Here is a 288,358-nt window from a genome sequence, read left to right on the forward strand (position 1 = left end):
GATTACAAATTATTTTCACTCGTAGGAAGTGGGTAAAATCGATTGATCATTGCAAATCTTTAATTTCCAGAACCAAAGCTTCGAATCGTTGGCTTGGGGTACTTGTGCCTTTATTAAATGTTTATTCGTTTTTAAAATTACACTCGCAATTTATTTAACTCCCAATTTGGAAGCTGTCAATAGATACGCTTTAGAATGACATATCTATGAATGACATATTTATTGCATCTACTTTGTTTACATTTACTTGTTTTACTGATTACAGAATGTTTATGTCGTCCCACCAGCCGAAGAAGCTTTTTCAGTGTGGAAACTGCCATAAAGGAGAAAGCGAGACTTGAATGCGTGCTGGATGATGTTTTGTTTGAGTTTGTTGCAGTGGATGAATTTGTCTTATTGTATCAGCTAATACTATGTGAGTGGCCACGACTTGATGAATATTTTTAATAAAAGCTTTATGCCGAGATGAAAATATTTTTGCTTGTAAAAACTATATAATAAAATAATATTGTTGAAGATAATGCAAAACATGATTTGCAGAATATTGTAGTGAATCGGATATGGTATATGGGTGTCCGCAGAACTGGAGAATGTGAGTTCAAATCCAGTTTGCCGCAGACATCTCATCCTTAAAACTCTATCCCTGTCTATATTCTTTTCAAAGAGGTGGCTTGCTTATTGCAATTATTTAGTATTCGGTAAGAATACTAGTAAGAAACTAGTACGTAGGCAATAGGTAATAGGCGACATAATGTGGGCGGGGCTTATGGGAGGCTGTATATCGTTTATATGGGTAGCTGCAGAACTGTGCTGATACAAAGACCGCATTCTACATAAAGTGACTTGACAGAATTACCGTAGACCGGTAGAATTGGTAGTCGGTACCCAAATGTTTACACAACATTTGGAGAAAGTGAGTAGAACAAATTTTCAATTTTCGTTATTTGAGGCCTTTTAAACATTCATAATAATGCATCTGTAGCAGGATTTAAAATTTTATTCTAGCCAACATGAGCAAATACAAAATAAGATATATGCCAATAGAGCCTCGTAAGACTAGACTTTTATCGCAAATACCCGATGTGAATACGAGAGATAGAGACAGGTTGCCAAACGCGTGACATCATTTTGGGCAAGTCTGGGCACGTTTTGGTGGCCTGAGCGTTTTTACGGCGATCAGATTTTTTCGGTTTTAATCTTCAAATATCTTGGCAATGCGATCGCGTAACACATCAAACAACATATCAACTGATAGAGAAAAAAAATGCTTTCTTTTAAGATCAACTTAAATTTGACGCAACTACTTCTTTAAGTGGTGCCACTCAGCTGGGCTGAGGTAAGCACGAGCGAGCCATGAGTGAGCCCGGGAGCAGCCAAAAGGCTGAGCCATCTACCGAAGGCAGAGGTGGTCAGCCACCCGAGGGCGCCGCGAGCGCTGGAACAGTACCGTTGATTCTAGATGCCGCTTTTTTAACGAATCTGATGAACTAGCCACGAGGGCCTATTCTAAAAAGGCTGAGCCGGCAGATGCAGCCATTTGCCGGAGATGGTGCGGTTGAGGTAACCGCATGGCTCTCACGGTACGAGCGACTGTGTGAGTTGGAGCACATTGCTCCGTGCGTGCTGATTGCGTACATGCTCGATGGCACTGCTGCCAGAGTGCATGGACGCATGAGGGTGGGCGAGGCATCTCAGTGGAACGTCGTGGAGGCAGTGCTGACTGCTGATTACGCCATGCCTCAACAAGAGGCATGGCATTGCTTTGTCAGCTGTCGACTCGAACCCGGAGAGACAGTTTACGTGTACCTGGACCGCTTAGATCGGCTCGGTGGTAGACTGGGGGTGGCGCTGGAGGACATGGTGTTTAAGACCAAGTTCTATGAAGGGTTGCCCGAGTCAGTCTACGAGTGAGCAGTTACGCATGATCAGGCGTATACTGCTGATTTTGGCTCGTTGCTGAACCGAGTGAGGGGGAAGTTGGTTTCCCGGAGAGCGGTTGAGGGTCGCCCCTCAACAATTAGCTCAGCGGCCAGTTCTGGTAACCGGCCGGTGACTGCTTCTGGCAAGCAGTTGGGGGCTGCTTCTAGCTAGCAGCCGGAAAGCAAAGATAGTTGCTTTCGATGTGGGGGTCCACACAGGGTGAAGGACTGCCCACAGATTAAGCGGCCTTTGTCTGGTACGGGGCAAAAAAAACCTCTTCTGGCAAGAGGGTCGGGTGTTTCCGGTGCAGTAGCGCGGAGCACTTTGTATGGGACTGTCCTGTACGGCCACTGACTGGAGCGGCGGCATGGCTCACTGAGGATGAGCCGGGTTTTCATCAGGAGGATGCAACTCGGGGCGCCGCATCCTCTCATATGGACACCATGTAAGCCAGGCTTACGGGGCCTCCCATAACATCAGGGGGACCCGAGGTGGCGTTGGCGTGACAGAGGGAGGCTAGAGGTCACATGCAAGCAGTGAGAGTGTACTGCGGGACAGTCCTTGGCTATCCGGGGCAACTGGTGCGCTTACGACGAGCAGTCGTATGCCGGTCATTCGAGCAATGCTGAATGGTTGCGGTTTTCAGTGTCTGATTGACACTGGAAGCGAGCAGACTCAGGTAAGTCTGCAGGTGCTGACAGGCTCAACTCGACTTAGGCCGAGCCACTCGCTGTTGACAACGGATGGTGAGGCGTCTCATGTGAAGGGTCAGTGTCGGGTGGTCGTCGGTGTACAGGGACACTGTTTCGGCGTTACGGCACTTGTTATGGACAAGTTGTGCTATCTTGGGGTTGACTGCTTGCTGGGTGGTGCCGTCATTGACCACATGGGAGGCGTCACTGTCTGTAGAGGAAGTGAGGAAGTATTCGGTCAGGTGGGGGAAACCCTATCAGAATGGATGCTGTAAAGTACCTGCAGGGCAGGATACTGGGGCTGGCTGTACATGCGGGGCAGCGAGGGTTCTGCCGTTGTCGGGGTTGGGTAGTGATCTGGTGTCACTGCGAGTCGACGACCCTGATTTTCTTGCCACTTTTGCCAAAGGCCGGTGGACCGTTAGCTGGCGGTGGTCTGAGGAATCTCCAAAAGGATTGCAGACCCGGGTCGCGGAGTACAAGTGTACTCGGGCACCTAACTTGCATGAGCGGTACTGTGCTGAGATTGAGCGCTGGATCTCAAAAGGTTGGTTGAAAAGGTGGAGTCGGCCCGTTGAGGGTATTATTCTCCTTTTGGCGGTGTTTCAACCAACGAAAGACAAAGTGTGACCAGTCATGGACTACCATGAACTGAACGCGTTTGTCAAGAGTCACACGGGAGGTGACGCGGTCGCTGTGTGCAGCGAGAAAATCCGGAAGTGGAGACAGTTGCATGGCAAACTTGGGGTAGTCGACCTCAAGTTCGCATACCTACAGATCCATGTTTCGGAGGACCTGTGGAAATACCAGATCGTGAAGTATAAGGGGGTCCCTTAGTGCTGACACGTTTAGGCTTCGGGCTTTCGTGTGCGCCTAGGATCATGACCAAAATCCTAGGCAAGATTCTTTTGCTCGACGAGCGGGTCCAACGAGGGACTGACCACTATATCGACGATATAGTAGTGCAGGAGTCTGTGCTTGGCATGGAGGAGCTGAGGAAGCACCTTGTTAAGTATGGACTGGCGACGAAAGAGCCGGAGGGCCTTGATGGAGGTCGGTTGTTGGGCATTTCTCTGAAGGGAAATACTCGTGGACATTTGCAAATGTCGAGGGAAACTGCACCCTCCGATATGCATCTTGAGCCAGCTGGGCTGACTAAGAGAGAGCTTTTCTCGTTTTGTGGCTGACTTGTCGGTCATTACCAAGTGGCTGGTTGGTTGCGGCCCTATTGCAGCTTCTTGAAGCGGATGGGATGCAACGGAGCCTGGGATGCCCCTGTTGAAAAGGAGGTCAGCTTGCTGGCTAGTGAGCTTTTTATGAGGGTATGTCAGAAGGACCCTGTTAGGGGTCCGTGGCACGTGAGACCGAATGGTGCGGTCGTTGTGTGGACGGATGCCAGCTCTCTGGGCCTCGGTGTGGCAGTTGAGGTTGATGGCAGCGTTGTTGAGGATGCGTCGTGGCTGATGAAGGAGTCTGACCATTCACACATCAATGTTGCCGAGCTGGAAGCTGTGGGACAATGTGTTAACCTGGCTATTGCGTGGGGGTTCAAGACTTTCATCTTGGCGGTTGACTCTCTCACAGTTGTCAATTGGATGTCAAATACAATCGACGGGCGCCATCGTGTCCGCACGAATGGTGCTGCAGAGATGCTGGTGAAGCGTCGGCTAGGGGTGATCCGTGACACGATCACCGAGTACGGATTATCGGTCACTATGCGTCTTGTACCTACTGTGGAGAACAAGGCGGATAAAATGATGAGGGTGCCCAAGAAGTGGCTTGGGCATCGAGGGATGAGTAGAGGTGAGGCCGAGAGCTGCCATCTTTACCGGCGAGAGCCTCGGAGATGCTGTCAAAGATGCTACCAAATTTCGTGGTTACGTCATTGGAATAAAGAGATTCCAATCTACGGCGGCTTTTTGTTTTTGAGCTTTCAAGAGCTTGCAATCACATTGAAAGTGTAAACAGAAGCCATCTTGTACAACTACATCCCAATTGAGCCGTTTTGGAAAGAGATTCTAATCTACTGCGGTCTCGTGATGGCGGCGATTAACTGTTTATTCTGAACATTCAAGTGCTTGTAATCACATTTCCACATTTTTGGCACTTGCAACACAGCAGAGTAAAACATAGTGAATCTTTTGATGCCAAATAACTGTAATCTGAATTGTGTTCCAAGACAACTTTAAGGGTATTAGCTTTTATATGAATAAGACATTCATTTTGGTTGATTATATGTAAATGTTATAATTGATGCTTTTGTTTAGGTGGTTGGAATAATAATCCTAGTGTTACACAGTTTAAGGCTACCTGTCGCAAATTTATCAACAAATGTGGCGCCAAATCAGATGCATGTAAGTCAGGTAATGTTAGTGCTCGAGACGAGATTCTCATCATACAGGCTACTCCAGAAGTTAATTGGTTTTTGGAGCTCACAACGATTACAGATGTCAAATTTCTGTTATAGGTAACAGTACATTCAATATAGCTGGGTACACTGTGCGAATGCTAACTAGAGTGCTGTCATGTAACATTGGCCGTCAGTCCCTAGTTACGACTAAGTCAAGTATCCATTACCGACATCTCTATACTCTACTCGAGCTACAAAACAATGGAGGATTGGTGCGTCCATCAGACGGTGTCATCACGATCCTGCTAGTTACAGAGCGATACCTTCGAATTAATGCAAAGCCAGATCCACTCTATTGTGTGGTGTATGTTACCGGTAGTGTAAGATCTAGTGATGTGTTATGCCTTGGGAAACACCTTACGGACACAGCAGATGGCATATCCAACCACTGCTTCATTGATGAAAAACCTTATTCAGTCGTTCTATGATCTCAGACAGCATAACTATGCTAAAATCGTACATTCAAACTGCAAGGTGCATCTTTGCGGCATAAAATACTAAAGCAGTACTTTTTAAAGGGCAGTAATAATGTAATTACTATAATATTCATCTGTAGCTGTTTTTGTACTCCTATTTATAATCTGATTTAGTTGTAAGACACTCTGACACTGGCTCAATTTTCAGTAGTATACAAATCTCACCTCTCAATCTCATCTCTCAATTTACACAGTTTCTGTAAGGCTTACGTATAGGTTTAATCATATGATTACACTAATTCCTGCATATCCTTGTTTGCATTCTTTCGATTATCCTCTAGTACAACTGTTTTTAATTTTCGTGTAGTTGTTGCGGTAGTTTATTCCATTTTTACAGATTCTACATGTCATACATTCATGAGCTATTATCACTTACATCTTAAAAACCGTTTCTGTTTTTTCAGCATGTGTTGTTTTTATCAAGATACTTCATGTGCTAAGTTTCTCCATTATGGTTTATGCATATGTAATATAATTTCAAATATAATGGAACAGTGGTTATTTGTCTGAATATATCATTTGCTGGGTATATGCATCTGTAATACAACCGTTTGTATGAATAATGTGGTCTACGGAAATCTATTTCACTTCCAGTTTTCATTTATTATAATCTACTCCATTTGTTATCAATAGGAATTCTTCTTTCAGGCATTCTAAAAGCGGTGTAGGAGTAGTTTTCATTAACACCAGGTGGAAAATATATTTTCGACATGTACGTTTATATCATTTTTCACGGTTTGTTTACATACGAAACTAGAACACAATTAGCTCTCCAATATGGCGCTTACATTACGTTTCGCTATCAAAGTTAAAGTCACGTAATTACCATTCCAGGGGTTTGTGAAGTTCAAAGGTCATAAAATTACTCCCAATGGCATTCTATGTGCTTTTTAAATAATGTCTTAACAAACCGGGGAGTTTGTTTTTAAGGTAAAATTATTTGAAGGCTGATTTAGAAAGATTTGATGTCATTTTGAAGTATTTTAAATCATCACGCGTTTTACTAAAACGGCAACCCGTTTAGTAAAACGTGTGCGAAACGGTCGCCGTTTTACTATATCGGTAGCCGCATAGTATAACGCGTGACGATTTACAAGCTAATACAGGTCGAAATTTTTGTCAGGCATGCGTGAATATGACTCCTGACGATGTAGACTACATTTGTAAATATTTTAAAGTCGTTTTAAACCGACTTTGACCACGCGTTTTTCAAAGTTTGTCGAAATATTACGTAAAACGCGTCCAGTAAGCCATTAGGAGCGATTTCACGATGATTTGGCATGATTTTAGCCGTCACGCGTTGTCACGCAATTTTGGGTAAATTTTTTTGACCCAACCAAAAACCATCAAAATATCATCTAAGAGTGTTTTAGAAAGATTTGATGTCATTTTGAAGTATTTTAACTCATCACGCGTTTTACTAAAACGGCAACCCGTTTAGTAAAACGTGTGCGAAACGGTCGCCGTTTTACTATATCGGTAGCCGCATAGTATAACGCGTGACGATTTACAAGCTAATACAGGTCGAAATTTTTGTCAGGCATGCGTGAATATGACTCCTGACGATGTAGACTACATTTGTAAGTCTTTTAAAGTCGTTTTAAACCGACTTTGACCATCACGCGTTTTTCAAAGTTTGTCGAAATATTACGTAAAACGCATCCAGTAAGCCATTAGGAGCGATTTCACGACGATTTGGCATGATTTTAGCCGTCACGCGTTGTCACGCAATTTTTGGTCAAATTTTTGACCCAACCAAAAACCATCAAAATATCATCTAGGAGTGTTTTAGAAAGATTTGATGTCATTTTGAAGTGTTTTAAATCATCACGCGTTTTACTAAAACGGCAACCCGTTTAGTAAAACGTGTGCGAAACGGTTGCCGTTTTTACTATAACGTGGCCGTCATCGTACTAAACGGTCGCCGTTTTTTACTAAAACGGTAGTAAAACGCGTGACGGTTGAATATTTTCAGGCTAATACAGGTCGAATTTTTTTCTAAGCACGGTAAATATGTCTCCTGACTATGTAGAATCAATTTTTAAGTGTTTCTAAACAATTTTAATACATTTTGATCAAATTTTTTCTCAAAAAAATTTTTGGTCAGTCGAGATATTACGTAGAATGCATCCGGTTAGCCATTGGGAACGATTTTATGACGATTCTGGACGATTTTAGCCATCACGCGTTGTCACGAAAAATTTTTGACCCTACTGAAAACCATCAAAATATCATCTATGAGTGTTCTAGAATGCTTCTACGTTATTTATAAGTGTTTTTGACCATCACGCCTCGTCACGCGTCACGCGTTTTACTAAACCCGAGTTAGCTATTCCTACGAAACGGTAAATGGTGGCTAGATGTTTAATAATGTCACGCTTGACTAAACTGTTTCAATAACATAAAGACTGGGTTCTAGCACTTCAACAGGGAAGGGTGATTAACCCGTAGTGTGTTTGCAATTAATGTGCTCTCTTATAAACAACCTGATGTTGCGTTGTACAATGTATAGGAGTTCGAAATTTGTGTTAGACGAAGGTACATCTTTACATGAATTGTTAACAAAAGCAAACTGCTTATTATTACCATTGGAACTTATTAATAGCCATCCAAATTGTTACGGCTTTTACTTTTTTCAATTAGGTTATATAAGATATTCACTCAACTAAGATATGCTAAGATTTAGTTTTAGCAATGATATACAGCCCCCATGGGGGCTGTATATCATTGGTTTTAGTAGTATATCTGAATACTTTTAGGTCAATTAATGAATCCAACCCTTATCAAAAATGTATAGAACTAAACCAGAGTCAAAGAAATACAAGCGTCAGATCTTGTAAACAACATAATATAATTCATGTATTTATCATATAAAATATATATTACTGTAGTATAAAAAACTGTACACACCAGACTTGCATGCACTACATATCTGCTACCTATGTCACACCTGCTGCCCATGTCACACCAACTGATGTTTAATCAGTACCTGTATGAAAAAAAATTTAGCATAGTGTGACATGATTACAAACTTGGTGACAGCAGTTGCAAAAATAATATATATTATATTTAATTACAACATTCTATGTCACAACATTTCTGATGCAAAACGCAAACAATATAATATAAAATAAGAATTCCAAATGAGTTTACAGAGAAGCTGAGATAATGCAGACAGCTATGCCATCGCAGAAATAAAATATTATATTGATAATAAAATATTGCTAAAAAGGTTGATTATGAACCTTTAACAAGGTATAAGAAAAAATGTGTGCAATGAAAACTCAAAATTTCAAATTCAGTCTGCACTGCTCATAATAATTATGTAGCCTGTGGTCTAGGCTGTATCAAGTATAGCACTGCTGTGAGACTCTAAACTCTCAGTCTCATTGTATGTCGATGCTTCGCGTAACCTAATTATCATATTATATAGAGGATCACGGGTGCTAGCATCCACATCTCGACTTGTGTTAGAATCTTTGCTACATGAGCTAGAAGTTTGCTTGCTATTGCTGCCTGAGTTCACTGGAAGTTTGCTGTCGTACCCGACATCTTCAGCACGAAGATGAAGTAAATCAGCTGTGTCAAGGGACCAAGGGTATGTTTGAATCAGCCAATCAGCAGGATCCTCCCATGTTGATCGCTGTCCGTATGTCTACAACAGCAGTAGAAGAGCTTGGTTAAATGACTCTCGCCTGGTTATAGCCTTTCTATGATAGAAATGACTGGCCGATTCAAATTAAGGGATGACAGTTGGACCATATCTCATTTTTATTAGACGAGGAAAAGTATATCAAATGACGCTTTTTTATGAGATTTACTACTAGAAAGTTAATGAATGCACGGCATCTTTTTATTGTTAGGGCCTCCAGTTTAATCTTGAACTTGATGAAATAGAGAAAAAGAATTGCGAGCAGATTTGTAAAGAAATAAAGTAAAGCAATTAGTTCCTACTAAAATAAATAAAAACAAGAGATTAAAAGCTATACAGGAAGTCCTCGGGTTACAATCATTGACTTACAAAAATCTAAAAAACAAAATAATAAATGAAGAAATTGCAATACCATCCCATTTTTTCTCAAATGCCAATCTACACAATACACGCCACAAAAGCACTAAAGGTGCAATCAACGCCAATGTTAAAAAAACTCCTTTCTGGTGCGGACCCTTAACAGCTAATCATTTTTTGTTCACGCGCCCCCACCAAGAACTTTGAATATTTATAGCACATTCTTGCCCCCACCTAACTCCTACCCTCAACCCTAATAACAACATTGCCCCAACCAAATCTAAAAATCACAATAAATAAAAGGAAAAACCCAAACTAAGAGTAATCTACTCATGTTACTTAATAAAGATATCGCTTTAATGCCCCATTATGGGGCGAATGCGATTAATTGATTTGACTTGACTTACGGTATTTCGAGGTTACAAACGCCCCATGAAAATATCTACAATATTTAATGCGGCCCTACCTTAGCATAGCTTATGACATAAGCTATGCTAACAATTGCACCCTAGTATCCAGCGCTCAGGGGGTGAATATTCTTTGTTATGCTTGTGATGGAAGAAGACAGCGTCAGCGCATTACTCAATTTCAGTAATACCCCATTTTTGTTGAGCCTGCCGGTTCTCGCGCTGTCGTCTGTTTTTAATTAGTTGACCTTTAATATGACTCCAGAGCCCAAACTAGACCCTTTTAATGAATCAAAGGAAAAGAAAGATCTTGGAGGAGAATCTAGATATTGCTAAGAGTAGTGTAATTTGTTCAGGAAGTTCCAACTTACACTGAAACTCGAGTTACGCCGCCATGTCTTACGAATGGATCAATTAGTAAGTCAAGAATTTCCTGTATCTAGTTAAGGAATAATTTTTAAGCTTTATGGTGTAACCTAAAATGCATTTGTTTGTACGACAGCCTTTTGTAGTCACTAACTTGAAGACTGAAGTGGCATTAATACAATTTTCATCTACATGGCTTCAAATACTGTCTGAACATTAGCAAGCAACATTTGTTACCAATGCTGTTTTAGCAATAGCTCTTACCTGCAACCCTTCCTTAACGGCTTCCTTTAGATATGGCACGAGGGAATAATTCCACAACTGTGTAAACCAGCTCTGACTAGTGTTCACATCCATTGGACAATCTAAGAACTGACGCGGACCAATCGTTGCATCCGTACAGTTGTGTGTTTCGATAAACTTGTTTACATGCTGCCAGACCTTTGGTATCCACTGAATAATCTGTGAAGACATAACAATAGATGGTAGGTCAAACAACAAAAACAATGATAATTATTGATTCAGTTCATCTGAAAGCATAAGAACCCACAGACAAAGTAAAGACTTAATTTAAAATGCTTTAAGAATTTGGTTTCTCAGTTTGTGAGACATCCTGTGGACTTGCTGAAAATTTATCTATCATATTTATTTAAATTAATGTCAAATATTTGCTATAATAAGAGCAGTGTTTGTCCGTCTGCTCGAAGCAATCAGTTCAAGGTTGGGAAACTTATTGCATCGTACAAGATTTAAACACGCGACGTTCAACTTGGCAGCCTTTCACTCCTACAGCTGGACTAATTGTCTACCTTGCATCTTGACAGAATAGTTGTGCACACACTTATTCTCTGACTTTATTGGCACACTTGACGATCTCTCATGTCACTCAAAACTGCCATGGTACTAGTTGATGATAATTTGAGACACTAGCACACGTTGACACCCTTCATTACTAGCAGCATAATGAATTAGAACATAAGCATGAAGAACTGGGCACCTCTATGACTGGTATCAATAGAGTTAACCTACATACAAAGAAAAGTCAGCTACTAACCTGTACCAAGTCGTTATTTATTGTATTGTTGGAGACCTCCGTAGCTACCAGCTTCCTTCGCAAATAACGACCAAGGAAGCCCTTGACTGGCTCCATGTGGTTCGCACAGAGAACCCATCGGAAGTTGTGGTGTAGCTGTAGATTGGTTGTTGCGTTGCTCGTTTGATTCATCGTGCCGATTATATACGGGCTACAAGCAAACAGAGTTGTCTCACATGTCAATTAAATTGTAAGTTCGTATATCACAGAAACAAGCGGATAAAAAGTTTACAAAAATAACTTATATTACTAGGCAATTTATAAGAAAAAACTTTCGCAATGATTTAAATGCACTTTTAAATAGTAGCTGGGATTATTCGATGTGTTGTACACTACTCTGAATAAACAGCTTCAAATGGAAACATTAAAATGCCACACATCGACTATTCGAGACAGTGACACTCACCACTTGGCAGACTTATGACTGAGGAAGCCTGAAAACACGTCCCCTAAGCTAGACACATGATGCAAGTTGTCTAGGATGATGACAAGTGGTAGTGTCTCCACATCACAGTTTTCACACTGGTCTTGTATGGAGCAGAGATAGTCTCTCAGCTCCTTGCTGGATTTATGCTCTCCATCAAATATGGCCACGCTGTGGGACCTCTTAGGTTTTCCTGACCTGCAAAATAACTACTTGAAAATATACTCCTAGAAAAACTTTAACTCCTTTCCTACGGAAAACATTTATAACGTCTTGCTTTAGTATCGATACAACAAACATTGATCACGGATCAGGGAGTGAACAAATTCACCCAAAATTGTGCCACAATAAGTTTAGGCCATTAGGTTATCATTTTGCTAAAAAAAATAGTTTTTTGCTCAGACCTCACAGCACATCATTACATAGCTCAAATTTTTTATTTTCGGTTTAGGATGGATGAAAAAAATTGCACACAGCAACCTAAACGTATTTCTACTATTTATTACGTATTTCTTCAATATTGGGCCTATGATATACCGAATAACTACAGCTTTGTATTAGAGAATGGGGGTCCGTCTTTTGATCCAACTGTGCTAACGATAGCATTATTCTTTTGCAACCGGTTTTATTAAACCAGAAAACTATTAAACAATGCGTTTTGTTTGTCAAGTGCATTGATTGTTGTGTATAATTTTTTAGCTGTCTCAAAAAAAACCTTAGCTTAAACCTTTCGGACAAAAACTCTAGCTTTTAAAATAAAAATGCCTAATGTACATCAGCCAAAGTTTTTCAGCATGAATTAATTTGGTCAAACCGAGCAAAAAGTTCTATAGGAAAAGAATTGTTGGGCAGCTAAGGAGGATATGTTGGGTGATAGCCTGTGCTACAGGAAGTACATACCTTGCTAAGAGATAACCAGCGAGGTGCTGAGCGAGGTGGGATTTGCCTGTCCCTGTTGGACCAGAAAGTATGATGCGCTTGTGTTCTGAGAGAAGACTGGCGTACCGCTGAATTATAGACTTGGGGATTCCTGTCTCAAAGGCTAAACTGTCCACACTATTATGTTCCGCCCCTAAAAGAAAGCCAAAACATACAATTTCTAAACTATACAGAGTTCAATGAATCTTGAGGGTTTACTGCTTGCAGTGGTACCTATTCCGTGTATTTTTGTCTCACAAATTTAAACTAGAAAATGCTTTTGCATGCTGTGAGGATAAGATCTTTGAGCGAATTGCACTCTCAACTTACGCTTTGCCATGAAGCGTTTAGTTCTGCTGCAAATTAATAAAATTTCTTTGATTTGCAGATTTCTAAAGCTGTAGAGGTCTTACACCTCATTAAATGTAGCACCAGACATTTTACAAAATAACCAGTTTCTTACCTTTGAGTGTTATTTTTATGTTAGTTGTGTCTCCAACCAAGTAGCCATAAGGAAGGAGTTCCGGTACCTCTCCATCCTTAACACGGCAAACTTCCCCTACTATGAATGCGTAGATACTCTCAGACGTCAGACCAAGGTTGGTGCTCTGGTCGATTCGTGACAGATACTGCTTGAAAGTTCGCTTTACCAAGCTGTCAAGCACATCCCATTTGGTTTTCCCAGTCACCGAGACGCTGCCAATGAAGCAGCCTGTGCCCTGCCACAAAAATTCAATTTTTCCATTTTCCTCTAAGCATTTGCACTGAAAGGAAATAGCATTTCACCAGTCAATCAATGTTTGTAATAAGCAATTATCGGCTAGTTATGTAACAGCGTTTCAGCGAAGAATAGCATTGAAGAGAACTGGTAGGAGGTCATTGGCATTGAGGGAGAGTTTTCTCGTAATAATTGTCTAGCCAATCAACTCATTGCATGCAGAAGAGCTGATGAAAGCTGACTCCTTGGAGAGCGACTGGCTGAGATTAATTCCGTGGGTAATTAGCAGAGCTGGCAAGCATCATGTTCCGCGCCAAGGCAGCTCATTGCAGAAGCGGTATGCCTCATTCAGATTAATAATTCCATGAATTTGTTAAGAACATTATTTTGTTCCATAAATGTCAGAGCAACTGTCTATTTCAGTTATGTTTGTTAAAATGTCACTCGACATGTAAACTCATTAACTTTCCGCTTATTTTTTATATTATGAAAAAAGAAATACCAAGCCGTGAAATAAATGTTCACTTTTTCTGATACAATAGACGCCCCTGTAGCATGAACACCATTTTACTTTAACTTAGTTTTGGCACCATATTAAGTATGAAATTAAATATAATGTAAACTGCCCCATAGTTAGCCTTGAAAGTATTGTTTTTCCCTTGCCGTACGTGAGGGCAAAAACTAATATTTTATCCTAACATCTCATGGTGACTTCGGATGGACAGACAGACATGACTATTATTGTAATAAAGATATATTCTCTTTTACTTCATTTCAGATAAAAAATATTTTCTTTTTTTTGCAGCATACACCTAACTGAAGAAAAAAGTAAAATAATTGATTTCAAATTGACATTAAAGGTGAGAGCTCCCCTTAACTTAACGTAAAGTTATCGTAATCACAGATTTTAAACCAAGGTGATAAGATAAAAAAGAAAAAGTTGTCCATACAAACCAATAATACCAAAGTTACTGTAGAGTCATTAAATTAAGAAGTTAATTTTAGTTTTGGTTTATTTTGAAAGATCAAAGGGGTGAGTTTGGGAAGATCTTGAAATGGATTAGACAATTTATGTGTATTGTATGCCTACTTTAACATAAAATCCCTATAACTTAAATGTTCTCAGAACAAATTGTTTACATTGCAGGGGCATCTGTTGTATTTAGAACACTTTGAAGAGGAACTCTTTGAGGAACTCGATACTGACCTGTTTGTTATCTTCTGAGACGACACTCACTGTTACCCTCTTCCCTCCGTCACCCTCGGCAAGTCCACTTGAGGACAAGAAATCGAGACCGGTCTTTTCGCTGGACCCAAAGGAAGCTCTGTGTACCGGAGAGGTCAAAGATGCCGTTGGACTAGAGACTTGTGAGAAGGAGGTAGAAAGGAGACTCATACCGGAAGATATGGAAGGCCTAGTGCTAAGAGGAGAGCCAGGAGACAGCGGCGGAATGGCTGGCGCCGTGCCGTCCCCAACCATTCGGTGTAGCCTGTCATTGTCCGCTTTGAGATAATGCATTTCTTGCTGAAAGATAACCAAAATGAATGGCATCAGACAAGTATCACGGTGAATATCTGGTTACCGCTTATATGAGGAACTACATAACAAACGATTATAAAACAGAAGTTTAACATCTGAAAACAAAGTGAATTGTTGCATTTGATAATGAAAACGAACAAAAATTGGTCTACGTATTAAATGGCAAGCTTACCACCAAAATCCTTTACTAATTTTAATATGTTGCCTGAGAATTCTTTCCTTTTTAAACAGATAGCCTGCACTTGGCTGCTTGAGAGAATCGTGTCTCAGGAATCAAACAAAGGTTTACAACTAAAGATTTTTAGTGACTTGACTGAAGGCTCTGAGGCTATGCATTTGAAGTTTGGATTAAATCGGGCAAAACGCAATGTTTATGGGGACTAACAGACAGACACAATTTTATTTAATATTTATTAAAACAGATTATTTCCCTTTAAACAAAAATGTTTTCCAATCATGTCATACAAGAATCATAAAACAGGCAATGTTTAGCCATTCAAATGCAATATATGGTTTGACATATATAAAGCATTTAAAATGCTTTTCTCTGTGAAGAGAATAGATAAACACAACGCAAGGCTTTTGGTTCTGGCTGCGAATAGGGTTGAAATGAAATGCATCCTTGTGCAAGGTAATTCAATGGAGTTGTGTTTCCAACCAGTTTCTCAACAGCGGTTGAATATTTACAAAAAGGGAACTAACCAGGGAATAGAAGGAGCTAGAATGAGTCACAAAGCCAGCTGTCAGATCACCTCGAAATGAATAAAAACATGTCATACCTTCATTCTGCCCATCACATCTCTCAGCTGTTCTAATTGGTGGGCAGAGGTGAGAGCGTCCAATCGAATATCTGTTAGCTTCATTTCTTTCTCTCTCAACATCCTCTTCATCTCACTGATGGCCTCCGGAGACATCTCCTCAACGCTAACAATAGACAGAAATTACTTAAAAATCTTTTGCCTTCGTTGTTGTTTCTGAACATCTTGAAAATATATATTACTTTATTGGCAATAATTTTATTTCAAACAGAAATGTTTTCCAAATTATGCCATACAAGAATCATGAAACAAAAAAACAGGCAACAGCTCTCCAGTAACAAAAATTGAATCTAAGAAATTTGCCTCCTATCATATGCAAATATTCCATCTATTTCAGTTATCCAGCCGTCTTCAAACATGTGGCATGCATGAATTTATGACGTCTGCAGCAGATGCCTGCTATGCCCTGTCAGGAGGCAGCGAGTAAGGAAATGTATTCGTTAAGTATCAACATTTGAGATGTCAGATTGAGTACTAATGAATGTTGACAGTTGCTGTAGGATTGAGCAACATTATGGATCCGTATGAGCTGCTAGAGGAGATGGGCTTGTAGAGCAATCAATGCACTAAACATCAGCAGCGCAAACCATCAAATATAACTCTACATTGAACAGTGTCTAAATGAGTGGTTAGAATGTCTTTCCCTGACTTTATTGACTGACATATTCTCTGACTTCAACAACCAATTCTCTGACTTAGAAACGTTTTGGGTTAGCAACTGTGAAGTTTGCCACTTCAAGTAACCCTTAATTTCCGTAGTGTTTATTACTATGTACAGTTAATCCTTGACTTACCATCACCTTAACGTAAACTTCTTTTCGTACATACAATCCGGAACTCAAGCAAATATTCGCTTTCACATAGGAAGCAATTTCCGTTTTTTAACAAATAATGCTTAAACTCTTATTAAAGCAGTGTAAATGAAAATTGAAACACTGGTAGAAATAAAAAAAGGTAAAAATACATAAATAAAGATCATATGGTGTAAATTATGCCACATATTTCTACCACTCACTCTACTACCAAACCTACACGCTGCTGAGCCAGCACTTCTGTGCACGTGTCCCTGAGGTGATTGACACAAAAATATTTTTTTACTGATTTATATTTTGCTAAACGTGTAACTTTTTAGCCAGTTTTATAAAAATGTACTTGTTTATTGCTATATGAAAATATTATAAGTATTTATCATTGCAACCAATCAAACAAAATACAGTGTATTTTTATAATAATATATCTTGCAAGACGATGGTTTATTAAAATGAATTATCTTTACATGTTTAGTTTTGATAAAACTCATAAAACAACAAAATTTATCTTCATTATAAAACTGTTAAGCAGTTTTGAAGTTTACCGAAAGGCCTGGCTGGGACACACGGCTATGATGGGGTTATGAGTGATTGCCAAGACAACCAATCACATTCACAACTCTATGAAGGAAAAAGAGATGAGGGCAAACCCACGCTGAGATACAACTATGTCGAAACAACCGACCGTGATGTTTTTAATCAGTTATTTTATAACCACTTCGAACAAGCTTTTGATACACTTTTATGTGACATTATATCATGTCTTCTAAATCTAATAAACACTCTCATTAGCTGTGAAGATAAGGAACTGATTATCAATGATCAATAATTCATCAATAGCTCGTGATAAGCTGCTTATGGCACTCACTCGGCTGTGTAGAGAAAACTGGCCATGTTCGTAACATTTCTAGGAGCATGGAGAGGCGTGGTAGGGGCGCTAACACCCCCAACACTGGTATCTGAAAATTGGCTAATGTTATCTCCCTCTACATCTGACATGGAACCACCAGGCTTTTTCTTCCCGCCAAACGCTTTGGAGAAGCTGTTTCGTATCTACAACAAAAAGTCGAGTCGATAAAGTATGGCTGATGGTAAAAAGATGTAGTGATGTCATAAATCTGGAAACTGACAGACTTGAGTCATGTGATGTCATACATTTGTAAAGTGACAGATAAAGAAATACATGAGTCACGCAGTTTGGGAATACGACAGATGTGTAGGATTATTGGCCCAGCTGACGCGTGGTTAAAGAAATAATGATGAACATGGAGATGGTTGTGATGACAACATATGACCTCATTACACCGATTCCCTATTAAATTATTTGGACTCTTATTGGACATTTAAACGAAGAGCTCCCACCCAACACTGAAACTATTTTTAAATAAGGTATAAAATTTACCAGTTATTCACTTTATCAGCAAGCCACAATAATTACATTGGCTAAATATGGAAATACGCAATAGAAGATTTTATGAGCTATTAAAATCGTCTGCTACAAAAATCTCGCATGTGCCAGTAGATTGTATGCTGTGCATACTGATTGAGTTAATAACATTGTCAGAAATCCATCATTCAGCGGTTTCTTGCAATTAAGAAACCAATAACAGATCAGATGAATTTTTGAGCGATTACAGGTTTTTAAGGCTATAGCATAACAATTTTCCTCTCGAAATTTTCAGCTCGTCTCAACTAATTTTTACGGAAATATATACTTGATGTTAACTCTTTATTACCAGATACTAATTTGTCTTGAACTTGGCTGACCTATACAAAAAGTATGTAGAAATGACATTGAAATAACCAATATGTGAGGCGATTTTCTTAAATAGCGAATTGCTGCATTCAAACTCTCGTCGAAGACGAGAAAAATAAGCGATGACATGTATCACTCTTAAGGTTGGGACATTTTGTCAACCCTGCCTATGCAATTACATGTATACGAAATACAGCATAAATGGCCTGATTATTCTATTTACAGATATTTTGAGCGGCTGCGTAAATAGCAATGGCGTGCAGCAGGGGCTTATTAGCTTACACCATCCAATTACATTTCCTCAGCTGATCCGTATGGGAATGCAACCTACGCGATAGAGTTCGTTAGTAGATCAGATGAGATGATAGCTGACGTTGATATTTGGGTGCTTTTATAAGCCTTGACATATATTCAAGGACGTTTATACGAAACTTGTTCTTGTTGCAACTGTTTTTCTGGCTAAAATGTCGATCAAACTTTTAAAATACAGTCTACAAATAATCTCAAAGTACGCTAGAATGATTATCGATGCTAGTAGCCCGGTAGTTTTGAGTGCCGACTGAAGTTATCAGGTGTGTCAGTAAAGCACAGAGAATAAATATATGAACAATCAGCTTCAAATCCTAGAAGGTGAGTGATTGGTGCTGATTGTAGTGTGCCAGGCTATGATGCCAAAGTTGCGGGTTTGAAACCCATTTGATGCAATCCTTTTTCTAAACCTTCAGTTGTGCTTTTCGTTAGACGGACAGACACAGCACTTACTATAGCAAAAGTTGTAGCGGTAGATTTTTTAGCTACACAAACCATGTTAAATACAAACAGGGCGTAAACATAATTTTATTCAGCAAACAACATAATTTCTAACAATACAATATGAAACTGGCAGCACATGAAGCAATTTTAACATTTATAAAAGTCGTAACCTTGAACAAAAATTATAAATGTGGGCTTACCTTAGCTCTAGAATGAAAACTCATAGCAGCAGAGACAAAAAGCAAAGAGTTACTTATCTCAAGCTCGAGCCATCAAATAAGCGAGAGCTAATGAACTTTGCTCAGAAATGGCAGCAAAGCAACACTCTTATTGATTAATTTGATTGAAGAGTATCGGTACGGGCTGGTGCACACCACCCGCATTATGGTGAAAGCCACCCGCAATATGGTGAATGAGCAGAGCAATTAGCAGACAGACACCATTAGACTACCTTTTAATGTAAATATTCAGAGGAGAACAATGACCCACCCACAGTGAGATGTTAGACTGATGGGTCTAAGGCTAGAAAAATGTAGACAAACTATTGAATTATGCTACCAGTTTACATCAGAACTAAATGAAGGAAGTTCTGCTATAGGTCGGAGTAAGGGATGGAGATGAGACATTGCCTCTGTATGGTAATACACAACTAGGAACTTGGGCTATAGATCCTGCTGCCAGACCAGCTGTTGGCGAGGTCAGCAATATATGTGCTTGTTGAAGCATACACAAGTTATAAAAAGAAACATACATACATCGTACCATAACTTCCCATCTAAATAGTTTCAAGGTTTTTGCTATCATCTTTTCAATCAGCTCTATGTTGGAATTGTCTGCCCAGTAATATTGTTACTATTGTAACAGGAATTATCCTCTCTTTTATAAGCCAAAAATTGTGTATGACTTGTCTCTTCTCCCAAGTATGATATACAAAACTATTTTGTTTACATGGATAGCGTAATGATTGTAAATGTTAACCTAGCCTGGGGCCATGTGTACCTTGAACAGGTTTATCGACAGCCATCATTAGATATTTGAGAGCTCACTGGAAGGCATAATGCTTTCAATTGTGACAATGTTCCCAAGCTAACTATGAGTGTCAACAAGCACTGATACCCTCACTTCACGTTGTACATCTATGTCTTCTAAACCGAGCTTGAGATTTTGTTTTCGGATAGTGACCTCAGATGTTGACCTTGCTGAAACTGACCTTCCAAAATGATTTTGACACCTGTTTCTGTTTGCTCAAACTTGTCTTTCAGCCAGGACTCTTACTGCATATCAGCAATCTCTACATTCTCTATTCAATGTGATGGTTTTAGCTGTGGTTGTTTTTATGCTTAGTATTTCAATACCTTGCTTCATGTTTTTCCCCCATGTGATCCCCATCATTCTTCCTTGTGACATTTTCGTCAGTCACTCGTACGCCCTGTACTGATGTTTTCCCAGGTGTAGTTTGCAACAGCCCTTACCTGTTAGAGTTGCGAGATTAAATAAAAAATAATTTTCTAATTCATAAATATTCCTAAAAGTGAATTAATAAAACTAACCCAACTCTTCTTTACTTTCTTCTTGGCATCAGAACTCGCTCCGCTGCTGATGGAACTCATGCTATTTAAACTGCTGATGCTGTCAGCTGACATCTGGCGTTCAAGAGCTAAAATAGTTGCCATATCGGTAAGATCAACCTGCTATTTGGTGGCCATATTGGTAAGATCGACCAGCCATTTGGTGGCCATATTGGTAAGATCGACCAGCTATTTGGTGGCCATATTGGTAAGATCAACCTGCTATTTGGATCAGCAGTCTTACTAATAATTACACTATCAGTTTTAATCAATCCTTCAACAAGATTATTTCTCGATAGATAAATTGTTAAAACTCCAAACGTTGAGTGTATCAAAAAAGAAAGTCAATAATTTTAAACTGGCAATTCACATGGCAATACAATTTTATTTCTTTTTTGGTAGCACCAAATGTAAAACATTTTTTCTATAAATATGATTATCGACTGCTCAATAAATAATAGCATGCATATAGTAATATATATACCATTGTATATAATATATATACGACTATATATAAAATAAATATACTATTGCATATACTATTATATATAATAATACATATATTATATATAATAGATATACCTAAAATAATCTTACGAAAAAACATTTCCAGGCTACATATTCTTCTAAAAAACTTTAAAAACTCTAAGAACAATTTTCGAAATCTATTTAAGTGAATTGACTGCTGTGGACACGGCAGCGGCCTGAGAAAAAAGCAAGAGGCAGCAGTAATTAACTGTTTTCATAAGATCAACAGAATCATTAATTATCAGTTTTTGCGTAGTTTCAATATGAATCAAAGGCAGCTCAGCGATGAGCGGCTGCCATCACTGATGGCCATTAATTCCCATCGTTCAATCAAATCCGACCGCATCTGCCAATTAGTGATTAACTACTAAGGCCAACTTGTAGCCTCTGCTCCTAGCACAAAGTAAAATGGACCATTGTTCTGATTGTACTCACACAACCTTCAAAGATCACAAGCTAAAAAGTGGTAGTGGTTATTTGGATCAGAGTTTTATACCATTTTCTCAATGACTAATAAAACCTTCTTTTTCCTACTAGGTTATTATCAAATACCACAACAAGTGAAACATTGTTGCAAGTTTTTCATCTGTAGAAAGAAATTATCTCCCCCCCCACTGCAACATACACTGTCTAAAAATAAGCTATAACACGCCAAAATCAAGTTACATAAAATAAATGGTTGAATGATATAATCTAAAAAAAAGTACGCTATTATAGATTGGTACAAATTGCTGCCGCAGATCAATTAAAAAACCAATTAGGTTTTGTTTCGTATTTCGTAGCAACTACAGGAACAAAGGCTAGGCAAATGCCGCATTGCACTCAATATGCCCATTAACTGCATGCAAACAATACAATTTTTATAACAATATTTTTCTCAATTACAAATATCACATAAACAATGGTCATTGAGTATTCAAAGCAATTAGAAAATAAGTAACCACTCTAAAAACCAACCAAAGCCATACTAGCAATACGAAAATGCATAAAATAAAATTGAAGCTAAATTGCCATCCGTTAGCTTGTGACCACACCAGTTCTTTTCACTCACTGCTCAATTGGAAAAAATCAAACAGATCTGTAGAAGTTGTCTTACCCTGATTCTGGGCAGGAGATGTGTGCAGGTTAAGAGCTTGGTGTTGGGTTGTATGTAGGATGTCTGTGTGCGCGAGGCCAGTCATACGTCGGAGGTTGTCTATTGTCGACTTCATGTCACTCAGCTCGCTGTCCTTCTGCTCAGATTTCGACTGCAACTGTTGTAGCCTCAGAGTCATATTCCCAAGGCTCTGCTCGAAGGCCTGTACGACGTGTGCCTGTCATATAGAAACGGATAGATGTTGGAACTATTAGTGCAACAACATAACTACCATGCCAAAAACTTTCCCAGCAGAACAATAGTCTGAAATAACGATAATTTGTGGCTTTTAAAATATTTTACATTTTAATTGTGGGTTTGCATTTGGATAGCTTCCACTTAATCTGAGCATTTTAACTGCAATAAAGTTTTGGCGGTTTTAATTTTGAATTATCCTGGCAGTCAGATCACTTCAAACATCTAAAACAATTGCAAATGATAGAAAAATAGCAATACTTTCTGATAAAATTCACTACAATTTTGTACAAATTTATCTTCAAATAGCAGTAAACTTGGAGAAATATTGTTACCCGAGAGGTGTAACAATTGTGACTAGTGAATACAAGTATGCTCTAGTACTACATAATGACTAGTAAAAGAGATACATGATTACTCATGTATTTAGTTTAATTGCATTGCATAAGATACAGCTAGATAGATACATGTTACAATTAGCTTCATGAAGATATACCTAGCTAATTACTATGTGTATATAGCCCACCGAATTAGACATACAATTTACAGTACAGACCTCTAATCACGGGTACCTCAACTACAATCTATCTAATTAATCTCAGCACATGCTATGAGTCAGTAACCTGTCCATGTCCTTGTGAATTGGGTGTTACCATCGGTGAAGACATACAACTGGCGTGAAAGATGTCACTAAGTTTGGTAACGTGCCAGACTTGTAAGATGCCAGATTTGTAAGACCCACCCACAGAGTGACACTAACATAGTTGGACAATGGTAGTAGCAGCTCTAGCACGACGATATAAAGACATCTATCGACGATATAAAGACATCTATCGTGCCGTGTCAGAATTTGCTGCTATTTGGTCATTAAGTGCTCTAATATTTTCCACTCGAGTTATTGAGGCATGGTATTACAGCCGCTGAAGGAAGCGCTTAGCGACAAACCGTCTCTGTTATTCGAAACTGATGGGATGCAAACTTTGCTCAAAAATATCACATTAAGGTCTAACTTGATAGCTAATATGTGTTATTTCTAACAATCAATTTTAGTTAATAGATCTTTCGCTTAGTTCAAACCTAAAATATTTAAATATATCCATCGTACTTCCTTTATTAATATTTTATCTCTGCTCCCTGAATGTGCTGCCAGGCCAGCTTGTCCTAACCATAAGTTGATTAAACAAAATAGAAGATGGCTAGGAGACAGAACGCATTGGCCAACTTTTGTTTTTTGATATAAAATGTATTACTTACTCGTTTTACAAAAAATTATTATTCTTGTTTTTTTGTTCAAACGTGGTTAGCAAACAGCTTAGAAACCATTTACTATAGTAGGAGCGTGTCCATCTGTCCAAAACCAGTTGTAGATTTGGAAAAAGATTGCATCATACAGGGTTTGAACTCGCAACTTCTACCATGGTCTACTGACTGTAAGAACTGAGCCAATCAACCTGCACACCGTAAGCTTCAGAATAATTGTACACATAGTTATTACACCTGCCGATCTCTCACAACACACTAGACTGTCAGTTTACTAGTGTATATAAAAGTGCAAACAATTCATTTAAAAAAACTTTTAAAATTAAATCGTAACAACAGTCACTGGTCTGTGAAGGCTCGAATAAAGACACTTTTGTCTCCTGAAAATTGAATTAGAGGAGGTGAGATGAAGGTGAGATGAAGACAAAGGCTGCTGAAGAGGCAATTGTTAGCCAGCGAGATCTGCTGAGTGAATCAGTAGATTGTTAGCCAAGGGAGACCAACCGCAGAAGGCAGTTAAATGGCAACTACCAAACCATGAGTGGCCATTAAACAGTTGTCAGCATTCCACGGGGTCAGCAATTTAGCGACATTATGACTATACCTAATTACTTTCATAGTGGTCGACCTGATTTCCCTGAAATAGCTTCCTACATACGGATAAGATGGCAGCTACACTGTCTCACACTAATAGACATGAAGTGCTTCATCTTGAGAGGTAGGTGAGTCATACGAAGGTAAGAAAGAAAAGAGGCCCCTCAAGGGAGGAGGATTAAGAAAAGATGGCCTGTCCCGAGGGTGGTGAGATGAGTTATTAGCTTTGTGACAGCTTGACAGCGCTGCCAAGAATGTTGGTGCAACCTTCAACGATGTTATTGTTATCACGCTAGGCCCGATAGTATAAATAGCCGTAAATGATGATAAAATAATTTCCACAATTAGGGTAATAATGTTTAAACAATATGCGGTGTGTTTGTGTATATTTAGAAAGGAATGTCTGTGAATGGCTCATTATGGTTGTATATTATAGAGATAAAGAAAACAGCTAAAAAATACCAGTGAATGAACTTTCTTATTTAAACATTTTTGTATTTTAATAAAAAAAAATTATTTTTTCAAAGATGAGCTTGCACAAGATTTTAGTAGATTTTATCAAAAAGTATCAGTATTTTTTATCATTTGTGATTATTTTTGATGTTTGAGGTGATCTGACTGACAGGATGTTTCAAGATTAAAATTGACAAAACATGAAGGCAGTTGAAACGCTCAAATCAAGCCAAAGGGCAATTATGGCATCCATAGCTGCAAGGAGACCGACAGATTAGAAACGCTTAATGCTGCAACTTGAAAGTTATAGCTGATATGAACTATAGTAATGATAACAACTAGTGACGTCATTTCACATATATTTTTTTCTTAGCGTTTTAATCGTGATCAAGCTTTGTCGATTTTAATCTTGAAACATACTGTCAGTCAGATCACCACAAACATCAAAAACAATCGCAAATGGTAGAAAAATAAAAAATACTGATACTTTCTGATAAAATCTACTAAAATTTTGTGCAAGCTTATCTTTAAAAACGAATAAAAGGGAATATTAAAGCAAGCTTTGTAGACACTTTCATCGTTCCGACTCGAGGCAAACAACAGTTGAAATGAATCTCTAAAAAAGGTTAAATCTTGTACTCGTATAATAAGATAGGAGTTGAGCAGTTTTATTAGATTTGATAGAGTTGTCTTACATCGATTTGTCACCTGTTAGAACCTGTTTGAACACAGCTTCCGCTGAGTAAAATAATTACAAATTACGAGCCATAGGCTGACATTTTACAAGATCACTCGCTAGTCTCTTTGATGTCTCTCAGCCTATCTAGAAGTCAATTAACGGCGCTGAACAAACGCTAAAACAACTGCCCAAGTCTAGGCTCTTTACCTAGATCAATAAAAGCATATGCTAAATATTTTATTGGCCTTATTCCTATGCAAATTGTAACAAACTATCGGCTTGTTTATAAAAAGCTTAGCGGCGAGCTGGGGCCGTGTCTGAGTCATAACAAGCCAGAATTGGCACACCTTTATAACATACTATTTGTTATAAACAAAGAATTAAAATGTTTGTTCTGTTGAGATAGAATGAGATCGAGTTGAATCATAGCATAGGTTCACTTCATATCACAAGAATATAGATTTACGACGGCTAACTTAAGATGAAGGTGAATCAATTCAGGGAGGTGTAAACACAAATGCTAACAAGGTGGCTAGTGTTCCTGTAGCTTACATTTGATGTTTAGGTAAGCTAGCGATGGAAGTCAGCAAGAATATAATGGGTGTTAAACAAATATACAACTTCCCTATCTGCGACATAAATCAACCTGCGGAGTCTGTCAGCCACAGCAAAGCCATTTAGTGTCTACCTGTGGTTAATCACCTTTTGTTGCATGTCTTACTAGTGTCACTGGCGACGCGCATGGGCAGGTGTAACAGGTGGTTATTGTGTATTACTTGATTATGTTCAAAAACAAAGCTGATTTCTGTAAAGTGGTATTTGTCATTTGTTTGCAAAAATTGTTCAAACATTTACTAAATATTTTATTTACCAGAAATATGACAATGATCAACATAATTCAATCTATGTAGGAGCATGAGTTGATGAAATTGGGTGAAATTGGAAACCCTGGTTAGTTTTTGTGAATTTAATTAAAATTTAATAAATCTACACGACTATTTTAGCACTCATTGACGTATTCAAATAATGAATTATAAAATGATATATTAATATATTCATTGTTACCATATTTATCACACCGCTAATTTATATTGTATTTTTCTGACATCTGCTCAGCCCAACTCATCACGTAGGCCTCTAGCAGGTCCTCCCACCTCCTAGATATCTCACCATGCAAACTTACTCCTTCAATTTACCATGCAGGTTCACACTCACCATGTACGTCTCTGAAACGCTATCACAGAGTTTCTCATTTTCCGCATGCATTTGTAAGCGCTGCTGCTGTCGCTCGCGTTGAGACTTTGGTGACCTCGGTACCGTCGAGAACTCATCACCCTTCATGCTGTTTACTCTCCCGATATGAGGCGACTTCGGAATATTTCGTCGCTGCGAAGACGGAGTGGACAATCTGGTAGATTTATCTGGCCCATAGATATTGCTGTAGCTACGCTCCATGACTCCCACTAGCCCTCTCGTTCACTATTCCTTCATTCAACTGAACACGGGTGTGACTGCTTCAGCCTCTCTCCTCATTAGCCAATTAGATAGGGTGCTCATTAATGCAGCCAATCAATGGCTGCATAGCGTTACTTTGAGATTATGAACAGTTGCTTCACGCGGAGATGTGAGGTTTTGTGTGAGTGTGACAGACGAACTATCGGCTAGTAATTAATTTATCGAGCAGACTAGGGAACATTTGCTAATACGGAGGAGACCCATTGAGTTGGTGTCTGTTTGAATATACTTCTGCTAAACACTTGTATTACTGACTAACCCTGACATGACTAAATAACAAAAACAAATGTTGGTCCATGTGTTATAATATACAGACCTTTTACCTTCAGCAATAAAATCAAATTTTACCAAACAATTTTAGCCTTTGTAATATATAACTTCATTTCAATAATTATTCAAATGAACAATAGAAGCCACCTTTCACAGCCCACACATGTCTGGCAGCCCAACCAACATTGAATACAAGTACGAAGCCAGAAGGCAGGAGTTTGAGAGAGCTACAGTTAAATATAAGAAATATTGAATTATATTTAGGCCCGTGCTATTCTTGTATATAACAAACAAGGGGAACCATGGAAACTTGTTGAGTGTCGCGCGGAGTTCTTGTAACAGAAACAAACAGTTTTTGCAAGTTTCAAAATCTGGATATAAAAAACCAGGTAAAATATTAGAGGTAGCCGAAGTCAAACCTCCAAATAGCTCTTGTACGGAGGAAACACCAACTTGTATTGGCGAATATGACAGACTTCTGTTAAACTAAACATGGGAACATGGAAACCCGGCTTTCAATGATTTTGAATGGTGCAAGAACTTCAAGGAGAACACAAACTTTGTGACAGCATCAATTTTAATTTGCTATCTTTATAATCAGAAATTAAGGATTTTAAATGACTACTTTAGGTGGAAGCCGTTTTGCATAATTTTTTATATATAACTAGCGTTTAGCCTGGCGATGCCCAGGATTCCTTTCATTCTCAGTCTGCAGGTGGGTGTTTAAATGGCTGCTTCTCAGGAACCAGATTATCAGGAACTAGATGGAGTTTTGAAACCAAATATTTTGAATAACCTGGCAGACAGCACAGAGCATATATGTGTGAAGTTTATATGAAACCAGCCAAAACATGTGGAAACACAAACAAACACAATGACCAAGTGGGCTTTATTAAAATAGATTCATTTTCCAACTTTCTATTTCCAAAAAAGACAAAGAAATGTTTAGGTACAAATGACCACAGTCTACACGGCGTATCCAGTTTACTCTCTGAAGTAGGCAGAGCTCTATTTGGTTAGGCATACAATTCCCATGTGGCCAAATCTGAGTATAACAATGGACAGCAGGTATATCAGCGGGCAATCTGCCCGTGGCATTCTGATATATGTATCAAGCATTTAGTTGTGCATTAGAAGGAGATATTTGACAGATTTTATCTGCACTTCTTCTTAGATTTCATCATTCATACTAACTGTAAAGTCAAAGCGATTTCGTCTATGTAAACACTAGATGATCTCTATAGTGCCTCTATTCTATCTATCAATCATCGGTGTATCAGGGCTGGGGTTTATGTAAGTTTGATACAACTCTTACTATTTTCTTGGTTTATCTAAGGTTCTCAGGCTAAACTTATGAAAAGCTCAAATACCAAGAGAGACAAAGGAAATACAGGGAATCTTCGGAGTGCACGAGGATGAAAAAGCACGCGGAGTAAGAAGTCATTGGACTACAGCGAACCAGCCAGCTGTGATTAGGCTGAGAAAACCTCATTGGTTTAACCTTCAAATTTGACCATTTTTAATCTTGAATTTATCTTATATTCCAGCTGCGGTCATATAATGATGTCATATCCTGTTATGAATACAAGTTACTATTAAATGTGTGACATTCGACATTTTCTGCAGGATATTAAAAAGTCTCAGATAGATATTGCGCAGGGAAATGAAACTGAGAATTACGGAAATCAACTCGGCAAACCATATGATTAAAAACGTAGCTAGGCAGGTCAGTGTTTCAGAAGGCATTCGTTCATCAACAAACATTGTACATCCGCGTAATTACCCAGTTGGATTACACAGAATTGTCTTCTCTTTACCATGTTCTATACATTGGCTCATGAAGTTCTGCATTTCAACACACCATTTTTACCATGTTTAATCAGCTACACACAAACACCAATGCATTCATATATTATGAGACCAAAATTAGGTGTTTGTCTGTGCAGGTGGTTTGGACAACCCTCAAGGGTTGAGTATGTCAGCTTAACTTAGTGCTGAGCATGTCTCAGGTCAGGATTCCTGAGGAATTTCCGGCTGCAGGGAACAATTTAAGTTTTGATGCAAATTTTCTAGGAATTGAACCCTGACACTAATGTTCACAGAATACGCACTCTAGACGCTAACCCTGGTCCCTGGTGGCTCCCTGACATTTAGACTAATTACCAAGCAACTAAAATGAAGAGGAGACTTACATTAGTAGTGAGCTGGCTGGTGAGAGTGAAGACCTGGTCCTTGGCTAACTCTAATTCCTTTCTCAACTTCTGTGTCTGAAAATAAATTAAATTCAACACCTTACACCCTCAAATTGACTTACCAAAACATGATTATCGATCATAAAGTTTTCTTAGCATACAAATTACCTCCAAACATATCACTGAAATCCAAATCTTTTAGACCAGCAGCTGTTCAAGCAAGACCATAACTTACGCAACTTAGCGAGCGATACGCGTTCATAAAAACATGACGAGACGCGAGTAATATGACCTTACTCGACGAATAATAAGAGCTAGGGCTATTAGTCAGCCCATCTTACACAAATGACAAATATTTGCAAAGCTATTGTGTCGAATAGCGAGTGAGAGTCCGATACTGTATCCCACCTGCGGCTTTGTGACAATTTAACTGAGAATGAGCAAACTTGACACAGCTTTTTATGTGTCTAGGAAATGCTTACGAATGCCAATGTAATGTCGAACTTGTGCCAGCAATGTCCCAGTATTTATAAACAAAGATTGCTGCTGTCACCGTCATTCATTTAATTTGAATAATACGCTTTCGTTTGTAAAGAATATAATGTAAACAGGTAGCTGTCAACAGATGATGCCACGTTTGTTTGAAACAACACAAGTAACGATTGAGCTGTATTACATACCTCTACTGCTTGCCTTTCCTCTGCCTAAAAAGACAAAAAGACGTCATTAGCTGCGAATACGTGACAGTGAGGGGCATTGCAAACTGCGCTAATCGGGAGTTGTCATCTACACTAGACACACCCCTATATAATAAACCTATTACATATATTTTATTGAAAGTAAAGAATTTATGTAAAGGTTTGCTTTGTATTACGTAAGAAATTCAATATAATGTAAAACTTCATTAAAAATTAAAAAATTAAATTTTTAATTTAAATTAAAATTAAATTTTCAATTTAATACAAATTAAAAATGACGTAAAGTCGGTGCAAGTTCTCAAATTCGATTTGAGTAACAGGAGTTCCACAGTTAGTCTTAAAAACAATATTCTCTTTTGCCTCACATGGGAATATAATTGGGGTATCTATTTTTTCACCTTATTTTAGGCATAAACAATTTTTTTCCTATCGCAGCATAGAACTTGTTGTGACGGAAAAAAGTGAAAAAAAATTGATTTAGTTTGCCATCAAAGGTGTGCGTTTCCTTCAACTTAACGTAAAATTACGGTAATCATGAACACTAAACCAAGTGTGTAACTGACAAGAAAAAAAGAAAAAGTTGTCCATACAAACCAATAATACCGCATTTACTGTACAGTCATCACATTAAGAAATTATGTTTAGCTTTTCTTTATTTAGAAGGGGCAGAGAGATGAGTTTGGGAGGATCTTTTGTTTGGAAGTTAAGCTATTTACATGTATTTTACGCTTTGTATAACATAAAATCCCTACAGCGTAAACGTTCTAGGAACGGATTGTTTACGTTGTAGAGACGTCTACTGTACTCCTGTTTACAATTATGAGAGCAATTGTATAGCTTTGTTTAGTGTATATGGGCAGTTAAAGTTTAACCTTTCCAAAATAGCCAAAGTGCTTCAAAGTAAATGTAAAAATCTATAAAAACTTGCCACATCAAATGACAGAATAGTCATATAATCAGGCTAACGCGATTGCGCACCAAGACTAAAACAGCTGATCCAATTATGTCATATTTGTACTTGGTGAAATGTTCATGAACCGAGAGCTGAAATAACGTGCAGAGCGGATAGCAACAAGTAATCCAATATAATCGATAAAGTGTGAACCTTTCCGGAAGACGGTCTTCATGTTGGAGTATAAGGCTATATTTAGAATAAGAGAGTAAAGTTCAATTTTAATACACTCATTTTGTTAGACGAATAATATAGAATTTATCAATATTGTCCAATCAAGTTCTGGTAAAGCTAGCAAGTTTTTTAAGGCAAAAATAGATCATTTTTAGCAATATATATAGTATATATAAATATGTATAGTATATATATTTATATATACTATACATAGTATATATAAATATATGAATATAGTATATATAGTATCTAGTATATATACTTTAGTATATATATATAGTATAGTATATATAGTATATATATAAATATATATACTATGTATAGTATATATAAATATATAGTATATATATTTATATATATACTATACATAGTATATATAAATATATATAGTATATATATTTATATATATACTATACATAGTATATATAAATATTTATACTATATGCTGGTAATGATATATGATGGTAATCATACATTAGAAGGCATGTCCACAATGCCCACGAGTTATCTATGACCTCACAGTGTACTGGTGACACGCTGATCATGGAAACATTTCAGAATTAGTTCTGGTCATTGAAGTGACATGTAGCTTGCTAGGAAGTGTCACGTCAACATTTTGAGAGGTTCTTATTACCCTTAGATTGATGGTCTAAATTGTGCTTCCCTTGATATCATATTATATATAAACCCTATTCATATTTAAAACAGTTTTTGACAATAGCGTGGTATAGGATTTGACTGAAACTACATTTCTAAATTCCTAATGACTATAATTCATATAAACAAAAGATTTGGTAAGATTCCACAGTCCCAATATTTATACAGTCGAACAATGGTTTAGCGAGTATGACTCATTTTATCAGATGACAAGTGTCAATGAGTGGTACAAACAGGTGTACCATACGACGAGTCCTAAACTGATGGAGCATTCGCTGGCGACCTAAAAATATATTTTGTAATGCAACCTAACGTTGGGGTGTATATGGAGGAATTAAGACATACGTACCGTAGAATACATGCTGGAGGAGGTAGAGCTGAGGCTAAGCTGAGATCCTAGCACTACAAAAAGGCAGCTATTGTGAAGGAAGATATATAGAATAACTGTGAATTGTCTGAAGGTTAGCGCTGCCGATAATTGGGGTGGAGAGCAATTACCTTCGACTTATTGTGTAACATACCAGAAACAATAGCGTAATTCTGTGTGCCGGTGAGGTTCTAACACTGCGTAATGCGCATTGATAAAGATTAATGGTTATTTTAGCAACTATATATAACAATCTTACACACAGGAAGTGTACAACTACGTAAAGACTGATAAGAACTGCTGTGAAAGACCCAAAATATTATAGAAATAAAACGCCAAATGGGCCTCGATGTAATCTTTTTACATAGCAGTAGGATCATGCTAAGTGTTTCATTTACCAAATTTCCAAACAGCGTTAGTGTAGCGACCCAATTGGCGCGCCTGGGCCGAAGCGCTATGCTGGAACGACAAGCAGATCATGTTTCCATAGGGAGCCGTGGTGGAGCAATGGTTTTGTGACTCCTTATGTCAAGGTTGTATGTTTAAGGTAAGCAAATCCTATGCGCACAAATGTGACGCCATTGGTCACCAAGTTGGCTTCCATGACGAAAACATGGCGCATCACACGGGTGTTTCACTTTCAAACAGGGACACTGTATTAAGACAGAATGAGAGTAACACGGCTGTTTCCATAATGTCATTGCAGAGCCGTGTGGGAGGGTGTCACTACGCCATCACTCTATCGAAACTTAGTCATAGTTGAAGAGCATTATGCCAGAATGACAAAAGTTTTTGTGATAAAATTGTTTGTAAAAACTTAGCTTTTTCTAAAATATTTGAGTGAATGTTGGATAATCTAACTCCTATCATTGAAAATGTTAAAAATTCTTTTAAAATATCACGATGACCAAATATTTACATTGAAATTAACTTTATGGTAATAGCTCTAAGATTGACCCTGCGGGAAGAAATGCACTCCATGTCCAGCACATAACATTGGGCACAAATATTACAATTTAACTTATCAAGTGCCTTGCTAGCAGGTGATATAGCTATGCAGTAAGTCCAGTAACTAGACAGTGAATCACTCAGTAATTTAAAAAGTCAAACAGTCAAATTAACTCCAGTAGTTTGACCAGTTAAAACCAACAAAAAAAGATCTTCAAGACTATTAAGTAGCTATATTATATGTAAACATATCTACTAAAAACTGAAATGATTTTAATAAGTGAGAAGATAACTACAGTATAATATTGTGCCAAATAAACTGGACCCCTTTGTTGGAAAACTGAAATTCTCATTTACAACATTGTTACTTATTGTGAATTTAGTCGATAGTCATAAATTATATATTAGATTAATCCTTATTTTGTCATTATTTCAAATATGTAAACCATAAATAACTATTGATTGATTTAGTGTTTATTGATTTATTGACTTAACTATTTAGTAACTATTTAACTGATTTTAAATATGTAACTATTTTACAGCTTATTATGTAAGCTGTAAAATTATGTTTTTGACTGTTCATGTAGGCTAAATTCTGAACATTTCATTTTTAATGGTTTAAGATAAATCTGTACAGATCTTATCACACCACATACATCTTATTTGCTTATTTAAAGTCGTATACATGTACATGACATATATTTGGTACGTGTGAAGATAACTCTTATCCAAGAATTTCCTTTCACGAAAAGCTTAAAAATACCAACTTACTATCAGACTCTTTGTTAATCGGCTGGCAGCACTGGCTGCAGACGGATCTCCTCTCCATGACCCCGCTGTCGCTCTCATAACCTCCCTGGTGTATATGAGAGTAGAGACTGTTGGCTACCGAGTTGGCCATCATGTTGTGCTACAAGATGCCATGTCAAGATGTCATGTCAAGATGTCATGACTTACAGCAGTTCATATGGAATATTGATATAGCATAACTTAGATATGTAATGTATAGCTGTGGTGTACCATATGACACTACTATGGTACCACAATGTAAAACTTGTAAAGTGTGGCGATATAATATCAATATTATATCAATATCAGTATCAATCAATATTAATAATAAAAATTTTGTTTGTTTGTTTGCTTTGTTTCATCAATAATATATGAATATATACAAAAGAAAATGAAAACTAGACAACAAGCATCCAGAGAAGGTGATGATGAGGCTATGTGCGCGATAGCAAAAGCTAATATTTAGCGTTCCTATGAACTGAAGCTGGAGCATATCATTTAAAGAAATCCATGATTTTTCACGGTTAATCGGGATCAGCGCTCTCTGCGAAAATTGAAAATCTGCCAAGTAGAAACTAATGAACTCATATTTACTAAAGCCACTTTTTGATTAAATGTAAATATTTTCCCGGTTTTCATGGGTTCATTAGATAACTTTTAGGGTTGAAGATATTAAGAGGCATGAAGAGTGCTAAAAGCAATTTCCACTTTCACAAAACGTAACAAGAAAACAGCAAACCACGATGACAGCTATCACAATGATGCTTGCGCCGGGTCAGAGCAAAAAAAAGACATGTATTTTAGTTTCGTAATTTTTTTTAATGAATATTTTTACTGAAGACACGAAAGCTGAACCGGGAGGTGGCAATGGATGGCTGTATATGGTTTTTGACTGTTATATGCTGTGGGATTTTGCGGTATGTCCTTTATGTCGAGGTAAGTTAAATGCAGGTGGACAGATTCTGCTGCAAATGTCCCATAATAAATATAAAGCTGACTGCCTTATCATGTGAGATTGTCGTAGCAAACCTTATAGCTTCAGTACGAAAAAAGCCCAAATTTTTGTCCTGTGGAATAATGACATTCTTTTGACGATGCTGACAATGGAGAGTGATATACAGTCAAACATGGATAACTCGAACTTCACGGGACCGAGCAAAAGTGTTCGAATTATCAGAGCGTTCAAGTTATCAGAGCACTGTCACAAGTCCATGTATTTACTTATTTATTAGTAGATACATGTACATATGCAAACTATAATATAAATCAAAAGCACAAATGGCTTGTTTCAAATTAAATGCTTCTAATGTAAAGTTTAAAACGTTTTTATCAAAAAGTATAGAGATTTTTCTATCACTTGAGATTGGTTTGTTGTTTGAGGTGATGTTATTGCCAGGACGTTTTTTTAGATTGACATTGGCAAAACTTGATCGTTGTTGAAATGCTCAAAAGAAAAGACATCTTTTTCTTTTGAGTGTTTTACCCACGATCAATTTTGCCGATTTTTCTTGAAGTTTATGCAACTTCAAGAAAAAGTTACCAAAGAAAAATCCCTTACTTTACCTGGGATTCGTTAAGAGCAACACTCCGAGGCAGTTCAATTAAAAGTTTTACGAGGTTTAACGGTACATTGTATATCACTCACGCTTTTTGAATGGATACTTATTGAATGTACATACGTATTCTGTGTTTAGGTCAAACGATGAATAGTTTTTTTTAGCTGACAACGTATACGTTTAATAATAACAATTTTTAAGACGTTTTAAACATTCAACATTCCGACGTTGATTCAACACGGAATCAACGTCGGAAAACTATTCGTCACGGGCTAGCCGGGTCACGCACTCAAGGATTTTTGCCACGCACATACAAAACAACATGCTGTTTTTGTTTTGTATGTGCGTGGCGAAAATCCTTGCGCGCGTGACCCGGCAAGCCCGTGCTATTGATCGTATAGCAGTATAAATAAAATTTGACCAAACCTTTAGAAAAGTGATTGACATAATTGTTTTGCCGATGGTGGTAATAACAACGATTATGAATTACGAAAAGATGAGGTTTACCTCTATGGCTTTGAATAAAGTGATTTTCTAAAGCGATAACAACCGTTTCGGTAGCCGTTGGGCAAAAAAACAGTTCGAATTAACAGTGTTGAGTTCGAGTTATCTATAGCAATTTATCATTACGTGGAACGGACCAAAGAAACCATTCGAATTAACCATGTGTTCGAGCTATCCGTGGACGAGTTATCCATGTTTGACTGTATTTGTAAAACAAACAAAACCTGAATGTTTAACACCTTATAATGTAGGATCCTTGACAAAACTTGAAAATGGTTATTAAGTTCACATATCAAATTCGTGTTTTAAGCAGGTTCACAAAATATCGCTGTATGCCACCGTTAATCCCACCATACTCGGTAATCGTCTGTAATAATATTCATATTATCACAAACCCATCTGCATTTGCATCAGTGAATAGTCCCTGGTATAGCATTCTCATTATACAACGCGGTCGCAGAAACGAGGAAATACTAGTCTCACAGCAACTGTTGTAAAAGAAAATATAAATCAAGCGATCTGCGTCGACGAATCACCGTGGCTGGAGTGATACACATTGGACAGGTGTCGTGAATGCTCGGTGAACTTTCAGGAAAGTTGGACAGCTGCAACATTTTTCGATGTATCCACATTGTCTTGATAATGCCATCGGTCTACGGTGCATATAGTCAAGGAATAATCACTGAGAGGACAACCCTGACACACGACGGTATAATGTGAAGTAGCCTTTAGTTTCACACGACCAGCTGAATGCATTCACGTGTAGCCTCATATTTCCCTGATTGTTTCCGACAGACAGGATTACATCTGGAGTCTTCGACAATAAACCGTAAACAAAGAGCATTGTGTGGCCCGTAACCTCGTTATCTTTCTGTGTGTTTAAAAGGGAACGCTGATTATTTCACACAAATAAACTTTTCTTATTTTTGAATGAAGCTCTAATCGGCGGGAAAATAGAAATTATTTATCCATACTAGCGAACTAACGAAATTGCAACGCAAGTGAATAGAGAAATACCTGCATGGTTGAAGAACCGTGATGGTACATCTGTGGTTGGCCGTGTGTGTGTCTTCCTTGCCTAGCCTTAGAACTTGATGTGCTCATAGACCGACATCCACTCATCATAGGGGACATAGTCGACCTAGTCAACAATAAGTTAGACTTTTGAGATAAGATAACAATATTAGGTATTTATTGCAGTATTATGATCATACAACTGAGTGCCATTGTTCAGGTTCATTGGTTCAGGTTTGACTGTAATTTGTAAGTAGAGGTTTGACTGTATTTTGTAAGTAGAGGTTTGACTGTACTTGTAAGTAAAAGTTTGACTGTACTTGTAAGTTGAGGTTTGACTGTACTTGTAAGTAGAGGTTTGACTACTTGTAAGTAAAGGTTTGCCTGTACTTGTAAGTAGAGGTTTGACAGTACTTGTAAGTAGAGGTTTGACTGTACTTGTAAGTAGAGGTTTGCCCGTACTTGTAAGTAGAGGTTTGACTACTTGTAAGTAAAGGTTTGCCTGTACTTGTAAGTAGAGGTTTGACAGTACTTGTAAGTAGAGGTTTGACTGTACTTGTAAATAGAGGTTTGCCCGTACTCGTAAGTAAAGGTTTGACTGTACTTGTAAGTGAAGGTTTGACTGTACTTGTAAGTAAAGGTTTGACTGCACTTGTAAGTAAAGGTTTGACTGTACTTGTAAGTAGAGGTTTGCCCGTACTTGTAAGTACAGGTTTGACTGTACTTGTAAGTAAAGGTTTGACTGCACTTGTAAGTAAAGGTTTGACTGTACTTGTAAGTAAAGGTTTGACTGTACTTGAGCAAATGTAGATATAAGATGATTAATCAGAAGCTGTACACACCTCTCTGGACCTCCGTCACTCTCACTTCCCAACGACCTCCTATTGACCATGTTTTGCATTATCCATAATGGCTGTTGGGAACCAGCAGAAGTGTCTGCACACCCAGAAACTCTTGCATAGTTGTTAGGGGCTAAGTGACCTCCTCCAGTCATGTGACCAACTGGTCCACTCAACAGAGCATAACTCCTTGGATCTTGTGCTGACAAATTCTTGCTGCGGCCTGTTGAAAGATGGCAAAGCACCAGCATAAGCTACTCGAGATAAATGAAGGACTTATACTGTCTGATGAGGATGTAAAACGTATAAAGCCTCCAAAATATTATATTTATTAATGTTATATATATTGATGTTATATTTAGTTTTGTTTGTTCAACTTGTAAAGCTGTAACTTCTTTCACAAATACAAACTGCTTGATCAAAATTCTTTCAACCAAAAAATCTATCTTATAAAATTCCAAAAAAGCAGCAAGATACTTGTACGTATCTCTGCAATGCTCATAAACCAACACCATTACTTAGAAGTTGCCTGCCCAGTAATAAGAGGAAACAACTCTAAAATAGTTGATCCAAAGGTTCAAACCTAATGTGTGGCTTTTGTAGAGATCATCTTGTTTGTTGCCTGCTGCCAGACTCTGTTGCGTCTTAGATGAAATAAGACCCTTGGCCCTCTGCTGTTCAGCCATACACTTCTCTGTGATTGAGTAATTGCAGCCAGAGTCGCTTGTGTATCCATTGGCCATCGTGGATCGCGTCAGCCCAAAGCCAGCACGCGAGCCTACAACCGTATTTACAGTTCTTTTTTATATGAATCTTGTCAACAAGGATGTAGTTTGATGAAAAATGAATTAATATTCAATCACACAAGAAAACTAAAAGAGCATACTTATTTTCAAATAAAACAAATCAAACAGGAAGGTTATTAATAGCGTGCTATGTTGTTAGACCAGTGGTGCATTACTAGAATCGTGTTTAAACAGAGCCTGGCACGTGGGGTGCGGGGCGGAAGTAGATATCCTCAAGCGATATACACTAAGCATAGTCACTTAGAGCTGCAATGACAAGCTTGAATGACAACTGAAGTTTATTATTATTAATTATTATACAATATGTTTTTATTAAAGTGAGTCAAAGCTAAGCTCAATAAAAAACTAACGCACCTCTTTCTATATAGATAAAAAGGACTATTCAATAAAAAGCGCACACATATATTTAACAATTGACGAACAAATATATTTAACAATAGGTAAACACAGATATTTAACAATTGGCGTACAGAGATATTTAACAATTTGAGTTTACAAGTATTTAATAAATGGCACCCACAAACAGATATTTAACATGTGTCCAAGCTAACATACCATTTCTATCTCTCATGCTTTCAACAGGCATAGAATTTTGGGGCTGTCTGTAAGGAGTGCTGCTCGACCGGAAATCATCAAAGAATGAACCGGAACCTTGACTGGTTAGATCGTCGTTGCAGGCGTCTTGAGTGTCGACAAGGTCGAGAGTGTCACTGATGTCTCCTGAGCTCACTGAACTTGCATCATCTTCATCAAAGCTAAAAATAATAAAACAACATATTTGATTGGCTATGTGTTTAGAGATGAAATGAGAAATATCCGCCATTAAGCTTGCAGAAGAAAAATTCTTAATGCGGCTTAAATTTAAGCTGTGTAACTCTTTTTCCTGCCCACGCAATTTCAATAAGCAAACATGTGCTGATAATCATATACTACATATTAGGACAGTCTTCAAGAGATAAGCTTTCTGATACGCAACGATGTCATTGTTTTTTATCTGTTAGACTCTAACAGCTAGAAAGTAGAATCAAGGAAAAACTTTCACCTGAAGGAGCAGATATGTTACTGGTAGCAGATATATATGCGGCAAAAATGTTCAGAACATTGACATCTGACAAGAACAGACTACCACCTGATTGGCTAACTGAATGATGAAAATTGTGGCCTGTGTTATAAACAAGATGTTGTAGAAGAGGAACATGGACAAGAATGAACTGCCACTCAGTCTACTCTTCTATTGGCTGAGGCTACTTAGACAATCAAACTGACTCATTTTTAACTTTCGCTAATAAAAAGTGAGCTGGGGCCTGTTACCCTCCTCAATTTTATTACCAAATGGTAATAAAATTGAGGAGGGTAACAGGGTAACTGTTACCAATGTTGTTAACAGGTTGTTCTGAATGTCACACGTTTGTGTGTTTACACAAACGTAATGGTACTTGAACACTCTTCATCATGCATCTCGGAGGCTGACATCTGGAGTTCAGTGACATTATTTCACAGAATTCAATCCAAAAACTTCTAGTTAATTACCAACCCCTATCAAGCCACCAACCTGGTACGGTTCACTACAACTCCCGAGGTCAATGAAATATGACACTAAATCGCAAAGTGATGGCATGCCACTCTGGCTTATTCTAATGTAATGGAAGCAGAAGTGGCGTCAATTGCCTCCCATCAGATGGGATCATTAGACATCACACGTAAGAATCAAAGGCTATTTGTCAGAGTTCCTGAGATTTGTTGTCTCTATTGAACTTTTTAAAGAAGGATTTATCAGTATTCAATAGATTATCAGAGACTTTCCAGGATTATTGAAAGACCTTTTTATGCCATCATTTTAGCTGACACGTAAGCGGGTACCTCGCAACTAAATACCGCTGTCATTAACTGACATTTGAGAACCATCAAGGTATGTGGCTTCATACAAAAATGTTATCTCCGTCTAAGCATGTCATGTCATGGCATAATGTCTTTCCTTAACAATAACGTTTCACAAAGTTAAAACAAGCTATCATGTTCAGTTGTCATATAACTCTTCATACATGCATTAATCTTAGTTCTCGGTTGGTATATCGTTTGAAAGATGAGTTAAAGCTTGGTTGCAGTGAAATGTTTGTAACTAAGGCCAAGGACAAAGCTGTAGAAAACAGAGACCCAAATGATACAATAAGGAAGAAAATGAAATCTTCAACAAACCAGTTAGTTTTAATTCAGAATGCTTAGATCAAAATATAGAGTACAAATAGAATCATGTGATCAATCAGCAACTTTATAATATCAGGCATAGATTTAAAAGTAAAACAGTAAAAAAATGAAGTTCAGCTTGAATATTATAATCAACATATAAAAACACCCAATTTATGGAGTGAATCCTTTTTATTACTCAGTAAACCTTTTTGTGAATATCCGAGGAGTGACTGATTATAGCACAGCTTTCCTGTGATAAGACAGTAAGACAAACGTTGGCTTGTACGAAAAGGCAGGGCCCTGGGTAGCAGGACTCGCTATATAAACGACAGCAAATCAGTGTTTGGGGAGTAAACTGGTTACAGAGAGCAAAAAACATGTGAGTTGTCACGCCTTTCTCTTTGCTGACAAGAAACCTTCAGCATGTCATGATGAAGGCAGGCAGGGACCATAGTGTAGCAGTCGGAGGCTGCTGAGCAGTTATTGGTCCGCGCTCGAGTATTGCAAAGGGGAGGTTGGTATGCCATCATTGCAGCTTGACACTGCGTAACTACTTAGAAATAAAGGTTTTACACGATAAATTATACACTTTTATAAAATAAAAAAATCTTGAACACTGTATGGTTGAAGTTAGTTAAAATTTGGTTCAAGCATCCAACAATTTCTTGCAAACAACTGCAGCATAGAAGGAACTGCATGTCATATACAGCTGTCAACAATGACTTCTGTTTTTTAAAAAACGAGATAAGGATAGTCGCAGCGACACAAATTTGGAGCCGTTAAAGAACACTTCTTTCATTCCTTCGATGTTAAAGAAGCTGGTGACAGTCTGTCAGTTGAACATGTCTGTCAACTGAAGAGTATCATTCAATTATGTTGTATTAGAGATGACCAATCACATTCAACACGTGGATAAATTGCTCATCTTCAAGTCCTGTCTCAATAGTCAGAACCTTCAGTAATTAGATCAGACATACGCGTAATTTTATTCAATGCTACAGTGAATGGGGAAGACAAGTGCTCGCAGTTGCTTGCATCTATGCAAGGACAACATCTCTGTTGTTCCATAAGAGGCTTGTAACTTGAAAGCTTTTTGTTGACAGAAAAATGAGTAAGTTTTTAAATGGGTTTTGCAAATATAACTTTTTTGCAGGCCTAATTGTGTTGATGGTAAAAACTATAGTATTTGAGTCATTTGTGGGAACTCTTTTTAAGCTGTAGCCGTGTACAAACCATTTCTATTAGTAATGGTTATATGTCATCAACTAGAATAATAGCGTTAATCTTCATTGTGATAAGAGTCATGTATGTTTATCTGTCTGTCTGTCCAAAGCGGCACTTAGAGTTTAAGAAAAAAGATTGCTTTCAACAGGATTCAAACTCCCAACCTTCAGCTTGCTAGACCAACACACCACCTGTACTAATCAACGACTTCCATGCATGTGGAGACAACTACATAGGTACTTATTCTCTGTGCTTTATCAGCTGACGATTTCTCACAGTACACCAGGCTGCTAGGCCACTAGTCTTTACCCTATAATATGAGGCATGTCTGTCCCAGCAAGTCATATTTGAAGGTTGGAAAAAAGATTGCATTATTCAGGATTTGAACTTGAGACTTTCCACAGAGTAGACCAACGCTCTAACAGCTAGCCCAATGAGTCAACTTCCAGCATTAGGAATAATCTCTTAAGAATGACGATCTCTCACAACGCACGCATGGGACTACCAAGGTTCTAGCAATAATAATAACAATGGATGGTTTTATTAGCAGGTCGATTCTTTTTATAAAAGGTCATCCATCCATCTTCAGTCATACTCGTGTCATACCTGTGTTGGCCAATCATAATTCCTCTCGGAAACTTTTGATTGCCAAACAATGTCAAAACCCAACGAAAACATTGACCATTTCTGTTCACTGCCAACTTTAGGTGGCGATCATGCCATTCCGCAGACATGCAGCAGATATGTTTAGTAGAACCGTAAAATGTTGTGTATATCGCAATAGCCTAATTTATCAAATGGCATGACAGAGTAAATGAGTTAAGACTATTTATGAAAGATTTACACTCGTAAGATAGAGAAATAAGACTGCAGCATGTGTTTGCTAGTATTTGTAGTTGCTACCATCTAACAGTAGAAATGCGTATAATATCTAAATTAAGTGCAAAATGTTGACTCACTTTTTCGCAATGATAAGCCATTAGGTTCCCTGCATGTTCTGACCTTCGAATGGTTATACTGTTATGAGTTATGTAAAATAGAAGTTTCCATGTGGAGTAGGTATGTTAAAAGTTTTTTTAGGTATTAATTCCATGCTGCAGTTGGTTTTTTAAGAAAAGCACATTTTGGCCAAATTTATGTTTTTATTAATGCTAGCACCCTGACAGGCTAGTACACCATGAGGGATCATCAGGTGTAATAATTAATTGCGCAATTATTCCTAAACACAGCAAGGCGGGTGGCGGAGTGTAGGTCTACCATACTGAGACACGAGTTCAAATCCGGTACGACGGAATATTTTTCAACCTCCAAACGTGACTTCAGCTAGACAGACGCACAGACAGACATACACGGTTCGAACTACTGCATTGAACTTTTTAGACTACATTACAAAGAAAATAGGAATACATTCCCAAGAGATAAAATAGTAAATCACTTCATAGTATTATTGCTAGGTTGCCAAGTTCCCATTTCAATCATTTTAACAGCGAGCTACTGAAGCCATATAAAACCTTCTCATATGCTAACAGCAAGCCATACACTATAGTAATCAAGGGGAAGAAGCAAACAGAAGAACAACTCACCTGCTATTGTATGACCAGAAAGCTTAAGATCAGATGACACAATACTGAAAGGGATCTATGGTATCACTAGTAAAGCTGCAATATAGATGGCCGGCCAACCAAATTGCAGATTACTGACAAGCAGCCAATAGGATAAAGATAATCAGATTGTTGGCTGTGACAACAGTTTTGTCTCCCCAGACATGACATCTATGATGAATGTCTTAAATGCAAATATTATTTGTTTAGACGGCATCAAGGACTTGTGTTTACAAGAAAATCTCTCAAATGAATATCTCCTAGGCATTCGCCGATTGACGCGGGGAATACAATGGGCTTTAGCCCAACTCTTTGAAATGAAATGAATTCAATATAAACATCCAGCAACTATACATGCGACAGACTGTTTGTGTTTTAAATTGCTTGGGAAATGTTAGCTGTTCAATTATTTTATCAGCTTCCTAATTAATTCCTGCATGTCATAGATTATAATACCACATTGCATGGCCAAGTTATATTCTCACGGCTGTAAACTTTCAGAGTTGTCTGACCTTCATACCTAATTTGTTCTTTGGTAATATTAGGAAGTGTATATGACCAACACCGGTTTCATGCTGTATACATTCTAATGACAATCTAAGAATATTTAGTCACAAACTGTTGAGATATGTTAAAGAAAATTCAATTTTCAATAAAACTATCACATTTCTCCTGCATATTATCTATATAGACAAATCTCCAAGTTTATCATCATTCAATCTGTCCGGCTATAGCTATTGAAATCTAGGAATGAAATAACCGCCTCATGCTGGATTTGATCGCAGAACCTTCCGATCACCAAGCGATAACTTAACCAATTAAGCTATGCAAAATGCGATGGATTCATTAAACGATATGAGTCATTATCTCGGTTAAAATACGCATAGCATTCTGTGTTATGCAACGTCGCTAAAGCTTGCTCTCACGGCTGTTACTAGTAAGTTTAGCAATAAGGATACTAACTTACTATAATTAACTATTGGCAAGGTGCCAGGTTAATGGCAAGTGTCAGACAACTACATTACCTGCCACTGTTTATAAACAGTTTTTAATACCTGTGCAACACCGGCAATTTAGCTAGTTCTACTCTAAAGTCCAGAAGACAAGTTAATCAAACTAGGCGGTCGGCTTATGCACAATTAAACATATTTCTATAAAAACAGATTAAAATGAAGCATTTTTTCTGATCATAAAATATCGACGGCATAAAAATGTGACCGAACTAAATAAAGTAATTTATGATGAACTGAAATTTAATCTTTACTATAATAGGAGCCACGTCCATCTGTCCGAAGCCGGTTGATAGTTGGAAAAAGTATTGCATCGTACTGGATTCGAACTCAAACATTTACGTGGTAACTCCACAGACCGACATTCTAACACCTACACCACTTGACTGCCTTCTGGTGTACTAGAATAATTATACAGCTATTTATTCTGTGTTTATCAGCGCACATGATGATCTCTCACGCACACAGACGTGCGGGGTTACTAGTTTTGATAATAATTTCAACTCAATATAATCACATCTAATTAGGCCCAGCTTTCAGTCAAGGTATTGATATTTCTCTTTTCAATCATTTAATCATAGCATGAGTTGTTTTTTCCGGCAACTTGTTTGGGATGCCGATTTGACTAACATGCGAGTTTTTACAAAATGTCACATTTTGGAGCAGTTTTTCAAAATTTGGCTAATATGGGAGCATTTACAGTAATTGTGTTAAATGTGAATTTACACAAAGTATTTTTCTATCATTTGTGATTGTTTTAGATGTTTGAGATTATCCGACTGCCAGGATGTTTCAAGAATAAAATCGACAAAACTTGATCGCAGCTAAAACAGTCAGATACAATCGAAAGTGCGATTACGACGTCTATAGTTGCACTATGGCAACGAGATCAACAGAATAGAGTTGCGTAATGCTCCAAGTTGAACGCAATTGCCGATAGCAGTAACAAGAGAGACAGGCAGCTGCACCACTAGTAACATCATTTTGGCAGATATTTTTGTTCTGACGTTTTAATCGCGATCAAGTTTTGCCGATCTTGATTTTGAAACATCCTGACAATCAGATAACCTCAAATACCAAATAATCTATAAACATCCTGGCAGTTTGACCACCTCAAACATAAAAAACAATCGCAAATGATAGAAAAATACTGATACTTTTTGATGAAATCTAGTAAAATTTTGCATAAGTTCGATTTATACACTCGATAAACAAAATTGCTAACATTGTGAGTGTTACATGACTAGAACACTACTATTTATAAAAATCTACACCGCGATCACCAAGTAAGATTTAAAAATTTTTAGATTCCGGTTAGCAATATTTCTAAAAATTTAATAAAATTTTAAATTCTTCAATGTTCAACTATAAATTTTTTAGTCTATTTAAGTTACGTGCATAAATACTTTTTAGATAGAGACAAGAAACTCAGCTATTAGTCAGTTGGTTTGTACTACTCGGTAGCTGTACAGAGAAGATGTTCATGTTGACACATGAATAGATAAGAGGTCTGAATAGGCCATCTCTACTTATACCCTATCATTAGACACAGCAGGGAGCAGGTAGTTATAAACATAGAGCATAAGCTGGTTAGTAGCGTTACTAACTACATCTATAAACATTTTATATCTTATATCATTATGGAATATTTACCTACGTGAGTAAGATAAACAAAAAATACAATAAAAAAACTAGCAATGAATCAGACCATATTTGAGCAATTTTATTATAAATTTGATAAAAATATATCTAGTTGTAAACGAAGATATAATACAAAAACAACAATAATAATAAAGTTGTAAATGATTGGCATGGTTTATTATAAATGAATTTTTTTTAGAAAGCTTTTACACGCGCCGAAATCAACAAGTCGCTCACTACAGAGCCAGAGAAGTGAATCCACTAAGGATATACTTGAAATCCTTTTTATTATATATGTATTTGATATAATATATATATCATATCAAATATATATTATATATGAATATATGTATCATATTATTATAATTATATTAAATATATAATATTTATATTATAGTAAAAAATATAATAATATAAAGTAATAATATATATAAGAATATAACATAATATATATCATAATTAAATATATATTATATCTATTATATATAATATATATATACAACGTTCTACATAATATTATGCAAATGTTCTCCTTAGTAGATGTGAATGGGAAGAGCCCAGCACATGGTTCTTCATAGTTTTGTCAAATTGGACAATATTTTCTGAATGTAAATATGGCAAGAAGAATTGACTGCAAAACATAAGTGTTGTTTTATGAAAACTGTGGATACCATGTACTTGCATAACAAACCGCTAACATTTAAATATAGTATCAAGTGTGCATTATTGATAGTACATAGATCAGAAATAGCTTTTCCAATTCCAAAAGTAAATGGTACAATTTTTTGTGTACTAGTAATTAGTGGTTGAACAGAATTTGAGACGTGATCTTCTGTATTAGAACAGCAGTCCATTTAGGTTTAAGGATCTACCATACAATCAATTATCTGGATACAAGCACCGAATAAATAACTATGATATGAGTGAAGGCTACCTTGATGTTCATAGTGAGTTTCACTTCCTGTCACATTAAATATGCCTTAATTTAGATTATTTGATGAAAATAAATATTTGCATAATAAAAAAAACTAGAATACACAAAAAAATGATTTACCTTTTGCTATATCCATTACTCATAGCTTGCAGGTAACTGACAGCCTTTCTAAAATCGCTATCAAGACTATGCAAATCATTGCTCGATGAATCTGATGGGAATGACCTCAGCATATGCTCAGAATCTTCTGCCGATGAGCCACCTTCGACCCCAAAATTACCGTCTTTAAGATCTGGACAAACCCTACAGGCGTCCGCAGCGCTGCCACCAGCGCTATGTCTCCTAAACCTCGACAGTTCCCGATGTAAGCAACGCACCGTTTCTTTTTTCGCGGTTCGATTCCAAAAGTCATGAAATCTCAAAGATGATTCCGAGCAGTTCATGTCTGATCGTGAGTTAGTAAAAGTGTGTTTTCACTTCCAGTGACAGCAGCAGCTCAATCAATAAGTGCACGAGCAGAAGGTAATACAGAGTTAATCAGTTTAGACTAAAGTCATTATTTTCATAAGGTAGGGAGCCTTTAGCAACGCCCCGGGAGAAGAGAGAATGGACTCTAGTAGATAATAAGGCATTTATTTCAAGAGCCAAGACGTAGCTAATGGCAAGATAGAACAGTTGAGTTATTCATCAAGGCATCCAGACACTCCCACTGCCAATCACCTTGTACTCCATGAAATAATACAACATAACACGCTTGTGTAAAATGGTGACTGCCTCAAAGAACGTTAAGTCACACCCAGAGAACATTAAGTCACACCCAGAGAGCATTAAGTCATCATTAGAACATCAAAAGGCATTCATATACAATGTATATATATTTATAGCTTCAAAATTATTATCCAAATGCTTCGATACAATAGCTGTCCAAAATGGAAGTTTTGTTCGAGTTTGTTGGGCAGCATCTCTCGATTCATAATAGTCCATACTCTATTTCCCATAGGTAGGTCTGAAACCCCTCAGTAGATTGTGAGTCCAATTACTAACTGGAAGCTTTTTTATCGTTATCATTATTATTTGTTACCATAAAGTCATCTGCAGAAAACTAGCTTCCAACCCTCTTTTCACACACAAGCTATGGCTGCACTAGTGTACAGAAACTATAAATATAATTCACATAAAGTCACTGGTACCGTAAGCCTAAAATTGAAGAGTACACAACTTCTTCACTCACTGATGGGAGCAGGACAACTCTTCATTAGCAATAAAAACATTCTTATTACTATTATTTTATTATCGTAACTATTATTATTGTATCTTTATTGATATTATTATCAAAGCATTCCAGCTATAAAAAGAGAAATAAACCAAATTAATGACTGATTTTTTTAGAATGAAATAGAGACAGACGGATAGACAGACAGACAGACAGTCAATGTATCAAATCAGTTGTGAAAAGAGCCATCAATTGCTCTTGACTGTAACACTTTCCTGACATGAACACCGTTATTAATAATCATGAAGTGTTTTCAAATCCAATTTCAGATGAGGGGAATAAACTATAAACTGCCATTGCTGCCGAGGTGAACAAAACTATGAATAAAACCAATTACAGATTTGTTGTCTCGTGATGAATAGACATTGGCTGCCATTAACTGCAGTTGCATGCTTCGATGATCTCTTTCCTCAGAATCGTCCTTCCTTCAATGACCTTGGTTAGCATTATCATGCGATTAAAGAAAATAGCGTGTAGCCTGAATTCCTCAACTTTGAAATGTTTTCCTTGCCAGTTCACGGGCTATTTTGTTTTCCATAGATTGTAGTGAAGACAATTCATTCTTGTTACTGTTATTTCCATTTAAATAGCCAGTAGTGGCTGGCAAGGCCTGTACATTTTTAGTTTTAGTTTCCAATTAAATTAACTTGAATGTTATTATATTGAACCGATATGAATTGGCATGGCAGCAATTACGATGACACACTGTTTTGAATGCTGACAAAATATCGCTTGTAATCGCTTGGTAACTCTTCAATACATCAAAAATAAATTTAGTAATAGATATGGTAATATATAGCGTAATATCATCAAACCTGAAAATGGTCTGAGCATCTTACTTATCCCCAAGGAACTATTTTTCGATCAGATTATAGCAGAGAAGAGGCGGGAAAAAAGTCAAAGATCGCGATTCGAGTTGTTTTTCACTTGTAGCTGCCATGTGAAAATGTTAAACTCTTCTTAGAACGACATTTCAATAACATATTGTTTTCATATTTTCCGAATACGTCTGTTTTTCATTATGTTTGGATACTTTCTTATTTTATTCTAAACATAAAGATGTGTGATTCCCCTCGGCGGTTGTAGGCAGTTTGGTGATGAAAGCCAACAGGGCAGCGCAGCCTTGAAAGCTTCGATAAATTTGGACTTGTGTATTTTTTGTATTCCTCATATTTAGAGTTTCAACTTAAGACCCTTCACCTTAGCAACAAACTCTCCTAACTATCAGACTCTTTACAAATTGCAAGAACTCACCAGAGAAAAGCTAGCTTAACATTTTAACCTTGAGCAGTAAGAAGACCTGCATCTCATCTCCCGCTATACAGAATTGGTTACATTTATAAACACAACCAAATCCTGACAATCAGATGTGTTTAATTGCTCAGAACGAGGCTATTTTAAAATTCGGAGAACGTTTATCAGCCAGCCCGCGCCTGATAAAACCGGTTAGAGCTGAGTCTAAGCGTGCCTAGAGTCAAGCAGAACGGGTATTATAAACACTATTGTGTGATTAGGTGCACTCAGCTCAGAGAAAGGGCCTGTATATATCAGCCTCACAGCCCTAAATTGAGCAGCACTAGAAAAGTTAACAACGTAATTAACATGATGAGGTAATTAGAACACCGTTCATTGAATCTCCAGGAAGTCTAAATCCTCAAAAATATATTCCTTTCAACTTTTGTAACATTTTAAAATAATTTTTTATTTTATAATCCACTCACTGACCAAAGATGTTTAAAGATAAACTTACACCACATTTTTGTAAATTTAATCAGAAGCTATCAGTATTTTTTCGTCGATTGCAATTGTTTTTGATGTTGGAGGTGATCTGACTGCCAAGATGTTTCAAGATTAAAATCACAAAAGTTGATCGTCGTTAAAATACTCGGAAGAAAAATATGTAAAATTATGTTGTCACTAGTTGCTATTATTGCTTTAGTTGGCTGCTGCTTCCAAGTTGCAGCGTCACAGGTTTCTATTCTGTTCGTCTCTTTGCAACTATAGATGTCATCGCTGCAACTATAGATCACACTTTCGCTCGAATCTGAGCATTTCAACACTGTCAGGTTTTGTTGATTTCAATCTTAAAACATCCTGGCAGTCAGATCACCTCAAACACCTACAACTTCAATAACTTCCTTGAACAACAGCCTATAGTCACAGGTGTGACACAGGTTTCGCCTCTGTCCCACAGGTTAAGGCCATATGGAACTGGTTAAGAAAGTGTGATGCAGCCAACAGCGAGGCGAAACAAACTATGACCATACTGCTTTAGCTAACTTTCACATTTGTTGCAATCATGGGCCTCAGGCTATGCATCTTACCCATAGCCTGAGGCATAACATAGACCCTATGACACAAGGCGTGGTCATGTAACACCACGCTTATTTAGCACAAACTATGATCACAAGACACTTATTACTATTCTAATATATTTACACAAAATAAATGCTATTTATTAATTTTTTAAAACTTACCTATCATCATCAATATTTTGGTATTTGCTGTTAGTTAAACATTCTTGTACAAGCTGCATTCCTTCCTTAAACCTCTGTTGCATACGGCGGGCGTATATGGATGTCCCGCCTTCGCTCAAATAACCACTGTAGTCAGCGTAGTCACTAGCTCTGCTGGTGCCTGAAGGTATGACAAATCAATGCGATGTAACATTTAGTGAGCTGACATATTGAGGCCTTGATTCAATGACTCCTATATGAAATTAGGATAGTCTTACAGGAATGATCCTACCATTGGCCTGATAGTATTTACGGTAGCGCTCCTACAATGTAAATAATCTGTTCCAAGAAAGTTTACATTACAGGGATTTTACATTATACGAAACGCGAATTACATGCTCCAATATTTTCTCAAACTCACCCATTTGGCCCTTCAAAATGAAAAAAACTAAAGTATACATTTATAATTGGATGACTGTACAGTAAATGTGGTATTATTGGTTTGTATCGAACACTTCTCTGGTTTTATTATCAATTTCATTTGGTTTAGCGTTCATGATTACAGAGACATTTTCTGTTAAGTTAAAGAGAACGCACATCGTCAGTATCAATCTTAGTCAATTTTTTTCACATTTTTTTCTTCACAGCAAGCTCTATGGAGCAAAAAAAAATATAGCAAAAAGTAAACAGAATATAATAGATACCCCTATATGTCATTTTCTCTCCCAGGTGTTGTAATAGAGTAATCGATATTTTTAAGGTTAACAATGGAACTCTCGTTATTCAAATCAAATTTGGGAATTTCCGTTATAACTTTACGTTATATGGAATTTGTGTAATACAAAGCAAAAACTTTACATAAATTCTTTATATTAGGTGGAATTTATGTAAATTCAGGTTTACGTTAAAAAGGCATCTACTGTAGTTGTAATCCTTTCAGACCAGACAAACTTCTTCATCTATGAATGCAACTTAATCTTGTTGAAAAATAAACCACATGACAAACAGCTGCTATAAACAAAGTCCTGCATTCGATTAATGATTTACAGACCATAGTAGTATCTGTTAAATTGTAACATTGAGATATCATCTTAATATCGGACTTGATGCGAGATAAGAAGGAAAATTAGCTAACTAATTTAACTACCATCTCTTACTCTAAATATATTTGGTGCGATGCCAAGTTTCTATTAAATCTCTAGCCTTTTCCTACGAAGTAAACTGATTGAACCAGAATTACAGTGGCATGCGAAATCATTTATCGTTCAAAACACGAAGCTTTTGCAATGAATTTTTGAAAACGATGCTTTTGTTTGCAATTTTTTATTGTAGTATCAAAACAACACCAAAAAGTACTATTAAATAAAAGAAAAATGATCGTTTTCTGCAATTATGGCGGCTTTTTCATGAACGAGCACATGTGCAAACGACTTGATGATGTAAAAAAAACCATGGATTTTTCTACTCCTATTTGATCTACTCCTACCCTATGAGGTTTGTAGTAAATGCCTAGTGGGCATTAAAATTGTAGCATAAAATCAAATAAACTTGTTCATAGCATTTTTCTAGCAGTATAAGTTGTAATATCACAAACACTTCAAAGCTGAAGTACAACGGTGTGTGAAAAAAACTGAACCCCTTTGCTGGAAACTAAAATCCTCATTTACAACATTGTTACTCATGTGAATTTAGTCAATAGTCATAAATTATATTATATTATATTAATCCTCATTTTGCCCTGATTTCAAATATGTCAACCAAACAGCCGTAAAACTATGTTTTTGTATGATTGAACAATCTGTAAAGATACGATCACACCACATACATTTTATTTGCTCATTTCAAGTAATTTACAAATTAATCATTTATCAATAAGTTTATTTCGCACACCACTGCGCAAATACAGAAGGTTCACTCTATGCATTATAACTAGAGGTCTAATATACTAAGGCTGCTCGTGCCTTGATGAAGAAAAGAAAGTCCAACCCCCCCCCTCGTCATCACCTCTTAAATGAACTAGAGCCATAGGCTACTATATCATCAACACAGATAATCTGAATTGATGTTTAGAAATCTATTGATGATAATATAGAGTTTACAACTCAGCAAAGACCATAGATCTACTAGCAGCATGGAAAAGTGATTATAAAACTGCAAAGACACAACTGAACAGGTTAAGTCGCTACCTGCATCTGAAAGATAACCGTTGGAGTAACACTCGGCGTCTGACGCGTAGTCTTCATGTATGTTTCTATTGGAGGATTTGGTATTGAATGACCTGTTCATCTGGCCAAACCTAAAAACCACACACAGCTTTAAAAGTCAAGCTTTAGTCCAAGAAATAAACAGAAAGTAAACTGATGCAAAAAGAGCAGACGAATCCTTCATTTAACAAGGTAACACAATAATTCAACATGAAATAATGAATTATTGACCTACATATTTAAGTAAACTCTGTCATTTGCTTTGTCATGAAAGCTACAAAACAATATATTTATATTATTTAGAAAATGTGCTGATAGAATTAAGGATTTAATTTGTGCAGCTAAAATAATCTTTAACAATGTTCCGTGTGAAGTCAAGCAGCAGGTTAGTATATAGTGTTGCGTTGAGGTAGTAGGTGCTGTCGTAGACTAAGTACCATTTAATACGATGAGGAGTGCATGCAAGAGTGGTGAACACAGGCTATATGAGTAACCTTTACCACTAATCATTCACTAATGAGCGATAGAGAAGATTTACCATGCACTAGTTGTCATGCTTTGACTACTAGTAATTTCAATAGGAGTTGTCATTCACTCAATATAAATTGAAAAGATAACTCTTGATGTTCTACAATGTTTAAGTTTTACGTAGATCTAAGAGATCCGAGCATTTAAAAAAAAAACATGTCAAACAATGCATTCAATAGATATAGATGTCATTAAAACTATGCAGATCAATCTAGCTCTGTATGTTTGTAGTGCTTGTAGATAAAACTTACGTATCTGACTTTGGTCGAATCCTATGAAATTATAACAGGCTGGTTGAGAAAAATCGAAAATGTTACTCTAAAAACTGCTTTGAAAGTTTTTTAAGACTATATCCAATTTTGTGGACCAACAGCAATAGTTTAATATGATTGGACAGCTGCATGACCTCACTGAATGCTAACCAATAGGAGCTAACTGCCAATACGGTGTTTTGAATTGGCAGGTGGAGTGATTTAATGTAAGGTCTGTCACCTGCAATTTCTGGAAACTAAACCCCGACATCTTGTTCAAAAGACGGTTGCTTTAGCCCATTAAGCCATGGCAACATTTGGCTATTAAATGCATTTGTAAAATATAAGAAATAAATTTTAACAATTCAATTTTTATAGCTAAAGAAATGGATAACTTAAATTAAAAATTGTGATTGACAGACAACAACAGGTTCTCAATAAAATACAGAGTAAGCAATAAAAGTATGGGTGGAAATAGAAATATAACATGCACAACAATTAAAAAAATTAAACAATTATAATTAAATCGAAATTAAACAATAAAAACGATCATGAAAAGTAGCTAAAATTTACAATAAATATTAAACAAACCTAGACAGTGGACTTCTGAAAGCAGACTGTGTTGGGTGAGTACCGCCAGTAGACCTGCCGAGTCTTTGCAGGAACTCGTGAGAGGCAAGTTTATCCAAGGGCTGCATCGGCTCCACCAGGAAGTCTGCAGTACCATCATCACTCTTCTCACAGTCCTATACATAAGAATGTTTAACAACCGCTATAGAGGACGTTAGAAACATCTTACGAGTGTTTGCGTCATTGTACTTACATCATTGTACTTACATGTAACTAAAAGAATGCAAGTAAAAACATACGTTCTAACAAAGTGTATATTTTCAATAATATTCCATATATATTCTATAAAATCTGACATATTGACAGTCAATAGATAATCTGTTACTATCAAATAATATAGCTCAAAATACTAGTTTCATTACAAATTCTAAATCATAACAATTAAAGTACCTGCTAATTTTTGCAAAATGTTTGTTTATTTTAAAGAAATGTGTCATTTTGTATCAATGCAATTAGAATAAATAAAATATTATATATGAGTGTACTACAACATATTTAATATGTAATGAGCGAACTTGTAATCGTTTTAATAAGCAAACCTTAAAGACTACACAGGGGTTGACAGCTGCCACGCTTGTAAAACAAAATTTGTTGGTTTCAATTCATGATAAGTACAGCAATGTTAGTCTTTGCACCACACTCCTTTACTGCTTAAACCTGTTTTAAGTTATATAATACTCTGTCAAACTTGTTGATCAATCTATGAAATTTGTTATCAGATATGCTCTCAGGCTAGATAGAGCCAGTGAGTCAAATACCATTAGGTACATTATTATCGCAAACGTTTGATGATTAACGCATGCTGTCATTCAATTATTATTTGTATTTTACGCTGCGAGCTTTAATTTATTTTTAGATCCATTCCTATTTAGTAATTATTTTAAAAGAGTTCTATTTTATTAAAGACTTAAATTAAAAAAATTATTTTAAATTTTGAAATTTCTGTCATTTAAAAAAAATTATTTTCATAGTGAACTTGAAAATAAGATGTGAATTGTATATGTAAAAGAGAAACGCAAACAAATATAATATTGACAACTATAAAGTTGACCCTTGTTAAAACTTTGTTAAAGAGGGTCGACTGTACATAGTTGAATATTCTGGTAGCACTTTTTTCTTCCTATTTGGTTGTGTCTGACAAATGAAGCCATACATGCAGCATAGCCTTAGTTACCTTGGCTAGTTTTAGCAATGAAGAATCATTAGTAGGGGCAGATCCTTTCTCTCCTCCACCAGGCCTGTGTATAACGCTGTCATTGCTAGAGGCACTGCTGTTCCTGCCTAAACTAGAGTTACTGGAGTCTGTACCTGCAAGACAAGTTCTGTCAGATGTCAGGTTATACTTGGATACATCCATTGGAAATCAGCGATGCAATCAGAAATCTTATAGAGAGATCATATTCCCTGACACTTCAAGCCTAGTTACACAGGGTGATGTTTACATTGTTGCAACAAACATCACCTGAATGACTAATATTGCCGATGTTGTCTTGAATATACTGCAATAATACTTGTGTTAGTTAAATATATTTTTGACTTTAAGCTGCAAGTTGAAGGTCATTTTCAAAGATCTATTTTTATGAGGCGTAGTAAGTTTCATTATCAGCTGCTGGTAACTTTAAAGTGTAAAAAAGTATGCATGTAGTAAATACTGTAATCCATTACTTCTTCGGGTTCAGCCTTCTAGGCTTCAGTACTTTGCTGGGCAAAAAATATTCATTAAAAAAGTCAAAAGCATTAAAAAGAAAATACATCAATCTCTTTCATACTCCGGCAAAGTGAGCATCATTGTCATGGCAGTCGCCGCAGTTGGATGTTTTACTGTTATGCTTTGAAAAGTTTAAAAGTGCAAAGTGTATTGATATCGGTTGTTATGTTCAAATTGCAGGCTCTCGCGCTTTTATTCTGTCAGTCTCTTTACCGAAATGCAACTACAGACGTCATAATCGCACTTCCGCTTGAATCGGAACGTTTTAAATGCGATAATGTTTTCTCGATTCAATCTTGAAACATCCTGGCAGCCAGATCACCTCAAACATCAAAAACAATGGCAAATTATAGAAAAATACTTTTATTTTCTGATAAAATCTATTAAAACGTTACGTAAGTCCATCTTTAAGATATGCTTACCAGACTCAGGCTTGAACTTTCCCGTAAGAGACATGATCTTGGCCTGGCTAGTCTTCTGTCCTGGCAAGATATGCACTCCACTTCCTCCTCCGCCGCCGCTTAGTTTAGAGGAAGCTGTCTTTGGCGTACTCTTTCTCGACTACAAAGTGTCAACGTGTAATCCAATCAGAAATTGATATCTAACCCCGTGACATCACCCAGCATGCCTCAGCAGTAACTGCAGCAAGGTCGCTCCTGTGAGTAAACTTCACAGAATTTGGCAGTCTTTCATGGTTTTTAGCCAAAGAAAATGTTGAAGATGAACTTCTGCACAGTTCAAACAATTGGTTAGCTCAATGTCTACACAAGTAAGAAGGAAGTTGTGTTACTATAATCAGTTTAGATTCCATCATTTGTTTGTCTATTCAAAAGTGTACAACACTAGAGTATACATGTGCAGTAAGTTAATATAATATTGAGTATTAGTTTTATATGCAAACAACAAAGCATCCTCTCTAACTTCAGTTTAAAAGCTGTTTTAGAAAATGATATGCAATTGCTTAAGCAAGAGAACTACCAAATCATATTATGTATATATATTTAATAATCTATGTACAAACAATGTTTTGACGCTTTCAATGTTTGACTCAAGCTAAAACATGCCACTAGTGTTTGGATTATCTACTCAAAGATTCATAAGTACAGATGATATGCTAGATATAATATATCGCTGTGCTTTGTATCTGACAAAATAGTCATCTTTACTATGACCAGAAAGATATAATGTCACAGTTTAGCAAACCAATTGTATTCTCACACACTTAAGGGTTCAATTTACTCATTTTAATTCCAACAAAACTCAAAATAAAACTTGTGGAGAACTAGCATACAAAAACTAATATTTCTAGTTATTAGAACTCACTAACTATTTGTATTGCGTCGCATTAAGTCTATATATATATATATATACTGTATATAAATCTCAGTGTTTGTCTTTTTGTTAAACCCCGTGTCCAGTTAAAGCAGTTAAAATCTAGCAATGAAAAAATCCACACAGCACTGGATTTGATCTAGGCACATCCAGGTCTAGAGGCGCCGAACTTAACCATTAAGCTACATAGAATACAATGGCATCTTCTATTCAAACAGTCATTACATTGGTTAAGAAACTCACTCTTCAACCGCTTGCTTGGGGTTAATAACTAGCACTGTTGACCGTTACGTGTAAGGATTGTTAAGCTGGCCCAAAACGGGATACTGTTTCAGTCAAGATTTTAGTAAAGATCTAGCTTTGCAGGTAAGTTACTCAAATTCATTAGGTAATTATTCTGTTACCCTTAAAATGCATGTCATACACTTGCCATTGTATGCATAGGCAAGTTACATATAAATACTTTAGTAAGAAACCTCACGGCTTGTTCTACCAAACTGATCGATTATTAGAAACAATCTTCATGCTCTGGGCAAACCTTATGACCGATTATGTCTGTAGTTTAGACATGTTGACCTACTGCTCTGATTATGATGACATGATTAGCTTTAATATAGAAGTTTGATTATAAAAATAATAATTACATTGCTACCAATTTTCAGACAACTATTGTTACATTCTGCTTAGAAAAAAACCGACCTCCCAATCATTAAAAAGACTAAATGGTTGATCATACAGGTGAGGTATATGTTGCTAAGATATACTTTGGATTTTTAGTTGAAAATATTCAGAGACCAACTTTTTGATTATTCAAAAACAAATTTTACTTGATATTCCTAATACACTTTAGTTTGATGTTAGTATTCATACCTCTATTGATGTTAGTATTCATACACTCTATTGATGTTAGTATTCATACACTCTAGTTTGATGTTTATTCATACCTCTAAATTTTGAGCAATTTTCTGTAGAGCTGAAGGATCTGTCTGTGTGTCAGACTCGACCTTGACCTTTGACGCTTGTTGCTGCATCTTTCTCGCTTGATTGATATCATCCTTGCTCTGGTATTGGGTACCTGTCGTAGCTTTACTCGGCTTGATATAGTGACTGACACCCGGGATCTGATTGTAGATGGTGGACTGACTAGAGCTCGGAGGAGGGAGACTGGATGGTAGAGGAGGTGGAATCTTCAATTTGTGACCATTGATAGAATCGGATTTGTTGCTATTGCTAGAACCAGTCCTAGGGAGACCCGTAGAGTTCGCACGCGGGGCAGCGTTTGTTGATTTAGATTGTGCAGGGTCATCACTCTTGCTATAGGATAAAAGAGCCTTGGGTAATGAGCGTTGCTCTTTTTTCGATACAACTGGAGAGTTTGTGGCTGAGCGTAGTGCCGTGTGTCTGTTTAGACCTGAATCTTTAACTGAATGAATCCTGGAAGAAGGAAGGGAATTATTGCGTACCAAACCAGATTCTCTTGACTCGGGTTTTGTATCAGCAGGCGAGTGTATGCCAGAGTCAGAACTCAGTCGATTTGCAGGTTTTGTCACAGTCGTTGCGGGAGGTTGAATTCGACATTTAGCTAAGTTTTCTCTCGAAGGAGTCCGACTGCGGGAAGACAAGCTTCCACCCCGAGGTATACTACTAAGAGGTGGTTTTGATATTTTGCTTTCTTCTTTTTTGGTTGTCTTAGAGCTAGATTTATCCTTTTTACTTGTTGAAGCATCTTTTTTGCTCGTTGTACTGGTTTTAGCATCATCCAGTTTTGATTTCGGAGTTGCGCTACTTTTTTTAGATTTGAAGAGCTTATCTAGCATGCCTGGTGAAGGAGATGTCTGCCCATTTGTGCTTGAAGGTGGAACCTGAATGAAATTTCAAATTTAAGACTTGTTTTACATTTCATTAAGTCTCAGCCATACTTGACTTATTTTCTATAACACCTGTTAAGGAATCTTGCAAATTGGAGTCATCTCCACTTTCCTGCACGGCATAAGCTAACAAACATAGCATCAATAAAATTTAATAACTGGTCATTCAATACTATCATAATTACGCGGCAAAAGTGTGTAGAGTACCTGTGATTTGCCAGCTCCTGAGGCATATTGCATTGATCTACCAGAAGAGGTTGAGTTATTGCTATTTGAGTTATCTCTCCGAGAGGTTGTCCTCCCATTGCTGGCCACAACTAGTTTACCTGTTAAGAAAATTTTCAAACTAAAAACTAAATAGAAGGCAAAACCTTTTCACCTTTCACTGTTATCACATTGCGTTGTAGCTTAACGTCTTATACCCAAGAAGCTTTTCTTGAGTAGAGAAGAAACGAATACTAGATAACAACATTAATATATAAATGTTTTACTACTTTCAGCATTGAAAATATTTTCATCATTTTGAGACAAAAGTTTCAACTCAGCATTGCAAAACCAAAGTAACTTATTCAAGGAAAATGTCATGAATGATTTGCTACTTCTTTCTTTACGAAAAGACTAATTTCTTCTATACACGGATGAGGTGTAAACTTTCAAATTTTATATTATGACTAGTACTCTGGCAGGCTAGCGTTCGGTAATAGACTGTATAGTGTGTCAATAAAGCGCAGACAGTTGCTATCTGTGCAATTATTTTGAAATGCCAGGCGGTGGTGGATTGGTGCAGGTGTTAGTGTTGGTCTACAAGCTGAATTTTGTGAGTTCATATCCCGTATGATGTAATCTATTTACCCAACATCTAATCATGACTTTGGACTGACAGTCGGATGGACACAACTCTTATAATAAGATTGATTGAAATAGCTTTGCACATGAGCGAAATAGCAAATTTCAAGTTGTGTTCTCTTGAATCAGATGTCTAAACGCTCAACTTCACCACGATTCTTATAATACATGTTCATACACCTTAGTCGGAATGCTCTCCACATTGAATATTTAGTACTATCCTTCGTTTTTTCGTGACGTAAATTTATCGTTGTCGGCCATCTTTATAGACAATTGTATCGACAAAAACACGAAGCTTTTGCAATAAATGTTCGAAAACGATGCTTTTTTTGCAATTTTTTTTATTATAGTATCAAAACAACACCAAAAAGTACTATTAAATAAAAGAAAAACGATCATTTTCTACAAATATGGCGGCTTTTTCGTGAACAGTGAAAGTGCAAGCGGCTTGATGACATCAAAAAAAAGATGGATAAGAGCCATGTATGTCCGTCAGTCCGAAGTCAGAATTCAAGGTTGGGAAAAATGATCACATAATACAGGATTTGAACCTGCGACATTTTGCTTCGACGCGCTGCACATTATATCCCACGCCAATAATCCACCTTCAATCGTTTTGAAGGCACATTGTGCCTTCAAAGAATAATTGCGCACATACTTATTCTCGGCACTGTATTGGCAGGCACCTCTAACAATCTGTTATGGCACAACTACCAGAGTACTAGCGTTCATAAAAGCACTCATGTAATCATAGCCAATAATGCCAAAGATCTGATGTAATATACTGCAGGTAGTGTTGATTGCAGAGGCTTATATTAATGTTAAAATTAGTACTATACTCACTACTAGTGCCTGGAGGAGGAATGGATGAGTGAACTGGACTGGTACTCCGACTTGACACGGATGAGCCGGTGCTCTGTCTTTGTCCTGTACAATAGAGTCACAGAGAAGTAGTCAGTAAGCCAACCATTAATAAATCAGTTTTCAGAAGCCAATAGAAATATGGAATAAAATGTTTTTAACTGATAAAACATGAGAAACACATTTATATGATTTAATATGTTTCTAAAATTCAAGAATGATTGAAGTTATATTACAGAAATCATCGATACTTCGCAATTCACATTTGACGGTTTCCGTACTTTATGAGATTAATAGTAATCTAATTAATTAATATTAATATAATTACTATTGATTAGAAGTTAAAAGAAAATAAAGGAAAATAAAAAAATAAAATACATTAAATACATAGATCTCTCACATACTCAATGAAACCCAATGAAACTCCTTCATGAGCATCATTGAGCTGGCAGCCATCGCAGCTCGCTATTTTGATGAAACGTTTTGTGAAGTGCAAAAGTGCAATGTGCTTGTGATGCCCACAGCTCTCAAAATCACCTAATAAACCTAAGAAAAAAAGAAGAAAAAGATGCTTACGATTAATAAAAAAGGGACTTTGAAATTAGTTTCTATTTCACAGATTTGTTCATTTCCAAAGTGACATCAGTCTCGACTAACCACAAAAAGTGAGAAATAACTGCTTTGTTCCCATTAGCGAGACATTTGAAACACTTCACAGAACTATTTAATGGTGCTCAGGCAATAGGCGGTACAATCTAATCTACAACATGTACATCTGGCAGTTGTATACTTGGAATGTGAACATGTTGCTGTTTGTTCCTTGGTAAGTGAAAGTTTGGCTTCACGTTGAAAATTGAAACATAGTTAAAGAAAGGCTGATAGACTAGAAGACTAGCCGTGAGAAACAGTGACTTCCTGTTGGCCACATTAAATTCACTAGTTAATTTAATTTAAACAATATTGCACCTAAGACTAACTTTGAAAACTTTAAAAGTAAATTTTAATAATCACTTTCATCTCCATCCAATTTACGACAGACATACGGGCTGTAAAACCATAGCGAGGTCAGTTTATTGTCTTTTATAAGAGAATACCTATGAATCATCAACTTGCTTTAGTCCAATATTTCAATTCGATCACTGAACGTATCAACTACCCAATCGGATGTGACTAGACCCTGGACCAGTGGTTCCTAACCTGCTTTCGGCGGGAGGTCACGACACATAAGTGGTCTTTCAAAGGCAACAGCAGAAGTCACACTGCATTTTCTTTATAATAAATATGTGTAATTCGTTGTGAGTTCAGGCATTGTACTGATTTTGTTCTTTGAACACAGCGATACTAACGCACAGTTCGTGTTGTGCACCAGTAAAATGCCTTTGTCTTGAATGTGAGAAAATCACATTTTATCTTTTTATGAAGAAGGATTTGGTGGAAGTGCATTTGAAATTGGTAGGGTTCAGTATGTCCAACAAAGTTAAGAACCACTGGCCTAGACTGAACAAGTATATGGGCAAAATCCTTAGAGCTTGTTTTACGCAATAATTGCTAAAACTGAATGATTTAAAAAATATATATATAAAAAAGAACAAAACATATATCAAGCAAATTCTTCATTAAATATCTAAAAAAAACTAAAAAAAATAATCATAGATAAAACAAACCAGCGATGACCAAGATGAATGTGGGTATAGAAAGTGGCTTTTCATAAAATCAAGTTTACGTAAAATTACAGATGAGCAAATGATGAGTTCTGGCCATAACATTGCCATATATACTCACCATGCATTCTTAACACTCATAAGAATATTGTATTTCAACTTGTGAATAGTTCTACAAGCAAACGACTCACGACAAAAGGCCAAAATGTGATAGATCTTATGTTGCGGACCCGTCAAACCAACTTTTCTTCGCAAGCACAATTTATCAAAAAATCAATCAACCTAATTCCTATTGAGTTTTAACTCCAGCTCCAAGAGTACAACATAATAAATCTTCTAATGTGTTGACCCATATGTCATACGGAGTTACTTTCTTAAACCTTTCAAACATTTTGATGTAATAATAGACCAACTGCGAAACAACCCAACACTGCTAGTTGTCAGCGTTGTCAGCGCATCATCAACTCATTTCAGTCAACCCCCCCCCCCCCGTTTTCATGCTTCAAATTGCTGCCATTCCAAATCATAGAAATAGTAAAACCCAAAAGCATTCATCGCACTTTCGCTTCACTAAATTTGTGTGAAGGCATTCGCAACTATTCGACATCATAGAAACACCCACTGCTGATGTATCAGAATCGATAATAGTTGACTAGGCTTTCCCCAGTGGAGGTAAAAAAGTTCAGCATTGCAATCAATTGCGATCAGGCATCTTGGCTTAGTGCAACTAATTGACTACACATGAATTGAAGTGACTCTAAAGGTAGTGTACATTAATAAGTTTTGCTTTGAGAAATACATCCGCGGATTTTGGAGAGATCTATATGAAGCAACTCTGAATCATTGAAATGTTAGGGTGCAAAATCGTCGACAGTGGGCAACTCCAAACTAATTTGAAGCATAAAAACAAGGCCTATCATAAAACCTTTAAAACAAACTTCCTTGAGTCGATAGACGAACATTAAACAACTAATCACTTCACAGGCCATTGGCATCAACCCAACTAGAAAATACTTAAAAACCCAACTATCGCACAATAAAAAGACAACAGAAGCAAGTGTCTGCTGTATGAAGCTTCAGCTGTTTCTTTATTGACATGAACTCGTTTGAGATCAAAACAAGAAAAGACTGGTTAAACTGACAGCCGAGACGAGACGCACCTGTCCAACAACCATCAACCACATATTGGAGAAATCAGCAAGCAATATCTCAACTTTGACGCCTTACTACTCACGTTTCAGATTTCTATATTTTCTTGACCGATTTCCAGTACAGAGGCTAATACAAGACATGGTGCACAATCTGACAAGTGGTGGCAAGTGCCACGGGCGCAACATTAGCTAATAGCTAACGGAAAGCCTGTCGAAGACTGAGCAACATGACTAACTGAACTTAACAAGCATTCATAGAATGTGACATAGGAGAAGGGATATAGAATGTGACACATGTTATAACATGACGGAAGCATTGACTATAATATTAGACGCAACATTAGCCACTGGTCGGTAAGGCCTTCTTTAAAGAATGACTAACTGTAACGGTCGAGATAAAAAAAGAGACTGAGATCTTTCACCTGCACCTGGAGCAATCTCAGCTCATTTGCCACGAGTAAATGTAGTCTTACTATAACCTGTTCCGTCGTTCTTCAGGACCAGCAGGCAATCATATCTTAATAGATCTGACAGATCTCAGACGATTTTTAAAATTTTTTGATAGATATGACACTATAAGTTGATGTTACAATTACTAATATTAATAATTCATACTATCACCTAGCATTCAATATATATGCTTAGTAAAGGAGCTAGAGAGGTAGTCGGAGTTGTCTGACCTTTCATTTACAGCAACTCATAAATCACAAATACATATATATATGTATACATAGGGGTTAGATGCTTATTCTATTGATTTTATATATATATAAAGAATGGTAAAGCAAAAGTACTCAATACACTATGTGCAATGTTAATAATAGTATAACGTATAATATAAAGAGTACTTAGCTGTAAGTTAATACTATATAATGTAAGGTCTACTCTCATCCGATGATAATTTTAGAAAATTATGCCTTCTTAGCTTACTGCAAGCAGAGGTTGTGCATGGTTTTAAGAGTCAGTGTTATACAAACAATGGCTCTGGGATTTTTGCTGGACATGTCTGAGTCTAGTGACAAGGGAACCTAGACGACTGGAGACACCCACTTGCCCTTGAGCAGTTTAAGATTGGATGTGATTCCTGTCACCACCAGTGGTTTTATTTGGGAATTGAATGCCAACCTGTTGTTTGAAAGGTTGGTGTTCAATAGGTTGGGGTTCAGTGGAGTCATAACCGATCAAGTCAGGCATTTTAGACCACTTGGCCACGGCTGCTCGCTCAGCAATATTAACCAACTGAAGTCAATTTTTTTTCCTATTCTGTATATCTAAACCAACCAATTGTCAGCCCTAGATGTTTTATCTGTCATTCTATTAAAAAATTAAAATTACTTTCCCTTGCGCCAACCATACTAGTAGCTAGTGAGCGACTAACAGTACTCAACCTGAGTGAGTTTATATAAATACCTGCCTGTTAATTTCAATATTCTGAGATAATAACTCCATGTCAGACAAAAACCAGACATAGTAAAAATACAACTCTGCCACATTTATATAAACATAACTGTATCAATTTCTTGGATAGACAGCCATTCCATAAAACGATTACTAGAGGCGAAGAGCTAGCTAACATTACCATAAGTAGACTTTTCATTTGGCTAAATTTCTAAGAATGTCACCAAAAGGAGTAGCGATAAAAAAGAACATTTGGAGGTAATTTAATTGTGTAATCCAAGCCCAGTCATTGCCATGCCTGGAGCCAGCCTGGCCTTGGAAGCCAATCTAAGAGCTGCATACACTTGCAATCAACCGCGCACGCAATAAAAGTTTAACCTACGTAGGAGGAGAAGATAATTTACTCCAGCATCTGAAAAAAGCAGGCTACAGACAGACTGAAGCTTGTACGATTGTAATTGAAGCTTGTACGAATCATGGATGGTCTACCTTTTGGTGATTGACCAAAGTTGCTACCAGGAGATATTTATTAGCGGTCATTTTAAGTAAAACGGGTTGATGTTTGTGTTTTAAACATAGTTCTCTCTCATAGTTCATCTTCCAAGGCTTTCTACTTCATTATAACAATTTTCTAAATATCATATCCGCCATTCCAATTCCGCGATAAGAGATAATGAATATTTTTTTAGTTTATGTTAGACGGCAATGTTTAATTGGCTGAGATAAGAAGGCTAAAGGCATGGGTATTACATGACAACTGAAACAAAACTTCCTACATAGGAAGCTTCAGTTGAAAACAGTAACTGAAGTGTGTAAAAGCTTGCGACTTCTTGCAATCTTTGTGTGGCTTTTATGATGCTCAATTTTGTTCAGACAGGCACGAACAAAGCTGTTATTTGATTGGACAACTCCTTTTTAGTGAGTGCAATATTTACTTTTTTCTTCACAAATGGTCAACTCAAACGAGACTTAGAATGCAACAAATAGAACACCACGACCGTAAGACAAAAAGTAGGTCGAAGCTTTTGGTTCTGACCACTTCTAGCAAGCCTCGATCTGGCAGCGCTGACTCACTTGCTGCTTTAACAGTAGATTATACCAAACCGTAGAGACGGAAAAATGACTCCCATAACCAGATATGCCGAGCTAAAAAGTTTATCTCCTAGCCAATCCCATTAGCTCTGTTTACCATAACAATACTCTTCTTATGAATATCACAGGCTAAAGTCTTGCAACAATCTAATTACGATTCGTAAGCAAACTTAAATTATACGAAAAGCTGGTACAGATGTTCTGTAATCATATCAAACAATGCAACACTCTGTCTTATCTATGGACTTAATTATATCCAACTGCCTAGTAGTAGTACTACTCATCATAGCTGCGTTTCCAAAAATCGACAGGGGACACTATTACCTCCCTAACCCGCCGCTCATGTTGACAAGATGTTACTCACAGCTTTTAGACTACATAAACACAATTCATCCTCTGATTAGACAAACCCACACCTTGCACTTGATGACTACTCTTTCTAAACTGATGAGAGTATTTGAAAGCTTATAAAAGTTGATAGGATTTGTCTGTAGCCTTAGGTCATACATCGAGAAAACTTGGGTATACTCCCAAGTTCATGTGACAAAGAAAATGTACACACGCAATCATATCTTTTTGATAAGAAGTTTTGAGGCAAATTTAGCCATTTTATGGCCAATGAAAATGAGCAATACTTTGGCAGCTAACCTTTGGTATGTAAACAGCAGCATTATATCCTAATATAAAACACTACCTGAGGTAGATATTAACATAGACATACCAATATAAAACATAATATCATAGACATACCAATATAAAACATAATACCATAGACATGCCACTATAAAACATAATATCATAGACATACCAATATAAAACATGACACCATAGACATACCAATATAAAACATAACATTATAGACATAGCAATATAGAACATAATATCATAGACATACCAATATAAAACATAACACCATAGACATACCAATATAGACATGCCAACAAATTGCAACGAATATACCAAAATGAATCTACCAACATTAGCATACAAGTACAAAACATACGTACACAAACTAAACTATATAGACATACAGTGAAACTCGAATAACTCAAAGTTCACGGAGCTGAGCAAAAGTGTTAGAGTTATCAGAGCATTTAAGTTATCATAGCACTGTCACAAGTACATGTATTTATCAGTAGATACATGTACATATACAAACTATATATAAATCAAAAGCATAGATTGCTTGTTGCAAGTTAAAGGGCCTCTCATGTAAAGTTTTAAAACATTTTATCAGAAAGTACAGATATTTTTCAATCACTTGAGATTTGTTGTTTTAGGTGATGTAACTGCCAGAACGTTCTCAGGTTAAAATTGGCAAAACTTGATCGCAGTTTTAAAACGCTGAGAAAAAAGACATTTTTTTCTTTTGAGCGTTTTAACTAAGATCAATTTTGCCAATTTTACTTTAAGTTTATCCAATGGTTACCTCGCTTTTCCTTGCTTTCGAAGGGCCATCGCAAAGCGGATGTTTGGTAAAATTTGATTTTTCCAAACCTTTAGAAGTGGTTAACGAAAATTTTTTGCCGATTTTGGTAATAACGACGCCTAAGAACTACTAAAAGTTGATGTTTATCTCTATGGCTTGGAATAAAGTGATATTCTAAAGTGATAACAACCGTCTCGGTAGCCGTTGGACAAAAAACTGTTCGTGTTAATGATGTTGAAGTCAAGTTATCTAAAGCAATCTATCTTTGCGTGAGAACGGACCAAACAAAGCCGTTCGAGTTAACCATGTGTTCGAGCTATTCGAGGGCGAGTTATCCGAGTTTGACTGTATATATTAACTCGAATTTTACTAGTTTCATAAAGAATAATGATGAAAGAGCACTCAATACACTAAGTGTAGAGTTCATTATACTATAACATATAATGAGCTATAACATATAATAACATATATATATGTATATACACATGTATATATACATGTATATGTGTATATATACATGTATATATGTACACATATACATGTATATATACACTAGTAATTCTCTCAAGCTTTTAATAAGAATAATACAAATAATACAAGAATATTGAAAATTAACCTTATATGTGTATTTGTATTGACCAATATGCAAGCAGACTCAGCAATATTAAAAATAAAAATTTTGTTCAAGGAATGACATATAAATATAAGGAAATTTGATAATTTATTTTGTCTGCCAAATTTTGTTTTTAGTTCATTCTAAGAGTATAATAATCAAAGATCGCCCTGAATAGATGTATTCTGACCTAGCCTTACTCACATACCAACAACACGCACATACACACATACGGACGTACACACACACATATGTTCACCTGCTTAAACATACATATACCTACTTAGACACTTAATTGTATGAAGATGCTTGCTAAAGGAACGGACAGATTGGTGCCACCAGACTGATGCCACTGTAAGTGAAACTTTCATTTCCAAATGTTGTCCATAAATTTGGGAAAAATTTGGCAGTTTCCTTATCAAACGCAGTAAGACTAGTTTGAGAAAAATATATTCTATAACAATGCTATACAAAGTTGAAATAACAAATTTGTTATTCTTTGATTTGTATATTGTGATGAAATCCACTTTGTCAAACACAGACAATAAGTAAAAATGTAGAGAAAATTATGAAATGCTGATTAAATTTTGACTCAATACAAAACCACCTTCTTAAACAAACATGTAAATTATGAAGTGCCGGGAGATCTCGGTTCTTTATACTGTTGGACATGCTTTTTTCAGAAATACTTTCATATTTAATTTAGATAAAAAATAAGGGAGAACAAGAGTAAAGCCTGAAATACACCATAGCTGAAATATAGAGTTAAACCGTTATAAACAGTTAAACAGTTATAAACAGTTAAACAGTTATAAACAGTTAAACCGTTATAAACTGTTAAACCGTTATAAACCGTTTTAGCCGTTATAAACAGTTAAACCATTATAAACAGTAAAACCGTTATAAACCGTTTTAGCCGTTATAAACAGTTAAACCGTTATAAACAGTTAAACCGTTATAAACCGTTTTAGCCGTTATAAACAGTTAAACCGTTATAAACTGTTAAACCGTTATAAACCGTTTTAGCCGTTATAAACAGTTAAACCGTTATAAACAGTAAAACCGTTATAAACAGTTGAGCCGTTATAAACAGTTAAACATTTATAAACAGTTAAACTGTTGCAAAGATTTTATCTGCAGATTCAAATTTTGAAATCTAAATTCAAAGTCAAAAAATATCAAAACTATCTACTCGCTAAGATACAGTTGAAATATCTTACCTTTGTAGCCAAACGATCTTCGTAATTGAGCGTTTGCGAATGGAGACGGTGGCTTACCACCCGCCATAATATAGAATCCGACAGACTAGAGACGAAGGAGAGACAGTAAAACAAGACAATGAACGAGTAAGGAACCACTTTAAGCATGACCAAGTGAGGTAACAGAATTCAATGCCAAATCAACCACCAACAAAGGTTTCTGAACCTACTTGAGTGTGCACGGAAGTGAAACAAACGCACTGTTACCATGACAACAGTAAAACTGTAAAACTAACAACAAAGTATCAACAAGTGGTTGCAGAATGGTAATCCACTTATGGATTCCCGAAGTATTTCTCGATGCCAACTAAAATATAACTTTCAGCATAACTTACATGGCTAATATTTTGAAGGCATTTCAGCTAATCATAGAAGCAGCCAAAGTTTTTATCTAGTTGAAAAGTAGTTCTAGTCGATGAGGAAGAGACTGTCTACAACTAAAACTCAAACGATTCTACCCAACAAGCGCAGAGAGAGAGAGAGAGCGAGTATGGAAAGTGAAGCTATAATCCATGAGAAGTATAAGGTGCTCTTCCAAGGATTCTCCGATACTCTGTATGAGTAAGCTGAGGCCAATAAGCCACAGGGAGTCAGCTAGTTCAATACAAAACATGCAGCGCAGTGATTGGCAGTATTACGGGTGATTCACTGTACAGTCAACACCTTTAAGGCAGCAGCCAACGCCTCTAAAGCAGCAGTTATGCTAATAGAGCAGCATGGTTGTAACTTTCATAAATTGCTCCTGTGGCACAAACTCAACCCTTTAGGATTCCTGTTTAACCACGCGCTAAAGGCTAGATATTTGAGCGATTTCATTGGTGAATCCATGAGTATTGACGCTAATGTTAAATGTATGCAAGTATAACTGTATCAGTAGTGTATACATGTACATCAAAATAACAGCAAGCATTGTTGTGATCCTTGTAAATTGCTCTTGTGGTACCAACTCAACCCTCAACTATGCGTTGAACCCCAGGCTAAAGGCTGAAGCATACTAGAGCAATTTCATTGCCGAGTCCATGAGTATCGATACTAGCATTTAACGCTAGTGTTAAATTCTAGAATATTCCGTGCATTACGAGTTTATGTTATTTATGTCTGCTGCCTTATCATAATTGGCCAACTAACTGTCAGCAAGGATGTTATAAAGAAACCCAAAAAAACACAGATAAAAGGTAGTTAGTTCCACAAATAAAAGCTCCGATCACACAAAAACAATATAACGCCTTACAGAAAAGAAGTGGTTATAAAAATAAAATTATTAAAAATATATATTAAAAAGCACACAATATATTACAAGAGTTATAATAAAATTTGATTTGAATAAATGTCAAGGGCAAGAGATTGCACTTACGCTAGGCATCTTTAGAGTTCATTGTCAGACTATTGCTAGGACTAGCGCATTTACATGTAATACTAGCTTTTCGTGATGCCTCCATATTTGACCTCTTGTATGTTTCAAGTGTTATTCGAGTTCTCCGTTACTTATAACTAAACTACTACACTGGCAGCTGACAGCTCATGTGCAGTGAGAGATTGTCATGTATAATAAGTATGTACACAATTATTCAGCAATACAGCAAGGTGGTCGAGTGGTGCAGATGTGAGTAGGCCTGACTAGGAAGCCAAATATCCATGTTGAATTCCTGTGCGCTGGAATCTGTTTCTAATGCTCTTAGCGTTAGAAAAAGATTCTTTTAAGATTTTAAAGATTTAAAAGATTTTTAAAGCATTACCTAAGGCCTTATGCGGGGCGACGGACACGGCTATTATTATAGTAAAAATTTGATGCAAAAGCATTTCTGAAGAGCATAACCAACATTATAGTAAGCCAAAATCTCTAAACGTTTTACAATTAATGCTTTTATAAAAAGATGTTTTTATAAAAAGATGGTTCCGTATTGAGCTAAGAATTTGAATCAGTACATCATAACTTTCTTTGCATTTTTACTTCATATCTGTGTTTGAAAAAGTTGATTTCACAACAATATTTATAAATCAAGAAGTAACAAATTTACTATTGTAACCTTTCAAAAACCTATTGTGGTCATTGAGCTCAAGGTTTTCTGATAAACAAGAATTTGAGGATCAATAATTGATCACATCTCAACCTACTTACTAAAGTTGATAGCCGACTGCTGAGAGTTGACTGGATGTTTATATTCTTAGTGGGTGAAAAGATAGTTTTACCTATAACCAACTAGTCTCCTCATTAGGCAGGGTTATAAATGTTATCACTGTTCCAGAGCTGCTTCCATTGTTCAGATCCAGTCATATATATCAATAGTATTTAAAAATCTTTAAAACAGTCAAGTGTGACATTCAAACGGTAAAGTTTAATTCACTGACGTCAAAACTTGTGTTGTATCATTGAAGTCCGACAGCAAAGTCAGGTACAGTTCTCACAAACTTTTTGTGGTTAAAAACACGGGCTAAACTAAGCCCAACTAGAGAGGGTTAGGGAATGTTCTCGGTCAGACTAGCTAAGCATAAGAACTAATAATGCCAGGATATCGCTGGCTTATCCAGTACCTCTGGATTAAATAATAAAACAAAAAGATAAACTGTGGGTTCTTGTCGGAGTATTGTGGCTTAGGGGTGGCAATGCTAATCCCCCCTTACCAGGTGTGCCCAGAACATACAACTATAGTCTAAAATTAATTTAGATTTGTATCGTCACGAGTGAGTTGATGATTGCAACAATCTCTCCATCTTTCCAGGTTGTTAACGATGCAAATATTCAGTTGTGAATCGAACTAATGATGTGAAGAGTTTTACTAGCATGGGGACTGAGACCGTGAGTTCGCAATTACATGCCTGGAGCTGAGCAAGCAGCCAAACTATTTGCTACAACAAGTTTTCCCACTAACTAGGATCGTTATCTTTAGAAAATATGCACAGGTGAACGAACTTGCCGGGGTGAGGAGATGAGAACCAGTCGTTCTAACCACAGATGTGTCATTTTGAGCCCTTGATATAAATTCTTTTCTTCATCCGTGCAATTATAGATGTCATAATCACACTTTTGCTTGATCTGAGTTTTTCAATCGCGATCAAATTTTGTTGATTTTAATTTTGAAACATTCTGACAGTCAGATCACCTCAAACATAAAAAACAATTGCAAATGATAGAAAAATATCGACGCTTTTTAATAAAACCTACAAAGATTTTGTGTAAAATCATCTTTAATAATGAATATATGTAAACTTTAAACCTCATAGTTTACATCCACCACCCAATATTACAGCCAATAAATCGTTTCCCAAAGTTTTTTTAAAAATAATATTAAATATACAGTCAAACATGGATAACTCGCCCACAGATAACTCGAACTCAACACTGTTAACTCGAACTGTTTTTTGCCCAACGGCTACCGAAATGGTTGTTATCGCTTTAGAAAATCTCTTTATTCCAAGCCATAGAGATAAACCTCAACTTTTCGTAATTCATAAGCGTCGTTATTACCACCATCGGCCAAATATTTTTGTCAATGACTTTTCTAAAGGTTTGATGAAATTTGATTTTTACCAAACATCCGCCTAGCAATCGCCCTTCGGAAGCAAGATAAAGTGAGGTCATCTTTGCTTAAACTTCAAGAAAAATCGGCAAAATTGATCTTGGTTAAAACGCTCAAAAGAAAAAGATGTCTCTTATTCTGAGCATTTCAACAACGATCAAGTTTTGCCAATTTCAACCTAAAAAACGTCCTGGCAATAACATCACCTCAAACAACAAACCAATCTCAAGTGATAGAAAAATCTCTATACTTTTTGATAAAAACGTTTTAAACTTTACATTAGAAGCATTTAATTTGAAACAAGCCATTTGTGCTTTTGATTTATATTATAGTTTGTATATGTACATGTATCTACTAATAAATAAGTAAATACATGAACTTGTGACAGTGCTCTGATAACTTGAACGCTCTGATAATTCAAACACTTTCGCTCGGTCCCGTGAAGTTCGAGTTATCCATGTTTGACTGTATTTGCAAAAGGCAAACTAACCTCAGAACAACTCAGTTTGCCCCCCAGTACCCTGACAAACTTAAATAAACTATACATCCACACCATCACACAACTCCGTATGCTATTGCTGTTTCAACTCTCACATCTTACCCGGGGGTATGAGACCAGATTTTTTATTGGAAGTTATTACAGGAACTCCTTTGCCATTGAACGAAGGAGCCGAGAGCTTTTTGAGTGAGGTAGTTGAAGAAGAGGGTGCTCGAAGACCAGAGCCAGGAATTCTAAAAAGTTGCAGACAACAACATTTAACCCTTTATTTTTATAGATGGAGACTACAAAATTTATGATTTCGATTCTGAAATTAACTTTCAGTAAGTAAACACAACAACCCTATATTCTCAGATGTTATTTCAAAATTAAATTTCTACGGATAAAAGTTGCAGCTCAATACTGTTACGTGGCTAACAGAGAACCCCGCCTTGAATAATATTCTCTTTTAGTATCGTAATATATCATAAAATAAAGAGTTGTCTACCAGCACTGAATAGTAGTAGACAACTCTTACTATAGACAATTATTCATTTGTTTTAAAAAACATTGACAGGTTGGTAACATACAACTCTCTAACCTATATATTTCTAAACTAGGTTCTATATTTGTATTACTACCATCCTCTCCACAAAATGTTGTGTCCCACTATAACACGAATGATGCTTTGCTTTAGAAAGTAAAGAATTCAACATCTCAAGTTGTTGAATTTCTCATCAGTTACCTTGTTCTTTATAACATAATTTGGTAAAAGCATCGGCTATAATGTCACAATGCTAAAGATGGTATCAAAGTACCTGCTGGACATGTCGTGATCAACAGAACTGTCTTGTTTCGCTTGCTTCAGCTGTTGCTTGTATCTGGACAGGTTGAAGAAAAGACCAAGAACTGATTTTAGATTCCCATCCTTAATATCTAGAAAAAGAAAATACATCAGGGTTGTATCTTGCTATTGCAACAAAAGATGTGTGTCTATGATCTCCCATTTTTTATAAGAAATTCCTAGCTTCTGCCTAAAACGATTAATAATTGCTGAACGCATATCAGAAATTATGAGTTGTTTATCGATGGAATATTTTTATAGAATTATAAAACAGGAAAAAACTGTAGAATGTGTCAGCAATTCTATGAAACTGAGTAAACCCTGCAGGAGGTCATAGCTAATGAGCTTAAAGGTTGACTTGCAACAAAATTCACATGACAGTTATTCAGTATCAAAAGATTCACCATGTCTTACTCTGCTGTGTTGTAGGTGCAAAATATGTGGAAATGTGATTACAAGCTCTTAAAAGCTCAAAAACGAACAGTTAACCGCAGCCATCACGAAACCGCCGTAGATAGGAATCAGTTTATTTCTCAGACGTAGTCATTACATTTGGTTATTGCTTTGTCACGTGATGCTCTCACGTAAATTGAAAGGCCAATAAAAGGCTCAACATAAAACTTATCCCAGCACTAGTTTATGACAAACACTTCGGGTTTTACCGAAGACCCCGTATTAAATATTATAGATGCTGGCTACTTTACAGTTTTGTTTCGGCTTGGTCTAATCGTCTAGTCGTGAATTGATCATGTGACCTATACTTCGCGAATAATTTCTGCAGCATTTTTCGATTATCATAGGTGACCAAAAGGCTCGTCATGTTTATCAGGAAGTGATATGTACTCCTTCGAGCCAATGTTAAAAAATTAAACAAATTTTCGCGGTAGGTTATAAGATATCAGTGCTGAAAGTGACAGCATTACAATGACGATAAAATATACGCGTAAGAACAATAGACATGGTTTTATTGAATGCGTGAAGTATAATTGTAAAATATTTCGACGAATGAGGTTGCATGAAAGTGTAAACAGAAGCCATCTTGTACAACTACGTCCCATTTGAGCCGTTTTGGAAAGAGATTCTAATCTACGGCTATTTCGTGATGGTGACGATTAACTGTTCGTTTTTGAGCATTTAAGAGCTTGTAATAACATTTTTACATGTTTTGCACCCACAACACAGCAGAGTAAGACCTGGTGAACCTTTTGATACCGAATAACTGCAATGTGAATTTTGTTGCAATTCAACCTTTATAGAGCGAAAAACTTCAAAAAAACTTCTATTTACAAATAATGATTTTAGTGTTTCAAATACCAAAACTCATTTGAATTTATCAAGTATAACATGCGGTAGGTTAATCTATTGAATATATATACACTGTTACCTACAACAGCTAGAGGATATGATCACAGCTTTAAGGAAGCTGATTGACCAAATAAACGGTGAACTAAACATATTTTATGAAGCAGTCAGTTTGCAACCGAGTCCGAAGCTCATCTCAATTGTGACAGGTTCTACTTGCTAGCTGATGTTTGCCGAAGTAATAGAAACAGCAACATGTCAATGCTAACAAATAAATGTCGATGTTAACAGAAAAATGTGGATGTGCCATGAAAATGTTGATATTAACAAAAAAGTTCAATGTTAACACAGAAAAGTAAATGTTAATAATGAAAAGTCAGTGTTAACAAAGTCATGTAACTGTTAACAAAGAAATGTCGATGTTAACAGGAATATGTCGATGTTAACAGGAATATGTCGATGTTAACAGAGACAAGCTGTTGCAAACAAAGAATTGTCAATATTAACAAAGAAATTTCGATGCTAACAAAGAAGTTATCACCAGAGAGAAACCAGGGTTAACTGGTTTCTAGCGGAGAGGAAATACTGTAACTTCTTTTAATGCCAACAAATGATAGATTCAGTGGCGGACAGACAAGCTTTATGATACGCCCCGCAGAAAAAGTGCAGAAACCAACAAGCAATTAAACTTTATGCATAAATCAGAATAATTAGTGGTAAGTTTGTAATGTAATAGCACACCGCAAAATTAGAGAAAAACACATCATTTTATTTAATCTTATTCATAAGCTATAAAAGCTGTGGCAAAAATGAGAAACAAATGCAAACAAGTAAAATCAATATGGAAAAGTATCATTCATGGAGGGAAACAAAGGTCAGGACCTGTGACTAGTTTAATGAAGGGTTTAATTTGGTTTCGTTTCTTGTTTTGGAGATAGAATGTTTTTGTACAGCTAAAAAGTAGATTGCTGAAACAGCGGACGCGGACGATAGCAAAATGGGCTGTTTGTATTTCTGAGAGTATAAAGAGCTATGACTCATCGTGTCTGAACTAACATACCCGTTCGGGTCAGTAACCCGGTAATATAAGCATTTTTTATCGACTGCAAGCGCTGACTTTTGCAACCGTTTCGCAAAAGTCAGCGTTTGCAGTCGATCAAAATAAACTTGGTTAACAAAGACGTTTGCAAAAGTCAACTTTTGCAAACTTCTTATGTGATCTCATATGTGCTGACAAACTTGCAGCCATTTGTAACCTTTCGACTCATGACAGAGGCTACTCTGGAACCCGAGACGATACTTTGTAAACGATAACCCATTTCCAAATTCATCGTAGAGGAACCCCACCGGTCCTTTGCTGTTAGTCAATACGTTTACAAACATGATGATTTGTGAGCGGTGTAGCTGTGTCGTGAGTTGTGTAGTTGTGTTGTGAGCCGTGTAGCTGTGTTGTGAGTTGTGTAGCTGTGTCGTGAGTTGTTTAGTTGTGTTGTGAGTCATGTAGCTGTGTCGTGAGTTGTGTAGTTGTGTTGTGTAGCTGTGTCGTGAGTTGTGTAGTTGTGTCGTGAGTTGTGTAGTTGTGTTGTGTAGCTGTGTCGTGAGTTGTGTAGTTGTGTTGTGAGCCGTGTAGCAGTGCCGTGAGTCATGTAGCTGTGTCGTAAGTTGTGTAGTTGTGTCGTGAGTCATGTAGCTGTGTCGTGAGTTGTCTAGTTGTGTTGTGAGCCATGTAGCTGTGTCGTGAGTTGTGTAGCTGGAGTTGTGTAGTTGCCATATCTATATGTCTGTGCTACTAGTTACTAGTTTCACGAGTTACGGTTGGAAGTTCATAAAAACTGGCAATATCTACCTGCATTGTCTAATGTCTTGCGACGGCGGCGCTATTAACTACATCTTGTACCGTGCTAGAATAGAGTTCTAGCTCTCTTCTAGCAAAGCAATTCGAAATAACCAACTCTCAAAACTAGAATCAGTAACAATGTTTATTCTAAGGCTTCACAACAAAATGTCAACATATCATATCCATCTTTGACGTATTTGGAGTAATCCTATCTTTATATAAACAACATCAAATTGCAATCTTACAACTATGGAACAAGATTATTTTCTCATTCAACTTTAGGCCAGAATTACAAAACTCCAACTAGGTGAGAACAAAACATATTTGCGGCTTGCAATTGTGAAAAGTAGTTAAGCTATTTATGTGTTTATATCTACTCATTTTGCCACACAGGTACAATATTATACTATACATCAAATTATATAATATTACAATATTATATCACAATGGGATGTACATAGCGATGTGACATGTCAGCATCTCCTTTGTGATTTTTATATAAAGCGGTGATTTTCATTCATATTGTCACAAGTTTAATACGTACAAAAGATTACGCAGTCAAGGTCGTTTGAACTGCTCTGTTTGTAATTTCAACATTAAAAACTTTTCTCCATGCTAGCAAAGACCTTCCAGCGCATTCACCTCCAACATGTTAAGGATTTAGTTTTTAACAAAAAGTAATGTCTTACCTTTGGCTGTAAGTTCTTCGACATTAACTCCGATCTGCCTGAGAAATTCAATGGAGCTCGTGATGTTGTTTAGCTGTAAGTAAAATACAAATAAAAGTAATAGTATAATAATAACAAATAAGAGTATCAACTGATTTTATATCAGATATCTATGCGGATGTAGACATCTCTATCTAACAAGTTTTTCAGAAGTACAGCTGCCTTCGTAGATGATTAACTCTGCCAATGTTACGTTGTAAACAGTATTCGCATACCAAAAGAGTTAAGGCAGATAAAGACGCATTTACATGAGGACGATTTTGCGGAGTTGTGTTTTCCCTGAAAGAGTTGAAGTTGGAAAGGCTTCTAGTTTATGATTTGAAATGCGTTTCTGCAAAGACTACACCGACTCAAACTTTGACGATATAAAATGAGTCACCTTTTAACCAATGAAATACAACATCGATATCCATTCCATTTGCTTGTATTTTAGGCGCTATTAACATTGTGAGATACGATTGGTCAATTCAATGTTGTACTACGCCAATCACAGCCATCAAAATAGATGAACGCTGTATGCAGCATTTAATCAATTAGGTATCAGCGACTAGCACCGAGCCACTTCAAGTTTTCAGTTTTACATTAAACAGACTTTGTCGGTGTGGAAGCAACTCCAATAAATTGTCCTGGTGTAAATGCACCTTGGGGTATGCCTTGTGATGCAGAGTCAAGGTGCCACTCAGATATTGTCTAGCTAATCTACACGAGATGTTTAATATTGTCTCCTTGATTATTTATCATAAAAAGTGGTTTAATGCAAAAACTGGCTTATGCATTTACAAGCATTCTTCACTGTCATATTCTACATCAGATGTCTATTGTGGTCTGTGTGGCAAGTGGTGAAAAGTAGGACACAACACATATTTATTCAAAATAGATTCCTATTGTCACCTATTATTCACACCCAGTCAGTATTCCTGTTATTGCCAGATATTGAGCTAGAGGGAATTTACTGGTAGTGGATCAAAGATTGGACTTACCCAAAGTTTTCGTAGATTTTACCAGAAAGTATGGATATTTTTCTATTACTTGCGATTCTTTTTGATGTTTGAGGTAGTCTGACTGCCAGGATATTTTAAGATTAAAATATAAAAAACTTGATAACGGTTAAAATGCTCAGATCAAGCGAAAGTGTGATTATGACGTCCGTTGTTTATTTATAGTTGCGAAGATACCGACGGAATAGAGACTCATAACACTGCAACTTGAATACAATAGCCAATATCAACTATAGCAACTAGTGACATCATTTTGAACATATTTTTCTTGTGAGCGTTTTAACCACGATCAAATTTTGTCGATTTTAATCTGGAAACATCCTGGCAGTCAGATAAGCTCAAACATCAAATACAATCGCAAATGACATAAAAACACCTTCTGACAAAATCCACGAAAAGTTGTGTAAGTTCATCTTTAACAGGGCTGTTTTCTGGCAGCTCTGTGTCAATAAATCAATCAATATTTAAAAATTTTCATCAGTAGCATTCAAAATTTAGACCTGAAAAGTTCTCAATAGAGTAGAATGACTCCAAATTAAAGAAAACAGTATTTTGCTCAAAGGAAAATACCTGCACGAAATAGCAAAAATGTATATAAATATATTTTGATATATGTATATCTGTATAAAACCTATAAATGTGTATATACATTTATAAGTTTTTCAACGTGTTATTATGAATAACTTTTACCACTTTCATCTAAGAATAAGCACTTTTGTCTAAGAATAAGCATATGTATATATAAAAAACTTCACTCCAGTACTTTTCATTAAAATATCTTTGTTCAAACCTTTTCAATTCAAAAGGTTTCCACTTTTCTGACAAAAAGTTTGCTCTGTTTTTGAGTTGAAACGATCTAGTTCACGCATTGAATGAACTGTTTATATCTCAGCAATAAAACTGAGAGAATCTCAACAATGAAACCCAGCAAACAAAGGATACAACCAAATGATACCAGCTTGAATACGCAATTAGTAAAAATCACTTATGGTGCATCGTGTTTATGACAGGCAGAACAATGGATCACGATGCTTGGAAGAGAATAGAACAGGGTTTAAATGAAAGATCAAAGAGAGAAGAGATGTATATCGACGCTTGTGAATGTAGAAGGACTACAATAAAGAGTGCAGAGCTGCTAGTGTTTCTATTACGTGCGAATATTTTATGGTGGATGTAACTGCACTATCAGTCATATCACACATCCTCTGCGCCGTTAACAAACGCTAAGCTTCTGTGATATCCGTAGAGATAGTGTTCGCTAACACTTAATTTTCACAGCAAACTACAGCATCATCTAGCGTCACTAAACAAAGCACTTGTGAAGCACTGCCAGTTCATTTTATTTTATTGTGACCTGATTATCAAATTATATATACTATTTTAATTTTATTATATTAAACTATATATTTTTTTTAAATAGCTGCTCAGTGAATGGCTTGTCAACATGTTATGAATTCTTGCGCTTTGCCAGTTATGAATCATTACTAGTTGTCTTCTCATTCATACGAATCACAACTAGCAAAGAGCAGACAAATCATCTCATATTTTAATGTGGTTTGCCAAATTCACACGAAAACTCGCCTGAACCAATATTCTAATGAGCGTTTGGTTTGGACATTCAGCATTGAGGTCATGGAGGTCATGGCTGTTCTTATTATTTATACTATTTCTATTTATCTAGGCCAGTCAAGAGTAGAGTTATTCAAAGAGCCCCTACTTCAAGTCAAGGGTAGAGGAAGTCAAAGAGCACCTTCATTTTAGGATCAAGGGTAGAGCTAGTCAAGAGAATTCTCTTGATAAGCTGGAAATTAGGAATTGATCATCTCTTGAGCAAAGAAAACATTTCTATAAACCTTTAATTGTTGCTACGGTATTTCCCTAGTAACCTCTGAACAGAAGTCTAGCCGGCTTTATGATTTCACAAACTGCTTAAATGGGGCATTTAATCAAAAAATTTGCCGCGCTTAACAGATAGCCACATCTTGTGAACGCGAGTGATGTTCTGCGTGAGTTCAGAAAGCTCCACCTACTTAGAATAGTATAGCAATAAAACTGTCAAGTTTACGGATTGATAGTGTGTTGACATGTCCATCATTTGTATAACTTATTTGCAAAAGTGATTTAGCACTTCTAAAAGGAAATGAGCCTATAGAAAGGACTTGCATGCATTCTTGTGCAACCGATAGTGAAACTAAAACACGGTACCTAGTCCCTAGCTATAAAAGGCATTAAATTCAGCTGAAAGAGCCTACTTTCTATGAAATTTTATGCCGCTTGTGCTCCTACAGAGCATAGTAGTGATAGGAATTACTTCTATGATACATATTGTCAGAAACGCCTTCTGGTGCTTGGCACTCAAGTTCTACATTTTTGCAAGCGACATGACCATGATGGTAGAAGATTCCTAGGCTTCGAAATTCGAACACCACAAAATAGCATAGACAGCATGCCCTTTCTAATAAATATATTCTACATGTCATCGTTTTTCTCATTCATGTCAGTGATAGATTGTCATTTATTTAACTTGCTTCTGCTAGCTATGAGACAGTCAAGTTATTTGATATTGCGTTAACATATGAAAATCGCTTATCTATCATTGTTATCAATAGACAACTGTATATCCAGTTGGGAGTCTGATGTCTATTTTCCGCTTAGGTTTACAGTACAGAGGAAAATAAATACAGACAAACAAAAATCCTTTGCAGAAAGCCACTGTGTTATCACCTGATTACGCGAGTCGCATGTATGTTTTGTTTGAAAAAGCGCACAGTCATACATCAACACGCGAGAAAATTGAAATACAAGCGGAACTTCGAGCAAGTTTCTTTCTTGAGATGAGTACTCTTTGAAATACGAGCAAACGACCTGGTTCTCAATGACCACTATATGGCCAAGTATACGAAACGCTGTTTGAGAACAGCATCACTTGGTCTTTTTTCTTGAATCAATTCGGGAAAAAAATTTTAAAACGTTGGCTAAAAGTTAGAGCGAACGTGAGGTAAAAAGTGCAAAACCGGAAACAAATAATAAACAATTAAGACGACAAAATTAGAGTAAGTTTAGTAAAAGATTAAAACTTAGCTTTATGTGTCTGTTTAGTAAACTAAATTCATTCAAGTTAAAGTTTCTGTTACTCAGCTTCAAAATAGAGAAAATTTCTACCCGTTACTCCTATTACTTACATTATAACTGTTAGCAGGCTCATCAATGGTACTGTGCTGCAGCCTGATGTTTGGAGTTGTGCTACCACAATGTTAGCTTTTGATGATTCATGGATTTCGTCTCAGCGCCGCATAGATGATAGTATAGTAATCAATTTGCAACATAGAAAACTTTAAAAATAACTTATATGGTTTCTAATAAGAGCTTTCAACTATTTTCATTCAAACAATAAAACAGTAACAATCCTCGAATGTTCTTAACTAGCTGAGATGTTTGTTAATTTTGTGTAACCAATATATAGTTGTAAGCTTTATAGTGAGCAAAATTTGATTGACAGAAGTTACTGTTTAGTATACTTTTACAAGGTTGAAAGATTTCCTGCAAATGTTAAACTATGATGCAATACAACAGTTACAATCTATGTATCTTTAAGAAGCACAAAAACAAAGAATATCAATAACCATTTCTCATTTAATTCCAAACAGATTTTGTCAGCGAGGAAGCAACTCCGACAAGTCATCCTGGTGAAAATGCACTTTTCAACTCTAAATTCAGAGTTAATTTTATTTTCATTCCCTATATCATAAAACCTATCGGCCTATATGCAAAGTCTTCTGATTACTATGGTAGCGCTCTGAGCAAGCGATACGCCAAACAGGAAATAGCCTTTTAAATTTATCTCACGTGTACAGCGTCAAGATATAGATAATATCCTTCATTCTAGAGAGAGCTGATAAGCATTTTTGTACACAATGAACAATTGACCAGCGTATAATCCCGCGTGTTAAGATTGTAGACTTTGTGTACACGTTGCGTAAGAGAAAGTGTAAAATCTCGAAAGGTTAAATAAGGAGATTGAAGAGAGAAAGGAAAGCATAATATGTCACTGACTTGTGGAACTAACAGAGATCATCAGACCTCTTTGTATCAGTGAAACACCCATTGAGATGTCTATGCTAGCATCCCATCGATTAATATATGATTTCTCTTCATGTTTTAAATTAGTAAGACAACCAACGTAGATGCCTATGGCTATAATCTATTGATCAGTGCGTTATATTTGTAGAGCTACTGCGATGCTCTGTTGAGCTATTGATCAAACTTATAACTGATTTCTACAGATATCTGTTTGGTTACACTATTGTACGAGTCTGGTAGATTGTAATCCATTGTTTTTGCAGGTAACCGAAATAGGTGACCCGGTGACCCCTGAGAAAAGTGAAAATCTACCAAATAGAAACCAATAAACTAGTATCTATACACTTAATAAAACCTAAAAAGAAACAGTAAACCGTCACTACTGCTATCACCATGATGCCACTCATCCTCACTTATCCTAACCATGACCCCGAGATACAGATAGATGACGAACAAGTCAACACCACTCTTTTAATAGTAACAAAATATTCTTGTTTTGCTTTATTGTATACATATAAATATTTGTTATTAGTTTTAATTTGCAGAATAGACTTTGCTGTTGATAAAAGATAAACAAATCGTTGTAGAGAGACGTCGAATATGTGCGCTCCCCATCAACTTTTAACTACTGTGGAATTACTGCAATCATAGTCTATAAAACCAGTGAAATGCATCAGTAAAAGGAGAGAAGTTGTCGATGCAAATTACTAATTAAAAACAAATTAAAAAGTTAGGTCTAGTTTGTCCTTTTTGTTTGACCCAAGGGGTGAGTTTGGAAAGATCTTGGAACGGATTAGGCAATTTGCATGTATATAACCGTTTGCATAACATGAAACACCTGTAGCGCAAAGGTAGAACGAATTATGTATTTTGTACAAGCGTCTACTGTACTTGCAAGTAATCTCCTATACCCAGTTCATCGAGATGATTGGCCACCAAAATGTACACAAATCTTAGCATAAAATATATTTAATTATATAATATATATATTATATATTAGATGTGGCAAAGCCGATTACTAAAAGTGAACTTCCATCAAGCTCTAGTAGATTTTATCAGAAAGTATTGGTATTTTTCTAAATTTGCTATTATTTTTGATGTTTGAAGTGATCTGACAACCAGGATGTTTCAAGATTAAAATCGACAAAACTTGATCACGGTTAAAACACTGAGAAGAAACATATGCGCGATTATGACATCACTAGTCGCTATGATTGCTATAGTTGGCATCAGTTATTGTGTTCAAGTTGCAGCATACCGAGTCTCTATTCGGTTGGTCTCTTTGCAATTATAGACATAATAATTGCACTTTCCCTTGAATCTGAGAATTTTAATCTGTGATCCAGTTTTGCCAATTTGTTCTTGAAACATCCAGGCAGTCAGATCACCTCAAACATCATAAACAATCACAAATAATAGTAAAATACGGATACTTTCTGATAAAATCTACAAAAACTTTGGGAAAGTTAATCTTTAAACTGTAATGAGGGGCGGAAATTTGTATATCAAAGTTCTCTTATGTATGTTGCTGGTTTACGCCTCAGCTCTCTCTATTTTCAGGTATACAGGTACTATTCACCAATGTCTTAGGCTACCTCGCACAGACCAGTTACGAAATCACTTAAAAAGATGCTCTTCCAACTGACCAGAAAAATTCCAGCGTTGTAGCTGAAGGCATTGTCCAATCAGAAGACACAAAATGGGCTAATTAAGAGAGATTGGTAGAAATGCTGATTCCTAAGACTAGGTTCACATTGGACACCTTGTAACTCCGTCAACACACCATCACGTTCCCATTGGTTGAGCCGGACACAAATTGTTAATCATGTAACATGTATTTTTGCATTATGCATCCCTTAAGCTAATGTTCACTTACATCATCTGTCGGTTTCGCATATTGTTTGCGAATGACAATCCATCAAACTAGCCACCAAGATTAAACTAAAATGTAAAAAAAATTTCTAGCACCCAACATTTAATCACTATCTAGAATTTTATTTTGTTACTGCCTTCTGGACAGTCGATAGTTAATAGTCGATAGTAACAGATTACTAGCGACTAACGACAAAATGAACTTATGTACTTTTGCTTGACTCAGTTTCATTTTGGATGGGAGGAGAGGATGTGGAGAATTCAACCACAACCCGGATTAAGAGGATATATTCTCATTGTCTACAGATTGTCAATGCAAGGATGGTTTAGACGTTAAATAATAAAAATGACCTACATTATCTAGAAAGGGTAAAAATAGGTGCCTGGCAAACACCTGCTAAGCACATTTATCTAGCAAAATGTCTCTGTGGAAGTTATATCCAGCTCAATAAACGGTAAGATTGAGATGGCAGCTGATTGGCTGCACAAGCGATATAGATACTCCAAGATGTCAGTATTAGGTTTATGGCAATTCCTGATCATGTAATCTAACTTTTAGCATTCCATTATTTATGCTAGCCACTTGGACTGTGAGAGACCATCATGTGTAATAACTATGGGCACAATCATTCTTATATATGGAAGGGGGGTAGAGTAGCACAGTCGGTAGTGTGCCTGACTGCTAACAGGAATATCAGAGTTTGATTCCTGTGCGGGGCAGTCTTTTTTCAAACGACTTTGGACAGAAGAACAAACGGACACAGCTATTATTATAGTAAAGATTAGAAGATCATTCTAGCGCTTAAAAAGTGACTTTTCCGTCACAAACTACTAATAGTCAAGATAGTGTCAACACAAATTCAAACTACTCGTTGTCAAATCAATCATCAATACTTGTGATCCTAAAAATATATTAGAGCCCCAGCAGTGCTTCTAAATTTAACTTTACTGAAATACGCCAAAGTTTAAATGTCTTCCTGTAGCCTTTTAGTACAGCAACCTTTTGTTCCCTCGATTACTAAAAGATGCTATCGCGTTGAGGTTAGCGAGGCTCAGACTGTTTCTGCGTCTCACAACACTAATCTCTTTCAAAATAAAACATTCACACTTTACTTATGACCACTAATGACCTTGCAAACAGTAAAACCAGGCACACGTCTGTCCAAGGGGCCAAGTTAGGTTGGTGACAATTTACACAACAAACGGGAACACAAGCAGTCAACAACTCCTAATGACCGTCTATTTGCATAAATCAAAGATATTTGACGAACGAAAATGAACGTGATGAGGTTGACGAACGAAAATGAACGTGATGAGGAATAGCTAGGCGTAATTTCTTTTATAATACAAAGCACCTGAGGTCACGCAGATTTAGCTTGTGATCATAGACATAGTGAATGTTTAGAACAATGCAAACTAGCTTAAAGTATCAATTCAGTTAAAGAAAGTCTATAGATATCCTCAATAACAAATTCCCAATTCCCAGAATGCCAATGGAAATGAAATTGATTTTATCTGTCAATAGCAACTGCAGTACAACGCTTTTAAGTTTTCAACAGCGACTTAAAATGAATCTGGGAAAATAACTTGAAATCATGTGTTAATGTCAGCGATTGTAAGTAATAAACAAACACAAAACTGGGTGATTGGAAAGGAAGTATTAATGATTTGTTTCTATTCAAATATGGGCAATGGAGTGAACCACAGTCTACAAAAACATAGAGCCAAATAAAGTAGTAAATGAAATCTTTGAGCCAGAGCAAGTTGACACACTCCGACACCGCTCATTTGTCTACCCTAGGACACTTATATTTCGTTGACTGTATTATTGACTGTATTTAGTTTCGTGAGTAGCATACAGAGTAAAATTTCGATGCAACTCAATTTCGCAGCTCTGATGACTGCAAAAATATAGTGATGTGAAAATAAATGCAGTGGAACAAACATAATTAGATTCCTCAAGTTCAGTTCACCGATAGGAAAAAAATTTCAATTTGGGACTAGTTTGTAATTGTGAACCGCAGATAGAATGGTGTGGGTGAGGTCGATAATGCACTTTGATCGCTTGCTGCCATTTGTTTCTTGGACTATCAATGAACAAAGCTATTTAATTTCGCGTTTTCACTCGTTCGTTATGATAGTTTAGTTTCGCACATGAAATTTTTGTGAGAGGATGGCTCCGCGAAAACGCGAAAGTTAGATGAGGCGAATACATAAGTGGCCTAGGGTACATTCAATTTGTCAACTTCAGGCTGAAGATGTTCGAAAACCAATTGCCTACAGTTTGTCATAAAATAGAGCAAAGTCCAGCAGCCGGATATAAACACCATCATTGGATGTCATTACGCGTGTTTACATCCAGTTTATGTGATTCACTAGAAAATGACGGAAGGTGATCAAAATAGCTGTGGGCAACCTACGGCAGGCCAGGAATGATTAAAAAAATCAACAACTCCATGGCTGAGCAAGCTGAGAGTTTGCATCACAGAAGTTCAATAGGCTCCAACCAAGCTAATGATTGTCCTTTCTGTGTTTCCTAATCTATAAAAGCAACTTCAAGCATCGATGTATCACTACAATTCCACTGTGCGGATGATTTGGAGTTGTGCGCACACTGAGTTGCCACATGATTAAGTGTTTCAACGGACATTCGCATTTTGCGGATTAATGTCGACGCTTTATTAAAAAAATAAGGAGTCCTACGCTAGAGGTCATAGTGGTGCATTCGATATGGTGCATTCGGAATGGCTTGAATCGAAATGAGAACGGCTGTTACAGCGACGTCACAACGGTGCATTCAGAACTGCTGAAATCAGAATAAGAAAAATTGAAGGGTGGAAAATGTTTAAAATGGAATAACTTGCGCAACAATATCTTGCGCATCATTCGCAAAAGCCGCTTCCATTTTTCGCAAGCATGAGTTACTCCGTAAAAATCAATGAGTTGCTTGACGTGCGGATTTTTGCCGTTTCTATCTTGTGGATGATGCCAACTTGCGGATTAACCTTGACATAGACACATTCAGTATGTTCAGTCTTGTCTGGAGTACAATATGCTCAGAAGACTTGAAGCCTGCTGCCTCTGTTTAGGGACTACAGGCAACAGTCTGTCTTTAATACCTGTTTAGAACGTTATCATAAAATCACATGTTAGTATGTTGGAGCTATTTGTTTTAAATCCTAAATTTGGATTTGTCTCCTTGAATTAATGAATATCTTGCGAGAGTAAACATTGAATATCTATTAAATAAGATTCTGATAGTGAACCAAATAATACATAAATAATAATACATAAATAATAATAGTACATAAATAATAATACAATCAAAAATAATATAACATAAATAATAATATATGAATAATAATAATAACACATAAATTCCTTGAAAAGGTTACTTCCCTGGTTACTTTATGATTCAGCAATCGCAGCTTCAGTATTTCCCGAAGTAAAAATGCTCATTAAATTTTTAACATTTGAAAATAAATAAAAAAGACTAAAATGCATAAATCTATCTCATACTCTGGCTCAGTGGGATAGATCTATCCGCAAGCGTTTTTGCGTTAGCATTTGCTGCAGTTCGCTGTTTTACTTGTTACGCTGTGTAGAAGTACAAAGTGCGTGTAACACCCTTCATCAAGCCGCTTAACTGCCCTTGACCCTCAAAATTGTCGAATGAACTTATGAAAAAAAGGAAAATGCTTACAATCAATGAAAAAGTGACTTTGTTAGTTATGAGTTTAGTAGTTTTTATTTCACAGATATTTACTTATCACGGTGGGGGGGTGCCGGTCCCGACCAACCGTAAAAAGTGAGGAAGTAATGTATTATTAGAGTGAGTTCAACTGACATGCTCCAATACGAAAACAATAAAGAATTGTGTTTTTGAACAAAAATCTCAAGTGCAGAAATGGTTGATATTTGCGTCTGAAAAGCAAGTTAGTTTCAGCTGCTCCAGCAACATCTGGTGAGGCGTGAAGCCGATAACAAGCTGAGAATTTCAAAAGAGTTAAGAATGCTGATTTCTGATTAGGTCTGGTGCAAAATACTTAGCCAAGCATGATGGTATCTAGCATATCGTCACGCCTACACTGTATAACTAATCGCTCGAATAAAGCATTTAGAATGATGAAAAATGTAAGATACTCTAATCAATGAACTAAAACTTATTGTTTGCATTGAGATGTCAGATGGCAGCAATTATGGCATTTGAAAGACTTCTTCCAGTTGTACAGTTGTATGATGATGTATACAGAGTGTTTATACTGATGATGCAATCTTGTTTCATATGTGTTTAAGAATATCCACATTTCGAGGGGTGTTTAGAATCAGTTGCCATTTGGTTCTTAGAAAACCTGTAGAATCATACAATCGATTATGTATTACTAAAATAGAGGGTGTCCACTACTAGACTAAACTAGTAGCAAAGGAACTTCTATAAATAGATTTTATCAGTTACAAATGCGTTTGACAGTCATGCAATGTGGCACTTTATTATAATCTTAAGGTTATAAATTTTCAACAGCAAAAAAGGTATTTTTACCAGATTCCGCTGAAACGCATGTATGCATGTTTTGTGTAAAAGGGCGTATATAGATGCCATCAGTGCCAAAACTGTTACCAATGTAATAGAAAGTTTGAAAACTCCTACTTAATCATAAATGATAGAAATCTAGATATACAAACCGTCCAACCCAACCATGTACTATGTATGTAAAAGTAAGTATACAGGCTTTCCTGCTCACGTAGAAGCTCGTTGCTACGCTGTCATTTTATCTTGACGTCATTTTATCGTTGTCCGCCATCTTTATAGACAACTTTTATTGTTAAAACACGAAGCTTTTGCAATGAATTTTTGAAAACAATGCTTTTGTTTGCAATTTTTTTATTATAGTATCAAAACAACACCAAAAAATAATATTAAATAAAAGAATAACAATCGTTTTCTACAAATATGGTGGCTTTTTCGTGAACGAGCGCATGCGCAAACGGCTTGATGACGTAAAAAAACCGATGGATTGATAGCATCGATCATTTGGCCATAAACCAAAATTCAGAAATACAGATAGCGTGTTAGGAAAGTTCCTTCCTCAATCACTGTGTTCCCATGACACATTTAATTCACATACTCCGCAAGGTGGAAACTGTAAAAACCTGCAAGTCAAGGGAGTTTTACTCGCAAATTTTTATCGAATGTTTCATGTTTGCGAAAAATGGAAACAGCTCTTGCAAATGATACGCAAGCTATTCTGTTTTAAACATTTTTACACTTCAGCTTTTTCATTTCGATTTGAGCAGTTCCGAATGTCCGATTATGACATCTGGTAAAAAAAATTGTCTTTTTCAACAAAGCACCCATATTAATCTGCCTCATGCCAATGTCCAATGGAACACTCATGGCACGGTAACTCAAGTTCCTTCCTCCATGATAGTGTACAATTATAGTGAGTCCAATATATTTATAGATAATTTAGGGTATCATTCTTTGATCTCAAATAAATTCACATCTGTTAGCTATACGATAGTTATGTGTAGACAGTCGCATAAGAAATACTTTTGATACTCAGACGATTATGGAGCCAATCCCTAACATCACCGGCTCAACACCTCTCTTTTGTATTTGCCTGAGCTTGTATGCAAACAGAATACATTCTTGCAAACAGCCTGTTACATAGCAAACAAAAGGTACACGTTAGGTACTCCAATTACAATCGAAGCACAAACAATGCTTATCTCAAATGTAATTCATTTTATTATTTCAATCTCTTTTTAAAGTTAATTGCGGATTTTGTATGACAATTAAGTGTGGTTATACAATACCAGAGTGATGTTTGAACAACGCTAGCGATATTGTCTCTGACAGGCAAGTGCATTGCAAGTGATCAGCTGCCAGAATTAATTTTCAGAATACCGTCTGTCGCGACGAAAAAGTAATGACTAAGTAATGCAACTAGTTCGCTGTAAAAATCTTTAGTCAAAGAGATCAGTGAAATTTACATATATAACATTGTTCTTTCATGATTGTATAAGATATCGAAATCAAATAGATCCTACAAATTTATTGGTTAATCCACGGAGAAGGGGATCGTGTACAGGCAAACAAAACTACAAAAAATTCAGGCAGTTCAGAGATAATTATTCAACTATTCATGGAAACATTGTAGTTTAATGCAGATGAATCTTTTTGTTTCTCATTAGCAAATAAATGGCTTCCACGTTACAAGCCTAGTCACAGTGATTAGGTTAGTTTCAAACAGTAAGTGATTAGATGATTTACGATGTTGATATTAAATGATAAACACGATATAATTTTATCGGTAAGCGTATTGCTTTTTGTGACAATATATCGGCAGCAGAAGTCAGCTAACCATGCATCATAAATAAAGAATCGTTTATTGACTGGCTAAACTACACAGTGACTGATACCTCCTAGCATTAAGTCCACCTGCTGCCGCTGTCTCTCATTCAATCACTCTAAAGGTCAGCAAGCCCAGACTGATCAACTGGCGGAAGGAATCTAAGCACCTCTGTTTCAGATAAAATTTGGCCAAGAAAGGCAGAAGAAAGGCAGCTGGAGGTAAATTGTTAGAGAACCTCAAGTAAGGCAAGACTTGATAGAATGGCAAGAATCTTAGTCACCGAAGACGCGCCAACCTATGACGCTGACAGGTTAGATAAAAAAGTTTTTTTTAGTTCTAACTATTAAAAACAAGATTAATATAATACAAAAGCAAAAAATTTTGGTAAGTTCTGCAGCCAGGAGGATCGCAATGAAATCCATGATACAACCCTTTCTTAACTGAAAGGTTTTAGTTGTCACCTTCTTTTATTTAGCAATGTAGCATTTGATATTAGAACATAGCGGAAGATTTTAGTAACCCGATACTAGTAGAAGATCATCAATGGATTTATAAAATGGTGGATCATAGAGCTCTGCTCGCAATCTGCTATTAGAAATCAAATTGTCCACTCTAGACAAACTAGCAAGGGCAAAACTTGCAGCTAATAAAAAATGAAACTCACCAGACATGTTTACATAATCCTCTAACGTAAAGGCATGAAAGTATATCTCCGGCAGATACAAGAGTACAAAGTGAGTCCTACTCTACTATTTCGTGCAGCTGTGGTGCTGTCTGTCCCTATCAATCACAGACAACTGCTCCCACAGATTCTTTGCTAGTAGGCTAGTCAGCCTGAATCACAGTCGATTCACTCCGTGTCATCTCTCATATAACGCGAATCTTCCCTTCCCTTATTGCTTGTTGTTATAATAAACAAATTAATGAGTAGGAGGCGTGGCCTATTATAAATCGATAGGATTCAAGACCTCCGGGTACTGAAAGAGTTTTTAGTAGGCTATTAGCGCTAGTTCAATTGCGGTAGCCTTATTTCTAAAAATAAAAAATATTTTCACTGACATGATACTGATTAGTGAAAAGTTCTTAAAGGAAGCAATGGTTAGACCACAATACTTTGTGATTATGCTGTCCTTGGCCTATGAGCAAGTAAGTTAGTACTATTAGCTGCAAGAATACTACTGTAGTCATCAATTCCACAGCTTTTTCAGGAACATAGTCTTATTTGTAATTCATATAATCATGAAATTATAATTTGAAGTACAGCAATGCGTCATCAGATTTTCTGAACAAGTTCCAAGGTTGTATGTAAAGATTAAATAAAATAATAAAACAAGTAGGAACAACTTAAATAAATTTTAAAAAGTTGAACACTTATAAATTTTATTACAAGAACGGTCAAGCATTAAAATAACTCTTTGAAGCTTGTAGAGTTGCCTTATTTAAACATTAATTAATTCTAGCGGTGTTCCAATTTATTAAACTACAGGTTATCATCAGCTAACAACCTTGCGACTGGTGTCTTGACCAACTTTCAACCTTTGTTGATTTTGTTCCTTCAAAGTGAACTTTTTCTATTTATGTATTTGCTGAGATATTTTCAGTCACAAATCAATTACAGTACGTATATCTACAATTATTTTATGCAGCTTGAATCGACAGTACGATAACAGTAAACTTTTCTAGTAGTCTATTGTCGATAAGTCGACAAGAATGTTCGCTGCAGTAAACATAAAGAAGACCGAAAATAAAATTTGTAAGATTTTATATTTTATATTAAAAGGTAATACGAATAATATAGTATTTAATAGTTTAACTTGCGTCCAGACTGGCTTATGACCTGTTGGTCAGAACATTACGCAGTCATAAGTCGATGACAACCTGTACAGCTAATTTTAATTAAAAATTTTCCTTTTTAGTGATGCATTGTATTTCTACAGCTCAGAATAACAACTTTATCTGTAAGATTTAAAATTTTTAACTATTTGAAAAGCGTTGAACTCACTGATTACATGGCAATCATCAGATCATTCTGCTAAGTTAACCAGTGATCTTGAGTCAATATTGTTAGAGGTTTATTTATTTCAACTGATTGGATATATGCCAGCGAATTATTTCACTATTACCGTGAAAAGTGTCACAGTGTTTGCTGAGCAAACAGAGATCTAATGCTTGACGAATCAATTTGACATTGAGCCGAGTGTTCCTAAACGCATTCATAGTGACATGAACAGTTTGAGAAAAATGATGACATTGATTCCAAAAGGAGTCTACTGGTTTTGACCTCAATTGAGAGAAGATTAGACTCTTTGCCAAGTCTGTTAACCTAGTACTACGGAGTGGCAGCCAGTCGAATGCCGGATATAGTGGGGCATGAATGAAACTTTCCTACTGGCTGCACCGCGCAATGTGCAATGTTGTGGTGTGAGAACCAGAATTGTGGCTTGCCTTTTTTATGAAAAATTCTGTTTTTATGGGGATTCTATGCTTAATGGTAATGCTTATGGTTTCAGAAAGCCTTAATTAAAGGCCTGCAGCAAATTATAAAAACTGCAATGGGAACAGTCTCATCTTCTAACTCCTTTAAGGTTTGTTAATTTTTTTGAAGTTTCATATTTAAACCAAGAGAGGTTATAAAGTTACTCAAGTGTCAGCAATCCCTTGAAGATGGAGTATGTTTGCCTAGCCAATTGCAAGCAGATGCTGTGTGTCTTTCTAACAGCATTGTGGCACAAACTACAATATAGCTCAATGACTGGACACTGAAATCCGTAGCAGGAGAACCTCAATGACTGGAGACATGCCCAGTTGCAGAGAGTAATTTAAGGTTGGATGTCATCCTTGTCACCAGCAGTGGCCTCTCTGGGAATTAAACTCCAACCTGTTGTTAGTAGGTCAGGAGTTCTAGACTACTAAACCACGGCCGATGTCTAATGTCATACTGTTTTATACCTCAATCAATCACACTCTTGAAAATTCCAAGTTTTTTGTTGCCATCGGCTTGTTTTGAAGAAAATATGGAAATGTATGTCTGTTTGGTTCATAATTTCACTTATTCTTGTTTCATATGTATTTAAGAATATCCACCTTTCAAATAGTGTTTTAACTAAGAATAACTAGTGAAATAACTAAGAATATTGATGTGCAGACAACTCTCATTTGTTTGGACTAATACAGATTGGCCACATCCGGACATTGAAAAAGTCAGACATTGAAAATTGAATACTGTACAGTATTCAATTTATACTGTATACTCATGCATATACAATATAAAATAAAATATAATTATACCTAAAATAGGGTATAATACAAATCAATAAAAATAATAATAATAACAAACATAGTGGAAACTGGGTCATGTCCGGACATTAAAAATCGAGCACAGTACTGTATAGCACATTAAACTGCCTATATTGTCTCTACACATACTCCTAGACTACAATATGGGACAATATACATATACAGTATACATGAGAGTAAAATATGGTTATACCTGCAATAGGGTGCAATATAATATTATTAGCAGTACGCAGTACGCAGTACGCAGTACGCAGTACGCAGTACGCAGCACTGCATCATCCGTGCCATGGAAACATAGTGGAGAGGGTAAAAAGTGGTTACTAGAATTCCTAAATATTCTGGAACATTTGCATGACTTTTCTACTATTGTTACAAAGTTCCTGTATGAACCTGATGGCTATAAAAGCAGTATAATTTAATGAACACCTGTTTAACTCAGCGCTAACCGCCATTCTTATGATTTGCATTTTTTAAAGAATTCGAGTTTTAAGCTTAAAACAGTTTATGGAAGATTTAAGACTTTACAACCCGAAAATGTATAAAATAAGCAAATGAATGCAAAATAATTCTTCCCTACTGCCAAGTCATAGCCCAAGTCAAGGAACGAAACACACTTTGATGTCTCCTAAAGTGAGCTGATTGAATAAATTAACATTTGCGCGAGCAATCAACTCCCTTGAAGAACGACTATGATATCTGCCTAGCTTACTGCAAGCAGTTGTTACAAGCATTGTTGCACAAAAAAGGCCCTGTGAATTTGACTGGACATGTCAGAGTCTAGTGGCGAGGGAACCTAGATGACTGGAGACGTTATTAGTCGTAGTTTAGAGTTGAATGTCATCCCTGTCACCATCAGTAGCTTTATTAGGAACTGAACCCCACTTTGTCATTTGAGAGTCAGGTATTCTAGACTTCTAAACTAAGCCAACTGGTCACTGGCCACTGAAAGGCTTTTAATCACAATTGGCACTGTTACAGTTTTATCAATGAAGAGCTTGCCAAAGCTACCCTAGGACACTTATGTATTCGCCTCATCTAACTTTCGCGTTTTCTTCGAAACTTTCGAAACTAAACTATCATAACGAATGAGCGAAAACACAGAATTAAATAGTTTTGTTCTCTGATAGTCCAAGAAACAAATGGCAGCAAGCGATCAAATTGCGTTATCGATCTCGGTCACACAATTCTACCTGCGGTTCACAATTACAAACTAGTCCCAAATTGAAAAAAAAAATTTTTACCGGTGAACCGAACCTGAGGAATCTAATTACACGTAAGAGATAACTTAATATAACAACAAATTGATTGTATAAATATTGAGACAGCACGCACTGACACAACTAAAAAATATTTTCTTAGCCATATTATGTATGTTTGTTCCACTGCATTTATTTTCACATCACTATATTTTCGCACTCATCAGGGCTGCGAAATTAGGTTGCAGCAAAATGTTACTCTGTATGCTACTCACGAAACTAAATACTAGCGAAATACAAGTGTCCTAGGGTATAACAGATTACGAACTTTAACCCTGTCAGCGCAAAAGACATCAACATTTTTCTTACGCATTTTGTTTTGTTATCACTAAATTTGACTGGTTTACTTTTCTCTAGCCGTACTTTTTACTTCACGTAAGACACGAAGTAGAAATTGGCAGTGATAGTTATCATTCCCTGCTAGTTGAAGAAGCGGTTTTCAAAGCCATGAGGGCACAATCCCTAAATGCAGAGCCATCACGACACGTGTGCAGTTATGTAACATTATTGATTTAATCTATAGATTTTATTATGCAAATAACAAGCCTCTACAGCTGGAGACAGTCCAACCATATTGGCACTGTCATTAAGTAGATAGTGTGAGTAAGTTTCTATTCTCGGATTCATAAAATAAAAATGAACTTAATTTAATACATGAAATAAACAAAGCTGCACAGACTAAAAAATAACCCATCCAAAGCTTTTTTACTAAAAAATTAAAAAAAAAACTTGAGAAAAACTAATACTGCCAACAGGCTATTGCACGTGTTTAGCCTTAAATAAGCCAGCCGTACAATACAAAATGTATAAGAGTGAACAACTACTGATGCTTTCACGGTTTGACTTGAAACCCTGTTATACATGCTACTAACCCTTTATCATTTGGTTTAAATTATGGAGCTCTTTTGACTGATCGTAGTTGAAAATGTAACGCACCTAACGGTTTGGTACAAACACACTAAAGTTCAGTCTATGCACACAGGGCTATGAATCAATTACACGTAAGAGATAACTTAATATAACAACAAATTGATTGTATAAATATTGAGACAGCACGCACTGACACAACTAAAAAATATTTTCTTAGCCTTATTATGTTTGACATACATGTATATATACTGTTGTATAGCAAATACTTCATTTTGTATTTCATATCATGTAGCCTCATATCTCGCTGACGAGAACAACAGTGTTTTCTCAATAGACACAACATGACCATTGAGGCCATTACACATCAAAAGATCACAGTTTGTTGAAAATCATCAAAGAACTTTTGTTAAACCTTTCTTATTGCAATTCATGTTAGGATTAAATGATGGGCGGAAATATTCTGAGTAGAAATGGACATCAGAGCATTCAAACTATAGATAAAGGAACTTCCTGATTCGGAGAGAGTAAAAGGAGATTACAGCAGGTGTGACTCAGTTTAGATGACGAATAAAAGACTATCTGACCATTGGAAACATCAAAAAAGTGTAACTGACTCACCATATGAGTAGAATTCTTTGGGTTGTAGTTGATTCCAGCCAATTCTTTGTTGGCTATAAAATCAATGAGAGATAATTAGTACGACTTGACCTGAACACACGCATCAGGTTGAAAAGCACGAGCATCACCATGTGTCCATGTCAAGGTTAATCCGCAAGTCATTCGTAAGATGAAAACAGCAAAAATCCACAATTCAAGCGAGTTTTGTTACTTGAAAATTTTTACCGAATGCTTTATGATTGCGAAAGGTGAAAAGGACACTTGCGAATGAAGCGCAAAAAATGCCTCGTAAGCTATTCCATTTTAACCATTTTTCACACTTCAGTCATTTTCATTTTAAAAGCCTGCTGTTAGGTGAACAGGAATGCACCACTATGACCTCTAGAGTAGAATTCCCACCCTTTTGGAATAAAGAACCCGCGCTAATCTACAACACGCAAATGTCCATTGAAACACATCGCATAACGTGGGCACAACTCCAAATGTCCATTGAAACACATCGCATAACGTGTGCACAACTCCAAATCCATATCATCTTAATAATGTAAACACAGTGAATGTAGTTAACAGTTTTCTTCCGCATTTTAAACAAGTCTCAAGTACAAGGATTATTAGTTTGCAAATATTCAAAACTGTCGTCTCCTTGCCATTCCATCCCATCACTTATATGCCATCACTTAGTCCCTAGTGTCAAGTTAACTTTCTGTAAATGTCGCCACCTTCATTCGCGTGTTAGTAAAAATGAGAACTAGTAATCAAATTTAACTCCAACAAGTAATTTCATCGGTTAATATTCAACTAGCGTGGATACCATTTAAATAATACTATTTATTCTGAAATGTAAAGAAGCAGAAATTAACAAAGTTTCAGCTTTGACACAATAGTAAGCGGTAAATGGTTGAGTTCATTGTAGACCACAAACATATTGTAGTCCAAATTCATTTTTCAGTCTAAAAGATTGGACTAGTCAAAAAATTATAATCTAGTCTGATAATTTTTGACTAGCCTGAAAATTTCAACCCACAACATATATATACAGTAGTTTGCTAAATAAACTGAACCCCTTTGTTGTAAAACTAAAATTCTCATTTACAACATTGTTACTCATTTGAATTTAGTCAATAGTCATAAATTATATATTAAATTAATCCTGATTTTGTCATTATTTCAAATATGTCAACCAAAAAGCTGTAAAATTATGTTTTTGAATGATCATGTAGGCTAAATTCTGAAATTGATTATTGATTGAAAATTGATTATATAAGCTAAATTCAGAACATTTAATTGTTAATGATCGAAGATAACAATCTGTACAGATATGATGACATCACATACATTTTATTGGCTTATTTCAAGTGATACGCATGTATACGTCAAAATGGCAAAAAGCAGGCCTTAAAATGATAAGATGCCTTAAACAGTTATGTCTATTTTACGCCACCAACATATCAAATGCTCAAACATTTAAAATAATATATATAAAACATATATAATAATATATATAAAACATAAAATAATATATAACATATATAATAATATAAATAAAACATATATAATAAAACATATATAATAGAACATATGAAATCATATTTACAACTTACTGACTGCCTGGACGATATACGCCAACAAAACTCCGTCTGAGAGATCTCTCTGAAGACTCTCTACTCTCCTACCACATCTGCCTTTCTCTAGATAATGGTTTGCCCAGTCCGTGTAGATCTATAAATACATTGAGCTAAATAAAACAAAATCAGTGGCTTTGAGCGTTTTGATGGACTCGTATCTACATCTGTAGTTCGTAGCCCGTTAAAGACCTATATCATGGTTTTAGATTTGTCGTTAAATTATACACAAAATTTCTCTAAGCGTTAGTTTGATCAGTCTAATTTCAAAAATATTGGTACTTCAATACTTGGTTGCTACGCAACGGTTTACAGCATAAAAAGGATTCATAGTTATATTTAAATTATGATGAAACTAATAATGTGTAAAGTATCATGGGAGGCATGAAGAACAATATGATTTTAGGAAATTAAGTTTTCGAAGCATTTTGACATATAGACTTTTTATGTAGTACCTAAAGTTTTTGCAATACTCTATTAATCTCACAATTCCTGGTACCGTCTGTCGTTTTCCTTTTATCCTTTTCATCGTTTCACTCTCTATCCTTTGATAACCCGATTATTGCTTTTTCCTTCTATTGAGATTTTAAAATTATTATTCTAATATTTATAATATGTATATCACATATATACATTTTTGTAATTATATTATTTTTAAACAGTTGAATATAGAGAGAAAGTAACTCCAATAGTAGTCATACAATTATCTAAACGGATATGGTGATAAGTTTGTGATAGATGGCACCATTACATCATGTAAGTGCTTAAAATAAAAAACTGTGAAGAGCCATGTTATTTCAAGATATCCTTATTAGCTATCAAACAATTGCCTCCCATAATGCATTCGCAACAAAGGTTAACAGTTGTAATATGATTTCTAAAAGCAAAATCAAAGTGATCAATCCAAGTGTTTTGTGAATCATGGAACATCATTAATAACAATTAAAGGAGTTACCCGCTCTACTATGATGAGTTGAATACAGAATGTAATTATCTAGGGACATTTATATTCTATTAAAGAGTTTTCTCCCCTCACACTTATAGTGGTCAAAATAAAGGGTGTCGACCATATCTAGAGGGGCTTTAAAGAAATCTTCCCGAACAGATACTAATAATACTAACTAATTCATCTGCAGCAAGCCATATCTTGGAAAGGTACAATGGTAACACAAATAACTGGTGTAAATGTTGTAAACCTACACGCAAATAATATCACATATCCATGTTCGAGTACCAAAATAGTAGTAATACAATAGTAAAAGTGAAGCAACTTGTTTTTCGTATTTGAGCTTTCAAGAGCTTGTAATCACATTTCCACATATTTTGCACCTACTGTACAATGCAGCAGAGTAAGACATGGTGAATCTTTTGATACCAAATAACTGTAATGTGAATTTTGTTGCAAGTCAACATTTAAGATAAAAAACTTCCTTTATGTTTTTATATTTCGTTTTTGTATTACTTTTAATTTATCAGCCTCTTTATTTTCATTGACAAAACTGATTCTTTGAGAAAATTTGAACCATATTGTTCCTTAAATTTCACATCGTATGTTCGCAAATTTGGATGTTGAGCTAATCGCGAGCAGACGTTGCTGATCCCGCTGGTGAATGCAACAGTAAATATTATAGGCCAAGTTAATAACAAAGGTGCGCCTGCCTATGGTGGAATCCATAAAAGTGCAAACGCAGTAGGCGATATTTTAGCGCGATATCGCGCTGCGTTGCGCTAATCTGCGCTAGAACTCGCTCCGCGAGCTCATGCAGAGCGATAACGCTAGACATTCTCTATCACAACTTTATCGCGCGTGCGATGTATTTCGATTAATTGGTTTTTCCCAAAATACAATTCTATGGCTGGTAATTTTTTCATATCGATGTTCAGCAACGTACAGCAACAATATTTTGCTATTTTTGTTACCATTGAAACATCAAAACGAACACTGAATTGTTCATAGATTTAATAAGAGCACAACCAGTCCTGCACGACACAACACACAAGAATTACAAAGAACCCAGTTAAAAAGTAACATTTAGGAGTCAATCGTTGCGCAGGTTGACCATCTTGAGTATAGTAAATATTTATTACATTAAAAATAAAAAACAACGATAAAATAAACTATATATAAAAATCGTAAAGTATTGCTGATAAAAATACAATAAATGTTTTTTTCTTAGGTCTTATTGTAGTGAACAATCCATGAACGTGAGATAAGCCTAATAAAAAAGTGGAAGTTGTGTCTGTCGTTGCCAAGAAGGCGCCATGCCATATTGACTTAAATTTATTTACAACTGCGAAGAAACTACCTAATGATACGGAGTTTTATTGGCAATTTGTGAGTGCGCCTATGTTATGGTTTGCTGGTGAATCGCTCAAGTGTGTTCAGGCACACGCCAGCGATATCTCCGCGCTCCTCATGGCGCACGCGATAAAATCGCCTAGTGTGTTTGGACCTTAACGCTGATGTCTACCAAATCATGCATTACAATCAGCCATCAGGCCAGAGTCCAGTCATAATTAATAATGCATGAATGAGAGGCAGCAGCGACAGCAGCGGGCTCATGGGATGTACTATTGATAGTTCTACCAGTTATTCTCCTTCAAACATGCCAGGCCCCATTACTTCCTAAAACTGGCACAGTGACAATCACATACAAGTGCTACCATGTGGTTATTACTACAAAGATAATCTAATACGATTTAAACATTAGTGTACAAAATTTAATCACATTTCAAAAGCTTTATTCGTTTTTTGCCAAAAAAGTCAACTATTCAAAATGCAAAGAAACTGTTGTGTGAAAAACCATAAGGTTAGTGACATCATTAAACCTTTGGCTGCTATTTTCGCATTACGGCACAAATGTGTAAATGACCTGAGAGCCAATTTCGCCTTTCTGCGAACCTGCAATGGCTCAGAATCGATGAAACTTGACAACCGTTGAATGAGCATAATATGATTACAAAATATTTACAAACTCAATATATTCACAGTAGAAATATATTTAGATTGTCTATGAAGCAGTTTTATACAGTTGGGACGAGTATTTAATAGTGGTAAAAGAATTGGATACTGGAATAATAGCACCCATTTAATCGCGATGTGGCAAACACTTTTTAAAAATTTATCAACACTTTCAAAACTTTGTGCCAGCTTTCTTAACCTGAGTTCCAACACAGTATAAACCTTTATTTATCAATGAAATATTAAAAGAAAACGGTGTTTTACTTGGTAATTGTTTTCTTCACCAATAGAAAAAACGATGTATTGTAAAAGTCAATCCAAAACCGTTCGTTCTATGAAAAGATGTTTTTGTATGGTGTTTTATGTCTAACGTTATTACAATGTCTTTTAGTTTAAATTTGAAACCTTGTTTTGTTGGAGCACTCATTGTCATTAATTTTAGGAAGCTTCTACCGTCGATAATCATATTTTGATATATGAATTTATTTGTTGGATGATCTTACGTTATCCGAGCTGCATCTACAGCTTGTATAAATATCACGTTATATAACTCTGCATCAATTTATACTAGCTTGTCCAAACTGCTTTCACATTATCTCAACACATCTTTCACATTATCTTAACACATCTTTCACATTATCTTAACACTTCTTTCACATCTTAATACAGCAAAATAAAATGCTTAGCATTTATGAAATATGAACTAGATTATTAAATATAAAGAATATGAACTAGAGCTCAGGCAGTTGTCTTTATTTAAAAAAAAAGGTTTTGTATTCGGCATCATCTGGCTTGCTAGAAGGTCACCCAAGACAAGTATTATTGATCATATTCTGTTGTTGAAAGAGTTCTAATGATGTATTGCCTATTTGGACTAGATAGACCAAATAATACCAGAGTTAGAGCCATAACAAAATGCCGGGTTTTTGAGTACAAAAAAAGCGGCATGGTAGTACTTGGCACAACGAATAATGCGGCGTCAAAGGGTTAAGAACTCATAAGAACATGTTAATGACCAGTTTCCCTACAAAATCACTCAAGACAGTCATTAAAAATTTAGCCCAAGAACTAACGCGAAGTGTTTTTGCTTTTACATAAAAAATTCTATATTTACGTAATGAGCCTAGTTGGTTTATTGGAACTAACTGCCACAAAATCAATAGACCTCCGACTTGTACAGTGATCCCTCACGTATTATGGTTAATAGGGACGAGGACTGCGAAGTAGCATCCACCCTTCCATGTTGTATACACACCAGATAAAACTTAGTCTATATGTTGTGGGGACAGTCTGAGTCTCACAACATATGTAGCCGATAATTACAATGTTTGTTTCACCACAACACACCCTGTTTCCTTACATAGAAGCAGCAGTCTAAACTGGCATGCTAATTCATCTTTCACTGGTTAACCTTTTAGATCTTGCGGCCAAAACAGTTTTTTCGAATAACCTTCACTTATGTAGCCTTGGATAAAAGGCAGAATAGTCCGGCATTGTTAGTTTAGCACACGTAAGTTCAGTTGTTTTAGGCGTAATACAAAGCAATAACGAAAGCTTTTTTTGAATGATTATGACTTCATTAATTTAGTTCCTTGCATGTAATTCAATTATTTGCATAGCTTTACATAATATATTTTAATGCTATATGCAATTACGTGAAGTATTTATCGTTGTACAAACAAAATACAATGTATTATAGGTATATTTGCTCCTACCTGTGAAGAAAGTATTAACACCGTTTCAAATTACCAATGGCAGTCAAGCAATGCAGCCTCAAGTAGAAAACGATCTTTATGTTTGTACGAAAAGTATGAAAGTGCTAAACTTCTCTCCTACCTGCCTAGAAGGCTTTCACAAGCGAGAAACCTCTCAATTCGTAGAGAGAGTACCATAACCCGACTACTCAACAACTCTTCACAAAATCTGTTAGACAAACGAGTAAACGTGACATAGTTATTCAGTTGTTCTCCTTTGAACTAAATGAATACTTTTAGCATGAAATTTTGACAGAGAAGGATATTGGAGAAGTGCTCACTTTATAATAATGCAATATGTTAGTGCAAGACACTCGACTCGAGCAAACAAACATCAGCCATTAAATAAAATCAGAATAGGGCAACGACTTAGAACAATTCACAAAGGTCAGGAGAAGACTGCATCATGCAAAGACCGCTGTCAGTGACATGAGGCATTGCAGCAGCCACAGTTTGGACTTGAATGAAACTACAAAAGTTGGATGCAATAAAATTAAATCCTTTATTGTGTCTGATGAAGACATCTTTTACCATTGTTATAGTTATTAATGCTCCATCTAATATTCAGTCTTTTAACAGAGAAAGTATTTAAATGCTATCATAGATATAATATATCTATAATATGATATTATAGATATATAATGCTATAATAGATATGATAATAGATAATTAAATGCTATTATAATATAATAATAAATATAATATATATAGGGTTTATTGTATCTATGAATGCTATTACATTAAATCATTTATATGATTCGACTGACTCGCCGACCTTTTCCATGATTTTTGTATGGCGTAATTTAGAAAACATTTTTGTTTGAAATGAAATTGTAGCCAATACAGCATGTAAAAACCTGACTTTCATGTATATAGCTTTAATCAAAATTCAAACGAATTGTGATTTTATTATAGATGAAACAGAAAGCTAGTTTAGCAAGTTTTGTAAATACTAGATCTTTGGCTGTATATATATAATACATATAGCTTTATATCTATTATACTAGCGAATCACTATTTGCACAATTGTTTCAAATGTAGGTAGATGTTGGCCGATTGGCGCAGATATTAGTATGTTAGTCCATGAAGGTGAAACTGAGGAGTTCGAATCTCGTACGGTGGAATCTTTTTTTGAACCTCCAACCTTGGCCTCGGAAAGACACGGCTATTATTATAGCAAAGATAGGTTGAATTTATGACATTTTTTTATGATTTGGGCAATTCTCAATTAAGCAGAAGTAAACAAAAACATGCCATTCATTCGGTAGCCTTATACTCTGATCAACCAAGAGTTTTCTCACTGAGAAACTTTGCTATAACAACGACTGTACTCTTTAAAGGTTGACTTGCAACAAAATTCACATTCCAGTTATTTGGTATCAAAAGATTCACCATGTCTTACTCTGTTGTGTTGTAGGTTCAAAATATGTGGAAATGTGATTACAAGCTCTTAAAAGCTCAAAAACGAAAAGCGTATAATTGGAATCAGTTTATTTCTCTGAAGCTGCGATTAACTGTTCGTTTTTGAGCTTTTAAGAGCTTGTAATCACATTTCCACATATTTTGCACTTACAACACAACAGAGTAAGACATGGCGAATCTTTTGATACCAAATAACTGTAATGTGAATTTTGTTGCAAGTCAACCTCTAAGCTTAAACTAACAGGTAGAAGTAGTGAAGTATACTGAACCTTTCCTCGACCTCAAGCCTCAGTATTACTAAACATAGTCCAATATCTACAACTTCTTTTAAATCTTGAACCCGCCCCTTCCCTGAATTGAACATTTCAGCTCAAATTGTACTAACTGTCAACTCACACAGGAGTGATTCAAATACATGTTGATAAAAACAAGAACTCTTCCAAAATCCATTAGCTTCAACATGCAAAACAGTGAACATGAGGCCAGGCGTGGTCATAATAGATGTCTAGTAACACTGCTAAAAGATTGGGCATTTTATATCCAAAACAGATAACAAAAAACCAAGGAATCAGGTTTAAATGCGGCAACAAAATATAGTCTGGTGAAGACAACTCTAATATTTATTTATTATTTCCAAATTTAATATTATTTCTTAAATTAAATTTCCTAATTTTTTAAGATTTGTGTAGTCATTTTTAATGTATATAATAATGCATTTGTTAAAATTAATTTCATTATTGTGGCTACTTTAAAACATTCCTATTATCATAATCTGTGTTGTCACTACTTGTAATATATATTTTTCTTATGAAATTTTTTGCTGGAAGTCCTTGTGATTTTCCCGATGTTCTACGATCTGCACGCAGACTATTTCCGCAGGGATTATATACCGGAGTGTGTATAAACACAAGTAGACAAACGTACCAAGATCTAACAGACGAAGTCATTGAGATAATTTATATCGCTTTGGAAAGATCTAACAATGTAAATTAAAAGCAAATAGCAATACATAACCTTCGGCTACAAACTGAAGTAAAATCAATACCTATGGGAGGCAAACAGGAACAGGCTTTTAATCCACCCAATTATCACTAATTGTTCAATATTTAGTTGTCATCCTACGACTGAGCAGTGAGCAGAAAAGAATGCTCGGCAATTTTACAAAAAACCTCTTGGAAAAGAAGTAATGAGGCGCCTTATTTATAAACTACACAGAGTACTAGCAGAATGAAACTGTCAAACATAGATTTTACTAGTAGATAAACACAATACATAAAGATGGAATGGTTTGGGTTAAGGTTTGGGCTAAGGTTGAAGGCTAAGGTTGGTGCAAAAGCAAATAAAAAGAGAACTTTACATTAAAAACCTAAAAAATAATTATTGGAGTATGAAATATTTGAAAAAAATATTAAGAAGAAAGTAAACTTTTAGTAATTGTGCTACAAATTTGTTTCGTGCGATGCACTCCTCAGACGCGGTTGGACTAAAATGAAAAGCTGTACCGAATGATTTATAGTTTATACCAAAATATATAGTTTATACCAAATATATATATTGGGCAAAAAAAAATATATATATATATATATATGTATATATATATTTGTCAATGTATATACATGTATATATTTGTCAATTTTTCAAAAATATCAATATATCAATGGTTCATAATATCTTTCAATTAGGTAACTTTACTTTGTCCGTAGTTTACGGTTGTATTGGAAAGGAACTTTCTATAAATACTTTAATGAGCAATATTATCAGAAGGCTAAACTAAACTCAAAGCAAATGAAAAGCATATAATATTATCAGTATTTATGAAAACATCCCAAAATTACTAATAATACTCTGCATGTCTTTTGCCATTTGTGAAAAGGTAAGCTAAAGCCGTGGTCACACGATGGCCGAAACGAACTAAACGACGCAAAAGTCACCCGAAGTCACTTCGTTTTCTAGATACCATACGTATGGAGACAGGACCCTGTTTCATTGGTAGTTTTTATGTATTTGAGCTAAATATTTCTATTGTAAACAAAAAACTTTGAGAACAATTATTAATTATAATTACGCAGCAGATTTATCAGAAGATCGTTCAGCTGCTCAAAATAAATCACTCGATACAAAGATTTTGCCAACCCTTCCCATCAACAAAATTATAGTTTTTGTTAACATGAATATTTTTCTATGCTGAGTACATAACAAACAAAAACAGTCTTTATCATAGTACTGTGGTTTTACATAAATAAATCAGTCAACGATTCTTCATCAGGATGAGTATGACACATTACTTCTATTCTACACGAAAGAAAACCACAACCATTTTCTTACATTTATGCAAAACTTAAGTGCAACATCTTACATTTATGCAACACAATCACAGCCATGAAATTTTGAGCAGAACCGAAATGGCTCGTTTCGGCCAGAAATGTCTTCGGCCGAACAGTTTACAACTGACAGCGACATCGTTTTGCGTCGTTTAGTTCGTTTCGACTCTCGTGTGACCACCCCTTTAGGCCACGCTAATTAGTACTTACTTGACTCAATCACTAATTAGAAAATTTATACATAGCTTAAACTATTAATATAATTTTTAATAATAACTAATTAACAGTAATAACGTAACAGTAGTAAACGTAATAACCATTAACAACTTTTAAGCAACCGTGATAATGACATAGAGCAATTCCTACTCGAAATGCTACGCATTGTGGGAAGAAACTTTAGCCTACTCTGTAATGTAATTACCTAGCTTCAATATTTTTACTATTTTTCTCGTGATTACCAAAAATCTGTTCTTTTGATTAGCATCTGAACTCCCTGCATGTATGTAATGGCCTATCACTTTCACAGACAGAATCCAAGATCCCCCCAGGCATGTGCGAATTGTAAACAAGGCAGCAAATATCAAATAGCAAATATACTGGCAATACAACCAAAAGTGAGAAGCTAAACACAACACATAAGTGTAAAGCCATACATGATGTAAAGCGTAAAGCTATACATAACGTAACGTGTAAAAAGCTATATATAACATGAACTATTAATCTGCACACAAGATACAGTGTGAAGGTATATATACATTAACATGAAGTGTGAAGTAACGCGTATAGTCTGAGGGCCTATGCAAATGTCAACCGTTGCATCATGGGATACCAAGCTAGCTGAGATGCTAATTAAGAATGCAATATTTTTAATGGCGTCAATCGGGAAGATACTGCTAACTTCAATTCCTTCCTACAGCATGTATATAATGTATTATATATACTTTTTATTTCTACATAATGGGAGATTTAAATGCACTGGGAGCCATGATATGGTCTAGATAGCTGTTTCACAACAAAACTGAAATATTGTCTTTTCCAAGCAAACTCTGAAATGAACTTGAGATCACTAGAACTAGCTAGAGCTAGATGAACTATTGAAAAATTGACACTCAACTTGAAGCTCCTAGGCAGGTTCTTGTTAGAGAAGTGGCTGTCTCGGATGTAACGCTGCTGCGTAATCCATTATTTTTAACCAACGCGGAGTCATAGCATCTATGGGTTGTACCCTTTTGCCATGAGCATATTGTGGCCTAAGGCTTCACACAGTCGGACACAGGTTCCTAGACTATTAACTTGAGCCAAAGTTATGAAAAGTTACAAATATTTTTAAACAAGTATTATGGTAAAAGGAAAGTTTTAAAAGCAGGATTTGCTTAGTTTTTAGTAGTGATTTATAATATAGTACTAAAATATCTAAAAGCTATGCCTGCTCACAAAATCAAGATGGGGAATAGGCAAGGCATTTCCTTAAACCAAAGACACATTGCATATTCTTTTAAAGCATATTTTACCTTCAAACCACCAGATGTCGTAGTTGAAAAAAGCCTTTTCAGAACTGGGGAGGTTTTGTCGGTTTTACTTTTCTTGGATTCACCCGGAATTTCAGCAACCAAAATTTGACAATTATTAGAGCGAGGAGAGCCTTTCTCTTCAGATCTGACTTCTGTATTGGTTCCAACAGTGTGCTTAGGCCGGTGCGCACGTCGTACTGTCCGGCGTACTGGGGGAGAGCATTGCGACGGAGAAGAAGATCTTGGAAGACGACTTGCGAGTGGTTGTTTAGCCATGGCGATGGAGAGTTGTGAGTTATCAGCAATCAAGAGTGAGGAAGCAGAAACAGACCCTGTATCACTTGTCAGAGTATTGCTGGCAAGGTGGTTAGAGGTTTGAGAATTGTCGACAAACTCAGAAGCTATGATTGTTAAATCTTTCTGGTCCGGAGGGGCAAAGTGACTAGTTGTGTTAGCTTGCGAAAAATACACTATGTTTTCATCTCTGAACTCGTCTGGAGGAGAAGTTATTATTTCAAAGTAGCACCATTTTTCTTCAAAGTCCATTCCTCGAGTTCGAATGCAATCGGGTGACTTAAACCTGCGTGGTGTCGCTGGGGAACCATGCGCACTGCCTGGAGACACCGACTTCCTTACATCCTTATTCTCTGCGCCCCTTAGTTCTAGCTCAAAACTTCCTGACTTACTTTTGTTGTTATCCTTTTCAAAAGAGTCCCAAAACCTGTCTTTACGGGTAGTTTGAATTCGGCTCTTCTCAGTCAAATTCGCAATATCTTCCAACAAGACAGCTTCTTCACAGCTAGTCAAAAGTTCGCTGTGATAGCTCGTGCTTGAAGAGTTGCGGCCTGTATCATATCCGCTGTCGGCGTGATGGCTGACGAAACTGGATGACAGCACGCTACCTCTATCTGAGACTACGCTCCTTCTGTCTCGATCTCTAGTGTGACCATCTGAAATACCTCCAGACGACTTAGGCAAGAAGTTGCTATTTTCGTAAGTAATGGATGGAGTAAGATCTTTAATTAGTTGTACAAATGTAGTTCCAGCATCGTCAAATGTAGAAAGAATTTCCTCAGGTCGAACGTTGTTGAAGTTATGATCCAGTCTTCCTTCATCACCTTCATCTCCGCTCGGCTTTGACATGCTCTCGTTCAAATGTATTTAATTCATAATCATTTATATTTCCGTACTTTGCTAAACATGATCTCCGATGGTAAACGTTTAGTCATCCTTAAGTAAACTTACTCCAATCTATCATCAGCCGAGTAAGGGCCGAGTGATCTGAGGTCGCAGACGCCTCCACCCGGTAATAATTATAACTTTTAGTTTATTAAAATCTTGAATGCAAGCTAATGATAATGTTTGTGTAGCATATTTGAAAACGAGTTAACCCTATGATAATTCAACACTAACTGCTACGCAATTAGCTTCTCCCAGTCTTTATCAATATTATTAATCAATGAAAAGCGTTTGGATGTACAATTCCTAGCAGCTGATCTATAGACTGTATGAATACTATAGAGTATGTAGTAGCTTAAGGTGAATCGTAGCGCAGAGCAAGAGGCTTAGTACGGTTGAAATTAGCTGTATAAATTGGCTATGTTTATCAATTCACAGACATCTCCTTACGCTTGCTGCAGTTTCCTTATTGAATCTTACTAACGGAACAAAAATTACACTTTCCTAATTCTATGTAATTCTATAAATTACATTACATGAGTAAATTGGATAATTCTAAATGTTCATTTGAGTTTCTTTTTAGTTTTGAAGCCTGAAATATGTTCTTACCAACTTTAGCTTTACAAGGAAAACAATATTAGGAAAGCAATATTACATATAATAATGTTACTGGAATGAAACACACATAATTTTAGTATTTTAATATTCAAACCATTGTATTGCTTAGTCTGAATCAAATTGTTTTCTACCTTGTAAAGTATATTATAAAATAATTATCTAATTATAAATATCAGCAAAACTAACAGAGGTTTCTTTCTCAAAACAATTTCTTTATACATCAACTTTTTCCTTGGAGTTGCCCTTTTTTCATCATTTAGAAGTGTTTTCTGTCACAATAAATGCTGACACAATCACCGTGAAGTATAGTTTGTAACAGTATATATGGTTTTACATTGAAAATCAAGGCTTTTTACAGCATTTTGCTAAAAGTCTTTTCAATAAATCAGCATAAAAACTTTTTGTTAACTCCTCCGAAATACTATTTCTATTTTCAACTTAATAACAACTCTATTCTTCGTGTCACAAAGCACCTGACGATCATGTCAGTCATGTTTTAGGTACAACTCTGAGTGTGCCAAAGCCTTAAAGTTCTAGTTAGCGCCTGGTGTCAAAGTCATCTCTAGACAAATATAACAACAAAAGCCTGTCAGTTATGCAGCCGGAGGCTCACAATGTATCAATTATAATGCATAATAGAATTAGTGGGTGAATGGAGGGATGCTATGGAGAATAATAGAGTATAATAACGTAAGAGTCTGGCACGTAATTGATCCACATATCTTTAATCTTGTTTGGGCTGAAAAGTCAATACTGCCAGTCAATCATGTTACTACCAGGAGGTAATAACTCCAATTTCTGTGTTCTTTTAGTTGGGATTACAGCAATAGCTTTGTAGCGAAAATATCTACTTTATTTGAATTATAAACGACTTCTTTAGCTGCTGTTTACTCCTAAAACAAGTAGAGGACAACTCTGAAGTTCAATCTGACAAAACAGTTTGGAGTTTTTTGGACAATTTTGTATTTTGATGCTATTTTGTTTACATTTTAAATACGAAAACAAATAGCAAACTTATTAGTAATTATATGTTATTACACAAATGTTCATAAAAGTACCTGACATAATATTAACAAAAAGAATAAACATCTTTTAATAATAACAATATAATAAATAAAATAGGAGAGCCGTACAATAGTTGACAGAGTTGAAAACGACTGCTAGAAGAAAATAAACTTTTTATCTTTGTGCAAGAGAGAACAAGTCTTAACAATAAGATGGATAAAGTAGCATCATATACAATTAATCTTCTCTTATATCAGTAAAAGAGAGCTACCGGTGCTAAAACTCGGCTTTTCTCAATTTTGCAGAAGCAAGGAGAAAAAATAAAATATCATTGAACTGCTTGTCTGACACCACTGATTCAGCAGCTACCAAACATGTGAGTCGATTGATCATGTCTTACAACCAATCAGAGCACTCCAAATAGCAAAATGTGTTGGTTCCATCCATTACTTGGTGTATTCATAAAAATTCAAAGGGCGACTTTTTGCGATTCATTATGTTTTGATATAAAAGTGGTGTACACTGTAGAATTGGCTTATATTAGCAAACATCTTTTTATAAAAGTTGTTGCTATATAAAGTGACAATGAAGGAGCCCGGTTTTCTGTTGTATATACCTGCTAAAAACTGACATCAAAAAACTTACCTACTATTAGATATGTTCAAGGGTACAGATACATCATAGCTGTATGTTTAATCGTAGTTGTACAAAGTCATTTTGAATAGATTTATTATCCTGCCAAGTTTCAAGGTCATTGCAAGGTCATTTTGAACTCACTTGGAAGTATAATCGTTATGATTATAGCAAATTTGTGAAAATTTTGAATTAAAATTTACTTTTTACTATAATAAAATTCAATTTACTCGTTGTTTTTGCTTTTTTAACGTGTTTATTTTGGTTATTTGTAATAAAAAAATAGGTTACAGTCAGTGAAATGCCTTACCTTACTTTATCTACTAAAATTTTACCATGAAGTCAGACTATCAGTTGAAAAAATCAAATGTGTTATAAAAAGTGTCTGCTAACCTTTTGTTTTTATGTACCTTCAGACAAACACTTCTTCAAATCGTTGTCAACATGCATTATGTTGCCTAGTAACAGATAAACAAAAAGTACCAAAGCAAGCTCTGGTTGCCAAGGTCAAAACATAAACTTCACACCCAGCTTAACGTCATTACAGCTTTAGAGATTATACTTTGCCTTAAAAATAGTTTTTGGTTCTCATAAAACATTTTGTAAATAACTCTCAGTGTAAACCATTGGTTTACACTGGCATGTTTACTATATGCCAGTATATGATGTTTAAAAGTATAAAATAGTATAAAATATAGTATAATAGCATAAAGTCTAGTATATAGAGAATATATATAGTGCCAGTATAAGATGTTTGTCTTTGTAATATCATTTTAGAAAACTCAACTGTTTGCGTTCAAAGTTTTGTTCTTCAAACAACTGCCAGGGTTTAAGAAACTATACTAAGCACAGTGTAATACCTCCTTGACACATTTTTGTAAATACTTCTATGTCTATGATGCGCAAGGTCTATGTAAATGCAGACCAAGCCAAAAGTAGGAGAGACAACAATAACAATTACAGAGATAGCTGCACCTAATTTTGTCATGACATGTAAGTCATGAATGAACCAGCCTTTAGGGCTAGCAGTTTCTCTCTTCATTTCACACACACTAACGGGTAGACACACACCGTCCCTTTATCTATAAAGAGCAGAGAGACCACGATAATGACTGATAATCAGAAGCAAGTGATTCCAATTGCTCAATTGATTTAAGAATTTTCATTGAATTTTTGTTCATTCGCAAAAACAAACCATGAGAACTTGATTGAAATACCTTTCGTCGGCGAGAATGTCTGCGCTAAAGATCTTAATGTTATCAACAATTATTTGATATTATCAAATATCTCCACGACAACTATCTGCATATATTCCCATTGTCAATGCCTCTCAATACTTTGTGTAACATGGCAACTGTTGCAGGTGAACAAGTACGACAATTTCATCGTGTTTTTAATGGAGCATTCAGACTAATAAACATCCCGCGTGAGATAACTTATTTTATGAATTTTATCGTAAGACAAACGGTTTTTCAAAACTTTTTTAACTTTAATTATGCTGCTTAGTAACAGCTAATAAATAATAACCAAAACAAGATCTAGTTGTCATGGTTAAAACATAAACAAGGTTTACACAAAGAATTATTATAGCTCTAAAGATTATAGCTTGCCTTAAAAGTAGTTTTTGGTTCTCATAGAACATTTTGTAAATAACTGTTAATGTAAGAAATAGACTACTGAAAAGGCAGGATGTCAGCAATGCATTTTAGGAGTCATCTGTTCTTTGTTCGTAGAATTATCTAATGGCCTGAGATTAAAACCCAGCAATAACAACAAAACTGATGACTTCAAGTGTCTGGGTTTTTATAAAATATAATAAAGAAATTTATTTTAGAAATTTGATGGCTTTGTTGATTTATCATGATACATAAAAAATGTATAGTTAATACCTTCTAGGCATAAGACTTGTTCAAAACTCTTGTTTGTACTGCAGAGCAATTTCCTGGTTTGTCTTGGAAACGTCATTAAACTGAAACTCTACTCTAATTTTTCTATAATAGTAATAACAATAATAACAACAATAATAATGAATTATAGTTACAAGTTCATAGCCTTATTAACAAACAAATATTATCCATGATTTTAATAACCGAATTAATCAGATAACTGCCTAAAGTTTTCAGCAAATTACTGGATTGCATAAAAATTTTTTTATTGTCAATCCATTCCATCCAAACATGGTTAATCCTTTAGCTGCTATCTACACAATTTCACTCTTGTTGTATACAGCCAATTTCTAAAATAATAAAAATAGGTTTTTTGTAATATTGTTTTAAATGGAGATTAACTAACTGACTGGTCCATACTTGCAAGTGAGTATTCTCTTTAGTGTACTAGAAATTCCACTGTCATACAGCCCACGACCAAAGAGATGGCCAGAGATACTGGCAAAAAAATAAAGGGTACTGATGGTTGAGAAATGCAATATTAGCAATCAAATGGCTCTGCAGTGCAATAGGATAACTGCAATGGTAGCTGTAATGTACTGGGTGTGGGTGTTATTATATACAACAATAAGCAATAATGAATGGAAAATATGTTTATATTTTCCCCTTGCAATAGGAGAAATGCAATATTGGCCAATATTAGAAGTAAAATGCACTGATATTCTTAGAATAATCAATTTTATTAATATAGTAATAATAGAAAAACAATACACAATTTTGATTACATTTCAAAACGTAATAGGTAACAATATCGAGAAGTGGTATTTATATAGGTTTTTAGAAAATTTATTTAAAAAGTGTTTGGTCATGACAAACAACAACAATGAAAGGAAAATATTTCACGTTTATATCTCTCCCTTGCAATAGGAGAAATGCAATGTTGGCCAATATTATAAGTAAAATGCACTGATATTATTAAAATAACCAATATTGTTAATATAGTAATACAGCAATAATAGAAAACCTATGAGCGTTCACGCGTCTCGAAGATTTCTGCAAACTGCAGCAAAATAAAAGCTGTTATTAAAGTGTTATAAAGCTGTAGGCCTAATTTACTGTAATGTATGTAATTCAACAACAATAAAGAAATATGTTTATTATAACTCTGAAATGCAAAATTAGAAGTAAAATGGCAAGCTACTGTGTACTATACATAGTTTGAAAGTTGGTTGCGTTGAATGTAGAATGGTTTTGATAAGCGATCTTTAACAGAAAGCGAATAAGAGTATTCACGCATATAAAACTGTAGCAAAATAAAAAATGTTCTCGTCATGAAGGGGCGTTGTAGTTCGGCCCTAGCTTGTACATAAGTTGTAAAGAATTTCGGTTAACGTTTCAAATAATGAAACCTTCGGTGATTGGACAAAAAACACAGGCTGATAAACTGTGTACCACAATTTCGTACCTGTAAATCGGTCTACGCCTCAAACGGTCTACGTTTATTACAGAAACCTTCGAATAAATTCGACTACAAGTGAAAAATGCCATAGACTGATGAAATGAGCACAGTTTTATCGTGAAATGCGCACTGCTAAATAGTTCTACAATCGGTAGCACGGCTTTATTGGCGTTTCAATTTTCGGTCTTAACTTTTGTTAAACCGAGCTTTTCAAGCTTTTTGTGGCAATTTTCGTTCAAATTAATCTGTCTATTTGTGTATAATCCGATCAGATGGGTAAGTTTTAAGATATTATCGTTGGTTTACAAAGACTTGGTAACATATTTAAATAGGTTTAAATGTGTTTTGTATCGTTATTATACTTTAACGACTTTAAATTCCGATGCTTAAATTTTTTGATGAAATTTCTTGACGAGGGTTCGTCTCATTGTTGATGAATAATTTTCGTAAGTTGTGTGCGCATGCATTTATCATAAAACTCCCACACTTCCGCTCCGCTCGTGTGGTCGTGGGATTAGGTTTGTCCAGTCACACAGTTACGGTACAGTTACGGTGCAGTTCCATAAGTGGAAGTGAAAAGACTTGAAAATTAAAAAGAAAACGTAAAAATATAGACTTACTGGTACTTTTACAAGCTCAGTAGATTCAAACTTGTCCTCGTGTAAAGTGAAGTGAGATACGACGGACATTTCTGTCATATCATATACACATCATGGAACTTTTGCTTTCATTCGTATGTCACCATAGTAAAGTAACCCTTTTTCATTGGTTACTATTACCCTGGTAGTCTAGTGAGACAATCAGATGTAATAACTATACATACAGTTAATTTGCAATGAACTATACATACAATTATTCTGCATAGTCGATGGGTGGCCGATTGGTGCAGCTGTTACAATGTCTACCTAAGCCAAATGTCACGAGTTCAAATCCCGCAAAATGCAATCATTTTTCTCCTCTAAGAATGGCTTTAAACAGACAGATGGATGAACAGGACTTTTTTTATGGTAAATTAATTATTAATTTATTTTACAATCTCTTTTTACACTTTCTGTTGCTGCATATTTACAAAGATAAATCTCTCTGAAAAGAGAATCAATTTTGCGGAGACTGAAAAAGTAAAGGCTCTGTCTACTAGACAGATAATTTTGGGAGCGTGGAACAGATTTTGGTTCTAGTAAATAAAATTCAATTAAGTGAAGCCAGATAGACCCATCTCTATGCCAGCCTCTCTCACCTCAAATCAAAATATAAAAGTTATTCTACATTGTTTAGTTACAGGTTGATGAGAAAGGAACAGCCACCATAACTGACAAGCCTGGGTACTGGTGAAGAAGTGAAACAACATACAGCCTTCTATCATGTCGAGTAAATATTAAAACGGCACATTTACAATGCAATACGTGTTAACTATTCGGGATGACGGCAACAGGTACCATTTGGAGAAATAAATTTAACAGTAATTGTGTTCTCTCAGCACTGCCTTAAATCATACGTACATTAAATGACTGAAGCACTCACCCGTCAAAAATTGTGTTACAAACAACGCAAAAAGGGTAACTGTTTTGTGTTGTAGTGATATTTAAAAGGGGAGATGGGGTTGGGCTAAGCAAATAACATGGCTGTGAAAGATTTAGTAGTTAGTAGTTAGTTAGTTAGTAGGTCTCCAGTAGGTAGATAGACATCTTGCTCTTAAATCTAATGCGAAGAGTTTTAATGACCTTGAAAAAGGAAGAGCAATGTTCCAGACAAAAGTTTACTGCTTTTCATGGTTGGCAGACGGCTTTAGATAAGGCATTTGGAAACGAAACTGATATTCCACGATAGTCGCCCACACTAACCTGGCCTTGGCGATAAAATGTTTTAATCTTGGGTGTTACTCTATATCTTTGTTTATGCCGAATGAAAACATATTTTCAGCAAACGCAAATGTTCCAAAATGGTGGAATGAGACATTATTAAAAAGTGAAGAGAAAATCGATTTTCTCGTTAGGTTTCGATTCCAATCGCTTATCCCTCACAATTAAACATAGAACAATGTAGTTTTTGATGATGATTGGGATATATGGTAGAGCATTCACTTGAGGTATTCGTTTGCATCATTACAAAAATATAGCCTGTAATCATAGCTTGGTTTCTCAACAACTAGCCAAATAACAGGTGGGTTTGGTGAGTGCTAAAAATGTTTTAATCGGACTCGTCAAAAATGATTCTCCAATCAATAGTATAATAAGTTATTAATCATGTCGATCACATTTCATAAAATGTAAATAGGATAACTCCAGATTTACGGATATAAATAAGCTTCAATGGAAGCTCATCCTGTATTGAATGTATTAAATTCAATGAAAGAATCTAAAGCTAAAGAGCTCACTAGAAACGAATCACCTAACAAAACAGGAGTCACAAGACCAATCATAGTAAGTCGACAGTGATAGGTACAAGTTAGTTTATACCAATGCATCAGAGAGAAGACAACCTGTAAGGTCAAAACCAAGTTGAGGTAATATTTTTAAACAAAATTATTATTTCGAAGTAATTTACAAGGACATTAAAATATATTAAAAGCACAGAAGTCAATGATTTTTGGATGATAATTTATGCTATTAATTTTAGGTGATCTGGCTGCATGTTATGTATATAGATTCGAACCGAAAAACTCAAAACTAACCAAAAAATTATCTATAAATCTATATATAAATCTTTACTATAATGAGAGCCGTGGCCACCCGTCTAAGATACTCTGAAAGCATTAGAAACAAATATTGCCCTACCAGGAACCAAACAAGGATATTCGGCTCTCAGCCAAGCACCATCTGCGCCAGTTGAGACCCTTTCCACGTTTAAGAATAATTGTGTACATATTTATTACACATGAAAAGTTTTCACTGCACACCGAACTGTCAGCGTAGTAGTATTGATAACATTACATCTCTCTAGTGAGTGAAACCTTTGAGGACTGCTAACATTTCTGTACACATCCTGACCTTCAGAGAACCACCACCTTATCTCCTGGCAGAGGATGACATGTTTGTATTTATTTCTGAGGAGTACAATCGCGGAGAGATGAGTACAATGCTAAACAAATCCAAGTTTTGATCGAGGCATACCAATAGCTGATAAGACGTGACGGAACTCACTAAACAATATAGCTAACAATATGTCCACAGTTATTCATTCACTCCAACCATATCAACCTTTTGACACCGGCAGACAAAAATTGCATGTCAATTAGAAAAAGGTAAACAGACAGGTTGTTTTTAGATACCTCTAGTACTATTTGATGAGAAAATGATCTACACAAACCTTGGCTCCTGATGTAGATGGAAAATGACTTCAAGGATAGTAGATTACTAGGCTAGTGAGAAAAAACAGATTTCATTATGCAAGTATTATATGTCACACTAAAATATTACATAATTACATATACCCTAGGACACTTATGTATTCGCGCCATCTAACTTTCGCGTTTTCGCAGAGTCATCCTCTCGCGAAAATTTCATGTGCGAAACTAAACTATCATAACGAACGAGCGGAAACGTGAAATTAAAAAGCTTTGTTCATTGATAGTCCAAGAAACAAATGACAGCAAGCGATCAAATTGCATTATCGATCTCACACACACAATTCTACCTGCGGTTCACAATTACAAACTAGTCCCAAATTTAAAAAAAAATTCTTACCGGTGAACCAAACCTGAGGAATCTAATTATGTTTGTTCCACTGCATTTATTTTCACATCACTATATTTTCGCACTTATCACAGCTGCGAAATTAAGTTGCAGCAAAATTTTACTTTGTATGCTACTCACGAAACTAAATACTAACAAAATATAAGTGTCCTAGGGTACTAACAAAATTACTGCATTATTTCCACCATAGTAAGCATTTTTAAATGACACCATTTTAAACGCTTTATAGAATGTTTATTATAACCTTTAGTATATATATCTTTAGTAAATTATCATTTACTAAAGAATGTTCATTATAACCTTATCGTAGCACGTTTAACTTTTTGACATGTTGATAATTTGTTCAGATTAATTCAGTTTTACATTTCTTATTACTCAATTAAAACTTTAAGAACAATTTATTTAAAAAATTCATTTTTACTGGTGAAGACTACTATTCTTATCATCTGAGTAAATGCAGACATTTTACTACATTTTAATTGGCTCAGCATGGCTAACAAGTCGGTTGCGATCCTAAGAATGGTATAACAAAATTTTTAACCTTTTTCCATGGTTAATCTCCCCCCCCCCCCCCCCCCCCGATTACAAACACAAGCTGAGATAATGTAGCAGTAGAAAAAGAGACGTAAACATCAAAACATAATCCATCGTTTCCTTCCTGTTGATATCACTTAGAGGATGCGTTGCGCTGCACCCAGTAAAAAGATTTAAGCATTTCGAGAATATAGTAAGCGATCTGTTTTAGTGGTTTATAAACATGACCTATTTACAAATATTTTGGGCTAAGATATTTAATGTTGCAGCAATATACATCAGCTAACCCTCTACCAATAGGACCTGCCCAGGTCGGTCAGCGCGTACCAATCATTAGTACATTATATCATTATATACCGCTAGTAGAATTAGTCGAACTAGAGAATTTTGAGGGGTTCACTATTATACTCATACACCACAAATGTTTGCATTCTTGGTGTGCTAATTTGCTTTTTTGAAATTATTACAAGACTTGGAAAAGTTTATAGCATACGACAGCGATAAATCAGCGATAAAATTAATGCTACGTAAGTTGATAAATAGGTGCAGCGATTTATCAAGATGAACAATAATCATCACTTCACTGGTTGAGCTTTGAGAAAAAGAAGGCACCTCCTCATACCTCAGCGTGATCAAACGCAGAGAATGCAATGGCTGGGTTAGTTCATTTCTATAATTTGATTACTTATTATCTAAAATTGATCGCTATATCTGCGCAGTCATATTTCAATTTGAAAGGAATAGGAATAGCAGCTGCGCTTATTAACCAGCAAGATCAGATTTTGCAGTTGGTGTAGGAGCGGACGACACCTATAGCTAATCATTACTTCGATATTTCAATTAGCCAATGAAGAAACTTACTGAGTGTAAGATAAGAAGCAATGGGATCGGCATTCATGCGAGTTAATGGTTTCCACTCAGCCTTTTCATTCCATTCAAATAAAGAGCAAATTTGTTATGTTTCAAAAACATTTAGTTACTTGATAATAAGGAGAGCTTATGAGGTGACACTAATGGTTTCAAACTGAGATCGACAGGTGCTTCACAAAAGTGAGGGGCGCGAACAACCTAAGACCACTTTAAAAGAGTACATACGCTATATTGATATATATAGAACCTAAGCACAAATACTCAATTAAATAGAGAGAAAGGGTCACTCATCCACTTAAAATCTGGACTTATTGATGTACAGATCTCATGTACAAATATTCCATCACATTGAGAGAGAAAAGGTTCACTTTTTCCCTTAAAATTTGGACATATTGATTTATATAGAAGAACTTACGTACAAATAAATATTCAACCAAATAGAGAAAGTAAAGATCACTCTTTCGCTTAAAATCTGGAATGTTAGCCTGTCAAGTATTATACATCACCAAAATCTAGCGTATAAGTCAAAAGAACTTGGCTGTTGGTGCCAGAGGTTTGAAACAGACAATGACAGAAATGAAACGATTAAAAATGACAAAGCGCGTCAGCAATGCATTTGATCTTATATCTTCATACAAAAGTCGAATGGAGAGGAAAGCGTGGATCATGCATTCCTAGATGGATGCTATTCCTATTGTTAGATAGATGCTCGCACAGATAGGTCTTACACACTCCTGTTGGATCACTACACTGCAGGGACGGAATGCTACAGCATGTTCACTGCCATAAACAGACCAGTTTCTGATAGCCATTCTACTTTTATTACTAGTTTCCTCTATGTAAATAAATCTATCAATTAGAATAGAGTAGGAAGGAGTAGGAAAGAATAGCATAGAATTAAGCATTCTGGTAGAGATGATGTGAATAAAAAATACTGGTGCTATGTTCTCCGTTTTGCGGAGCAGGAACTCTGTGACAAATAATCTTCTAACAACAGAGGTTTAAGGAGGGAAGGTCATGACTGGTAGACAAATCATCTTCTAACAACAGAGGTTTAAGGAGGGAAGGTCATGACTATACTGGTAGACAAATCATCTTCTAACAACAGAGGTTTAAGGAGGGAAGGTCATGACTGTACTGGTGACAAACCATCTTCTAACAACAGAGCTTTAAGGAGGGAAGGTCATGACTATACTGGTAGACAAATAATCTTCTAACAACAGAGGTTTAAGGAGGGAAGGTCATGACTGGTAGACAACGAATAACAGCATTTAAAGATGAACTCACTATCATTTGCGAATGATTTTAATGTTTGAGGCGGTCTGACTGTCAGGATGTTTCAAGATTAAAATCAAGAAAACCTGATTGAGGTTAAAACGCTCAGACGAAGAAGATGTGCCAAATGACATCACTAGTTGTTATTATTACTTTAGTTGATATCGGCTATTGTATTCAAGTTACAGTGTTACCCTTTTCTATTCTGTCAGCCTCTTTGCTACTATAAACATCATAATCACACATTTATTTGATCTGAACATTTTAACTGCGATGAAGTTTTATCAATTTTAATCTTATATTACCCTGGCAGCTAGCTCACCGCAAACATCACAAACAATCGTAAACGATAAAAAATACCGATAATTTCAGATAAAGTCTACTGAAATTGTGTGCAACTATATCTTTAATGACAAAAGGAGCTTGTGATCAAAAAGGTCATTTCAAACCAAAGCAAAAGACCTTAGTCTAAAATCACCTTACCTGTAGCATTGTCTGATTGTTGGTATCCCATTGCCATAGCATCCCTGGTGAGCATGACATAAATCCAATTCACTTCATAAATGACCCTACTCCGACCTACATTTCAATGCCTCTGCCTAAATTTATTGCAACAAACCTACTAATCAAATGCACCGCTAAATGCAACAGCCCTTGAGATGGCTTCGCTGAATAACAGTGCGTTATACGGTGTCAGCGAAATGCTCCGCCCACTGTCTTAAGTAAGCATTTTCTATGGAAATGGGGTAAACACTGAAGCGTAAAAATGAATACAATTTGGCTTCGACGCTAGCAATCACACTCCCGAGTTGAATTCAATGTGATAATAATTACCAGGGAATTCCAACACCTTTCCCGCAAAGATAATAACTGTGTTACGAAACTGCAGCTGTTATGATAGAGAGAAGAGAAGGATGGAGCGTGTTAGAGGATAGGGTATGTGTGGGCGCAAGGTCAGGTGTATTGCTCATTATGTATGGAGTTGTTTTCTCCAAATTTTTTTCCCCTGACTTTTATCCTTCAACAACGTTTATCGCTTTCATAAAAGTCTAACATTTTTGCTGTCAGAGGTTGGTTACGCCTTTTGCTACACTTTCAACAAAATTCCGGTTCTGACAGTATAATAAAATATACTATAATTAATAATAGTGTAAAACAACAAATCATCGAATCCAGTTGAACAACTAATCAGTGATTCAAGTTGCTAACATTTATGCTGAGTATCCTGACATATACCGTAAGTCCTTATGCTCAAGCCGCGCGGCTTGTCGTTGGGTGCGGCTTCTGGTGCAAGGTCATAGACCGCGACTAAAGCCAAGATTTTAAAACTTACGTGGGGCTCAGGGCGGCTTCTCGATAAATGTGGTCTTTGCACAGTTCGGCGCTATAACCATAGAATCGCAGTCATAATACACTTTTATAAACGGGGTTTTGGCGACCTACTCGTTTATTTTCAAGGTCATGTTTATGGAATACTTTAGACTAAAGAATTTATCGCTCTAATTCGATATGAATTCGTGACGCACGAGTGAGAAACAAACGGTTGGGAGCGTGTTAATACCTGCTGACATCGAAGCAAATAAAAATCTAGCTGAGACAAGGCAAGTAAGTTCTTGATGCAAGGGTTCAGGAATTTTAATTCGAACTTGGAAGTATAAGAAACGAACACTTGGTAGTAAAAGAAAATTCTTTTCACGTGTACTGATGTAGCCTGTTTATTTTCGAAGGGGTCAAGAACGACAAAACCTCAGTCATTAGTCGCGGTCTGTGGGCATATGCGGCTTGTTGGTAAGGGCGGCTAGATACCGCAGGCGGCTTGTTGGAGGATTTTTTTTTTCGTGAGTCATCTGTTTTTGAGCACAAGCCGCGCGGCTTGAGCATGAGGACTTACAGTATAACAAAAGTCAAATAGTACAATCAAAAAATATATTTTACATACAAATTTTCTAGAAGTACAGTGGACACTCGCCGTACGATTTTAATTCGTTCCAGTGTTGGTATTCTAAGGCGGAAATGTCCTATCGAGAGGTATAGAAATTTATATCAATTATTTAATGCAAACACTCCCTGGTGAAAATCATCAAAATTTTATATATACATGTATGTACAACACATAAAAAATTAATAAGAAAATAATATATTAACCTTAGTAACTATAGTTATCTGCAGTAACTTTAGCATATTTAGTGGACATGATCTGCAATAAAATGTAACATTGCAACCTACTATGCACAGTATGTACCATAGGAAGTTCTTACTTTTGAAATAGACCTATAACTAAAAGGTTGTATTCAACTTTAATGAATTTAGCTTACTAAACACATATTTGAAGCTAAGTTTTAGTATGTATTTTAGTAAATTGCATTAACCTTAACTTTGTCATCGAGTAAAATTTTATCACCTATCTGTTTCCGGTTTCGTTTTCACTAGAACTAGTGAAGAATAACAGCTGCACTAAGAGAGCGCAAGCATCCCATCTCTTTCACACATCCTTAAGGCGTGGTCACACGAGCACCGAACCGACGTAGGATCGGTTCGGTTCGGAGGCTGGTTCGGTTCGTGGCACATGTCACATGGCCACCGAAGTAACTTCGCTTCTTAGATACCATACGTATGAAGACAGGACACGGTTTCATTAGTAGTTTTTATGTATTTGAGTTAAATATTTCTATTGTAAACAAAAAACTTTGAGGAACTATTATAAATTATAATTACACAGCAGATTTATCAGAAGATCGTTCAGCTGCTCAAAATAAATCACTCGATACAAAGATTTTGCTAACCCTTCCCATCAACATAATTATATTTTTTTAATAACATATGAATGTTTTTCTATGCTGAGTACATAACAAACAAAAACAGTCTTTATCATAGTACTGTGGTTTTACATAAATAAATCAGTCAACGATACTTCATCAGGATGAATATGACACATTACTTATATTTCACACGAAAGAAAATCACAACCATTCTCTTACATTTATGCAAAACTTCAGTGCAACATCTTACATTTATGCAACCCAATCACAAGTCCGGGTGAACCTTGTCGTAAATTGCTTCATGTTGTTTATTTAACGAAATAAAAGTATCGTCCCATTTCTTTTTTAACTTTACTCACACGCACGTAAGGAGAAATGTGACGCGTGCTCGCTAGAATTCTAGAATTTTAACCAGCCAATAAGAGCAAGGGTTCGGCACGAAATTTCGAGCAGTACCGAAATAGTTCGTTTCGGCTAGAAATGTCTTCGGCCGAACTTTTTACAGCTGAGAGCGACGTCGTTTTGCGTCATTTAGTTCGGTTCGGTGCTCGTGTGACCACGCCTTTAGAGGGACTTCGGCGAATAGCATATCGGGATCTTCGTTATTCCAACGTATTTAGCACACTGACTACCAAATTCAAATTACGAGAGAAATTTTTGTTCATATTGCAAGGTGAAAAGATTTGGTATGGCGAGGGCGAAAAAACATTGTTTTTTTCGATGTACAATGATTTTTCGATAACATCGTCATACAAGGGCGATGTGGAATATGTGTTCCATGTCGCAAGGCAAAAAAAATCGTATAACAGGGTCATCGTAAGTCGAGGGCACACTGAACAATTAAAAAAGATATTTTACTATCATAAAATTTTTTATAAAAAAGTGGCTATAATACGCAGTGTTATCATTCTAGAGTGTAATAAAAATTCATTAAAAAATGTCGAAACACCTTCCGCGTTTTGATTACAGCTGTTATGACCATGTTTGATGCGCCAGAACAATTCATAGCAATATCTCAGTGGTTGACCTTTTCTGATCAAATTATCAGTTGGTATAAATGCCATAAATGCAAGGAGATTAAAAGTACTTGGGCCAGTAGAAAGAATCTCGAAAATGGAGTTGTGTGTCCCTTTTAAAATTAAATGTTTATAGTGTTTACGAGCTTTGTCTTTGAAGGTCGAGCGAAAGTTTTAAAGCGTGAGACATGATTTCTCTAAATGGGGCATTAAATATGTCAACAATAAATATACAGCTTGGTCCTTCGTAATCCGCTTCTCATGATAATGAAACTTTCAAATACTGCTGTTTGCACATATTTCCGTCTGATGATTCAGTTGTTCAAGCTAAACAAATCTGCAAAAAGTGTATCAAAAAAGCCTATATTCTTGTAAACTGGAAAATTCATGGCTTTGGTACAGATCTTTAATATTTAAAGATCACAGGCTCACTGAGAGTCATTTATTGTTGACCTTATAGCAACCTTGAAGCTAGCAACCTACCCATGTAGTAGATATTTGTAATAATAATACTAACTCTGTCGGATATGAAACGAGACCAACTAAATGAAGCTTTTATTGCGGATGGAAACGTCTGGCCAAACAATACAACATGTCTGCCAGGCATCGGCAAGCAACAGGCAGCGGAATTAAAGGCTACCCAGTAATTATAGTTATAAAACTAGTAGATGTATGAAAACCCATGCATATAATAGGTTAGATAGATGTACGAGCATCTCCCAATAATTTTATGGTAGGCTCTATCTGCTATGTTTGTAGAAGGCTACAATTGAAGGTGTAATAGTTACTTATAAACACTTGCTAGTAGTTACTATAGTTACTTATGAACACTTACCACAAGTTACTATAGTTACTTATAAACACTTACCACCAGTTACTATAGTTACTTATAAACACTTACTAGTAGCTACTATGGTTACACTTATAAACACTTGCTACTAGTTACTCTAGTTAGACTCATAAACACTGCACTACAGAATATATATAGCTAAGCAACATTAATATTAGGACAAACCCTGTGCAGTTGTTTGCCTAGATGCTTGTCTATGCGTTTGTTTGTTTAACTCTTCTGATGCTGAACATGACGTTAAAGTACGGCCAACGGAATAGACAATTCCGAATTTTGAGTAAAGGTAAGGCCACACGTATCGATTTTTTCATTGATTCTGGCGGAATTGAACGAAAAACAGAAATATTCGGCCAAAAATCACAGAATTGTCAAGGCTGTGCATGCAAACCGAAATCGTCGACGAAACGCTTTTAATTGGCTAAACCAATTATTAGCGAGCACGATTCTAGCAGCTTGTGCAATTTATATAGTCCAAGACACGTATTATGACACACAATAAAAGTACCTATAGATACTTTTATTAAGTAGGCATTTTCCTTCCGTGTCGCATTATGTGCCTCGGACTATATAAACTGCAAAAGCTGCTAGAATCGTGTTCGCTAATAATTTGCTTAGCCAATTAAAAGCGTTTCGTCAGCGATTTCAGTGTGCATGCACAGCTCTGACAATTCTGTGAATTTCGACCGAACAATTCTGTGTTTTTCGTTCATTTCGTGATTTTGGTCAAAATGAACGGAAAAAATCGGGTTGTGTGGCCGTACCTTTACTCAAAATATGGAATTGTCTATTCATCAGCACAGGCAGCTACAGTTGTCCGCTGAAATCAATAAAAGTATAGAATCCAACAAAAAGCTAAAATCCGTGAAGTAGAAACCAATAAACTCCTGTTTAATAAAATCACATTTTTATTAACTGTAAGAATTTTCCCCTTTTTCTTATGTTCATTAGACAATTATGAGGGTCAAGGTCGTTTGAGAGGCTAGATGAAGGGTGTTACAAGCACTTTGAACTTTTACACTTCACAAAACATAAGAAGAATAACAGCGCTAGGTCAGAGTATGAAAGAGATTTATGTAGGCCTATTTAGTTTAAGTTTTTAATTTGTTTTTTAATTTTTTAATTAATAGTTTTTACTCCGCAAAACTGTGACATAGCTAATGTATATCATGTATTGTTAGACGTTGTAAATATTAGCTAGTATGTTGAATTTTCCACTTGATTACACTTGAAAATTTGTGTTCGCTGCATATTATCAGCGACAGACGAATACAAATTGATTTTTTACCAGGTGCTCTTAGGTGCTCTGCAGAGCGGAATAACTCAAAGGCAGAGATCAAAGGATCAAACCCACAAACGCCAGGTGACTCGCAAAATATGCAACAGTGTCCAAAATCCAAAACACAGCAACAAGAGTGATTAAAATATTACGGCATTCAGGGGTATGATAGGTGAAACTTTGTGAACCTGTCCACGCAAAACAAATGACCTATGTTACTGTATACAACACGAATTGATGACGTACAACACTATCATGTTGCATTTGTGATTCGATTCAACGGAGAAACCTCTACTTAAAAGAAGAGCTATGAGGTCATAAACGGTTTATATAGCTCATTCAGCTAGCAATAACATTGATAATAAAAGAGACAGTCCATTGCTCAAACTTGATTGACACAAGGTTGACTTATCAGTTTATTGATAATGATATGGCCGCGGACTGACGTTGCGCCAGCAACGATTGATAGAAATTGTGTTGATACAGTTGATACGATTGATAGAAATTGTGTTGATTGCAGTTGGAATACACTTTCAAAGATCAATATTATCGCAAAAGTGTTACTTATGGAAAAAAACACCTTACAGGTCGAGCCAAAAGTGGCCAAAAAATCGTTATAGCAAGAACTATTAATAATGATTAAAACTTGTCGATAACATAACAATTTACAAATGATAAAAGAAAAAAAATGTATACTTTTAAAATTTCACAATCCATTTTTGATTTTGCCACAGCCATTACAAATATTATTTAGCTAGAGAGAGGCTAATTTTATAAAAGTCACAGACTGACAGTTAAACAGCATCATGTTACCTTTTTAGCAAGATCGATGTTTCAAAGAACAACCTAATTTTGGTTATGAACACTGGCTAACGTAGTCAGCAAAAAATGATGCATCATTATTTTGACATAATATCACTTTGACGCAGGATGTCATGTTATGCATGATGTCATGTTACACCGCTCCTTCATACACCATATTTCCTAGTGATATCAGTAGATAAGGGCACTCTTATTACATAGCTATTGTAGTTGGTCGGCCAGTAGAGCAACTAGTGTGTCACTCGGACGTAAAGAAATCTGAGTACATAATTTATTGCACTCGTCAAGACGCCTGAGTGGAAGAGTGCTACACTCTCAACTCAAACATGCCCTCTTGTATTACACAGGATAATTGTGACTTGAAAAAGCATCGATCGTTGCAACAACCGCAAGAGGTAATCTGCAGAAGCTGTTTCGGAGCCGGCAAAAATACTTGGGATTATACTTCAAACAAACATAGTAGCAATTCTATCCATATTTACCCATTGTCAGTAAATAAACACTGTAAAAACAAACTATTTGAGGTTAGAATACAAGTTTGTTTCGTTGGAAGCTTTTTGAGAACTTTCCTATGATCTCAATCCCTCAATTCACTTGAGTAAAGAATATGGAGATTTACTTGAACTGATACAATTGTAATATTGAAAGCCTCTTGCAAAGTTACTTTACTTTACTTAGAGCTCAGTTGAATCAAGTTAGACAAGTCTCATTCATCTTTCCAAAAATGCATTCAGTAATTAAATTTCATGCAGTAGAGCCTCAGTTTTCAAATGTTTCTCTTTTAAACAAATCTGTATAGCTACTAAAAGTTAAAGAATAAATTACAGCAGATTTTGAACACAATTGTGGTTCTCGAACACCAATGACACACAGTTGTAACATCTGCCAAAAGTTAACATCCTCAATTCAACTGCCATGTTATAAACATTCATTCGCTGCACTCAGCGTCTGCTCCTATTTTATAACATTGTGAATTTATGTTCTGTTCATTAGCTAATAGTTATGGCTTCAGCTAATAGTTATGGCTTCGAAGAAAGCTAAAAGTGGCATAGACATAAAAAACGATTGAAGTGAAGAATGAAATTATCTCAAAACATAATCTTGCGAGAAAGTTTGGTATTGCGATTAGATGAAATCTATGATTTTGAAGAATAAGGAAGTGATCAAGGCAGTTGATGCTGAAAATGGAAAAGCTGTTATTTCTGAACAGAGACAACAAATACTCAAGAAAATATTTATAAATTATATAAATAAAAAATATTATTGTTTATTCAAATACAATTGGTGTGGTAACAGTGTCTGTGAATCATCAATTTGTGGGGAAATACAAGAAATCAATGATGATATAATAAATAAAAACCTATTTATTTCATAGTTGAAAATGACTTACTGTTTTAATATTATTTTTAAAGGGAAAATGTGGTTCAGTTCTCAAATAATTTAGTTTTAGAATAGACATTCAGAATGAATCATGGTTGAGAGCCGGGTTTTTCTAAAGTAAAATTTTTAATGATTTAACAAACCTACTAATATTTTCAAATTGCAATATAATATCATATAAATACAATAGCATGGTGAACCACCAAACTTAATCTATAAAACTCTCAATGTTTGGTTAGATCAATGTTCTAACTTATCTATGGTTAACTTTTCAAATCATACAAATCACAAGCAAATTAGTTGATCACCATAGTAAGTGCTCAACGCATATGCCTGTGGTTTGTAATTTGGAAATATCAGTACGATTGTTTCAAAAATTCAACTATAGAGAAACGTTAATTCTCATCCATAATACGTAGTAACAGTAACCCTCTGGGGTTACTGTTACTGCGAACTATATTACTCTTTGGGTACAGTAGTAACCCAAAGAGCTTCAAAGAGGGTTCATATTCACTACATACTCCTTTTTTGCTGGCTTTTTAGGGTACCAAAATTATTTTCATATAAAAATAGCACCATGGTTATTTTTTTGCACAAAGAAGTCATTATTACCAACAGGAAGAAGTTTCTTTAGTGACCCACCCATTAATAACAGCATGAGTAGTGACTAACATGGAGTATGTTATAGAAGTACACCCTACCTGCATCTCTATACCTCCACCACTCTGTTGGCCCCTCAACACCCTAGTTTTGTGTAAGTGAGTTCTAACACTCCGCATGCTGCCTGTTACTTTCAACTGCCCATCATAAAGATGGAACATGAGGCATATCTGGCTGTGGTAAGGGGCAATTGCACACAATACGTAGCAAATTTTCTCACCTTTATAACACTGCCAGGGATGGATTGAAGCAATAGTTAGGACTTGAATCTCATTCACTAACAAAAAGGCTATAGATCTACTAAGCAATCACTTGTCGCGAGTGTAAAATGCATCATCATTTTATGAACAATGCAGTTTTGAATAGCAAAGAAGTTATGAAAACGGGATAAAGAAGTGGCCAGCTTGTTTGTAGCGACGCATGCATCGATCCTTGTGAATTATCTCACGTCGTATCTCTATTTAGATGAATGAAATCATTCATGTCATCGTTAAAGTTCAAATCTCTTTTCACTCATCTACATAGAGGTGCTGAATCAGAGTTGATTGTCTTTTCTTTAGTCTAGACTTGAATGTGCCGAGCAGGTCAGCATATAAACTGTCAAGTTTCACATTCCATTTGGTGCACAACACCTGCTAGTTCTATTAATAAAACTCTCACGACTTGAGTGAAAAGAATTATGAAATCATTATTTAATTGTACACCCAATTTTTTTGATTAAGGAAACGCAATTATTAGCTTATGACAAAAGCAAACACAATATTGGCAGTAAATATACAATTAGCACTTTTTGTCTTCGACTAACAAAATACGCTACACAATTTCTGTGGGATAACCTTTCAAAAGTAACTGGGTAAAGCTAAAGCTGGGCGGTATGTCGGTATTACCGTTTTTTTGCGGTACTTGCTTTCAAAACCGAGCGGTAAAAACGTCACAGTGGAACCGCGCGGTGCGGTTCGGTCGTTCACGCACCGAGAATACCGAACAATTATGTGAACATTCATGCGGTATCGGTACGCACTCAGGTAGACTGAGCAACCGTTGTCACATGGTAAAAGTGGCGCCAAAATAGAGCAGATTGATTGGTGGATGGAGATGATGTTTCGTCGCAGGGGGCCATCCTTTGCAGGAAGAAGAGTCGTCACGCTAGAATGTACGGCGAAGGTATCGAAGAAGGTAAATGCTTTCATTGTTTCTTATTATACTTGATGTTAAGCCATGAGTGGTCACACTTAAGGTTTGTGTCGGTACTTGGTGCATTAGTTGGTATGGCTGGGAGGCATTTGATTTTTTATTCTAATCTCTAAATCTAACGTATGCATGGGTGCGGATCATCATTTTTTTATTTTTGATTCAATAAAGATTGATGCTAATCAGATGGACAGCCGTGAACATTGACTTGCCAGTTATTGCAGTTTTAGTGTCCGTACTATTTTTTTATAAATCTAAATGGAGAGGAAATACTAGCTAGGCAGCAGAATTAATGAGAATATTATTTATTCAAGACTCGAACTCAAAATTTTCGTGGTTGTTATGACTGTCAATGATAATTTCCAAACCATACACTTTGTCATTTGCATTATCTTTTTTAATTGTAATAATTAATTCCTTATCATTAGGAGTTTTGTTTCCAGTCTGCATTTAACTAACCCTCTGAACTTAAATAAAATCTTATCATTTTAATAATGTGCGTTATTTCTTTGAAGCTCTCAAGAACAAAATTTTATGATATAGACATTGTTCAAAGCTTTTAGAATGACAATTACTAATATAGACATTGTTGCTTGCAAAATTTTGCTCTTCGCTGTTCACTCTCCTCACGTTCGCGGACTGCTCCATATTTTATGTTTCTGTTTACTTTGTAGTTCGTACTCTAATTGATTTTTGTCATCATTGGTAGGTGAAGACACCGAGGATGCTGATTTGGGTTTTTTATCACCGTCATCATCATCATTGAAATCTACCGAAGATGCAGATTTGGAAGTTTTAACACCGACATCATCGAAATCCGATGTTTGGCAATGCTTTGATACACTACATTAGATGTAGAAACCACGCTGCTTACTTCTTTCATGTTAGTTATTAATAAGCACGCAATTTATTTGTAAATGTATGTAGGATTGCAGTAAACGCTGCCAAGTTGAATGTTGTTTTATATACGGTATTTGTAATTACATATATAAATAAAATAAATTGTCGTTCATTGCTGAAGAGCTGGGTTTATTCTCAACAAACATGGTACATGATTTTATGTGTGTCTGTGATTTTGTATTCTATGCTCGCTTTCTACACGCTCGCCTAAAATCAAGAATACACAATATCCAACTTTAAAGTTAAGAGTGGTGGAATGAACCAACAGGTGGATTGTGCAACCTAAATGCCATCCCTTGTACAAAGGGACCCTGTACTCAAGTAGAGCTGGCTAGTGCTGCGTAGCAATGGTAGGTAGAACACAACTCCCAAAAATTCATGCGGTTTTGTCTCATTTTGCGGTATTTGTTGGTGTGTAAACCGAACCGTATGTTTTTGGGAGTTGTTCTCTCCATGTCGGTATGCAGTACGGTATCGGTTTAAACAGGTGCGGTCTCGGTATACAGTTGGTGCCCAAAACCGCCCAGCCTTAGGTAAAGCATGTCGCATTTCGTACAAAATGTATAATATAGACTGTTGTATTTTGTTCTTCACCGTTATGACCAAATTTCTCTTGCTATGTCAAACACTATTTTTGCTTATTCGATCATTCATACATTTAGGTGCCTGCTTATTCCTATCGAACCTGTCAACTCCTTTTATAATTCCTGTCCCATTCACCCTTGTAACCCCCTTCAATCCACCCTTTGTTGAATCATTTTCATTTGCTAATTTTGCTGCCTGTTAGTTTTATAGATTAACAGATTTATTAGTACCCAATAAAATATTCTTATGCCATGATTTTCCTTGATGCGACCCATGCATAATCTTACGAAATTTGGAGTCATCCACCCCAAATGTTTATTGGTAAAACAACTTCTTAATGTGACAAAATATTTTATTGTTTACATACCTTAATCGTTTCCTGTATGGAGTATTGACTTGCAGCTGTATTTGACACTCCACTTGACTGTCGACTCAAGCTCGGATGAGCCGCCATCTTGTATCCTGTAAACGTAGACTATATAAATGACTTTGGAATATCCACAATCGATAGAGCATCTGTCCTTTGAATAGAAGCAATGGGTGCCGAAAAAAATTGAAGAGCTACATTTTGAGTTGTCTTTTCTTGCATAAAATTTGATTAAGTTTGTGGATGAATGAATTTGCGCACCACGGCCATGCAGGAGCTTGTTGAGACGCTTGCCATGGCTTTCTTAGGACATCCATTTCTACTAGCAGAACTAGTAAGCACCGAGTCACACACAAGAGCCTCCATTTGTTTTACTGAATATTAAACAATTTTCTGCTTCCAACTGTTTAAAACTTTGTTGTAGCTTATAAAAGTTTAATTTACAAAATTTTAGTTCAAATAGATAGCACAACATTGATCTGATATACATATGTATTCCTGAGTCGACTAGTGTATCATACTAAAAATTTCATGATATGCGGTAATACCTCAACATTATATTATATGAATGAATACTACTCAAATATTTTGTTCTGAATAACGTGGACTCAGTAACACGGTGTTAGAATTGAGAAATAAACACACGTAATACTACAACCATTCTTCCTTGTATTCTATGGCGCCTGAAACAATCAAATTTCTAAAGACGACTATTTAAAGGATGCTTTCTCTATGATTTTATTTTTCAATGAATGATTCATATAGAAAATCATTGGATAAATGGAAATGGCAGTCATCAGAGATTTTTAATTGCACATGCAACATGCAGCTCTGTATTATAAAACAATATTGTACTGTTTCACTCTTCAAATTCATATCAGTCTATGACGGCAACATTTAATTCAATACGATTTGTATGTTGAACTCAAAAAGTTCAAACGCTGACAATGAAATATTTAAAATATAAAAAAGTAGGCATTGATGGATATAAACAGCTAAAATCAAATTAAATGCGATTGGCAATTGATTTATTAACGTTGAACAGTTTTAACGTAGCCTGTCTTAACATCATCAAAAAACTAACGATACCTTGGATAGTGATCTGGAGACTGAACGCTACTGGAGTATTCCGATAGTCACATTTGCTTCTATACCATGATAGCTAAAAGTCGACTCACATAAAATTCTAAAAGATTTTATCAGGAAGTATTGATATTTTCCTATTGTTAAATATTTAGTTTGATGTTTGAGGTGCTCTGACTACCAGAATGTTTCAAGATTAAAATTGGCAAAACTTGATTACAGTTAAAACACTCAGAAAGAAAAGACACGTCCAGACCTTCCCCAAAATGACATCAATAGTCTTGTATTTTTGAGCGTTTCAACTGCAATCAAGTTTTGTCGATTTTAATCTTGAAACATCCTGGCCGTCAGATCACATGATACAACGACTAAAATCTCAAATGATAGAAAAATATTAATACATTCTAATAAAATCTTTTGAAGTTTGACATGAGTGGCCGTTTAAGCTATTGACCATGCCGAGAATGTTGCATCATACACTATGTAACATTGATTTAGTGAGATGGCACACTGAGGATATGTATTTATCCATTTGTTATTCCCTTCATAGCTGCTATGCTCGTGGTAACATCGAGATTTTTTAGCAAAACTGTGATGACCACATGGGAAGGCAAATCTAATTTACATCTGTTGACGTTAACCTCATTAGCAGTGGCATGACCTCATCAGTTGTCAGTTTAGCCATACTGACTAAAGAGATCTGACAGATCGAGACAAGTGCTCTGCTCAAGTAGGTACAGCTACTCAAGTGCTATATACAAGTAGCAAAGTGAATTATTAACCCACTTAGGATATGCATGAGCAATATTACATGGCCAAGACTAAGTTTCTGTAGACTGTGCTCTACATTGAAGTTAGCCGGACAGTGGCAATATTTAAAAAAACAGTGTTCAGTTTTTACAAAATAAAATAATCTAATGCCGAAGATGATAATTGGCCAATCATCATTGCCTAAGGTGATGACGATTGGCCGTTGTAAACAGCCTGCGCAATCATATTGCACAGGCTGTCGTTGATGCTCGGTGAACTATCAGGAAAGTTTGACAGCTGCAATCTTTTCTGATGTGACCGAGTTGCCACGGTGATGCCAAAGGTTCCCTATGCACATTTTCGGCAACTAATCGCTGAGAGGACGATGTCGGCATGTAGCGATATAATGTGATCCAGCCTTCAGACCTCACAGTCAGCAAAGTACCTCATATCAGCTCCGAGTCATTGAACGATGTCACGACGCATTTGCACCAGGAGCAACGGGTGTTTATGATCACACCATGGCTTTGCTATACTCCTTTTTTACATAAGAAACAAACTTCTCCAAATGATGTGTTTCTTCAATTTGAATAAAAGTTAATGAAAAGAAAATAAGGTCTCCATGTTATTGAGGTTTTTTAGTACACTGTACCAGTAAGATGAGGCATTACCAAAAGCTTTTAAAGGTAAATTTTCTTATAATTAACATAACTAAATTACAGAAAGTTTACATTTTCCAACCTATCCTTTATCCTGAAAAGTTAATTTTATAGCTGGAGCATATTTACGAAGACAATTTTAAAGATTAATTGGCAGCACATATTTTTATTTTTATTGCATTCACAATGGCTGCCTGTAGCTTGTACCTTTGTGATTGACCTTGACCGAGAGTGTTTTTTGTTTGTATTTAAAATCAGTTTTTTGTTCATTTTATATTCTAATTATGACTGAAAAACAGAATATCATGATTACATAAACAGATATAATAGTATAACAGGATGAAGTATTACAATGCTGTCAGTTAACTTAGAGCATTATCTGAACCAATGAGATTGTGTTTACTCAAATTCTTCTCTAAAAAGCTTCATAGAATTGCTAGAATTGATAGATTTCCCAAGCCTCAGTAGGTCATTCGCAAATCATCTGACTGCATGAAATTGGGTTTACTATCAGACCTTTAGATGAGTTATGATTGGCTTCGTCGGCTATGTTCCAAAATCCATTTATAAAAAGCTATGCTAAATATTCTCAGAGCAGCTAACAGATTTATCTAAAGACTGCAATGGGAAGATGTCGCACAAGGAAGCAGCATTTATTGATTACTGAAAGTGTAAAGTGTAAGGGTAACTGAGCATTTTAACCACGATCAAGTTTGATCGATTGCTTTATTCTAATATATATATATACAGCCAAACATGGATAACTCAAACTTCACGGGACCGAGTGAAAGTGTTCGAGCTATCAGAGCGTTCAAGTTATGAGAACATTGTCACAAGTCCATGTATTTATTAGTAGATACATGTACATATACAAACTATAATATAAATCAAAAGCATAAATGGCTTCTTTCAAATTAAATGCTTGTAATGAGAAGTTTGAAAAAAATTTATCAAAAAGTACAGAGATTTTTCTATCACTTGAGATTTGTTTGTTGTTTTATGTGATGTGACTGCCAGGACGTTTTCAGATTAAAATTGGCAAAACTTGATCGCTGTTGAAATGTTCAGAAGAAAAGACATCTATTTTTTAGCATTTTAACCAAGATGAATTTTGCCGATTTTTCTTGAAGTTTATGCCCCGCTTTTCCTTGCCTTCGAAGGACCATCGCTAAGCGAATGTTTGGTAAAAATCAAATTTTACCAAACCTTTAGAAAAGTCGTAGACAAAAATATTTTGCCGATGATGGTAATAACGACATCTATGAACTTCTAAAAGTTAATGTTTATCTTTATGGCTTGGAATAGAGTGATATTCTAAAGCGATAACAACCGTCTCGGTAGCCGTTGGGCAAAAACCTGTTCGATTTAACGAAGTTGAGGTCGAGTTATCTGAAGCAATTTATCATTGCGTGGGAATGGACCAAACAAAACTGTTCGAGTTAACCATGTGTTCGAGCTATCCGAGGGCGGGTTATCCATGTTTTACTATATATATATATATATCTGCATATATATATATTGCCTTATATATTTATATATATTGTCTTATATATATATTTTCTTATATATATTTTATCTTTATTTTTTAAAAACTCTAGAGCGATTTGTTACAAATAATCTATTAGCTAGGTATAATCATTTCATATATTATTAAACTATATTCATAGCAGTCTACCGGTATGACAGAACTATTTACTTCTTTTCGGTATAACAAAAAGTACTTTATATTGTAGCAATAAATTAAATTATTTCAAGCACATTATATAGATCATTACAGACCACTCTGCGGTAGGCCAACTGCGACATTTAAGTTTAACCATGTCTCAGTTATGTTTCAGCTGATCTGCTAACATCACTGAAGGTGTAGCATTAGATGATGGAATAGGTCAGACCTGCTGCTCAGGAAGTCACTCATATATCATAGTTCAAGCTGTGCTTGTCTCATACCCTCACTGTTGCCAGTTGATTCCAACTTATTGTTGCGTACTCTATTTACAAATAGCTCAATAACTATCATCTTTTGTTTTATGATTTTTGTATGGCATAATTTGAAAAACGTTTTTGTTTGTAATAAAATTATTGCTAATAAAGTATATATAGTAAAAAGTTAAAGGTTGACTTGCAACAAAATTCATGTTACAGTTATTTGGTATCAAAAGATTCACCATGTCTTACTCTGCTGTGTTGTAGATGTCAAATACGTGGAAATGTGATTACCAGCTCTTAAAAGCTCAAAAACGAAAAGCCTCCGTAGATTGGAATCTGTTTATTTATCTGACGTAGTCATTCCAGTTTGGTTATCGTCTTGTCACGTATCTTCTCACGTGAATTGAAAGGCCAATAAAAAGCTTAATGTAAAACTTATCGTAGCACTAGTTTATGACAAACACTTCGGGTTTTACCGAAGACCCTGTATCAAATATAGATGCTCGCTACTTTACAGTTTTCTTTCGGCAATATTCAATCGTCAAGTCGATATCTGATCACGTGACCCAATACGGCGCAAATAATTTTTGCAGCTCTTTTCGATTATCCCAAGTAACCAACAGGCTCGTCATGATTATCAGACAAGGATATATGCTCCTTCGAGGTAAGGTTAAAAATTTTAACGATTTTTTACGGTAAGTTATAAGATATCAGTGCTAAAAGTGACAGCATTACAATGACGATAAAACAGACGCGTAAAAACAATAGACATGGTTTTATTGAATGCGTGAAGTATATTTGTGAAAATATTTCGACGAATGAGGTTGCATGAAAGTGTAAACAGAAACCATCCTGTAACAACTACGTCCCATTTGAGCCGTTTTGGAAAGCAAATCCAAACTACGGCGGTCTCGTGTGGCTGTGATTAACTGTTCGTTTTTGAGCTTTTAAGAGCTTGTAATCACATTTCCATATATTTTGCACCTACAACACAACAGAGTAAGACATGGTGAATCTTATGATACCAAATAACTGTAATGTGAATTTTGTTGCAAGTCAACCTTTAAAAGCAATATAAACAAGCTTAAGTGAATTGTCTCCCCAAGAGAGAAAAACTCCAATCAGAATGAGTTAACCCCTGGTATGCCACAAGCAGTGAATAGTTGGTGTTATAAAATATATTTGTGAAATACCAATTTATTGGCATGATAGCTAAATAAATTATTTCTCTTGTACATAAAAGTAAAGCTTTCAGCTGAAGAAGAACACAAATGGAATTTGTTAGCAGTACAAAGTACATCTGATAGCAAGAATGGAAACAAGCTAACAGAAATTGGCTGCTGTATACCAATTAGAAATTCTCATCAACTGAATGGTTAGTAGCAACTTGTAGTTGTGCCTACTTAGAACCGTTAATGATACCAATTACTAGTAGGGTATTACATCAAACTATTTGCGTGAAATTAGCCACAATGAATGTAGATTCGTTCCCAATTACCTAGGAGAGACTTCAAAGGTTTCGGACAAAAGAAAAATGGAAGAGATTACTAATTAAGGCGGCTCTATCAGGACGACCAGACAAACGGTTTGATCTCGCTCGAGTACGCTAGTGTTATTAATAAAATATTATATAATCAGCAACAAAGAAAGACCAAGCTGGGCAGGTAATCAGTAAATTGATAAGAAAATCAACATTCTTTTCTACTGTAAAAATATACTAAATTGTTATATAAGATAAACATTTGCAATAAAATAAAATTCGATAAATGTCTAATAAAATTAAGAAACATGGAGTGATAATAAAAATCGATTTTTAGAATTTGTCAACCAGTGTTACCTTGACACAACTCCGGCATGGCCGATACAGTTATTACTCCTTATCGATGATTAGAATGAGACATCGATGATTAGAATGAGACATCGATGATTAGAATGAGACATCGATGATTAGAATGAGACATCGATGATTAGAATGAGACATCGATGATTAGAATGAGACATCGATGATTAGAATGAGACATCGATGATTAGAATGAGACATCGATGATTAGAATGAGACATCGATGATTAGAATGAGACATCGATGATTAGAATGAGACATCGATGATTAGAATGAGACATCGATGATTAGAATGAGACATCGATGATTAGAATGAGACATCGATGCGCAGATTAAAAAATCATCTTACGAAATATATTATGGACTAACAGACAAATATCGCAATTTTTTACAGCATGATTAATCGTTCAAAAATCAGTCGGCCTCAAAAAGTGCCATGAACCAACAGACAAATATCATAAGTTTGTATATTATGATTGATCATTAAAGAAATAGTTAGTTTTATACAGTGCTATGTACTGACAGACTAATATAACAACTTCAAGTTTTTGCAAGGTTCATTGTTCAAAAGCTCGGCCTCTATTTGTTAGTAGACACAATACTATGCACTAAGCCTGAGCATGAAACAATAGGTTGTAGTAGTCTCTGAATAGGAATACATGAGATAGATGATAGTTTGTGGTGAGGCGGGATATTTTGTTTTATTGCGAGTGGCGAAAGAGTTGGCACATATATAATTATTAAACGATTAATGTTGTTTCTAAGAAAAAAAATCTACCAACGAAATTCTACTGCAACAGGCCATGTAGGTCTTTATTGATTCAACAGGCTTGGATTGTCAATAGAAACCATCTGCGTAACAGATTCTATAGCTAACACATTTTTCACTGTTATCTTTAGTGATCGAGGTACCTATATTTGGAATATTCGGCATTGTTTGGCTAACTATTGCTTTTTATCTTTAAAAACTATGGAGGTCTTATCTAAAGGAGCTACACCTAGATTTGCTTTGGGTAGAACAAATCGGCCTTTTGCCAATGTAATTCCATTTTTAAAGTTATCGTGATGCAGGTGAATAGTACCAGGCTAGTGACCTTTACGTAGAAAGCGATGAGATGGAGGCAGCTGTAGTAATATAAACAGCGGCAGCAGTTGCTTGCAAACACAAAGGCAGGCTATTTGATGACTCATGGCTCCCACACAAAGCAAAGATGACAACACGAAACAATCGATGTACAAACGTTTGTAATTTACCTACTAGAAGAAAATAATAGCTAAACGCGTTTACCTATCCACAACGCTGTTGATCGTTTTTGCAGCTACGAACTAAAACTTTCCACAGTTGAGGTAACTAAATACTGACTTTTTCAGCCAAACGGGGCAGCATTCATTATATTATAATGCTTATGAGGTCTTCTTATCTCTTCAACTACGTAATCTTACTCTTATTATTGCCTTTAAAATTATTTACAACTGCTGTGATATCCATATCGTTGTAAGGCTCAAAAGAATACCAAAAAAGCTTTGTGTAAGGCATGATTTGCAAAATCTCCATGAAAATGTAGTAATGTAATTGCTACAGCATTGCTGACTGGCATTTCCGTGAGGTTATTACAGCATAGCCCAGTGGTGATAAAGATCACGGACACACAGGTAAGTTCACATTTGTAGCGCTCAGTATAATTACAAATGCAAATCAAAATACGGTTGTTACATAAGCGCAACACATTGGCTACTTTATAGACAGCTGGAATGCGATATGTCCATGACAATATTATTATAGCGTTATGTCGGAACAAACATTTTCATAGAGTGAAAAGGTGCAGTATCACTACACGGCTACAATTTTGCGGCATTTATATTTCCATAGAGGATGCAGTCGTTACCTCAATAATAAACCATATCACCATGGTGATGTCACTACAAGGAAAGATGTTAATTACAAAAACTTTTCTCCAGTCTGTAAATCTCAGACCACAGCAGCCACGCAGATGAACATAACTGAAGGTAGCAGCTGTCAACATCCCAACGCAAGCGCCAGTGGCGACCTTATTCACGCTGGACATTCATTTTTTCTAGTAGGACACTTGCACCGCGATGTTCAGCTGGTTTTTGAGGAGACTGAATCGCTTGAGTTGGAGTTTGAACCCAGCCTGGAAGCACTAGTCTGACCTGTGACCTCGACAAGCAAAATGCCTTGCAAGGCCGTACCATCATTTCACAACTTTTTACACAAACAGATACCAAATTTCTAGGCTATTAAACAGCTTGTCGCCTTATGAAATCAGTAAACAAACAACGGAACTCCAATGTACTGACAATTACAGCTTCAAGCTACAACTAGAAGGCTCGTGCGTTTAGTTCCAGTATCGCTCACTATGAAAATCAGCAGATAAATTGTCACGACACGATTATATCGTTTTATGATAGGCGATATCTCTTCAAGTCGTCTACCTTCCGAATCACCTCCCAACAATTAAATAGCCATATCTAAAACTCTAGCTACAACCAACAATTTTCAAGTATAGAGCTAGTTATATATTTTGTCCTAATCTTGCGAGTGAGAAGGAAATTTGAGCAGTACTGTAATAGAATTATCTAGGAAGTCGGTCAAGTTACAAGAAGGTAATGATTAAACACAACTCAATCCAATGACTTATTCATACACTGTTAGCACACCTCTATAAAATACTACTTATCGATATTATGAATTGCCAAGTGATTGCGCTAGTAGTGAAGGCATGAGTCAGTGATGGACCAGTAGCCAATCAGCACAAAGGTTGGTGAGTAATAAAATCCACATAAAGTGGCTGCTCAACCGCTAGCTGTGCTGCAGGTACTTGTCTGTAGTTGAGGCTGATTGGAAAGTACCTGCTATATCACGTCATTGCTTTGAAGTACCTGTTAGAGCGAGTCTAGCAATCGATCGTAGATTGTCAAAGGCAGAATGCTGCCGTAAGATGTGGTAGTTTCAAGACGCATGCGCTGGCTATATTTACCACAGTTCGGCGGCAGCAACAACAAAGAAGCAGAAATACTACGGCAGCTTTAGTATTCCTGCGTAAGAAGAACTGAACATCTGTAAACACTTTTACACCGACTCACAACCCAAATGAAATAGAAAATAGGCTAATCGTAGTTTGGCAAATAAGATAAAGTGCTCTCTGGATTGTTTGAATATTGTGATAGAATGTACTCTCTAGGAAACAGAATTGCCACCAAAATTATTTATCATATAGGGAAGGCTTCCACTAGCAAAATCTGCCTTTCATGTTCAGAGTTATGTAAAAATCATTAGCTTCTATGGAAGAGAAGTCATCTGTTAAACATCTTTCCTTAAATTCTGAATCGATAGCATTTGACTGCCTCTGCAATCACCATTACTGCCATGTCAAACCAAAGTTTCTCTATGCTAGAAGTGAGTTCATCAACATTAATTGGCAAACTGCGACCATGAAAACGACAGTCAGATGTACGGAGGCAGCTGACAGTTGCACTGAAGCTATCGATTTCCTCGGCACGGATGACTGAGATTTGATAAGAATTTGAGTGCTCTCCACTTCAGACCTCATTGACCTATCAATTGCATAACCAGAACTAAACCATTGGCCATGACTTCAGCCTCCTACAGTATGAGGCCAAGGCTAGTCAGTAGTCGTCTCAGACTCTGGCATTAGACAGCAGGTTCTCTTGTGCTGACATTTAGAGCATTGTATGCTGTTCAGACAAGGCCTGATGAAATGAAGTGATGAAAGCCACAGAATGTAATGAAAGGCTAGATCACCCAATGCTGCGTTTGATTTATGGGTTTTGGTACTTTCGAGACCCGGTATGTTCAAATGTTAGTAGATATTTAAAAGCCTTTGTCACACGGCTCACTACCAGTGTTGTGACAATTACAAAAAAATTGCTAAGTAGGCTACTTACTGATACTCAGATGTGAAATGGATTGCTGTTGTAGTAAATTGTCCCCTGGATTTGTATGTAGTTGTATTAGGACCATGGTAGCATGTCACAGCCACGCAGTACAATTTCATTAACTTTTATTGCTATGTAGTACGCATTATATATGCAGTACAACTATTTTCTAATGCGCAGTAAGCAGTATTGGTGGTATTAGGTGAGTGGTGGTATTATACTGCACGGATTGGAGTGTTGCTAGTGCATAGTGCGTGGTGCTAAATGCATTGGGAACTTTTCCATTGCAATGTACATGCATGTACAAGACATTTTTTGTAAAAACTCATCATAGAATCAAGCATTGAGTAGACTTTGATGCGAACACAACGCATTTTTAAAAATTGAAAATATTTTTTGAAGTGGTGTTGACCACCTGCTAACTTTTACTGGTTGCTATCGAATAAGGAACACCTAGAAGGAATCAAAAGTGAGGCATCAAGGCCTTGCTCCTCTGGTATGACCCAGGCCTTGTTCATGTGGAATGTGAAATTGATAAACAAACCATGAGAGTAATGAAGGCAGTTTCACAAACTGCTGGTAGGTCCCAGAACTCAAGGACAAGACTGCATTCTGAGCAGTATTTGTTTTGATGATATACAGTGTGCTCTCGTTTATGTGTTTAATGTGAACCAGAACAACCGCGAGAGGGGAAAATCCTTGAAGTTGCGTAACCCCCATACTAATCTATATATATATATTTCTCATCTTTTAAACATAATCTGAGTATCGTGTTTGATGTTTAACCATTATTCATTTTACTATCACTGTTATTATTACTTGGTTAGTTTCCAATCTTTATTACTAATATTAATTTTTTATTCAACCATTTTTGGCAGACATTGTAATAAAATTTCAACTACAAAATACTACCATGTTCTATCATATTTTTTATTAATCTGTTAAATACATGAATTCTCATAAGTTACATATTGTCTAATGTATCCACAGAAAATAACCTGTCCTGCACAAAATCATTTCCTCATGATATGAAGTTTGAAAGTTACAGTTGTTTGAAAAAGTTTGAAAACCTTTACAGTTGTTTTTATTTTCTCTCTTAATTTATTTCAACTATACCAAACACCTCTCTCATGATATCTAGTTTGAAAGTTAGAATGGGAAATGTTGTTATATGTTAAATACAAATCAATTTTCTGGCCTCAAGACTTGTACATTACCCAGGCAATACAGGGTAGCACAGCTAGTATATATACATGTATATGTAACAAAACCTACCAGGAAATCACTGAACCGCCAGTATTGCTATAACAATGATGCTCGCCGAGGTATCTCACTGGTCCAGAGTATGAGACAGATTTATTTATTCTGTCAGTAAAACTTTTTCAGCGAAATTAAATTCTGTCGAGACCAGGGGTTCCCAACCAAGGAGGAATTTTGAATATACAAGGGGGAAACAGAGAGGTGTCTAATTTGATAAATTTTCAATTTATGTCCTGCAGTGCCGTGTGAGTATGGGTTTCATCATTTAACATTTTGGTTTCATCTATAACACTAGTTGCTAATAATGAGCTACTAGTCAGAACCCAGATATATGTGAACACATCCATCCAGATTTTGATTGAATAATAAGTTAACATAGTCATAAACCAATTCACTGCCATGCCAAAGGTCATGTATTGTCGTATGTTGTGTGGATGCTGCATAAAAATTTCATATTATGTTGTTACATGTTTAAATATGTACAATAAAACGGGATTATAATTTGTAGCGGTTGTTTTTAGTCATGTGAGTTAAAAGTACGGAGGGGGAATCAAATTTATGAAAAGGCATAAGGGGGGAACTGAATGAAAAAGGTTGGGAACCCCTGGTCAAGACAATCAACAACATGCTGCAGTAGTAATGGCATGCTTATGTCATGTGGTGACAATGCTTGGTAGTGTTCTCATGTTCTAGTAGAGAAACACACTGCCAGGACTAGTTTTTTTAAGCTACCTTGGGTAGTCCCAACACTTATCAAGGGCTTCTTCTGGAACTGTCAGATTAACCCGAAGGGATGCATTTTGCAACACACCCAGTCTGACAGAGCCAGGTAGCCATTTCACTTGCCCAATGTGCAAATGACAGAGGCGGATCTTTAACATGCTCACGTTGTCAGTGTGGTACACGGGGTCTCCAAGTTATGGTCTCGATCCGAAAAACCCAGCAATTTAGGGTTGAAAGCTTGCTGAGAGCTTTTTGTCAGATCGGCATTAAGCAGGGCCCGTACCACCAAACCAAAATACTGCAGGAAAATAGTTAAAATTGGTGAAACAAAAGATTCAAAAATCAAGCGTCATTTTTCTAATTGTTTTCAAAAGCAATAAACAAGGAAGTGGTTGCAGGCTAGTTGGTGCACAAATTGCATGATTTCATTATTTTCCTCTCCAGTCAGAAACTTATGCGATGGTATCAGTAACTCCTTTGTGTCTTTGTTAACAGAGATGCCAGCAAAGAGTTTTTTAGGAATGTGAATCAAAAAGCAAATCACAAGGCAGAATGACTAGCACATCTTTCTCCAGAAGAGGGTACCCACGGCAGATGAGGTACCCACGACAGATGAGGTACCCATGGCAGATGAGGTACCCACGGCAGATGAGGTACCCACCGCAGATGAGGTGCCCACAGCAGATGAGGTACCCACCGCAGATGAGGTACCCACAGCAGATGAGGTACCCGCCGCAGATGAGGTACCCACAGCAGATGAGGTACCCACGGCAGATGAGGTACCCACGGCAGATGAGGTACCCACGGCAGATGAGGTACCCACAGCAGATGAGGTACCCACCGCAGATGAGGTACCCACAGCAGATGAGGTACCCATCGCAGATGAGGTACCCACGGCAGATGAGGTACCCACGGCAGATGAGGTACCCACGGCAGATGAGGTACCCACAGCAGATGAGGTGCCCACAGCAGATGAGGTACCCACCGCAGATGAGGTACCCACGGCAGATGAGGTACCCGCCGCAGATGAGGTACCCACAGCAGATGAGGTACCCACGGCAGATGAGGTACCCACGGCAGATGAGGTACCCACGGCAGATGAGGTACCCACAGCAGATGAGGTACCCACCGCAGATGAGGTACCCACAGCAGATGAGGTACCCATCGCAGATGAGGTACCCACGGCAGATGAGGTACCCACGGCAGATGAGGTACCCACGGCAGATGAGGTACCCACAGCAGATGAGGTATCCACGGCAGATGAGGTACCAACAGGAATGAAGACACTACTACACTGCACAACCAGAACCATCATGTTTGCAATGATCGCTACTCAATACTGTTATAATAGAAAATTGTTTTTGAAAAAAACTTATGCTACTCAGAAACCAACTGTATGGGTTTTTAGATATCCTTTGGTTAAAAAGCATGAAAGCAGCAGAAATCTGGAATTTTTATAAAATAAATTTTTCATATAGCATGTAAAGGTGATATATCGCTTAGTAGACAGAGCAATGCAGAACTACCCTGAACAACTAACATTTGTCTTGATGCCTATAGTATTTGAAACCGTTCCGAAGATTTGGGCTCTAGCATCATCATATGGTCAAGGGTGAAGGTAAGTGGCGGCCTGGCAAGTGCCCACAGAGCACTGCAAAATAGCCCAAATTTCTTCGCTTTTCAGAGTAATGTATTTAATGAACAAGAAAAATTTATCTATGTCTTATAAATTCAAATCTTGCCTATTCAACTTAGTAGGCATTTCTTAAACTCATTACTTAGAATGAAGAATCAATAATTAAGTATCAACAAGAAAAATCGTACAAGAATCAACCATGAAGATGATTGTATTTGTTGTCCAAGTGAAGATTCTTTATAACTAGTCATAACCAATCAACAAGTCCAAATAAAAAAACATCATGACGTTCTGTATATATAGGCCTACTCACTCACGAACCCACAAAAAACCACATTTTGATCGGATAATGGAAGAGATAAGGCACGAAAAATGACAAACATCATGAAGGGTTTTGTTTTTTATATGTTTTTGCGGTACAAAAACCTTACACTTTTTATAAAATGACCTTCCAATAATATATTGTTTTCATATATTCTAAATATGTTTGCTTTTTATTGTTTTGAGCCATTTTGATCATCCAAAACAAGAAAGTGCAATGAAAACGAATAGGGAAGGGCTGGCCTAGACCATTTACCAGAGATTTTTGAACGCATTGGCTCCTACATCCCGCGTTCCTCTATGAACTTGTTCCTCTATAATGCCAGTTGAAGTCAATGTTAGAATTGAACGTAGGCGTAAATACAGCTATTGTTCAGCATGCGCTCGATGCGAGGTCCTTCCGATAGAAACCAATAGAAATCTACAGCAAACTTTAAGAATTCTTAATGCAAGCTAAAATCAATGGAGAGGAATTTCAGTTCAAAATCAATACTTTCTACCCAATAAAATGCTATCGTGTTTGGTACTCTTCGGACAAAAAGGAAACAGCTTGTTTGTACAGCTATTTCCTTCGGTTTCTTGTTTGTTCACTCGTGCGCATAAGCCAGCGAAAGTGTGCTCAAGAAGCTGAGGGGGGCCAGATGTTCCATTGATCCTATTAATGCGAGGGATGCTGAATTTGCATGACAACACAAAGTTCATCCCTGTAGGCAAGCCGTGAAACAGACAAATGGAAATTTCCTCTTTTCCTTTTGGATGACAAAGCATGGCAAGGCATTAGGATGCTGGCATTAGACTTGAAACAAGAAGATTAACACCAACCATCCTTATTATATGGTGTTAAGTTTTATGTTTGAGTCATCCATACGATGAACACGACAAAAACCTGCAAGTCAATCAAATTTTGTCATTTGCAAATTTTTATCGAATGTTTCATGCTTGCCAAAGATGGAAAGATTGCAGAAGATAGAATGCTATGCAAGCTATTCCATTTTAAACATTTTCCTAACTTCAGTCTTTCCTATTTTGAAAATGAGCTGATAAACGTGACAGGAGTGTGCCGCTATGACCTATGGTGGCGCACCTATTCCTTATCTTTTTTAACAAAGCACCCGCGTTACTCCGCAACATGCAAATTCAATTGCATGTAAAATTCCAAATTTGCATCGTTAGCACAATGCAAACACGTGATAGGTAGATTAATGTGTGCTAGTGAGTGCACTATTTGAGAAAAAATAGAAAGTTTATTAAATGCTTATGGAGTGAGCTGGCCATTTTGGCACCCTCCGTGTGGGAACCATTGCTCTTCGGTATGAACGGCAGTTTTATCGATCCTACTTATGTTTTACATTCATAATAAAGTTTAAAAAATGAACCTCCAGAAGCAATTTTTTTATAAAAATGACGATGCTGATATCATGATAGAAAACCAGTTAAGGCAGATCAACCCGCAATACTTCAATACTTTACACCATTGAAGTGATGCAAATGAACATAATATCGATATAAAGCTGGGACAAGCCTCAATTTGATGAAATTTTATGTCTTTGTAGACCAACTGAGTTTAGAGATGTGTATTGCATGTGTGAGATCTTTCTTGGAAAGCTCAAATTCATGCAAAAGTGTGATTATCACATCTATAGTTGCAGAATAGACAGAATACAGAATACAGAGTAGAATGACAGAATAGAGATGCGTAACACTGCAATTTGACCGTGGTGGCCGATATCAATTACGAGACAGACAGCCACACGACTCATGTCATCATTTTGGTATGTATCTTTTCTGAGCATTTTAACCACGATCAGATCACGTTTTGTCGATTTTAATCTTTAAACATCCTGGCAGTGAGATGACCTCAAACAAAAAACAGTCACAAATGATAGGAAAATACTGATACTTTCACATAAAAATCTACCACAATTTTGTATAAGTTCATTTTTAACAATGCTAATGACTTCGTGTCATTCATGTGGCTCTCTTGAACTTTAACGGTGGCCTGCTAATAGGTATAATCACAGAGAGTTCTGCTAGCTGCTAGCCAGACAGCCTACCTGTCAAACGTACCTAACCAAACAAAAGCTAATCTTTCCTTCAATACTTCTTATAGAGCAACGACATTGGTTGAAGCGTAGGTTGATTATTGACCAATGAATTTACTTTGCTGTCGTCAATGGAATCGAACAATTTATGTGTGCTTACGCATTGGGGGATACACGATGGGGTGTATCACCCAGATTCCAATCCCTCACACTTATGGGAGTTTTCAGAAGTTTTTGCCAAGGCTGGGCTGTTAGTAGATAAAGGAGTAGGTTCTGTACAGCCATTGGTTGAGATAAATAATTAATGTTTGTAGGATAGCAGAACGCTTGGTTCACAACAAACATATTCTGCATTTGCTAAAAATGTTTTAATAGATTCATTCATAGATCGTCCTTTCAAACCATAAAGTAATTTGTTTTTTACATAGTGTCGACAGTAGCATATAGACGATAGCTCTATGCTTATACATTTGCATACCCATTTGACGATAAACCTTTTTCAATGTTTTATCTTCTAGTAAAATCGAATGCATCCAAGACAAGGTTGAAGTCATTAGAACCAAACAATATTTCATTTAATAGATGTCAGCAAAGCTGTAACAACATCTTCGGAAGGTTTTAAAATTGAAAAATTGTGCTCATCTGCAAGATAACGAAGCTATTCAAATGCAAATTATAAAAAACGATTTAAATATTATCCTGCAGCGGTTATTAAAGGGAGTCTAAGCATCGAACACCTTTGCATTTGCACCAGCATCCATGCAGAATGGCATCCTAGCTAGGCACCCATTTCGTATATAATGACAGGAAATAGCTTGTCAAACAAAAATCGACAGCATTATGCATAGCTGTCAATGGAGTGCGTGACAGCAACTAGTGCTAATGACTGACCAATTGCAGTTCAATGCTGTTGTTATCCTTAATCTCATGCTCCCATAGGATTCGTAACACAGCGTTCTGCTATAGCAGAATCTTGCATTACAGTGAAATATTGGCAGTGTAATCACAGTGACTGTTTCCATGACGAGGATGATACAGATTTGGAGTTGTGCACACGTTGAGTTACCACGCAATAAGTGTTCAAATGGATATTTGCATGTTGCAGATTAACACCGCGCTTCGTTAATAAAAATACTTATTCCTATGCTAGAGGTCCTAGTGGCGTATTCGATATGGCGCATTCGGAATGACTTTAATCAAAATGAGAACGACTGAAGTGTGAAAAATGATTAAAATGGAATAGCTTGTGCAGCATTTTCTAGCGCATCATTCGCAAGTGTTGTCTCCATCTTTTGCAATCATGAAACATTTGATAAATAGTTGTGCGTAACAAAACTCGCGTGACTTGCAGATATTTGCTGTTTCCGTCTTGCGAATGATTCGCGGACGCTAATTGCGCGGAACATGGAAACAGTGATTGTAAGTCTGATACCACAAATCTAAGTAACTTATTGGAATCTCTTTTGAAAGTATGCTACTAGCTAAATTGCTACCGTTTTAGTTTATATGATGTCCAATCCGACACACCTAAGCAAGTGTCTTGAAAACAAGCATCAACTGTAAAACAAGATGGATTAATTTGCATGTCTGTCAGCATCTCCCTAGCTAAGTTACTGAATTTTACTCACTACCACTAGATATCACTCCTACTATATTTGGAGAACACGCCTACTGCAAGATCCAAAGTTCATTACAGTCGCTAACTACCAGCGCATTTTGATGGATGATGACAAATAGGTCTGGAATTATCATCATGGCAAACGGGTGAGAACAAAATGATGTAGAGCTCTTTTGCATTTTAATCACTGCAAATAGGAAGCAAAGTGATGAGGTTAATGAATAAAAGGCATCCAGGGTTTAATTGTCGAACTAAAAGTATAAGAATAGTGAACAAAGATATTATATTTTTAGTCATTATGTTTAGAGCACTTTTAAGAAAAGAGAAAACACCTGGCTGTTTTAATTAAATTTAGACAAAGCAAGCTCTGTAAAGGGTATCATACGAATGCCAGCAAAGGTTTCTGCAGCCACATACAAAAACTGTTATGGTGAGATCTTTGACATCTCATGAGAAAGAAAGAAGCTTAGAGCATAACGAAGCTAGGAGGGGTAAGAAAAAAACAATAGGTAAGGTCCTCAAAAAGGTAAGGGGTTCCTCAAAAGCCCTCTCTTTGAGGGACCTCGAAGAAAGCCGAGACAATGAGAGAAAAAGGCAGCGTAGTAGAGAAGCTGAGGATTTAAGAGGAAGAATGGAAAATGAATAGAATAGAAAAAACGGTTATCAGAAAGAGGACTGGGAATCAAAGACTCCAAAATGTTAAAATTGGAAACAGGAGTGCGATAGAGGGGAACTAAGATGAAGAAATTGAAGACTTGAAGATATTCATGGAGGCCAAAAATGGAAGGAGTGAGGGAATGAAGGAAACAAAGAAAAAGGATTATCAAGGACCCAAAGGCAGTCAAAGGGAATGGAATGAGGAGGAAGAAAGGGAATAACCCAGAAAAGAGGAGAATCGAAGATCCAATGGCAGTCAAGGCGACTGAAATCAGGAGAAAGGAGAAGGAAGAACAAACGAACAGTACACAGACAACTAATTAGAGACTGGGCCTTCGTCCCCAGCTAGGCAGCAAATGGCTATGGATAGAGCAGCTTGCTAATTGACTCTGAAAATTGGCAGCCCTGGTGATTGCTCAAACCCAACCAAATTAATTAGCTTTCAAAATATGGCCTCCTTGCCATCATGTTGTTCACACCTCACCTATTGATAGAGCAGCAACAGAGGCAGCAGCAGCGTATCTCCTGCTAATCGCATCATAAATACGCCAACTATTGTTTGTGAATATTAATTGCTTTTGTGTATCGATATAAACAGACTCAATTGTCTCCCAGCTTTTGTTGGGATGAAAAACAGTTCTAATTAAGAGATTGTTAGACTTCGAATTAGCTAGCTGTATTTGGTGTTCAGAACATCTATATATAACACCAGGCGTGTCTGGTTTTAAACAACAATGAAATGTTTCAGCCGATGTCCACGGCTAAACTGGGTAATTTTTGGAAAGATGCGTATTTTTTAAGATCTTTAGCTTTGAGGTTTTCCAGTCATATTAGCAAATTATTTTAACCAAATGCATTACATCTCATTCCATGAATTGGGGGAAATCAAAATAATTATTGTAATAGCATATGTATGAAAGTTACAAGCATGGATTGCAGAGATCAAATATTGTTCACTTCTTGCCTGTAAAACCATGTCAAGGTTGACAGCATAAATTGTTGACTTTCTGTAATATTTTGTCAGTGTCATCGTTTATCAAAATACTTCATTTCTTAAAATATCGTTCTACGCGTTCACAAATTGTCTGCTTATTGATTGCTATGGGATGCGACAGCTATTTCGTGGTACAATTAGTCGCTCTTTCAAAGCTGACTTTCTTCCACAAGCTGTTTCGTATATTACAAACTGTATCACAACAGTTGTACCAAACCAACTCCTAGTGGCCTTCACTGGAACAATGTTAGTCCACAGCTATTTCCTACTGTATTGACATTTTGTCAATCATGTGTGTGTCATGGACAGCGCAGAGGCGTTCTCGACATCTTAACACACGGCAAGAGGGTGTGCTGCCAGCGTCCAAATTTCATTTTCAACTAATCATGATAACACAGGAGATTACATAAGAAACTAGCCTGACAAGAAATATCAACAGAACAGCAGGTAGATCAGATATAAGCATCGCTTGGGGCTACCAGGTGTGCAGATGCAACACCAATTGAAAACTTGAGAGTTAAATATTAGCATACAGCATTGTTCAATTTACAGTATATCACCAATAGAAGAAAGCCGATCTCCATAAATTTTGAGCTAGATTTAATTTCTGAGTGTGGGAAATGGACCTTCTTCGTGTTTGATGCTTTCAAGTGTCAATATTTGGCCTACAGCAGTCCTGTAGAAACCTGCTACCACTTGCTAACTTGTCCAGGTTCATGGAGCTAAAAGCTTTCAACATGAGTGTCAAAGCAGAGACAACTGACACTTGTAGTCTGCAATGATGTGTCAGATGTGAAGAAGTAGTCATATTATGTCATCATTTTCTTGTCAATGAAACAAATCCCAGCTGAATAAGCTAAGAATGTAAACATAAATTTGCAACAAGCTTTTCACTTCTACACGATCTGCTGTTGGCATTTGGCTAACCCCAAAGGCGCCAGGAAAGAGAGAACTGCGCCAGCGTGATGAGTTGAGATGTGGATTATTCCTAATTAGTAGGTGTTCTAATCACAGACTCAGCACCACAAAATTGCCGAGAATATAAAAACTAGGTGATGCTTGGCAACTTGGCATAGTTGCTAAAGGGTTACTGCAATCTAGCAAAGCTCTGGTTATAGCGGTACAAGAGACCTGCCATAATACTAAGTGGCAGCCACATTAATCATGGATCCACTGAGTATGAGCTCAAACAACTGAAGCAATAGACGGAAGTTACAAAATTGTGAATCAGAGTGGTACAGAGTTGGGTTAGTCACATATTAAGATAGTTGGAAATCCCTTTTTACTATGTCACAAAAGATTAGGTTGCTAAGTTTACAAGTACTACCAAAACTAGTCGAAATGCTACACAACAAACATACGATGGCATTCACGTTATTGCAAACTTACCTTTCCTCTAAGGCTTAGAGTGGCTGTAGTTGGCTGTTAGACTACTGGAAGGAATCTACAGTAGAATTAGAAGCACTCTTTCCATAATTAGTAAGTATTCCTAGTAGACTACAAGCTCCGTTTTGATGCGTTTGCGATGGCTGCTTTTGATCAACAAATTCTGGCAAATGGTATTCTAATTTTCTAGTTTATGACGAACAAAATCAATGAAGTGCGCAATGCCTAGCGTCCTTGCTGCACTGCATACGATGCACCATCTGATAGTTGAAGGGGAAGCCACATGTTATTGTTTACATAGTGAGTGCTACAAGGCGGCACGCGCGGCCAATCAATGACTAGCTCTAAAATGGGAGAAAGCAACTTTTACAAACCAAAGTCTCGTCTGTGAATCGGGAAAGGCAGCGTAGTGTTTGGCAGGAGTTGCGCTCTCCATATTTTATAAAGTCAAAACCTACGTATTTTATTTACAAAACTAAGGTCCTTGAATCGCAAGCATGACATACAATATGATCTTTGTGTTTTTTTCTTTTAAATTGTGCAGACAAGTTTTCTGTAAACAAATTGTACCATTGTTTATAGTTTACTGAATAGTTTGCAATAATTATTATAAATTATGCTACCAATGTTATCATACCATTAAGTCGGACTTTCATATATCCATCAAGTTTGTGGCACATGGCATAAAGTTTTGCATGAAATAACAAAAAATTATGTAAATAAAAATGTATGAGCCACCTTTTCAGCAACGCTACCGTACGCTTTGTTCAATTAGTGACCAAGATTGCCTTTCACAATTCCAACACTTATCACTGACAATGCAATAACACAACAAGTAGTAAGCAAGTAAAATCTGTAAAAACTATTAAACTTGTTGCTTTTTGAGAAAAGCATCGTGCACGACAGGCCCGTATTCCCTGGGGCGGCTGACCAGCTGAGCCACCTCAACTTTTTAGGAATTTTTGGCGGCTAAGTACAGTCAAACTAGGACAACTCGCCCTCGGATAAAATGTAAAATTTTATCACGAACACTGGGTTAACTCGAACGGATTTGTTTGGTCCGTTCTCACGCAATGATAAATTGCTTTAGATAACTCGACCTCAACAGCATTAACTCGAACAGTTATTTGCCCAACGGCTACGGGAACGTGTTTATCGCTGTAGAGTATCGCTTTATTCCAAGCCATATAGATAAACGTCAACTTTTAATAGTTCTTGGGCGTCATTCTTATCATCATCAGCAAAATATTCTTGTTAACGACTTTTATAAAGGTTTGCAAAAGGTCAAGTTTTAACAAACATCTGCTTGGCAATAGCCCCACGAAAGTGTAAGAAACCTTAGGATGAACTTAAAATAAAATCGGCAAAATTGATATTTGTTGAAACGCTCAAAAGAAAAAGATGTATTTTTTCTGAGCTTTTCAACTGCGGTCAAGTTTAGCATATTTTTATCTGAAAACATCCTGGCAGTCACATCACCTAAAACAAACAAGTCTCTAATAATAGAAAAAATGTTTATACTTTCCGATAAAAAATTTTAAAACTTCACATGAGATGCCGGGTTGAGGCCCTACATAAAAGAAACTGTTGAGGGGGGCTGACCACCGCACCTCCAAACCCCCAACCAGATGCTCCTAACTAGTCGCCTAACATTAGCCGCCCCAACTTGCTTAGCAGCCCCAACTTGCAACCAGGGAACACAGGCCTGGCGCACGAGATAAACGAGAGTAGTTTTATATTTGTGTCCCATGATATTACCTCAATGTAACCGCAACATATGCGTTGATTGAGTAAGAGTATGAGAAGCAGATGTTACCACGAGCTACACTTTTCAGCTCGTCTCAAAAATGTCAACTCTATGAACTTCCAATCTTATGATAATCTTAAAATTGTTTTAGAAGATATGCAAAAAATGACTAGTTGACGGTTAACCGATGTTATAATTTGACAGACTTTAGGTACAGATCTCACTAAGATGATCTCAGTAGCTGCAAGAGCTTGCTAAAACATAAAATCCAATTTAATAATAATGAGTAAAACGTGTCAAGGTTTGAGCAGTAGCCACATTGTGGTGAGTTGACACTTATTATGTAGGTCAAGAAGCGCCCATAGGTAACACAGGTTTGTCAAACATATATTAGTACAAAAGTAGCTTGAGCTCTCGCTTCTAGATTCAGTGTTTTGAAGTTTCAAACTTGATTTAAACTGTACGAACTGGTGTGACTGGAAAAATGCATGTGCTAGTCGGAACTACGTGGTACTAGTTCTTACTAGTTTGTGCTGGTTAGTACTAACTAGTACTAGTTAGTACTAGTTAGTACTAACTAATGCGAACTATTTAGTACTAACAAGTACTAACTAGTACTAGTTAGTACTAACTAATGCGAACTATTTAGTACTAACTAGTACTAACTAGTACTAGTTAGTACTAGTTAGTACTAACTAATGTGAACTATTTAGTACTAACTAGTACTAGTTAGTACTAGTTAGTACTAACTAATGCGAACTATTTAGTACTAACTAGTACTAACTAGTACTAACTAGTACTTGTTAGTACTAACTAGTACTAACTACTACATGTATCCTTTTCTAGTCGCATTGGACGGTTTGAAAACGGAGTTTGAGTACATGGGTGAAAATTACAAGCATAGATTACAAAGCTCAAAAATGGTGCAATTTTTATCTTTTTAATTTTATCATTTTCAAAACAATTTATTGCTTAAAAATATCTTCTCAAGTGTTCGCAGGTCATGCGTCATATTTATTGCTTTCATGGTTAAGGTTACTTTTAGCACAGGAAGGAAACATTGAGTATCGACGGAGGCACAAATGGGCAGACGGAAGAGTGACGTTGCTGACCTTATGGATGAGCAAAATTCTATGCAGACAAACAGTCACTGTCGTTGAATAAACTCTATCGACTTTGGTAAAAGGTAAAGTTGCAATATTAGTGAATTAACTAGTACTAGCCAGTTGTTGTTAGTACGGACTAGTTAGTAGTGATTTGGAATGCCTTTGTTGTTTTTTTAACTAGGAACTATCCTCCAGCTGCTCTAATGAGACTGTGTCGACATAACTTCCCTGTATACTCTAAATTAGGCAATTGACAAGAGAGACCTATTCTTGTCGTTGTCGTCGCAGCTTTTGAATAAAGGTGAGTTTGAAGAAGGCTGAGTGAGAAGGCCTTCCAATTTACATTTAATTGTAACGAAAATGAAAAGCAGTTCTGAGAAACAATAAAAAGTGTAACATTATATTTTATTTAAATGAGAGTACTGCATAATGATATGCTTCAATAGCGTAGTGTTAAGTCTTTCCACGTATTAAAGCCAGCTGCCATAGAATGCAATGACATTGCTTTTTTTAATTCAGCCTAATTTTAATAATAGAATTGCTATGATTATAAAGTTGAATTCAACTCACTCTAGCAAATAGCTAATAATTAAAAAAGCTCAAATTCTGGTTTTTAATCCTCAAAAGAGTAACTTTATCATTTTTGGCAACTGGTGCTTACTTTCTCTTCACATTTGTTTCCCACTTCTATGCTTTTATTGTAGACCAAGTGTCAATGTTTATGTCTGAAAAGCTGGATGTAACTTAATGCCAGTCCGCTATGTAAGGCTACTTGTGATAAACGAGGCTAAACAAATTTGTTATTCTGCAGCAATAGATATAGACAAAAAAGTCATCAAATAAAATGTGATAATTGTTGGGAAACATTTTCCGAAAAAATTAGTGAGTTATTTTTGGAGCTCGAAAATGGCAGGAAAGCTGGTTTGCTGACCTTTACTACAAGGCGCCAGATTGAGAGAGATCTGCGCCAGTGTGATAAGTAGGTTATTCTTAATTAGTAATGTGTTCTAGTTATGGACTATGCAACACCAACAAATATTGCCAAGAATATAGAAACTGAGTGATGTTTGGCAACTTTCCATGGTTGACAAGTGCTGGCAGATGGGACCCAGTAACAAGTTCAGCTGATTACCAGCCTGTGTTGGTCAATGTCTAAAGCTTAGCTTGCAATGACATCGTCTATTAGCCCTAGGCAACTATGAGGCACAGGCATTGTGCAGAGATGCTGGCTGGGAATCCTGCTGGTTGACAACACAGTCTAATTTTTAGATGGGCTCATGCATTTTCAGTTTAGTCCATCAACACTCTTCAGTGTACAAACTGCAAGGAGACCTAATTTTTCTTTCTAGCCACACCAGAGCAGCAGTTTTTAAAATTGCTTTCGGTTTTTTTACATACAATGTACATCACTCCAAGTATAGGTCATTGAAGTATTCACAAACTTGGAGTTATCTTCTTGGAGTTATCTTCTTGGAGTTATCTCCTTTATTCAGATCTAATTCTTTCGGCTAGTTTCATCAAACCATCCCTCCTTAAAGATTGACTTGTAACAAAAATTACATTACATTGATTTGGTATCAAAAGGTTCACCATATTTTACTCTGCTGTGTTGTATGTGCAAAATATGTGGAAATGTGGTTAAAAGCTCTTAAAAGCTCAAACTTGAACAGTTAAAAAAATGGCTGTAGGGTGGAATCCCTTATTTTGATGACATACTCAACTCGACGTGATTATTGTCTTGACACGTGATATTATCACGTGAAATACAAGGCCAATAAAAGGCTCAATATAAAACGTCTGTCTCGTAGCACTCGTTTATGACAAACACTTCAGGTTCTACCAAAAAGCCCGTATCAAATATAGATGCTGGCTACTTTACAGTTTCATTTCAGCTTGGTCTAATCATCCTGTCATAATCTGATCATGTGATTCATATTTTCTGCCAAATGGCGCAAACAATTTTTGCAACATTTTCGATCATCACAAGTGACTAACAGACTCCTCATGTTTATCAAAAGATGATATGCCTCCCTTTGAGCCAAGGTTAAAAAATTAAACCAATTTTTGGGCTAAGTTTTGAGATATCAGTGCTCAAAGAGACTGCATTACAATGATAATGAAATAGACGGGTGAGGACAATTATAGACGTGATATTATAGAATGCGTGAAGTATATTTGTGAAAATACTTTGATGAATGATGTTGCATGAAAGTGTAACCAGAAGCCATCGTGTTCAGCTACGTCACATTTAAGCCGTTTTGAGAGGGATTCCAACCTACGACGTTTCCGTGATGGCTGCGATTTACTTTTCATTTTCGAGCTTTTAAGAGCTTGTAATCACATTTCCACATATTTGGCACCTATAACACAACAGAGTAAAACATGGTGAATCTTTTGATACCAAATAACTGTAATGTGAATTTCGATGCAAGTCAACCTTAGGATATTTTCTGATTTATCATGCAGACTCATTCAAATAAATCTATTATTGAATATGGATACACATCTCGATAAACACGGATATATCTTCTCTTTTATTCAGATCTAATTCTTCCGACTAGTCTTACTAAATTAGCCCTCCTTAAGGATGTTTAACGATTTTCTATGCAGACTTATTTAAATATATCTTTTATTGAATAAGAATACATGTATCTGTAAAATTGGAGTTATCATCTATCGTTGTTTAAACTTGAAGAACACATAGAAAACATGTAAATGACACATCATTCTATCAGCAATAGAGAAATCCTGTTTATTAAACAATGAAAACTGGCTCATCTACGTCATTGGCAGCATATTTAACCAGTGTGCTATTTGGAGTTCTGTCCACTCCCTGATCTAGTTTCAGGTCTGTGATTGCTAAAATGTAAAGTTGCGCTTTTTTGTTTCGTTTAGTATAAGAATACGGTAATCCCTTTTACTTTGTGGTTTCAACTATTGCAGCTTCACTGTATCATAGGTTTAGACGCGTGTATCAATACACTGGCAGTCTCATGACTAAGGTATGAAAGGTAGCATAGTCTATTGTACATTATATATTGTTATTTATATATTGTACATACAATGTACTATACAAGTGTGCAGCATGTACAAGGAAATGTACACATAGTTATACACAAGTATCTAGTAATTGAGAAAGTTTAAAATGCTTGTTAAATGATACAAAGTATTAAAGGTTATGCTCTTATTTAAAAACTACCAAGCATTTTGTACAAGTTGTAAGACTAGACATAGACAACAGCACAACTAATACTCTAATCCCCAGTTATTAAACACATACATACATACATGATCTCATCTATACAAATAATTTTTCTGTCCAAAGACGTTTTTATTACCTTGGCATTCATCTAGTCAACACTATAATAAAAGTCGCGTCTATCTGAAGCCATGCTATAAGTTTTGAGAAAAAAGATTGCCCCCCACAAGAATCGAACCCGTGTACTCAGTTCCTATCCAGGCATGCTACTATCTGTACCACTCAACCACCTTTCAATGTTTAAGAATAATTGTGCACACACTTATTACACATGATGATCTTTCACAACGCACCGGGCTGCCAGAATACTAGTCTTTCCTGTAATAGGAGATGTGACCATCGGCATGAAGTTATGGTTAGAGATTGGAAAAATATTGCGTCATTCAGGATTTGAACTCACTACATCTGGCTAGATATGTTGACAATCAAAATAATTGTGCAGTTAGTTATTGCACTTGGCAATATCTCACGGTGCACCAAAGTGCTGGAGTATTCGTATTTGGTAAAGTAGATAACATACCTGATGGCTACCGGGTTGAAAATACTGTTTTTATTAATGAATATAACGAACAGTAAGTTTGGCCAGGTTAAAACTAATTAACTGGCGAAATGTCAAATTGAATAATATATATATTACAAAAGCAGTAGAAATTGAAAAAAAACAACAATTTATAAATGCTGTGGAACATTCCTCTCCATCTACCATCATGAGAACTAAAAGTTGGATTCATCTGCATACAGAGAAGACGACTCCAAACAAAATCCATATGACCATACACGGTTTATTATAGTGCTTGCGATATTTATCAGAAGGGTTTTAAATGTACGTAGATTGTAGAGTAAACTACAGACAACCATTTAAATGATAATGTTGTGGCGTTTTGTGGTATCTAATGATCAGCCAAATAAGAGGGCTGGATTGCCACTCTAGTAGGATTAGTAAGTTTGCAGTTTGACCTCTCAGACCAAATAGCCTGTGCCAATCGGTAGGTGATTCATAAGCCCCTGTATCTATGTAGAGATACATAGAATTAGAGGAGGATACCCTGAAGCAGTAAAAATATCCCTGCAAAGCTTTCCCGCTGTGCACATTTTTGGTTAGATCTGCTGTTATGATGACCGTTGAGGCTAATGGAAGAAGCATCGGCTTACCGCCGTTAGCCAATGATATATAAGATTACAAGGAGCCTGTGACAAAAAACCTAAGCGCAAGAGTCTTTTGGAGATAGAAAAAGATAGCAACTTGGAAACGGTATATTTTCTTTGGTTTTTGTAAAAATTAGTCTCTCTATAGATGAGTAAATAAATGCGCTGTAATTAGTTCCCAGCTCCGCAAGAGAAAACAACTCCATAGCACACCTCAGCACTGAAACTCAACAGTTGATGAACATTGCATAACAAGCAAACGTCTTAAAACCTTTTGATTATCTTTTCCAAAATTGAATGTCAACCACCTGATCCCATCAGCCTTTGCACCAAACCCCCACAGCTATCCCATTGACCTCCACGATAAAAAATAATCAGTCATTTGATTCATTATCTATAGCAGAACTCATCCATTCATCGACATCAAACCCAGCTAGATTGAGACGCTGGGCCTCCTCATATGAGATCCACTGACAATGAACAAGACTCGAATCCCTTCTATCGCTAATTGTAACTACCAAATTCTTTCCTGCACAGAGACCTTCTGCATCGTCCAATTCTGGTTGTGGTTTTTTTTCGTGTGGGGGCGTCTTACAAGGACGCCCAATCTTCCGTTTAGGACTAGCGGTTGGAACAAATGAATGCTGATATTTATGAGGTCGAAGACACGATTGCTTCACAAGAGATTCGTCAAAATTCGACAAGTCTGTGTCCATGGGAGGCGAACTCAACTTGAGAGACACCCGTTGCATAGGAACATTGTCGGTTTTTTCTGCTAAAAGAACTGAGCCGGTGTCAACAGCAGCCTTGAGTATTTGCTCCTGCTCTTCTTCAGTGAGCGTGATGGCGCTCTCTATAACTACTGTTGGTATGCCATCTATCGTCAACTCTGTCACATATATTGCATCTTTTTCATTCCCTAACGTTTCCTCGCAGCTTACAGACTTTTTTCGACGTTTTTTCTCCCTGGGCTCAGAAATGCTGCCATTCCTTCGTCGCCCGCTTTCGGAGTTATCTCCCGTTTGACTAGAAATATCTGAAGAATTGTCCGATTCTTCTGATGTGTCGCTGTCCGATGGGGGACGAACGGACAGCTTAGACTTACGTTTTTGAGCTATTTCTATCTGAGAGATGTAGTCATTTGATACATAGTCCTGTAACCTGGCAGGAAGTGTTCTTGCTCTCTTAGGAAGGTAGCCTGAGCGCGGTGTCGGAGATGTGGCGGTATTATCATCTGGGTCTAATTTCATTTTAAATCTCCCGGATGACTGCCTTTTACTGAAAAGTACAAACAATATTGTCAAAAAAGTTTTAGTGTGTCAAGTGAATTGCTTTGTAATAGGGATGGGTAGAGAGATGGCTTTAGAGATCGAGAACATGCAAGATGGCCTCTAAAGTGATTGAAATGACTTCTTGACCTTTTGACAATTAAAAACTAATTTAAAAGAAAATCTTGAAAAGAAGCAGGTTTCATCGAGAAGAAAACCGAAATGAAAAAGGTTCAACCAGGGGTTTTTTCCTAAAGCCTTACAGGTTTTACATCCAGGTCATGACACTTCCACCAATCACATCACAAAATATTTGAACATAAGAGTATTGCCTTATCCCAAACTTGCTCCTTTCTGCATTTGTGTTACAGATTTCAAAATCATGCGTAAACTATGCCCAGAATATTTCTATTTATCCTTCCACACATATGACAAACATCGTTTGCTATTCTATGACACCAATTTTACTACATGCACCAACATATGTTTTAGTTTATAAGCTTTCTGTTACTACAACCTACAATTCACTATCCTGACTCCTCCGCAATACCATTAGATTATTACCTTTAACACACTTTTTGTTCAATTCACTCAATAATTCCTGATTTCTGTCTTCTAATTTTTTTTAGTATGATTGATAATGCTAATAATAAATCGTACATACATAGGTTGAGTGCTGTTTTCAAGCAATCAGCTCTGTTTGCTGCCAACAGCACATAAGAACACTACCGCAGGAATGCTACTAAAGTCACAATGCTGTTTTGGATGTCTATGAACTGAAGTTTTAATCAACTTATGAAACTAACCATAAGCTAGATGCCGCTTATTACAGAAAACTTTTCAAAACAGTTTCAACTAGTTTTTAAAAAGATATGTTACAGGAAGAATTCATCGCCATGATGTAAAAAATCTTTGTGTCCTGCATAACTTGTGTAGAAATTTTATATATAATCCTTAACAGTCTGCTAACTCTTTCGCTACCAAAAGCCTTTATAACGGCTAGCCTTGGTACTTAACAAAAACATTGATCACGAATCACAGAGTTAACAGCCAGGAGTCTACCCAAAACTTTGCCACAATAAATTAAGGATAGTGGGTGATCATTTTGTCAAAAAAAAGAACCAGTCAGTATGCTTTTTGCTCAGAATTCACAGCGTTGTATCTCGATTTACAATTTTTCTTAAAGTTTTGGTGCAGAACGGATGAACAAAAAATGCAAACAGCGACCTAAACCTATTTCTGCTATGGAAAACCTTCAAAACTGGAAATCAGATGTTTCGAATAAATATATTTTCATATTAGAAAATCATGACAATGGGAGTCTGCATTCCAATCAAACTGCGAAAATGATGTCATATTTTTTCCCTAAACTAAAAATTATATTAAACTTGACTTTTGTTTGTAAAATGTAGATTCTTGCGCATTCCAAAAACCTTTAGATTAAAACTGTTTGACAGAAACTTCAGTGTTCAGAGCAGAAATACCGAGAGGATGCCAGCAAAAATTTTTTCGGCACGTATCAAGTTTTCGGCAAATATTAGGAGCCACTTGTTAAGCCTGGATTAATCAAGACTGGCCTAGCATTCAAATTTGGATAAAATATGCCAAATATTTCAACTTATATGCCAAAATATGCCCACTTCTGTGGACCCAGCGCGTCGACTAGCTGCAGTGCTACTGCGCATGTGGAGCTCATCACGCCTTAATATGTAGGAATTAAGCTTTTATTTATTTATTTCATTTAAACAACATTGTAACTATATCTTAACCTTTGCTTAATGTTATATTTGTACTAATTGATGAAATAAAACACACAATTGTAAGGAAGATAACTACTTTTGTATGTATACACATAATAATTGTATATAATTAAAAGTATTTATATTAATAAATAGATAGCCACTTCGCAACTTATCAACAAAAATAATTTCTGGATTAACAAAGTGCCAAGCTAGTCAGCTCACAGTAAACAGCTTGTTAAATGAATGCCAACTCACTGATGACTTAGCAGTTTTAAACATTGGCAAAAATAGCTAAATCACGACATCTGGTCTAAATGTGTCATTACATAACCGAATTTCGTTGATATCATCACAATACACTTATAGAGTAGCAAATATCAGCGCTCTATCTCAATTAAATAGTTATTGTTAAAAATGCTGCCCTGAGGCAGCAAACACTTTAAAATAGAGTAAATGTAAAGGAATGCTTTTTATTTAAAATAATCAGCAATTTCTGTATATCGTAATATATTTATATTAACAAATCTCCCTTTGTGACATTGTGTCTGTCTGTTAGTCTGTGTGACCACCATGTGTTCCCACATTTTAAGTTGATTTTCCACATTTTCAAGTTGATTTTATTCAAACTCCACACACATGCTCCGGGCCTTCAGCCAGGTCACTAAAAATATTTGCTTTCAAAACCCAGCGTGGCTCCTGGGAGCCTCTTAAACACCCACCTGCAGATTATCTGATTAAAGATGAAATAAATCCAGGGCATCACCAGGTTTACTGCTAGTTAAAAATTAAAATATGATTAGCTAATCCATTAATTTCTAATGTGTTTGTACAACCGTTGTTACGAGCATAAATAGCCATATACAGCGTATACGTATATGGCTATATATGGTATACATATATGTATATATATATACCAGTGACACTTGTAAGATAACAGATGTGACTGCTGATAGACACAATAAACAATATAGATGGTTTATAAAGTGCTGGTAACACTGATTCCGTAGAGTTGTAGACTACAAATATTGTGGATGTTTCGCTCACTTCAGCTTAATAAAAAATGTCATCTCGGCTAGCATGGCCTGAGTCACATGACGTATGTGACATGACAACATGTTTACATATTAATACAATATATATATATATATATATATATAATAATCTTTATATATATTTCTCAGAGCTTGGGTGTATGTGTATAGGCCTGTCCAACTATAGCTATTAAAATCTTGGAATAAAGGTTTCGTAAAGCAGAAGATTTGATCTCAGTACATCCCTTTCACCATTCGACTGCCTCACTAACTGAGCCACAGAACTTGATCGATTCGCTAGGCAATATATGTTGCTATATGGAAGCAAATAGGCTAATGCTTTAGGTCATGACGTAAAGTTATAGCATAGCTCCGTAGAAGCTGTAGCTCTTATTAGTAAGCTCACTCAAATTATCCATTGGCAATGTACCAGGCTAGTAGAAAGTGGCAGGCAACTCTCAATACCCCTCAATGTTTATAAGCTGATTTTTAATACCTGGGCAACGCTGGGTAGCACAACTAGCAATGTAGTATATATGTTATACCAGAGATCTGCAGCATACAGCTTCTTTTGTAAAATCTGCATTCGATATAATAATCCGATATAATAATATTATATCGGATACAAATTTTACAAAGAATGCTGTAAGATGGTTTAACCAGCAAATCTCTGGTCACTAACAAGGAACCTCATTCAAGGTGTGGGTCCTTATGTATTGTCAACAAACCGTGTCAAGAACATAGAGCCATTCCGCTTGTAAATCTCAAGGTAATGATCTTTACCTTGTTTTCTATTAATTTAATTTCAGTAATTTTACTAAAGTTTCAGCTACCATTGCACTGATTATCTCGATTATGAACATACAACTGTCAACAAAACTGCTCGAGCAGCTATGCGCACTCCATTGCTTTCCTCACACGGAGTGGCTGACTAAAGGCATTCTAGGCAAATATCCTTCTTACACTTCAGTAACTTGCACCAAGCTGGCTTACCCCTTGAGCAGTCATGTTACGAAGGTAGTAAACAGTTGGTTCATACCGAGAACATAACTCCTAGTTTTCACAACCCCAGCGCCAAAAATATGGCCATGCTCAGTTTTGAATTTCGTAAAAACATCTACCAAGCCGCGATAACAAATTTTTGTATATACTAATGAAAACATAAAAAAAAACAAATACCGTATATTCTCATATATAAGCCGAGTTTAAAATTAAAAAAATGTTATTAAACTAAGCGGTCGGCTTACATGTACAAAACTCTGATCGCACTCAAATGAAATAACATTATGCTAACTTAATTCCAACAACTCAAGCCATGTTAAGCATGCTGCTGGTAGCCTAAAAGAGAATGCGACAAAACTGGCGCTTTTCGCCTTTTTCCTGTCCATCATTTTTTGTTCTCATGATAACAATAATGGTTACCGCTTTTATTATTTCTCTTCTGCAACCTTTTGCTGTGATAGATGCAAACAGCGTGTTACAGTTTAAAAAGTCAGTTTCTAAAAATCTTTTTTATAAGTTCACTGTTTAAGGGCTGTTTTTCCAAAGGCTCACATGTGAGATAGGCTTCTATGCAAAGATATACGGTAGCTCAAATTTTTTCACTTCTTAGCTAATACATTATTACAGTTTTACTATTAAAAACTTGAGTAATATACAGAACAAGTTTAGTTTTTAATGACATAGAACCCTTAATTAAGAGTTAAGTTTCAAGCTAGATTTGACTATTAAAAAGCTATCCATATACATACATATATGACATAATGATTTCATATGGAAGACTTCCTAGTTCTCATACTTTATCGTCGCAAAATAATTCTATTAAACCAACGAATCAATCGTGCAATCTTGTAAAACCAAGGCTGCGTGTACAGTTGAAACTTGAGCAGTTGTGCCCTCATGGGTCACCCTAAGCCTCCAGCTACATGCTGACACAGCTTAACAATGCCTTGTACACAGGCTTGGGGCCACTAGCAGTGCGCACTGCACTAGTGCACTGCACTAGTGCAGTGCATAGTGCAGTGCAATTTAAAAATAGAAATGTCTAGTGCAATGCTAGTGCAAATTTGACATGAGTCTCTAGGTGCACTAGCGCAAGTGCAGTGCTTAGTGTGACATGGTATGTAGTAGTGCAGTGCCTAGTGCGGATTAGAAAATTCCCATAAACGCACTAGTGCAAGTGCAGTGCACAGTGCAACATAAAATGCTCTAGTGCAATGCCTAGTGCGGATTGGAAACTTTTTCACAAATGCACTAGTGCAAGTGCAGTGCTTAGTGTGACATAGTATGCACTAGTCTAAACTAGATCTAAACTGACTGACGCCAACTTTGAAAGGCTAATGTTCCTTCGGTCTAATAAACATCTTCTCTGAACAATATTGCTTATCAATTTTGCCATCACTATGACTTACTGTTTACGTGATACTGGTTTATCCAAGGGTAGATTTTCTTGTTGTACATAGTACATTTATGTAATAAGAAGTGAATTCTTCCATTCCATGCTTGCTTAGTATATTTAGTTATTGTAATTGTAATACATTGCACTATTTGATATCTGTTGTCATCTGCACTATTTAATATTGAGCATTATTGTAGGTCTATGGTCTGTTTGAAATTTTAGGTGAGGCTAGTTTATTTGACAAATACATGGCTGACATCCTTTGCACGGCTATAATTGTACTATTGCAGTGGATAGCAGTAGATATCTGTTGATTAGCAAGCAATTCTTGCAGCTGCTATAGCAAAAAAGCTCATTGGTCTAGTGCCTAGTGAAGTTTAATAGTGAAGTGCCTAGTGCATTTATGATTTTACACTGCACTAGTGCTAGTGCAATGTCTAGTGCACAAGAATTTTTGCTATTGCAGTGCCTAGTGCATTTTTGACTTCACTTTTCGATGCAATAGTGCTAGTGCAGTGCCTAGTGCACAAGAATTTCTGCTAGTGCAGTGTCTAGTGCATTTTATATTATTACTATGCCATGCACTAGTGCTAGTGCAGTGCCTAGTGCACCTTACTGTCGTCTAGCCAGCAAATAGTGCAGTGCGCTCAATACTCACTAGTGGCCCCAAGCCTGCTTGTACAAGTTGATAAATTAACCGATGGGAATATCTGTTTGAAGGCCATGAAGTTTGAAAAAGACAACGGTTAAAAATGAATAAAGTGGAATCTACACTATCCAATAGGAATAAGTTTAATCTACAAATCCTTGTCATGCACCAGCCCTCAACACAAAACCATGCATGTGCTGACAACTCTGTGTTTCATCAGATTGTGCAGTCACCACATTAAGCAATGCAGATGTCTAAGGCAGCATCATAAAGAACACTTGCCTAGTAGCTTGACCGGCAGCAACCCTTCGGTGTTTGTGAAGATACGGTGTGAGAAACTCAAGCGGTACAAAGTAGGGCCATCGACGATACGTGTCACTCTTTGTGTCCTCATAACACTTGAGCTTGGCTCGGAATTCACTCTTCAGATGTGTCCACAGGATGCGACAGTCATCAGCTGCAAACATAATAGTAACCACTGTCATATCAACCGCTCGTGGGCCTAGCAGTTTGACAAGCGGCACCAAGCGTGCCATAGGAAAAGATTTATTTTCTTGCACGTTCTTAAAGGGTTGCACACGTCAATACTTAAAAAATCTTATCAAAATTTTTGGAAGTTTTTTTATCATTTTAGATTTAGTTTGTTGTTTTAAGTGATCTGACTGCCAGAATGTTTCAAGATTAAAATCACCAAAACGTGATCGCGGATTAAAACGTTCACAAGAAAAAGACGTCTCCAGAAATGACGTCAGTAGTTGTGTTTCCTGTATGTGAGACTGTATATTTATCACTTATAAACACTCAACTCCTGACAGCATATTTAGATAACTCTGAGCACATATTTTTCTCCTGAGTGGTTTCAATGCAATCAGGTTTTACTAACTTTAATCTTGAAACATCCTGGCAACATGCAAAATCCCAAATAATAAAAAGATATCTGAAATTTCTGATAAAATCTTTTAAAATTAATCATGAGTGATCCTTCATCCAGAACTTCCAAAGTGCGCATATTTTTACTGAAGTGAGTGAACCATGGTTGTCCATGAGTGAACCATGGTTGTCCGTGAGTGAACCATGGTTGTCCGTGTGTGAACTACGGTTGTCCGTGGGTGAACCATAGTTGTCCGTGAGTGAACCATGGTTGTCCGTGAGTGAACCATGGTTGTCCCAACTATTTCCTGTTCCATTGTCACAAGAGTCATGAGTTGTGTTCGGAAACTGTTTGTAACGAAATAGTGACTACAGTCGACCTTCGTTTGTTGGGACTATTACAGACTGGACCATTTCGCAGTACAGTCGACTCTCACCATACGATTTTAATTCGTTCCAGTGTTGGTATTGAAAGACGAAAAATTCGTGTAGAGGGTATAGAAACCCATAGCAAATATCCAATGCAAACTTCCCAGGCTGGTAAAAATCATTAAAATATTATATACGTAGGCCTACTGTACATATAACTAGAAATTCCCCTGTCATACAGCCCATGACCAAAGTGATAATGGAAAAAAGAAAGGGTACTGCTGGTTGTTGAAAAAGTAGTTGTCAGCAGAAATTGACAGAGTATAGGTATAAATGAGAGTTGTTCGAGATGATATAAAATAAATTTGAGGGAGCACGACTTCAAAAAGGAAATTCTAGTAATCTAGGAATTTGACAGGGGAACTTGTTGGCGCGTATGACATAGTTGTATTTGAGCATTGTACGAGGGGTGATCATAAAGTTCCCGGAATCGTTTTCCTAGTCAAATATAAGACCATGTGCAGTTGTTTAGATTGTTCCATGTTGCTAAGCAGCACGGGATTTCCCCATAGCCGAAGTTTTACACTTGTCAGAGCACCCGCAATGAAGTTATAGTAGGCAATGTCAAGGTCATTTTTTTTCGTTCGTCGGATTTTTCGAAAATGAATGAAGTAGAAGAGCAACGCGTTTGTGTAAAATTTTGTGTAAAACTTGGAAAGTCCGGTGCTGAGACGCTCCAAATGTTACGGACAGCTTATGGAGACTCTGCCCTTAAGAAAACAGCCTGTTATGAATGGCACAAAATATTTAAAGAAGGAAGAACAAGTACTAAAGATGATGACCGCATGGGCAGACCGGCAACTTCAAGGACCATAACTGCCACAGACCTTGTGAGGCAGCAGGTGATGGGAGATAGGCGATTGACTATATGGGAAATATCAGCAGAAAGTGGGCTTTTTTATGGTACATGTCATCTTATTCTCACTGAAGATTTAGGCATGAGAAGGATCTCTGCAAAGATGGTACCCAAACTGCTCACTGACGACCAAAAAGAAAAGAGTTAGCTGTTGTATCGAACTAAAAGATGCTTTAACACAAGATCCTGACTTTATTTCAAAAGTTGTGACTGGGGATGAAAGTTGGGTCTATGGATATGACCCAGAGACCAAATCACAAAGTTCTCAATGGAAATCCCCTGGCTCTCCTAGGCCTAAAAAAGCTAGAATGTCTCGCTCAAATGTAAAAACGCTGCTGATAACATTTTTTGACATTAGAGGTGTGGTACTCTCTGAATTTCTGCCACATGGTCAAACTGTGAATCAGCATGTGTACAAAGACATTCTGATAAGACTTAGAGACAGTATCAGAAGGAAACGTCGAGATTTGTGGCTCTCAGGTGTCTGGTACCTACACCATGACAAGGCTCCGGCTCACACCTCATTGATGGTACATCAGTATTTGGCAAAAAATAAGGTGACTGCGCTTAACCATCCCTCTTATTCACCTGATTTAGCACCATGTGATTTCTACCTATTCCCCAAAATCAAATTGACAATGAAAGGTGAAAGATTTGACGACATACCAACTATTCAAGAAAATGTGACGAGACAACTCCGAAGCCTCACGGAAAGTGATTTCCAGCATTGCATGGATCAGTGGAAACACAAATGGGACAAGTGCATAGCAAGCTCAGGTGATTACTTTGAAGGGGACAGTTTAAATTAGGTAATTACGATTAACGGTTTTTGTGTACTGAGACAATTCCTGGAACTTTACGATCGCCCCTCGCATGTAAGGAAATGTTTCTGATTACATCCAGTACATGTGAGCTGTGATATGTTGTTGTCAAGTCTGCCTAGAAAGTTGTGACGCAGTTCTTGAAAATCAGGTCAATCTAAAGATTGAAAATGTGGAATGTGATGAAGGGGGCAGCATTGGGAGGAGCCATATTGTTTTGTGCAATATTTTCATGGTCAATGATGTCCATAAAATCATGATCATCATCTGGAAACAAAGGGGCTGCCAAGTCCATGTTATTTACATCGCCTACAACATCTACTAAAGAATTCTCTGAATCAGATGAGTTGTTGTTATTAATTTGAGTAGAGTTTTGTTGAACATTAGCATTTGATGTTGATGGTTGCTGTGAGGAACTTCTATTTATCCTCCTATTGAGCTGTAATAATTGAGAGACACGTGGACAGCCACTGCGTCGGCCACGACGTGGTGTTCTGGAAAGTTGTATGCCCATGGTAGTTGTCAAGTTGTTTTGAAATTAAATTCAAAAAGTCAATTATGCAAAACAAAAGGTTGTAAAAAAATCACACCTAATCTACAACTATCTCAAACCTATGTTTTACAACAATAAAATAAATATTAATTAAAGCTGTAAGCCTAACCTACTGTAATGTATGTAATTTAACAACAGCAATAAGGAAATATGTTTATTATATCTCTAAAATGCAATATTAGAAGTAAAATGGCAAGCTGCTGTGTAATATACACAGTTTAAAAGTTGGTTGTGTTGAATGTAGAATGGTTTTGATAGCGATCTAGCAGAAAGCAAGTATGAGCGTTCATGCGTCTGGAAGTTTTCTGCAAACTGGAGCAAAATAAACAAATGTTCTTGTCATAAAGAGGCATTGTAGTTCGGCCCTAGCTTGTACATAAGATGTAAAGAACTTTGGCTAACGTTTTAGATAATTTAATGAAACCTTCGGTAATTGGACAAAAAAACATAGGCTGATAAATATAAACAGTATATACATATACAGTATATATACAGTATATATATATATATACATACATATATATACATGTATATGTATACAGTATACATGAGGGAGTAAAATAACTCGCAATAGGGTACAGTATAATATTAATAATAAATGAAAATTACAGTTCGCTGGGGTAAACTCATGCGCACGCAGCTCTTGCGTCGTCTGTCACGAAAGCCACCTATTGGTCAAAGTTGTTATTCTTCAGAAAGACACGGCCAATCATTACAACTCTGGACAATGTTCAGACAATCAAGTCCTGAAAAAGTCAAGGTCGACTGTAATGTATTTGCTACTAATAAGTTGTCCGATCAAGCATGACTGAAGCATCCATCCTTGGACTAGTTTGCCGCTTCTCTAGGTCAGTAGATCAGTTGGGTAGCCATGTGGCCATCCCTTCAGCTTGCATCAGCCATGTGGGATAGTCTTGCCTTCATATTGACAGCCCTTACAGGTGAACAGCTGGCAACCAAATGATTCCAAAATAAGATTTTGTGCTGCAAATACACTGCATGTACTATAAATCAGTACTACCTGGACAGCGATGCGCATCCGCACCCCACACAGAAATGATTTGACACAGTAAGCTGAACAATAACAAACGTGGTACGTAGAAGGTCGATTTTCAACGCATTTGCAACTTCAAATCAGCAGTTAACCTTCATATCCATCGTTTTTTTTATGTCATCAAGTCGTCTGCACATGCGCTCATTCACGAAAAAGCCGCTATATTTGTAGAAAACGATCTTTTTCTTTTATTTACTAGTACTTTTTGGTGTTGTTTTGATACTATAATAAAAAAATTGCAAACAAAAGCATCATTTTCAAAAATTCATTGCAAAAGCTTCGTGTTTTTAACGGTAAAATTGTCTATAAAGATGGCCGACAACGATAAAAAAATGTCACGAAAAAAAGAAGGATTGACAGATCTTACAGGTGAACAGCTGGCAACCAAATGATTCCAAAAGAAGATTGATATAGTGCGAACCAGTCTTCTACTCCACCCCACCCCGAAGTGAGCAGACCAATAGTGAACGGGGTGGGAGAAGGGTTGCTTTTTCAGAAATATTGTACTAAATTTAACACATGAGTCATGCATATAACACAAATAATTGTTTTATAATGACAAAATTTAAACTAAGAGTGGATAAATCCTCCATGAGTCATCTTCTATCTTAGTGCAATGAACATAAATTAATGATTGTTTATTAATGACTAGATTGACATTAAGAGTAGATAACTCTCCGTGTCATATTCCATCTTAGTTCATTGAAGCTAAATAAAGGTTTGTTTACCAACGAAAAAATTGAAACTAAAAGCGGATAACTCCCCATGTCCTACTCTATATTAGTTTTTTGCATGTAAATTAGTGTTTGCCTGAATCGATATTCTAAACAACATTCAGTTCATGCAATAAACGAACAAGTTGTGAATTTTCCTATTCTCTTCTGCTTTTGAGAATTTCATCTCGCCTATGATTAGGAATTTATGTATGGCAAAGATCAATTCATAATTTTCATCTGGCTGATATCAAATTTTAACAAAATACACAGTATGTATGGATCGTTAGCATAAAGAGGTGAGACACATTCTAACATTCACTTCAACTTCCTCAAATCTTTCTAAAGTAAATGCCCCTACAACGTAGATAATCTGTTCCGAAAACATTAACGCTATAGATAATTTACGTTATACCAACAGTAAAATACATGTAAACTGCCTATTCCATTCTAAGATCTTCCCAAACTCACCCCTTTGGTAATTCCAAAAGGAAAGAACTGAACTTAACTTTTTAATTTATTAACTGGACAGTAAATGAGGTACTATTAGTTTGTATCAACAACTTTTTTTCTCATCCCTTTCACTTGGTTTAAGGTCTGTGATTACGATCATATGGCATCCCTTAAAGGTTGACTTGCAACAAAATTCACATTACAGTTATTTGGTATCAAAAGATTCACCATGTCTTACTCTGTTGTGTTGTAGGTGCAAAATATGTGGAGATGTGATTACAAGCTCTTAAAAGCTCAAAAACGAAAAGCCACCGTAGATAGTAATCTCTTTATTTCGATGACGTAGCCGCGAAATTTGTTTATCGTCTTGTCACGTATGTTCTCACGTGAATTGAAAGGCCAATACAAAGCAATGCTTTTATAAATCTGGGTTTGATCAACCTCTGGGGGATCAGCGAGTCAGTTTTTGGGGTTCCGTGGAACAACAGCATGGCAACAGGATGAGTCTCACTGATTTGCAAGGTCATGTCTTTATGGAAAGATATATGTTATTTGTTGAGAGTTCATGCATTATATTGGTTTTGTTTTTTGAACACAGCAACGTTCATTTTGTTGCACCAGTAAAAGATATACTAATGCCTCAAATGTGAAGTTTTTTTTAAATAAATAAAGGTTCGGTGAAAGCACATGTGAAACTGGTGGGGTTCAGTATGTCCAATAAGGTTAACAACTACTGTCCTAAAAGAATACTGTTAAAGATTTTTAGTAGATTTTATCAGAATGTATCATCATTTTCTATCATTTGCGATTGTTGTTGACGTTAGAGGTGATCTGACTGCCAGGATGTTTTAAGATTAAAATCAATAAAACTTGATTGCGATTAAAACGCTCAGAAGAAAAATGCGTACAAAATGATGTCACTAGTTGCTATCGTTGCTATAGTTCATATCAGTTTTACGTCAAAGTTGCAGCACCACACATCCCTATTTTGTTGGTCTTTTTGCAACTTTGACTCCGCACTTTCGCTTAATCTTAGCATTCTAACTTCTGAGCGACAAAGTTCTGTCGATTTTCAATCTTAAAACATTCTGGCAGTCAGACCACTTCAAACATTACAAACAATCGCACGTGATAGAACAATACCGATAATTTCTGACAAATACTTTCTGATAAATTCAACTCAAGTTTTACGTAAGTTCATCTTTAATTGAAAATTGAACCGTAATAAAAACTGCTTCCTCTCAGTCCACCTCTCGCACTAGACAGTCCGCCCCTCGCACTAGACAGTCCGCCCCTCGCACTAGACAGTCCGCCCCTCGCACTAGACAGTCCGCCCCTTGCACCAGACAGTCCGCCCCTCGCACTAGACAGTCCATCCCTCGCACTAGACAGTCCGCCCCTCGCACTAGACAGTCCATCCCTCGCACTAGACAGTCTGCCCCTCGCACTAGGCAATGGCTAGTATTAGGAAGAACTGACTAACATTCACTTACAGAACTGACAAGCAAATAAGTGAGGCCAACACCAGAGCAAACAAAGAATCAGATGTTTGGGAAGATAAAACAAGGTCATCATTTGATGGCAATAAATGACGGACAGTTGAAATAGCATCCACGTATTTCATGTCAAAACTCTCATCCCGAAATCAACAAAAGGTCCAAAGTTAATAAGATAACTCTATGGGTGGTGTCAAAAAAACATAACTCTATGGATGGTGCCAAAAAAACTCTTTGAGTGGTGTCATGGAGATAACTCTATGGGGTCAAAAAGATCACTATGTGTGCGGGCCAAGGAGAGTACTCTGTGTGCAGGTCAAAGAGTGATGAATGATGTCAAGGAGATCACTCTATCAGCAATGTCAATAAAATCATTTTATCGCAAATTATTTTGTGTTTTATTGACTACTCCAAATGTTAGGAGTGAGTTTATGGCAATCGTAATAAAGTTCTGTCTATATGTAGGAAGACATCGGTTTGGAAAAGAGTCACTCCAGTCAAACCAAGAAGTTGTTGGACGCACTCAATTTAGTGTATTTAGGAGCAGGTGAACTGTCAGTTTGATTAAACGATATATCATAATTATACATATTACATATATATAATTATATATTAATTACTACATATATATAATTATATATTTATTATTATATAACGATACATTAATACTGAATGGGATGTTCGCTTTCCCTATTTTCTCTTTATCTATACGAGCGCACCTGGCAGTCTCCAGTGCATGAGAGATTGTTGGATGTGCCAATAATTCACAGATCATTAGTAGGGGCCTATATGCACAATCTAAATTACTGAAGGGTGAACGGATGGCCCAGGTGGTAGCATTCAGAATGGTGATGTCGGATGTTGTGGGTTCAAATCCCATAAAATGAATGTAATCTTTTTTCCAGGACATGACATGGCAATTGTTATAGTGAAGACCATTCATTATTTAGTGCTTAAAATAACCTCATGAGTAAAAAAATTCAGAAACAGCATGACTTGCCTTTCCTGATATATGGCCAATTTCAAAAAGTTGATTTGATGATTTATGAGTCCACGAAAGCAGCGTTAACTTTATTTCTTAAAAATTATCTTTCTTCCAGGTTTATGAGCCAGTTTATAACCAACTCTGTAGCGGTGGTCAAAATAGGAGTTGTGGGAAATGTGAGTTCGGAGACAGAGTGGCAACCATTCTATTACCATGGCAACCATTCTATTACCATGTTAGCTGAAGCTACCCTAGGAAATACGAATGCGAAGGAAAAATCACCTTTCGAGTCTGAATATATGTTTTATCTGTTGAAAAAGCTGATATCTGCGGAAATATTTTAAATATTTGGTCATGCCTTGTTATCTAAGGATTACATCTGGCCGTCTGTTAGACATTTATGTTTGCAGTTAAACCCCCCCCCTTTATGTACTACTTTAATTAGTAAAAGAACATTACCAGATGAGCGGGTTTTCCGGGCCACATCCTCCCATCTCATCTTCATTTCCTGTTGGAGTTGTTTAGAGAATTTACCACCACCAATATCGTAGAGGAATGTGATTGGTTTAACAGCCTCAATCAGTCGCAAGTTCTAAAACACAGTCCAATTCAATTTTATTCAGTTGGTTTCGAGGATCGTTTTACATATCGTATTAAACGACCATTACTGCTTAATCCTAGCTATAGTTGAGCTTCAAACGGTAACTCACATCAAATTTAAAAAAGATCTTATCAGAATGTATAGATATTTTGCTATCATCTGATATTCCGTTTGTCGTGTTGGGTGACCTTACTACTAGGATGTTTCAGGGGTAAAATTGACAGAATTTAATTGCAGTTATATCAATAGTCGCACTTCCTGCTTGGGCCTCTCGTCATAAGATCAGCTATTGTGTTCAAGCTGCAGTGTTACACATCTCTATTGGCATATATTTTATTTAGTAGTTGATGATGGCTGTTGGAATAAAATTTCACATACTCAGATACATGGTTATAAATGTTTCAAATGATTTTAAATAGATTGGTTAGAATTTGTCCCAATGTTTGCCTTTAAATGTTTATGTAAACATATGACTACCCGAAGCTGATGAGGCCATATACATGTATTTATCACTTTAAAAAGTGGATAAAATAATATGTGGATAAATAATTTCTCCATTTCTGGAGAAATCTGGATGCATCATTTTTTTACGAGCATTTAAACTATGATCAAGTTTTGTCAATTTGAATCTTGAAACATCCTGGCAGTCAGATCACATCAAACATAATCTCAAACGATAGGAAATTTCTATACTTTCTGATAGAATCTTTTAAAGTATGCCATAAGTGATGCTTTAAAGTGATGATAAGCTTTGACTTCGCTTGTTCATGGCTGGTAAAAGATACCCCCCTCTACTCAACTGTCATGGATATCTCAGTTGCTGCAGTTAAAAAAAGACATTCCGTCCGTCTGAATATTGCTGACATATATACCCTACACCAATCACCTGGACATTACTGCGAATCACATCACACTCACCTGCTCATGGCTGTCATATTGCTGGCATGGATACCCCACTCCATTCACCTGGGTGAGCATCATATCACACTCACCTGCTCATGACTGGCATAAAGATCTTTCACAGAAATATAGCCAGAAGTTTTTAGTTGTGTAGCTGCCGGCATAGGAATGAGAGTACCAGGCTTCGTTTCTGTATCAGCTGTTGTTTCCTCTTTGACATCTGGTTCAGCTCCTTCCAGTTCTTCATCATCCCGTTCACACTGAGTGGGTTTCCTATTTGAGAGGTGCTCGAGAGCGTCATCTGAACTGTCCGTGTCAGACAAAGACAATGGATCCTCGTCAGATGAATGACGATTCGAGTCTGAAACCTCCGAATCATTCTCTTCTCCCCCATAAACAGGACTGTCGTTCAAAACTGTCGGTAATGTTGCCAAAGTGTCTCCTTCGCTATTAGTCATGCTATTTTCATCTGCTGAGGGAAGCTTGGTGGTGGCCTCCCGACCCACCATACCACCACTCATCCCTCGTACCAATGTTTGAGATATGCTGCGTTGTTCTGTAAAAAATCAAAAACTGCAGTAGCACTTGCTTCACCAATTTGTTATCTAAATCGTTTAGTTTAAATTACCCAAAACATTCTGTTTTTGATTGCATTAGCATCTGAGGAGAGGCACGGCAAATGGGTTTGGTTGTTTTCTTTATACATCCTATGACATATCTGTTTATCAGATTTATAGATTAAGTCTTATTTTGGACTTTCAAATCTATGCAATAATTTGTACCTTTTTCCATTTTCATCTGCAATATTTATTTTCCAACCAGAAGTTAAGGAGTCATCCATCGTAAGCATCCTAATGTAAAAAAATACCCCAAACTGGCATTTAAAAAAGTTGAACCACATCTCAAAAGTAGATTTATTATAAGTTTGCTAATTTTTTCTTCAAAGTTGAGTTTCTTGTTAGCGATGACCTGATTAAAAGTAGACCAAATGATCTTTAAAAATTTTAACATAAATAATCTGACCACATTGTTTTTAGTAATTCTGAATAAAGCTTCAATATATTCAGCATAAAAAGACACTCTGCCTTCATTAAAAGGTTATCAGCAATACCATTCACCTCTTGAACAACCATGCGTAAGATGACGCAATCGTAGTTGTAATGCTGGTGTACTATAAAATGTTTTAGATAAAAACCTAATAATAGGATAACAGCAATTGATAATGACTCAGCTTGAATAGCTGTATGCTGAAACATGATACAACTCCCCAACTTACGGTAGTTCCAATGCATTCAATAAACTCAACTTTAGACTAGTGCAATTATCTTCTTGATTTTGTGTATTTTCAAATGCATTGAAACATAATTACAAATGAATGTGGATATAATACTCCATTTCACTAAAATGAAATATTTACATTCATGAGGAAAACTTTTCAATGTTGTTACTCGAAACCATCGAAAGTTTGACACTGAAAAATCAAAATCTATTTTCCAATTTTATGGACCTGTCATTTCAGTCATAGACTTGAGCACAATTAATAACTTGTGTAGTTGAGGTAACTTTAGAACAGCAGTTATTGATGTTTACGTAACCTTTGTTGATGATGTTTGACAATGAACTATCTTAAATTTATTAGAGATTATACTTTTACACTGCCAGAACTACCAACTGTCACTAAATCAAATCTTGAAAGAGACAAGATCATAGAGGATATTCATCTCTTGAGATCCATCTATTTGGACATTTTTCACTGATTGTTTTATGGATTTTAAATGAACTATTTTCACCTTTAGCAAGCTGAATATTTCAAACTGAAAGTAGATTAAAGGCTCTAATGTCAAGGTCTCCTCATTGCTAAGTTTTCACCAGACATCGTTGGAAGTTATTCAAGTTATTATATTCAAGTTTGTGACGTCGTCAGACAGAAATTTTTAAAGCTAAGGCTACAATGATGTCTGAGGTAATAGAAAATGCCGAAGGTTAGGATAGTTGAGGAGTGACCATATAGGTTCAGAGGAGACAACAAAGCTTTCATCTTCAGCTTTTGAAAATTCAGCGATAAACGAGGATATTCTATTTGATTATACAACATAGCTCAGTTGACAAAACTAACTTTGATATGATCATGGATCAGCATACATGCCTATGCTGGTAGTTTACATGCAGTTGTGGTTGTCCGTACCTTTTTACAGGCCTGGAGGTAAGATAATGCAAAGTGTAGCGTTGGTGCAGGTGAGGTTTTAATGCTGTCTAGGTATCAGTGAGGCTGGTGCAGGTGAGGTGCTGGTGCAAACAGGTGCTGGTGAGATGTTGATGCAGGTGAGATGTCCGTGTAGATGAGGTATTATTGAAGTCTAGGTTTTAGAGCAGATGAAGTGTTTGCACTATTATTAAAAAAGAGGGGAAGAAGTGTCGAGTAAACTAAATAAAGTGTCTGGGCAAGATAAGTTGAAATAGGAAGAGAGGTGATTCCATATGTTCAACTAATGAGTGGAACAGTAAAAATTGAAGTTAATTAAAAAAAGGGAAGAAGTGTCGAGTAAATTATGAACGTACAGCCATTGAGAGAGCCATGAAAAGTGGCTACCCAACATTTCTGCTCTGGTACACAGCGACAGTTCATGAGAAAGAGTATAGAAAATGAATGTGTATATCGCAGGTGCAATAGAGAAAAGGGGTTATGAAAATGCGGGTGATAATGGACGACCTATTTTGCAGAGTAGAGCGATCTTAGTAAAATTATTTAAAGCTGTTGGACAGAGGCGCAGACAAGGGTTAACAAATTCTGCATAAAAGGAGGCAATGAACACTTTGCAGACGTATTATGGTATGATGGGAAGAATGTTTGCAAAAGAACATGGATTCCTTACAGCTAAATAGGCAGTACATAAAAATGACGAAGAATTTTTCAGGATTGAAAGTTCAAGTAGATACGCTGAAGCTGCAAACAATGGTAGTAGGTTTGCTTTAATTGTGGCAGTTACTGGTTTAAAGGATAGAGAAATAAGCAAAAAGTTGAGGAAAAAAGCAAACTTTACCGTTAAATGAGACGTTGATGGTTTGTGAAATGGCAACTAGTTCGAATGACATCGTATGGACAGAAAATAATGAATATGGACTCAAAAAGCAGCCAAAGTGAAAGAAAAAAGAAATGATGGGTAGTCTCTAGAATTTCTAGAGATTTTTAGAATTTCTAGAAATTTAAATTTCTAGGATTATTTTTTCTAAAGAGAAAATGATTCTAGAAATCAGAGCTAGTGCACGAGACAGTAGAAGGAATCATTAAGGTGATAGTGATAATATCAATGTTCCTACATACTGGCACGTAGTAGAGCAGTGTAAAGAGGAAAGAGCTTGCTTTAATCGTAAAATAAGAATGTGCTGCTTCGAAATGTTTTCTGCAAGAAGTGAGGTCATGTATCTTGAGATTGCACAAATATGCATCAAGATGTGTTATAGTGAGAGGCACGGCAGTAGTTATGGTAAGCGCAGTAGCAGCCGTAAAAATACAGCAGATGCTCCTATAACACAATTCTTTTTTATCTAAATTCAAATTTGAACGCAAATAATTTATGTAAAGTTTTGGCTTGGTATTACATACGAAATTCCATATGATGCAAAACATCAAATCGGTGTAAGTTCTCAAATTTGATTTGAATAACGAAAATCTCATAGTTAGCCTTGAGAATATTGTTTTTTCTCTAGCCGAGTTTGGGAGAAAAAATGAGGAATATCTATCATTAGGTATCTCTATGATAAATACTAGTACTGTGACAGTCTAGTGTGCCATGAGAGATCGTCATGTGTGCTGATAAAGCGCAGTTAATAAGTAGCTGCACAATTACTTGGAAATACTAAAGACGCTCGATTGGTGCTGGGGTAGGGTGTTGACCTACCTAGCTGAATGTCATGAGTTAAAAACGATGTTTTATTTTAACCTAACAAACACTGCGCTTATATTAGTAAAGATATGATTTTGCTTTGCTTTATTGTAGACATATAATTTTTTTTCTTTGCAGCATAGATTTTGTAGTGTAGAAAAAAGTAAAAAGATTTAAATTGACATTGAAGGTTTTTCCTCTATTTTTCAACCATTCTTCTATAGTGGCAGCCACGTGGAAGTGGCGTTCGAATAGAGGCTGGCTTTCTATTTTTTTAATGGCTCATCAGAATTTCGGAAAGATATATTTAGCCCTTTTACGGGCGAAGCTAATGGCGCCAATATTTTGCCCTCTTTTCCCGGTGGAGCGATATTAAACCTTTTGGATGCAATACTCCCCTTAACTTAATGTAACATTACCGTAATCATGAACCCTAAAACAAGTAAAAGTGGTAATAAAAAAGAGAAATGTTGCTGATACAAACCAATAATACCACAGTTACTGTACTGTTAAATTAAAAATATATGTGTAGTTTTTTGCTTTTTGAAGGACTGCCGGGGTGAGTTTGGGAAGATCTTGGAACAGATTAGGTAATTTACATGTATTTTGCTGTTTGTATAACGTAAAATCCCGACAATGTAAATGCTGTCGGAATGAATTATTTACGCTGTCAGAGCGACTACTGTAGTAGCGGTAGGCAAGGAAGTGGCCGCCACAGTAATTATGAGAGGTTTAGTAATCAAGATAATAACAGGGAAAAGTTGGGTAGAGTATACCACAGAAGAGTATGTATGATAGATACAGGAATAAGGGCGGCTCTAATGATAAAAGGAAATAGTTTATATTAGTAAATCATGAGATCACAGTATGGACAGATGGAGGAGTAGAAGAGGTTAAAAGAAAAAGTTATGATGATGAGCGGGATGGAAATGAAGAGCGAAAGAAAGATAGAGACAGTGACTACGGATATGACAGCAGTGTTTTAGGCACTAATGCCGTAACGATAGTCAAACTAGAATCACTGAGAAAAGTGTAAGATTTTCCAGTTTTGAAAACAGGTATGATGAAAACCAATGACTGGGCCAAAAATGGTTGTGTTTGAAAGTTAATGGTGAGGTGTTGAATTTACATTTGATAGACCAACTGTGACAGAAAAAACTGTCAAAAATGTAAGGTTGCAGTCAAAGAAACCATCGACTGTTTTAGAAGTTACCGATGTTAGTGTGTTCAAAGTAATTGGCAAGGGGGTAGACTAGCCTGGGCATGACTCTCGTGGGGGATTGGGAGAGAGAGCCTGGGACACAGCGATAAAAAAGTAAGATAACTTCTGCAAAACGAGCGACATATGTTACATATGACGCTCAGACTGATACTAATGAAAGCGTGTCGATAGATTCAGATCTCATGATGTACTAGATGTGGCGGGTTTAAAACCCTATCGTCACGGTAACGTGACTTGATCTAGTGAAAGGCACTATGTTTTTGATAGGCTGGGTAGTTATGTAATACCCCATTTGATAACAAAACGATAAGAACCATAGGTTACTATGCTCTTGCGTTTTTACGTTTGCAGTTTCATTTCATATACTGATAAAAAATGGAGCGATTCAAAAACCATCTATCAAAGCTAGGCATAGCCACGCTGAGACCAAAACAGTTTCAAGTTTTACAACATATTATCGCAGGTTTTGACTAATTTATAGTTCTTCCTACTGGCTTCGGAAAGAGTATTTGCTTTCAGATGGCACCGTTTTGCAGTGGTAGGTCCGAGTTGCTCATAATAACTGTCGCGAGTAATCACAATACTCGCGAGTAAAATAAAACTGAGATTACTTTTTACTAGATAAACTTTTCTTTACTAGCAGCGTGCGATTCATTTTTGTTGTTCTATTGCTATTCGTTTGTATTGTTATTGTGAAAATATTTTATTCAATTGATTTAATTTTTGGTTATAATTAAATCAAAACCTAATTAATTAAAATGAAATAATATAGCTCCCGTGATTGATTTATTATGCAACCAACATTTCATACTGACCAATAAGCGTTTGTTTGCTGCCAATTCAGATTAAAAATAATACATAATACTCGCGAAGATCATAAAAAAGACCGTCACATGATACTCCTTCGGAAATAACGATTGTGATATTAGTGACTGCAGAAGTCGACTGTTAGAGTTGTCTTCCCCGCGTGTTGCTATGTGTCCGAGGCTCTCTCTCCCAATCCTCCACGAGAGCCATGCCCAGGCTAGGGATAAACCATTTGGAAAGTCAGTGTAGGTCTATGAAACTAAGGCGCATTGAAGAAAAACTTATTAGCATACCGTAAAGCCTCTAATTGAACGCCATGGCGCTTTATTTTTCAACCTCTCCTCTGTGGTGGTGGTCATTTGGAGGTGGCATTCAAATAGAGGCTGTCATTGTATTTTTCAAATGGCTCATCAGAATTTTAGGAAGATATATTTAGCCCTTTTACGGGCGAAGCGAATGTCGCCTATATTTTGCCCTCTTTTTTCAGTGGGGTGATATTAAACCTTCTAAATGCAATAAATCTGCTAACTTACTTCCAACTTGTCAAACATTTCGTAATAAATATGTATTGAGAAACCAAGAAATATATATCTACCAATTGATAATCTATTGCTTGCAACTAACCTATGATGATATCCTAGCCTGTGTCCTGCTTAGCAGTTTTTCGAGCTTTCAATTTTGATTTCATTTTAAACTTGAAGACATTATTATTTTATATTTAACAATGTTGCATAAAAGCTCATTGCACTCATTGATATCTTTGCTACGGTTTTCAGCCAAAACTAGCTTTTTATGTGCAATAAAAAAGGAGTTACGAGCGTCGATCAATTGTATGATCAGATTACCGCAATGCTGCTATCAAATAATATGCTTTTAAATCTGTAAATTTTTAAGTTATATAATGATAAACTAGCAAATGCTATAGATATAGTCATGAACAAGTGACAAAAACGAACCACACTTATATTACGTGCAGAAACAAAAATTGATGTCTTTAAAACAAAAATATTTGCAGTGTTTGCTCGAATAGCTACGTTTTGATTGTTGCTTTCGATGGAACAAACATATTGTGGTTGTCCAATACCTTCCACAATCTCTTCTGCCCTAGTAGATAGTAGGGTCCAAACAATTTTTTGTCAGAGCAAAACTTTCACTCGTTGCATTTAGCACAAATGCAACACGTAAAGGTTTTGCTTGCTAAACGTAAGCTTTGTACCATCACAGATGTGAACCATTGTTATATGTACTTCGACGCATCAATACCATGTTAAACAAGGAACTACTATTAGCTTGAGACCGTTATTAATTATTTCTATGGTGATGCTTTCAAAGTTTTAACGAAAAACAAGATCGTTATTGATGTAAGCGAATCATTATTAATACGATTTTGTTGACACCTATCTACTGATCCCTTGATACTATGGGTTCATATAAAATCAAAGATTGTCAAGACGGTGTTCAAAATAGGTAGCGCTCCATTTTTCAACCCATTTCTCATAGTGGCAGTCAAATAAATGTGGCGTTCAATTAGAGGTTTTACGCTGAGTTGAAATGCCTGATATGACTGGCTGTTGTCAATGCATCATGTGAAAACAAATTTTAATTTGGTAAGTTTAAATGTTTGTAATGACTTAAGCACTTTGTAAGGGTTATTTAAGATCAGCTTAAAATGTGTTGGAACAGTTCGGCCGTCCCCTTCGAGACCAATTACTGCTGGGTTAAGTAGTACAAATAAATAAGCCTGATAAAAAACTGGTGGCATAGAGAGTAAATTTCAAAAAAAGTGGAATGACAAAACAATACAGAATAATAGGTGGAAACGATGAAGTCAAAGAGGGTATAGTAGAAGGCAGCAAACAGACAGTAGTGTGGTATTGTCAAGCATAAAAGGAGCATGTTGCATGATCGAATTGCTGCAAAATAGTTTGAGGTAGCAGAAGTTGTAGAAAGTCACACTGAATGCGTAGGTACAGAATTGTGAACTAAGTTTTCTTTTTCAGCTTTGTAAACCTCAGCAACCAGAAAGTAAGTTCTATCCTATCATACAGCATCCGTATTTTGTACATTTTGTATTTTGTATTATTGACACATGCTAGTTACAACTAAAATCATGAAAATGAGAACGAATAAGAATAAAGATCACTTTTCAGCTAAAGTGATCTTTCTTTTTCAATTCCAGTTCTTTGTCTGCAGGTTCTAACACCTTCTGCGCATAACTGTCGGTGAGTGCATTTCGGATATGACTTTTGCTTATTAAAAACCTTTTGACACAAACTGCATATGTGATACAGCTTGAACTCCTCTTGTCAATAAAACATATGCACCCTAAAATATGACTAAACATTTAAGCAGATGAAGCCACATTAAAAGGGTTGTCGGGCAAGTTAATGTTAAGAAAATATGCATTTTACAGATGAAAAAATGAAATTGAAAAAAAACATGATTCGTTCAAAATGTTGGTTTACTAACTGGGTTAATCATCTTGAAGTTGTTCATGTGATAATTCTACGAACTTGAACTGTGTGTATGCATTTTGGTTAACTAACTACGTGTAAGTAGTAGTCAATAGCCATTACTGATTTACATTACGCTCCAATATTTTACCTACGACAGACCCTAAACAACTTGATTTTTATATTCTGACTTCTGAATAAGCATGCAAGGTAGATGTCTCGCATAAGTAGTAATTAGTTGCCACAGGCGCAGCAAGAAGCGTGTATTTTGACAACACGTTATTTCTAGCCTAAGACATTTTTACAGTCATAATAAACTTCCAAACTCTTTAATTATTATTCAAAATTAATAAATACTTACTTTAAGTAAAAAGTACAAGGCTCAAATCACTAAAGTTCAAAATGTACTAAATTTGAAAGCCGCAAAACAGAAAAGAAACGGCCATGTTGGAAACTTGGCGAACTGTTCATATTAGTCGCTGCTATGATCTCTAACAGCGCCGATTTCAGACTTCAACGAGCAATGTGAGATATCATGGGCAATAAAAACTCGGCGATTTGATCAATGCGAAGCACATATTAGTGAAACGATAACTCCTACCTATATGCAGTAGAGGTTATCGGTAAATATCTAAGCTATGTTTCCTTAATTCATGTTATTGACATGCGGTTGACAAAGGAGTGATAAGTTAAATAATAAATATCATTCAACAAGCATAACTTTATTTGGTAAAAAAACAAAGAACAGGCAATTAATAAGTTTCATCGAAGTGCATGTCATTATAAATACACAACGACACATTCATCTACTTAGCAGGCCTGCCAACCCAAAAGTGGGGCAATGCTTGAGATTTGATTTTGGGACAATTGATGTATCAATGATAGTATATATAAAATTGTGGAAATTGGAGCAAAAATCTCACATATTTTCATTTTTTCTTTGGTGTGATTGCGTGAGTCTCACGCCCAATGCGTGAGAGTTGGCAGGCCTGCTACTTAGCCACACTCCCAAATGTTTAGTAGATTCAATTATGTATGCATGCTTTGCATTGATGTCTGCATGTCTGTATCTATTGTAAGATATATTTTAGCAACCACTTTTTAAATTGTGCATATAAGCTCTTTAGCAAAGACACTGGTAGTTAGACCAAACAATATGACATCAATTGTCAATGGTGTAAATTTTTTAGATTATTTAGTATTTAATTAACTGTTCTACAGAACCACTGGAAATTGGTCAGCCTAGTTTTGGTCATTAATACCCATTAGCGTTTAGCCTGTTATGTAGCGCCAAGTAGTGAGCAGTGGAGTGGTGACACACACCAATTACATTTCATTAAAATGTGTGGTTGTTGTTTATTCATTTTCATAACCTGTGAATGAAGTGATATTTTTACTGTATGCAGTATGTTACACGGTACCTACCTTATGTGCTACTAGCCAAATACCCAGCCTTGCACAGGCCTTAAAAACAGCTTATAAACAGCTGCAGGTAATGTAGTTGCCTGCTACTTGCCATTAGTCTGGCACATTGTCAAGGATTAGTTTGAGTATGCTACTATCCGTATTGCTAAACTTACCAATATGAGCTGTGAAAGCAAGTTTTAGCCACGTTGCATAACGCAGAATGCTATACTTATTTTTACTGACATAACGGCTCATATCGCCTCAGAATTCAATGCATCTCGCATAGCTTAATAGGTAAGATAATTGCCTGGAGAATGGGAGGTTCCGAGATCAATCCAGCATGAAACAGATATTTCATTCCTGAATTTTAATAGCTATAGCTGGACAAACCGGAACATACACACAAACTTTGGGATTTATATAGAGATAAATGAGTCTTCATTGACAATAATTTAGGACCATACACTAAAAAGGTGTTTGAAGAAAACTTGTTGGAGTGGGGTGGAGACAACTCTTACTTTTGGAGTATCTATGATATGTTCTTGGACCTAATCACTTGTGCTCTGCTGAAACCAACAGAGTGCGCTGGACCCAACGCTTCTGCATTACAACCTGCTAAAACCAACAGGAGGAAACAGAAACATATTGATAACTATTAACATATGAATAACAATTTTATTCATACCATGAACAGTATGAATAAAATTGTTAAAAATTGGTAATTGCGTAAAAATGTCTATAAAATTCGGCAAATGGTGTCTCTCATCTTTTCTATGTCAACTACGATCCTAGAGGTCTTTCATATATATATATATATATATATATATATATATATATATATATATATATATATATATATATATATATATATATATATATATATATATATATATATATATAGACAAAGTGGACGCTGCACAGTTCGTTACAGAGTGCTCAATGATAAATCAGAGCTAAATTATGAAATATTTATAAGTGGAACTTCACTCTATAAGTTAAACATTTTATTACTAATAGTTTCATGTGGTACACTCAGTATCACACTCTTCAGATAAAATGTCTAAAATGAATTTCATACTCCAGTATTAAATACGCTGTTATGCAGAGTTAGATAAGCTGATAATTGGATGAGTGTACAGAAGCCAAAAGCCAAATAGTTAAGTGATACAATTACGTAGCAAGAACTTAGATGAATGTCTGCATGATGATAATAGCTCGTTACGTTTATTAAGAGTGCCTAATGATGGTCTGCAAATAATAAAGAATTTCTCCCATAGGCATAAGTTACACTTGTTTGAGATAGTGTTGTATGCTTTAGCATACCGTAGGGTCTTCCATGATATTGCGTAGTTGGTATTATTGTCCTTTAGTATTTTAGACATTTTATCTGAAGAGTGTGATACTGAGTGTACCACATGAAACTATTAGTAATAAAATGTTTAACTTATAGAGTGAAGTTCCACTTATAAATATTTTATATATATATATATATATATATATATATATATATATATATATATATATATATATATATATATATATATATATATATATATATATATACTCATGCTACAGACAGTACTGTTTCGGCTATTGAAGCCTCATCAGTGCAGCTCAGAGCTTAGGCAAGGGACACAAATCCCATTACCAATGAGAGTTGACTTCCTGCCATGAAACAACAAAGTTGCCTCACAGACTTTAAGAAAGTCAATGTGCTGGCACCAGAGTGCTCAAATCACAAAAAGTGATGAGCTTTGCACAAAGGCCATGGAGTTGCTCCCCATGGCCCTTTCCAGAACCATTACTCAAGTCATAGAGTTTGCTCGCTAGAATGGCACTCACAATTTTTAAAGTACTACATGTTGTAAGGTGCATTAAAACAGGCGTAATCTTAGGATTCACCAATCAGTGGTATGTCAGCACATGTCGTAACATTTTTGTACAGCTGTACAATTGTTTTGACCAGTTTCAACTTTTGCCCGCTCTGTCTACTCTTATCTCACTACCGGCTGTCATCAAAATTAGACATTCATTTTGCTGCATAAAATTGGTTTAAAATTTTACTGGTTAATATTCTGATTTCAAGCGAACTAATAGATAAGTTTAGATCAGCTAATTAGCTTTAATCTCAGGCTATAATATAATACGGTATAATATGCTTAATATAATTTAACATAATACACTATATTACAATAATTATATCATAATACAGTAAACATATTATAGTATATTATGTTCTATGATATAATGTAAGATACCATAATATAATAATATAATTATACCATAATATAGTTTTTACTATAATAAAAGTTGTGTCCATCGGTCTGTACAAAGCCTCACTAAGAGTGTTTGTAAAAAAGATTGCTTCACACCAGAATCGAACTCGGGACATCAGATTTGAAGGCAATCACACTATGACTACACCACTCAGTTGCCTTACCATTTTACGGGATAATTATCCACATACTGATTACACATGACGATCTCTCACAGTGCACGGGAGAGATACTATTAATTGTAATATATATAGTATACACCCATATTGTTATATACCATATATATCGCATATAACAATATTTATATATAAATCTCAGTGTTTGCCTTTTTGTTACACCCTGTGTCCAGTTATAGCTATTAAACTCTAGCAATAAAAAATCAACATGGCACTGGACTTGATCTCAAGACTTCTAGTTCTAGAGACAGTGAACTTAACCAATAAGCTTTATGGAATACCATGGATTCACTGGGCAAATAGTTATTACATTGGTTAAGATACTTGCGCTTGAAGCGCTTGTTTGGGGTTAATAACTAGCACAGTTGATGTTACACATAACAATTGTTAAGCTAACCCAAAATGCGGGTATTGTTTAAGTAAAAATTTTACTAAAGAACTAGCTTTCCAGGTAAGTTACTCATATTCACTAGGTAATTATTTTATTACTCCTGCAACACCAGCCATTCGGTTTTTATATATAGTATATTGTGCCTTATTGTTATGGTATATTATGATGTATTGTATAATATAATACAGTATACAATAATATTCTGTACTACACTTTAACATAATATACTACAATATGGTATATATGTACTATAATAATAAGATAATATATTATAATATATGGGAGTTTCATACCAGTTCTCTTTTCTAACGCATTGTGCCATAAAAACACACCCTTTTCAAGTCTTACATTACATTCAGTACGTATTCAACAACTGCAGTTTCTCAAATACATCCTTGTAACCTTTTGCTTGCAATTGGAAAACTGTAAATCACTACTTTATGCGCTTTTGAAAAGTAAACACTTAAAATATTACATGAAAAGATAAGTTATCAGAGAATACAATAATTTATTGTTTTTACAACATAGAGCAATGCAACTGATGTATACAATATAATCAGTATGTGTTTAACAATCTAAACATTCAACATCGCTGTTCCAATCCTCCTCACTGACGTGAAAATGAGATGAAATCCTTTCCTAATTTCAGTTCAAGAACTTTAATTCAAGAGATTCATCAGTCAAGATTCCTACTGGCACCCTGACAGTAGTGGTAGTAGTGGATTTGAAAACTAATATTGAAACATAACAGAAGTTCAATACTACATTTATTACCAGCCAATCATATGTAAGGTAACAATACTACATATATTACCAGTCTATCATATGTAAGGTAACAATACCATTATATAACTAATTCACTAGTTGCCATTTTTCCCTTTAGATACAAGAGTGATCAGTGAAAACTTTTCCTCTCGGTTGGGTGGGTGTGCAACTTCCGAAGTAATTGACATTCTTGAACCCAAGCTACAGTCTGTGCTACTAAAACGTCTGTAGAGTTTCTTTCTTGAACTTCTGCTAAAATAAAGTAAAAAGCGTTTTTAAAACAATCTGACAATAAGCCTGGCGATGCCCAGGATATGTTTTATTTTCAATCAGATAGTCAGCAGGTGAGTGTTTAAGAGACTGGTTCACAGAAACCAGACTGAGTTTTTAAACTGAATATTTGAGCGATCTGGTGGAAGGCATAAAAGCACACACATACGCACACTTATGCATACACAAACATGCACGCACGCACATACAAATATGCACGCGCGCACACAAACATGCACGCGCCCACACACGCACACAAACATGCACGCACACACACAAGCATACAAACACACGCACATAATTCATCATATGCGCACAGTGACAAAGTGAGATTTATTAATAGAGATTGTATTATAACAGCGAGAGAGACAGGACAAGGAGACAAATACGTCAAACATTTTATATTGTATGCTGCAACATAATAGATGGCTAAAAACACCAACATAGTTTTATGCCAGGAATACTCTGTATATTTAATATAAACAGAATAAATTTATTCTGTTTATACTAACTAATAAATTTCTCAATGGTTATGCCCTTACTTATGGCGCCTTACAGTCCCTCGCGTTCCGTGTTCTCAACTCGAGTTGTTGAACTCGAGTTGCTGTTGAAAGAACTCGGCATGGGTTTTTGTTGAACTCGAGTTATAGGTACAACTCGAGTTATATTTACAAACTCAGAGTTTGTAAATATAGCTCGAGTTGTACAACTCGACTTGCAAACTCGGGACACTCTAATTCGCCATTAGTTCTAGTTTTACAGTGCGTAGGCCTAAATACATAGTTTAATTTCTATTAGCTAACGGCTGCCTATCGGTGTACCATTGTTAATATAACCAGATCTACAATTATGCTACCGTAATACCAATATATTGCACCTTAATTTTACAAACTCGAGTTTGTAAATACAACTCGAGTTGTATAACTCGAGTTACACAATTCGAGTTGAGAACGCGGAACAGGAGGTACTGTAAAGCGGCATACTTACTGCCTTATTTATGACAATATTTATGAAAATAAACTAGTAAGTACATATTGCATCACTTCCTTATATTACTCTCATTTGTCCTGCCCTTTAGTTGATTATGGAGTAATTCTTGAATCGCTAGAGGGTAAATTTGGTAACTCAGAACTGAAAAACCAGGTGTAGCTACAAAGTTATTACAAAGCCACACCTAAATTGATACGATCCTGAGGTTTCCTTCAAGTTTTAATAGGCTATAGAGCTAGTTATTCAGTATGTGAAGCAAAATTTTGCCAAGCTTCAGCCGAGACTCTCGAAAAACAAGCATGTCTCAATCAAAGTGGAGTGTAAAGTATATCGAGTAGTGGTCCTGCCAACTCTGTTATATGGAGCAGACACCAGGAGGATTTATCAAGCTCGAGTAAAGAAACTACGCTCTGTGATGCTGAGATACCTGTGGGACATCATGAACATCAAGTGGCAGGACAAGATCAGAGACCTAGAAATCTTAAAATGGCAGGCTTATCATCGATGGCTGATATCCTTATTGAAAAAGTCAGAGATGGTTGAGCCATGTACTCAGAATTGAACAAGATCGGCTTCCATGTCATATATTATACTCACAACTTTGTGATGGTAAGCAAAATCAAGGAAGGCTAGACGCCGCTATAAGGATGTAGCTAGAGAAATTCAAAATGGAGGTAGATCAATACACACTCACGGCAAAGGACAGCTTGTAATCAAGCTGATTGGAGATCTGCTATCATATGTAAGCCACAATCATGGACAGTCACCTCGACCGACTGCAAGAGAGAGGGAGAGAGAGGGACCCAGAATTTACTGACTGCATGCGGTGTTTCATTTTTACCTTTTTACAAGCCCAGCAACATCCTCTCCGGCAGCGTGAAGAGGTTTGCTCGGGAAGGAGAAGCTGTTAGAAGCAAGATCAGCTGGAGACAAGTCCTTTGGTCTCAGAGTCATCTCAATGATGTCATCTGCCAACACTCGGTCTGCAGAAGAGCATTTGTGTTAAATGTTTAGTAGCGGGAGCATGCCTAATATAGCTGAATGGTTATAAAGAGTTCACCCATCTGACACAACTTTGCAAACTCATTACAGACTTGGGCAGCATTAGTTGCTTTTGACGTCGCTTGCATTGACATTAAAAGGTATCTCAAGATTTTGACTACACTAAATTTATTGCTTACACTAATAGCATTGAGTTTATTGCATTGTGTCAGTTGTCAAACTTTATTGCGTGGTTTCGAACCTATTTCATTGTATAAATTTTATTAATGCTTGGAATGGAATTTATTGCACTGCATGAATTGTATGAATTTCACTGTCTAGCGTTTATAAAGTTTATAAAATTTATTGCATTGCAACAATTTTATAAACTTTGTTGCATGGCATCGAATTTATTGCATTGCATCAATTGTATGAACTGTATTGCATGGAATTGAGTTTATTGCATTGCATCAATTGATGGACTTGATTGCATGTTGATCAATTTATTGCATTGATGGTATGAACTTTATTATTTCACAGCATTGAATTTAGTGCATTGCATTATTTGTACAAACTATATTGCATGATACTGAGTTTATTGCATTGAATATTTGTATGAAGTTTATTGAATGGCATGTATGCATTGATTTACTTGAGAGCATTGATAGCAATAAATTTACTTGACGGTATTGTTAACTCAATTTATTACATAGTCTTAATTGGAATTGTTTAATCAAATTGATTGCATTAACTTTACTGCCTATCACTGATTGCATTAAGTTGAGTGCATGTCATTGATTGCATTAAATTTAATGTGTGTAATTGAAGTCTAATATGTGACATTGATTGCATTAACTTTAGTGCATGTCACTGATTGCATTAACTTTAGTGCTTATCATTGATTGCATTAAGTTAAAGACATGTCATTGATTGCATTAAATTTAATGTGTGTCATTGAAGTCTAAAATGTGACATTGATTGCATTAACTTTAGTGCATGTCACTGTTGCATTAACTTTGTTTCTAGGAACTCATTTCTTTTTCTAATTACTGTGACTGTATCTAATTATTGACCAGTGTAGGTATGCAACCATAGATGTGATGCTGGCGTGACAAACAGACCTGGAGGCGTGATAAAGTGTCAGTATTCATACATAATCATTAAACCAAAGAGTTGTCTGAAAAGGAATGATTGATGGAATGTGCCAAACATTGCACTGAAACTATGCGTCGGTGCTTCACCAAGTCGACAGACACCGATAACATCCTAGATGAAACCTTGACTTTTGATTACCTCTACCTTTTTTAAATAGGGCAGGAAATTTGAGCAGATATTTCTATCAACATGATCAGTGATTTCTTACCAAAGGTGTACGAAATTTTTATTTTATAACGAAATGTAACTATGATAAAATGTCAAAGTAATGGAAATTGTTAAATTAAGTTTAGTAATTTTTATATTATCAACTCTACCACTTAGCTCAACTGAGTCAACTCCTGTGCACATGTCTCTGATGCAATCTTTACTATAATAACATGTGTCTTTGCATGCCTGAAGCCATGCTTGAAGGTTAGAAAAAAATTACTATCAATAAGATTTGAACTCACAACTTCCAGCTTAGCAGGCTTACACTCTACCAATTGCACCAATCAAACAGCCTGCCACATTGAGTAATAATTGTGCAACTAGTTTCTATACCGGACGATCTCTCACAGTGCACCAGACTGCCAGGCGTACCATGAAAACCTCTTTTTTATGATTATTGTTTTATTAGTTTAACTTTTACATATACCGTAAAACCTTTAATTGGACACCACTTCTATTTTAACGCCACCCCTATTTTAACGCCACCTCTTTTAACGCAAAACTTTTACGCGTTGCATTTGTGCTAAATGCAACGTGTAAAAGTCTTGCTCTACGAAAACTTGTTTTGATGCTAATATCGACTAGTTCAGCAGTACACAAGAAAAGTTGAGGTCAGATGACAATGTAGAAGGTATTGGACAACCAGAAGATGTTCGTTCCATCGAAAGCAACAATCAGAACGCAGCTGTCCGAGTGAACGATGCAAATATTTTTGTTTTAAAAACGTTAATTTTTGTTCCTGCATATAATATAAGTATAGTTTGTTTATGTAGCTTATTCAAGAATATATATTTGTAGCATTTAATTGATTATCATTATATAATTTATAAATTGCCGATTTATAGCATGTTATTTGATAGCATCATTGCGGTAATCTGATCTTACAATTGATTGACGCTCATAACTCCTTTCCTATTGCACATAAAAAGCTAGTTTTGGCTGCAAACTGTAACAAACTGTAGCATTAGTATCAATAAGTACAATGAGCTTTTATGCAACATTCTTAAATATTGGTATAAAATAAAAATATGTTTTCAAGTTTAAAATGAAATAAAAATTGAATGCTGTAATATATTTCAAATCAAGGCACAGGTTGTAATATCATCGAAGATTTATTGCAAGCAATATACAACAATTAGTAAAGATATCTCTCGGCTTCCCAATGCATATTTTATTTAGAGATCTTTGACAAGTTAGAGGTAAGTTAGCAGATTTATTGCATCCAAAAGGTTTAATATCGCTTCACCGAAAGAAAAGAGCAAAATATAGGCAACATTCGCTTAGCCTGAAAAAGGGCTAAGTTTATCTTTCAAAAATTCTGACAAGCCATTTGAAAAATACACCGCCAGCCTGTATTTGAACGCCACCTCCAATTGACCACCACTACAGAAGAAGAGTTGAATAATAGAGCGCCATGGCATTCAATTAGAGGTTTTATGGTAATTTAGATTTTCACACTTGAATAAAATGCGGTTATAAAAATATTTACTCTAATATAAAACAATTTCAACATAAAAAGAAAATATCTGAATGGATTAACTTTGTATGTCGAGGTTTAACTGTCCTGTCTTTATCAAATCCAAAGTGTTTCTTCTTTCTTATAATAATCATAGCTCACTTTTTATTATATATATATTATATATATTAATATATATATATTAAATTATTATCAATAATTTCATTCCAAACAAAAATGTTTTTCAAATTATGCCATACGAGATTCGTAAAACAAAAAAGGCAACAGTTAACAAATAAATAGTTAAACATATAACGGTTAAAATACCTTTTTCGGCTAAAAGAACTGATGTTAGTTTTAAGATTGTCAAAGCCCAGGGTTGATACTCTCCCAAAAGGCTCATGAGGCTCGGCCCAAAATCATGTTTTAGGGGGGGTGTTTTCATGCCATGGGGCACTGTCAGTGAATTTGCTACTTTAAGGGGGTTTCCACAGCCAAGCCAGAAAAAGGGCCCATGTTTCACATAGCTTTCTTCATAGTGTTCCTGGTCTAATTAGGTGTTCTCCTAAATACATAGGGGATACATATGCTATAGGCCTAGTGGAAATTATTTTAATAGCTTCTGAATCATATTGGATGTTTAGCGGGCGTGGAACCTGGAGGCCCCCTAGGGAACTCTCTGTGTTTAGGAGGTGTATTTCAAATTGACCAACCTGGTGATTGGGGGTACAATATCTAAGTCTGGGCTTAGCCAGGTAGGTGTTTCTTTCAGAGTATCAACCCTGGGTGTTAAAGCAGCTAGCAATGATATTTTTAAAGCAATTGTTAATTTATTATAAGTATTACTAATTTTTGACCAAAACTTATAAATTGAATTGACCGATATTTTTAAACCGGATAAAGAATTGCTCTAACATTGAATGAAAATCTAAACATGCAGCTCTAGTTTGCTTATAAAAGTAACAATTATTACTCAAATCTGAGTAAAATAAGATGGGGTGAATATGAATAGGCAAATATATAATTTTAGCAAATGAAATAGCAAATAGATTAAATTTTACAAGTACAGCGATGACCATAATTATGAAATCACTTAAAATAAACCTTGCTATTATTTATTTATATTTAATTTATCATTTTTTATTTATTTTATCATTTAATTATTGTTATTAATTTATATTTTATAAAGTGTTTATGAGATGAATTATAGCAACATGCCCATCCATAGAAAACTAAGAATGTTCTATAGAAGTCAAATATTAACTGATATTTAACTTTTTACCCTGACTTTGGTGTAACATAGCGGTATCTGCATACGATGAAAACAAATTTATTAAAAACTAACTTATATTTGCCAACAAAAGTGGCCAATTTTAGCAAGTTTTTTAACATTGTATACATGTAACTATACAATGTCGAATTGGTGACCTTCAGAGTAGTAGTGTCTTAATATTTAGTTGGTCAGCGCTTATTGTCAATCACAGGCTAGGATAAAATGAGTGCTCAATAAATAGATTGCATTTTTAGGATACTTTTGGAGGGAGCCAGAGTATCTATAAAACTTGCTTCTCAAATATATATAGTATGTTTGAGATAATAAAAAAAGTGAGATTATGTCATAAATAACAAGCAACATGAAAAACTACTAAGTTGTAACACAACTACAATCACTTCTATTCCTAATAAGTAGTTAATAGGTATGAGAGAGCTTTAAACCCAACTCTATAAAAAAGCTTTAGCTAGCAATATTTCTATTAAGCGCAGGTTATGAATACTATATTGATAAGAAGCACCTAAAATCCGTAAACAATATCGACAAGAAATTTAAACACACAGCCTAGTAATATACAAGTTTTCAATATATTAATAGCTTGTTACTAGCTCTGGACATTCAGGTGAAATATAAGCTTATTAAAGTGTGGGACAGGAAACAGAAATACACCTATTTAAACAATATTTCTAAACACAATTAACAAGGAATTTAAACATACATGGTTTGGCCTAATAATATTGTTAATAATATTGTATTTTGTTTTAAATAATTACAGTATGTTACCAGCTATAAACATTGAGAAGAAATACATTCTGCAGTTTATTGGAAGTAGTCCAAAAATTGTGACAGAAAACATTTACGCCTATACAAAATATTTACGCCTAGTAAACCCATCAAATCCCTTATCGACAGCATTGGCACTTACCGGCAGCATTGGCTATGATGCTCCATGCCCTGTCCATCTCTCTATCGTTAGCTTTGGGTGAGCATACGCAGAACCTGATGACATATTTATCCTTGACATTTGCTGGCACCATAAACAGCTGGCCAGAGCTGTTGATGACACTCAGGAGACGTTCATTCAGGCCATTTTCTCCCTATCAGAATCAACGAATTATCAGTATTGAGTTTGGCAGACCAAGAGGGTCCGATTCCAAAGCTACCAATTGTAGTGCTAATTTAGCGGTTTCCTCGCTTCCCAAATTAATACTTTGAGGTTGTCGCTTTTTGTTAATTTTATCTGATCTACCAATAGCCTGAGATTCAAACTATAACTAAGTTTGACACTGGTTCTAGACCTATATATTGACATTGTATTTCATTGGCTAAAATGGTGGTGCATTTTTCATAGTCAGTGTCTGAGTTGGTGAAAAATCTCTGTAAAAATGTATTTCAAAACATCAACAGACCAGAAGTCATTCCAACGCAGTTTCTCTCAGCAGAAAGACAACTCCGACAGATCGTCCTACCATAAATGCATTTCAATACACCACATCGGTATACATTGTTTCCTCTGTTCCAAGCATGTGAGTTGTCAGCTCTGTCTTAAATATGTCAGTTGTCTTCCCTGTTCTAAGCATGAGAGTATACTTACACGCAGTCTGAAGCAGATGAGGCCCATGTAAGTTCGACCAATTTGTTCAAATCTTTTGTCCTTGAGCAACGATTTGGTAAACCTTTTGGCCAAGCGAACATGCTAAAATGTTGATCAGAGCTTTACAAGAAAGCTTAACGAATAAAAAAAGTTTTTTGTTTTTGTCACACCTCTGCATTTGAAGTTAGTTCGTTAGTATATCTGAGACTGTCACATATATAAGTATATATATAAATATTATATAACTGTTACTAACTATTATAATTGATAATTATAGTACTAGAAATTCCACTGTCATATAGCCCATGACCAAAGTGATATTGGAAAAAAGAAAGGGTACTGATGGTTGAGAAATGCAATATTAGCAGTCAAATAGGATAACTGCAATGATAGCTGTAATGTACTGGGTGTTATTATATACAACAAATAGCAATAATGAAAGGAAAAGATTATATGTTTATATCTCTCCTCCTGCAAAAAAAGAAATGCAATATTGGCCAATATTAGAAGTAAAATGCACTGATATTATTAGAATAACCAATGTTATTTATATAGTAATAATAAAAAACCAATGCACAATTTTGTTTACATTTCAAAACGGCATAGCTAACAATATCACGAAGTTGTGATATTTATATAGATTTTTAGAAAATCTGTACTACGTAGTCATTGTCCTGTAGTCATCCAAACTTATAATTAATTATTGTAATAATCTCATAAGAAACGTTAAAAAATATCATCGTCATTTGCTTTACTTATACTGCGTTGGACATCAGTTAGAATGGGAAAGTATTCAAATGTGTCGGCAAATGAAAATGAAAAAATTGAAATCGGCAAAAATGAAACGATTTCTGTACTCCTATGTTAATTGCCAAAACCTTCGGCAGTTCGACAATGCTATAGACTGGTGAAAAGTGCACGTTATCTTTTCGTGAAATGCGCAAGACTTCATCGTTCTATTATCTGTCCCTCGGCGTTTCAATTTTCAGTCTTAACTTTTATTAAACCAAGCTTTTCAAGGGTTTTGTGGCGATTTTCGTTGAAATTAATCTGTCTATTTGTGTATAATCCGATCAGATGGGTAAGTTTTAAGATAATACCGACGGTTTACAAAGACTTGGTAACATATTTAAATAGGTTTAAATGTGTTTTGTATCGTTATTATACTTTAACGACTTTACATAACGATGCTTAAATTTGTTGATGAAATTTCTTGACGAGAGTCGTCTCATTGTTGATGAATAATTTTCGTAAGTTGTGTGCACATGCATTTATCATAAAAACTCCCACACTTCGCTCCGCTCGTTTGGTCGTGGGAATATTATAATGTATTATAGTATACTATTATATTATAATACATGTGTAAACAGTTTTCATAGTTGCTGTTTCAAATAATAATGTTTGCCAACATTTTATTAGCTGTATAATACGAAATATCTAGGAACAAAGTAATTGTCTGCTCTTGCATACTTGGTTACAACGCCGTTACATTTTGTGTTTTGTATCGTCCTTTATATGAATTGCTTTTATATCTTGATTATATGAATTGATATACTTAGTGTAAACATGAGAATATAAAACAGACTTGCCTCTCGAATATATTTCTGAAGACCGCATATTCCGTATGTCCGAATAACAAACCATAACTTGAGGGCTCGGAATCTTCTACTCAATGGAATGCCCCAATTCTACAAGCAAGAATTTTGTATAAAACATCGTTTTCTCATCACTGCAAACCTAACTTAGCTCAGGTTGTGTAGTAAAGACCTTATAGTAAGAAGGTTTTTTCAAACACATCCTTTCAGCTGTGTTGGCTAGATTTATCATGGAGAAAGCACCTGTAGGCAATTGCTAATATAAATAAACTTTTTCTTTATTTCCTTTGTCGTTACCTCGGCTGGCAAAGCTCATTATTATTATAGCCATCTGTCTATGTCATCGTTTTGATTTTAGACTAATTCAGCATCTCCAGCCTTCTCTATCTTTTGCCACACTTTGCTATTCTTTACTGTTTCATAAACCTTGTAATATCCATCTTAGGTTTGCACGATTGCGCCCTTGATCCCCCCAATAACGTAAGCCGTAACCATTATCAAGAGCAAAAGATTCATACTCTATATGTCTGAGCCATTTCGAATAGCTTTGTGTGATAGTATTTCAGCTCTTGTCAAGCCTACAATATTAGTGATTACTCTATGATCACTCTATTAGTTACCACTCTATGAGATACTCATGATTAATACTCATGCCACTATAAAATATGAGCTGATGTTTCCTGTGAAAACACAAAAGTTGTCTACTCTTGAAGGTATGTCAACATTATTCATTTTATACATAATAAAGAGTAGGCAACTTCTAGGTACTTGATGCCAAAATATTGGAATTCACATGTAGGTATGAATCATTCCTGGGATTATGCTTGCTTCCTATGAGCTTGCACACTGTAGACAATTTACCTCTCACTGTAGAGTTCAATTATCAGAAATGTAGGCCAATATACCTGGCGTCTCAATTATTAGAAAGACATCTTTAAAAACATGTCCTTACTCTTTTGGATCATGGTTGGACAACTCTAAATTATGTTTTAAGCAGAGGCCTATGAGGACTTGAAGATCTCAAATAATAGTATCTCAGTTCTTTCAGATCAGTCAGTATACAACAAACTTACACTTGTAGCAAAAACTATGTTTATAGCTTTGTGAGATCACTTCTAAACTGTGACATCTATGTACAAGAAAATTAGTGTAAATAAAATGGTTTTTCAGTAACATGAAAACAATTTTAAATTATGTGATGTATATGGAATAGAAGAAGGAATGCTTATAATTTAGTTAAACAATTATACTAAGTACCTAAACATCGTCTAAAGATGTTTTAAATTATTTAAGAAAACACAGCGTGTGTAAATATTGCCAAATACTAAAAACACACTTACAATGCTGACAAATACTGACAAATGTTGACACATGCTGACAAATGCTGACACATGCTAACAAACAGTGACAAATGCTGACAAATTCTAGCAAATGCATACAAACACTGATATCAGTTGTCAGTGTAAAGGCAGGTAGTTTTTTTTTAGATACATACACAAATCTAAACTCTGGTGATGGATATCGGCTATAATAATCAATCATAGCTTCTGCTCACCGATTACAGCAATAAGAAAAATGCTACACTGATAGTAAAGTTGTTAGTTGGTATTCACTCACTCTAAAGTCAGTTGTGAGGTGCTGGTGGTCGTGCTTGAGATAAAGCGGGTCAACACAGAGAGAGTTTTCAAGCGCAAGGCGGTCTTTTACCCACATACAGCCACAGTCAAAGTTGGTCAGCATCCACTTATTCGCATTGAATTCTAATGAGTCAACCGCCTACAATGGAATGATTACAACTTGTTGAGTTGTCTTCCCTTTGTCAAACAAGACAATCACTAAGGCTTAGTATGGATTGTAATAATTACCAATGGCAAAAATAGCTAGCTGCATTTATAAATCAAAGGTAAATATACCTTCAATATAAAATTTCAGAACAATAAGACTTGCCATAGCATAAGGTCGTTTCACTACCTACATACAATGTGCTTCTAGAATACCTTTTGATTATGTCTATTTGATATTATACTACTGAATGCCCGGAGTTGCACGAGTAATAAAATAATCACACAATGAATTTGAGTAGCTTAAGCTAGTAACTTAAGCTAGTAACTTAAGCAAGTCTAAATCTTTACTATAATAAGAGCCGTATCTGAAACTAGCTTAATAATTGTTGCATTACGCTTGAGGATCTCTCACGCAATCATGATCTTCAAGCGTACTAGTAGTAACCAATAGTATTCCCCAAGCTCTTTAATCGTGCATATTTTAACCAATATAATGGGTATGACCATAATTATTCCATTGTATAGCAATGTAACCGCTTAGCCTGGTAGATAAAATTTGTCTTCAGACATGGAGGTTTCGAGTTCAAATCTAGCGCGAAGCAGGTTTTTGTTTCTAAAACTTCATCGCTATAATTGGACACATGAACGATCAACAGACAAACAAACAACCGTGAGATATATATGTATATATAATCAATAAAACAGACTATAACTTTAGATAAAACACTTTATTACTATTAGTTTCATGCTTGGTAAGAGCAATCTTCAGATATAGATATATATCTGAAGATATAACAAACATTGAAAAATCTTTATCAAATATTAATTTCATTTTTATTTTTCATCTTGGCGCGATCAATCTTTTTAAGTTTTAAAAAGATGTTACATGTATGAATAATTTACATGTATGTATATATATATACATGGATTTAAAACTTAAAAAGATCGATCACGCCAAGATGAAAAATAAAAATGAAATTAATATTTGATAAAGATTTTTCAATGAAAGAATATAACTTGACATAAAATAACTAATCTGATCAGAGAGATGCTATAACTAAACCATAGTGCACTCCAACTATGCTACCTCAATGCCATCCAGAAGCAGGTGCTGAAACTCTGGGCATATGAAAGCGTTTCCTGCATAGGCACTGTCTACATGCAGCCACACTTCTAGGGCTAGTCGAGTTAGTACACTGCTGATGCTGGCCATGTTATCAAATGAGCAGACGGATGTTGTGCCAATTGTAGCGCAGACAAAGAATGGTATGAGGTTATCATTCACGTCTCTCTAAAAGGTTATAGAAAATAGATTTACATACAATTTTGTTTTGAGCCAAAGGCTGCAGAAAAAAAGATTTTCTACAATTTTTATTTTGAGTCAAAGGCTAAAAAAAATAGATTTGCATACTACTTTTATTTGGAACCAATAGCTATAATAGAAAATAGATTTGTTTTTTAAACTAAGATCTTAGGCTTACACAAAGATTTTGTCGATTTTATCAGAAAGTACTGGGATTTTCCTATTATTTGCGATTGTTTCCGATTTCCAAGGTGACACGATTGCCAGAATGCTTTAAGATTTAAATCGATTAAAGAGCTAAGAAAAAATGTGTGTAAAATAATGTCACTAGTTGCTATCATTGACATTGGCTATTGTGTTCAAGTTGCAGCATTATAGATCTCTGTTCTGTCGGTCTTCTTGCAACTATAGACATATTCACACATTTGCTTGATCCGAGTGTTTTAAATGTGATCAAGTTTTATCGATTTTAATCTTGAGACATCCTGGTCGTCAGATAACCTCAATCATCAAAAAACAGTCGCTAATGATAGAAAAATACCAACACTTTCTGATAAAATTTATTAAAATTTTGTGCAACCTCATCTTTGAAGTTGATTTGAGCCAAAGGTTATTTAAGATAGATCAATGCAGAACTTAGAGTTGCGGTAGTTAGATTTACTCGAGTTGCCTTCATTCAGCTAAAGTTGTTTAAAAGTTACGAATTGACCAAAATGCATTGTATTTTATAGGAGGCAATCAACATGACTGAAATAGCATGACTTGAAAAAAAAATTGCAAGAACTTTTGTAACGAAACAACACTAGCCTAACTTGTTTTATACTAGTACCCCTATAATATATAACTGCATAATTGTTCTGCAAAGTGGCAAGAGGGTTGAATAGTGCAAGTGGTAGAGTGCTGCTCCACACATCCTGAAAGTCTTGTGTTCGAATCCCATTGAAAGCACTGCATTTTCCTAATCTCTAAGCGTGGCTTTGAATAACATGACACAACTATTATTTTAGGAAAGATTGTATGTTTGTCTCGCAAACGATTTGTTGTATTATGTGCCAAATCTGACCTTTATTTAAGTTCTACTTTTTTGAGATATAAACCCTGGTAGAACACACTAATTTGTCTGTAGAATATGATTTTACAGTTCAATTGCCAGCATAATTTTAAACATTATAGTTACACGATCAACTGAGACAACCTCTCCATTGAGCCTTTTCAAATGTGTTGAAACTTGATCAGTTGCGTTCTAGAGAAATATTTGATTCTTGTGTTTAGCAGATTCATATATATTCAGGAATACAGTGTGCACCAGGTAGCTTCAGGCTTTTTCTGTCATTTACAATTCTTATCACATTCTATTACACTACAATTATGCTTTTATGTTCTTGAGTACCTCCATGGCTTTCCTCAATGTCTCACCATCTAAGGAGTAATCTGTCCCTGGCTCAAGTTGATGCAGTCTGACATTGCAGATTAAGGCTGCCTTCTCCACACAAGAGTGAGCCTAAAACATGATTATCACAACCTTTTACAACCAGAAAATACATATAATAAAAACTAACAATAAAGTCACTTTAATGCATCGATTCTTGTTGATTGCAAAACTTGAAATTACTTGTCAAGTTTTGATTCAGTGCATTAAAGCGCCAACTTTGTTGGAAAAAGTATTCGCTAGTTATGTCTTTACCAGACTAATAAGTTCGTATGATCTATGCCCTTTATTATTCTTTAAATACTACAAAAAACTAACTACTCTTAAGAGCAATTTTGTTGAAATATATTTTCCCGTCTAACCATATCAACAGACGAAAAGAATATTCTTCTTATAAAAATCTATTGTAAGACTTGTGTACTTCCGCTCACATATTCCAGCTTACTATACTTCTAACCCTTTCCTTGGAACATCTTTGAACATATTGCCTTATTCCAAACTTGTTCTTTTCTGCATTTGTATTACAGGTTTCAAAATCTTGTGTAAACTATGCCTAAAATATTTGTATTTATTCTTCCACACATATGACAAACATCCCTTTCTATTCTGTGACACCAACATACTACATCTACCATCATATGTTTCAGTTTATGAACCTTTTGTTACTGTAACCTACAATTCACTATCCCGATTCCCCCATAATACTATTAGATTACCAACTTTTAAAACACTTTTGTTCAACACTCAATAATTCTTGTTTTCTATCTTAAGTTTTGTTTTTCATTGGGCATGTAATGAAAACACCATATTGTTAATGATTGCCAAAGCCTATAAAAGGTTATAAATACAAGCAGCTCGTTGACTTACGAGGTTGGAGCAGTACGCAACCAGCCGCGTGCCAGAGCATAGTCTATGCTTTTTGAAAGCTTTAGTTCTTGCTGCTATCATAGCCACTAAAACGCTTTCACTTGCAGAACCCTGCAACACACCCCCACCTGTTCCACTACTGTGCAAGAAGTTTTCTGGCAATCCAATGGCTTGTCCTGAAAACAGATACAAAGACCTAGAAAAGCTATTTCAGGCATTGACTAAATAAGACATGCTATTGATGTTGCAAGGGTAGTAAGGTCCAAAATCAAACTACTGGAATATTGGCTACTAATTACTACCTACTACTAACTACTAGTTTTGCACTACTAACCATGAACTACTAGCCATAAACTACTAGCTATAAACTACTAGCTATAAACTACTAGCTATAAACTACTAGCTATAAACTACTAGCTATAAACTACTAGCTATAAACTACTAGCTATAAACTACTAGCTATGAACAACTAGCTATGAACTACTAGCTATGAACAACTAGCTATAAACTACTAGCTATAAACTACTAGCTATAAACTACTAGCTATAAACTACTAGCTATGAAAGACTAGCTATAAACTATTAGCTATAAACTACTAGCTATGAACAACTAGCTATGAACTAATAGCTATGAACGGCTAGCTATAAACTACTAGCTATGAACTACTAGCTATAAACTACTAGCTATAAACTACTAGCTATGAACTACTAGCTGTAAACTACTAGCTATAAACTACTAGCTATGAACTACTAGCTATAAACTACTAGCTATAAACTACTAGCTATGAACTACTAGCTATAAACTACTAGCTATAAACTACTAGCTATAAACTACTAGCTATGAACTACTAGCTATGAACTACTATTGACATGAACTTACTTAAGTTTTTTGGTGAGTGTATTAAATAGGACATTTTTAGAGGTTTATACAAATACCTAAATGGGTTAGGAGCTGAAGAGACAAAAATAGAAAATTCTTAAGAAGTTTACCGAGCCAGTCCATAATTTGTATTTCCAGTTCAGTACAGGAAGGACTTGCTGCCCAAGAGAACCCAATACAGCCCAATGCTGACTCCAACATCTCTCCAAGAATTGAAGGAAAAGAATTTCCAGCAGGAAAATATGCATGAAAATCAGGGTGCTGCCAATGCGTCATCTGCAAGAGAAACATTAATATTGTTTAAACTTAAGTATATAGTTAACATTACTAGTTGGTTCATTACTGTCAGTTTGACTCTAAGATAATTATCTATGTGATATTAAAAACATGATTTTGAGGCTTTGTTGTACATCTATGAATATGAGCCACTATGGTTTAGGCGAAAGCACTGAAGTTATCTATTCTTGAAGGCGTGTGAAGCATGTTAAATAGAAGACAACTCCCATATACTTGATGCCAGAATATATAAATTTACATGTAGGTATGACTTACTCCTGGAATTATGAGTTTCTTTACATCTTCCATAATTTTATCAAAGCATTCACCCTCATTTGGTGCAGAGTTTGGAAGTTGATTGATGAGAAAGCCTAAAAAGCAATATGCCATGAGATGAGAGAAAAATTACTTGAAAATATTCTATTCAAAGGCACGGCATTACATCACCTTTTATGGAATCCCAAAGATGCGAAATGGCTACGTTTAGCAAACTATATTTTTGTACTAGACCACAACCATATACTTGACTATCCGCAACATCTGTAAATTTTTCCCGTCCCGTAAAATACTCCAGACTCCGCTTGTGGATGTTTTCAGACATTTTTAGCAAACTATTTTTTTAACAAAAAACTACCTTATACTTGACTATCCACAAAATCTGTAAATTTTTTTTGTTCTGTAAAATGTGCCAGACTTGAAGTATAAAGTACTGCAATTGATAGATATGTTTTTATCAAGTTTCTGAAACCCGTTTCAAAAATTATAACAGCTAACAACACATGAGGCTATTGTTGTAAACACATTCATTTAATAACAACTAATGAATGCCATGTGTTGCATGGGTAATGAAAAAACAACTTATACACAGTGGCAAGTAATGTAGTTGTCATTGGCTAAGTTGACCAATTAGCCAATGGCAAAATTAGCAAATTGGCTACTTTAAGTAACTTAGCTAGTAAATTAAGCTAGTACGCTAGTAACTTTACCATAATAAGAGACGTGTGACATTAAGCGTTAACGTTTTAGCAAGCGACTAGTATACACTAGCCAAATTCCTGGCATTGCACAAGTATTAAAATCAGCTTATAAACAGTGGCAGGTAACCTAGTTGCTTGCCACTTGCCATTAGCCTAGCACATTGCCAATGACTAATTTGAGTAAGCTAGAATCCAAATTGCTAAACTCTCTAATAAGAGCCATGAGAGACCACTTTAGTGACGTTGCGATATGACGTTACGACATAGCAGAGTCGCTACACGTATTTTAATCTAGATAATGACTGATATCACCCAATGAATCGGTTGGTTGCATTCCGCATAGCTTAATGGATTAGTTTATAGCCTTGTGAATGGGAGGTTTCAAGATCAATTCTTCTGTGATCCAGTTATTTTACATTGCTAGATACTAATAGCTACAGCTGGACAAACCAGATGACAAACTTTGGGATTTATACGAATATAAGGCATATACATGTATCGAACACAAGATTTCAACCTGTGAGTCATATGCAAACAACTAATAGCTATAAAAATAACATAAGTTCTAATTGGTTTATTTAGAATATTTAGATAACTTTTTTTCAGTAAGTTTAACTGTGTCTCTGTTATTTAGTCTAAATATTTGACTCCAATCAATAAGAATATATAGCAAATATTCTACCTGGTTTAACACTCGGCACTACGGGGTGCTGCGCAAGGCCCTCAATATGATCTGCCATGTAGTCGATCATCTCTTTCCCGGCTTTCCGAAAATCATTTGCATCCATGGCCATTGCTCACCTGCGATATAAACATGAATTATTGATATTATTTGTAATACAATTATTATTTTTTATTTCTAAGCAAATAAATATATTTATTCCAAGTAATCATAAAATAATAAACCAACCACATTATAGAATGGAATTTTGTGTGGCGCTCCAGGATTTTGATCCATGAATAGTAGAAGTTTGGTTCATTGCTATATGAGTACCTTAATCAAATTCTAGATCAGCCGTGAAACCTTAAAGTTACAATATATATATATAATTATATAATTATATATATATATATGTATATATATATGTATATATATGTGTGTATATACTAGCTGTGCCTCCCGGCATTGCCCGGGTATTAAAAATCAGCTTATAAACAATGAGAAGTGATGAGAGTTGCCTACCACTTGCTCACTTGCTCACCTACCACTATTAGCCTGGCACACTTCCAATGGAAAAATCCAGTAAGCTAGTTAATAAGCGCTAAGCTTCTAATGATGGTACGCCATGACGTGGCGTAAGCATTGTCCAGCTACAGTTATTCTAATAATAGCCATAGCTGGAGGGACACACATACATATACAGACACATACTTTGAGAAATATATATACGTATATATATATATACATATTTCTCAAAGCATGCGTGTCTAACACTCGCCTCATTCAACCAAAATAAAACTATAATTTAAAGATAAAAGCTTCCCTCGTTAGCAGATTGAAATTAATAGTGTGCTGGGTGGCTGGGTGGCTGGGTGGCTGGGTGGCTGGGTGGCTGGGTGGCTGGGTGGCTGGGTGGCTGGGTGGCTGGGTGGCTGGGTGGCTGGGTGGCTGGGTGGCTGGGTGGCTGGGTGGCTGGGTGGCTGGGTGGCTGAGTAGTAAGTAGCCTTAGCCAACTTATCGTGAGTATAAAACGGCATACAGTTAGGCTCTGCCACCGCATGGCATAATTACCAAGTCCGTCGTTGCTTCGAATTTTCATTAAACACGTCAATGTTGAACAAGGACTACCTGTATATGTACTGTGCTTATAGCTAAAGAATTAGCATTGTTGTTGTTCAATCATTGAATTTTAAATTCAGATGTGTATTCTGTTTTTAGTCACCTTGGGTGGTCAAACCCTCAACTTAACTTCAACATTTATTTAATTGTTCATTTAATTTTTTTGATAAAATTCTTTGAGAGTCTGCTTTGCTTCAGATGCCTTTATAGTTTTATGTAGTCTAGAGAGATAACTAAGCATATTCTATTACTGAGAAGACAACTCTTTGTGCGTACTGCAAGTTCTAACTCAATTGAAATTATTTATATAAACGGCAATCGCGTTTTTATATCAAAAAAACAACTTTCAATACATCTGACATACTTTGAACACTATCTCTCTGTAGTATCACAAGGACACTTTTGTATACTGATTGCGTCATATTTAGTATGGAAAAGACAACTCCAAAAGAGAAAGACAATCACACAAGCTATTAGGCAGATTAGCAAAGACTATGGTATTACCAAAAGTTTTTCCATCATGTTGGGCAAAAAAACTGGATTACATAGAAAATTTATCTGTTATATTAATTTATACAATGTAATATAAAATTAAATACCATAGAATCATGAATTGTACAAGTTGATATTTAAAAGGCACACAGCTTTAGGTACATCACTGATCAAAATATAACAGAAGCCCTTCTCAACTCTGATGTTGGGCCAGCTACTAGTATGTATTTTTCAGGAGGCTTCTTCATTGACATAACATAATTTCTTTGCCTCACAAATACAATATTACTGTATTTGTGTCAGCAACACAACAATGATCAAACAATTTATGATACTCTGAGGCAGTGATTTTCAACCAGCATGCTGCTTTGGCAACCGAGAGCGCCGGTCAGCATAGTAGGTTAAGCGTCTTGTTTGAAACTGAAGTACACGAGTTCGAGTCTCCTGCAAAACATTATTTTGTTTTTTTAATTTTCACAACTATTTGAAAGGGGCTGATTAGCTCAGTTGGTTAGAACGTTAAGTCTTATTAGCTGAATGTTATAAGTTTGAACTCCATTCAAATTCCCCATTTGAACCCATTCTGTGTCATTTTGGTTGCCGGTACATCAAGATTTTGCTATTGTGGAAAATGTGCCACGGCTCATAAAAGGTTGAAAATCACTGCTCTAAGGTCCAATAGATGAGTAAACAGGAACGGTGGTTTACAGGTACATGTACTTGCAACCTGGTGCAACAGGGATAGTAGTCTATCTCAGAGCTTCTCTATTCATTTTCATCGCTAAACCCTCTACGACTGATGAGAGAGGGCGATCTAGCACCTTCTTGTTTTGAATGAGACATAAAAGCTCACAACATAATAAAAAACAGATATATTCGGAATATATGGAAACAATATGTTATTGGAAGGTCATTATAAGGAAAGTCTAACATTTTCACACAACAGCAACATACCTTTTAATTTACCGTACAGTAACTGCAATATTATTGGTTTGTATCGACAACTTTTTCTATTTTCTTATCACATACACTTGGTTTAGGGCCCATGATTACGGCAATCTTACATCAAGTTGAGGGAAGCATGCACCTTCAAAGTTAATTTAAATCAATTTTTTTCATTTATATTTTCTTCATACAGTTTATGCTGCAAAAAAAATTACAATATTGTATTTGTCTAAAACAAAGTTAAAAAATATACAATAGATATCCCTATACATTGTTTCAGAAGGAAAACAATATATTTAAGGCTAACTATAGAACTTTCATTATTTGAGAACTTGAGCCTTCTTGAGACTCTGTTATGCAGAATTTCTCATGTAGTACGAAGCCAATAATTTACATAAGTTTATTACATTTATTGGAATATGCGTAAAAAGAGGTGTATCTCACAAGGGCATTTACTGTTCTGTTATTTAGTGTAATTATGTTTTTTGTAACATTGGCTTTCTAATATTCACTCTACCAGCTAATGCTCTTGCTATACCATCTCTAAATGTCTATGTCTTACTACTTGCTAAGTTTAGTCACTCAGTTGAGTCGGTGCTAGTATAAAAAACAAGTTTTAGCAGATGTTAGACAGGTGTTAGACAAGTGTTAGACAGGTGTTAGACAGGTGTTAGACAGGTGTTAGACAGGTGTTAGACAGGTGTTAGACAGGTGTTAGACAGGTGTCAGACAGGTGTCAGACAGGTGCCTGACAGGTGCCAGACAGATGCCAGACAGATGCCAGACAGGTGTTACACAGGTGCCAGACTGGTGTTAGACACGTGTCAGACATGTGTCAGACAGGCGCCAGACAAAGGTTAACTTCTTAACTGAATAGTCAGAGAGAGAGTCCAGCTACTGATGTGACATCACCACAGATAAGTCAGATTCAGAGCCTAGCTACTTCATATCTGCCATACAGCTACGTTTTAGTATTGTCACTGATAGTTTCATTAAACTTTTTCAAGAGTGCCAACCATCCACGCAGTTTGCTTTATTGAAGCACTTCATTGACAGTTATACGTGCTTTACAACAATTGAGAGATCAAACTGCATTCTATCAACTCAGCTAGAAAATATCTGCTTTCAAAGTTTAAACACTTCTTGTCCATATTTTTGTTTTTATCAGTGTCTGCACTTACTTTCTTTTACCTGTATTGCTATTTTGACTTATCGTAAGTGACAGTGATATTATACCCACTGACTTTTTTAACAGCCAGAGTTAACTTCTTAACCCTCATTGAATGACTGATGAATAGGTCTGAGTTTACAAATGGACTTTCTTTATTTGTATAGCAGTCGTGAAAACTGCAAATTAATATGAATGTATGATGCAACTTAATTAAAAGCATAATATACAAAATTGATATACATATAACATATCATAGCATAAAAGCAGCACAATAACAAACATTCTTTAATTGTCAATAAGTAATAAAGCAATAGTAATAAAGCATTAGTAATAAAGCATTAGTAATAAATCATTAGTAATAAAGCATTAGTAATAAAGCATTAGTAATAAATCATTAGTAATAAAGCATTAGTAATAAAGCATTAGTAATAAAGCATTAGTAATAAAGCATTAGTAATAAAGCATTAGTAATAAATCATTAGTAGTAAAGCATTAGTAATAAAGCATTAGTAATAAAGCATTAGTAATAAATCATTAGTAGTAAAGCATTAGTAATAAAGCATTAGTAATAAAGCATTAGTAATAAAGCATTAGTAATAAAGCATTAGTAATAAAGCATTAGTGGTCATATAAAGTAAAAATTACAATTAGATGTATAAAACGTAAATTCATACCTTGTTTGACCTTCAGGGTTGAAGTTAAAGTCCTTTAAAATAGTTTTTGGAAAAAGCTGCTTAAAATGCGAGAAAGAAAAAATGGCTGCCAACTATATAATGATGTCAATAAGTAGAGTAATATATGAAATAGAAATACACATGTAAAGTAGTCAAAATGAAACTGGCAGCGTAGTCAAGAACTCTTTACATTTGTTGTCTGTAAGTGGCATTTGGAAAACTGATGGAGGACAAAAAAAACTCTGTTTTATATCCTAATTATGTCTCAAAAACAATATTTTGTGCAAAGCTTTAGTAATATTGTAACAGTGAAATCATACCGCAAGCAGTAAAGGGACAACATCCCAGTGTGAAGTTTAAATATAATGCCTTGATTCATCACTGTTGACTGCATAAACCTATTAACTATACTACAGTTAATAGGTCTATGGTTGACTGTTGTTGGCAGTAAAACCGGACCACACCGACACAAGTCAAATTAAAGTAGGAAATTTCACAACCAGTTTCTTACAGGAGACCAAAGCTCATGGTACATAACCATTCCGCTAAGGTTCACAGAGGTCAGAAATTAATTACGTTTCCCCGCCGTTTGCTATGATGTACAAACTTTGTAAGATAAGAGGTAGATTCTAGCACATGCCGTATGTGACTTGAGCCTCAGTCGTTTTCGGCATTTGTCATTTAGAATTTTTTTAACTTTTTCATAAAATAAAGGAAGATGCTGATAAACCTTTAAATAAAACATTAAAAGCAATAACAATATAATAAACAAAGTTAGTCTCAACTCCACCTGGTCTAAACTAGAGTAAGTTAGTCTCTATTATCACTGTTGATCTCAAGTCTACATTCGTCTTTCTAGAGGGAAATAATAAGAAATAGTTTCTTTTATTGTTTCTTACTTCATTAATTTAGTCTTAAATTATGATTAATTTTATAACTTAAAATTAATTAAATAATTACAATTAATTTTAAAATATAATTTATTTAATATCATTTAATTTTAAAAATATAACATATTTGGCTGCGTAGTTTTATATAATGTACTTTTTAAATATGTTCATACGTAATTACCTGCAGGGTTTATTGAGAAGTTTCCATCGGCTTTGGAATTAATTAAACTAATTACAGAGTATTCTTTATAAGAATACTTTCTCCAACATGGAGAATTACCTGGGTCCGCGACCACAAAAAATGATTAATGGTACGAGCCAACCACCGCATCGCAAGGATACTTATTAAACTGGTGGCTATTTTGACCATATGTCTGATTTGCATGAGTGTACTGGAATAAGTAACTTTGTGTGTGATATGCCGTCTGCAGTCGTCTGTCCACTCCCAACTCATCAACAGTTAAATCTTTCAAATAACGGGAAAACAACTTGAAGTGTTTAAAATGTTTTGCAAAGTTCTGCAGGTTTAAGCAGAACCTTGCAATTAAATATTCTGCAGGATTTTCTGCTCAAGATCCGCTATTGAATGGAAACATTCGTGCGAATAGATACGTCTTTGTAAATAGAAATAAAAATGTTTAATATGTAGAAAAATTGATCATACAAAATTCCATATGATTGGATCATCACCAGTTTCATAAAATACTAATTTAAAAACACTTTAATAAAACCTATTATTGTTATAACCTACCTTCGCCGAGTCCTGTTTCTCAATTGATGTCCGCTGATGGTCAAAAGTTCGAGAGCTTGACCATGCGTAGCCTCTGTTCCACCATTTCAGTTAGCAGCTCTATATTATAATAATTGAAAAAGCTTCTTGCATGAACAATTTATTTGATTTTATATGCTAAGAACATTTGATGAATTTTTAATTAAAACTAGCCGTGTGTTCATGACAGCCATATAGATTGGTCAGCTGCAATTAAACACTTGAGGCGTTGTAAAGGCAGTGACTATTCATATATAATACATTATGCCCAGACTAATATCCCCTTTTTCCTCTCATCCCAGATTGATTTTTTTTGCGTCACGCTTTTTTCATCGAGATATCCTATAGCATCGCAAACTTAGCTTAGTTGAGAAATGGGTGAACAAGTGGAAGGTTATAAATTCTTTCCATGATCGATTCTTACATTGCGCACAGGAAACTAATCAAACCTTCAAACGTGAGACAATCAGAAAAGCGATAATGTGAGCTCAACATATCGTCATAGAGTGGGTGGGCAATCCTTCGAAGATAGAGTATGTCTGCTTACCTCACTCCTAGCAGAGAATGTGCGTGTTCGTTTTGGTCAGTAGAGATCTAGTCGAAAGGACAAACTCGACGGCATTGTTGGCAATAGGCTATCAGTCGAGTTCATAGCCTGTAATTCAAAAATTTAAGACAATTAAAAAGATTTGTATCATAACACTATCATTTTGCTACAATTCCTAAAAAATACACATATAGCCGTAACATCCCAATTATGCCATCTCGAAAGATTTCACTATACAGTAGATCCTCGGTTTACAACAGTCCCGACTTGCACCGTTTCGCCGTTACAACGTACTACCCCATAAGAAATATAAAAAACATTAAAGCGTTTCCGATTTACACTGTTCTGCGTCGTAAAAAAAAGTAACCAACAGCCAATTAATTCCTCTCGCGCAGCAAATGAGTACGCTGTGAGGCGGTGCAAAGTGAGAAAGATGGCGTCATTTTGTTTTAGTGGAGTGGTACGCCGTATTGGTTGTGTCTCACCGTTCTTTCACGTGCTTGATCGTTTCTTTTAAATCTTTGCCCTTCATTATCTTTCCAAAACGTAAGTCAGATGCTTCTGATGGTAGTGCATCAAAGAAAAGAAAGGCCATCACTATGGAAATGAAATTAGACATTATCAAGCGCTCCAAAAACGATGAAACTGCAACGGACATTGGCCGGTCGCTTTGCCTTAGTCGTTCTACTGTGGCTACTATTTTGAGGGATCGTATAGTTGAACATGTTTGGAGTACTTTATTTATGGTGTTTCGACTTACACTGAAATTCGACTTACACCATAGTTTAAAAACTGATCTGTGGAGTAAGACGAGGACCCCCTGTATATAGCCTGTAAAACAAATGAACACGCATGTCAGTAACGTTTTGGGAGTTGAACGAATCAAATTTTTGCATAGCACCTTGTATATTGAAGTAAAGAAGAACACAATATGATGTACACACTGTTACACCCATATGTAAGAGAATTTTACAAAAAATAAGTTTCATGCATATTAACATTATGTGTGAAGTAGGAATGGCATTTGTAGTTTGGAAAGGTGTGATCGACTATCGTTGGAGTTGTCCCACCAATAGCGATAGCTATTGAATTATCAATGAGCAGACAGAGTTCACCGATAGTTATCGCAGACTTAGCAGCTGGTAAAACTATCATATTATCGAGAAGATAATTTCACTAGCCAGATGACCACACGTGCCTGAAAAGATCGAAGATTGTGGAAAGCGATGGGTAAAGGAAAAGCGGCAGAATAAAATCTGCAGAAGAAATAACAAAAGCCATCTGCAAAATTATTGGGTTATATTCTTTTTTATTATTCGATAACGATATATAAGTTTCGGATGTTTTGATAGGCTAAAAATAGGCAACATATTCATATCGAGAAGACAACTACCGACTATCGCAATCGACTATCGAGCAACCCTAGGGTGAAGTACTTTAAGTGTGCTGCAATCATAATACAGAGTATGTTTATCTGTTAGAGTTAGTACAACATTATGGAGCTACACTAATATTAAATATGAATTTAGCTAACAGCTAAAAACTAACAGTATTTTTATCTATTATTATTATTATTATTATTAAAGCGATAGCGTATCGGGGCAGTCTCGTGCTGTGTGAGAGATCGTCATGTGTAATAATGAAAAATGTGACAAACAAATCGAGGCAACACAAGCCAAGAAGTGATAGATCTTGCTCTACTTGTAGATGCTAGGGGAACACTCACATTAGGAAAGTGGCTTTAACACATGGCACAAGTCGAATTACTCTAACACTGTACAAGTTGAGGAAAGAGAAGAATGAGCAAGCTGGGACCAGCTATTTTGGCACGAGAACAGCATGCATAGTGGAAAGGACCGTACCAATATTCTTAGATGTAGAAAGGTAGTCGAGTGTTGTGAAGATAGTAGCTCGCTTGACTGGAAATCCAAATATCCAGGTTCAATTCCTTTGCTTAGCAATCTTTTTTCTAAAGCTCTTAGCATGGCTTCAAGCAGACGAACAGACATGGCTCTTATTATAGTAAAGATTTTCCACTAATAGCTTACATTTGACCAAAACTATACTTGTTAACGCAAGGCTGAATTCTAGACATAATGCATATTTCGGCAAAATAACTACAAACCTTCTCTTTACAAGCATTGTTGTGCAAACGGTTGCTCTGTGACCTTCGCTGGTCATGTGTTCAGTGGCAAGGAAACCTCAATGACCGGGGTCATGCCTGTTGCAGAGAGCACTATAAGGTTTGATGGCATTCCTGGCTTTTTTCAGGGATTGAACCCCAACCCATTGTTGGTAGATCAGGCATCCTAGACCAGTAGGTCACAGCTACTCTGACAAATTCACATGTGATTAAACAACCAATTTGACTCTAGTTCCTTTTAATTACTCAATCAGAATATGATACACGAATGCTCTCAAGTTGACACGCTGCTGCCTAAAGTGATACTCTTAGATGCTCTTATTATCACCCACTCAACATTTGAGCCTTTTAATTTACCCCTCTAAGTCTAATCCTGCCTTTTAGTTCTCCGCTAAATTTTTATACTTAATGGAATTTTACATAAAATAAATAAAATCGAGTTTCAAAACTAGACTTTTTATTCATTAAAACTATAATCTTCATGCTTGATTTGTTTGAGCGAAGAGTTTTTATTATACTAATAAATATTGTTGGTTTCCATTTAAGCTAGCCAACAGGTCAACCAGTAGGTACTGATGCTAAGCATTACATAATGAGACTACAAGCAGGTACTGAGACTAGATTTTTGCGTTGTGTGTTTATGAATATGACTGATAGGGCAATATCAGGTTTCATTTAAAAACTATTATATGGAAAATCTTATAATTATTTATCTAAATAAAAGAACTTAATTAAATTATGCACTCTATTTGCATATTCCTTCATTCTTGAAAGAGGTTTTTCAACATATTCCAGAATATCTTTTTCAGAATTTTTCAGAATATATTTTTCAGAATATTCCAAAATATCTTTTTCAGAATATTTCAGAATATCTTTTTCAGAATATTCCAGAATATCTTTTTCAGAATATTCCAGAATATCTTTCAGAATATTCCAGAATATATTTTTTAGAATATTCCAAAATATCTTTTTCAGAATATTTCAGAATATCTTTTTCAGAATATTCCAAAATATCTTTTTCAGGATACTCCAGAATATCTTTTTCAGAATATTCCAGAATATATTTTTTAGAATATTCCAGAATATATTTTTCAGAATATTCCAGAATATCTTTTTCAGGATATTCCAAAATACCTTTTTCAGAATATTCCAGAATATATTTTTTAGAATATTCCAGAATATCTTTTACAGAATATTCCAGAATATCTTTTTCAGGATACTCCAAAATATCTTTTTCAGAATATTCCAGAATATATGTTTTAGAAAATCTTTTTCAGATTATCCCGGAATATTCTGTCATCTAAATAAGGTCCAACAGTCAAAATAGGCCTTTGAATAAACCTCCGTCTAAAGCCACTGTTGAGAGTTTGGGAAAAAGATTGCGTGTTATGGGAGTCAAACTCATGACTTCTAGAATTGTAGACCCACACTCTAACAACTCTACCACTCAACTGCTCACTGAGATACTCAAACAATTGTGCGAATGGTTATTATGTCTGACAATCTTTTACGACGTACAAAACAATCTTCTAATGGCATTAAATATAATAAATTGGTTAGTAAAATATCGATGCCATTTATGGATGGCCTTGAAAAAAGCCACGCTCATAAATTTGTGCTCACTTACCCTTTAGGACAGGCAAATAATTTGATGTTTGATGTTACCCTGATAACATAATTTTCATGGACAAGCTAACAAACAAGACTCACAACCGGGTGTTATCCAGCGAAATTGCATTTAAAGGTCTGATAGATAAAATGGTTGAGCCATGTTTCTAAAATCTCATGTTTAAAAAAACTTTGCAGTACACCACTATCTAACCAGCTAAAAGTGCCAGTTTTTGTGCTAAGAAAATCCATTGTGGTATATTTGAATTGTTCCATTTAATTTAATTGTAACACATAGGGTTATACCACCATGCTAAGTAAGCAGGTAGATATTGGCTTCTATTGGCTTCTAAACTCGGTAGATACGAAAAGCCGAACGCACTGAATGACTGAACAGACCGAATATCTTTTTGGAGTTGGCCTCCCTCAACTATTATCTATAAATCAATTATTATCTATAAATAATATTGATCGCATGTTTCATATGATTATAATAAATATTACTATACATGTATATAGAAATAAATATATTAATTTCCAATTGAATAAAGAAACACTTTTGGCTAGTTGTTTAGCTACTAGTTCACTAATGGTTAACGATACTACTGAACAAATGAAACCTTTTGCTTCTATTAGGCATTTCCCATTTATCTATCAACGGTAAGGCAAGTACTGATTGGACTAGTGACAGCAAAAATACTTTGATTGAATTATGTAATATTTTTATTCAATCGTGCTTCACTGGCGCGAAAATAAACAACAGCCTGTAAAATGTTTCTACGGAAGTCATTGAGCTCTATATTTATAGAAGTTTGAGTTACGCACCCTTATCCTAAAATAGTCACACGAGAGGGCAACTCCTAAGATATTCGGTTTGTTCGTTCATTCAATGCGTTCGGCTTTTCGTATCTACCGTTCTAAACTACTACTAGCGGAATTTCAGGCGTTGCACAGGTATTAAAAACAGCTTATAAACAGTGGAAGGTAATGTAGTTGCCTGCCACTTGCCATTAGCCTGGCACATTGCCAATGGCTAATTTGAGTAAGCTAGTATCCGCATACTAATAAGAGCAAGTTGTAGCGACGTTGCGCCGTAATGCAGTCGCTATGCTTGTTTTAATCTAGATAGCTAGTTATATCACCCAATCACTCCATACATCTCCATGTAGTTCGATTGGTTAGCTAGTTGTCTGAAGAATGGGAGGTTCTGAGATCAAATCTTCATGCTTAAATGCTTCATTCCAGGATTTTAATAACTATGGCTGGACAAACGAATCACAGACCGAAACACAGGTGGACCAACGTGGAGATTTAAGGTATGGCCACACGTACCAATTTTTTCATTGGTTTTGACTAAAATCACAGAGTGAACGAAAAACACAGAACTATTCGGCCAAAATTTACAGAATTGTCAGAGCTGTGTATGCACACCGAAATCGTCAACGAAACACTTTTAATTGGCTAAACAAATTATTAGCAAACACGATTCTAACAGCTTTTGCACTTCATATAGTCTAAGGCACATAACATGACACGCAAGAAAAATACTAATGCAATTTGCCATAGTAAATACGATGCAATTGATTTTATTTCACTAAAGATGGCAACACTTTCTACAACAGAACTTTTGCTGCTAAATAAAAATTGTTATTATTAAAAAAGAAACAGTTTGTAGCTATAGTGTCCGAACGAAAAAAAACCAACAATAGCGCTATCTAAACAGTTGCAACATATGCACTATGTTGAATTGCACTGTTGAATTGCACAGACAGTCAATTGGTGCTTTTGTTGTGTGTCGTAATACGTGTCTTGGACTAAACCAATTACGAAAGCTGCTAAAATCGCGCTCGCTATAATTTGTTTAGCCAATTACAAGCGTTTCGTCGATGATTTCGGTGTGCATGCACAGCTCTGACAATTCTGTGAATTTCGGCCAAATAATTCTGTGTTTTTTGTTCATTTCGTGATTTCTGTCAGAACCAATGAAAAAAATCGGCACATGTGGACATACCTTTAAACATGACGATAAATAATACTAATGGTGCTGCCTTTGGGGAACACCATTAGTATTATAGCAACTAATCCCCTGGTAGACTTGAATTCTTGAGCACCGTAAGATATTGTCATGTGTAATAACTATGTGTACAATCATTCCTCACTTCATGAAGGTGGTTGGGTGCCGCAGTTGTCTGTAAAATGAAACATCTGAAGTCAATCCTTGTGTGAAGCGATTTTTTCCTAATGCTTTTGTTGTGGCTCTCAAAATCTCACTCTGATTACTGGTATCTTTAAATAATTATACCCATAGTTATTACACATGATGATTTCTTGTGACGCACTAGACTGTCAGTATACCAGTATATATAATTTTTTTTAAATTAAAAGATTTTAACTATCATCTAACCAGACCTTGAAAAATCTTTCACCTTCAGCCATTAACTAGCTGTGAACTCTGTGTTTCAGTGATTTTTCATGTCTATAACAATTGTATTAACCCTTTGGCAAGTGTAGTAACAATTACATGTATGTTGTTTATATTTTACACTCATCCAGAAGCGGAGTGACATTAATGTCGTCGGCGTAGGTGTTTTTTAAAACGGTTTTTAGTATAAGCCGAATTACCAGGCTAAGTTTAACAAGAAGCTACTTTAAGTAAAATATAGTTTTAAGACAGATAGAATTACTGTTTATTGCAATTATGTCACCTTCAAAGCTTTGAAAAAAAACGAAAGACTTTGGAGTTAAAAAATGGACTTTGATTTTCCGTAACAATGGAGCTCCTGATGCTAATTCGCCTCTTCTGATGAGCATTTTAATAGCTCATCTAAACTTGTTGAAGTTACCTTAATGATTTCGAATCAAAGTTTAGTTTTGATTATTTGGACGATTGATTTCTTCAGGCCTCTCATCACCAAAGTCACTTCAACCATAAAAACAAGCACACAAATATTTATGGCCGTTGATGTGTTTTAGTTATCATTAGTACCATTTTGCAAAAAAAATTCAAAATCAAAAAACTGCTTATGAGTTATGACCAAAATAGTGAACATAAAACATCAACAACTGTTTTGGAACTAATGTTTAAAAATGTATTAAATTATTTTGAAGCCTGGTTTTCAAAACCTTAGAAATTAAAAACAAACTACAATAATAAGATATAATGAAATGACAAGAAAAACAATATAAAAGTTGTCTCTTCTTTATTATTGAAAAGACAACTCCTTAAAATTATTCTGTCAATGACACAGTGAAGCAAAATTTCTTCAAAAATTTCAAACTGATCATCTATTTGAATTTGACTAACTGTTCTAAAATAGAAATTTTGATGCCCAGCCACTATAATTAGTACATTAATTGTGATATGCAGAATATAATTACATCCACAAACAGTTTGTACACAAATAAATTCTGCATAAGAATTTTACTACTGATTTTTTCTTATAAATAATCTCCAGAGAAAATTCTTTACATTAAGCAAAGCTTGTTAGCGTGAAGATGATGTACATATATAAAATAGAACATACTGTATGTTAATAGTTAAATAAACATAGGTAAGCGGAGAGTAAATATGGTTAAACATGCCATTTAGCACAACCTCCTTGCTGGCTGTCCCATGTGCCATGAGAGATCATCAGGTGCGATCAGTCGGGAACAATTACAATGAATAACGAACAGGTTGTCCAGCGGCTCAGTTGGTAGCACACTTGGCCGAAAAAATTAATATATGAATTCGATTCCCTTTGAAGGATAATTTTTTTTCGAAATTTCTTCATGTCTCCAAAGAGACAGATGGATGGATATGGCTCTTATTCTAGTAAAGATTGGAGTTGTCTACTCAAATGACATGAAGCATCTAGACTACAGGAGTTTTATTGCAGTACGTATATCTTGTCACAAATCGTCGGACCTAAGCGTAATAAAGTCTTTGTTTAGATTTGAGGTATTTTGTTACGCCTGGTCTAGACGATATTAGTCTAAAATGTTGTTAGTCATTTTATTATTTTTTTTATATGTGAGAAAAATTTGGTGATGACTAAAAATTTCATAGCCATTTGAGTGTGACTTTAAAAAGATTCCAGTAAAAACCTAAGGATTTCAAATCGCTTAGTAATTACCTCAAATCTGAACGTATTACATTACGCCTAGATTCGAGATCTTCCTGCGCATGATGCACTGGCAGACAAGTGAATGGTTAACATAGGATCAGTTAAATAATTCGGAGTTACCTGTGCACTGTTTTATTGAGTTACTAGCTGTGCTACCCGGTGCTGCCCGGGTATTAAAAATCAGCTTATAGACAATGAGAGGTAATGACAGTTGCCTGCCACTTACTATTAGCCTGGCACATTGCCGATGGATAATTTGAATAAGCTTATAATTAATAAGAGCTACCGGTTTTATGACGTTACGTCATGACTTTGCGTCGTGACCAAAAGCGTAGGGTATTTTCTGCCATATACATTAGCTACATATATCACCTAGCAAATTTATCAAGCTTGTGTGGCTAAATTGGTAGGGTGTTCAGACTGGTGAACAGGTGGTTCTGAGATCAAATCTTTTGCGACACAGATTCTATATTCTAAGATTTTAATAGCTATAGCTGGACATGCTGGTATGCAACGATGACAAACTTTGAGATATAGATGGATAATCATAGTTAATGGTGTTTGCTGCCAGACCTGCTTACATCTACTAAAAGGCTATAAAAACTATTATCAAACTATTAACAAAAGCTTTGCAACAATATCTTGTTAGCGGATAGACTCTGAGCATTACACGAGGCAAACCCGAGTATATTCAACCTCTTGGAGTCGTCTGCTCATACTAAATAATAGTAAATATCACAGTAAGTTTTGTTGTTAGGCATTAAATATAGCAGCAGCCATAGAATAAGGAAAACTTGAGCTTAAATGTTGAGATGACGCTAATGCAAAACATGATGTTGGGCCAAGACAGGGAAGACCGGAGAACATAGTTAGGAACTACATGTATATTTGAATTCCTCGTTGAACTACGCAGCCAAGCAGATCATGCGTCTAGCAGCAAATCTGCACGATGATAAGAACAATGTCCATCGCTCTGGCTGAAGTAATGTTGCGTGTTGAGAAAAAGTTGCATCAGGCAGGGTTCAAACTCACAACCATCAGCTTAGCAGACCAAAATGCTAACCGATACACCAATAATTCACCATAGTTGTTTTGAAATGATTGAGCATACACTTATTCTCTGTGTTTCATTGGCATGCCTGAGGATCGATCAGCACACCAGGCTGCCAGGGTCTTTCAGCACACCAGACTGCCAGGGTACTAGTACAATAACAAATTGTAAAGTGAACTTGAGCTAAAAATAACTTGCAAGATTAGCAGTTCTGTTGACTACATAATATTTGCTGACAAATACAGCATCCCATTTTTACCAAAAGCTTAGATGTTAAAAATTCAGCTTTCACAATCTCACTGCTTCAAGATTATGAAAAAATCTTTGGAGGTTCTGCCATTGACTGTAAATAATTACATGTACTAGGAAACTTATAGGACATCTTTGACCGGTCTCGCCTTAGCTAAAGTTGGCAGTAGGCCAGGTGGGCCAGGTCTGAAAAAAAGCAGATCATTATAGCATGATCAGAGTTCAATTGACAGGAAGTGAATGAGTCACCGCCAGGTGTGCCTGCTGCTATCATGAAAGCTGACACAATGTTTACCCGAAATCCTTTAGTAAGACAGGGAGGTTTTGGCATGTGATGAGTGTAAAATGAAGATTATCATAGAACTGGACCAACAAAATCTGGCGGACAAGCCAGAACCATGAAAAATTGGAGTTGTCTGACCTACTAACGCAATTGCAAACATGTTTGAGTATGCGAAATTTTATGTATAAATACTTAAAGATGTGATTGCACCATTGAAGTGATTCAAATGAAATTAGGACCAATAAAAGGCTAAAACGTCAGCTATAAATTGATGTCATGTTTGTCTTTGTAGGTTAACCCTGTCCAGAGATATAGGCGTTTGAATGAGATCATTTTTTGAAACGCTCAGATTCGAGCGGGTGCTTCATTCGTGATCTGTATAGTGAGGGTGTATGGAAGAGTCCGAGAGAGATAAATATACTATCTCTTCTTCAGCCAATCATTAGCACAAAATTATTGCATAGGTCATAACAAATGTTTTTACTAATAAAACACATTGTCCGTGATATCGAAGATTCTCGCCGTTAAGAAATTTGCTGAATTACTAAATCGCGCATGCTTTGTCGACTCGTTTTATTTTTGAAAAACAGAATTTTAACAATGCTTTCAGTTCCATCGTAGGTGACTCAAAGTCAATGCGCATCAGGTAGTTAAAGATTGGGACAGACAGCCTGTGATTGGAGGTGACAGGCATCAGCAGCGTTACACTGAAGAGGAAGATAGGAGAATGGAGATAAACTTATATTTAACTTTGAGTCTCCTATATATAAGTATATGTATACTGAACTAAAAGTAATAACTTTACCACTCATGAATACATTTACTAAATAATAAAATTATAACTTTTTGCTTATCGCCACTCGTTTCATAAATTTTATCGTTTCACTCAGTTATACTATAATATTTGCTTCAAATTTTCTTTGGCAGTTTTAGCTAATAATTTAGATTTATGAATAGAATTATGTTCATTTTTCACTTGTAGAAAGTGAGGAAAATCGATTGATCAATACTCATCTTTAACTCCCAGAGACAAAGCTTCAAATTGTTGGCCTGGTGTACTTATGCTTTTGTTATACATTTATTCATTTTTAAAATTACATTCGCAATCTATCTAACTCCCAATTTGAAAGCTTTAGTCGATACACGTTAATACGACGTATCTATGAATAACATATACAGTCAAACATGGATAACTCGTCCACGGATAGCTCGAACACATGGTTAATTCGAACATTTCCTTTGGTCCGTTCCCACGTAATGATAAATTGCTATAGATAACTCGAACTCAACACTGTTAATTCGAACTGTTTTTTTGCCCAACAGCTACCGAAACGGTTGTTTTCGCTTTAGAAAATCACTTTATTCAAAGCCATAGAGGTAAACTTCATCTTTTCATAATTCATAAGCGTCGTTATTACCACCATCGGCAAAATATTTTTGTCAACGACTTTTCTAAAAGTTTGGTGAAATTTGATTTATACTGCGATACGATGAATAGCACGGGCTAGCCGGGTCACGCGAGCAAGAATTTTCGCCACGCACATACAAAACAAAAATCGCATGTTGTTTTGTATGTGCGTGGCGAAAATCCTTGAGTGCGTGACTCGGCTAGCCCGTGATGAATAGTTTTCCGACGTTGATTCCGTGTTGAATCAACGTCGGAATGTTGAATGTTTAAAACGTCTTAAAAAATGTTGTAATTAAACGTATACGTTGTCTGAGCTACAAAAAACTATTCATCGTTTGACCTAAACACAGAATACGTGTGTACATTCAATAAGTATCTATTAAAAAAGCGTGAGTGATATAGAATGTACCGTAAAACCTCGTAAAACTTCTAATAGAACTGCCTCGGAGTGTTGCTCTTAACGAATCCCAGGTAAAGTAAGGTAATCTGCATAAACTTCAAGAAAAAACGGCAAAATTGATCGTGGGTAAAACCCCAAAAGAAAAAAATGTCTTTTCTTTTGAGCATTTCAACAACGATCAAGTTTTGCCAATGTCAATCTGAAAAACGTCCTGGCAATAACATCACCTCAAACAACAAACCAATCTCAAGTGATAGAAAAATCTCTATACTTTTTCATGAAAACGTTTTAAACTTTACATTAGAAGCATTTAATTTGAAACAAGCCATTTGTGCTTTTGATTTATATTATAGTTTGTATGTGTACATGTATCTACTAATAAATAAGTAAATATATGGACTTGTGACAGTGCTCTGATAACTTGAATGCTCTGATAATTCGAACACTTTTGCTCGGTCCCTTGAAGTTCGAGTTATCCATGTTTGACTGTATTTATTACAATTTTTTTATTGATTACAGGATGTTTATATGGCGCCACCAGTGGGGCAGTTGTGTCAGTCTGGAAGCTGCTATACACGGGAAAAAAAGACATGAATGTATGCTACACAAACCATGATATGTGGCATTCCGTTTCTCAGACCGGTCATGCACCTACAGATCATCGGTATTTTGGACATACTCAGAAGGTCTTATAAGAGCAGAGTAGTGATCGCTACTAGCCTGCGTATACAACATACTGAGAGCTACATATCTTATTAATAAAGATGAAGATAAATATCCAGATATGGTACTAGAGTTCGAGTTTACTGCAGTGAAGTACTTTGTCCTATCATATGAGCTGAAACTATGTGAGTGGCCACGACTTGGATTAATGTTTTTAGTGAAAACTTTGCTGAGATGAAAATCTTTTGAGTTTGTAAAAATTATACAATAAAATAATAATGTTTAAGATAATGCAAAACATGATTTGCAGAGCATATTGAATACATCATAGCCCAATTGCCACCTGTGCCAAAGTCTTGTCTGATAGATGAATTTATGCAGCGTAATCAGAGCTGTATTGAAAAGTACTTTTGCATAGCTCGACTCAATTCCAATGGACCAAATATTAAAAGATACTCAAAAAATTTGATGCTCCGCACTACTAAGTGAAAACAGACGAGTCCACGCCACAAATCGTCAACCAGGTGCAAGAATAGCTTTATTAACCCTTCGCCAGAATCGGTGAGTAGATTGAGTTCAAAGAAGTTGACATTTTGCATCAACTTTTTCGGTCAATTGATAAAACCATTTGTTTAGTACTTGAATCAACTAATCAAATGTGACCAGTGACTTTTTTTTTACAACTGGTAGTAATAATGACTAGACAACCTTGACTATAGCCTAGATGACTTTTTAGGGAAGCAGTTAGTTTCGCCATGTACCGTATTCGAACATTTTTTTTAATGCGGCTCGCTTATTTTATCTAGTAGCTAGTTTCCGATGTCGGTAGCAACTGAGAACTTCGCTGATGCAAAGGCCGCGATGAACTAAGTTAACTCAACGACCTAATAACCTAGACTGGCAGAATCGTAGTCGGTACTCAGATGTTTACACAGCATTTAGAGAAAACTAATATGGCAAATTTTTAATTATCCTTATTTGAGGCGTTTGAGAGATTTATAATAATGTATCTGTAGCTAGATTAAAATTTTATTCTAGCAATCATGAACAAATACAAAATAAAGTACATGCCAATAGAGCTGCGTAAGACTAGGCTTTTATCGCAATAGACGATATGAATACGAGAGATAGAAACGGACTGTTTTACTAGCTACATCATTTTGGGCAAGTCTGGGCACATCTCTTTTTCTTAGCGTTTTGACCGCGATCAATTTTTGTCGATTTTAATTTTCAAATATCTTGACAGTGAGATCGCCTAAAACAACAAACAGCATCTCAAAAATTTGAAAAACCCCGTTTTTTTACTTTTTACTTTTTTAAAAACTCAATTAAAATTTGGGGCAATCGCATCTTTATATGCTCTGTCTGTTTCAAATTTTTGTTTCTAATAATTATACATACAATTATACCATAATAATAGTACAAATAATAATGTCAAAGTACATATAATACATTTTTCCATAAATCACAATTATCTAATACAATATTTAGCTTTACTAGCATGGCCATTATATATTATATATAATGAAATATATTACATATTATATTATCATCGTGCAAAACTAAAATTGTAAAAGTTCTGAAACAAAGATTATTGTGCATCTCAGGTGGGTGCTAACATGTATGAAGCTTTCAGATTCTCTGTGCGTGTCCTAGAGAATGACAAAACATCGACAAGAAATCATAGCATATGTCCTGGAATGAACATTAATTTTGTTTAGTTCAGCACATATTCATAAACTTGGAGTTATCTTCTATATGGCGATTTTAGCGATATGCGATCAATTACTTATGGGAGGATCTGTGAATGATTCCAATAAAAATTGGAGTTTTAGTGGGAGCAAAACCTACTAAAAAGTTCAAATGTCTGAACTATACAGATCTCCGAGTACTTTTGGAGTCTCTGTGTGAAGTCTGGATGAGTCAGTGCTATACGACTATTTTGTTTTATAATCCCTCACCGCGTCCCCGCGTCACCGCGTCCCCGCGTCACCGCGTCCCCGCGTCACCGCGTCCCCGCGTCACCGCGTCCCCGCGTCACCGCGTCCCCGCGTCACCGCGTCCCCGCGTCACCGCGTCCCCGCGTCACCGCGTCCCCGCGTCACCGCGTCCCCGCGTCCCCGCGTCACCGCGTCACCGCGTCCCCGCGTCACCGCGTCCCCGCGTCCCCGCGTCCCCGCGTCCCCGCGTCCCCGCGTCCCCGCGTCCCCGCGTCCCCGCGTCACCGCGTCCCCGCGTCACCGCGTCACCGCGTCTCCGCGTCTCCGCGTCTCCACGTCTCCACTAGCTGGAAGCAGTAAGAACAACGCTTTCCAGTACGTCCTTGTTTATATATATATATTATATATATTACATATTATATATTATATATATAATATATATATATATATATAAATATATATATATATATATACTTGGAGACCTCAATAAGCTGAGAAAGCTACATAATCCCGCAAGCCTGTGTAAGAGGCTTTGCCTCCTAAAGCCGATCTGGTTTCCTTAACCCAAGTTTCTGAAGCGTAGTCAGGCACGCGAGAGACGCCTGCCTATACAACCCTATTATTACATCTATATTGTTAGATTTTTTACGCAATAGACAGCGGTTCACACCTGCACATATCTACAAGCATGGAGTTATGTTCTATGCGCTGCTTTTAGCTATATGTGACTAACTTGAGATCGCATACAATAAAACATTTTCATCAAACACTGAAAGAGTTTGTTATAAAGAGAGCATTCATTTATCGTAGCTTAAAACTTTAAAATATTAACAAAGATTTCACTGAACAGTTCTTGATGATGAATGCGCTTTTTGCGCCGTCAGAGAACCCTATTCTACTTCATTGTCATGCATTTGAGGCCAAAAAACTAGCGTGTATAAACTACCGGATAATGTTAGAATTCAAAGTACTACTACAGATGTACTACGCGTGTACTACTACAGATTAATAGTATGAAAGAATCCTTAACTAAAGAGTACATTTTAACTTTATAGTCTAATTATGATTTAAGATTTCTTCAAATACTTAGAAGATCCTCGAGAGAACGGCGGTTCACAAGTTTCTACACAATAGAAGAGAATACAAGTATTTGCAAAACTGGTGCACTACTAGTATTGCTGCTACTACAAATACTACTACTACTACTGTTACTACTACTGTTACCACTACTATTACTACTACTACTACTATTACCACTACTATTACTACTACTATTACTACTGTTGTTACTACTACTACCATTACTACTACTACTATTACTACCACTACTACTATTGCTACTATCAATTATACAGTACTACTACTATTACTACTATTACTACTACTACTCCTACTACTACTAGTACTACTACTACTAGTACTACTACTACTACTACTACTACTACTACTACTACTATTACTACTACTACTGCTGCTGCTACTACTTCTACTAATACTACTACTACCACTACTACTACTATTACTACTACTATTACTACTACTACTATTACTACTACTACTATTACTACTACTACTACTACTGCTGCTACTACTACCACTACTATTACTACTACTACTGCTGCTGCTGCTGCTGCTACTACTACTAATAATATTACTAGTACTAATGCTACTGTTGCCGCTGCTGGCATTATTTCTTCCACTACTACTACAACAACTAGTAGTAATAAATACATAATTATTTCACAAACAACTTTTACAAGTACAAAAACAGATAAAATGCAAATGTGTAACAGATAAATAATATTAGACAAAGTTGTTTAACTCGCTGATTGCTTGCATTAGAGCTTTAATTGAATATTTGATTAGGGAAGGGGCGTACTAGTCACCCCCAATAGCTGGCTATCATCTGAACTACTCAAAACCCTGATTATGGCATTTCTACATAAAATTAAACCGCAAAAAAGAAATAATTATAGAAAAATATACTGTAAAATACTGTTTAACTAGAAATGATGAGATATAAAGTTAAAAATAATACTAAATATAATGATATAAAGTGCTCCACTTTTATTAGAATAATATGAGATGACAAAAAAGTATTTGTATGTATCAGTCATTTATCTGATAAGTCATTACAATACTTTACCGTTTGTGTTCAGTAATTTTTATTTTTAGTTTAATTTATTTTTAGAAGACAAGTTGCCTTGCATTTTGCATCAAAATCTTTTATATTATAACCACAGCTAAAAACCTTTTTTATTGAAGTATCTATCATAAAACTGTTTTTTTTGTTTTGTTGCCAAAGCTCTGTGTACAAAATTGTGTTTGTCTGTTGATATTTACTGAGTAATTATTAAATTAATCATATTGTAAATAAATAACAGATAATAAAATCAAAATTACAAAAGCTAAAACAAAGAACTTTCTTTAGTTGTAACCAAAACATATAAACTGAAATAAATGGCCAGAAACCTTTCATTACTAAATACTAATTGTAAAATACTTCATTGATTCAGCAAGCGAATGGGATCTATCAAAGTTGATAATCATACGAATATGGCAGCCTATCTAAATAAACAAAAAAATAAAAAATATTTTAAAATGCAACGAAAGTATTTCAAGTTCTGGAATAGCCAAGCATCCTTTATTAACTGAAGTTGTTTGCAGTTGTTACTAAATGTTGAAAGTAATGTAACTTTTTGTCTTTACAGTAAAAGGTTATAAAATCTCATCATTATTGCATAAAATGACTACTGTCATATATTCTCTTGAGCTGTGTTGTTTGATAGATTAGTTTTCTTAGCACATTTAAGAATAACTCAATGATTTATAAAATTATGATAATTGCCTTTGAGTCATTCAAGTACATTATTTTATCTTACTTTGTGAAAAAGGAAGCTGTTGATTAATAAGAAATTAAATAATGTGGTATTCAACATAATTTTGAACTTGAAGGTGCCGTGACAGGCATAACATTGAGACAACACTTCACAGTTTCAACAGGATTTGGTAAACTACAGTTAATCAAGTTAGGATGTATCTGTATCTGTGTGTTTGATGCCAGCCAACAATTTGTTATTAGCTATTAACTTTGCAGGGTCATAAAGCACAATTAAAAAAACCCCAAAAATGACAGTGTTTATCAAATAGATACTTAAATTATATTTCATGTTTGCAAGTATTTAAACTGTTTTATACAATTTTACAACATAAATGATATTAACTAGGAAGAAAGCTCTTTTTATTTTTAGAAATTTCAAAATTATTATCGTATGCCGATAAAATGAACCGAAACTAAAATAAGTAGAAGTTGCTTCCACGTGTTCTAGATGAAGCAATTCCGATCGTCAACTACCTAGACGGAAGGTCACAGGCATTTTGTGAATGAATTTAATGGGATTTACGAGGGGGAGGAGCTTGCAGTCCAACGGCTCCTTTGATCCGTGTAAATTGTCCGACAAGACTGGCGGGATCGCTTAGATTATGACGTTGCGTCCTTGTTGGCCATTGCTGTTCTTCATGGTAAGACGTATTCATTTTAGCTCTGGCCAACCTATGAGCTCACGCTCACTAACTTGCTAATTATCTTAATCACCTGTGCGTAGATTTGCAATTCTGCTAGTGGTTTATTAGCCCACATCTTCGTTCTGTAGCAAAACTGGTGTGTTTGTCTTCCTATCAGCAAGATTGTTTTGGCTAGCAACATTCACTGGTCAGTCTTCAAGTGTTTTAGCTTTTATGTTGCATACATATGCATTGTGTCTATTTTGCATAAAATATATAGCTAAGGTTGTTGCCAAATATGTTTTTGTTACTAAGCTAACTGTTTACTTCTATTCCTGCTAAACTAACAATCACAGCAACTAATGATTTCTTAGCTTGCATCTTTCTATAGCCTGTCTCATGTTTGTCCTAACACGAACTACATAAATGTGTGCAAATCGAATGTTTTATTTATCAACTGCATTGTTTCTTAGGCGATGCTTGGTTGCTGAGCTCTACTACTATTATTAGATTGTGCTGGAAGGATTAGCTGATGCGCTGGTAGTAGAGCCTTGCATATGAAATTATTTATTATCTAATTATTCACATATATCATCCAAAGCTGTATCATTTTATGATGAAATTGTTGACTGTCTGATAGGCAAACACGCATTCACATAGTGCCACACAGATTGGTAATATTTGCCTGCGTTGTTTATACAATTGCACTTGTTAACGTAACTTTACCAGGACAATTACAGGGCAGCAGAATAAACAATGACTCACAAGCTTTGATTTTGCATTCTTTAACGACATCACCTTTCATGTGAAATCACATGGAAAACATTTTCTGCTGGCAGCTATACCTATGCAAAAATTTATGTGATTTTAACATTCAATTTTACAGATGAAACGAATCTAGGAGACTGCGAAAGGCAGCCTGCTGCAAAGAAAGAACAAAACAAAAATTTAACAAACAATCTGATCACAATATGGAGTTACTGTGCTGTGAAGCTGGTGAAAATCTGAAAAGGGCATATCTTGACCCAGTTTTTATAAATGACAATCGCGTTCTTGAGAATCTACTTAAAGTTGAAGAGTACTACACTATATCGTCAGACTACATGAAGTTCCAAACAGACATTAAACCTTTCATGAGGAAAGTCGTCACACAGTGGATGCGAGAGGTTAGTACGATTATACCATATCATTCACAGCAAAACATTAACTTTTTCATGTGAAATTGGTGTGAATGCTTTCTCTTGTCTTATGTAAGCTAAACTCAAGTCCAAAGGCTTTTATGTCTGGACTGTTGCTTGTGTCACTGGAAAAGGCCAGTTTTATCTCTCTATCTATGAGCAGAGCTGGGAACCTTATTGTGTGGTCAAACAGGCTATAGGGACACCCATCAGGGATAGCAGTCCATTGACTTGACACAATGCGCAGCTTGTTCTGCTGTGAGAGGGAGCCATTATCTCACCTCTGTTCTCAGGCCTTGCTCTTCAAATCCTATTATGGGATGGTCTGCAAGTGCCACTTGTCATTCCGTCAATCACAGTTTTTCGTACAACATTAGGAGGCTCATTGGAGTTGTCCCGGCTTATCTACAGTGCTATTTTTTGTCCAGCTCTCATATTTAAAAATGAGCGTGCAAAAACTTTTTGGTAAATTTTTTTCAGGAAATATCGATATTTTTCTATCATTTGCGATTGTTTTTGATGTTTGAGGTGATCTGATTGCGGTTTCAAGATTGAAACCGATAAAACATAATCATGGTTAGAACGCTCAGATTGAGCGAAAGTCTGTCTATACCGGTATCTGTTGCGTATAAGTATATCATCTGTTGTATATATCTGTTGCAAAGAGACACATAGAATAGCGATATCAACTACAGCAATGATAACAACTAGTAAGTCATTTTGGAACGTATTTTTCTTCTGCGCGTTTGAAATAAAGTCGTAAAATACTTCTCTTTCCTACAGGTGTGTGAAGAACAAAGGTGTGAAGAAGAAGTCTTTGGACTTGCTATCAACTTCATGGACCGATTTCTTGCAACGTACTCAAAACTACGTAGAGACAAACTACAGCTTTTAGCTACTGTATGCATGTTTATCGCTTCCAAACTGAAAGAAACCTATCCTCTGTCGGCAGAGAAGCTAGTAATATATACAGACAACAGTATAACCCTCCAGGAACTGCTGGTATAATACCTTTGTTCCCTCTAGCCCTTGATTATTACCATGAGTGTTCAGCCTTATTGTTATTATATGGAGTAATCTGGCGTTAGCCTTGAGCACAAATTGGGAGAAAATAATTATTTATGCAGCCATGTATCTAGCTCGTGCTAGAACTGAATAACCGTAATTGATATGTGCGAAAAGTAGGGTGATAACTGGTATTCTTTAGCCTAAAAGGCAGGTTTTTTAATACATCTCATACTTATTACCGTAGTCAAAACGCAGTTTACTGTTTTCTGAAGATATAACAACATTTATAACTAATTATGTTATTTTATATCCCTTGCTACTTTCCTAGGAGAAGCTGTGGTTAGAGTCCTACATGTCAAGAAAGGCGTCTGTCCTTGAATTGCTCCTGTGCTAAGGGAGACAACTCGGACAGAAAACCTAAGACTGGCAATGGGGAAGCAACCTCAGTACCCTTGCAAGAAAATTCCTAAAATGTCTAATCCAAGCAATTGGATAAGATCATGACACAAGGGACTTGTCTGACTACAGCAGAATATTCTTAACTAACCTTTCTAGTAAGAGTAGCTCTATGGGCTTGTCTCAAATCATTCATCTGGTGCGATTATGATTACCGTAGATGACTAGGCAAAGAATGCTAAGTCTTGTCTACCTGTCCCACTGTCCCTGTCCAACTTGCCATTTGTTCGAATTTTTTTATCAGGTCTGGTGTATTTCTCAACCATTTTGAACCAAGTTTGGTTAATTTTGTTTTCTGGTTATTTGAAAGATTTAACTGTTGATGAGTTGGGAGTGGACAGACGACTGCAGACGGCATATCACAAACAAAGCTACTTATTCCAGTACACTCATGCAAATCTGACATATGGCCAAAATAGCCACCAGTTTAATAAGTATCGCTGCAGTGCGGTGGTTGGCTCGTACCATTAATCATTTTTTGTGGTCATGGACCCAAGCGCAGGCTATGTAACATTGCTATAGGTCATCTCCTCAAGCCATTCAGACTTCCACTCAGTTTAGTTAAATAGAAACATATTTTTTAGTGCTGAATCTCTACTGGTAATCATAAAAATTAGACGCGTTTTAACATGTAATGGCTATTTTCAATGTTAAAATGCTAGCTGGCTGCCAAGTGGGGGGAAGATAATTTGACCTCGGTGGCAAGATTTGATGTAGATTGATAAAATAATTTTAAGACGTGAAATCAAGTATCTGATTGAACACCATTTACTCGTGCTGTCTGCTGTCATATTATATGTGTCGGAAGTTGATTTTCCACGCTATCAATTTCTCTTTCAAACTGAAAAGTATTTAAGAACAATTTTTAATGCATTAGTTGAGTCGTGTTGACATATCGATGGTAAAGAGAGCTGGCGGTCAGAGCACTTGTCCTAAGAGTGTTTTCAACATTATGTATGATATGTGGAGGACAGTAAACAATGCAACCCTATATATCAGCTGCCAAGCAAAGCCCCTTATTATTCGTGCAAATCAGTGATTCAACCATCGACTCTCAAGTTTGAACTAAATATCCTGTGTAATGATAAGTGATGTCTTGTAGCATTTCTTTGTCCAAGTCGAGAAGCCGTGCAAGTATTTGATGGGCATTTAAATATAAAATGTTACCACACAGACTCCTGTCATGCAGATGACGATTGGAGGTCTGTTGAAATGCTTTCACAATTCCTATTAATCTCCATTTTAGCGTGAAGCATAAGTGAATTGTTTTGAGATATTTGCTCATCATCTGACTTCCCACGAAATTTTTCTATAACATTTGTTCCTCTCCATCAGCGAGATCTCAAGTGCTCGTCAGACTGAAACTTTGTCTGCTGCCTGCTTCCTCGTCTTTTGGCCTCGTTCCAATATTGCTCGTAATTTATTTGGCCCGTATTTGTTTTGTTAAATTCTTTTCGTTCCAAACATTTTACAAATTATATTTTAGTTATGGTTTACTGGTTTCAAGAAGAGACTTGGTAGGGGTTCAGTGAAGGGGGAAACTGTTTGGCAAGTTGAAGCTAGTTGCCGCTCGCTGTCTGACAAAGATTGTCCGTAAACATGAGATTAGCATTTTTATTAACATGATACCGAAGTGCATTTTTAATTAATGTGCTTTAAAACTGGTTAAAATAATAAAAAATATTTTAATGACCTACTTCGTATGTACATGTGTATGCAGTTAGCATCCCTTGGCAATTGAAAAACTTTCACATCATGAAAAAGATATGGTCTTTTGGGAATTAGAACTCATAACCTCCACAACTAGCACCCTTTCGCATTTATGGCAGAACAAATTCTTTTGCGTATAAATGCTATGCTTATATAAAAAAGATATAAGGAATTAGACCATAGATCCATAAAGTTAACAGAGTATGTTGTGACATTTAAAATAAATTCATTCAAGTGTAGAGTGTGGCTCACAGAGTTACCAATAGCCTGTGGTCTGCTTGCAGGATTGGGAACTGCTCATACTCTGCAAACTGAAGTGGGACATGAGTGCGGTGACAGCCAATGACTTTGTAGACCAACTCATTCACAGGTTGAATCTCTCTCCTCCAGTCCTTGCCAGACTTAGGAAAAGTACGCTACACAATCTCACACTCTGCTCTCTCGGTAAGTCACTCGATACAACGCAATCTATGACTATATTTTTCTATTTCTTTAGTCGATTTTAAGTATATAGTTAACTATGATCGATGGTTTCCATTGTTTATAGTCACTGCCCATTTACCTTAGTCTATCCATGGTTGTTTCTCCGGTTAGTTCACTCTGACATCTGACATTCGGTTTACGCTGCTATCAGCATTTATTTTCATGGTGGTAGATGATTAGATATACACGAGACATTACAGTTCCCATCATGTACTCCTCACACTTTTGAAAAAAATAGTAGTTATCGGTCTTAATTGGAATGCATGAAGCGGATGATTACCGATTCAGGTGGGTTCGTTGACAGTGACAGTATATCAGAAAAAATGTTTTAATGTTTTTAGCTACGATAACCCGATGCTTGCCTTGTAATAAATGCATTCCGTTTTTGTTAAAAACTTTTTATTGGACTTATTAGTCGGTCTTCAGTAGTATACTTGCTAGTCAGTCCCATATCGCTGGGAGCGGTATAGAGCAGATAACTCCAAATTTATGTATACGCATAAGACTAAATGCGGATAGTCAATTAGATAGATATTCCAAGATGAAAGTTTTTTGAATTTTTCACATTTAGGGTACGTGGTAGGGAATCTGACACCGCTCCAAGTTTTTTTATTCATATACTTTTTGCCTTTTATATGGCATGTAAGTTGCATTCTTTGCGTTTACAAAACTAATGTCTACCCGCTCTACGCCTGGTTTGGTCTCCAACTGCTGAGTTGCTTTCTCTGAAACTAGTAGATGTCAACTGTTGTTTTGAGTTGAATCTGTGGCAAGAAGGTATCGAAAGTGATTGCTCAACTCTAGTGATGAGTTATTTTGACTCCAAATGTTAACCTGTCTCTGGCCTAGCTGAATTCCTCACTCATCTACATGCTCCCCTGCATTGCTCTCACTCATTCCTGATGGTGTCCCTCCTATATCTTATCAATGTTTTGTTTGCTTGACTACTCTGTGCTCTCCTGTCAATGTATACCTACTACCTGACACAGGATTCATCCTTCTCTCGCCCACTCACAACACTCCATCTATATTGGCTCTCTCATGCTTATCTCTTCCTTCTATCACCTTCTATGATTAGCTCTGCTTTGGCGGGAAGAATTCCCCTGAATTTTTTGCTGGCTCCTGGCTAGCCGATATAATTTGGTAATGTGATGGTTGAACTTTTCCATTTGTTTTTGTGTTTTTGCTTATGCAACATTCATTAAGTGAACATAACTTGTGAAGTTTACAAAAAACCTTTTCTTGTAAAAGGAAACAAAATCATTTGCGATAATGGACAGAACCTGATCTATAGCTGCCATATACGCGAGATGAATGTATGTATAATCATAGTGCATTATGGTATTATTATGGGTATGCATTGGTAGGTAGACAACAAGAACTCAGAATTGCCCTTTGAGCGTGCATACCAGCATTTCATATTGCGTGGAGCCCAGTTCAATTATTGTCCAATCAACCATCTAACCACCGACCGGATATGTTGGTCAGCTATATATAGTGCAACGTTCCACCAGCCCACAACCTCAAATATTGTATTTCACAAACAACCTTTCTACCATCTACAAAGATTTCTAGAGAGATGCATTGTGAGATGGGGGTAGCCTTTATAGCAATAATTAACGAAATAATCAAGGATATCTTAAGCCATCTGTTCTGGCTGAGTGCAGTCCTGTATAGATTGGTTCCAATGTTTATTTGTTTTTTTGTTTCAAATTTGAATGCTTTTCGACCGTCTGTCTCCACAACCCATTCTATAGTTGTTTGCTAAGTCTATACATTGCAATTCATTTATTCAATTATTTATTCCTACACCCCATATTCCTACACCCCATATTCCTACACCCCATATTCCTACACCCCATATTCCTACACCCCATATTCCTACACCCCATATTCCTACACCCCATATTCCTACACCCCATATTCCTACCCACCATATTCCTACACCCCATATTCCTACACCCCATATTCCTACACCCCATATTCCTACACCCCATATTCCTACACCCCATATTCCTACCCACCATATTCCTACACCCCATATTCCTACACCCCATATTCCTACACCCCATTTCCTACACCCCATATTCCTACACCCCATATTCCTACCCACCATATTCCTACACCCCATATTCCTACACCCCATATTCCTACACCCCATATTCCTACACCCCATATTCCTACACCCCATATTCCTACACCCCATATTCCTACACCCCATATTCCTACACCCCATATTCCTACACCCCATATTCCTACACCCCATATTCCTACACCCCATATTCCTACACCCCATATTCCTACACCCCATATTCCTACACCCCATATTCCTACACCCCATATTCCTACACCCCATATTCCTACCCACCATATTGATTCTTACATCCCATAATTATGTGGTAGAAAATAAGAAACCAAGTTGCTTGGTTAATAAAGGACCCATTGATCAACAATAGACAGACTTTGCTGGATCAGGTTAAAGGTTGTGCGTTATGTTGGCGTGTAATGCAAATGCTGTAATGCAAATGCTGTAATGCAAATGCGTCTGGACCAGAGAAACACCTTCCACACAGGGTATATCCAGTAGACGGTGCTTGGAGCAGCCCAAAGCTGGGTTTCACGGACTGAATCTCAGACTAACAGTAGCTCTGTAGTCGCACGAATAGACCTTCCTGCGATTCGCAAGGCTAAAAAATTATTACAATGACCATAGGAGTTGGCCAAGGTTGCAGACATACAAATCATAGCTTTGAATGAAAGTTATAGAAAACCTGTTACTTTTATACTATTCCTGTCTGCGAAAGATTCTTCCTCTGTCTGTTCTACACTTCCTGTGCGAGGAAGCACGCCCTCCTAACATGTCTACCTATCAAGTGAATGTTTGTTCGACTGTCACCGCACAATGGATCTTATTACAGATCGTTGAGGGTATGGTGGCTCATCAGGCTCGTCACAACAACTGGTCAGTGTGGCCAGGCCTGGCTATATACTGTGCCACTTCATTAGATATTTGCCTCGCTCTTCCCTCACCTCCCCACTTACCACAATCTCTTTCTCGGTCAACCTTGTTGACTCTAAGCTTGGTAACTCAACCAGCTGCTCAAGAATAGTGGACAATCTTTGATGCCTTTCATCTCGTCTCCTCGTGGTTTTTCATTCACAATCGGCTACCGTAGTATTGCGATCTGATCGGAGTCTAGCCAGAACAAGCTGATCCAAAATAGTGATATTGTGGTCTTGGTCTAGTCTTTTATTTCTCCCTGCACATGCCACATCTCAGTACGCTATGAATTACATAATGAAATACATTCGTAAACTGCAACACTCTTTTTCGTTTGTGAATATAGATACCTATAATACATATATGTACTTTTATTGTGAAGTTCATAATCATTTTTATGAAAAAGATTTTTTTACAAATGGTGTTACCAAAAATAAAAGATATTTTCATCTATCGAACGTGTTTATATGTGACTAGATTATGATTACATTGCATGATTCAGGGAGACCAAAATTTTGTTACAGCAATCACGTAAAAAGCTTACCTTTATCATGTTTTATGTAGGTCACCATTGAAATAAATTTTTTTCTTACCTTATAACGGTACTGTACTGTATCAGGACTTCTCCGCTAACACAGTTGATTTTGCATGCATATTTTTTGGTATATTTATCAGGTTCGGGCTTAACCCCCGGTGCCTTCATGTTCTCGTGCACCGCACTTGTATATAATGATTTCTTGCAGAAATGGAGTTCATGCGCTATCCAGCTTCACTGCTTGCCAGCAGTTGCATTTGCGCCGCACTTCCTACAATTCTTCCGTACACAGACCAACAGATCCTCAATTCTTACTACCTTGCACTTCATCGAATTATTGGCGTTGAGATCGTAAGTATAATCTCGCAACAATTAAAACCGTTTTATCATTTGCAGCAGTGTATTCTTTTTAGTTTTTCGTTGACTGAAATAGTAGATTGTATCAGTGCAGGGCTGCACGCATTCTTGCAAGGTTAGTCACAAGTTTCGTTGGAGTTGTGTACTCGCGTCATTTCCTACCCACTGTGTTAATCCCTTCTATTGATACTCGGTGCAAACTTTTTCTGTTGAAACTAGATACACCGAGCATCTTAAACAAATATTTGTGAGATGGTTAAGGCTTAATCGAACCTCGAAGCCGGCCGGCTGTATGGTCGTTTATCCTTTTACATGAATGGGGCATCATGCAGGGCAAACTCATCTGTTTGCTCCGATTCATTTAGCTCTTCGGCATTCTCTACGCAGAAGTATAACCGAAAGTCACATTCTACCCGAGGTTTAATGATAACAAACCGTCAAATTAAAAGCATTTGGCTATCCTCGTGGGTCGCGGGCGGGAACTGAATGAGGCGTCTTGCTATTGTATACACACACGACGCCTTGTGTTTGTTAAATCGGATTGTTGACACAACGGGAACCGTTTTTCCATTCTTTTGTTTTGTGCTTTTTAAATTCCGTTTACCCTAATTTATCATGTGATAATTGCAAGACAAAAACATTAAATGACAGCTTCTCTGTGAGGTACAGAACCATTTTTCTTATCACTCTGTCTAGCTGTCAGTAGGCTGGATGGGGTGGAAGTAGAGTAGGAGGGGTGAATTGGGGCAGTACCTAGGAGCGTGAGGCCTGTGTTATGTAACAGCATTCACCCTTTGCCAGGCGTTTGCAGATGATAATCATGTGCTTGCTTTCAAGTTGCCATTGTGACCAAAAGATGGTCAATTATCACTGTCCTACCAGCTCCTGTCTTCGAATCGTTATGTAATGACAGTACTCTGAGTGTTCTCATTGCAAAATATTGCCATAGTCTTCCGGTGCAGTCTCGGCGAGAATGGCTTAGGCCTGATATTCTTCCTCCTTTAGTCATTGTTTCCACGAAGCAGCTAGCAGCGAATCCGCAAGCTGGAGTAACCCGTAAAATGGAAACAGCACAAATCCACGAATCAAGCGCGTTTTCTTGCTCACAGATTTTTACTGAATGTTTCATGCTTGCGAAAGATGGTTAACGGCTCTTACGAAAATGCTGCGCAAGCTGTTCCGTTTTATACATTTTTCACACGCCAGTCATTGCTATCTTGATATGACGAGATAAGATGCCCCGCCATGACCTCTGGCATAGAATTCCTTATCTTTCTATTGACAAGGCGTCTGCATTAATACACAACATACGAACGTCTATTGAAACACTTATCACACAATAACACAGAGTACGCACAACTCCAAATCTGCATCATTCACACCCTGGAAACATGGTGTAGGGCTGCCCTTTGACGAAGGTCAACAGCTCGTTTGCAAGCCAATGGTTCTTCCATAAAACAAATGAGTGAATGGATTTGTTTTACCTCCAACGATTTTGTTCCATAGCAATACGTGTTAATAAATACGTTCTCACAAAATTAATATATGTTGACATGCATTGTCTTTGAAATATGAACTGGAATATTTCACGGTACTTTGTTATGAATCATAGAATACAAAACCTGTCATGTGAGTAGCCTTTGTTCCAACGGATGACTCCGCGAGTGCTCCGTACCTGCGAGCTGAGCAGTGCTAGCATTTTCTTGGAGATGTCGTCTGCCATTCTTTTCAAGTTGCATTGCACAGGCTGTCAAAGGACGTGGGAGCACTAATTTATATGTCGTGGTATTGAGCATGGGAACTCTACGTTATGTAATGTAATCCATTGGATATAAAACTCGGGGAGACACCGATAGCGTTGGTCGAATATTATCTCTGCGTACTCGATATCCGAATTGCGTAATACTCCTCAACGGGTTAAACATGCCGTGCTACTGATGTTTCACTGGGTTTTAGTCCTCCTACCATTCATCATTTTCCTTCAAAAATACAGAAATTAACATTTTCCCAGCAAATTTGATTCTCAAGTCTGAAAATCCTACGGTAATTGCAGGTGTTGCATATTTTTATTCATAGAAGTTTGAATAGTAATCCCAAAGTTCAAGTTGAAACATCTCGTCTGACTTCTGTATAACGCGCGATGGTTGTCATCGATTTTAAAACTTTGTCTTGCAGGATATGCTCAGGTCTTGTCATGAGGTCGTAAGAGAAGTCGTTGGAGAAAAGAGCGTTCTCTACTCTTCCTCCGACAAACAAGAGCCTGTCTCACATCCCGGTACACCTACAGACACTTTGGCTGTGAAAATATAGCATATAGCTGAGTACAAGCTAATGGACCAAATATAGCTCCGTGCAATGATTCTTCATAATTTTTGATTTGGCATGTTGCTGATCTTTAGAGTTTGCAAACCCGTTTGATATTATTGTTGTTACAGTCGAACACACGGGTGCTCATCTGTGTGTCGCGACTGGTTCGTCTGTGACTTTACACGGGCCATTCTTGACCATTCTTCGTTCTACTTCAAAAAAACAAAAATCCCAAAATTTTGTGCATTCGTGTTGCTTGGTCTTCCCTAGGTAGCCGTTTTCTTTTATCTACTCCAATAAATAGCCTCAGAATCATACTTATAGCCTCTGTTCCAACACACCACTGTTAGCTCACTCCCAACAGAGTCGCACCACCACTTGTTGTATATCACCAATTGCATATGAATTCCGTCGAACATTTTAGTCCTTCACTAGTCGCTGTGTAGCAATGCAACGATCTCTTGCGGTTTGGTGCGGTGAGTACTGGGCAGTTAGCCAACAGTGGACAGGTGTAGGAACAACCATTTTCATATGATTATGCATGTCAAACTAGCCCATACTGCCACTACCTAGGAATGTCATATTCCACTACACCTAGCTGTATCATATCCTTGACCTGTCATAGCTGCACAGCATTACGCTGCAGCTATGCGGGTCTCTCTGTACAAATTGTTATCATTTGGTGTGTCATTTATATTGGTTATTATCTCCCCTGAGCTGTGAAACTGGACCAAAGTGTAATGCAAATGGAATAGCATTCTCACTAACTTTTCATTTATACTAAAATTTTGTGTTGGACCATTTTGGCTGTTTACACATTTTCTATTTGAAATGTTCTTTTTTTAACATTGTTACCACATTTTGTTTTTATTTGTTAAAATCTGCAGGCGTTCAATTTGTGACGCTAGGAAATGCAATAATTTCTGAACTCGGGATACGGTGCAATGTTCAGAGCTCAACTCCGTGCAATCCATTTTCTTATAATATAGTATTTCTGAATAGATAAGGTGACTGCTCTATTATTATTATTCTGTACAGTTAAAGGACTATGCAAGCTCTTAAAAACCCATAAAAAAATAAAACGATCAAAAAATCGAAACCACTGTATCATAACTGATTAAAATATATCAGCATCCATAACAGTACCAGGTAAGATTAATTTATACTATGTACTTTATACGCACCTTTCCAATGTACCTTCTAAATAAGTTTGCTTGCAATTTGCCTGCTTGTTTAAATGAGTGATTCATTCACCAAATAGTAAAATTTAGCACCAAACACCCAATAGTAGAGAATGAAAACTGACATTTGCTTTTAAAACTTAATCCTTGGTTTGCTTAAGCAGAAATAATTGCATGAAGATACTAATAAATCACGATTGTGAATATGTTGATGAATTATCACTGTACCTACTGGCCAATTGAAATTGCTATACTGTTAACAAATCAATCGGATTCTCACTAAAAGTCAGAATCGTATTGGCTTTGTAAGACCAATACTCGCCTATAACTTGTCTATAATAAATGTTGGTGAAGTTGGATAAATGATATGGCATTATATTATACTCGAATTCTTGATAAATGATGAAACTAAGAACTGTCTATAACCAGTGTCAACATTGGATAACGTCAGAACTTGATGGTATCACTACTGCGGAACACCTCAGCATTTTACAGCAACCAACAGCAACACTGATAAATTAGGAACACCTAATTTTACAATATAAATAAAGCAATTGACATATAGGCAAGTTTTGTTATGATCTGTCTCAATAGGAAGGGCCAACAATACCTGGCAGCGTGCTGCCTGACCGGTAAAGCTATCACAGGTGATGCAGTACCGAAATAATTGACACCAGATGTGTAGTAAGTTGACAAAGAATGTTAGGATGTGTCAAAATAAATTAGCATACTGCAGTTATTGTATAGATGTGACAGCAAATTGTAATTTTCTTATATTTATTGTGACAATACCACTTGCAAACTCAAGATATGGAGCATCTCATTCACTACATTTTAAGCCAAGGACAAGATTACAAACAGAATTGAGACATAACTTACAATTTGCGTTATAAACACAAAATTGTATCAAAGAAGCACAATAAATTAACAATCCTAACTGGAAGGGGTGACTTGCACCATAATACACTAAAGATGCCATATCAAAAATGATTTCACAATTTGACGACTGTGTCACTGTCTCATCCATTGCCAATACAATTGCATTGAACTCACAAATCATCTCTCAGAAACACCCTAAAACAAAAAACAGTTATGTTACAAGCATGAGGCATCTGAAGAAAACGATGCAGCCCTCGGGTGACCGTGACCCTTATCTGTTGCTCAACTTTCAGCAACTGAACATAGCGCAGACAAAGCAAACATTCAATACACTCCGCGATGCCAAGTGATAACCGCATATGGCCAACATCTCCATTTTTGAGATGATTGCATTGCATTGAGGGTTCTTATACCCATTCATTCTTTGAGGTGAATGATATCAAGCGGTTCCGGGCACTTTCTGTAGCCGTTGGGTAACCAAGAGTGCAGAAGAACAAATAAACCATTTCGTAGCATAGTTCCATAACATTTTATAAATGCTTGCCAAACTACATTTTTTAATATCATATCACAGATAACTTGACGCCATATCCCAAGTTTTAACTACATATTTCGACATAAAACTTGCCATACCAATGATAGATTATTGTACATCAGTAATTTGTACGTCAAGCGTAACGAAAGCAGAAAAATTAAAGATGAATAAAAACACAAACCTTTCAGCTTGGCCACCTCACAAGCAGGTGTTAGTCAATAGGCATAAACTCAATGATGGAAAATTGTGAGTTTCAACAAAATCACAATTTACAAAAATGAGAAATTCTTTTTTAAACAAACCATACTAGATACAATTTTTTTGCTGCTTTGTCATTAGTGAACATTTATATTATCAGTTCTTTCGATGGTGAGCAACATGGTGAGCAAAAGAAGCAAATATTCAAAACTTGACTTTAAAATACTTTTCGATATTTTAAATGTAAATAAAAATTACTTTTCTTGTAACATAATTATGATAACCTAATACCAAAAAATTTCAAATTACTTCTGATCAACAATTATTAACAATTGCATATTACATTGTATTCCTGTACAGTTGCATGTTAGCGTATCCCTGCACATATAAATATATACTTTACGAATAAAGATTTCTAACCAATCAAAACAAAAAACAAAGTTACCTAAACAACTACAAAAACTGTAAATAGATGTTTACTACATAAGTTACAATACAAAGATATTTCATAACTCTGTGAAATCACGGTACATTAAAGTTACAAATATGTCAGGATCTTTTTTTCTCACAAAAATAAAAACTCACAAAATTTTGTCAAACCATTTTTTCCATAATCATATCTTAACCAAAGACGGAAAATCGACTAAATCCATATATATATATAAATCTCAGGATTTGTCGTTTGTCGTTAGTTATAAAGTTAGGAACGAAAACTTGCGCTCTGCACTGAATTTGAAATCGGAACCCCATATCTGTAGACAGGCAGGCTAAACCACTAGGCCAAGCAGCTACATTGCTATACAATAGAATAATTGTGGTCATACTCATTACATCGGTTACAATATGCTTGGGTTACTATTGGTTATTGAAAATAACCACGCTTGAAAATCATGATTGTGTGAGAGACCATTATGCATATTAAGCTGGTTTCAGACACGGCTCTTATTATAGTAAAGATTTAGACGAGTTTTAGATACTCAAATTCATTTGGTGATTATTTTATTACCTGTGCAACACAGGTCATTCACCTAGTCTTATAATATCTATGATGACACAACAACCTAGCAACTAAAATTGCTCATCTTTTATTAAAAAAGATTTTTGAACGCATAACCTTCAATTCATGCAATAAACTTTCCATACAAATTTGATTCATTCTGATATGTACTTTGAATATTAAAACTGTCACATGTTGAATAAAATATACCAATCGTTCACTGTAATTCATTGCACAGCTAAAAAGTGTCTTCTTAATAAATATTGCAGACACAAAAACCTCATATAAAAAATGTAAAAATAAATCGGCACAAAATTATTCAAAATAAAAATAAAGTGGCCTTTATTAATATTTATTATACACATATATATATATATATATATATACACACAATGTATATATGCTTTAGCAAAAATATTTGTTTAGAGGATGGACAAAATTTAGGTTATGGACAGTGGCTCCTTGGCACTATGGACCTCCTTGGCACTATGACGTAATGGAGATAATATGTTAGCAATGAGGCAACATACGGTATTATGTTGTTCAAGTTGTATTTGATAGAGGAAAAGGCACATTCCGAGTAGCGATGCATACACCTAGAATGAGTATTAGATTAGCAGAATGGGAGACAGCAACTGCTGCTTGTTGGCAGCAAAAACAACATCCAATCAAAAGGAAGGTTGGAGGATAGGAGCGGTGAGGCGCAGGTAAGGAAGTAAATGTATTATTATTTACTATGGAGGTGAATTATTATTTTATCCAAATGTCTGCACCTGTATTTGGTGTCTCTCTGAGATATGCTGCCATAATCACAGTGATTCTATGCTTTACATGAATCATTTGTAAGAGTTGTCATTTCTTAATAGTACTTTTGGCCGCATTCTATGCGTCAGGGAAACGTAAACCAAATTTTTATTTTGACGATGATCGAAGTTGCGCTGGTGTCTGTTATATTGCTGCTAACCAAACAAACTTTATAGTGTTTTTTTCAAAGGTGCATTTACATTTAGTAGTGATTATTTTGCATTTTCAGTTGAAAATATATTAATTGTTTAATTAAATTTTAATAAGCTTTGTAACAAGGTCTTGACTGCACACACCGATGAAATGATTGCCAATGCAGACTGGGGGTATTTGCTGCGGCTACACACCCACGCTACTAAACGATTCGCAGCATTGTCAAATACATTGCCCAATAAGAATTGGCTTCAATCGTGTGAAGGCCATGACTTCCTGTTGAGTTTTCCAGTACCATTAAATATCGTCAGGATATTTGCATTGTGACATCATCAATGCTTTGTAATAGCTAGAACATTTGTGCACCACGAAAACCGCAGTGTATAAAATTATTTCTTGTTGATAACAATAAATTCAAACAAGTGTGACTACCAAGTACAATTTCCGCTACTAAGATTCGTTTAATGTCAGCGTTGTTGAACACCTTTATACCGCAGTCTCACAAAAACTTTAAACATGTACATTGTCAAAGGTGAAAAGACGCTTTTCAACCTTTCCCCGGAACCAACAACAAGATCTGTCGAAGCGGACTGAGCGGTATTGCCAACCCTAATTATGAGATATATCATGGTTCATGAAGGTAAAGCAGCTATATAGCGTACTTTACAGCTATATAGCGTACTTTACAGCTATATAGCGTACTTTACAGCTATATAGCGTACTTTACAGCTATATAGCGTACTTTACAGCTATATAGCGTACTTTACAGCTATATAGCGTACTTTACAGCTATATAGCGTACTTTACAGCTATATAGCGTACTTTACAGCTATATAGCGTACTTTACAGCTATATAGCGTACTTTACAGCTATATAGCGTACTTTACAGCTATATAGCGTACTTCATCTTTATAGCATGTTTATGAACTGGAACTCAGTGCAGTTAACCTTCACAAATAGCTAAAACTTCGCTAAAACTAAACCATTTAATTCTAAAAGGTCAACATCGCGATTAGAATCTCATAAGATGATCTTATACAAAATTTCTAACATTGACTAAAAAGTCCAACTCACCTCAGCTGCCACAATATTAATAAAATTAAATTTAATTCAAGACCAAAAGATTTGCTCTGTTATTGCAACTATAAAAAAGACATTTCTAATAGAGTGATTTTCAACTCTCTATTTGTGCAAAGAAAGCACAAACAAAGTAAAAGTGGCTTTTTAAAATCTGCATTTTCCTGTTCAAATGAAAGCTGCATGAAAGTACTGTTTACTAAACGTTTACAAGACCAGATGTGAAGCTGATATTTGTATGACGTACCCACTTTTGTTGAGACCATAAGGTAGCTTTGTTAAAACTGTTTCTGGCTGGTTTAAAATGTATTCTAAACCAGCCAGAAACTTCTAAAACTTTGAAAAAGAGCATTTTTAAAAACTACGAACATTTTATTATTTCATCTATAAATAGCGTAAAGCAACTTTAGACTCAAATTTTACTTTCACAAAATTAGGAATATATTATGTTAGGCTTAAATTTTTGTGTGTGTAATAGACAGAAGATCAAGAATTCTCTTTAAAATGTTCACCAGACTGTTTTGAGATTCAATTGGATGAAGAATTTTTCAAGGGAAAGCTCTCTTCATAAAATGTAGTGAGTGAACGAAATGGGAGGCCCGACTCAATATTTCAAGTGGTGGCATCATAGTATCTTCATGCGCAACTAACCAAAACAAATGCAAATATCACACTAACTAGTTGAATAGTTGACATCACAATTCCTTAAATATTTTTATTTTGTTTCAATAAACTTATTCTTATCTCGTACGAAAGAGCTTTTTTTCAACCTCCAACCGTGGCTTTGGACAAGCAGGAGGACGGACAAACAGGAGGACGGACAAACAGGAGGACGGACACAACTCTTGTTATAGTAAAAAGTAACAGACTTTGAATAAGCTAGAATATCCAGAATGATGATTTAGCTGCCTCCAAACGACCTCTAGCAGGTTTTGAGCAGGTTTTTCTTCAGTTATAAATAAGACAAGAAGCACTTGTGTGTTGCAACACGTTTTGACGAACTTTTGATGAGTGAGATACGTTTTTCTAATCATATCATGATTGCACTCTTTGTCTTTTATAAAGGTTAGTTAGAGTGATTCGTTGTTGACATTTAAAGGTGCTGTGATATAAGCTTACAGACACTGCCATAAAGTTAGAGCTGAGGACATATTGTGAAGCACTATCAACAAAGTTTTAATATTTTGTCAGGTCAACCAACAATTGTTACAATTTGTAATGGATTGCATATTTTGGAAAAAGGAGTTTCTATAACCTTGAAAACTACAAAATCCGAATTAACGAAAGGGTGAAAACCGGACACATTTGCACATGTCAGCAGAAAACCTGTAGTGAACCAGTAATGAATGCTTTGGTATCAATTTTGATATCAATATGACTAGTATTTTGTTAGTATTAATGATACCGACAAAATAATAGTCTGAGCTGATTGAGCATTGAGACTATAGCTAGCACTTAGATCGATTATAATCTACGACTAGATTTATTTTCTGAAGATTTTAAGCTATTTGGATTGGACTAGTGAGACCATGCAGAAAATAGTTTAGGAGATGTGTCGATCTTCAACTCTTTTGCTACTACATTAAATTCGAATCGAACGATTATTCCGCCCAAATTAATTCAAACGGATTTTCGAAAAACCGATATACCACTAGTATTTAAGCAATATCTCGAGAATAAAAACAGCTATCGTTTTACTGTAAAATGCATCTTATTAAGAAAGAAATTCTCTACAAGATATGTATAAAATTGTTTAGTAAATCTCACTCTCACAACTTCTCTTTGCGTTGAACGAATGCGGTATGTTTCTTATATCTATGACGAGAATGATCTGGTTCTGCTATTTTCAAAAATAATTCAAAATGGAATTGTTGAGCCAAAAAGTTTTCTTTTGGTTAAATGTGGTTGGTAACAACATGGTTTCATTGGAAACAAAATTTGATTAGTCTAGCTAATATGTGGGCTTCGTAATGAGAAGGAAAGTGACACCCTTTCGTTACGGCTTACGGTCTGTACTTATACTACTGTGCAAGCCGATACATCGGCGTGCAGTGGCGAAAGCGTTAATAATAAGTGAAAGCTTGAATAACAAGTAAAAGGTTGTTTTTGAGACGTGAAACCGAAAGTAACAGATTAATTATTTTTATCGATTAAATATCTTGATTTCTGGTTCTATTATCGAATACCAATCTAATATTGTTAACTGTTTAAAATTTGTCTAAAGTGAACTTATTAAATGATTTTCAACAATTATAGCAGGTTTAAAGGTTAAAGTTTTAGTCATCAATTTTAAACTTAGGATTTAATTTAATTATGTTCCAACACACACTTGTGATTATGATTCTGAAAGAGTTAACCTTCTAGGTGGTTCAGTTGTTGTTATTAGTGCCCGATTTTCCTTATGCCTAACTGACACCTAACTGGCAGTACGGTAGACAATTAATACCTTCTTTTAGAGTAAAAGAGTGAAAGAAGAAAATCTGGGGTCAGGTTTGCTATCAAGAAATCCATCGCCGAATGCTTGAAACAGGATCCGGAATATAGCTGAACAGATCATGACAATGAGACCACCACTCCAGGGAAAGGGGTATGTTATCATTGTAAGTGCTTATGCTCTCCCTATTACTAATCCTGATAAGAAAGAGGAGGGATTCTACAGCGATTTAAGAGATACCATTGAAAATGTCCAAACTACCGAAAAGTTAATTGTTGCTAGAGACATGAATATTAGAGTTGGGATGAGATCGGAAGATTGGCCTGGTGTCTTGGGAGCACAAGGTACAGACAACTGCATCTCAAGCCGTCAATTTTTCCTGAGTTTCTGTTCAGAATATGGGCTGGTCATCACAAACACTGTTTTTAAGCATAAAGAACATCACCGAACTACCTGGATGTACCCATAGTCAAAGCACTGGCACCTACTAGACAACATCATTACCAGACAATCAGATCTAACTGACGTGCTTGGCACCAGAGTCATGAGAGATGATGATTGTATCACAAATCATAAGATGGTCCGTGCAAAGCTTAGGTTTAATGTGAAACCGAAGGAAGAAAAGCAAAAATAAGCCAATACCCAAATTAAACATTAACAAGTTGAAAAACTCTCAGTGCTGTCAGAATTTTCAGAAAAAGCTGGATGAGACCATGGATTACACTTGCAGTGAAAACACAAATATGGAAAAGATATAGGAGACGTTAAAGACAATAACCTGTGAAACAGCATATATGAGCTTTTGGGAAAACTGATGCGAAAACATCAAGATTGGGTTGATGAAAAGGATAGTAAGCTGAATATCCTGATTAACAACAAAACAAGGCTAAAGCCCGTGAATTACAACAAACGACCTGCGCCAACGCCGTATTTTTAGCAAAAGGACGGTGTTGGCACGGTTTATTTTAGGGATGTGCAGCAGCACTTTTCTAAAATAAAAGCTCAATAGTGGGAGAAAAAGCAGAAGCAATCCAACAAGCCGAAAACACAAATAACATGAAGGCCTTTTACAATAGACTAAAGGAGGTTTATGGACCTCGGAGAAGAGGAACAGCTCAACTTCTTGCCCAAGACGGGACTACCGTGTTAAAAGACATTGGCTGCTTTGCCCAACGCTGACCAGCTGTTAAATGTGCCAGGAACTGTAGGTAAAGATGGACTTTAGATCCCAAGTTTAGAGGAACTCCAAATAGCAATACAGTCCCCGAAAGAAAATAAAACACCTGGTAGCTATGGCATTACCGTAAAAGTTTGGAAACATGGTAAACTCGGACTGCAAGAAAAGCGGCGTGCTATAATTGTACAAATTTGGAAATCTGAGCTAGTATCCAAGTACTGGAAAGATGCAAACATTGTCCCATATTCAAAAAGGAAGCAAGAAGGAATGTGGTGATTATAGAGGGATCTCCCTTCTGTCCATTGCAGGAAAAATTCTAGCCCGTATCATCCTCAATCGATTAGATAAAATATGCCATCAAATCCTACCAGAGACTCAAAGTGGATTCCGATTAACTAAAGCACCATGACATGGTTTTCACTCAAATCCAGGAGAAATGTACTGAACAAAACTTGGAGCTCTACACATTATTCATAGATTTTACAAAAAAGCTTTTGATACTGTTTAACATGATGGGCTCTTGAGTGTGCTACAAGATGGGCTTCACAAGATGGGCTACAAAAATTGGGATGCGTAGTGAAAGTAATCAAACTGAGCAGAATCAAATCAAATCAGAGCAGACCATGATGGGATGCAGACACGAGTGGTTTAAATTAAAAACTCAAATGAGTTTGAGATAACCAATGGAGTCAAGCAGGGCTGTGTTCTAGCTCCCACATAGCATTTCATCTACGTGGCTGCTATGCTTCATGTAGGCTTCAAGGATGTGCATCAGGATGTGGACATACAGACAAGACGCAGGGACCATTTCAGTAGTTAACTTCAACATGTTTAACAAAGACTTGAAAAAAACTCCAAAGATTTGGTAAAGCGATGACAATAAAAAATCTGGTACAGGCTTTGCTTATCTTTTGTTAGGTGTAGTTAATAGCACTGCCATGCGTAAGGAACTCTTTAACAACTTTGGTGTCTGTACTCCTTGTTAAAAACTTTGATAGAAACTTCGATGCCAAGTCCTATCTCTAACTAGTAAAACTGATGGTGGCTGTTGTCAGTAAATGTTCATGTTGTTAGTAATGACCAGAAGATGGCACATTTTTTATGTGAATCGCAAAATTAGTACTAATGGAGCCATCACATTGACATTCCTAAAATCTCGAGCCTTTTTTGTTGTTGACCCTCTTTTTTGTAACTTTTGGTTGTGGATTTACTAGCAACTTCAAGCTACATGTCCAACTTAGTCACAGCTGTAACATTCCGTTTTCATTTTGGTCACAATTTTTTGTTTATCTCAGTGTGTACCAATCAAATGACTTTTGTAACAGGTACCGCAACTTTGATTGCTTTCGAAAGATTCTTTATTTCCTTATAAAGAAGTCGCTGATCAGATACTTATATAGTTCATCACGAAGTACCCAAGGGTGTTGGAGTCAAATATAGAGAACACCTCAAAGAAAGCTTGCTGAAATTTATGTTACTGAGAACTTGAAATCTTTTATGATGAGAACTTTCAGTGACCAATGTTCAAACTGGGATGAGCGATGAGATTGGATTTAGCGAAGCTCCTTGAAGCACGTGTTTCATGAGTCGTGCAGATAATTTTTCATGTCGTACCTTATAAACTAGCTACCATTTTTTGATCTTTTGGTTGCCCATGGGTAACTTTTTGAATGTAGAAGTACCTTGAATAATAAATGCTTTGTGCTTTCTATCTACGACTCATGCTTGACTGACTCTTCAAAGATAGTTAGGAGCTCTTTAGCAGCCGTGCATCTGCCATAACTCATGATTGAATGTTGCCATCTCAATTTAATACTAATGCGATTCAATTAGAAAATTATTCAGATGAGGTTGAAGCTGGTTTAGATAATTTTATGCCCAAAAGCTGCTATCGACGTAGATAACTTTTGGGACAACAAAAATTGGAAAGAAAACCTGTTAGCTGGTTTGACAGTTGTTTATTCTGCATGCCATGCTCAAATGCAAATCAGACATGCATAAATTGGGTGGAAGATTGAGGCCTGAATCTTTGCAATATTCACTCGATGCTAAAAATGCTGGATACAAAAATTGAGTATACATAAAATTTCACAGCAGTTGGATAACTAATTTGAGCCATCTAAGGCATTTTGTGGTCCTAACACGTGGTTATGTTACGTATCAGGAATCGCTATAAAACTGATCGTTTCTGATTTGCACTCCTAAAATAATGCACAAATGTTTTTTGACTGACAGACAATTATAAGTACAATATTGTTTTAAATAAATAGATACACAGTACTGTTTGGATAAATTAACAAACAATACTGGTTTAAATACGTTGCCAAAGGCATGTTTTTTATGTAAAAGAATATTCTAAAAAATAAACTCAAAACGATAAATCAAAAACAGATTTTAGGCTTAGATTTTGGCAATGTATTTCATAAAAGTCACAACAACTCAACATTACTCAAAATTACCTTATACCAGACTTCAAACATTCTAACCTGCCAAACACCAACACCCTGAAAATCCATATTACAGAACATCGTTATGCAAAAAGAGCTTTTTCCTCTAATTAATTTTTGTCTCATGATCTAATTTGTTTTGAAAGGCATTAAATGACGTGAATAAAATTCATTTCTACTCAAGTCACCTCATAACAATTAAGACTAGACGATCAAGATATATGATGGTTTTCCTTGTAAGAAACTGTGTGAACTTAAGTTTGAAAGCATTCCAGCACTGAATGTGTTAACATTACCACAAGGACTAATTTATTTCCTTCTAGATCAAACATAAGTTGTACAGTGGGATTTACAAGTCAATTGTTAACCCAGATTAATACTCAGAAGCATATCTCTGCAACTCTGGCTCTCCGGCACCAGACCTTGTTGAGATTGAAAGAGATCTCTAAACTAAATGACATAAACGGCTAACAAGCGTTTCATAGATGGATTGATTGAGCAAATGCAGAACATAAAATTATGATGCTAATGTGTGTAGGTGGGCGTGATGGCAGGTCAAATCATAAAAAGTAATGAAATACCTGTTTTTCATGACGATAGTGTGTGGTTTGTGGAGCAAACTAGTTATAAGTGAGTCTAAGATCACTAGGGCCAAGGTCAAGGGTAACAACTAACATTATAAGGGAGTCTAAGATCACTATGGTCAAGGGTAACAACTAACATTATAAGGGAGTCTAAGATCACTAGGGTCAAGGGTAACAACTAACATTATAAGGGAGTCTAAGATCACGAGGGTCAAGGGTAACAACTAACATTATAAGGGAGTCTAAGATCACAAGGGTCAAGGGTAACAACTAACATTATAAGGGAGTCTAAGATCATGAGGGTCAAGGGTAACAACTCACATTATAAGGGAGTCTAAGATCACGAGGGTCAAGGGTAACAACTAACATTATAAGGGAGTCTAAGATCACGAGGGTCAAGGGTAGCAACTAACATTATAAGGGAGTCTAAGATCACGAGGGTCAAGGGTAACAACTAACATTATAAGGGAGTCTAAGATCACGAGGGTCAAGGGTAACAACTAACATTATAAGGGAGTCTAAGATCACTATGGTCAAGGGTAACAACTAACATTATAAGGGAGTCTAAGATCACTAGGGTCAAGGGTAACAACTAACATTATAAGGGAGTCTAAGATCACGAGGGTCAAGGGTAACAACTAACATTATAAGGGAGTCTAAGATCACAAGGGTCAAGGGTAACAACTAACATTATAAGGGAGTCTAAGATCACGAGGGTCAAGGGTAACAACTCACATTATAAGTGAGTCTAAGATCACGAGGGTCAAGGGTAACAACTAACATTATAAGGGAGTCTAAGATCACGAGGGTCAAGGGTAACAACTAACATTATAAGGGAGTCTAAGATCACTATGGTCAAGGGTAACAACTAACATTATAAGGGAGTCTAAGATCATGAGGGTCAAGGGTAACAACTAACATTATAAGGGAGTCTAAGATCACGAGGGTCAAGGGTAACAACTAACATTATAAGAGAGTCTAAGATCACGAGGGTCAAGGGTAACAACTAACATTATAAGGGAGTCTAAGATCACGAGGGTCAAGGGTAACAACTAACATTATAAGGGAGTCTAAGATCACTAGGGTCAAGGGTAACAACTAACATTATAAGGGAGTCTAAGATCACGAGGGTCAAGGGTAACAACTAACATTATAAGGGAGTCTAAGATCACTAGGGCCTCAAGGCCTAGTCTAAGTTATTGGCCTTGAGGCCAATAACTTAGGTTTTGTATTTTGCAAAAATGAGAATAATAATGAGAGCCACTTGTTTCTATTTGTTATCTGGAAAGTTCAGAAACGCAGCAAGTTGGTGCACACCACTGAGCATCATACCCTGTAATAATTTTTTGTGTGTGAAATGATCTCAGCATGTGCTGCCTGGAATACCGGAATAAGTAAATCGCGGAGTGGACCGGCGTGAGAAAAAAATAATTTGCTCTATTAAAATTAAATTAGTTATATCAAATCAAAAATTGAAATTAATTTTCAACTTACAAAATTGAAAATTAAATTTTAAAATGTGTGGCTCACATATTTTACGAAATTCCAAAATCTTTGCTCAGCCCCACATTTGCTAATATTCACACCTTTTGCCAGTAGTATTCGTTTGCTGATTTTCATCATTGCATGAAATTTTTCAAATTTTTTTCCTTTTGTTGTAACTTTAGCAACCAGCAGTATATAGCCTAAATGAACAAACCTTTCAGATCATCACATGTTCATAGGCAGATCAACTATTTCAGTTACACACTCAGCCGTATTTTGTGACTGTTCATGTAACGACTCGGTGACATTCGTTATGGTAACATGCTCCTGCTCAAGGTCACCGACAGTGATTCCATTATATTCCACAACACCATCTTCACCTGTGATTATAAAACATTCATGGTATATTAGCATTATATTCTAATTATTAATAATTAAATTGTGAATTAATTATTAATTAATTCACAATTATATTAGAATTGAAGTAATCTAAATGCGGAGTAAAACATTTAAAGAAAAATATCAAGTTGTCCTCTTTTTGCGAAATGCAAAGGTCCTGAAAACGATTAGTATTAACTATCAATTATTCACTCCAATCACTGTTTTGCCATTGGTTGGATGATGAGGATTTGGAATTGTGTGCACATAGAGTTATCAAGCGATAAAGTGTTTCAATGGATATTTACATATTGCGGATTAATGCGGGCGCTTTGTTAAAAAGATGTCAAAACAACATGGGAACGACTGAAGTGTGGAAAATATTTAAAATGGAATAGTTTGTGAGGAATTGTTTTGCGCATCATTCGCAACTGCCGTTTTCGTCTTTCGCAAGCATGAAGCGTTCGATAATTATTGACGAGTAACAAAACTCGCTTGAATTGCAAATTTTTGCAGTTTCCATCTTGTGGATGACTTAAACTTGTGGATAAACTTCATTATGAAAACACGGTGTGAATAAAATGTGAATAAAATGAGTTAAAAACAAAATAATAATAATATTATAATATAAGTATACCTAACAGTCTACAATTGTATGTGACAAACAGACAAACATCTTCTTATGACATCTTCCGAATCTCAAAATCATTTAATGAACTTCAGGAAATGAAAAATGCTAACGATTAATAAAAAGTGAATTTATTAGATGAATTTATTATTAGTTTCTATTTTGCGGACTAATAATAATAATATATATATATATACTATTATATATAAATATAATAATTATAATATATTATGATAATATATAGGCTACATATAATAATTATAATATATTATGACAATATCTAAGTATATATAGAAAATATATATTATATATAGGCTACATATAATAACTATAATATATTATGATAATATTTAAGTATATATAGAAAATATATATTATAGATACATAAAATAATTATAACATATTATGATAATATATAAGTATATATAGAAAATACATAAAAATCTTACTATTATTACAGCTACACAAATGGCCGATATGGCAAAGATTGCGGACCTATAATCCCTTTTGTTAGAACTGTGGACACATTTCGACCAAAGAATTATTTTTTTTGCTTTATCGTAGATGTATAAAATATAGACTCTGCTGTTTAGATAAAAATAGGCTAATTGTTGTAAGTGAATGACGAAGATGAGCACTCCCCATCAACTTATTGTAAAATTACAGCAATCATGAGTTATAAAACCAGTGAAATTGATCAATAAAAGGAAAAAAGTTGATGATGCCAACTAATAATATTTCAGTTACGATACAGCCAACAAATTAAAAATATAAGTCTAGTTTTTTTCTCTTCATATGACCAAAGGGATGATTTTGGAAAGATCTTGGAATGGATTAGGCAATTGACACGTATTTTACTGTTCGTATAACGTAAAATCGCTAAGAATCCCTAAAGATTCCTGGAACGGATATTATATATATATAATAATAATATATATATGATAATAATATATATTACAAGCAATTATCCTAATAATTATCATCCTTCAAGATGTCCAAAAAGCTGACCAAATCAGTGTTAGAACACATTTCAAATATTTCTACACTTATAAACTTTGCTGATATTCTTTGGTCAAAACTATTGATGTATAGTATAGTATGTATATTCACGGTAATTGTAGTAAAATGCCCAAATTAAACTGATGTAAAAAAAGAAAATAAAAAAAGTGTAACAACTTCATATTAATCTCACATTTAACTTGAAGGCATGTACTGTCTGTTGAACAAAGCTGTTATATTTTACAAAATTTAATGTAGATCACTTATTGTATGTTTTAACAGTCATGTCTCGCAGTTGTGAAGATTATCGTGTGCTATTTGAATCCATAAAGAGTGAAGTGAGAAGTGACTGAGAAGTGAGAAGAAACTTATTTTCCCAAAAGGCTATTGGGAATGAAGATATCAATGCCTCAGAAGAAATGAGACAAAAACATTTGCACCGCAAAAACAGCAATGTGGTTTTTATTCAATGAAATGCTAAGATTAAAATTTCTCTTCCTGCAAACTCACAGAAAAAATATACATAACAAAGCAGTTTATTAGCGCACAGACACCATTATCTTATGCTTTGATACAACATTCTATGCCATAATAATTTTTTTATTCATTCTTATAAACATACTGCAGTATAGTGACCTACATTTGTAAGTAACAATCTCATATAGTCACAGAATACAAATTTTCAATTACCCGTTATGAGGCATCATATTCAAAAAATAAAATTTATAGAATAAAATTTGTTGAGAATCGAAATCACCTCACTTTTGCACGGTTTAATTTTCAAACACCGTTTTTAAACTAAATCTGCGAAGCAGAAAAATGTGACCATTGATTTTTCGAGTGCCTTTAGTATGTGATTATAGAAATATTGTTAACAATTAATTATGACTTTACTTTAGAGATATGTGAATGATAGTGTAGGCTTGACAAAGAGTAGGTTCAGAGGCAGAATGAGTGATAGAGATAACCTACTCTAACTTACACCAGATACAATCGAGATGAACCTAATCTAAATACTCTCCCTTAGTTTTACATTTAATTTTTAATTTCTACCAGGTTTATTCAATTGCGAAGACGGAATATTCTACAACAAAATTTTCAATTGTTAATCATGACAGTGAGTTTCAAGACAATTTAAAAGTTGTATCTCGGAGATTACCTTGTGTGTTGAGACAAATATCTGCACAGATTTTGAGTTGTATACGATGTGACGATGATTGTAAGTTGAGATTTGACTGCAACTTATATTCTACCAACACTCAACAGATTATACAAACAGTTTAAAGATCTAATACTACCTGTTAAAGAATGCGCCTGACAAATTGAGGTTTCTACAAATATTGGGCTTTTTAGTAAATGTTCTTGTAAGAATGCATTATATTTATATTATATTATATATTTTGTTCAATTCATTCCTAGAGACAGCTAGTGACACCTAGAAACAGCTAGTGACACCTGAGACAGCTAGTGACAGCTAGCGATACTTAGAGACAGCTAGTAACACCTAGTGACACCTATAGACAGCTAGTAACACCTAGAGACACCTATAGACAGCTAGTGACACCTATAGACAGCTAGTGACACCTAGAGACACCTATAGACAGCTAGTAACACCTAGAGACACCTAAAGACAGCTAGTGACACCTATAGACAGCTAGTGACACCTAGAGACACCTATAGACAGCTAGTGACACCTAGAGACAACTCGAGACACCTAGTGACAGTTGATCGAAAGTTCAATAGATGAATGAGTGAGAGACAATCTAATTTGACTTACTTTAATATACTCTAAAACAGTTAAATTAAATTAATTTATAAATTCTGTAGTATTTTGGTTTTATTTCACTTTTTGCCAATTTTACTTTCACCTTCATTCAAATTTTAGACTTCATGTAGAAAATTATTTTTTATGTCGAAACAACCATTTACTTGAAGTTTTATGTCCAACATAGCATAGCAAACATTGTACGCAGAAGTGATAGCGCGTTGGAGTACCAATGACTGTACCTACAATAACCTCATTGCTTTCAAGTCTAATAATTGGTTATATTGACCAATGCTATTTTTACAGCTGTCAATTATGTACCATCTACAGGATGTAAATATAAGCTCTGTTTGTACAACTGACTAAAAAATTGGGAGTTTTGACCTTCACCTACAAAAATATTGTACTCAACCTATTGTTATAGGCACGCCTAGATCAGCTCTACGACTAGACGATTGTATGTGTATGCGAACTTCCTAATAATGTGATATACCCGATGTCCAATGGAAAACAGAAATAATAGAGTCAACAGATGATCTAGTATGAAGTTGTTGTTTTGAGATATATAAAACGAGGGAGTGATTGAACGGTTTGAAAGGGGATTAAAACCTGGTCACATGAGCCGGAGACTCTCCAGGAAATGGTCAAAAGTGTATTAAACTACTTTTGCAACAACTAAAAACCTTTTCATACTTAACAACTTACTAGTGATCGGTTTGGACAAAAGTGTCTTATGTTATTCCGAAAGCTATTGCTGAAATTTATGCTAAATACTGATGTACATGTAGCTATGGTTATCGCAAAATTTTTTATCAATTAGATAATTAAATATAACGTTTAATAATAATATATATAACGTTATAATGTTTCAAATAACTTCAATTTTTTAACATGTGGGTTTTTTCCTCGGCATAAAACTGGATAGACCAAAGTAACACATAAATTTAACACAAAGTAACACATCGACTAGCAAGCCAATTTATGAAATGCCTGCAAACGAGAATATAGGGAAATGGAAGTTAAAGCTGGCTGGAACAAACTTAGTAAAAGAATTCAGCTAACAAAATATTCAACCAAAAATAAGGTTTCACAATGACAGACAGCTCCAAAATCTTAACAGCTAAGCCGATGTGAGACCCTCAAAGAGCCTATTTTCAAATGTGCCTTTATTAACCTGATATTATTTTACAGTGTGGTTGTTATATGTACGTAGGAAGTGATAAATTGCTAAGTGGCCAAGTAAGCTTGAGAGAGTTGAAGCAACGAGACAAAGTTGGCGTCTGAGCTTGATTGACAATACACTAAGCACCAATCAACAGGTATGTGAGGCAAGGGAGAAGAGTGATATCATGCGAAAAATATGCAAGGGGAGACAATTGTGAAGGTGAAACAGTTGTCATATGATCTACATTCATACATGTTGACAGCAAGTCTTAAAACTTGGACACACAAAGGTAATATTTAGCCCATCGTCAACTGCACCTGCCACTAAGGCGATGTCTGATAAGGGTTGTCATTCACGCCCATGTATCTTTGTACTGTGCAAGTCAAACATCATACCTAACCGCGCATTAAATAAAGGGTTGGAAAGGTGGCAAACTTCAATCAACCAGCATTTGGCATAAACCATTGTGCCCTGTTTCAACAAGTACATAGACAACAAGTATGAATGAACAGGAAGCAAGTAAGGAACCTAGGAAGTCCCTCAATCAATCCTATTCAGATCCGTTGGATTCCCTACAGAAGTAAGCAGGCATTCAGATCTGTTGGATTCCCTACAGAAGCAGCCAGGCAAGGTAGATAACTACCTTTCACTTTTACCTATCACGGTCTATCGACAGTTGGACGAGTCACAAAGGGACAGCAGGATCAAGAAACAAGTGAAAAATGAATGACCCACCTAAGGAAGTCCCCCAATCAAAGCTATTCAGTTCTGGTGAATTTTTCTCCTACCCATCCCATCTATCAACAGATAGACGAGCCACAAAGGGACAGGAAATTTGCTAAGCGTATCACTTTATCTGCCTGAAGGACACTGCCAATCTTAAAGCCCTTCCTTCCACAACTCATCTAAATGTGACAGAACTTCCGTCTCCTCTGAGTGTTTACACAGTGCAACAACTTACGATAACTCCACAACTTCTAGAAGACTGATATTGCGAAACAAACAGATGACAAGATGATAAAGGTGAAGGTCACATGATAACTAAGTCGAGTTCAAGTAGCTATCTATGTATATATCGAAGCCTTGGAACTAGGAGAAGTACAAATCAACAAAAATGGAATTAAAGCTATATGAAGTTACATCAGATATTAACGCACCACTCATCGTTGTTACTTTATTTTAGTATTTTAGCAAGTCCGATGAACCCTATACGCTTCAGATTTATTTGCTGTCTGTTATATTAACCAATTCTGTTATGAATTCGCCATTTGATACAATGGTTACTTTAATGATTTGTTGAATAACATAATTTCTTTTTATTGTCTAATAAGACAATTCGGTACATTTCTGCGTTGTAAAGAAAATATAAGTGAAAGGGTTTGAAGAGACACTTGAAAGTGGAGATACAATGATTGTGCGTTTGGTGAAACCTGTGATAGTGCGATTTATATTTTTTCAAACGAATTTTTCAATTTCTGATGTATATATTGAACTAAATTGCCAGATTTAAATATTAAAACGAAGGGAAGCATTCTGGGAACATTCACGCCACAAACAATATTTACTGCATCGGTGTATAGCATCGAATATGCCCCCTCTAACTCTTACTCAAAGATCTTATAACTGCAGAACCTTCCGGAAGGCGCACAATTTGAAAGATAACACTTAAGTCTAGTCAAATTTATTTAAATAATAAGGAATGTACGAAGTAGAAGAGGAGCTTAGCTGAACATACAAGCACGAGGACAAAGAAATATATTTATAGTCGTAAAGCATACCTCGAGTGAAATTGAATCAACTCTGAGTAAATAATGCGAGTGAACTTGCTGGCCAACAAACCATTCTACGAGTTAAATACGCCGTAAAAGCCAGCTAATCCAGAGACATGCCATTCATCTCTCGAAGAAAAGAGGTTTTGCAAGAGAGTGCAATCAAGAAAACTCCATAATGATTGGACTGAGCCTCAACTTCATTTCCTCAAGGGCTGATCAAGACAAAAAAACTATTTGTACGACTGGCCGCCACCTTTTTGGCCTTGAAACAGGTTGCTCTTCCAGATAGCCTATGTACCATCAAAATCGCACCATAAAGCATCCACAACAGGGCAGTCTGTTATATAACGATAAAAAAAGAAACCTGCTTGGTAATCTGTAGCAGTTTGTTCCAAGCCATTATTTGGAGGGTGATGCACCCAAATAACAGGTTGAACATGGAGAGTGATGCACCCAAATAACAGGTTGAACATAGAGAGTGATGCACCCAGATAACAGGCTGAACATGGAGAGTGATGCACCCAAATAACAGGTTGATTATGGAGAGTGATGCACCCAAATAACAGGTTGAACATAGAGAGCGATGCGCCCAAATAACAGGTTGAACATAGAGAGTGATGCGCCCAAATAACAGGTTGAACATGGAGAGTGGAGTGATGTACCCAAATAACAGGTTGAACATGGAGAGTGATGCACCCAAATAACAGGTTGAACACGGAGAGTGATACACCCAAATAACAGGTTAAACATGGAAAGTGATGCACCCAAATAACAGATTGAACATGGAGAGTGATGTACCCAAATAACAGGTTGATTATGGAGAGTAATGCACCCAAATAACAGGTTGAACACGTCTAATATCCAAAATGCAGAGAGAATGAGCTAATATACAACATTATATTTTTATTTTATTATGGTTCTATTTTACTTTATTCCGTTTTGCTAAAAACAGATATTTGCGAAAGTGGACCAAAATCGTTGACAAATCATAAATTCTTGTTACATACAAATCCAAGTTTTTGACAAGTGCTAAGCATAAGAGATTAAACTTGAAACATCACTACAACGTCTTAGTCGATACCACCTACAATGTTTTTAAAGTTTATACAATGATCAATGTGAACTTAACCAAGACATCCAATCTTAGTTGTTTAACATGAGAAAGACACATTGATGAGACAACTCCTAGCATCGCGCTATCTCCAGCAGCAATTGCTTAATATCCGCAGTGATATTTAAAATACCAGCAGACAAACAAATCATAATGAAATCTTAGTATATCGTCCAAAAGAGTGAACTTGACCTGTACGGAGTATTACAACATTGTCAAACTTGGAACAATTGAAAATACTTGAAACCGCGTGTGGTATTTCAGATGGTTTATTCTAGTATTACCAATTTATAATGACTTAGGTACGAAGTAAGAGCGAGTGCGACAAGTGGTGATGTAAGGCGACTGACTAGATTTCTCGAGCATGTTACCAAAAGTTGAAACGGAACAGCCAAGGTATAAATTAATTAAAGCTATGATGAAATCTTGTGCAAAAGACTGGCTGTATGGTGTTCCACACAGGAGCCCATTAAGAGGGTTGACATGTGACCAGATGGGACAGGTGCCCTTACGTAACAATAAAGCACAGGGGCCAGCCTTCTCACATATAATTGGAGCAAAAAGTTAACTCGGTGTGCACACATCATCATGCAACAAGATGGATGCTATACAAATGAATAATACAACAAGCATGTGGGTCAACTACAAGGTTAACTGGCACATTAAAAACAGATGGCAGACCGGCTCCAAACAAGCAGAAAATCGAAAAGAAGGAAAATTAGATTTACAAGTGATGCAAACACAGTTCAAATTTCTGAAATACCGTAACATTTCAAAACCTGGAATGAAACATTATGCAATAAAAGCAGTTATTTTTTACAGGTCTCTATTGGCAACTTCATATGCAAAAATGTTAATACTGTAGACCCTCCTATAATGTAAATAATCCGTTCCAAAAATGTTTGCCTTATAGGAATTGTACGCTATTATACGAACAGTAAAATACATGTAAACTGCCTAATGCGTTCCAGGATTGTCCAAAACCCACCCCTTTGGCAACTCAAATAGGAAAAAACTAGACATAACTTTTTAATTTAATGATTGGACAGTAACTGCGCTATTATTAGACTGTATTGAAAACTTCTGTTTTTCTTATCGTTTACACTTGGTTTAGAGTCCAGAATTATGGTAATTTCTCTAGTTTAAGTTAAACATCTACTGTAAGCTACTAGATACAGGAGAGGCACACAGAAAAGCTGGAACACCACAACAGCTGCCATTAACTTATTCGATTAAATACGACTAAACAAATCACATAACGTCTCTTTGCCTTGTATTGAATTTATGACCATACGTAATGCTCGCGACCACTAGACTTGAATCGATAACGCATTGCAAATTGAAGACAAAATGAAGTAATATATATTATTAGGAATGTTAAAGCCTGGATCAAACGAGGGCAAATTATGCTGAGCTTCCAGATAGTAATCTAAAAGACAATCTCTCTCCTACAGCTAACTAACGCCTCTGCCCGCAATTAAACCTTTTGATCTGCTACTAACTATCATTAAGTCCTACATAAAACTGCTTTTGCAAGTGCTCGCGCCCGAGTTGCAGCTACCCTTTCGCACCCTCATGAGCAAACAAAAAGAAAACTTCAGAACAACCTGAACGTAGGTTCATACAAATAAAAGATTACTCAGGTATCATATCACTGCCTGCTTTTAAACTCTAAACAAACAGGAAATAACTGTAGTTTCAAATGCGAATATCACACAAATTGGACCTTCAAAACGCTTAGACAAACACAGGCCTAGTCTTGACTGTCATGTGACTCACCAGGGCTGGATCACTCAAATATCTGTGAGAGATTTATGGGTAATCTGATAGATTTTTAAGTTCTGAGGAATTCTATTCAACTCAGGATGAGATGGAAGATTGTAATCAACCGACCAGAGTAATATCTGTAAGCTACGCGAATGACGCCTCGCAATTCATGTTAACAATTATTATTGAAATTACTGCCTTCTTCAAAAGAGAACCTGTCTTTGTTTCAGTCCCAACAGTTCAACTGCAAAAGGAGAAGCGGTCTCGGGTGTTCCATAACGAGACTATAACCATCAGTACGACCTTGGATGTGGCGGACCTACTGGCAGCAGTTTGCATGGACTTTTTTGTAATTCTTATGCATTTTCGTCTGTTGATATGGCATGATCGCTGCTCACTTTCAATTTGGATAAAGGCTTTTTACTAGTGTCTTGCGTACAATGTTTGGATATAAATACTTTGTGTTTGAGTAGAAGCACCAGCGTATCAACAAGCAATTGTCAACAGAGATGAGGAGACAAGGTAGAGAGGCGGGAGGTGTTAGCATTAGCGAGAAACCACTGTCAGGGATAAAATTATGTACAGTGTTTGTTCTATGGGAGAGTTTGGTTGGTTTCCTGCTCTTAGTGGAATTTGTGTAAATAGAAGATAAGAATTAGCCTGCAGACTTGCCAGCTAACTGTTTGCTGACACTAGTTTCCAAGCAGAGACATTGAAAGCAATTTTGACATATAAAATTGAGATTGAATATAATAAATTATTAACTAACAGCAAACGATATTGACGTAATATATTTTAGCTTGATTTGAAGTAAAAATTAATAATAAGTAATATTATATATAATTTAATGGACAAATAACAAAAAAAAAACAGTTTTGATGAATTAAAAAATCTTGCAAAAAATATTTAGGGAGGTCATAATGATGACAGAGCGCGTGCTGCTTGTGAGTTCATACCAGACTTGATTGCAAACCGAGGAGACAAATAACGAGAGCCATGCGCGAAGTGAGAGATATATGGCAGGTCTGCCGGCAAGTGCACCTAGCTCGAAGGTGACCTGACCACAACGCCACATCATTACCCGTCTGACAGCCATTCATCGAGTTTTATGAATGGGCAAGGATGCGCAGCCAGCGTGAGATATAAAAGCCGCATTCCATTACTAGCTCAAAACAACAGGAGGTTCACCCCTGAACAAGAGAAGGTGAGGAGCGAGTAACACTATGTCACAATGCGTGACAAACTGCGATTTGAAGGCTTGAGCATCCAAATCACAAGTTGAATCTTCCTTCAATCTGCCAATAAAAACGCTTCTGGAATCTAGTGATTGAACTTCTATTTCCAGATAAAACACGATGTCGAAATATCAAATGTTACATGCTAACCATTGCCAACATTGACGAAGATGTCATGTGTTACGCTTCCCCCAGCCGGCCAAAGAGTGATTGCCTGAAGCAATGCGATCGATCGTAAGGGTGTCTCAGCCCTTGAAACATTATATGTTAGTTTGCAGTTTGCATTTAGGAGTAATGAAAGAAGCTCTGCACTCCTAGCGGTTAGGATGCGTGTGCAAATCTCAAATTGCCAATCTAGCAATCATAAAATTAAACAATGAACCTCTTAGCTTATAGCCATGTATAGATCATGTTCCTTTGGACTTATTCTACCACCAACAGACCAATCTCAATTGACAGCCATTTTTATACTAATTTCTTAATAGCCTTAGATCTCACTCGGTGATTACTGCGACAGATACAACAAGCTGGCAACTGATAGAATTTCACTACATCAAAGCTTTGGCAAACACTTCTTTTAGCGGGCAGCCATTTTCTACTCAATCCTCTGGCGATGAAAACGTTAGTTGATGAGTAAACCAATCATTTCCTGTTAAAAACCAGTACTCAACCAGATATGCTTCAAGCCATGTTGAAGGATCCTCCCTACTCACTAACAATCAATACATGCGTATCCTGTCATACTACTAGCGACCTATCCTAAAGATACAATTGCACAAAATTTTAGCAGATTTTATGAGAAAGTGTTAGTTTTTTTCCATTATTTACGATAGTTTTTCATGGTCGAGGTGATTTGACTGCCAGGATGTTCCACGATTAAGGTTGCCAACACTTGATCATGGTTAAAACACTTAGAAGAAAAATACATGTGAAATGACATCACTAGTTGCTATAGTTGGTATAGTTGATATCGGCTGTTGTGCTCAAGTTGCAGTATTACGCGTCTCGATTCTGTCTGTCTCTTTGCAACTATAGACGTCACAATCGCTCTTTCACTTAATCTGAGCGCTTTAAGGAAGCATCCTGGCAGTCAGATTACTTCAAACTTAAAAAACAACTGCAAATTATATAAAAATACAAATCTGATAAAATCTATAAAAACTTCTAGTACCCCAGTACTAGGTCTGATCACTATATGTACAATTATTATGGAATGCCAGTGGGTGACTGATTGGTATTAGTGTACCACGCTGAATGTTGCAGTTTCAATCTTGCTCAATGCAAACCTTCTTGCCTAACCTCTACGCGTGGCTTGGCACAGACGGATGGACGGACACCACCATTATTATAGTAAGGATTCTACTTTATTTTACCATATTCACTGAATACTATATTATATTCTACGGACTGTTCTAACACAATTGCAACTGCTTATGTAACGAAAGAGCTCAGAAACGGTGAAGGGCCGGAGCTTAGACTTATACTAATCATCAATACTGGGAAAATTTGGTAAAACTGCGATGCTGGATTTAGGATTTGAGCATTTAGTATCGCTCGGAACAATCTATGCAAAATACATATCGGGAGAGTTCTTGGTATGGCTTCCTTGTTGCTTCAAAAATCCAGCAATCACAATGAGAATGGCAGCCTGTTATAACTTATTTATATGAAAACCAAACTTTTTTTTAGTAATAATTTACGGAGCACTTTATCACTGTGTTTCCATAACACAATTAAGTAGCAAGTTTGCAACATCAACAAGCTCGAAACAGCAAAAACCTGCAAGTCCAGCGAATTTATTTACTCGAAAATTTTTATCAAATGTTTTATGCCTGCGAAAGATGGAAGCGGCATGTATGCATGATACGTGAAAAAATGCTGCAAAAGTTATTCCATTTTAAACATTTCTACACTTCTGTCATTCCCATTTCGAAAGCGCGCAGCTAAGCGTGACAGGAATGTACCACTGTGACCGCCGGCGTGGAATTTCTGTCTTTTTTAACAAAGCGCTTGCATTAATCTACAACATGCAAACACTTAGCGCGCGGTAACTCAACGTGCGCACAACTCCAAATCTGTATCATCCGCGCTACGGAAACATGGTGTATCTCAAACCGATTTGGATAAGGAAGAGGATTTCAGTCCAAATCCCAAAATATCGAAATAGTGCCGAGTACATGAGTGCCTGATTGGATGAATCTCACCGATGATCTATTTGTACAACTTGCTAGTCTATCAATAGAGGTATGACTAGTTTATCGATGTTATGCACAATAAAACATTTGGTATTGTTTATTTGGTAAAAGATGCACAAACGTTTTGAAAAACATTGGTCAATGATATAGAGTGATGTATTCCAAATGTTGGCTACAACATATATAACAAATTTGGTAAATCTATGGTTATATAAGTAGCTTTATGGCTAAGTACAACCATTCTATAGTTGCTAGAGCTAATGCAGATAACTCTATGGCTTGTACAGGTAATTCTATAGTAGTACAAGTAACTAATTGCACAAACATACACTGATAAATATTTCACTTCTCGACACGTTTCAAAATTCTTCAAAAGGGCGATGTAACGCTATATCATGGCAATGTATGTATATATACACGAAATAAATTAGTATACCTTCATGAATGAAAATTTTACGTAACAAATACAAGGCTCCAAATAAAAAAAATGAGTGGAATTTTCCACTACAGCACAACCTTCAACTGCAGATTTTGTTAAGCATTGTTCAAGAGGACGAGCAGAAGTTTTTTTTAAGGTCATTATCACTTGAACGTTGACATTCTGCTATAACTACCGCGAAATTACAAAAATGAGACAATACACGCGTTACATCATACTTAGGGCTGACACAAAAGGGTCAATAAATAAACAAACAGAAAACAGTTATTCGAAACGTTATTATAATGGTACGTGTGAATATTATTTAAAAAATAATGTAAAGCGCAACAAAGACACAATTGAAACTCTTAAAAAAGTCGCCAGACCCATTAAGTCGGTACAAAAGCCGGTCTGTCCAGGCACACAGTAGGATGAGAGTGACACCTCCTTCGATTCTTACGTGGCATATCGCTACATTTTGCGTTATTGAGAATTCGGAAGCCACAGGATGAGGTTACGTGTGGACCATCCTATTCACGCGAGATATTCAAGCAATTAATCAAATAGTAACTTTAACAAAGAAAGAGTTATTTTTAACAGAGCTAAAGTAAATATTTCTCAACCGTCGTTTGGTTTGAACAAACTCTAAAGATAACGAGTGCATTTAAACTTCAAATATCAGATAGCATCAATGGTCAAGTTTTGTTTGCGTGAACAAAAGGAGCACACATAGAGGGGTGCTCTCCAGTAGCTGAAAGGCGAATGTGCGAGCCGAGCAACATTCTTAGCTGAGATGTCTGCAGAAACCCTTTTTCATCAATCCATCTAATTTTAATGCAAACCCTAATGACAATCGCAGACATTGGCAGAGACCTCCGAGTACTTCCTCGCACGCAATGGCAGCCCACTTGTGAATGGACGTCCCATCGCTAGTGGATCAGCCATGATCTCGTTTGGAATTGTTGAGGAAGATGAAGCAGCTTTATAGCTTGTAAGCAAAACCCAACAAAAATTGATAAGGTTGGGGAAAACTTCAACAAATGTAGACCTACATTTGTTGAAGGCGCCTGTACTTATGTTGTTGCTGGACCTTCGCTGCCTAGTTGATGGTGGTTGATGCGGTATGAACAATAGCATCGACATTTCTGAATGAAATTAAAAAAAAATAATTCATTATAACGATGATCTGATATTTATTAACAAAAATCTGTTTGCTGTCAATTATTTTGCAGATCAAGTGAATCCTTGATACAAAGAGCAGATAACTCCCAAAACGTAAACTGCGTTAGCAGCAATTAGCGCACGAGTCAGTACATAAATAGAGGAAACCGAACCAGCCTTAAAAAACTCATTTAATAAAACTGAAGAATTTGCAGTTCAGCCCGTACTGCTACTCGGCAGCGTCGACAGCAACAGATCAAATTATCCTCTCATGATGAATCTAGTATTTAATTGATGTATCTAATTTATGTCTGATCTCTGATGTATTTAATTTTGATATCTCATTTTCATGTTTGTGCCAGTCGGCTATTGAGAGATAGCGGTATGGTAGTATTCAAAATATTGATGGATATCTTCCGTAGCAACAAAAAACTTTTTTATAGACACACATTTATGTATTCTTTCTTATTAATTCAACATATTCGTGATTTTTTTTATTTCGTTTTAATTGTATCAGTATTAATTTACTTCTCATTGTAACCATTAAAACAAATAATTCTTTATTTAGCCATTACTTGCTAATTATTTCACATTTAAACACCTTTGGAGTTGTTCTAGCTTTTTTTTATTAATTTATTTAAACTACACAAAACACTTTTCTCATGATATGAAGTTTAAAAGTTATGATGGTAAATGCTGTATATTAAATAAAAATAAATTCACTACGCAAAGACCTTTTTATTATCCAGGCAGTTACCTAGTATGATGAAATATATCAACAACAATACATCCGTTTGACATGTTTCTTGCATTTTCCAAATTACCTGATAAAAAAAGAATTGGTATGACAAGTGTGGTAGTTTATATAGACCTACGTAGACCTGAAAAAAAGTACGCTTTTGTAACCGGAAGTTGGAGTCTCGAAAACAGACAAATTTTTCAGACAAATAGGCAAAAAACAAACTAGACAAATTTATCAGTAAGTTACATCTTAACGACTAAACCTCTCTTCATACGAATCGAAAATATTTTGCCGAAATACCACATGCTGTATGACGCTCTATTAAAATATGAGGGCATCCAAATGGTCTTGTTACAATTAACAATGAACTTAAATAAAAACACAACCTAAAAATATCGTAAAACTTGTATTTGAATGCCATCGCTATTTGACCGCCACTATTCAAGTTTTTGATTTTTACAACCCAAGTGGTCAATATTAATGTGTCCACAAAATTGTACTAATAACGACTCGATTAAATTAATAACAATTAATTTGTTTGTTGTTTCTGTTCGCATTAAGTTCCGTTCACAACTCAAAGTTTGTACAGTTATTTTGTTAAAACTTTGAATGGAATACCGAAGAAATAATTAGTATCAGGCTGATAATAGTTTCTTTTTTAACGCGGTCTTCATACTTCAATGCATAGTGAGTGCAAAAAAGTTTTTGCACTCATGATTGGATGTGCTACCACTTATTTGAGGCTAAAAATTTGAGGTTGATAATTTAAGGCTATTTTGATTACAAGCAGTTTCTGTCTATTTGTACGAGAAGTGTATACACGTACTCTAAGTGTATACACGTACTCTAAGTGTATACACGCACTCTAAGTGTATACACGCACTCTAAGTGTATACACGCACTCTAAAGTGTATACACGCACTCCAAGTGTGTACACGCACTCCAAGTGTATACACGCACTCCAAGTGTATACACACACTCTAAGTGTATACACGTACTCTAAGTGTATACACGCACTCTAAGTGTATACACGCACTCTAAGTGTATACACGCACTCTAAGTGTATACACGCACTCTAAGTGTATACACGCACTCTAAGTGTATACACGCACTCTAAGTGTATACACGCACTCTAAGTGTATACACGCACTCTAAGTGTATACACGCACTCTAAGTGTATACACGCACTCTAACTGTATACACGCACTCTAAGTGTATACACGCACTCTAAGTGTATACACGCACTCTAAAGTGTATACACGCACTCTAAGTGTATACACGCACTCTAAGTGTATACACGCACTCCAAGTGTATACACGCACTCCAAGTGTATACACGCACTCCAAGTGTATACACGCACTCTAAGTGTATACACGCACTCTAAGTGTATACACACACTCTAAGTGTATACACGCACTCTAAGTGTATACACGCACTCTAAAGTGTATACACGCACTCTAAGTGTATACACGCACTCTAAGTGTATACACACACTCTAAGTGTATACACACACTCTAAGTGTATACACGCACTCTAAAGTGTACCGCAAAAAGGTTTTGCTCAGTTAAAAAAGTTATTTGAACGCTAATATCGACTAGTTCAGCTGTGCAGAAAAGGAGTTGAGATCAGAAGACACATTGGAAAGTATTTAACAGCCAGAAGATAAAAAGGTTTCAAACGAAAGCGACAATCAGAAAGCAACTGGCCGAGAAAACGATGCTAATATTTTTTTCACAAATGTTAATTTTTATTTCAAAATGTTACTTTTGTTTTAAAAATGTCAATTTTTGTTTTTGAATGTATCATAAATATGGTTTTTTTTATGTTACTTGTTCTTGAATATATATATTTGTAGCATTCAATAGATTATTATTATATAACTTATAAACTTGCAGATTTATAGCACATAGTATTTGATGGCATCATAACAGTTATCTTAACTCGCTTTACAATAGAACAACTGCACTCATAAGTTCATAACTCCTCTTCTATTGCACATAAAAAAGTAGAGACATGTATCAGTGTTCCCATGCATGCAGTGAATTATATATATATATATATTCAAATTGTAAAGCAATTTTTTATTCGTCATTTTAAAAAAGCATTTCAACGATTTAAGAATTTGACCGAACTGCATGCTAATTTTCAACATGTACAAATATAGCGAACCACTTTTATGTGTTTTCTATTAAAATGACGACAGTAATTAAAACAAAGTGAAAATTGTCAACATATTGGCAAATTTAATGGGTCAAGGCTGCTTGGCGAGAAGTATCATGCTAACCATCAATGACCCTCTACAAGTTGAGGACCTAAATGCATGTTATTTTCAGTATGCTTTTTCAAAGATGCCAGCAGCAGTTGTGAATTGGCCGAGGAAGTTGAGCGATCAAAGCTATTTTTAATAGTTATTGTCTTATTTTCACAGGTTGCAAAAAGAAATATCGCAATATTGAACTTTTCTCTTTTGGCGATTGCCAAAAATGGTGAAAAGTATATTCGTCACTCGCAGAACTAGATAACACGGCAAAGTGACAGAAAAACACTCTAATCCAGCATCGATATGATGTCTGGTGCTGATACCAGCCAACCTGCCAATGTGAGACATTCATTTCTGTAGCAAGTTTTGAAATGCAAACAATGAAGACGCAAAGGTTAGAACAAGAATCAAAATAGGCAGTGAAGTTGGGAAGAGGTCCAAAACGACAGTCAGGTTCCAACTAGAAACCGAAATAGGCAGCCAGGGCATCCAGACACGAGCACCTGCAGTAGTCTGAAGGAGACAGGTCTGTCAAAGTCTGCCTGCCATTGGCCTACTAGATGGAAACCTTCCGGCTATGGTCTTATCTTAGTTTGTGGTACTGTCAATGTTTACACTGTGGTGGATATCCGAGCTATACGTGTTAGCGACTACAAACCTGGAATGTTTATCCAATGAGAGAAGTCAACATCACAAATTTCATCTCATGTCGACAAACAAGTCTCAAATAAGCCGACTACCCCTCCTTCCAAAAATTAACTAATTTTGATGGTACTATTAACCACTAAATCTGATAATCTGACCTCTAAAATCGCCATCACCGTTTGTCCAACACGTAGTCCAGCTAAGTAAAACTATCACAAAACCAACAACAAAAGAGCAGACAACTTCCATGGTATTTACTGAGAGAATCCGAATATTTATTTGCTGGCATAGCTTGTAGCGGTTAGACAAGAGATGTGATGAGTGAAATAAAGCTGATATACTGAGGTTTCTGGTTGACATGTGGTGCGCTAGTTCCCATAGCCTTAGTTCCTATGCTTATATTATCCCCTACCTGCCAAAGCATGCAATTTTATGAGCAAACTCTGCACACATCAGCCTTGATTGTGGAAAAACAAGTGGGTGCAACATCTATGATGAGTATTAACTAACCAAGGTGGAATTTTAATCCAGCAAGCAAAAGTTCTAGTACCGGCATAGGTTTACCATGAAATCTAGGATAGATGATCTATTCATCAACCTATCAACAAGTCTCCATATCGGTTCTACAGAGGTCTATGACAACCATTTGCTGAGACTTCTAAGGGCATCTATTCCTGACAACAGGACAGAACAAAGCTTGTAATAGGGAGTTTTTTTAAATATAGCTACAGTCAAACATGGATAACTCGGCCACGGATAGCTCGAAAACATGGTTAATTCGAACGGTTTCTTTGGTCCGTTCCCACGTAATGATAAATTGCTATAAATAACTCGAACTCAACACTGTTAATTCGAACTGTTTTTTTGCCCAACGGCTACCGAAACGGTTGTTATCGCTTTAGAAAATCACTTTATTCAAAGCCATAGAGGTAAACCTCATCTTTTCGTAATTCATAAGCGTTGTTATTACCACCATCGGCAAAATAATTTTGTCAACGACTTTTCTAAAGGTTTGGTCAAATTTGATTTATACTGCTATACGATTAATAGCACGGGCTTGCCTGGTCACGCGCGCAAGGATTTTCGCCACGCACATACAAAACAAAAACAGCATGTTGTTTTGTATGTGCGTGGCGAAAATTATTGAGTGCGTGACCCGGCTAGCCCGTGACGAATAGTTTTCCGACGTTGATTCCGTGTTGAATCAACGTCGGAATGTTGAATGTTTAAAACGTCTTAAAATTGTTTTTATTAAACGTATACGTTGTCATAGCTAAAAAAAACTATTCATCGTTTGACCTAAACACAGAATACGTGTGTACATTCAGTAAGTATCCATTCAAAAAGCGTGAGTGATATACAATGTACCGTTAAACCTCGTAAAACTTTTAATTGAACTGCCTCGGAGTGTTGCTCTTAACGAATCCCAGGTAAAGTAAGGGATTTTTCTTTGGTAACTTTTTCTTGAAGTTGCATAAACTTCAAGAAAACTCGGCAAAATTGATTGTGGGTAAAACGCTCAAAAGAAAAAGATGTCTTTTCTTTTGAGCATTTCAACAACGATCAATTTTTGCCAATGTCAATCTAAAAAAAACGTCCTGGCAATAACATCACCTCAAACAACAAACCAATCTCAAGTGATAGAAAAATCTTTATACTTTTTGATAAAAATGTTTTAAACTTTACATTAGAAGCATTTAATTTGAAACAAGCCATTTGTGCTTTTGATTTATTTTATAGTTTGCATATGTACATGTATCTACTAATAAATAAGTAAATACATGGAGTTGTGACAGTGCTCTGATAACTTGAATGCTCTGATAATTCGAACACTTTTGCTCGGTCCCTTGAAGTTCGAGTTATCCATGTTTGACTGTATTTATATTATGAAATCTTCAAATTTTTTCCTAAGTCTTCAGGTAGAAGATATTTTGAATTAGAATTAGCCTGTGATTTTTAGAATATCAGTTCGCGGTATTAAAGGGATACCTGTCTTTATAGATAGAAAACTAAATAACATACAAAATCTCAACATAGCCTGAGGTGATGTGACAAAAGTGACTTTACAGCTATCTTTAACTACCGCTAACAGTGATGATAATAGCTAAGCTATGGAGACTAATATATGCAACATTTCTCATAGAGGTCTCCTAACACATTTACTAAGTTTCCATAGAGTGATAGCTTAGGAACACCCCCATATAGTGCTGCAATACCATCAAGGAAACAGCCATGTTGCTCTCATTCTGTCGTGATTCAGTGTCACTGTTTGGAAATAAAACGTCGGTGCAACGCGCCATCGTTATGTCATGGAAACTCCTTAGTGACCAACGGCGTCGCACTTGCGCATGCACACAAGTTAAACATACAACCTTGACATAAGGCGTAGTATGACCATCGCTGCACTATAGCGCCCTATGGAAACATCCGCTTGTTGCCCGGAATAGCGCTGCAACACTGGTGCAACCAGATGTCGCCAGAGTATTGCTGTATACATACAGATAATAGATATCCAACCCTCCCAATGCATCACCTAATTGCTCAGCTCAATTCCTTCGCGCATTTCCAGCCATGCTTGACAAAGCGCGTAATATGGTCAGCTAAAAAACTCCTTAACAAATGAACTATAAAAATGTTAACTTTTTGACATGGTCAGCTGATCTGTATAAATATTTATGTCAACAATACAATACTTGATGCCAAACATAGCGAATAGTAAACAAAACTTATCATTCACGTATCTCTTGATGGACCGGATGGAAACGATGGTTAGTCGATTTTTGGAAGGTATAACAACGAAACAAAAATTTTTGCTTCGCGGATGTAAGTCTGAATGTAATACTGCCCAAACAAAGAGAGACGATGGCTGAACAGAGGAGATCAGTTACTCAAAGACGAGCACAAGGTAAAAAATGACTTAAAAGGGCAAAAGAAAAAAGCTGACCAATGCTTCCTTTTCCAAAAATTCTGTTATTTATTTTTCTGTTTATACCAATAGTTGATAGTTGATCGATCAATCAACCATATCAACAATTTATTAAAATTGAACACACCAAGGATTGATACCTAATTTTGTGGTTTATAACTAGAAGAGAGTGTATGATATTCTACATCATCAATATCCTGTTCTTACACCAATAGCAATATATTACTAGGCCGTAGGTATAAGCCTTGTTTATGACTTCAATGGTAATAACCTTGTCTATTAGCATTGCTCCATGGCCGATTGGGAACTGGGACAGAGAGTAAGAAGAGAATTTACAGGAACACTCCTGGAGTAAACATCATCTGAGCCAGTTTCCAGCGGGTATACCACTAGATGGCCGTTTAGCATGACAAAAGAAAAGTGGTGTATGCTGTTGCTATTTAATTTATAAGACAGTTTTGACGATGACCACAGGTTATTCTTGATGTAATAGCTATTGAAAGACCAAGTAGACTACAAAAAATAAAAATGTCAACAATTGATTTTTTTGTACGACAAAATAAACTAATAGGAAGCAACTACCGACGCGCAACGTTTATAATTAGAATAAAACTGTCCTTCACATACCTTGCATAAGATTTATTAGTGGTTCGAGTCTTATAAAATTTTCGGAAGTCATTTCTACAGCCGAAGTTATTTCTACAGCCGAAGTTATTTCTACAGCCGAAGTTATTTCTACAGCCGAAGTTATTTCTACAGCAAACATTGTGTGAGTAAATCTCAGGTGTGTCATGATATTGCTTCTAGCGATTTAAAAAAAAAAATTTCTATCAGGTTTTCTTTATTACGTTGCTATGTTATAAAGTATCGCAAACTAATTCTGCTATGAAATCAAAAGTGCTAAATTACAAATTATTGGGATGATGAACGGCATTAACATATCTACCTGACTAAAGAACCTTTTTAGCGATGGAGGAAAAGCGAGTAAATTAGTCTGTTTGTTGATCAACTGCCTGCGGGCGATTTACTCACTTGAACTAGTCACCTATTCTTACTAGTTATCCTATGCAATACTTCTAGCATTTTAAAAGACTTATTCTTCCTGATGAAAATCGCCAGGGTGATTTGAACAATAAAGTTATACCTCAACATACGAGCTTAAAGCTTGTATGTCACTTTTTTCGTATCTCAGATCAAATTTGCTGTGTAAAATAACTAAATGCAAATTAATCCGTTCCTACCCTTGAAAAACTGACCTAAAAACATGATATTTTGAAATTTGATCTTATTCTCGGAACGCATTAAGCTCACATGTCGAGATATAACTGTAATATAAAAGGCCTGATATTCCAATATCCTCGATATTACAGCATAAAGAATATGAAAACGAATGACTAGGCAATGACATCACATCCAGCTAAACAACATCATTGAAAATCACTTGCAGCTTTTGGCAAGCTGACAGAGAGAACAGAAGAATACAGTGTATGCTTACATCTTAGCTCATCTCCCATAAAAGCTCACCCTTGAAAACCCACCAAAAATAAAAAATTTCATAGAAAAACTGACCTCTCCCCACATACCATTATAAGTTAGATTAATCACAACAGAGCCTAAATATGCTATGAACTGTTAAAGGTTTATTATCAAACCATTGTTAAATTTCTCTAAATTGTACTATTAACACAAAAAAACTGCCAAGTTTTATTTGACCAGTATGACTGCGTTCACATTATAACCAGGCGAGCAGAAAAAACGAAATGACTATTACGCCGAGAATGTGCATAAAAGGACGTACTTATTCCACATTTTATATACACACAATTAAATTTTATATTTATATATAATTATATATTACTATATATATTTTATATAAAGCACGGTTGAATTTTATATTAAAACTTTGCTTGCTCTGAACGTTTTAATCACGATCAGGTGTTGTCGATTTTAACCTGAAAACTTCTTGGCAGTCAGCTAACCCCAAAAACAATCGCAGACGATAAAAAATTATAAAAAATTTTGTGCAAGTCCATCTTTAAAGTTCGCTAATATGTATAAATAAACAACAAATATTATTTAGCAAACCAAGTTATATACATGTAGCTGGCTATGATATTTGTATGATAGTTACCTGCGGCCACAACCTGCTCTTCCTGTTCAGATGGCATCAGAGTTCCATCAGCGTTGATTATAAGGGTATTGGCATTTGATTGGTCGGACTCTTCAGCATCCTGATCCACGAACACGATGACATCAGGATTAGTGGAGCTGGCAGCAGTACTGCCTTGTGGGTTGTCATGCCAGCACTTGATATGGGCCTGTGAATATATCTAGACTCATGGAACTACAGCTAAAAGTAAGCACTTTTATAGTAAATACTGGGGCGCTCAGCTCACCCCCAAACTCGCCCCTCTCCCACCCCCCTCCCGCCAAGTCTATGCTTAGCAACCAGAGCCTAACTTGTGTGCAGTTACCCTGATTATGGGAACAGGAATGTGGAAAAAACTTTATATATGACTGTAGACTTAATACTAACTATTAGCACTGAAATTAAGATCAGTACAACTATTGTTTAAGTTATGGCCCCACTTAGTACCATAACTTAGTACCATAACTTAGTACCATAACTTAGTACCATAACTTAGTACCATAACTTAGTACCATAACTTAGTACCATAACTTAGTACCATAACTTAGTACCATAGACTACTACTGACACATGGGGTGTATAGGCAGTTGACCTCCACCTCTTAGGAATTTACTTTTCTGGACTTTCAATTGTCTAGACAACATCCGATTGGCCCATGCGGCCATATCTGCCCGAAAAATGACAACTTTAACCGATATGTTGCTCAAGATTGCGACAGATGACATGTGGGTATTGTACCGTAATTTTCAATTGTTATTATTACTGTTATTAATATTATACTGTATCCTATTGCAGGTATAACCATATTTTACTCTCTCATGTATACTGTATATGTATATTGTACCATATTTCATTTGTTATTATTACTGTTATTAATATTGTACGGTACCCTCTTGCAGGTATAATCATATTTTACTCTTTCACGTATACTGTATATACATATTGTACCATATTGTAACCTAGGAGTATGTGTACGAGACAATATAGGCTGTTTAATGTACAGTATGGTGCTCAATTTACAATGTATGGACATTTTTCAAGTCCCGGACATGGCCCAGCCTGCATCAGTCTGAACAAACGAGGGTCGACTCTATGGATGTTTAATAAGCCAGCATGATCTTGAAGCATGTAATCAGTTTTCGCCTTAGATCACATGCCTAACCAAATGCTTTTTCTAGCATTATGCATTCTTTGTGGTTTGCCTACATTTCATTAGTCATGCCGTGATGTGGAGACAACTACAAAATGACTGTGTCATTCTGCGTCGACAACTATCCTTTCTACCATTTCACAACCAGTTCATTCAAGTTTACAACGGTAAATTTATGAATGAACCAAGGGACTCTCATTAAAAGCCGGTGCTGGTCAACAGTTACGTAAGAGAATGCCCAAGGCTGGACGATACGACAGCTGCAGTAAACACTTATATTCCGCTTCAAACAGCAAATCAAATTAATTAAAATACCGCACAGCAATAAAGAACGTTTCAACTGTAGCTGTGGCCATCTTGTCCTACTCAACAATTCCGTGCTACAGAGGCATGGCGTATGCGCTAGTAACAACGGAGACTGAGCTAGCCAGGGGAACTCCCACGCTCTTAGTAATTGATGTAGAAGCTTGATCAACCACGAGGAGCAATGAATGAAATTCCAAAGCTGCGCTTTTAAATGACTTGCCATATCACGTGAATGCTGGTGCCAACGGTATACGCTTGATATAGCAGAGGTCACTGAGCGTAGCTCCCATGTTGGCCTCAAAATAGACTCGCAACCTGTGACTGGAGAAATGGCGACATCTGAAAAAAATGTTCTCAATTGGTACATTGAGCCAGTCGGTTTAGAATTTAGCATACAAAAAATAATTTGTGCAGAGTGACCCGAAAAAATGAACTCGCAGTTCTTCCTTAACCCTTTCATTCCTAGTCTTTTATATAGAACCAGATCCACTGATACCGCACTTGAATACCCTAGGACACTTAAGTATTCGCGGCATCTAACTTTCGCGTTTTCGCGAAGTCATCATCACGCGAAAAATTAATGCGCGAAACTAAACTATCATAACGAACTAGCGAAAATTCGAAATTAAATAGCTATGTTCTACACAGGCCTGTATTCACTGGTTGCAAGTTGGGGGGCTAATGTTAGACGACTAGTTATGAACATCTGGGGTGTGGAGAAGGAGGGGGGGGGGGTGCTGTAAGCTCCCAACAGGTTTCTCTTATGTAGGGCCTCAGCCGGGCCTCTCACGTGAAGTTTTAAAAAATTTTATTGGCAAGTATCAACATTTTTCTATTTTTTGAGATTTGCTTTGTTTTAGCTGATGTGACTGACAAAACGTTTTAAAATTAAAACAGGCAAAACTTGTATGCAGTTAAAAAGCTCAGAAAGCAGACATCTTTTTTTTAAGCGTTTTAACAAAGATCATTTTTGCCGATTTTATTTCAAGTTCATTAAGTAGGATATGGGCAAGCAGATGTTTGCTAAAACTTGATATTTTGCAAACCTTTATAAAAGTCGTTAACAAGAATATTTTGCCGCTGATGAAGATAATAATGACGCCTAAGAACTACTAAAAGTTGATGTTTGTATCTATGGCTTCGAATAAAGTGAAATTCTACAGCGATAAAAACCTTTCTATAGCCGTTGGACTATGAAATTCCTAAAAAGTTGGGGCGTCTTAGCCGGCCAGCTGTCCAAGGGAATACGGCCCTGTAGTTCATTGATATCCACAACAAAATCGTGATATTAGAAATGCAGATAATTTTGTGTGTGATTGAGCTCATTGGGAAATTTCTAGTAAATTCGTTAATACACCGAATGAGCAGCATGGCAAAGCAAATTAAGATAACAAGTTTTTTTGGAAAAGCCAAGACAAACGAAGAAGATGATGATATCAGTTTAGTCACCGAATTTGTAACTGATGAGGATGAAAGTCTGGTAGGTGAAGTCATACAATTAAATAATACTTATTGTAGTGATGAATTTTACTGCCAACCAAAAACGATAACAACCCTCACCAGGTCCAACCATGTTATACAATTCTGGTTGTGATGTTGGTTGTTATCTATTTTCTTTTTTATGAGACATGTACTGTATTTGATTTTTGTTTAATTTGAAATATTGTGAACTCAAAACGTGCCATGGCCATCGCTTGCTATAAATACTTGAGATCTAATATTGGTACCATATCGGTCCCGACGGAAAGGACCGAGACGTCATTGATAGTCCAAGAAACAAATGGCAGCAAGCGATCACGTTGAATTATCGATTTCTGCCATACATTTATACCTGCGGGTTACAAATACAAACTAGTCGCAAATATAAAAACTTTTTTTACTAGAGGACCGGACCTGAGGAATTTAATTTGTTTGTTCCCCTGTATTTATTTTCACATCACTATATTTTCGCACTCATCAGAGCTGCGAAATTAAGTTGCAGCGAAATTAAGTTGCAGCGAAATTTTACTCTGTGTGCTACTCACGAAACTAAATACTAGCGAAATATAAGTGTCCTAGGGTAGCACTCCTTTTGAACGGAACATCATTTGTAAAGCTTTTGACGATGATAAGGAAGAAAAACTTACGCAGAGTACCATGAAACTAACTTGGAGTCATTCCTTAACTTTGATCCCTGGGCCCGACATGGGATGGGGAATTGTCCTCCCACCTGATTCGACGCCACCTGATCCTAAATTTGGGAGAGCAGTTTCACTTCGTTTTGTTGCGCTTTCCGTTTGGCTTTCGCTTTGTATGTTTTCTAAAAGGAATGTAATTCCAATGTTTCAATTCGATTGGATTAATAGTTCTTTCAATATCGCCGAAATACTGAGAGCGTTTTTACCCGAGCAAAAATGAAAAATGGTTGCTGATAGGAAATTAGTTTCTAATGACACGATGATTGAAAGCACCAAGTCAATCGCAACATGTAGAGGCAACTCCACGTTGATGGGTATGAGTGGGTTTCAACGATCTCGTGCTCCCAGTTGATGATAAATATTTTTCGCAAAAACTGTCAAAAGTTAAGGAATTGCGGAGTTCTTATAATATTTTAAATCAGTTGTCATTTTTCGCTGAATATTCGTTGTAAAACAGTTGATCGTGAGAGACAATGCTTTAAATTTATGTTGATCTACTGATAAGAAAAATACTATTCAGTAGAATAGACAACTCCACTTTCCAAATAAAAACATCTATGAAATCACTAATCAATATGAAATACCAAAATTCTATCTGATTAACGATATCTAAGCTGGACTCACTCATAACGAATATGACCGATAGTTACGCATCGTAAAATATTCCCAACCTACAGTAGGTGCACTTTACCCTAATACTGGCTCATTGGTTGACAGCCCAACTACGAACTACTAAGTCGGTAGGAAGAATGTGGCCATGACCCCTGAACTAGATCCATCTACTGCACAGTGGTATGCTCTGCTGGATATGAGGAAGACCAGCACGATGTTTCTATCATCAATAGGTTGTAGTCACCCAGCTTTGAACTGGTGCATTTTCATCTCTACGTTGCCATGATGCGGATTTGGAATTGTGCGCACGCTAAGTTACCATGCGATAAGTGTGTCAACGAACATTTGCACGATGCGGTTTAATGTGGGAGCATCGTTAAACTCGAAAATGGGTCCTGTGCCGGAGGTCATAGTGGCGCTTTAGAACCTGCTCTAACCGAAACAAGAATGAACTGGAATAACTCGCGCTCCATTTTCTTGCATTTTCGCAAGAGCCGTTTCTATCATTCGCAAGCATGAAACATTTGATAAAAAAAAATTAGCGAATAACAAAACTTGCAGATATTTGCTGTTTTCTTCTTGGGGATCGACGCTTACGTGCGGATTAATCGTATGGCGGAAACATAGTGAATGGAAGCCACCCCAGTGATTACAATCTGATTACAGATTAAAAAAGTCTGCATATTGAAAATTGAGTACTGTACATTAAACAGCCTATATTGTCTCGTACACATGTTCCTAGGATACAATATAGTACAGTATATATCTATATACAGTCAAACATGAATAACTCAAACTTCACGGGACCGAGTGAAAGTGTTCGAGTTATCAGAGCGTTCAAGCTATCAGAGCACTGTCACAAGTCCATGTATTTATTAGTAGATACATGTAAATATACAAACTATAATATAAATCAAAAGCATAAATGGCTTGTTTCAAATTAAATGCTTCTAATGTGGTGAAGTTTAAGAAAGTTTTATCAAAAGGTATAGAGATTTTACTATCACTTGAGACTGGTTTGTTGTTTGAGGTGATGTTAGATCAAGTTTGCCGATTTTTCTTGAAGTTTATGCGAAGGTTACCTCACTTTTCCTTGTTCCCGGAGGGCCATCCCTAAGCGGATGTTTGGTAAAAATCAAATTTCATCAAACCTTTAGAAAAGTCGTTGACAAAAATATTTTGCCGATGATGGTAATAACGACGCCTATGAACTACTAAAAATTGAGGTTTATCTCCATGGCTTGGAATAAAGTGATTTGTTAAACCGATAACAACCGTTTCGGCAACCGTTGGGCAAAAAACTGTTCGAGTTAACA

The 288,358-nt window shown here is 36.1% G+C and overlaps 6 protein-coding genes across 13 annotated transcripts in view; 2 read left to right on the forward strand and 4 right to left on the reverse strand.

Annotated features, from left to right (window-relative positions):
- Window positions 1–8,543: 8,543 nt before the first annotated feature.
- On the reverse strand, window positions 8,544–155,526 carry LOC137408250 (neuron navigator 3-like). 6 transcript variants are annotated; one of them, XM_068094684.1, is made up of 36 exons: window positions 155,379–155,526; window positions 134,563–134,657; window positions 99,615–99,732; window positions 98,014–98,066; window positions 78,628–78,700; window positions 74,774–74,891; window positions 74,079–74,209; window positions 61,339–61,422; window positions 59,857–59,975; window positions 58,726–59,643; window positions 56,872–57,010; window positions 55,916–56,049; window positions 54,703–54,857; window positions 54,112–54,132; window positions 53,568–53,606; window positions 53,315–53,424; window positions 51,150–51,309; window positions 39,358–39,557; window positions 38,580–38,774; window positions 38,000–38,219; window positions 37,161–37,284; window positions 34,066–34,204; window positions 32,329–32,381; window positions 30,179–30,202; window positions 29,499–29,573; window positions 22,302–22,518; window positions 20,660–20,766; window positions 17,469–17,653; window positions 15,753–15,897; window positions 14,641–14,958; window positions 13,179–13,434; window positions 12,698–12,869; window positions 11,780–11,995; window positions 11,335–11,524; window positions 10,545–10,742; window positions 8,544–9,153 (listed from the first exon to the last, which is right to left on the reverse strand). In XM_068094684.1, exons 2-36 carry the CDS (start codon window positions 134,647–134,649, stop codon window positions 8,836–8,838), a joined length of 5,811 nt encoding a protein of 1,936 aa, XP_067950785.1. In that variant the 5' UTR covers window positions 134,650–134,657; window positions 155,379–155,526; the 3' UTR covers window positions 8,544–8,835. The 6 variants fall into 6 exon arrangements, with proteins under 6 accessions (XP_067950785.1, XP_067950786.1, XP_067950788.1 ...); XM_068094685.1 differs by lacking the exon at window positions 54,112–54,132; XM_068094687.1 differs by lacking the exon at window positions 53,568–53,606.
- On the forward strand, window positions 147,345–149,493 carry LOC137407824 (uncharacterized). Its single transcript, XM_068094204.1, has 2 exons — window positions 147,345–147,986; window positions 149,389–149,493. Exons 1-2 carry the CDS (start codon window positions 147,345–147,347, stop codon window positions 149,491–149,493), a joined length of 747 nt encoding a protein of 248 aa, XP_067950305.1.
- A 6,496-nt stretch (window positions 155,527–162,022) lies between the features above and the next one.
- LOC137408391 (uncharacterized) lies at window positions 162,023–188,276 on the reverse strand. The gene is made up of 5 exons (XM_068094904.1): window positions 188,180–188,276; window positions 179,545–180,008; window positions 178,411–178,543; window positions 170,004–170,178; window positions 162,023–163,911 (listed from the first exon to the last, which is right to left on the reverse strand). Exons 2-5 carry the CDS (start codon window positions 179,971–179,973, stop codon window positions 163,008–163,010), a joined length of 1,641 nt encoding a protein of 546 aa, XP_067951005.1. The 5' UTR covers window positions 179,974–180,008; window positions 188,180–188,276; the 3' UTR covers window positions 162,023–163,007.
- A 6,201-nt stretch (window positions 188,277–194,477) lies between these two features.
- LOC137407825 (aromatic-L-amino-acid decarboxylase-like) lies at window positions 194,478–210,664 on the reverse strand. The gene is made up of 12 exons (XM_068094205.1): window positions 210,555–210,664; window positions 209,172–209,266; window positions 208,730–208,895; window positions 207,741–207,916; window positions 206,835–206,945; window positions 205,229–205,432; window positions 203,975–204,133; window positions 202,352–202,450; window positions 200,763–200,864; window positions 200,094–200,265; window positions 194,935–195,076; window positions 194,478–194,520 (listed from the first exon to the last, which is right to left on the reverse strand). The coding sequence occupies exons 1-12, from the start codon at window positions 210,658–210,660 to the stop codon at window positions 194,478–194,480; spliced, it is 1,575 nt and encodes a 524-aa protein (XP_067950306.1). The 5' UTR covers window positions 210,661–210,664.
- Window positions 210,665–234,443: 23,779 nt separating this feature from the next.
- On the forward strand, window positions 234,444–246,541 carry LOC137408178 (G1/S-specific cyclin-D2-like). 2 transcript variants are annotated; one of them, XM_068094579.1, is made up of 6 exons: window positions 234,444–234,513; window positions 235,382–235,661; window positions 236,457–236,675; window positions 239,132–239,291; window positions 243,075–243,217; window positions 245,399–246,541. In XM_068094579.1, the coding sequence occupies exons 2-6, from the start codon at window positions 235,467–235,469 to the stop codon at window positions 245,531–245,533; spliced, it is 852 nt and encodes a 283-aa protein (XP_067950680.1). In that variant the 5' UTR covers window positions 234,444–234,513; window positions 235,382–235,466; the 3' UTR covers window positions 245,534–246,541. The 2 variants fall into 2 exon arrangements, with proteins under 2 accessions (XP_067950680.1, XP_067950679.1); XM_068094578.1 differs by having other exon boundaries at window positions 234,504–234,703.
- Window positions 246,542–247,278: 737 nt separating this feature from the next.
- LOC137408430 (zinc finger protein 652-B-like) overlaps window positions 247,279–288,358 on the reverse strand; it is an 81,238-nt gene continuing 40,158 nt past the window's right edge. For both annotated transcript variants that reach the window (XM_068094957.1, XM_068094958.1), the window contains exons 12-14: window positions 282,780–282,966; window positions 259,696–259,861; window positions 247,279–247,785 (exon numbers count right to left, since the gene is read on the reverse strand). In XM_068094957.1, coding sequence (XP_067951058.1) covers window positions 259,707–259,861; window positions 282,780–282,966 — 342 coding nt within the window. In that variant the 3' untranslated portion in view covers window positions 247,279–247,785; window positions 259,696–259,706. The remainder of the gene's footprint in view (window positions 247,786–259,695; window positions 259,862–282,779; window positions 282,967–288,358) is intronic.

The sequence above is a fragment of the Watersipora subatra genome, chromosome 11 (assembly GCF_963576615.1).
Source record: "Watersipora subatra chromosome 11, tzWatSuba1.1, whole genome shotgun sequence".
In the NCBI taxonomy this organism is placed as follows: Eukaryota; Metazoa; Bryozoa; class Gymnolaemata; order Cheilostomatida; family Watersiporidae; genus Watersipora; species Watersipora subatra.

Bases quoted from the DNA above. Each gene is read 5' to 3' on its own strand.
- LOC137408178 (XM_068094579.1), top strand. From the start codon at position 235,467: ATGGAGTTACTGTGCTGTGAAGCTGGTGAAAATCTGAAAAGGGCATAT. The intron at 239,292-243,074 runs GTAAGTCACTCG...GATTTCTTGCAG, and splicing joins TCTCACACTCTGCTCTCTCG to AAATGGAGTTCATGCGCTAT. The intron at 243,218-245,398 runs GTAAGTATAATC...TTTGTCTTGCAG, and splicing joins GAATTATTGGCGTTGAGATC to GATATGCTCAGGTCTTGTCA.
- LOC137407825 (XM_068094205.1), bottom strand. From the start codon at position 210,660: ATGGATGCAAATGATTTTCGGAAAGCCGGGAAAGAGATGATCGACTAC. The intron at 209,267-210,554 runs GTAGAATATTTG...ATTGCTTTTTAG, and splicing joins AGTGCCGAGTGTTAAACCAG to GCTTTCTCATCAATCAACTT. The intron at 207,917-208,729 runs GTAAACTTCTTA...ATCTGTTTTCAG, and splicing joins ACAAATTATGGACTGGCTCG to GACAAGCCATTGGATTGCCA.
- LOC137407824 (XM_068094204.1), top strand. From the start codon at position 147,345: ATGGCAGATGAGGTACCCACGGCAGATGAGGTACCCACCGCAGATGAG. The intron at 147,987-149,388 runs GTACCAACAGGA...TCATCCCTGTAG, and splicing joins AGGTATCCACGGCAGATGAG to GCAAGCCGTGAAACAGACAA.
- LOC137408250 (XM_068094684.1), bottom strand. From the start codon at position 134,649: ATGGCGGCTCATCCGAGCTTGAGTCGACAGTCAAGTGGAGTGTCAAAT. The intron at 59,644-59,856 runs GTACTCTACACA...AATTTCATTCAG, and splicing joins CAGGAGCTGGCAAATCACAG to GTTCCACCTTCAAGCACAAA. The intron at 20,767-22,301 runs GTAAGACAACTT...CAACTATTTTAG, and splicing joins ATCTCCTGCCCAGAATCAGG to CTCTTGAACGCCAGATGTCA.
- LOC137408391 (XM_068094904.1), bottom strand. From the start codon at position 179,973: ATGAGTGGTGGTATGGTGGGTCGGGAGGCCACCACCAAGCTTCCCTCA. The intron at 178,544-179,544 runs GTGAGTGTGATA...ACTGTGTTTTAG, and splicing joins TTTATGCCAGTCATGAGCAG to AACTTGCGACTGATTGAGGC. The intron at 163,912-170,003 runs GCAAGTGTTCTT...TGTACTTTTCAG, and splicing joins GCTGCCGGTCAAGCTACTAG to TAAAAGGCAGTCATCCGGGA.